This window comes from Molossus molossus, unplaced genomic scaffold (genome assembly GCF_014108415.1).
Source record: "Molossus molossus isolate mMolMol1 unplaced genomic scaffold, mMolMol1.p scaffold_m16_p_10, whole genome shotgun sequence".
In the NCBI taxonomy this organism is placed as follows: Eukaryota; Metazoa; Chordata; class Mammalia; order Chiroptera; family Molossidae; genus Molossus; species Molossus molossus.
The window spans coordinates 49,737,148-49,994,805 of record NW_023425345.1 but is presented as its reverse complement, the minus strand read 5'-3'; the positions used below and the strand labels follow the sequence as shown (position 1 = coordinate 49,994,805).

At 41.8% G+C, this 257,658-nt stretch overlaps 8 protein-coding genes, 3 non-coding genes and 4 pseudogenes across 24 annotated transcripts; 9 read left to right on the top strand and 6 right to left on the bottom strand.

Moving 5' to 3' along the window:
• The first annotated feature begins 18,982 nt into the window (after positions 1–18,982).
• On the top strand, positions 18,983–39,263 carry ADCY6 (adenylate cyclase 6). Of its 7 annotated transcripts, none has more exons than XM_036251746.1 (22): positions 18,983–19,021; positions 23,718–24,576; positions 28,099–28,248; positions 28,634–28,755; positions 28,849–28,960; positions 29,126–29,253; positions 29,785–29,943; positions 30,020–30,161; positions 30,276–30,404; positions 30,658–30,683; positions 30,906–31,053; positions 31,277–31,374; positions 31,551–31,638; positions 31,860–31,976; positions 32,242–32,400; positions 32,697–32,875; positions 33,742–33,777; positions 33,858–33,987; positions 34,273–34,536; positions 35,321–35,525; positions 36,516–36,640; positions 36,871–39,263. In XM_036251746.1, the coding sequence occupies exons 2-22, from the start codon at positions 23,719–23,721 to the stop codon at positions 36,994–36,996; spliced, it is 3,501 nt and encodes a 1,166-aa protein (XP_036107639.1). In that variant the 5' UTR covers positions 18,983–19,021; position 23,718; the 3' UTR covers positions 36,997–39,263. The 7 variants fall into 7 exon arrangements, with proteins under 7 accessions (XP_036107639.1, XP_036107643.1, XP_036107644.1 ...); XM_036251750.1 differs by lacking the exon at positions 18,983–19,021 and adding an exon at positions 20,737–20,774 and having other exon boundaries at positions 29,839–29,943; XM_036251745.1 differs by lacking the exon at positions 18,983–19,021 and adding an exon at positions 20,738–20,774.
• A 525-nt stretch (positions 39,264–39,788) lies between these two features.
• Positions 39,789–70,246, bottom strand: TEX49 (testis expressed 49). The gene is made up of 4 exons (XM_036252661.1): positions 70,122–70,246; positions 43,087–43,209; positions 40,310–40,454; positions 39,789–39,893 (listed from the first exon to the last, which is right to left on the bottom strand). The coding sequence occupies exons 1-4, from the start codon at positions 70,198–70,200 to the stop codon at positions 39,845–39,847; spliced, it is 396 nt and encodes a 131-aa protein (XP_036108554.1). The 5' UTR covers positions 70,201–70,246; the 3' UTR covers positions 39,789–39,844.
• Positions 41,356–41,449, top strand: LOC118624825 (annotated as a pseudogene).
• LOC118623222 lies at positions 61,917–68,022 on the bottom strand (annotated as a pseudogene).
• Positions 70,247–79,720: 9,474 nt separating the features above from the next.
• Positions 79,721–113,911, top strand: CCNT1 (cyclin T1). 5 transcript variants are annotated; one of them, XM_036251232.1, is made up of 12 exons: positions 79,721–80,027; positions 84,563–84,644; positions 92,318–92,446; positions 95,877–95,937; positions 98,161–98,223; positions 100,049–100,094; positions 101,249–101,412; positions 101,573–101,643; positions 107,841–109,484; positions 109,593–109,719; positions 110,022–110,083; positions 110,529–113,911. In XM_036251232.1, exons 1-9 carry the CDS (start codon positions 79,867–79,869, stop codon positions 109,245–109,247), a joined length of 2,184 nt encoding a protein of 727 aa, XP_036107125.1. In that variant the 5' UTR covers positions 79,721–79,866; the 3' UTR covers positions 109,248–109,484; positions 109,593–109,719; positions 110,022–110,083; positions 110,529–113,911. The 5 variants fall into 5 exon arrangements, with proteins under 5 accessions (XP_036107125.1, XP_036107123.1, XP_036107124.1 ...); XM_036251233.1 differs by having other exon boundaries at positions 79,825–80,027; positions 107,841–107,955; XM_036251230.1 differs by having other exon boundaries at positions 107,841–109,719.
• Positions 80,509–81,483, bottom strand: LOC118623221 (annotated as a pseudogene).
• LOC118623220 lies at positions 81,777–83,040 on the bottom strand (annotated as a pseudogene).
• Positions 113,912–120,347: 6,436 nt separating the features above from the next.
• On the top strand, positions 120,348–142,434 carry KANSL2 (KAT8 regulatory NSL complex subunit 2). 4 transcript variants are annotated; one of them, XM_036252670.1, is made up of 9 exons: positions 120,348–120,396; positions 120,954–121,212; positions 121,989–122,167; positions 122,601–122,715; positions 129,835–129,998; positions 130,219–130,385; positions 131,926–132,022; positions 136,321–136,574; positions 140,798–141,572. In XM_036252670.1, the coding sequence occupies exons 2-9, from the start codon at positions 120,962–120,964 to the stop codon at positions 141,107–141,109; spliced, it is 1,539 nt and encodes a 512-aa protein (XP_036108563.1). In that variant the 5' UTR covers positions 120,348–120,396; positions 120,954–120,961; the 3' UTR covers positions 141,110–141,572. The 4 variants fall into 4 exon arrangements, with proteins under 4 accessions (XP_036108563.1, XP_036108564.1, XP_036108565.1 ...); XM_036252671.1 differs by lacking the exon at positions 120,348–120,396 and adding an exon at positions 141,592–142,434 and having other exon boundaries at positions 120,723–121,212; positions 140,798–140,917; XM_036252672.1 differs by lacking the exons at positions 120,348–120,396; positions 140,798–141,572 and adding an exon at positions 136,723–136,843 and having other exon boundaries at positions 120,728–121,212.
• Positions 132,107–132,243, top strand: LOC118624865. The gene has a single exon (XR_004958527.1). It is a non-coding gene; the product is annotated as a small nucleolar RNA SNORA2/SNORA34 family (small nucleolar RNA).
• On the top strand, positions 140,134–140,262 carry LOC118624867. Its single transcript, XR_004958529.1, has one exon. It is a non-coding gene; the product is annotated as a small nucleolar RNA SNORA2/SNORA34 family (small nucleolar RNA).
• On the top strand, positions 141,232–141,368 carry LOC118624866. Its single transcript, XR_004958528.1, has one exon. It is a non-coding gene; the product is annotated as a small nucleolar RNA SNORA2/SNORA34 family (small nucleolar RNA).
• Positions 142,435–145,147: 2,713 nt separating the features above from the next.
• On the bottom strand, positions 145,148–147,496 carry LOC118624684 (lysozyme C, milk isozyme). Its single transcript, XM_036253120.1, has 4 exons — positions 147,358–147,496; positions 146,188–146,349; positions 145,541–145,619; positions 145,148–145,214 (listed from the first exon to the last, which is right to left on the bottom strand). The coding sequence occupies exons 1-4, from the start codon at positions 147,494–147,496 to the stop codon at positions 145,148–145,150; spliced, it is 447 nt and encodes a 148-aa protein (XP_036109013.1).
• Positions 147,497–163,299: 15,803 nt separating this feature from the next.
• Positions 163,300–164,987, top strand: LALBA (lactalbumin alpha). Its single transcript, XM_036252966.1, has 4 exons — positions 163,300–163,450; positions 163,773–163,931; positions 164,382–164,457; positions 164,927–164,987. Exons 1-4 carry the CDS (start codon positions 163,318–163,320, stop codon positions 164,985–164,987), a joined length of 429 nt encoding a protein of 142 aa, XP_036108859.1. The 5' UTR covers positions 163,300–163,317.
• Positions 164,988–168,653: 3,666 nt separating this feature from the next.
• Positions 168,654–181,914, bottom strand: LOC118623704 (olfactory receptor 8S1-like). The gene is made up of 3 exons (XM_036251520.1): positions 181,884–181,914; positions 171,216–172,005; positions 168,654–168,813 (listed from the first exon to the last, which is right to left on the bottom strand). The coding sequence occupies exons 1-3, from the start codon at positions 181,912–181,914 to the stop codon at positions 168,654–168,656; spliced, it is 981 nt and encodes a 326-aa protein (XP_036107413.1).
• Positions 181,915–244,978: 63,064 nt separating this feature from the next.
• LOC118623898 (olfactory receptor 8S1-like) lies at positions 244,979–245,896 on the top strand. Its single transcript, XM_036251708.1, has one exon. The coding sequence runs from the start codon at positions 244,979–244,981 to the stop codon at positions 245,894–245,896; it is 918 nt and encodes a 305-aa protein (XP_036107601.1).
• Positions 245,897–257,658: the final 11,762 nt, after the last annotated feature.

Sequence of the window (257,658 nt, the reverse complement as noted above, 5' to 3'; positions counted from 1 at the left end):
CTGGTGAAGAGTCCTGTCTCCTTTTTTTTTTAAATTTTTTAATTAATTTTTGTTACAGATGTTTCTCCTTTTTCCCCCACTGATTTCCCCCTCCTCCTCCCTCCCCGCCCTGTCCCCAGCTTTGTTGTCCATGTCCATTGTTCATGCATACATGCATATAAGTTCTGTGGTTTATCTTTCCCCCATCACCCCCTCTTCTGGGGATTGTCAGTCTGTACCCCACTTCCACGTCTCTGGGACTACCCCATTCCTCAGACTGTTATGTTCATTATATTCCACAAATAAGTGAGATCATATGATATTTGTCTTTCTCTGTTTGGCTTGTTTCACTTAGGATGATACTTTCCAGTCCCTCCATGTAGTCTCAAAGGATAAGAGATCTTTCTTTCTTACAACTGCGTAGTACTCCATTGTGTACATCTACCACAGCTTTTTTATCCATTCGTCTACTGATGGACACTTGGGCTGTTTCCAGATCTTAGCTATTGTAAATAGTGCTGCTACAAACATGGGGGTACATATATTCTTTCTGATTGGTGTTTCAGGCTTCTTAGGGTATATTCTTAGAAGTGGGATCACTGGGTCAAATGGAAGTTCAATATTTAATTTTTTGAGGTAACACCATATTGTTTTCCATAGTGGCTGCACCAGTCTGCATTCCCACCAGCAGTGTATTAGAGTCCCCTTTTCTCCACACCCGTGCCAACACTTATTGTTTGATGTTTTGTTGATGGCAGCCATTCTGACAGGTGTGAGGTGATACCTGATTGTTGTTTTAATTTGCATCTCTCTGATGATTAGTGATGTTGAGCATTTCTTCATATGTCTCTTAGCCATTTGTATGTCCTGTTTGGAGAGGTATCTATTTAGTTCCTCTGCCCATTTTTTCATTGGGTTCTTTGTCTTCCTTTTGTGGAGTTGTATGAGCACTCTATAAGAGCCCTGTCTCGCCTTGGCCGGTTTGGCTCAGCGGTTAGAGCGTCCGCCTGCGGTCCAGAGAGACCCGGGTTCGGTTCCCGCTAAGGGCATGTACCTCGGTTGCAGTTTGTCCCCGGCTCTGGTTGGTTGTGCGGGTGGCAACCACTCGATGTGTCCCTTTCACATCGATGTTTCCCTCTCTCTCTCTTCCTCTCTCTCCCTCCCACTCTGTCTGTACAAAAAATGGAAAAATGTCCTCGGATGAGGATTAAAAAAAAAAAAAAAAAGAGCCCTGTCTCCTTGTCATGGGTCAGGAAGGCAGAGGGAGCTAGCAACCACCCCGGAGCCAGGTTGGGAAGTGAGACTGAAAGGCCCTTGAGCCGAGTGACTCCCCAGCATTGGAGGTCTAGACTCCCAAATGCTTCGGGTTACACAGAACCAGAAGCCTGGGGCCTTTCTGGACCTGGAGTCAGCACCAATAAGGCATGAGGTCATTCAGGGATGCTTTGTGCAGAGGCCTCTGTCCCTCGCTGGAGTGAATGTCCTGCTGACAATAGAGAACCACAGAGCTTCTGGGAGCCAGTGCAGGCCAGGAGGGCGCAGTAAGTGTCAGGGTCCTGGATAGGCTTTCTGGCCTGGTGGAAAAAAACATGGATTTGGAGTCTGAAAACCAGAAGGCAAGTCCTACTTGTATCTCTAGTTGTGGGCAAGTCACTTATCTCAGGAACTGAGTTTTCTTACCTTTAATGAAGAGAAAGAACAGTGCTTGCTTAACAAAGGATCTGTGAGAATTCAACAGGAATATTTTGTGTTTCAGAAAGTGAAATGTATTAAACATTCAAAAGAAAAAAAAGGAATGTTTATGTTAAAGTTAGTTGTTATTATTGGGGGTAAGAACCTCATAAACAGGTAAGCAGCATGTGGTGGAGAGAACCGGCACAGTCATGACCCGAGTTTTAGCCCTTGCCCTGTGACTAACCCTTAGTCCTTCCTCTTGTGAGGTTAAATGACTTTTCAAAGGCCACAGTCAGTCAACGGTGGATCTGGATTCAGACCCATATCTTCAGATGCTACCTCCTGGGTTCTTTCCATTACACTGTGTGGGCCAGATACTCTGGGCCACTCTGCCCTTCCACACGCTCAGCACTGGGGACTTCCCTTAAGTCCCCACACCCGGATGCCACAGTGATTAGTGCTTCATTCCTTCCTATTATTTGTGGCCACACCCCATCTCCTTCAGGAATAACTCAGCAAGTACATTTCTTGACTCTCCCCCAAGGCAGCAGGAATAATATTATCAAGTATTTGGAATGCAGTTAAAAAAATAACCTTTTATTACAGAAGCCATATTTATGGATTGTAGTAAATACAAGGGCCTGGCTGGGTAGCCCAGTTGATTAGAGCGTTGTCCTGATTCATCAAGGTTTTGGGTTTCATTCTTGGTCAGGGTACATATAAAAATCAACCAATAGCCCAGCCGATATGGCTCAATGGATCTATTCCCAGTCAGGGTATGTGCCTAGGTTGTGGGCCCGATCCCCAGTGTGGGGCATGCAGGAGGCAGCCAATCAGTGTTCTCTCTCATTGATGTTTCTATCTCTCTCTCCCTCTCCCTTTCTCTCTCTCTAAATCAATAAAGAAAAAGAAAAAAAAACTCTTAAAAACAAAATTCTTACGGCACACCGTTTGAAAATCCATCATAGACCTTAATTTAGACATGGTTACACAGATGTAACTATATATGCCCCCAAAATCCAATTGTACTTTTACTATTTGTACACTTTATATAATTGAGTTACATCTCAAATTAAAAAAATATTTTTTTAATTAAAAAAATTCACAAGGATTACATCCAAAGTGTTCATGGTGATAATTTTTGGATAGTGGGAACACTTTGTTTTGATTTGTTTTGTCTTGTTGCTTATTTGTATTTTCTATTTTTTTTTTATCCTCACCCGAGGACATTTTTCCATTTTTTTTGTTCAGATAGAGTGGGAGGGAGAGAGAGGAAGAGAGAGAAAGAGAGAAACATTGACATGAAAGGGACACATCGAGTGTCTGCCACCCGCACAACCAACCAGAGCCTGGGACAAACTGCCACTGAGGTACATGCCCTTAGCGGGAACTGAACTCGGGTCTCTCTGGACCACAGGCTGACGCTCTAACTGCTGAGCCAAACCGGCCAGGGCTGTATTTTCTATTTTTTTAAAATATTTTTTCTTTATCAATTTTAGAGAGAATGGAAGGGAGAGGGAGAGAGATAGAAATATCGATGAGAGAGAACATCGAGCCTGGCCAGTGTGGCTCAGTGGTTGAGCATCAGAGCATGAACCAAGAGGTTGCCAGTTCGATTCCTGGTCAGGGCACATGCCCAGGTTGTGGGCCCGATCCCCAGTGGGGAGCATGCAGGAGGTGGCCAATCGATGTTCTCTCTCATGGATGTTTCTCTCTCTTCCTCTTCCTCTCTTCTTAAAATCAATAAAGAAAACATATTAGAAAAAAAAAGATAAAGAGAGAACACTGACAGGACATGCCTCCTCCATGTCCCCCACTGGGGATTGAGCGAACCCACAGCCTGGGCGTGTGCCCTGACCAGGAATTGAACCTGGACCTTTTGGTGCATGGGTCAATGCTCAACCACTGAGCCACACTGGCAGGACTCGTAAGAATTTTTAAAACATGCAATACCTGACTATTTAGTCAGGAGCACGGACCTCTTTTCCCTTTAATTGTCAAATTGAAAAGTGACAACGGCCCTGGCCAGGTGGTTGGAAAGTCGTCTCATAGATCTAAAGGTTGTGGGTTCGATTCCCAGTTGGGGCACATACCTAGGTTGCCAGTTCATTCCCATGGTCAGGGCGCATGCAGGAGGCAACTGATCCATGTTTCTCACATCAGTGTTTTTGTCTCTCTCTCAGTTCTTCTCTCTGAAATCAATAAAAGCATACCCTCGGGTGAGGATAAATAAATAAATAAATAATGACAACAGCCAACACAATAACAGCCCCAATCAGGGCCAGGGCTGAATCGCAACTGAGGTATGTGCCCTGTATTGAACCATAAATATATAGGTCATATAATACAATTGTACCTTGTTGGTCATGTCACGTAATAAGGTTGTGTCTGCCCTGGCTGTTTTGGCTCAGCGGTTAGAGCGTCAGCCTGTGGTCTAGAGAGACCTGGGTTCAGTTCCCACTAAGGGCCCGTACCTCGGTTGCAATTTGTTCCCGGCCCTGGTTAGTTGTGCGGGTGGCAGTCACTCGATGTGTCCCTTTCACGTCAATTTTTATCTCTCTCTCTCTCTTCCCCTCTCTGTAAAATCAATAAAGGAAAAAAAAAGTGTGGTCTTCATCTGTTAAAAAAATAAATAAATAAGGTTATGTCTGATTAGTTATTTCTTGGTACCAAAAAGCCTTATATACAAGTATAGGCACCTGATTTACTTTTAAAAAAGAATGTTTAAACAAAATTTTTAAAAATATATTTTTGTTGATGTTTTAGAGAGAGAGGAAGGGAGAGAGTGATAGAAACATTGATGTGAGAGAGAACTATCCATTGACTGTCTTTTGCATGCCCCCTACTGGGGATCGAGCCTGCAACCTGGGCATGTGCCTTGACCAGGAATCAAACCCAGACCTTTCACTCCATGGGACTACCCTCAATCCACTGGCTGGGAAGGCACTTGATTTTAAAAATTATTATTTTTAATCCTCACCGGATATTTTTCTATTTTTGTTCAGATAGAGTGCGGGGCGGGGGCTGGTGGGAGAGAAACATCAATGTGAGAGGGACACATCGAGTGGTTGCCTCCCACACAACCCCAATCAGGGCCGGGGCCAAATTGCAACTGAGGTATGTGCCCTTGACCGGAATTGAACCCGTGACTCATTGGTCCTCAGGCCGATGCTCTAACCGCTGAGCCAAACCAGCCAGGGCAGCACTTGATTTTTAAAAAAGTCACTTTGGAGCAAAAAAAAAAGTAGATGATGATCATTATCATTATTATTATTAGTAGTAGTAGTACTAAATAAAAATTATACCTATTTTTTTTGTCAGATTGGCAAAAAATATATTTTTTGGTGGGCCACAGAATTTTAGTAATTAGTTTGTGTGTCCCATGTGGTTAAAAAGGTTGAAAACCACTGCTCTACGACATTATCCTCACCCCAGAAGTTTTCCTTGTGCCCTTTCATGGTCAGTGTCCAGCCCCCTGTGATACAGCGCTTCAGGCTCTTATCACCACAGATTAGATTTGCCTGTTCTTGAACTTCATATAAAAAGGATTGTACAGTGTGTACTCTTTTGTATCTGGATTCTTTCCCACCTCAGTCTGTTTTTGAGAGTCATCCTTGTTGCATTTTTCAGCAGTTTGCTCTTTTTTTTTTATTGCCATGTAGTATTCCATTGTTAGAATATACTATAATTTATTTATCTGTTCTCCTGTTGATGAACATTTAGGATAATCCCAATTTTATCTATAATGAATAAAATTGCTGTGAACATTCTTGAACATGTGTCTTTTGGCAGACATTGGAACTCATTATATATCTATCTATCTATATCTATATATCTATATCTATATCTATATCTATATCTATATCTATATCTATATATCTAGAAATAGAATTGCTGGGCTATAGGGTAGGTTGTATCTTTTTTTTTTTTTTATCCTCAACTGAGGACATTTTTCTATTTTTTGTTCAGATAGAGTGAAAGGGAGAGAGAGGAAGAGGGAGAGAGAGAGAAACATTGACTTGTAAGGGGCACATCAAGTGGCTGCCACCCGCAGGGCAGGGGACAAACTGCAACCAAGGTATGCGCCTTTAGTGGGAACCGAACCTGGGTCTCTCTGGACCCCAGGCTGATGCTCTAACCACTGAGCAAAACCAGACAGGGCTAGGTTGCATCTTTTTTTTTTTTTTTTTTTTAATCCTCACACAAGGACATTTTTCCATTTTTTGTTCAGACAGAGCAGAGGGGGGTAGAGAGAGAGAGAAACATCGACGTGAAAGGTACACATCGAGTGGCTGCCACCCGCATGACCCAACCAGGGCCGGGGACAAACTGCAACCGAGGTACGTGCCCTCAGCGGGAACCGAACCTGGGTCTCTCTGGACCACAGGCCGATGCTCCAAGCGCTGAACCAAACCGGCCAAGGCTAGGTTGTATCTTTTTAAAAGCACATACACAAATTAGTTTTTTAAGCGAAATGATATCATCATGAACATGCTATTTTGAACCTCCTTTTTCTCAGTCAATGATCTTCACCTTTCTATTTCATAAATTTTCATTTTCTCTAAACCCAGTCAATGTTTAAATTTTCCCCACGGGCCCCAAAATATCTTTTAAAACTGATATGTCCCAATTAGTACCCAGTTAAGGACCACACATTGCATCTGGAGTTGCATCCTGTAAGACCTCACCGTAGGTCCTTGCTGGCTTGGTTGGATACCTCAATTCCTCTACATAGGGTTACATTCAACAGGGCAGCTTACTTCTGAGAGGGAGAGGGGGTAGAAGTTGCAGTCTTTTTGTGAGTTTGGAAGTGACTTTTCATTACTCTTGCTGCATTTTAGTTGCATTTTATTCCTTAGAAGCAGGTCAGGAGATCCAGCCCACGCTCAGAAGGTGGGGATTATACAAGGACTTGAAGGCAGGGATCATCCGGGGCCATTTCAGAGCTGCCTACCAATACATCTTAGGTGTTGTTGCAAACTTCTTCACATGGGAAGATATGTAACAATGTAAAGGGCACTTTCATATATATATATGAAGGCAAACATTCCTCCTTGCATTTTATTTTATTATCATTTTTAATCCTTACCTGAGGATATTTTTTCATTTTTGTTCAGATAGAGTGGGAGGGAGAGAGAGAGAGAGAGAAACACTGATGTGAGAAAGACACATCAATTGGTTTCCTCCCGCAGGACCTGACCAAGGCCGGGGACTGAACTGCAACCAAGGTACATGCCCTTGACCGGAATCAAACCGGAGACTCCCTGGTCCTCGGGCCGACGCTCTAACTGCTGAACCAAACTGGCCAGGGCCCTACTTGCATTTTATAGCTGACAAAAGAGCCTCAGAGCCCGGGCCAGTCTGGCTCAGCGGTTAGAGCATAGGCCCGATAACCAGAGAGTCCCAAGCTTGGTTCCCGCTAAGGGCATGTACCTCGGTTGCGATTCGTCCCCAGCCCTGGCTGGGGTTGTGCAGAAGGCAGCCACTCCATGTGTCCCTTTCTCTCTCTCTCTTCCTCCCACTCTATCTGGAAAAAAAAAAAAAAAAAGAGCCTCAGTGAAGGCTTAATTTTTCATCCTATCTAAAGCAGGTCTCTCTAGTTACCTTTTATCACATGTTAATTTCCCACGCAAAAAACTTTTAAAAATATACTTTATTTTTTAGAGCAGTTTTAAGTTCGTAGCAAAATTAAGCATAAAGCCCTGGCCGGTTTTGCTTAGCGGTTGGAGCATTGGCTTGAGGATCGAGTCTCAGGTTGGATTCCCAGTCAAGCGCACATTCCTGGGTTGCAGGTTTGATCCTTGATCCCTGTCAGGGTCATGTGGGAGGCAACCAATTGATGTTCTCTCTTACATTGATGTTTCTCTCTCTCTCCCTCACCCCCCTTCCATTCTATCTAAAAACCAATGGAAAAGTATCCTTGGGTGAGGATTAACAACAACAAAAAATTGAGCGTAAAGTATAGGGTTCCCACATGCCCACTTGCACAGCCTTGTCCACTATTAACTTCCCCCACCAGAGTAGTACTTTTGTTACAATCCACAAACCCATATTGACACATCATAGTCACCCAAAGTCCATAGTCTATGTTAGGATTCATTCTTGGTATTGCACATTGTATGGGTTTTGACAAATGTATGATTACATATATCTGTCATTATAGCAGCATAAAGAACAATTTTACTGCCCTAAACATCCTGTGCACCGCCTATTCATCCCCTTTCCCCGAAACCCCCTGCAACCACTATCTTTTCCAGAATGGCATATAATTGAATTCATACAATATGTAGCTAATTCTGCAATACACTCACGGTATTTACTTTTCTTTAAAATACGTTTTTATTGATTTTTAGAGAGAGGGGAAAGGAGAGGAAGAGAGAAATATCACCTTGACATGTGTCCTGACCAGGAATCGAACCAGAGACTTCTCAGTGCATGGGACAATGCCCAACCAATTGAGCCATTTTTCTTATTCTTTTATTTGCTTGTTTATTATCTGATTCCCTGGCCTAGAAAGCAAGCTTCATGAGTGCAGGAACCTTGTCTATCTTCTTTCTTTACCATTGTATCCCCTGTACCTAGAATTATGCCTGCCACCTCTTGGGAATTAGTGGATATTTGTTGAAAGGAAGAATATGTTTTCAGGTTTGTCCATGTCACAACTGATTGGAATCCAGGTGTCCTGGACTTCACAGCTCAAACCGACCTATTTATCATACACATTGGGAAGGAAAAAAGGTGGTGGGGAGGTGGGGCAGAGAAGGGAACGGCAGGAGAAATGAAGGGAAGAGAGAAGGAGGGTAGGGGACAAATAGCTTTTCTATAAAGCACGCTTGGCCAAGTGGTAAGCTCTGGAAGGCTCTCCTTTCCTTTTGGAGCTCTGTCCAAGGCTGGGGGAGGGAGGCGCATAATCCCCTTGTCTTGGTTCTCCTCAACACAGCTGAGAGAAGCTCAAGTTTGTTTCAAGCAAACAAAAATCTTCCCCTGATATTAAGGAAGAACAAAAAGAAAATAAACAATGACCTCTAAAACAGTCCAGGATAGACTGAAGTTGCATTCTCACTACAGCTAGCTTTTTTGCTGGGTTCCCAGACTTGGGCTACCCAGTTCCAAAGGGCTTTTTATGACTGTGCAGTCCCCTTGTACGCCTTCCTGGGTCCCCTGCCTGCCAGCTCCCAGCCTGTTTCCCTGGGTGGGTAGGTGGGGGCACATTAAGACTTTTAGATGCCCTAAGCATTAGAAAGATTGTGACAACCCCTGAGATGAAAAACCATTCAACTGTAAAAAATAAAAAAAAAAAAATTAAGAAGTCTAACAAAATTCTGAAAATTTTCCATGACAAATTTGATGTTTTGGGGAAAATACCAAATATCAAATTATTTCTAAATAAATATTTTCAGTGCTCCTGCTTTGCTGGCACCTAGCGCTCAGTGTGCCTACTGGGCAAATACTGTTGTACCCCCACCCCACCTTGGTGGGAAATTTAGGGGAATCACAGTACCCTGTCACTTTCCTCATTTGGAATATTTTTCTGCTGGCATTAAAACTCTGTAGGTTTGGCATTTCCCCAAATTTTTATCTTGAAAATTTTCAAAACTTTTTGTAGGTTTAAAGTTATAAAAATAATACAGAGAATAAATATACCTTTCCCCTAGATTTACCGGTTGTTAATATTTCCCCACATTTGCTTTATCTCTATGTAGATGTGTGTTTTTTTACTGAACCATTTGAGAGTTAGTTACAGACATCAACTTCATTCCTAAATATTTCATCACGTATTTGCCAAGAACAGAGGCATTTCTACATAATCACAAAACATCATCACACTCAGGGAATTTAACACTCATACAATGTTTCTAACATAGGGTCCATTTCAATTTCCCCAATTGTCCCAGCGATGTCCTGATGACTTACAAAAAAAATCTGGGATCCAGTCAAGCATCATATATTTCATTTAGTTGTCTGTCCAGTTTCCTTAAAACTGTATCCGTTTCCCAGCTGGGGTTTTTCTTCCATAATATTGATACTTTTGAAGAGTGCAGGTCAACTGTTTTAGAAATATACCTCAATTTATTTCCTTGTGATTAAATTCAGTTTAAACATTTGATCACTTGGTTAAGGTGGTGTTCGTGGCATTTTCCTTAGTGAGGGAGGATGTTGCCTCAGAGAGGAGAGCTGGAAGGAAGTGAGGAGACCACAGAGCGGAGGCTCAGAAAGGGAAGCTCTGCTTGGTCCTCACTCTTCCTGGGGCCAGGAATACACAAGCAGCTAGGTGCTTCCTGCTCCGGCCTCAGAGGCCGTGAGCCTTGGATCCAGCCTGAGCCAAGCCCAGCAGCGTTAGGTCTTACTCCCTTCCCTTCTCCTAAGCCCAAGTTCTGAACTGAGGGCTGAGATCCACGTGGGTCAAAACCAAATCAAAAGATGATCTTTGTTCCAACATGGGGCTGGCAATGAGCAGGGCGATAACTGATCTCTGGGAGCTGGTTATTCACCCTGGGTTTTCTCCAGGGTCCTTTCTCTTCCTGATCTGAAGGGTCAAACGCAATACAGAAGGGGGACTGCCATATGCCGAACACCAGGTTTTTTATTGTTGACAATATCTACAAGTCAATGACAACCACCCTCACCCCACATTCTTTTGTTCAGGGTTAATGGAAGACTTGTTGTGAATTTATATATATCTGTGAACACAACCCTAAAATGGGAGCCCTCTGAAACTTATGAGATGAGGAAGTATGATAGTTGTTAAATATTATTCCTTTCAGTTCCTCTCACCTCTTATACACATATGTAATGATGGCTTTCTGAACCATTTTTGGCAAGAGCAAAAGCAACTTTTTTCATAGCAACTACTTAGGGGGATTGGGAAACAAAGGAAGAATGACCTTATGACTTCTTACTGCTCTAAAGTATTTTAAAGAAAAGCGTGAGCATCACAATATTATACCGTTAGTATTCCTTGAAAAGAACATCTTATAGCGCCAAAATAACACCATCCCTCCTAACAATGAAAAATAATTCCTTCTAATAACCAGTACATCTTCAGGTTTCCCCATTTGTTAGAGGAATTAATTTTGTTGGGTTTGGATTGAAGAAGGACTTGAAAAGCTCTCAAGAAGGAAGTGAGATTTTGAACAAGGCCTTGAATGATGACCAGCAGCTACCTCATGTGGCAGGCTGACTCCAGATGGCCCCAAATGATCCCTCTCTTTGTATTTGTGCTCTTGGGTAATCCCCTCCTCTTACCTATGGGCTGGCCTTGTGACTTGCTTCTAGTTCATTGAACACAGCATAAGTGATGGGATGACGCCTCTGTGATTAGAGTACCAGAGACTATGACTTTGATATTGCTAGCAGACGCTCCCTCCCTGGCTTTGATGAAGCAAGCTGCTGTGTTGGAGAGACCTATGTGTCAAGGAGCTGAGACCCTCAGTCCAGTGACCTGTAGGAACTGAGTCCTGTCAACAACCACCTGAGCTTGGAACTGATTCTTCCTCATTGAAGCCTCAGATGAGACTTCAGCTTTGGTTGGACACCTTGATGGCAGCTTTGTGAGAATCTGAGCACCTAGCAAAGCCATGCCCAGACTCCTGATCCACAGAAACTGAGATGATAAACGTGTGTTGTTTTAAGCTGCTAAAAGTATGGTAATTTGTTTTGCAGCTATAATCAATAGATAATGCACTCTTTTAATAAGATAGCCTTGCATATGGAAGTCACTGTTATCATCCCATTTTACTGAGGAGGAAACTAGGGTTCAGAGAGGCTTGACCAACTGTCCAATGTAACAGTCATTTTCTTTTCTTTTATAAAAAATTTGAGAGAGAGAGATGTTTGTGAGAGAAACACTGATCAGTTGCCTTTGTATGTGCCCCAACTGAGGATCAAACCCACAAGCTAGGTATGTGCCCTGACTGGGAATCAAACCCACCACTTTTTGGTGTACAGGATGACAGTCTGACCAACTGAGCCACACTGGCCAGGGCACCAGTCATTTTCTTGATCTCAAAAACAAAAACAGACTCCAACTAATGTGAGTAGAAAATACAGTTATTGGAAGGATAATGAATAACTTACTCATGGCATTGACGAAAAGGCCAGAGTACCAGGCTTTTAAAAAGGAAATTAGGCAGCAGGAGCCATGGAAAAGTCTGGTTTGGGGCCACTGTCACTGGATGCACTGCCTCTGACAGCAGAATGAATTCTAAATTGCTCTAGTTTTACATTACCAGCTCCAGACTCAAGCCCTGGTGGGAGAGTCTGATCACCTGAGCTTGGGTCCACTTTGCACATGGTATCTGGAATCAGCTCACATTAGGTGCTCAAAAAAAGTTCAACTTGTAAACAAAAGATGAATCTGGCAATAGATGGAGGGATAGCTCATGCCTCTAAGACTCAGAAACTGATGTGGCCCTTTGCCTTAATGCAGTGGTATTCCCAGCCCTCCCAAGAATTTCTGAAATTTCCCATGTAGCCAGAAAAGTTTGTAGATAGAGTATTGAAAAGCTGAGATTAACAATGAGCTGCAGTATCAGGGATCTACCACCAGAGAGCACATGAGACTCAGAAATCTAGTAAGGAAGCTTATGGGAATTCTTTACAGAAGTGGGTGGCAGAGAAAGGAAGTCTGGCTTGACTGGAGTTCTGGCAGGCCAGGCTCCGGGGACCTGGGGAAAGATAAACAGTGGTGTGGGCACCAACAGATTCCTCTTATCCTTGTGGCCCTGCTCCACCTTCTCCCCAACGTTGGAGCTTTGAGCTCCCTGTTTTTTTTAATTCTCACCCGAGGACATTTTTCCATTTTTTGTTCAGATAGAGTGGGACGGAGAGAGAGGAAGAGAGAGAGAGAGAGAGAAACATCAACGTGAAAGGGACACATCGAGTGACTGCCACCTGCATGACCAACCAGGGCCGGGGACAAACTGCAACCGAGGTACGTGCCCTAGCGGGAACCGAACCTGGGTCTCTCTGGACCACAGGCCGACACTCTAACCACTGAGCAAAACTGGCCACGGCAGCTCCCTGGTTTTTGCTCTGAGATCTTGGGAGAACTTTGGACTCTTTTTTTTTTTTTTTTTTTATGGCATCAATTCTCCAGTTGTAAACACTCCTCAGACACCATCAACCCCAGCTTAGCATTGGAATAGAGTGCAGGGGTGGGGTGAAGGGTGTGCCTCTGGCCCTGAAAATGGGGCAGGGTTGGGATAGGCAGTAGCTTCCCCAACTTAGAGCTTCCTATGGCAATAGGGCAGAAGGAGGTGGTGTTTGTCTTCTCTGGACTGTAACTTTCAGTGCCTAGCACAGTGCCTGACATATAGTAGGTGCTCAATAAATATTGTCAATTTTTGATAATTATTTGATATAGATAAACCAAGCAGAGGAGACCAAAGTCGGTCATTAGGGTACTCAAATTCCAAAATATTTCCTGAGTCCTTCCACTTATCATCAGCTCACTATTACCATCCTTGTCCAAGCTTCTTTCTACTTGGACAATTATAATAGCTTCTTAAGTGGTTTCCTTTGCATCTCTTGATACCTTGATTTATTCTCTACCCAGCAGCCAACACGATCTTTTAAAACCATTAGTCAGATCATGCAGCTTCCGAGTTTAACATCTTTCAAAGCTTTGTCATTACACTTTGAATGGAATCCAGATTTCTTACCCTGGGCTATGAGTGGTGCACTAGCTAGAGTATACCTCCCTCTCTGACCTCATCTTGTGTTTCCTTCCTCCAACACACTGGGCCTCAGCCTCATGGACTTTCTTTCTGTTTCTTGCAACATAGTGAGCTTGCTGTTGCCTTAGGAATTTTGCATGAGCTATCCCTTCTGCCTGTGATGCTCTTTACCCAGATTCTTTGCATGACTGATTCCTTGTCATTTAGGTCTCTATGTAAATGTCACTTCCTTAGAAAGGACTCTTTCCCACCCAACCTAGGTTTTTTCCCCCAGTCACTTTCTATCCATCCTCCTTTCTAATAGTCATCATTGCATTTATCACCATCAACATTAAATCGGTTCATTTGTTTCTTGTCTCCTCCCACTAGAAGGCAAGCTCCATGAGACTAGGGAGCCAGTCTGCTGAGTTCAATTATTATTATTTTTTGTTTATGCTCGCCTGAGGACATTTTTCCTTTTTTTTTTTTTGTTCAGATGGAGTGTGAGGGGGAGAGAGGGAGAGAGAGGGTGAGAGAGAGAGAGAGGGAGAGAAACATCGACGTGAAAGGGACACATCGAGTGGCTGCCACCTGCACAACCCAACCAGGGCCGGGGACAAACTGCAACCGAGGTACATGCCCTTAGCAGGAACCGAACCTGGGTCTCTCCGGACCGCACACCAACGCTCTAACCGCTGAGCCAAACTGGCCAGGGCTGCTGAGTTCAATTATTGTATCTCAAGCACCTATTACTAGAACCATACCTGGAACATAGTAGGCACTCAATAAATATTTGTGGGAAAAATGGAAGGATGAATAAATGATGGGGAACTAAGGAGTGGAGAGGGAAGTTTGTATCCCTCTGGAGTTTACAGTCAATAATTCCATTCCTGTGTGTATTAGTGGTTGTGGAACTGGTGGTGGCCAAGACTTCCTCCACCTCTGGGACCTAGAGGAAGCCAAGGGTCTCTGGGCAGTCATGTTAGGGATGGTGAAATGGACAGGGCATACTTGCTGGATTGAGTGCATGTGGATGGTCTTTACACATTTTTCTTATTTTCAGAAAATGTAATCTGTAGAAATCTGGTCTTTAAGACAGGAAAGTTAGGGAATTGTTATTTGCACTGTAAAAGGAATCCTTGCTTTGTAAAAGGGAGTAGGCAAAGGCTCACTTAGTTGTTTCCCAAACAACCCAGGGAAGACTCAGGGGACTCAAGCCCGTCCATCTGTTATGTTACAGGGTGTTTCCAACACTGAGTATTTATAGTATTGTCCAGATACAGTTATGGCTATATGGAACTTGCATTTACATAAAATATACTCTCCTTTAGGAATTTCCTCTTCCTGAAAATGAGAGGTTGAGAATACATCACTCTGTGACTGTGGTCTGTATTAGAAAAACCAAGGTCACTGAGACCAAGTCAGACTTGGAGAAATAGAAACACTTCATGCCAGCTGTGCTCTTTCTCTCTCTTTTTCTTCTCTTTGGTCAGAGTTAAAACCTTCCAGTGGATCCCTGCCATGCTGTTTATGTTCCATCCAGGGACAAGGAGGTTCTTTCTGAATATTTTACTTATTGGAGTGGTTCTCAAACTAGGCTCAGCAGGGCTGGTGTTCCACAAGCTGGATCAAGGTGTTCTGCCATGAAAATTGAGTAATAGCCATGTTGTCCTAGTTCAAAGAAAAAAAACTGATAGATAGGCCCTGGTCAGTTTGCTCAGTGGTTAGAGCGTCGGCTCATGGACCAAAGAGTCTTGGGTTCAATTCCAGTCAAGGGCACCTACCTCGGTTGCAGTTCTGTCCCTAGCCCTGGTTGGGGTCCTGTGGGAGGCGACCATTCGATGTGTCCCTCTCACATCAGTGTTTCTCTCTCTCTCTCTCTCTCTCTCTCTCTCTCTCCCCCCTCCCACTCTATCTGAAGATAAATGGAAAAGTATCCTCGGGTGAGGATTAAAAAAAAAATTGATAGATAGGATTTTCTCAATTTTAAGGCTTTTACAATATTTTTTTTCTAAAACTTTGGTGCCTGCGATTCTAGCGCTGGCATAGCACATTATGTATTTAGTTATTTTAATGTATTGATATTTCATCATGTTTTGCTGAGTGTACCATTTCTTTTAGGGGCTCAGAGTAAGTCTGAGAACCACTGTCTTAGAGTCTCTATGTTTCCCACCAAGCTACTCACCTGCTTTTTATTTTATCTTTTGGTTAATCTTACCTGAGGATATTTTTCCATTTTTTTTATTTTATTTTAAGATAGAGTGGAAGGGTGGGAGGGAGAGAGAGAAATATCAACTGAAGAGAGAGACACATTGATTGGTTGCCTCCCACATGACCCAACTAGCTGGGATGAATCTGCAACCTAGGTACCTGCCCTTGACCAGGAATTGAACTGAAGAGTCCACTGTGTAGTGCTCTAACTGCTGAGCCAAACCGACCAGGCTCACGTGCAAGCTTTTTAAAACAGCCTTGGTACATTCCAGAGATAGATGACTTGACTGAAATATGTCCTACACGTGCAATCCTGTCACAGAGGGGATTGGTGGAAGGCTTAGACTCTAACCTGCTGGTATAATGAGGAGTCCCTGGCCCTTCGCAGTTCTCACATTCTTTTGGTTATGAAGCTAGAGATCCAGGGCCCCATCCTTCAATGTACATTCTCCCCTAGCAAAATGAGGCTAAAGCCCACCTGTGCTTCTGAGGAGACATCAGGAAAGGCCTGGCACAATTCATGTCTGTGATATATACAGACATTTAGTGAGGCAGAGTGGAAAGAGCAATGAATTGATGTCAGTGGCTATGAGGTTTGGTCTTACTTCTGTTACCAACCAGCTGTGTGACCTGGACAAGTCACTTCCCACCTCAGGGGCTGTGTTTTCTGTAGTCAGTGTAGCGTAGTGGTTATAAACACACTCTGAAGTGAGACTGCAAACGTTCAGAATCTGGATCTGCCACTTCCTCTCTGACCTTGGCGAAACTATTGACCCTCTCTGTGCCTCACTTTTCCCATCTCTAAGGTGAGGATGATAATAAAAGTATAATGAAGTTGTTATGAGAATCAGAAGGGCTTAGAAGAATTCTTGGCACATAGGAAATGCTATATAAGTGCTTGCTGCTATAATTACCAATAGTATAGCAGAAGAGTTAGGTCATTTTTATGGTCCCTTCTGCTCTAATATCCTATACATTTAAAGATTCAAGCCCTGGCCGCTTTGGCTCAGCAGTTAGAGCGTCGGCCTGTGGTCCAAAGACACCCAGGTTCAGTTCCAGCTAAGGGCACGTACCTCGGTTGCAGTTTGTCCCTGGCCCTGGTTGGGTCCTGTGGGTGGGGTTGCAGTTTGTCCCTGGCCCTGGTTGGGTCCTGTGGGTGGCAGCCACTCGATGTGTCCCTTTCACGTTGATGTTTCTCTCTCTCTCTCTCTCTCTCTCTCTCTCTGTCTCCCCCTCCCACTCTATCTGAACAAAAAATGGAAAAATATCCTTGGGTGAGGATTAAAAAAAAAAGATTCAATAATTGAGTATTTTTTATGTGCCTAGCACTATCTATGAAATAAGAGACCGGAATCATTGTTTAAGGCCCAAACAGTCAATAGTTCTAGAGATAGGTCCTCTGTGTAATGTGTCCATGGTGGCTTGCCCTTCAGTAACCAGAAATGGAATTCAGGAGGCAGGACTCTCACCAGCCCAACATTAGGATAGAGGAGGCCAGTGTCACTTAAAGCACCCAGAGATGGACCCCTAACATATTTCTCCAGCTTATTTGATTGGTGTCCAATTTTTTTTTCATTCTAAAATAAAACAAAGGACAAAGCCTTCCACTCTCAAATATAAAATTTCATGAGGTACACATTTCTTTTTCTCAATTGTCTTTTGCATTCCCCCCATATGGCCCATAAACATATTATTTGAAGAGGTAAATGGCAGATACTGGATTCAGGTTGAAAAGGAATTTTTAAAGTGATAAGAACATTGGCTAATTGAAGGAAGAAGTCAGGCAATAAGGCCCTAAAGGTCAAATTACAAGCTGGGCCTGCACAACAAGAGAGAATCGTATGTGGTAGAATAAACTATCCCTTTCTCAAACATTTTCAAACATTTTAACCAACAGTTTTCTAGTTGATCCTCAGAATCCTGTAAGAAAGATAAGGCAGACAAGTTTCATCCCCATGTTATAGATGAGTCCCCAAGAGAGTAAGTGTATATAGTGTGCAATTATATATGCCTGATAAATGATGGAAATGCATTTTCCTAATTCTTTCCTTCTCTTCCTTGCCTCAAGCTCCGTCCTGGGTTTAGGAATCCTGGTGGAGATTGGGCATGGACAAGAGTTGGGCTTTGAAGGACAAGAAGTAAGGAGGGCTGGGTCTGAGGAGGGAGCAGCTTGAGATATCTAGTCTGTGGGACCTTGGGTGGGGAAGTGGCTGCCAAGGGAAGAGGAGCACAGGTCTGGTTGAGAGAACAGAGGTGGTCTTCAAGGGGTGGCAGGCAAGCTTTCCCCTTCCCAGCTCTGGAGGAATGGCATCCCCTCTAACTCACCTACCTCCTGGGAATTTAACCTCTCCCCTTTCTGATTTAACCTTCAAAGGGTTAACGCAGCTTGCACAAGACTTTCCCACCACCCAGGTAACTTGGATTGTTCCTCCAGGCTTGGAAACGTGGGAAATAAAGTCCCAAACAATTTCTCAGTTCGTGCCCCTAGCAATGTACCCCCCTTTCAACCCCTTCAGCAGGGATGCACTATCCTTGGGTAAAAAGTGCCGGGGGAGGGACTATGCCGTTTGGCAGGTGCCGGGGAGGAGCTCCCCAGAGTGAGTGGGGCGGGCGGGTAGAGTGGAGAGTGCCCCTTCCCTCATTCCTCCTTCTGGGCTCTGAGTGCAGTAGGTTCGCGTCGCGGCCGTTGCCCCAGAGAGTTGGGGGAGGAGGAAAAAGTGGTGCTCGGGGAAGCAGGCCGCACACACCTGGCACCTTGTGGAATGAAATCTTAATTAATTATTAAACAGAGTTCCCGCGGGAGGGAGCAGGGCCGTGACAGGCAGGGCGGGGGCTGGGGGAGGTATGTAGGGAAGGGTGGGGAGTGGGCGCCTGGCACGGGTTTGGCCCCAGGGGTCCCTGACAGGAAGGAAGCCGACCCTCTGTGTGCGGGGCGGGGTGATCGCTGCGCGAGGGTGGGTTGGCGGGCCCGCTGGGAGACCCCTGGGTGAGGGTGGCAGGAGAAGGCTGGAGGATGCAGCCCGGGGGTGGAGGGAACCCGGAGCCGGCTGGACGGCCCCCTCCCCCCCGGGGTCTTGATCCCAGAACAGTGGCCGCTTGTTTTCCCAGGACTGGGGGATGGAGCGGCCGGAGGAGAGGAGGGGGCGCGCGGAAGGAGGGGTCGCCTTCTTTGGTCTCCTCCGCCCCTACCCTGTTCCTGGGAACCGGAGCGGGCCGCCCAGCCCGGCGTCTGGGGGGGAGGGGTGCCCAGACAAAAGGAGCTTGTGCCTTTAAGGCGGGGAGTTCGGGAGCCGGCGGGGAGGGGACTTCTGGATCCGGGGTAGAGGGCGGCTGCGCTGGACAGCAGGGAGGGGGCACGGGCCGTGCGGACGGCGGACGGCGGGAGGGACGGCCGGGACGCGCGGGCACGGAGCAGGACCGCGGGACGGCCGGCCCGCCGGCCGGAGCCCGCGGGGGCGGCGGGGCGGGGGCCCTGGGGAGGCGCCGACCCTGGCCGGCAGGTGAGACGCGCCCGGGAGCGGGGGAAACGGGCGCTCGGTGCGGCTGGAGGACTCGCGCCCGGCTCCTAGAGTTTCTTGGTGGGGCGAGGGAGCAGGCATGGGGAGCCTCGAAGGTGTTTGCGGGGAGCCGGAGGCCGCTGGGGACGGCAGGAGGTGGTCGGGGAGGAGATGGGGGCGCAAGGCTCCCGGCCCACACTCCTTGTCGCATGCGTCCTTCCTCCACCCAGAGCAGATTCCCGGCGGGCTCCGGCCGGGGGACAGGCGTGCACTGGGGGAGGCGCTGTCCAGAGGTTTTTTGCAGTGGGGCGAGCCTCCAAGTTTGGGTTAGAGTGTGATTGTGTTTCGGGAAAGGAAAGGCAGTCTGGGCGGAAGGAGGGATGCCCCAGTCTGCAGGAGTCCTCCTCCTCTTCCCCCAGACCTTGGGAATGGAAGGGAGGGGCGGTGGCAGGGGTGGGCCCGGGAGAAGACCAAGTAACCAGCTCTGGGGCCTCACTGCAACGCTAGTGGTGAATCAGGCGGTGGGACTCTTTCCCCATACCTTCCCCTTACTAGAGTATCCTTTCGAGGTGGAGCAGCCTGGCAGGACTTGTGTGGTTGGGGGTGGAGGTGGGAGCCTTCTGCAGTCTTTAGGGAGACCAAAGGCTGGGGAAGCAAGGAGAAGGTAATGCTGGACCTCCATATACAGAGGAGGCTTCTCTACATCTGGAAAGGCCTGGAATTGAGGCCCATGTCCCAGTATGGTGGGTGGTGCTGGCACTGAAGGGCCCTGCCTGGGCAGTGCCTTCTACCATGAACTTTTCTGAAGTCGTGTTAAATTCCCTGGAGCCTCCTTTTGCCAAGGAGGGCAGGAACAGAGGGGCCCTGGAGAGAGGATGGACAGGAAGTAGCCAGGAAGAAGGTTTGGGCAAAGCAGTGGACAGAGCCATCCTTGGGGCTGGGCTTTGGCCTGCTTCAGACTTTGAGTCTCAGGCTGGAGGATCAGGGTTTGGGAGAGACTTAAGGTATGGGAGGCACTGGGTTTCAGTCTGCCAGGCTGAATGGACATGTGGGAGCCCGTGGCGCCTGGAGCAGCAGATCTACAGGGAGTGAAGAGACTGGGCCAGGGGAGGAGGAGATGGTTGGCACAAGCTCAGGAGCCTGTCTCTGGGAAGAGAGAGGTGGTCTGTGGTTCACAGTGACGGGTTCCTGGACAAGGAGGATTGGGGGACCATATAGGGAAATTTTGTGGCTTTGAACAGTGCCCTCCCCTGTTCTCTGCCATACCAGCCTGACATGGGGTGAGTTCTCCAAGATGGGCAGTGCCTGGAGTGGAGCCCGGGGCGGGATGGTTGCAGTTGGTTGGACAATTATAGAGCGCTGAAGCTATCCCCTTGTGGGAGTCAGAGTGTTCTTGGGAGGGTCATGTGTTCCCCTGGACAGTGTCTGCCCTTTCCTCTGTGGGTATGAGCCAGATGTTAGGATGTGCTTCCAGAGGGCTGGGAACATGGCCAGAAACAGTTCCTTTGGGAACAGAGGTCTGGGCCAGTGGTGCTGGTGGGGGTAGTAACAGGTCAGGGGACTGGTAAGTGGGAGGAGACTGAGGCAAAATGTCATGGGGTGGGGTGGGAAACCTGCTCACTCTGGGCTCTGTCTCCAGCAGCTCTGGGGACTGACAGCTGAGGACACAGGGACTGATAGAACCAGGCGTCTGACTGACTGGGGAGATGGATGTTCTTGCTCACGACTTTTCTGTCATTCCATCTCTTGGATACTGGTAGAGTTTTGGGTTCGAAGGGGCTTAGGATCAGAACTATTTATTGAGTTGTACTGTGTGACAGGTACTGTTAGGGTCCTTCCTCACAACTATTACTATTCCCATTGTACAGATGAAGAAACTGACACAGGCAAGTTAAGTAACTTGTCCAAGACCATGCAGATGGCAAATAATCGCAACAAGGTTTGAAACTTGGTCTCTCTCCAAAGATCATGGTTCTAATGAAATATTTTGAAGAGCCAGGCTTTCTTTGGTGACCTTTTGCAAATGACAGCCTGATCAAAAGTGTTAGGTTTCTGACTGCCTCTCCAGATGGTGTTGGTGATGTTAAGGAGTCAGAAGGATGCGCTGCTCTGTGGGATATAGGAGAAGGGATGCTGAGAAAACTTGGCTGCGGGTGAACCAGGGGTAGGGGTTTCCTCTGTGCAGAGAGATCACAGTTTGCATTCTGCTTTGTGGGCCCCTGGGTGTTTGATTGGAGCACAGCTTGTCTGGCTGGAGCAGCTGGTCCTGTGGCCACCTAGAGCAGGTGCTGGGTACTTTCCCCTTGTCCCCTAGTGAGTACAAATGTCAGTGCTGCTGACTGTAGGTTTAAGTACAAGGAGCCCCACAGGGTGCCCTGTGGGCATGGAGGAGTGTGGCGCTGGCGGGGACACAGGCTTCCACGTGTGGCAGTGCTCTCACCTCACCTGGAGCCGCGCTCAGCTCCGAGACACGTGCTGTCACGGAGTCCTCCCATCCAGTTTCAGACACTTCACTCCAGGAGACCTGAACTCGGGCTGATTTGGTTATTCACGATCTCTGTAACTTGGGTCAGCCATATAACACTGTAGTGGACCTCATTTTTTTGTTTTTCGTTTTCTGTCAAATCTATCCTGTGCCCCAGGTGGCCAGCTTTACAGGGTTTTGGTGAAGGTCAGATGGATTTAGGCATGTGAAAGGACCTTGAAAAGTTTAAAGCACAGAGAAAGTGCATGGGAGTATTATCCATCCATCCATCCATCCACCCATCTACTCAATAAACATTTATTTTATGTTTTTTATCCTCACTTGAGGACATTTTTCCATTTTCTGTTCAGATAGAGTGGGAGGGAGAGAGAGGAAGAGAGAGAGAGAGAAACATTGACGTGAAAGGGACACATCAAGTGGCTGCCACCTGCATGACCAACCAGGGCCCGGGACAAACTGCAACCGAGGTACGCGCCCTTAGTGGGAACCGAACCCGGGTCTCTCTGGACTGTAGGCCGACGCTCTAACCACTGAGCAAAACCGGCCAGGGCTACTCAATAAACATTTATTTCGACCCTAGGGAGGTTGCAGATATAGCAGTAAGCAACACAGGCCAAAATTCTTGCCTTCACAAAGTTGACATTCCAGTTATGAGAGGCAGACAATGAACAAATAAAAATATATAGAATGGCAGTTGCTGATAAGAGCTGTGGAGAAAAATAAAGCATAAAGCTAGGAAGAGAGATAGGAGCTCCAGGAAAGGGGGTTGCTATTTTAATAGAGTGGTCAGGGAAAACTCACGATAAGGGAACATTTGAGCCATGACCTGGAGGAGCTCTTGTTCCAGGCAGAGGGAACAGCAAGAAGCAAGGTCCCAGGCTGGCCTGTGCATCAGGTATCAGGGACCGGCTAAGAGGACCGGAGTGCAGTGAGAGAAATGAAGAATGATAGGATTTTTCATCATCATTATTATTTATTATTATTTTTAGTCCTCACTCGAGGATAATTTTCTATTTATCTTCAGACAGCGTAGGAGGTAGAGAAAGGAAGAGAGAGAGAAACATCAATGTGAGAGAAACACGTTGACTGGCTGCCTCCTGCAGGACTCCGACCAGGGTCCAGGACAAACGCAACCAAGGTATGTGCCCTTGGCCGGACTTGAATCCGCGACTCGTTAGTCCATGGGCCAACGCTCTAACCTCTGAGCCAAACTGGCCAGGGCATCATCATTATTATTTCACGTTAGCTGCTCTATACCAAAGCCCTTGAGCTTTCTATCTTTTCAATATAAATTTACTGAGTCCCTACTATAAGCCAAGTGCTGGGGATAAGTATGGAGCAAAATAGATATAATCTATGTGTAGTCAGAGGGACAGAGACACACATTAAACAAAGGATGATTTAATTATAATTGTGATAAGTACCATGGAGGAAATGTACGGAGGGTAAACAGGGAACCAAACTTAGCTGGGACATCTTTCCTGAGGAAGTTCCATGTAAGCTGTGACCTGAGGGAGAAGTTGAATTTAGCTTGGCGAAATGTGCACAGCGTGTGAGTGTGTGTGTATGAGTGTGATGGGGAAGGATGTGGAAAGATTCCCTTTTGTACAGAGGTCACCGACTGGCAGCTCACAGGCTGAATCCATTCCATAGACTTGATTTATTTGGCTTGCAGTATTGAAAAATGCAAATTACTTGCCAACACTTAGAAATCAGGAGATGTCTCATTAAAATCTACATATTTGTTTTCAGCTTCTGTTGAAAAGTCAGATCTGGCTCCACTGAACACCAGGGTCAACAATTGACTGGTGTGGGCTGGTGCTTGTCCTCGTGCTCAGGGTATGCACCCTCCTGAACCAGGGGTGGCTCTGCTCATTGACGCAGGCACTGTTTGTAATCACCAAGAAATCAGTGCCTTTTAGGGAAGAGGTGACTGTTGAAGTGTACCACTTTGGAATCTGATGGATCTGGATTAGAATCTTATTTCTTACACTTAAGTGGCTGCTTGGTCTTGGGCAAGTTACCTCACCTCTCTGTCTTAGTTTCCTCACCTGCTGAATAGAGATACCATTGTCTCCCTCAGATTCATTTTATGAGGATGATGTGTCTGAAGCACTGAACTTGGCAATGGGAAGTGCTCAGTTAATAATAGCTACTGGTGGTGGCAGGCCGTGATGATGGTATTAATACCATCTCATTCCTTTCCCCCTGCAGCATGTCATGGTTTAGTGGCCTTCTGGTCCCCAAAGTGGATGAACGGAAAACAGCCTGGGGTGAACGCAATGGGCAGAAGCGCCCTCGTTACAGGACTCGGACCAGTGGTTTCTGCGCGCCCCGCTATATGAGCTGCCTCCAGGATGCACAGCCACCTAGCCCCACCCCTGCGGTACCACCTCGGTGCCCCTGGCAGGACGAGGCCTTACTCCGGAGGGGTGGCCCAGGCAAAGGCACTGAGCTGGGGCTGCGGGCCGTGGCCCTGGGCTTTGAGGACACTGAGACAACAGCAGCAGTTGGGGTGGCTGAGGTAGCACCTGATGTAGCACCCAGGAGCGGGCGATCCTGCTGGCGGCGTCTCGTGCAGGTGTTCCAGTCGAAGCAGTTCCGCTCAGCCAAGCTGGAGCGCCTGTATCAGCGGTACTTCTTCCAGATGAACCAGAGCAGCCTCACGCTGCTGATGGCGGTGCTGGTGCTGCTCTCGGCTGTGCTGCTGGCCTTCCACGCCGTGCCCGCCCGCCCTCAGCCTGCCTACGTGGCCCTGCTGGCCTGTGCAGCCGTCCTCTTCGTGGTGCTCATGGTGGTGTGTAACCGACACAGCTTTCGCCAGGATTCCATGTGGGTGGTGAGCTACGTGGTGCTGGGCATCCTGGCAGCTGTGCAGATCGGGGGCGCCCTGGCAGCCAACCCCCACAGCCCGTCCGCAGGCCTCTGGTGCCCCGTGTTCTTTGTCTACATCACCTACACGCTCCTACCCATCCGCATGCGGGCAGCTGTCTTCAGTGGCCTGGGCCTCTCCACCCTGCATTTGATCTTGGCCTGGCAACTTAACCGTGGTGATGCCTTTCTCTGGAAGCAGGTGGGTGGTCAGGAAGATGGTTATGGGGGCACCAGGCTGGGAATGAGAAGGTGTTTGGTAATCCAGGGTGGGTGAGTCATGGGTGGATATGGGGTCCGGGGATATCTGGCTATACCTGGGAGGAGGGGCAAGTGATGGGAGGCCAAGTTTCAGGGGTTAGCCTCCATTTGGGATCTGGGGCAGGGGGCACTGTTGAGGGGAAGAAGGGCCCCAGGACTCAAGTTGGTACTCTCACTGTAGGCCACAGTCTACAGCTCTTTGGCCTGGGGCCCTTGAAATAGTGTAGTGTAGACTGTAGACAGGAGACGGAACTGTGATGTTTCAGGCCCAGAGAATAGTGTAGGCTACCATCCGGGCATTGACATGTCTGGTCCCAAGTTGACACCTGAGACCCAGGCCCTGGTGCCATCTCTAAAAGTAGCACTAGGTGGTGATCTGGAGGAATCGAACAGGCCTTAGTTAGTGAGGGAGCAGTTGCCTCTTTCCTGGACCAGCGCTGTCTCTGAGAGGACAGGGAAGGGGAAGAGCAGGGTCAGTTCTCTCCTGGGCTAGGAGTGGTTTGAATGGGGTTAAACTGCAGACGAGAGGAGTATTAGGTCTGAGCTTATCCCGCCTTCTCCCGCTGGGCACCAGGGGTCGGCAGCCCTGCCTTAAGTTTCTCTGCTTGTGCTGGCCGCTGCCTCCCAGTTCTTAGTGGTGTGTGAGGTGGGGCATGACAGAACGGTGTGGAGTGAGAAATAAAGGCTTGGCTGCAGGAGGGCCTGGTCATCCAGTGGGCTGTATGCTTCTCTGTGAGATCCTAGACAACTAACCTCGCCTCTCTCAGCCTTAGTTTCCCAGTCTATAAAACAGGGATAAAAATAGTATCTGCCTCATGTTGCTGTTAGGGCCCCGCCCTCTCCCACAGTGAGTCTAATGACAGGGCAGGGCAGCCTTCTCACCTGGGGCTGGGAGCTGTGGGGAACCCTGTAGGCGATACCTAGTGAAGGGGCATCCAGGAAGTCCTTTTCAGAGAGACACGAACTGTGGAGTCTGCTGTGTCATGTTATCCCCCTGAGCAGGGAGCAGAGGCCAGGCTGTCTTGTCCAGGTGATCCTTCAGAGGCTGCCACGTGTAGGCACAGCTCCCCAGCCATCATGCCTCATGGTCCTGCCATCGGCACCCTGATTTAGAAGGTGCAGTCCTCTGTCTTGCTCAAGGTTTGAGGGAGCCACCCTCTGCCTTGCTCAGAACTTGTGGCCTGTAGCCCACCTTAGCTCCACCCACAAAGAGGAAGTTGCCTGGGGCTCCCAGGGTGAGAAGCTGGGTGCTCTGGCCTGATGCCCTTCCCTGCCTAGCCTGTGCTCCCGGAACAGAATGTACCTTTTTAAAAGTAACTTTATAGCCCTTTTGTTTGTGGAGCTTATGCCTGCAGGGCACTGTGAGACCTCTTAAAGGGCCTTCTGCCCCTGCTAGCCCCCCACTTCCCTCCAGGATAGCTATCGAACTGAGCTTTGGACTTGGATTGCCCTTCTGGGGTAGGAGGAGCTTGGAGGTGGTACCTCCCTTCCCCTCCCACCCCTACCTTCTCTGGCTGGGCAGGGGCGGGTGGGTGTCTCTTCCCTGCTCTCAGCTGGCAAGGTGCCCAGAGCCAGGCCCAGAGCCTGACTGGGGTGGCACAGTCCCATTGAGGCCAGCCTCCTGCTCCCCAGGGGCACCTGCCTCACCCAGTGGGTCCCAGCAAGCACGTTCTCGGGACAAGTGGAGAAAGTCACTTCTGCCCCTGTGCTAGTCCCGTGGGCCAGGGCTGCCCATACCTCCTCCCTGAGCTGATGACCATTCACTGCACCCAGCTGGCCTGTGGGTTCTGGATGGGGTGGGGATGTGGCCTCCTTTCTAGGCTCCTTGGGCAGCTCCTTCCCAGAGTCAGCCCCGTGCATACTCACAGGAAGGAGCCTTTAGTCTCTGATCCACTCATTCAGACACACAGAGTTTCACCCACCTAACTCCTCCCAGCCTGGAGTCTCCTACGGTGCCCTGGCATCCATTTTTTCTCACAGTTTGATAGGGGTCTGTGTACAGATCTATTTCAGTCTCTCGTCCCCCTTCCCCTTCCCTCCACCATGACTCACATTTTCCTCTTGGGCTCCTGGGGCCAGGAAGGGAAGTTACTCGGTTTGCCCCCCCTTTTCTTCTCCCCCTCTGGGGGCTATTCTTAGAAACCCCTGAGGGAGATAGTGTGCCCCCCTCTTCACCCCTGCTGCTGGGAGGGGGGCCTTGTAAGCTGGACTGCAAAGGGAGACTGAGAGGCAATGCTAGAGGGTCAGAGCTGGAAATGGCTCAGGGGTTAGCCAGAACCCCTCTATCTAACCCAAGAAAAGTGAAACTGAGGTCCCAGAGATTAAGTTGCCGGCTCAATCTGCAGGACTAGTTCTGGTTGCCGGCAGAGCCCAGAACTCCAGGCTTCCAGTTGGTGCCCTTTCCCTCCCTTCTCCCCAAAGCAGAGCCCTGCCCAACCAACTCGGGTGGAACCACAAATGCCAGGTTAACCCCTGAATTTCAGGAGCAGTGAGGCCAGCTTCCTTGAAACTTGCCCTCTCTAGTTAGTGCTACTGATGAAGATTGAGAGCTGAACATCCTGGGATCAGGGTCCTAGGCTGTGGGGCCAAGTGTTGGGGGTGACTGGGCATGGTGTCACCCCATCTCAGTTAGGAAGGGTTCTTTGTGTTTCTAGAATTGATGGCTCCTAAGCCTGGACTCTGAGGCTGGGCCTCAAGAGTTTGGGTAAATGGAGTGCGTAGGAACCTTGGACACCTGGAATGTTGTGTACAGTAGGGTTAGGACAGAAGCTTTGGAGTATGACTGCCCTGGACTCAAGTCTCACACCAACTGCCACCAGCTATGTGATCTTGGGCAAGTAACTTAGCTTCCCTGGGCCTGAGTCCCTCACCTTTAAAATGAGATAGTGTTACTTACATCATAGAGTTGTAAGAAATACGTTTGTTTTATACAGGATCTAGGCACATTGTAAGCAGCAAATAAATTAGCTCCTGTAATAATAATAGTAATTATTATGATATTGGGGCTGGGAGGGACCTTAGAGACCTTCCTATTCTCCCTCCACAGGCTCTATGTGAGCAAACAGAGGCCCAGAGAGATGAGGTGACTTGTCCTGGTACACACTGGAGGCTGTAGAGCTCAGGTCTCCTGGGCATTGTCCTGCTAGGAGGAACACATGCAGAAGCAGAGCATTTGTCTTTTGTTTGGGGTGTTTGTAGGGCAGGAAATCAGTGCTGGGCTCAGGCTCGTGACCTACCTGGCCCTGGTTAGTGCTTCTGCTCCCAGGAGCTGTGAAAAGATCTCATTTCTAGCCATGCCGTGATCCAGGAAGGGAGCTGGAGTCCTGTGGGGGTGGGGACAGCTTGGGGACAGATGGCGCAGGATCCTGGCTTCCTCCCCAAATGAGTTCATGTACAGACTTTAGCTAGTCACGCCTGTGCATGGGCAGGGTGGTCACCCGTCTGCCTCTGCCACCTCCTGCAGCTCGGTGCCAACATGCTGCTGTTCCTCTGCACCAATGTCATTGGCATCTGCACACACTACCCGGCTGAGGTGTCTCAGCGCCAGGCCTTTCAGGAGACTCGTGGCTACATCCAAGCCCGGCTGCACCTGCAGCATGAGAATCGGCAGCAGGTGGGGCTGCTCTCCCTGAGGTGCCTTCCCTCACTTCACCCCAAATAACTTGCAGTTTGGATCTGCTGCCTCTTACAACTCTGTGGAATAGTATGAATGGTTGTGTATGACAGTGGCCCTATGACACTGGGGTTTCCGTCCTGTCCAAGAGTGGGAGGTAGTAGGTGGGAGCACATCTGAGACATGACTGAGTGGAGGGTGGTCAGAGAGGGTTGGGATGTCCATCTGCTGAGGGCTCTGATGGAGAAGGGTCAGGCTACTGTCCAGAAGGAAAGTGCGGGTCTCCAAAGAGGTCTGGGAGGGCTCTGAGGATGTGGAGGAACCAGGAAGGATTAAAAAGCGAGGCCAAGAAAATAGCGGTGCCCTGTTCAAACCACCGGTCTAGGAGCGGCTACTGCTGTCAGTGTTGCCCCAGCACGTTGCCATGGAGATGAAAGAAGACATCAACACAAAGAAAGAAGACATGATGTTCCACAAGATTTACATCCAGAAGCATGACAATGTCAGGTAGGGTGGGGTGGGAGGATGCCAGGAAAACTGGGGGGTCTGGGAGTCTTTGAGGGCCATGTGGCACCTTCCATCTTCTGCTATTTTCCACAGCATCCTGTTTGCAGACATTGAAGGTTTCACCAGCCTGGCATCCCAGTGCACCGCACAGGAGCTGGTCATGACCCTGAATGAGCTCTTTGCCCGGTTTGACAAGCTGGCTGCGGTGAGGGTGCTGGGGCTCGGGTGGGCCAACTGTGGTGAGAACACAGCCTCGCTGGTAGCAGCCTGGGGCTGTGGGGCAGATAGAGTCTGCAGTGAGGGTGGTGGGCCAGGCAGCCAGGGTGGGCAAGAGAGTAAGGTGACTCTCCTCCAACTCTTTACTCTTTAGGAAAATCACTGCTTGAGAATCAAGATCTTAGGGGACTGTTACTACTGTGTGTCAGGATTGCCCGAGGCCCGGGCAGACCACGCCCACTGCTGTGTGGAGATGGGGGTGGACATGATCGAGGCCATCTCGTAAGCAGCACCCCCTCCCAGGCTTCCTGGAACTGCAGGTGCCCCAGACTGCTCCTACCCTTTGATGTGTCCTCAGGGTTTTTCCTTAGTTTTGGCCAGTTTCTTTGTCTTTGAGATCCATCACTGGGGAGGAGGATGGGTCTTTTCTCAGCCCCTGTAAAGACCCCTGTGTACCTGAGACTACAGTCAGTGGGGATGAGGATGGGGAACCAGGGTGAGGGGTCAAGGGCTGGCGAGAATGCCAGCTGAACAGGCCTGTGGGGAGCAGTGATGCCTCCTCTCCTAGCTCACTTCCACAGATGCTGCTGGGCCCCTGCTGGTGAAACCAGTCCTCAAATGTTCGTCCTTGAGCCCCATGCAGCCTTCAGCCCACATCCAGCCAGGGCTGGGCTTCTGTGCCCTGCCTCTGGGCTTAACCCTAACCCCCCCCCCCCCCCCCCCCCGGGCTCTGAGGGGAGCGGATGGCCTGGGCTCTGGGCTGGGAGTAGGGAAGACCATGCCAGGAGCTGAGCCAGAGCCGCCTCCTCCCAGGCTGGTGCGTGAGGTGACAGGTGTGAACGTGAACATGCGCGTGGGCATCCACAGCGGGCGCGTGCACTGCGGTGTCCTTGGCCTGCGGAAATGGCAATTCGATGTGTGGTCCAATGACGTGACTCTGGCCAACCACATGGAGGCGGGGGGCCGGGCCGGGTGAGTGTGGGGTCCAGGTGGTGAGGATGGGAGCAGGGTGGGAGAGCCCAGGTCTCACTTTCCTGTACCCACACAGCCGCATCCACATCACTCGGGCCACGCTGCAGTACCTAAATGGGGACTATGAGGTGGAGCCAGGCCATGGCGGTGAGCGCAACGCATACCTCAAGGAGCAGCACATTGAGACCTTTCTCATCCTGGGCACCAGCCAGAAACGGGTCAGGCCAGGGTGGGTTAGGGGAGGGACAAGTGGGGAGAAGGACAAATGGAGGTGCAGGCAGAGGCCTTCTCTGGACCTCTTTCCTGAGGCTGTGCCTGTGCCGCCCACACAGAAAGAAGAGAAGGCCATGCTGGCCAAGCTGCAGCGGACCCGGGCCAACTCCATGGAAGGGCTGATGCCACGCTGGGTGCCCGACCGAGCCTTCTCCCGGACCAAGGACTCCAAGGCTTTCCGCCAGATGGTGAGGGCCCGCAGCACCCAGACCTGGGCCTCACTTTCTTGTCTCCCTTAACACTCTGTGACCCCTTCCCTCCTCTGCCTTCCTTGTTGTGGCTGCCATCTCTACGAATGATTTCTGATGTTGGGGGTAGGAGAGATGATTTCATCCCAGGGGTCCCAAGCTCCCCAAAGAATATGGGGGAGCTCTCAGGAGTGTTTGGGATGGGGAAGCAGAGAACGACTCACCTCACTTCACACTCTGTCCCTTTCTCTAGGGCATTGATGATTCCAGCAAAGACAAGTAAGTGGGGCTACTGAGGGAGAGGAGGAGGAGGGGAAGGCATTTGCACCAGGGACAGGGTTGTAGGGAGCAGAGGTTCCCCCCCTCTTGGACCTTAGATGTGTGGGAGCAGGTACAAAGTCACGCACATTCCCTCTGGGTGCTGCCCATTCCTTTCCCTTCTCATTGCCTCTCACCTGGCCATGCTTATGCACCTGGTGACTCCATGTCCCCTGCCCTCAGCCGTGGTGCCCAAGATGCCTTGAACCCTGAGGATGAGGTAGACGAGTTCCTGGGCCGTGCCATCGATGCTCGCAGCATCGACCAGCTGCGCAAGGACCACGTGCGCAGGTTCCTGCTCACCTTCCAGAGAGAGGACCTTGAAAAGAAGGTTTGGGGGATGCTGAAGGAGGAGGGTGGGAGGAGGCAGGGCCAGGCAGGAAAGTCTGGGCACAGGTGAGGGAACGGGAGAGGGTTTTGGGAATGGGGAGGTGAAACAGGTCACAGTGGGGATTCCTATCAGTGGGGCCAACTGCTTCTCCCCCTTGAGGCCCGTGATAGTGTGCCCCTCCCCTAGGCAGAGCTCAGCGCCAGCTCAGCCTCTTCTCCCGCAGTACTCGCAGAAAGTGGATCCCCGTTTCGGAGCCTACGTGGCCTGTGCCCTGTTGGTCTTCTGCTTCATCTGCTTCATCCACTTCCTCATCTTCCCACAGTGAGAGCCCTGCCCCTCCTTGCTCAGCCTCTCTTCCTTCCAGCACTTCCCAGAATCTTCCTAAACACCCATATGAGTCCACAGTCCCTGGAGCCTGAGCCCTGCCCATCTGGGGAGCGGGAAGTGGGACACCCAGATCTTCCAGAGTGACATTTTCTTGGGCTCTTCCGCCCCAGCTCAACGCTGATGCTTGGGATCTATGCTGGGATCTTCCTGCTGCTGCTGATCACTGTGCTGACTTGTGCCGTGTACTCTTGTGGCTCTGTGAGTAGGGGCCTTCCGGGGCTGTAGGAGAGCAGGCTGGGCAGGGGTGGTCATATGGGGAGAAGGGCCTTCTGGGGCTGGTGCAGGAGGGCAGGCTGGGCCAGGGGTGGTTGCATGGGGAGAGGGAGGAGAAGGTCATGTCTCTTCCATTGAGCCCCACCCCGAGGTGGCCTTACCCCGTGGCTGATGGGGCCTCCGACTCATCTCTCGCCTACCTACAGCTTTTCCCAAAGGTCCTGCAGCGACTGTCGCGCAGCATTGTCCGCTCGCGGGCACACAGCACTGCTGTTGGCATCTTTTCGGTCCTGCTTGTGTTCACTTCTGCCCTCGCCAACATGGTAAAGGTCCTCCCTCCTGTGTGCCAAGCACTGCTCTGGGTACTGGGGTACAGAGATGAATAAGGCACATTCCCTGCCGTCAGGGAGCCTGTTCTCACCAAGGAAGGGGTGAAGTAAACTCTAGACTTCCCTCCTCCTTGCTCTCCCCACCTCTTGTCATTCCTCAGTGAGAACTTGGGCCCCTGGGGTATATGACACCTGGGCATGGCCCTTGTAACCTCTCCCTTCCTTGGTTACCCTGATATACCTCTCCCCACTTCTGCAGTTCACCTGTAACCACACCCCCATACGGACCTGCGCAGCCCAGATGCTGAATTTAACACCTGCCGACATCACCGCCTGCCACCTGCAGCAGCTCAATTATTCTCTGGGCCGTGATGCTCCCCTGTGTGAGGGCACCGCACCCACCTGCAGCTTCCCTGAGGTGTCCGAGTAGTGCTCAGGCAGGGTGGGGGGAGGGGCTTCCTGATTAGCACCAGTTATCGACCCCTCTGTGCCTGGCCTGGTGATGGGCACTGGGGACCCAGGATCTCACCAGAGTCACCAACTCTAGGAGCACTGGGGTCACTGGTGTGCTGTAGGGGATGACTGGAGGGTGAAAGAGGTCCAGGTTTGAGGGTGTGGAGGGGTTTAGGTCGGGCAGGGGAGAGCGGGGCCTCTCTGCATGAGGGCACCTTGGCTTCTGCCTTCACCTAACACCGCCTCTGCTGTTGCCTCCAGTACTTCGTCGGGAACATGCTGCTGAGTCTGTTGGCCAGCTCTGTCTTCCTGCACATCAGTAGCATCGGGAAATTGGCCATGGTCTTTGTCCTGGGGCTCATCTATTTGGTGCTGCTTCTGCTGGGGCCCCCAGCCACCATCTTTGACAACTATGATCTGCTGCTTGGCGTCCATGGCTTGTGAGTTCATACTCGGGCTCTTTCATCCCCCAGAAGCCTCTCTGGCACCCAAGCCCCTTGTGCCCTTGGAATGTCACCACTTACCCCTCACCAGAAGGGGGAAAGGAGGCAGTGGGGGAGCTCCCAGCTTATAGCCCCAAACTGTCATCTCAAGGAAACACTAGTTTTGGGAAATCACCTGTGTCTTTAGGCTAGACATTGAAAAAAAATCCCCTTCGAATTTGCATGATGCTTTCATATCCACTCTTGTAGGTCACACAAGTGCTTGGTGGCAGAGCCCTGGCTAGGAACCAAAACCTCTGACTCCTACTTGAGGGCTTTGCCTGGGACATCACCAGCTTTTCCTCTGTAAAACCCCACCCCTTATGATATGGCCATGGCTTGGTGTAGTTGAAAAAGCCTTTGGAATCCACAGGGTTTGAATCCCTGCTCTGCCACTCATTAGCTGTGTGACCTGAGACAGGTGAATTAACTTTTCTGAGCCTTAATTTCCTCATCTGTAAAATAATAATGCCACCTATGCCATAGGGTAGTTGTAAAGGTGATAGTAACTAACACTGTTGAAGGCTTGCTGCATGTCAGGCGCTGTGCTGAGCCTTTGGCATGCATTATTTAGATCTGATCCCTCTTGTACTGATGAGGAAACAGGCTTGGAGAGTTAAGCAACTAGTTCCAGGTCACACCTGGTAAGTAGAGGAGCCAGGAGTGGAACCTCTGCTCTTAATGAGTGACTATAGGCAAAGCCCTGGCCCAATGTCTGGTTTATGGTATGTGCTCAGTAAGTGTGGTTTCTGTCTCCCCTTCCGTGCCCCCACTCAGTGTCCCAGGAAGAACTGATGACTTTGTCTCTTATGTCTTTGTTCCAGGGCTTCTTCCAATGAGACCTTTGATGGGCTGGACTGGTGAGTGAGGGCTGAGGCACTGAAGGGTAGGGCTGCCAGATTCCTCCTTCAGACACTGACATGCCTCTGCTTACCCACAGCCCAGCTGTAGGGAGGGTGGCACTCAAACACATGACCCCTGTGATTCTGCTGGTGTTTGCGCTGGCGCTGTATCTGCATGCTCAGCAGGTGGAATCGACTGCCCGCTTGGACTTCCTCTGGAAACTGCAGGTGACTGGGTGGACTGGGGAAGGATTTGGGGGGCAGAGCCCAGGCCAAACCAGAAATGCATCTTGTTAGCTGGCCAAGGCTCCAGCTGCCCCAAGCCCACCTTGGCTTCATGCCTTCTCTGTCCCTGTCCCTGCCCCCTTCACTCCTTTGCCTGTTCTTTAGGCCTCATCTATCCATGCCTTTCTTCTCCCACGTGGTTCCCTCTGATGCCCAGCTCCAGGCTTTTGCTGCTGCACCCACCCCTTATGAATGTTGGGCAATGGGTGATGGGTGTGGTGTCCACAGGCAACAGGGGAGAAAGAGGAGATGGAGGAGCTCCAGGCATACAACCGGCGGCTGCTGCATAACATTCTGCCCAAGGATGTGGCCGCCCACTTTCTGGCTCGGGAGCGCCGCAACGATGAGCTCTACTATCAGTCGTGTGAGTGTGTGGCTGTCATGTTTGCCTCCATTGCCAACTTCTCTGAGTTCTACGTGGAGCTGGAGGCAAACAATGAGGGCGTCGAGTGCCTGCGGCTGCTCAACGAGATCATTGCTGACTTTGATGAGGTACTTGTCCAGTTAGCTGGTGCTGGCAGAGTGGGGAGAACTTTGGCTGAGAAGGCAAGGATTGGACGGTGTGGGTGGAGAAGAGAGGGAGATTTGATGGGACCCAGAGATGTTAGGGGCAGGGATAAGGGTAGGTAAGTGGAGGCAGGATTGGGACCCATGAAGGTGTTCAGAGGCAGCAAGGAGGTGAGCCCCAGTGGGGTAGGGTCATCATTGTTGGGGAGCAAAGGAGGACAAGAGGATCTAGAGGAGACAGGATAAGTACCAGGTGAATGTCATTGAAGAAGAAGGCATGAGTCTGTGGATAAAGCCCCATGAGGCCAAGTAAGCAAGATGGACCCCCTGAATAGAGGAAATAGAAACAAAATATAAAGAAGTGTTCTGAACATGCAGGCCAGAAATGGGCTTTCCACTGTTCTGGAGGGGAGGTACTTTCTCACTCTGGGACTCAGTTTCCCAAAAGGTCAGGGTTGAGATAATTGATGTTCAATATCTTTCTGTGGTTCTGGATTCTGTGAGTGAGCTATTGAATTGACCTGAAGCTCTGTGTTCATGCCCTCACCTGGGTTCTGATAGCTGCCTGGTGACAGAGGCCTGTTTTGCCGGCTCCTCAGTCCTGCTCTGACAGCAGCTGCTGGAAGGGAGGCTCTCTCGCTAAAAGGAGGGGAGCTATTGAGATAGGGCAGTGGGGGAAGAGGGCCAGGGCATGGCAAGGAATGAGCTCTGGGGCAGGGCTGGGTGTGGCCTCTTTGCCTTGACAGCTGGGTCCCCCTGTGCTGTCCAGATCATCAGTGAGGAGCGGTTTCGGCAGCTGGAGAAGATCAAGACAATTGGTAGCACCTACATGGCTGCCTCTGGACTGAATGCCAGCACCTATGATCAGGTGGGCCGCTCCCACATCACTGCCCTTGCTGACTACGCCATGCGGCTCATGGAGCAGATGAAGCACATCAACGAGCACTCCTTTAACAACTTCCAGATGAAGATTGGTGAGAGGGCCTGCTGGCAGGAGGGTCTCCCAGGCTGCTTCTGGGAGGAGCTGGGGGAGCAGGCAGGATGGCATCACAGACTCCCACAAGGATTCCTTTCTCTCACCATATTGTCTGATATGAAGGACAGAGATCATTCATTGAGGGCCAGCTATGTGTTAGGCACTGTTCTAGACATTTGTGAGCACACTTTATTTATTCTTTTATTTTGTTTTTTTTTTCCATTGGTTTTTTTTAAAGAGAAAGGAAGGGAAAGAGAGATAGAAACATCTATGTGAGAGAGAAACATCGATTGGCTGCCTCCTGCATGCCCCCTACTGGGGATCGAGCCCACAGCCCTGCCATGTGCCCTGACTGGGAATGGAACTGGGACTTCTCAGTCCCTGAGCCACACCGGCTGGGCTGTGAGCACATTTTAATCCTCACATTATTATTCCCTTTTATAGATAAAGAAACTGACCTCAAAGATTAAATAACTAGTAAGTGGTTGAACTAGGATTCAAATCTAGGTATATGTCAACTCCAGTATGTGTCCTTATCTATGGCCAGTCTGATAAGAGGCACTTCCTCCAGATGAACTGAGGATGGGAGTGGTTAATAGCATGGATTCTGGAGTCAGACTAGTTTGAATTCTGAATGTTCCACTTACTGGCTTATTTAGCAAGTTGCCTAACTTTTCTTAGCTTCACTTACCTTACCTGTAAAGTGGGGATAACGGTACCTACCTTTCCGGGCTGTTGAGAGGATGAAATGCTTAACGGAGCGGTCGGCACAGAACGCACATTCAGGAGGTTAGCTACTGTTACAGCAGAGCTGTCTTGACTCGGGGGAGCGCCTCAGCTGACAGGACCATTCTTTACAACCAAGTCACTGTCCCTTTGCCATTTTCTTCTCTGGGTCCTTCTAATGGTGCCAGGAAGTGGGGTGACTCCCTGGGCTGACCCTGGAACAGCCACTCATCACAGTGTTACACTGCTCTCTCCACCCCAGGACTGAACATGGGTCCAGTCGTGGCAGGCGTCATTGGGGCTCGGAAGCCACAGTATGACATCTGGGGGAACACAGTGAATGTCTCTAGCCGGATGGACAGCACAGGGGTTCCTGACCGAATCCAGGTGAGGGGAATGTGAGCAGAGGCTGGGACAAGTATGGACAAGTATGGGTCCAGGGGACTTCTGTAGGTCCCTCTCTGCAGACTTTAGGACAGGGGCAGGGTGGCATTGTACTGTGGTTGGTGGGGTGGGAATTTGGGGAGGGCAGCCAGTATGACGAGAGGACCCCTGGGCCCCTGCAAATGTAGCAGGAAGGATCCCAGGCTAAGCATTCTCCCTTCCTACCCCCCTAGGTGACCACGGACCTGTACCAGGTTCTAGCTGCCAAGGGCTACCAGCTGGAGTGTCGAGGGTTGGTCAAGGTGAAGGGCAAGGGGGAGATGACCACCTATTTCCTCAATGGGGGCCCCAGCAGTTAGCAGGGCCCAGCTACAAATTTAGCTGAAGGGACCAAGGTGGGCATTTGAGTGGACTCTGTGCTCGCTGGGTGAAGCTGTGGCAGGGGGCACTGAGCCTCAAGACCCTGCTGACCACAAAAGGGAACACCCCAGCAAGCTGTGCTTGGACCATGCTTGTCTGCCCTCAGGCTGGAGAATGAGGGGATACCAAGAGGGTTTTGCAAGTGACTTTCTTTTAAAATTGGGGCAGGGCTGTTCCCTCTCCTTTCTTCCAGCTCTTGGGAGAAGGGGAGGAAGTGGCAGAGGGAGCCTTCCTGCCTGAAAGATAGAAATGACAGCTTGCCATGCCTGCCCTTCCCTGTCTGGGCAAAAGGCTCAGGGCTGGGCCCCTCATTTCCCTTTTTCCTGGGAATATTTTGTACAAAGACTGGGGCAGGTGTGAAGAGTGCCTATTCCATGCTTGCCTTTGCTATGCCTGCATCCCCAGCACGGTCTTGGGGACCCCCTGACCCAGCCAGGTCTCCCTCCTAGGCACAGGCAGAGGAAGGAGATGCTCTCGGGACCCAGCTCCATCCTTATTTCAGGGGAATGTTTCCATTTGCCAAATCCTAGTCCCATGATCTGTCCCCAAAGGGGAACAAAGGGACTTCTGACAGCTCAGATTTAGCCCCAGTTCCTGCAAAGTGCCAGGGAAAGGGGCATCTGGTCTCATTGGTACTGTGAAAATGCCCAGCCAGAGAGCAGACATGTGTAGGGATGTCAGATCAGGAGCTGGAAGTTCACCTGCAGGTGCCAAAGAGAGCAGGCTGGCTAGGGAGAGGGGCGGGGCCGGACTCTGGTCTGAGGGCCCTGAGGGTCAGGATCAGGTCACTCTGCCCCAGTGCTCTCTTGCTGTCTGCTGGCAAGGGGGCACGGAGCATCTCTACCCCTTCTATTGCCAAATTAGGAAAGGGCCAGGGCATGGAGTAAGATGACCCTGATCCCAAACCTGTCCTCCCAAGCCTTTGGCACTGGGGAGGGCCTGTGTGTCAGTGCATGTGTGTGCATGTCGGTCTCTGTGTGCGTGTCTGTTTTCCAGGGCTGTGTGTTCTTGCGCTCCTGTTCCTCAGCTCTCCACCCCAGGCTGCCTCTCTTTTGCAGGCCTGTCCTCTGAGAATAAGGCAGGGTTTTCAGTTTCAAGGGATGGAGAGAGATGTCCAGGTGCACAGAAGTGGGATTTGGTGTCATAGCAAGAGAAGGGGTCCCTGGGGAGAAGAGTCCTTTTTGTGCCAAATCCCTAAGTGCCATTTGGGGGCCACGTGTGCAGCATGACTATCTCCCTGCCCAGGGCAGAGACCAAGCCTGAACTGTCTGGGGTTTGGTGGGCAGAAGCTCAGGAATTTCCTGGGTTTCCCAGCTGGTGTCCTGGGGCATGGTATGCTTTGGGATTGGGGTAGGATGGGATCCCTCTGAGGACCCAGATACTGGTACTAGGGGATGGGGCAGGGGAACCTGAAAGTTGACCTTCCGCAGCCTTCAGCCTGAATCTAGCATGTTCCTGGCTCCCCAGTCCTCATGAAGCCCGCAAGGGCTGGCAGGAGAGGTAGGAGGCGGGACTCTATTCCCTTCCTATCTCTGCCTCCTTTTTGTTCCTTTCCCTGCTATCTCCTTGCCTCTGGCCTGAATTAGTCGGTGCCTTGGTTTCTCTGTCTGTACCTACTTAAGCCAGGGTCACTGGCCTGAATTTCGCCTGAAGATTGCTTTGTTTTGGAGGTGATTCGAGGCAGAGGAGGGAGGGTCAGACTGCTGGGTTGGGAGTGGAGGGGCAGCTGGCACTCTTGCCCTTCCGCATGCCCTTTCTCACTCGAGCTCCTGGTAGAGACCTGTTTCTTTTTTGAACTGTCTGCCAGGGGCTCTTCATGCATCAACCAAACAGGCCATTAGGAACTTCATTAGCCAAGGCAGGAAGAGGGGAAAAGACGAGTTGGTCCAGACAGAAAATCAGCTTCACACCCCAGCCATATTCCTGGATAGGGACTGCTTGGAGCCCTGGGGTTGGGGTGAGGGTATAAGGAGACCAGAGTGGGAAGACCTCAGTCTTGGGTGATTTGTCTCTGCTTCTTGCCAGGTGGGAAAGGCCTGCCCACACCCTGGCTTCCTGTACCACAGTGCCAGCCATGCTCTTCCCCCGGGCTTCCATTGTCCCCTTCCTCACCAGTTGGTGGGGGAAGTCAGTGGATGGGAGGCCCAGGGACTTGGTTTTATACTGTAACCACTGTGGGAGGGGGCTGGGTGATGTGCCATGTATTTCAGTGAAATATTTAATATATTTAAATATCAATAAAATCAAACTCTTTGTAAAATTCCCTGTTCTCTGAAGCTGTTCTGGGCCCCAGGTGGGTCAGAATTGGCTGAGCCTGGTGTAGGAGGCAGCCTCCTGTCCAAGGGCTTGGTGGACCTCTCTCCACTGTGGTCAGAGGGCTTCCTATGCTTTTCCCTCTGCCAAGGTGAAGCTGCATTATCTTCTGCGAACATAACTACTTTAGGCCCTTCAGCATCATGAGGACCACTGTGTCTTCCCAGACCTGCTACTCTGACCTCTTCCACGGATGAGGTTAGGACCCCCTGGTGGTGGTCTTTCCAGTGCTCTGGCCCCTCCCAAAGCAAACACCAAGTTCTGGCTACTCCAGAAATCTCACATACCCCATCTCACAGGAATTAGGGGGTTGGGATAATTTCCCTCCCCCCTCATTTTCAGTACATACAAGTGACTTGTAGTCCAATCTGAAGTTTACTCTGCTTTTTCAAACCCCTCCTCCCATTAATCGGCCGTCAGAACCAGGTCACCTTCTTCCACAGTCCATCCTGTCCTTCAGCAAACACGTCCTGCTCAATACAGACTGAAGAGTCTGTCACTGAGGATAGAGTGATCCATAAACCTGGAAAAGAGAGGGTGTCAGATTCAGCCAGGTCAGGCTGGAATGTGTGTGTGTCGGGGAGGGGGTTCCTTAAACATAGCTCACAAGACTGCCTCAGGGCAGAATGGGCAGGGGTACTGCCAGTGGGTGGTGGCTGGAGGGTGGGGAGGCAGCAACCAGGGAGGACTCCGACAGGAATGCTGTAGACACTTGTGCCGGCTCAGAAGTCATCTCCAGGAGGCGAAACAAAACCAGATACACCTTGAACTCCTTTGAATGCCACCACTACCCAAATTCTGGGCCAGTTTCCCTGGCAAAACCCAAAATATCTCTTTTATTCCCTAACTCTGAGAAGAGATGAAGCAGTCTCTCAATGATTTAAGTGAGGGGAGGGAGGACTTCCCTTGGTTTTCCCACCTTACCCCTCCCAGCCTTACCTGGTCATTGGGCTTTTAATGAGGCAGTGGCGAGGGCTCCGGATCCACGGCGTGGTTTCCTCCAGGCGCACTCCTGGATCCTGGGACCTCCAGAAGCTGAAGTTCTGAGCATCAGTCAAGGGGACTCTGAAGACTTGATTGGGGACTGAAGGGTGTAGGGAAGGGCAGGTTATTCATTTTCTTTGAGCTCTGTACTCCCTTTTGTGCTTCAGGGCAGCACAAGCACAGCCTGGCAACTGAGCCTGACCAGGTGCTGAGAAGTCCTAGGAATTTGGTCACCACACCCTCCCAGCTTTATTTCCGGATTCTAGCATCTCACACCCTTCACGGTCAGTTGAATCAGTTTTGGTTCTTCCTGCTGCTACTAAGCCCATCCCCAAGAGAGCTTTCCCCAGTGCTAAGGTAGTGGAAAAACAAGTGTCAACCCACTTGGGAAATGTGCAAGATGGGTCATAGGTTTTATTTATTTTTTTTAGGCTAATTCCTCATTCCCTTTCTTCCTGTGTACCCTTTACCCATTTCCTCCCAGTGGTAACATCTTGCAAAACTATATAGTACAATTTCACAGCCATGCTATTCACATACTGATATAGAACAGCTCCATCACTAATGATCCTGGAGTTGCCCTTTATAGCCACACCCTCCACCTCCTCACCCTGACCTTGGTAATCAATCATCTTTTCTTTATTTATATAATTTGTTTTTTTTAAAAAATGTTATAGTATGCCCTGGCCGGTTCGGCTCAGCAGTTAGAGTGTTGGCCTGCGGACCAGAGAGTCCCAGGTTCAGTTCCCGCTGGGCCCTAGCAGCTAGGGGCACATACCAAAAAAAAAAAAAAAAAAAAAAAAAGAATGTTATAGTAGCCCTGGCCTGTGTGGCTTAGTTGGTTGGGCTTTGTCCTATGCACCGAAAGGTTGCTAGTTGTATTCCTGGTCAAGGCATGTGCCTGGGGGTGTGCAGGAGGCAGCTGATGTTTCTTTCTCTTTCCCTTTCCCTCTCTCTCTCTAAAAAGCAATAAAAAATTATTTTAAAAAAGGAATGTTATAGTGCTCACTTTAGCAGCACATATACTAAAATTGGAACGATACAGAGAAAATTAGCAAGGATGACACACAAATTTGTGGAGTATTCCATATATCTTTAAAATTTTATTTTTATTGTTAAAAGTATTACAGATGTCCCCCCTAAGAAATTATATGTATATAAGCATTCCATATATATTTTTTCTTTATTGATTTTTAGAGAGAAGAAGGGAGAGAGAGAGAGAAACATCGATGGGAGACAACATCGATTGGCCACCTCCTGCATGCCCATCACTGGGGAACTGGGCCCACATCCTGAGTATGTGCCCTGACCAGGAATCAAACCAGTGACCTCTTGGTGCATGGATCAACACTCAACCACTGAGCCACACTGGCTGGGTGGGATTGGCTTTCTTTATATAGCATAATTCCCTGGAGATTCCTACAAGTTGTCAGTATCAAGTAACAAGTAGTTTGTCCTAGATGCTTTTTATTTTATTTTATTTATTTATTTTTTATCCTCACCCGAGGACATTTTTCGATATTTTGTTCAGATAGAGTGGGAGGGAGAGAGAGAGAGAGAGAAACATGGACGTGAAAGGGACACATCGAGTGGTTGACACCCACACGACCCAATCTGGGCTGGGGACAAAATGCAACCGAGATATGTGCCCTTAGTGGGAACTGAACCCGGGTCTCTCTGGACTACAGGTTGATGCTCTAACCACTGAGCAAAGCCGGCCAGGGCCTTTTAAAAATTTTTTTAAAGTATGTTTTCATTGATTTTTTTAGAGCAAGAGGAAGGGAGAGAGAGATAGAAACATTGATGTGAGAGAGAAACATTGATCAGCTGCCTCCTGCATGTCCCCCACCAAGGGCAGAGCCTGAAACCCCGGGCATGTGCCCTGACCAGGAATCGAACCAGGACCTATCAGTCCATGGGACAATGCTCAATCCACTGAGTCACACTAGCCAGGCCTAGATGCTTATTTATTTTAAGAGATTTTTTTTTTTTTCTGTATTAATTTTAGAGAGAGGAATGGAGAAGGAGAGAGAGAACATTTACTGGCTGCCTACTGCGGGCCCACAACCTGGGCATGTGCCCTGACTGGGAATCAAAACGGCGACCTCTTGGTGCATGGATTGATGCTCAGCCACTGGCTCAACACCGGCCAGGCAGGCCTAGATGCTTTTTAAAATGTATATTTGCTCTAACTTTCACACAATGCTGGAGTATTATTCCCATTTCCAGATGGTTCCAGAGCAGTTAAGTGTTTAAAGAAATTTTGTCAAGGTTACACAATTTGTTTGGAACTTAAACTCTGTTCAGATTTCAAAGCTAGTGCTTGGTCTGCACTCCTCAGAGGCATAGCACTTAGTAATAGACAAGTATGTTCCTAAATCATCTCCTTTTTGGTTTGATCCTCATAGCAATTCTTTGAGATTGGTAGAGTAGGCATTTTCTATTTCTTGTTTTATTTTTTAATGAATGAGGAAGCAGGTTAATTAAGGATAAGTGACTACTCAAGGTGAGACATTTAAAAGGCAGAACTAGGACTCAAACCTGGATCTTCTGCTTCCAAGTCTGATTCAATCTTTATTTTATCTTGCTCACTCCACCACTAAGGTCTACTTTCTCCTTCATCTTCTCAGTCTCTCTCCTTGGCTCTTTCTATTCCCTGCCCTATAACCACGCCCCACCTCATCCCAGCCATTCTTTAGGAACTCAGACATAGCCCACACAAAGATACTTACATGTCTTTAACAACACCTTCCGTACAGCTTGGTGGTACCTTGTGTGGCTATTCTGGTGCACAGAATAATTCCCATCTTTTGAGATAATCGAGGGAAACCTCGTGGGCAACAATTCCTTCTGGTCTGAAATGAGAGCAGACTTGGTCTGAGTACTTGACAAATAGAGATTTTTTTTTTAGTCCTCACCCGAGGACATTTTTGATATTTTGTTCAGATAGAGTGGGAGGGAGAGAGAGAGGGAAAGAAACATCGACGTGAAAGGGACACATCGAGTGGTTGCCACCCACACGACCCAACCAGGGCCGGGGACAAACTGCAACCAAGGTACATGCCCTTAGCGGGAACCGAACCCGGGTCTCTCCGGACCGCAGGCGGACGCTCTAACCGCTGAGCCAAACTGGCCAGGGCACAAATAGAGATATTTGATCCTCTGAGTGTCTACTCTCCATGCCAACCGGGCACATGGCAGGGATCTCTCCTAGCCACTGACATCTGATTGTTGATTCTTGGGATCTCAGGAGTCAAATCACAATGCCTGTGACAGAGGCGAGGGAGAGAGAACCCAGGGATCAAGAGATGTCCTTCACCACTCTCTTCCTCCTCCCTGGCTCCTGGGCTTTGCGTGGCCTCCTGCTGGAATCAAGATATTGATGGATACTAAGCATTAGTGCAGGTGGGAAAAGGCACTTTATCTGGGTGGACACTCCCTTTCTGGGACTGGCATATTTGCAGAGCTTTAATTGGTCTCATGGAGAAGTTATGTTTGAGCTAAGTCTTGGAGAGTAAGGAGTTCATGGGACATGGTACAGTCAAACCTCAATATAATGGACTAATTGGGGCGAAGGGGTGTCCATTAAAGCTGAAAGTCTGTTATATAATAAAGTAGGTTTTCCAAATGTGTATGTTAAAAAATTGACAAGTTTGTTAGTTTACCTGTTTTTATTTATGTAGACATGTTTGTGTACTTAAAATTAAGTATGTATAAAAAGTTTAATTTCACAGAAAAGTTTTCTATATGTATTATAGTAATTAAAATTTTTTTTCCTTGATTGATTTTTAGAGAGAGAGGAAGGGAGAAGAAGATAGAAACATTGATGAGAGAGAACGTCGATTGGCTACCTCCTACATGCCACCCCCCTGGGGATTTGGCCCACAACCCGGGCTTGTGCCCTGACCAGGAATCAAACCGATGACCTCAGTGCATGGGTCGATGCTCAGCTACTGAACCACACTGGCTGGGATGCATCTAGTATTCTTTTTATTTTATTTTTTATCCTCACCCGAGGACATTTTTCTATTTTTTGTTCAGATAGAGCGGGAGGGAGAGAGAGGAAGAGAAAGAGAGAGAAACATCGATGTGAAGGGACACATCGAGTGGCTGCCACCCGCACGACCAACCAGGGCCGGGGACAAACTGCAGCTGAGGTACGCGCCCTTAGTGGGAACTGAACCCCGGTCTCTCTGTACCGCAAGCCGACGCTCCAACCGCTGAGCCAAACCGACCAGGGCTGCATCTAGTATTCTTATGAGAGTTTGGGAATGTCATCTGAGGCAAAACCTATATATCACTAGGCTGAAAAGACCAGATCTTCTTTAGCTCGTGCTGTGATCTGAATGTTTGTGTCCTCCCCCAAATTCATATGTTGAAAACTTAATGCTCAAGGTGATGGTATTTGGAGGTGAGGGCTTTGGGAGGTAATTAGGTCTTCAGGGCAGTGCCCTCATCAATGGGATTAGTGCCTTTATAAAAGAGGCCTAAGAGAGTTCCCTCACCCCTTCTACCATGTGAGGACACAAAGAGAAATCTGTGACCTGGAAGAGGATCCTCACCTGACCGTGTTGGCCCCCTGATCTTGGACTTCAGCCTCCAGAACAGTGAGAAATAAATTTCTGTTGCTATAAGCCACCCAGTCCATGGTATTTTGTTATAGCACCCTGAACAGACTGAGATAGCAATTTTCGACCAGTGAGCTGCGGCATAGGAGGCACACTGGTGTGCTGCAAAAATTTGTAAAACATACAATACCTAACTATTTAGTCAGGGACACTAACATCTTTTCCCTTGGATTGTCAAATAAAAAAATGACAACAGCCAACCAACAAAAGCTGTTTGGTGTGAATGAATCAACACTATACCTCTTTTTTGTTTGTCAGATCAGCAAAAAATATTATTTTTGGTGTGCCGCAGAAATTTAGTAGTTTATGTGTGCCACGAGATGAACAAGGTTGAAATAAGATAGCCGCTCTTGCAGCTGGGGCATGGGCAAAGAGTTTGGCTAGGCTGAGCAAATACACCTGTTCCAGATTTTGAATCAAAGATGAAGTTGCAAAGAATCAGGGACATGTAAAGTCTTTTTCTATGGCTGGGAAGTTGCAGCAGTGAAGCTGCACTTGTTTTGAGCAGCAGGATGCAGGGCCCAGCGTCCTTGGTGCCAGCATTGCCCACCCTGGCATTGAATGCAGTAGTTTCTGTGCCCAACCAGGTCTGCAGCATGATTCTAAACAGTGTTCTGGTTACTACCCAACAAGCTTGGTTCTCTTGGTTCCTTCTATAGCTTTTATGTGCTTCTCAATATATTTTTTTCTTTTTTGTATTTTTTAAAAAATTTGTTTCCCAATATTTTAAAAAACTATTGTGTAATTGACACAAAAAGTTGTACATATTTAATATATGCAACTTAATAAGTTTGGAAATAAATACACACCTGTGAAACCATCACTAAAATCTATACCATAGACAATAACCTATCTCTTCCAGAGATTTCCCTCTTCCCCTCTTATTATTTTTATTTATTTATTTTTAATCCTCACCTGAGGATATTTTTACATTTATCTTCAGACAGAGTGAGAGGGGGAGAGAGAGAGAGAGACATTGATGCGAGAGAGACATATCAATTGGTTGCCACCCATGTGACCCCAACCAGGGCCAGGGATGAACCACAACTGAAGCATGTGCCCTTGGCTGGAATCAAACCTGGGACTCCTTGTTCTGCAGGCTGACGCTCTAACCGCTGAGCCAAACTGGCTAGGGCTATTATTATTTTTTAAATTTTTGTTTCCTTTATTGATTTTAGAGAAAGAGGAAGTGAGAGGGAGAGATCAGTAGAAACATTGATGAGAGAGAACATCAATTGGCCGCCCCCTGCATGCCCCCCACTGGGGATTTGGCCCATAACCTGGGCATGTGCCTGACCAGGAATTGAACCTGTGACCTCTTGGTGCATGGGTCGATGCTCAACCACTGGGCTCTACTGGACCCCCTTTTATCATTAATAAGATTTACCCTCTCAGCAAACTTTTAGATATGTGATATGTTTATAAGCTCTATGCTACACAGTAGATCTACAGGAGTTACTCCTCTTGTATAACTGAAACCTGTACCCTTTGACTACTACCTCCTCCTTTGTCCTTCCCCCTAGCCTATGGCAACCACCATTCTATTCTCTGCTTCTGAGTTTGATAACTTTAAGTTCCTCATATAAGTGATATCATGTAGTATCTTTCCTTCTGTGTCTTGCTTATTTCACTTAGCATAATGCCTTCCAGGTTCATCCATGTTGTTGCAGATAGCAGGATTTCCACTGTACACATATACCACGTTTTCTTTATCTACTCATGCATTGTGGACATTTATGTTACTTCCATGTCTTGGGTATTGTGAATAATGCTGCAGCGAATGTGGGAGTGCAAATATTAATTTGAGACCCTAATTTCAATTACTTTGGGTATTACCCAGAAATGGAATTGCTAAATTGTATGATAGTTCTATTTTAATTTTTGGAGGGACTTCCATACTGTTTTCTGTCCACGTGGCTGCACCAATTTACATTCCCACCAACAGTGAACAAGGGTTCCCTTTTCTCCATGTTCTCACCACTATTTATCTTGTGTGTGTGTGTTTTTAAAAACACATGTGAGGCATTATCTCATTGTGGTTTTAATTTGCATTTCCCTGACGATTAATGACCTTTAATATGCCTGTTGGCCATTTGTGTGTCTTCTTTGGAGAAATGTCTTTTCAGTTCCTTTGCCCTTTTTTTAATCAGATTTTTTTCTTTTCTTTTTTTTGCTATTGAGTTATAAGAGTTTGTTATATATTTTGGATATTAACCCTTTATCAAATATATGGTTTGCAAATATTCTTTCTCATCTGCAGGTTGTCTTTTTATTTTCTTTTCATTTGCTATGCAGAATATAATCCCACCAATATTCTTTTAATTTTTTTCCATTGATTAAAATTTTTTTTTTATTGATTTTAGAGAGAGAGGAAGGGAGAGAGAGAGATAGAAACATTGATGAGAGAGAGCATCGATTGGCTGCCTCCTGCATGCCCCCCACTGGGGATTTGGCCCACAACCTGGGCATGTGCCCCCTAACTGGGAATCAAACTGGTGACCTCTTGGTGCATGAGTGGACACTCAACCACTGAGCCACACCAGCTGGGCGCCATTGATTTTTTTATTTTATGTTTTAAAATTAAATTTTATTTTTTTAATCCTCACCCAAGGATATTTTTCCATTTATTTTCAGATAGAGTGGGAGAGGGGGAGGGAGGAAGGAAGAGAGAGAGAGAGAGAGAGAGAGAGAGAGAGAGAGAGAGAGAGAGAGAGAAACATTGATGTTAGAGTGATACACCTATTGGTTGCCTTCTGCAGGACCCCGATCAGGGCCGGGGACCTAACTGCAACTGAGGCACATGCCCTTGACCGGAATCGAACCTGAGACTCTTTGGTCAGTGGGCCAATGCTCTAACCACTGAGTGAACCAGCCAGGGCATATTTTAAATTTTTTTAGAGAGAGTGGAAGGGAGGGAGAGAGAGAGAGAGAGAGAGAAACATCAATGTTGAGAGAGATACATCGATTGGTTGCCTCCCTCACAACCCTGGTCAGGGCTGGGGAAACCTGCAACCTAGGCATATGCCCCTGACCGGAATGGAACCTGTAACCCCATAGTCCATGGGCTGATGCTCCAACCAATATTCTTCTTTTTTTTTAAATCCTCACCTGAGGACATTTTTTGCATTTTTCTTCAGATAGAGCAGGAGGGATAGAGGGAGGAAGAGAGAGAGAGAAACACTGATGTTAAGAGAGACACATTGAGTGGTTGCCAACTACATGACCCCAACCGGGGCTGGGGACAAACTGCAACCGAGGTACGTGCCCTTAATGGGAACTGAATCCGGGACACTCTGGTTTGCAGGCCGACGCTTTCAGTGCTGAGCCAAACTGGCCAGGGCCCACCAATATTCTTTTAATTAATTTATGTTCTGCTTAAATAGGATTTGACTTACATCCCTGAATCCTGCACTGCCAGGAACTAGATGAAAGTTGGCCATTCTCTCTAGAAATTGTTGAGATTGCTGCCTCACCTCTAGGGATGCCACTTCTTTTCTGGAGTTCTTCCCCCGCTCTTGCTTTCTCCCGTCTTCTTGACTTGGCTCCACTCTGTCATCTCTGTCTCTACTCCTTCCCTCTTGCACTCCTATAGAAGTCTCTTTTTTTTTTTTTTGGTATGTGCCCCTAGCGGAAACCGAACCCGGGACTCTCTGGTCTGCAGGCCAGTGCTCCAACCGCTGAGCCAAACTGGCCAGCGCAGAAGTCTCCTTTAATATTCTCTGAAATAATGACACTGCCAGGGTGGGACACTGTTTGAATCCCCTCCCTCTACAGACAGTTGAGGACTTGGAGAAGTGGCAGGATAGAGAGTTCTGGAAGCCTGGACTGAACCAGGGAGCTGATCTGTGCTTCATCACAGGTTACAGCAATGAGAGGGGCTAGTTCTTAGAAGCAGTGTCATTTGCATTGGTGGTTTGACCTTGGGCAAGTAGGGAGTGGCAGAATGTTCATGACTTAGTAGATGTAGACTGAGAAAGAGCGGATCATATTCCTGGTGAGCGATGGGATCTGGACTGTGTGTAACTGTTGGTCTGGGTGCAGGTGACAGTGGGAGCTCTTTATCTGGTCCTGAGGCCTCAGACTGATTGTTCTTATGGGTACAGCCAGATGATCTTTTACCTCAGTTTCCAAATAGTGGATTCTTAGCTTCCCATATGGATGGTTACAGTGTGCTTGGAGGTGTGCTGGACAATATCACCCTCTGGGATGCCTTCCTCCTGGATCGAGCACCTGTTGACATACTCCTCACATCAGTTTTTGGCAAGCTGGAAGATATCTCACCCGAGGACATTTTGTTTTTTCCATTTTTTGTTCAGATAGAGTGGGAGGGAGGGAGGCAGAGAGAGAGAGAGAGAGAGAGAGAGAGAGAGAGAGAGAGAGAGAGAGATAAACATCGACGTGAAAGGGACACATCAAATGGCTGCCACCCGCATGACCAACCAGGGCCGGGGACAAACTGCAACCGAGGTACGTGCCCTTAGTGGGAACCAAACCCAGGTCTCTCTGGACCGCAGGCCGATGCTCTGACCGCTGAGCCAAACTGGCCAGGACTGGAAGATATTTTTGATAACCAGAGCTTCGTCAAGCTTCCAGGTTTGGAAACCACCTGGGGTGAGGGGTGGTGAGAGGTAGGTAAGAGTCATGCCACAGAAGCTGTGAAAGGGTGTGTTTTGGGTGGAGTGATGCAATGATCTCTTTATAAGCAAACTCCACTGTGGTAAGGTAGTAGAAGCCATCATTTTGGTGGCAGATGGTATAACAGAGGAGGTTCTTCAACCATCCTGTTAATACCATGCTTCATGGTATTAGTAAATATGAAGTACCCTAAAAAATTTCTAATATGAAGTACCCTAAAAAATTTCTTCTAGAATTGGGCCATGAAGTGGAAGTTGCCATAAGATCACATTTAATACTTTGAATGGACTGTAGGACATCTGGGGTGGTGCAAAAGTATGTGGGTATATCCTTCACCTATCCAAATTAACACTGCAGAATTTCTCAATATTATAGGCTTCCCAGGGTCACTGGAGTTGCCACGAAATCTTAGTTATCCACTACTTTGCCCATTGCCTCTGTTAATAAGAACCAGGGCTGCCCTGGCCGGTTTGGCTCAGCGGTTAGAGCATCAGCCTGCGATCCAGAAAGACCTGGGTTCGGTTCTTGTTAAGGGCACGTACCTCGGTTGCAATTTGTCCCCGGCCCTGGTTTGGTTGTGTGGGTGGCAGCCACTTGATGTGTACCTTTCACGTCGATGTGTCTCTCTCTCTCTCCCTCCCACTCTATCTGAACAACAACAAAAAAGAACCAGGGCTGATTGGCCACAGTATTTTCAGGTTGAAAAAAAATTTAAATGTGCATCAGCACTGGCCGGTTTGCTCAGTGGTTAGAGTGTCGGCCCTCAGACCAGAGTCACGGGGTTCGGTTCCTGGTCAAGGGCCCGTACCTTGGTTGCAGGTTTGATCCCCAGCCCTAGTTGGGGTCGTGTGGGAGGCAGCCAATTGATGTATCTCTCACATCGATGTTTCTCTCTCTGTCTCTCTCCTACTCTATCTAAAAAATCAATAGAAAAAATATCCTCAGGTGAGGAATAAAAAATAAATTTTAAAAATGTGCCTCAGTGGCTCCCAGAATTCTGACTTCCAGGTTGTGTACTTGCCTGCTTGTTCCAGATGCTTAGTACATAGTGGTGATACTATCTAATACTCATTATATGCAGTTGTCTTAGAGTTGGTGTTACTGCTAGCAGAATAATACCACCCTGAGTAGAAAATCATATAAGATCAGCTTGAGAGAAATGTGGCATCGTACATAACAAATGACTCCTGTCCAGAAGGCCATATCCAGTGCTGGGTATTAATCCCTTGAATTTGGCCGGGCATTAAGATATACTGAAATTGGTCGACATGTGTTTGGAATGCTGTCTTGCACTTACCTACTGTCTTCCCTGATACAAGGAAATTGCCAGTGCTTTAGGAGAAAGTGGACAGGAGAATGAACCCAGGGAAGCAGACCAATCCACAGGGCACATTTCACATGTGGAGGAGTTCCTTTGCTTCCATGTCCAAAAATATCTTCCTTAATGTAATGCACTTGCTCAGGATCCTGAACACAGGGGTAGAAGCTGGAGCATGAGATAACAGACAGACGTAGTGCTGGTGGCAGACTGCTGACAAAATGGATCTTCTAGAGATAACAACAATAAAAAGAGCTAGCCCGACTGCTGTGGCTCAGTGGTTGAGCATCGACCCATGCACCAAGAGGTTGCTGGTTCTATTCCTAGTCAGGGCACATGCCCAGGATTGTAGGCCAGATCCCCAGTGGAGGCCATGCAGGAGTCGGCCGATCGATGTTCTCTCATCAATGTTTCTATCTCTTTCTCCCTCTCCCTTCTTCTCACTCTAAAATCAATAAAGAAAAAAAACATTAAAAAAATTTTTAAAAGAAAAAAAGCTAATACTTAGTGAATGTGTTTGGCACAACTATAAAAGGTAGGCACTATTATCTTATTTACAAACAGGGAAACAAAGGCTCAGAGAAGTTTAGTAATTTCCCCAATGTCACATAACTAGCATGTGGCAGACACAGGAGTTTAACTCAAGCAGTTTGGCTCCAGAGCCCATGCTCTTAATCACCACACCAAAATGACTCTGGAAATAATCTAATCAGAGCTTCCAGGAAAGACCAAGGACTAAGGGAAAACATGGACTGATAGAACTAGCCTCCTGATGGACTCCCTCACTGGGAGGCTTGTCAAGGGTGTCTGCTCACCCCAGAGCAGCCTTGAGTTGGGTGGGAGACATGATATCATTACCTTGACCCAGAGGCAGAACCCTGACTTCCTGAGCTCCACGGAAATGTGGAATATCATTTCCTATTGCCATCATAGGGAAAGATGACTGGAACCTGGTGGCATTCTGCAGTGGACTGGATCAGTCTCAGTGGGGAAAGGCTGAGCATATGTGGGAAAAGTGGCCTGTATACTGCAGTACAGACAGTCACCCACATTGGAGGTGCTCATTCCCTAGGCTTTGGATGATTGCAGTTAAGAGTAGCTTGAGTACCTTCTCCCCTCTAGTTTCAGGCAGATAGGGAGTGGCGGTCTGTAGCAGCTACGAGGATTGTTTCGAAGATACATGTCTATAACTATAACAGGTCTATCCATTTGGAAAGGCAGAGGGGCTCAGGGGTTTTGGCCAATTCCTTCTTGGCTGAATTCCTGCTCGTGTTTGAAAAGCCAGAACTACAGTGCCCTCTGCTGGAGTCTAAGAATGGCACCTCTAGCTGTCTTCTAACAAGTGAGTCCCAGAAGAGGCAGCTGGGAGATGCCAGGAGACCTAGAAAACTGGGCAGAGGACATTTCAGCCAGGGTGGGGAAGACCACCTATAACATCCTCTGACAGGATCCAGAAAATAATAATGCAAGTAAGAAGTGCTCAGTTTTTACCAAAGACTTGAGACTTAGTCTTTCTTTGAAGAGACTCATTTAGAACTGGAAGAGCAACTCTCTCTGGGAAGAGGAATAATAAAAGCAGCAGTGGAGGAAGATGGAGTGAGGCCCTTTGGATGTGCATAGTTTGGATGTCATTGTGTCTGTGGCTAGAGGGCTGTAGCTGGAGAGTGGCAAGGAGAGGTCATTTCTTTGTCTCTAGACAAGAATAAGCATAATCTCTCCTACCACCCACTCCCATCGATTTGCCTTTGAAACTTCTGTCAGTGAACAATGAGTGTAGATTTGTGTTATGATAAGTTCTAGCTTGACCTAGAGTTTTCATATAACAAGGCAAGGGAGTTGTCTCAGCAAAGGGTGTGACAGATAAGAGTTCATTTGTCTGAATCAAGACCAAGACACTCCTGGACCAAGAGAAGTGTCCAGGTAAGAAGCTAAGAGTAGAAAGGAGAGTAGGCTTCAAGGCAGATGGTGAGAGGGATTCAGCAAAGTTAAGGACAGGTATAGGGCCATGTTCCCCTGGGCAGGACAGAGAAGGGAAAGCTTATGTACTCAAGAGACTTGGGCATAAGGTGAATAAACTCTGGAAGCTAGGCTGAACTTGCAGGGGCAACCAGTATCAGGATCAGGAAGAGGGAGTCTGGGAGGGGCCAGAATCCACTGATTGGTGGACATAAGAGTTCTAGTCACTGGTCAGGGTGCTCTTCTGTGGGCAGCTGTAGTCTCCAGACTCTGTTATATGCTTGGAAGGTAGCCAGTATATTCTTCTCAAGGAATCCTATGGTTAAAAATATTGCTTCCCAGGTTTATCCTGGCAAATATGTCTGGAGACATAGACAATGATACTCCAGTCAAAGGGAAGGTATATATTCCACATGTAAATAGGATCTTATATATTATGATTTATAACTTTCCTTCCAATTATCTGTTGTATATTTTTATGTGCCTGGTCTTAGATATACTGCACACATTATTTTATTTAATCTCCACAGGAAATCTATAAGAAAGGCATTATTATGTTCATTTATAGGTGAGGAAGCTGAGGCACTCTGAATTTGCTTACTGCGATTTAGCCCCTGAATCTGAACAACTTTGAATACCTGCTAAAACTGAGTTTCAAATAGAGGACAGAACAACGATTGATCGCTTCCCACAGCCCATTTTCTTCTTCTTCTTCTTCTTCTTCTTCTTCTTGGAGGAAAAGAAAAGAAGGAGGCAGGGACTGGCAGAATGTTTAGTTACATGTGTTAACTCACCTCTGTGAGTTTTCATTGTGATTATAATAAGGAAAGCTTGAGTGGGCTTTTTTTTTGAGTTGAATGTTAAAACACTCACACTTACTAAAAGAAAAAAAGCTATCTTGAAAGAAAAATTGTGAATGACTTCAAAATATCATTATAGTAAGAACGTTAAGAATAAAAAAGTGTCGATTTTAACAGGTTCATTTTATGGTTGCTGTTAAAGCCCCAGGAGAGGCCAGGTAAGAGTGTGGTTGATTTGAGCACAAAGAACAGGTTGAAGGCGAGTGTTCGTGGACAGAAAAGGGTCAAACCACTTGAGTGAATGTATTAATTAACAAGGTAAAATCTGCTAGACAGAGAGTGGGCCAGAGAATCATTCTGAAGACAAGTGTGGATTACAAAATAGAGTCTTTTTTTTTTTTTTTTTTTATCCTCACCCGAGGACATTTTTCCATTTTTTGTTCAGGTAGAGTGGGAGGGAGAGAGTGGAACAGAGAGAGAGAGAAACATCGATGTGAAAGGAACACATCGAGTGGCTGCCACCCGCACAACCGACCAGGGCCGGGGACAAACTGCAACCGAAGTACGTGCCCTTAGCGGGAACCGAACCCGGGTCTCTCAGGACCGCAGGCCGACGCTCTAACCGCTGAACCAAACCGGCCAGGGCCAAAATAGAGTCTTGCAAGATCATTTGGGTTGTGGAACTAAGGGTGAGTGTAGAAGTTAAGAACTGTGTTCCTTGAATTAATAAATGTAGAAATTGGGATTAGAAAGACTGGTAAGTAAGGTGGGTGTGGCCTTGCTAGGAGCCAAATAGAATGCTGTGTTTTATCCACAACCTCCCCATACTCCTTGTGAATTTCTCAAACCAGTTCTGAAGTAATAGAAAGATAAGAGATGTTTCTCATTATGGTGTTTCTCATTTCGATTGAATGGAATTTTCAGCAGAAGTCTGAATGACGTGATTGAAACCAAATTTGGCAGAGGGTAGCCAAGTTGCCTGAATGTCTTTATGGAAAGGGTAGTATGGTCAGAAATAGTGTTCCAAGGTTCCTTTTGTTGTGAGATCACGGAAGATGGGCAGAGTGCAGAGACAGTCCAGGTGCGCACAATCAATGGCGTGTCAGAAGTGGGAGATGAGTTTCAGGCATGTTTGGGATGCTGTGAAAGCGGTGCATCCAAGTGGGAGGTGGAAGTGCTTTGCTATAGTTTTGGCCTTGAACTGCTTCTAGGTGAAATTTGCCCTTATAAAAATGGAACTCTAGCCCTGGCCGGTTTGGCTCAGCGGTTGGAGCGTCGGCCTGCGGTCCTGAGAGACCCGGGTTCGGTTCCCGCTAAGGGCATGTACCTCGGTTGCAGTTTGTCCCCAGCCCTGGTCGGTTGTGAGGGTGGCAGCCACTCGATGTGTTCCTTTCACATCGATGTTTCTCTCTCTCTCTCTCTGTTCCTCTCTCTCCCTCCCACTCTACCTGAACAAAAAATGGAAAAATGTCCTCGGGTGAGGATAAAAAAAAAAAAAAAAAAAATGGAACTCTATCCTCAGCTCTTTACATGGCTGGCTCGTTCTTATTCTTCAGGGTGTTGCTCAAATATTACCTCCTTGATCACTCTGTATAAAGTGGGCCTTCCTGAGTTACTCTCCGTTATGGTCAGCTGCAAATTCAGTTGCCTATAAGAGCCAGGCAGATAATGTTTATGGCCCTGGCCGGTTTGGCTCTAGCGGTTAGAGCATCAGCCTGCAGTCCAGAGAGACCCGGGTTTGGTTTGCGCTAAGGGCATGTACCTCGGTTGCAGTTTGTCCCCGGCCCTGGTTGGGTTGTGCGGGTGTTTATGAGTAAAGGAAACCGAGTAAGAAATGTCCCACCTAAAGGGGCAGCTGCTACTTTGCTATGGCTGTTTGTGGCCATGTGGGAATTTAGGGCCAGTGTAGCAAGTTCTAATTTAAAAGAAATTGGAAATGTGGGCTTTCCAAAATATCTCCTGATCTTTAAATGTTTATCCAAAAAGAAAAAAAAAACCCAAAACTGCAGGCTGAATATGGCCCTCTGACTAGCAATTTATTGCTTTGGCCCCTTATTTCCTCCCCAGCACTTGTTATAATCTGTGAGTGTCTTACTTACTTATTCATTTTCTGTGTTAATCACTGTTGTAACAATTTCCAGTGCCTAACACGTGATAAGAAGTGGGAGATCTTTATTATGATAAGAAATATCCTTTTATTTTTAATTTGCAAAGTGTTTTTTAAAAATATTAAATGAGCCCTGGCTGGTTTGGCTCCGTAACCAATGAGTTGCGGGTTTGATTCTGGTCAAGGGCATGTGCCGCAGTTGCGGTTCATTCTGGCCCTTGTTGAGTTGTTTGTGCTGGAGGCATCCAGTTGATGTGGCTCTATCTCATCGGTATTTCTCTTTGTCTCTCTCGTTCTCTCTCTTCCTCACTCCCACTATATCTGATAATAAATAAAAAAATATCCTCAGGTGAGGAATAAAAAAAGAAATCAAATGAGCCCTGGCTGGTTTGGCTCCGAGGTTAGAACGTTGGCCTGAGGACCAATGAGCCGCGGGTTCGAATCGGGTCAAGGGCACGTAGCTCAGGTGGTCCATAGCCCTGTTTGGGGTCGTTTGGGAGGCAACCAGTTGATGTGTCTCTCTCACATCAGAGTTTCTCTCCCTCCCACTCTATCTGAGGATAAACAGAAAAATATCCTCGGATGAGGATTAAAAAAAAAAAAAATGGCCCTGGTCGGTATGGCTCAGCGGTTAGAGCGTCAGCCTGTGGTCCAGAGAGACCTGGGTTCAGTTCCCACTAAGGGCATGTACCTCGGTTGCAGTTTATCCCCGGTCCTGATTGGGTTGTGTGGGTGGCAGCCACTCGATGTGTCCCTTTCACGTCGATGTTTCTCTATCTCTTCCTCTTCCTCCCTCTCCCTCCCACTCTATCTGAACAAAAAATGGAAAAAAAAATGTATATATCAAATGACTTTTTAATTTCTAATGAGATAGTTGGATATATCTTTTTAATCTTTTTGTTGTCCGAGATCTTGAATATATTTTTCAATCTGACCTGTTAGTAGGATTTGTCTATTTATATTTACATTGGTTTATAGGTTTCCCTTTTGTACTATATTCTGTGTTTGTTTAGTTATTGTATCAGTTTTATAACATTAATCAATTATTTTTATTTTTTGCTTTTTAAGAAAATATTGTTTTTATTGATTTTAAAGAGAGAGGAAGGGAGAGGGAGAGAGAAATATTGATCAGCTACCTCTTGCAGGCCCCCCACTAAGGAGCCTGGGCATGTGCTCTGACTGGGAATGGAAATGGTGACCTTTTGGTGCATAGGACAATGCCCAACTAACTGAGCCAGATCGGCCAGGGCTGTTTTCTGTGCTTTTAAGAATGGAATTATCTGGCCCTGGCTAGAGCATGACCCCACCCACTGTAAGGTCTCGGGTTCAATTCCCAGTCAAGGGCATGTACCTGGTTGCAGGTTCAATATCCAGGGAGGCAACCAATCGATGTGTCTCTTTCACATTGATGTTTCTCTCTCACTCTCTCCCCATCTCTCCCTTCACACTCTCTAAAAAAAAAAAAATCAATGAAAAAATATCCTCAGGTGAGGATTAACAAACAAGCAAGCCAGTGTGGCTCATTGGTTGAGTGTCAATCCATGCACCAGGAGGTTGCCAGTTTGATTTCTGGTCAGGGCACATGCCTAGGTTGTGGTCTTGTTCCTCAATAGGGGGCATACAGGAGGCAACCAATTGTGGATGGTTCTCTCTCACATTGATGTTTCTATCTCCTTCTCACTCTCCTTTCTTCTCTCTCTAAAAATTAATAAAAATATATATATTTTTAAAAATAGAATTATTTGTCTTAAATTTCTGAAAAATTGTTTATCAAAATTATCTGGGCTCACTGCCTTTTCTTATATAACTGTTTAACAACTTTAATTTTCTCTCATGATTACTAATTTAATAAGAGTTTATACTTAATTATTTATATCTGTTTTGTAATCTAAACATTTAAAAAAACTTTAAAAATTTTGATGATATCTAATTTATTTTTCATTCTGTTGCTTATGTTTTTGGTGTCATCTTAGAAATCATTGCCTAATCCAAGGTCATGAAAATTTTTCTTCTAAGAGTTTTAAAGTTCTAGCTCTAAAATTTACATCTAGGATTTTAATTTATGCATATGGTGTGAGGTGTGTTCAAATTTCACTCTTTTACATGTCAATATCCAGTTTATGCAACACCATTTATTGAAAAGACTATTCTTTCCCCCATTGAGTTGCCTTGGTATTCTTGTTAAACATTAATCAACCACAGCCCGGCCAGTGTGGCTCAGTGGTTGAGCATCGACCCATGCACCAAGAGGTCGCTGGTTCGATTCCCAGTCAGGGCACATGCCCAGGTTGTGAGCCAAATCCCCAGGGCAGGGCATGCAGTAGGTGGCCAATCAATGTTCTCTCTCATTGAAAAAAAATAAAAATAAAAAGAACGAAATCTTACTGTTTGTGATAACATGAATAAACTTAGAGGGTATTATGCTAAGTGGAAAAGTCAGATAAAGACAAATGCCATATGATTTCACTTATATGTGGAATCTAAAGAGTAAAATCAATGAACAAACTAAATAAAAACAGAATCATAGATACAGAGAACAGACTGATGGTTGCCAGAGGGGAGGCAGGTTGGGGGACTGGGTAAAAAAGGGGAAGGGATTAAGAACTAAAAATTGGTAGTTAAAAAACAGGGATATAAAGTACAGCATAGGGAATATGGTAAAAAATATTGTAATAACTATGTATGGTGCCAGATGGGTACTTGAAATATTGGCAGAGGGGGACCACTTTGTAAAGTATATGATTGTCTAACTACTATGCTGTACTCTAAAACAAAATAATATTAAATATAAAGCGTAATTTAAAAATAAAATAAAATAACAACCTTAGGATTAAAAATTAGTTTATTTTTTTTATTATTTTTTTAAATCCTCACCTGAGGACATTTTTTCATTTTTTGTTCAGATAGAGTGAGAGGGAGAGAGGGGAAGAAAGAGAGAGAGAGAAACATTGATGTGAAAGGGACACATCGAGTGGCTGCCTTCCGCACAATCCAACCGGGGCCAGGGACAAACTGCAACTGGTTACGTGCCCTTAGTGGGCTCTAAGCGCTGAGCCAAACCAGCCAGGGCAAGAGTTAGTTTATTTAAAAAATAAAACAAAATTAATTGACCACAGATGTAAGAGTTTATCTCTGGACTCTCAATTCTATTCCATTGATCTGTATGTCAACCCTTATGCCAATATCATACTGTCTTGATTCCTATAGCTTTGTGAAGATTTTAAATTGGGAAGTATGTCCTCCAACAATGTTGTTCTTCTTTTTTTAAAATCCTCACCTGAGGATATTTTCTATTTATCACCAGATAGAATAGGAGAGAGGGAGGGAGAGAGAGAAAGAGAAACATTGATGTGAGAGAGACACATTGACTTGTTTCCTCCCCCACAGTCCCGACCAGGGCTGGGATGAACCTGCAACCAAAGTAAGTGCCCTTGACCAGAATCCAACCCACAACTCATTGGTCTGTAGGCCAATGCTCTAAATGCTGAGCCAAACCAGCTAGGCAACAATGTTATTCTTCAAGATTGCTTTGATTATTCTGGGTCCCATGCATTTCCATATAAATTTTAGGATATCTTGTAAATTTCTGCTAGGTACCATTATCTTTGGGTGATATTTCACCACAAGGAATTGTAAAGTCTAAATTACATCTGGAAAGGCATCTCACATTTATCCCTCTCCTGTATCCTAACTCATGTATTAAATTTGGCAAACATTCAGCATCTCCAACTTGGTCAAGGACAAGGTTGTATCTAGAGTTTTTACTGGTAATTCTTAAAAAAATTTTTTTTTCTTTATTGATTTGAGAGAGAGGAAGGGAGCAGGAGAGAGAGAGAGAAACATTAATGAGCTAGAACATCAATTGGCCACCTTCTGTATGCCCCCCCCCACTGGGGATTTGGCCCACAACCTGGGCATGTGCCCTGACCGGGAATCGAACTGGCGACCTCTTGGTGCATGGGTCGATGCTCAACCATTGAGCCACACCAGCCAGGCTTTACTAGTAATTCTTTAAGATGCTCTAGTTTCTTGATGTATTTTAGAACATTCAGTATTACAGTAGAAGCTCTCCTAAAAAATCAGGCTTGCTAGATTGATGTTCTCTATTTGCTGTGACATATTTAAAGATGCCCACAATACTCCAGTTGCATACTCCAGAACTGCTCTCTAGCATACTTACATACTTCTGCTCCCACAAGTGAGCTGTATGCTTACCAAGAATCAGTTGCACTTTTATTCCCCATTTATGCTGGTTTTGGTTTGTGATTGTAACTTTGTAGTTTTGTGAAATATTATTTAAACTAATGGAATATGTGTTTAAAATAAAAGAACAGTGGTTTGTATAAAAACTAAGTTGAATGTTTTAGAAAAACTCAAAAATTTAAAAATTACTGTAAACTTTGAGTTAAAATAGACTTGAGTTAGAAAATTACATTTTGTAACTATCATAGAAATAATTGATTCACACAGATCCACAAATAGATGCTAAAACTAGTGGGCAGAAGATTAATAAAGAATAGGGTGTTTACATTTTTCAAAGTATCTTCTAGGAAATTATTCTTGATTACAAAACAAAAATGGTAGCTTGACAGTGGAGAAGACTGGCAAACACCACCTTAATCAAATGGTTAAAGTTAACATCACTAATAATGGGACAGATTGTCATCATGAGCCTCCTGATGTGAGGTGCTAAAGACATAATTTTGCTTATTTCAGACAAAAATATTCAAGTCTAATCCAATCATGAGAAACATCAGACCAATCCAAATTAAGGAAAATTCTACAAAATGTCTTGCATGTACTATTAAAAAAAAAAAAAGTAGATGTCATAAAACACAAAGGAATTATTCCAGATTAAAGAAAACTAAAGAAGCATGCCAACTAGATACAATGCTTGATCCTTAACTGGATTCTGAAGGGAAATATTTTGCTGTAAAGGACATTAATAGGACAACTGGCAAAACTGGAGCATAGACTATAGCTAATAGACTATATAGCTAATTAGATACCAGTATTGTATTGTTAAAATGTGCTGAGTTGATACCTATACTGTGGGTTGTCATCTGAGAAAAATGTTATTCTTAGGAAATATAAAAACAAATATTTTGGGAGAAAGGGATGGAATATGAGCAATTTATTCTCAAGTAAAGAAAAAAATATATATATAGAGAGAGATGGAGCGTGTGCAATTATTAACAACTGGCTAATTTAGGTAAAGGGTATAGATAATTTTGTTGTACTAGTCTTACAGTGTTTCTATAATTTTAAAATTATAACACCACTTTGGTCAGTGTGGCTCAGTGAATCGAGTGTCATCCCATGGACTGAGAGGTCCGGGTTTGATTCCTGGTCAGGGTACATGCCTGGGTTTCAGGTTCGATCCCCAGTAGGGGACGTGCAGGAGGCAGCCAATTGATGTTTCTCTCTCACATCAATGTTTCTATCTCTCTCTCCCTTTCTCTCTCTCTAAAAAAAATCAATGAAAACATATTTTTAAAAAAAAAATAATACAAGAAAAGTTCTCAGAAATGAAGGGCACAAATTTCTAGATTGAATAAGCTCATGGATTGTCTATCATAATGAATAAAAAAGACCTACAGCAAGTTCCATCAGTATGAAATTTCAGAAAACTAGGAAAAGAAAATTAAAAGCTTCTAGAGAGAAATAAGTCAGTCACACAAAAGAATCCAGCTGGAAGCTAGAAGACAATAAAAACATCTTCAAAATTCTCAGAAAATAATTTTCAACCTAGAATTCTAGAAAACTGACAATCAAGTGTGAGGGTAATATAAAACCATTCTGGACTCAAAAACATACCTCCTACACATTCTTTTTCTTTTTTCTTTTTCTTTCCATTCAGATAGAGCAGGAGGGAGAGAGAGGAAGAGAGAGAGAGAAACATCGACGCAAAAGGTACACATCGAGTGACTGCCACCTGCATGACCCAACCAGGGCTGGGGACAAACTGCAACCGAGGTACATGCCCTTAGCGGGAACCAAACCCAGGTCTCTCTGGACCACAGGCTGACGCTCTAACTGCTGAGCCAAACCGGCCAGGGCTTCTTTGCTTTTTTTAATCTTTCAAGTTTTTATTTAAGGGCAATGATCCAGGGTGGATTTAGATTTTGTTGAAAGCAACCACATCCATGGATTACACATTGTCCTCAAAAGCAGTGATCTGCTCCTCCAGCATGTCTGTTCCAACTTTACCATCTACTACCCAGTGTATCTGAATTTTTTAAAAGTCCCATACCCACTGGAACCAGTTTAGAAGAGCCCCAGTCCAAGCTGTCTTCTTGAATGCTCCTGACACACTCCTCTAATTTTGCCATATCTGTCTCATCAGCCCAAGGTTTCACATCTAGTAAGATGGAAGACTTGGCAACAAGTGCAGATTTTTTAGATTACTTTGACTCATACTGTGCAAGGTCTTTTCTTAACCTCTTTGCGTTTCTCTTCCTCTTCAGATCCAAAGAGAAACGGAATCACAGATACAGAGAACAGACTGATGGTTGTTCATCATCGTTTTTGCTTTCTGTAGCTCCAGTTGCTGTGGTGTCTTCCACATTAGCAGGGCCATACTTGCTCAGAGCTTTCTTTACTCTGGCAGGCTGGCCCTTTCCTTTTCATAAGACTTGATGTGTTGATTATCCTCCTACACATTCTTAGAAAACTACTTGAGGATATATACCAGGAAAGAAAGAGAATAAACCAAGAAAGAAAACATGGGTTATAGGAAACGGAATACATCCTTGGAGGCAAAAGCAAGTTTTAGAACAAGAGCTATGCACCAGGCATAGAGAGTGAACAGTCCAGGCTAGAGTGGGAGAGGGGCAGTTTGGGAGAAAAATAGAAATGGTAGATTATCTGTTGTATTTTGAGGGACTGGAAAAAATATCTTTGGGCATTTGACAGAGCCACAGAAGTATTTTGGGGGAAAAGTAACAATAGTTACATGGAAAACCAAGCAAATGGAAAAATGGCGATGATTCTTAACTGTAAGGATAAATAAAAAGTTGAACAAGAGAGGAAAAGTTATCATAATGACATTGTGTGGCTTAGTAGTTAATAATTTTTACATATTTGTGAGACTGTAAGACTACTGATTTAAACTTGTATGAGTGTTCTATTGCTGCATCACAAATGACCACAAATTTAGTGGCTTAAAACAACATCCATTTAGCCCTGGCTGGTTTGGCTCAACAGTTAGAGCATCAGCCTGTGGGAGGAAGGGTTGTGGGTTTGATTCTGGTCAAGGGGACGTTTGTACCTGGGTTGCAGGTTCCATCCCCCATCCCCTGCCCTGGATGGGGTCAGTCGTTTGTTTGTATCGATGTTTCTCTCTCCCTCCCTTCCTCCCTTCCACTCTATCTAAAGATCAATGAAAAAATAACCTCGGGTGAGGATAAAAAACAAAACAAAAAAAACATCCATTTATTAACTCACAGTTTTATAAGTCAGAAGTCTGGGCAGGCTTGACTGGATTCTCTGCTTAGTCTCATAAGGCTGAAATCAAGGTGTTGGCTGGACTGGGGTCTTACATGGAGGTTCTAAAGAAGAGTCTATTTTCAGGCTCATTCAGATTGTTGGCAGATATCAGTTTCTTGGGGTTATAGGACTGAGGCCTTGCTAGCTGTCAGCCAGGCTACTCTCAGTTTCTAAATACCACCCACATTTCTTGGCATGTAGCTCCCTTCATCTTCAAAGCCAACAATGATGTGTCAAATCCCGCTCATGCTTCCAATCTCTGAATTCCTCTTTTGCTGCTAGCTAGGGAAAACACTCTGCTTTTAAAGGCTGTGTGATTATGTTAGGCCCACTCAGATAGCCCCCCTTTCTCCATATGAAGTAACAATCACGAGAGTGTTATCCATCATATTCAGAGATTCCACCCACACTCAAAGGAAAGGGACTTTATACAAGGGGAAGTTTCACTGAGGGCCATTCTTAAAATTTTGCCTACTACAAACCTAAGACTGATATAACTATACTGAAAAAGCTAAGGGTGGGAGAGAGGACGAGCAGGGTATGGTATAAGAAAGCTAAATTCTCAGCTGTCACAAGAGGAAGGCAATATGTATTAACCACAAAAGGATGAATCAATACATTCATGTAAACCTTTTCTTTAGAAGTAGGAAGGTAAGTACCCAAAGAAACAACTAAAATAGTTGAAAATAATGATCTCTGAAGAATGGAATTGAGAGGGCCAGGGCAAGAAACTCTTATTTTTCTTTTCTTTCTTTCTTTTTTAATCCTCACCCAAGGATATTTTTCTATTTATCTTCAGACAGAGTGGGAGAGAAAGAGAGGGAGAGAGGGAGAAACATCGACGTGAGAGGGACACATTGACTGGTTGCCTTCTGAATGATCCTGACCAGGGCTGGGGACGAATCACAACCGAGGTATGTGCCCTTGACTGGAATCGAACCCAAGACTCATTGATCCGTGGGCTGACACTCTACATCTGAGCCAAACTGGCCAGGGCTTATTTTTCATTATGTCTTTTTTTTTTTAGCACTATTCTTCATATTTAATACTTTGAAAAAGAAGTACAAACATAACTTTTACATATTTCTGTTGATTAGACATTAGGAGGACAACTAAAAGATTTGAGAAAAATCTTTAAAAAACAAGTTTGCTTTGTAAATCCCTGAATCCACTTTAAATAAACCCAAATGCAAATTGTAGATGATACATTGAAGTGGGAAAATCATTAAAAGTCACATTTTTAAAAAAAGGAATCGACGCCCTGGCTGGTTTGCTCAGTGGTTAGAGTGTCGGCCTACGGACCAGAGAGGCCTGGGTTCCTTTCCTGCTAAGGGCATGTACCTTAGTTGTAGTTTGTCCCCTGCTCTGGATAGGGTCACGTGGGAGGCAACCAGTAGATGTATCTCTCTCACATCAATGTTTCTCCCTTTCTCCCTTTCTCCCTCCTGCTCTATCTGAGGATAAATGCAAAAAATTGTCCTCGAGTGAGGATAAAAAAAGAAAGGAACTGACACTGTATCAAAACAATTAGTGAATCTACAATTATACATAGTAAGTGAAACTAAAATATATAAGGCATGTATCTTTTTTTTTTTTTTAATCTTCATTTGAGGATATTTTTCTCTTTATCATCACACAGAATGGGAGGGAGGCAGAGAGGGAAAGAGAGGGAGAGAGAGAAACATCTGTGTGAGAGACATATTGATTGGTTGCCTCCTGCACAACCTGACCAGGGCCGGGGACGAACTGCAACAGAGATACGTGCCCTTGACCGGAATCGAACCCAGGACTCATTGGTGCGCGGGCTGACACTCTAACTGCTGAGCCAAACTGTCCAGGGCTGTATCTTTTCTTGATTCCCCAATTTACAATGTAATCTTCCTTTAAATTAACTAACCAAGTATTTGCCTTATAAGATTCTATTGTAATTACATTCAACTTTCATTATATAGGACTTATTCATTGATCCATGCTTGCTAGCTTGTTATCTAGTGGCTGGTTTATACCAGATATCCTTACTTGGTGGTTAGGAGTTAATGGGTTTGATTAGGTGAGCCACACTCCAGAGTCCGATGGGTCACATTTGCTTCAAAATGCCTTCTGGAAAGATGGGATCAGTGGTAACTAGCTGCCTTGTCAAATTGTGATTTCACTAAATTCGTGTCCTGGAAATGAAACTTTCTAGTTTTATTTGAAGAAACAAGATATGGTTGAACTCCTAGCACTGAGTTTTCACCAATAATCCAGCAAAGTTAGAGTGTTTAGCACAGAAAACAAATCAAACTACTGTTTTGGTACCTAGCATGTAATAAGTGGACCACAAAACAATGATTTTGTAGTATGTGTGCATACGTGTGTTTCTAAAAAAAAGATCAGAAGGAACCCACCCAGTTACTCTTTTCTGTGCTTATAGAACACTACTGTGAAGTTGTAGAATTTGTTGTAACTCTCTTGGGAAGTTGCCCAGGGGCTCTGGGCGAAGGTTATAAGGTGTTGACTCCATAAAGAAGTTTCCAAGTCAACAATTGTGGCCATTAGCTGAGCAAAATGTTACCATTCAGCTCCAGTGAATGGTAGGCTCCTGACAATCTTGAGAACCACCAGGGAGAGGGTGAGTAACAGTGACTTAAATAACTCTAGACAGCCCAGCCAGTGTGGCTCACTGGTTGGGCATCAACCCATGCACCGAGAGGTCATCAGTTCCATTCCCAGCAGGGCACATGCCCAGGTTGTGGGCCCAATCCCTAGTGGGTGTCATGCAGGAGGCTGCCAATCGATATTCTCTCTCATCGATGTTTCTCTCTCTCTCCCTCTCCCTTCCCCTCTCTCTAAAATCAACTAAATAACTAAATAACTAAATAACTCTAGGTGAAGCCCACCAGACATTTGAACTTCAGGGCTTAGAGGTTTATAGATAGTCATAGAAAGACTGATTATCAATCATTTATGCAGTGGTCTGCTCACAGCAAAAGACCTGTGTCATCTGTCTCCATAAATAACTACGTGTTTAAAAATGAGCACACCCCTGGCTGGTTTGGCTCAGTGGTTAAAGCGTTGGCCTGAGGTCCAGAGAGACCCGGGTTTGGTTCCCGCTAAGGGCATGTACCTTGGTTGCAGTTTGTCCCCGGCCCTGGTTGGGTTGTGCAGGTGGCAGCCACTCGATGTGTCTCTTTCACATCGATGTTTCTCTCTCTCTCCCTCTTCCTCTCTCTCCCTCCTACTCTATCTAAACAAAAAATGGAAAAAATGTCCTCAGGTGAGGATAAATAAATAAAAATTAGCACAGGCATAGGTGCTTGACAATTTGGAATCGAATTCTGGCTCTGTCACTGTGACCGTGAGTAAATAAGTTAACCTCTTTGAGCCTGTTTCCTTATTGGTGAAAAGGGAATAGTAATCCCTGCCTCACAGGAATGTTGAGAGGATTAAATGAAATCATGCAGGTAGAATTCTCAGCACAATGCCTCCTAAATAAAGTTATTATTAAATGTTTCAGTCTACCCTGACTGGTTTGGCTCAGCAGTTAGAACGTCGGCCCATGGATGAAAGAGTCTTGGGTTCAATTCCGGTCAAGGGCATGTACCTCAGTTGTGGTTCAGTCCCTGGCCCTGGTCTGGGTCATGCAGGAGGCAACCAATTGATGTGTCTCTCTCACATCAGTATCTCTCTCTCTCTCTCTCTCTCTCTCTCTCTCTCTCTCTCACTCCCTCCCTCCCTCCCTCCCTCCCTCCCTCCCTCCCTCCTTCCCTCCCTCCCACTCTATCTGAAGATAAATGGGAAAATACCCTCAGGTGAGGATTAAAAAAAAGTCTGAGTCAACAAAATTAGGAATTAATTAATTTAGCAAGTGGACCTCCTCTGTCCAAATCTTGAGAGAAAATCATAGGGTATAAAATTGAAGGGGGTGGGAGAAACAAGTGGGGGATTAGGTAAGTGGGGGATTAGGTGAGGCAAATTTGATGTTCAGTCTTCCCTCTAACCTTACATTTTAGGCCAACAGTTTAACCAAGCCTCCTGCCTCAGTCTGCCATTAGAATGAAAAAACTTGGGTAAGCAGAGGATATCAGGATACTTTCCTATCACCCCACAGGGGACCTCAGTTTTTATAAAGTAAAGTCTTTCTGCCTAGGCAACAAAGAAATTAATCAGAAATGAGACCCAAGCCTTTTTGGGTTGGTACCAGGTCTTGTCCACCAGTGTTTAAGTGGCTAACTAACCGGGTAGGAAAATCCCAGGCTGGATGCTTAGCTTTCTCATGGTGAGAAGTCCCATCTAGTAGGGATAGGCAGGATTGGAGCAGCCAGGAGAGGCCTACTCTTGGCCTGGAACAAGGGAAATTTGTGGGTTAGGCCAAGTGTGTTTCTCTGAGAATAAAGAGCTCCTTATTTGGACACAATGGTAGCCCCATGGCATAATGCTGGGACCCAGGTGCGTGGGAGCAAGTGAAGAGGACTGGTGTAGGGCTATTAAGGGATTTCTAGGGCCCTTCAGTGGGACCCTTTGTACAGGTCTTACCGGCAACCTGGATATGTAAAAGAGCGGTTCTATGATGGAATTAGAAAGAAGAGAGTGCCCAGTGGAGGCCTACACAAGATCAATCCTTCACAATCTTAACTTTGTGCTTTATACTTTTCCAGTAACCCCCATTCCTCACTCCAGTATATCTTTTGCTTTAGTACCTGACTATACTTAATTTCCTTCACACACTCCGTTCTACCCAGAAAACCTTTCTCCATTGCTATGCTTTCAAACAGGTCATCTTTTAAGACCTTAAAAAGCCTCCCCTTGGGTTAGTCATTCTATATTATTTATTCATTCATTCACCCTACAAATACATATTTATTAAACCTCTATTATCGCCCTGGCTGGTTTTGCTCAGGGGTTATAGCATCGGTCTTTGGACCACGGAGTCCTGGGTTTGGTTCCCGCTAAGGGCACGTACCTGGGTTGCAGTTTGTCCCCGCCCTGGTTGGGGTTGTGTGGGTGGCAATTAATTGATCTGTCTCTCTCACGTCAATGTTTCTCTCTCTCTCTTACTCCCTCTCTCCCTCCTGCTCTATCTGAAGATAAATGCAAAAATGTCCTGGGGTGAGGATAAAACAACAACAAAAAAACCTCTATTATGGCTCTGGCCGGTTTGGCTCAGAGGTTTGGGGGTCCAACGACCCTATCACAGGGGTTGCCTAAGACCATTGGAAAAGACTTATTTCTGATGGTCTTAGGAACCGAGACACCACTACTCATCTGTCTCCAGGTGGGTCCGCCCACATGCAAATACGTCCACATACAACATGAGAAACTGTATTAAAGGGTTGTGGCACTAGGAAGGTTGAGAACCACTGGGTTAGAGATTCAGCCACTGGACCAAAGGGTAACGGGCTCGATTCCCAGTCAAGGGCATGTATCTGGGTTGCAGGTTCGATCCCCAGCCCCAGTGGGGGTTGTGCAGGAGGCAACCCATCGATCTCTCTCTCTCTCACATCAATCTTTCTCCCTTCCTTCCACTCTTTCTAAAAATCAATGGAAAAATATCATCCGGTGAGGATTAAAAAAACAAAACAAAAACTGTTATGTATGAGGCACTGCTAGGCATTGTGGATACAATATAAATCTGCTCACAGCCAACTGAAAATCCTTCAGTGTTTCCCTATAAAGTTAAAATGCTTAGAATGACTAACAGCATCCTCAATTATCTGGTCCCTGACTAGTTTTCAAGGCCTGCTCCCCAGCACCTGTTTCCTTCACCATTTATCTGTACCCAAGGACTTGAGTGTTCACTTAATATGATTCGCTCTCAAGTTTCTGTTGCTTTGTGCTATGGTCCCTTCTTGTCTACTTGGTAAACTCCAATTATCCTTTAACACTCAGTTCTGGAAGCATTTTGTTTATAAGGTCTTCTCTGAAGAAGCCCCCATTCTCACTTCAAAACAGTATCAAGTACTTCCTTTTTTTGCGTCTCCATAGCATTCCATATTTAATTTAATCTCACACAATATTGCAAATTTTTTGTTTACATACTTATCTTCTTTTGATAGTGAGCCACTTTATGGCAGAGGCTTTATCCTATCCATCTTTGTAACCCCAGTCACCAACATAAAGCCTGGCACAAAGTTGGTGCTTAATAAATATTGGCTAAATGAGCAAATGAATGCACTTATTTGGTTGAACAAACTGGGTATCCTTTTTTTAATCCTCACCTGAGGATATTTTGCCATTGATTTTCAGACAGAGTGGTGGGGGTTGGGGGGCACATCGACGTGAAAGAGACACATCAATTGGCTGCCTCCCGCATGACCCCAACCAGGGTCAGGGATTGAACTGCAACTAAGGCATATACCCTTGACCAGAATTAAACCTGTGACTCTTTGGTCTGCAGCCTGACGCTCTAACTGCTGAGCAAAACTGGCCAGGGCCAAACTGGGCATATTTTTATTTTTAAAATTTTTTTCCTTTATTGATTTTAGAGAGAGAGGAAGTGAGAAGAAGAGAGAGAAAGACATGGATGAGAGAGAACATCAATTGGCCGCCTCCTGCATGCCCCCCACTGGGGATCTGGCCCACAACCCAGGCATGTGTCCTGCCCGGAATTGAACCAGTAACCTCTTGGTGCATGGGTCAATGCTCAACCACTGAGCCACAGTGGCCGGACCAACCTGGGCATCTTAATAAGGATATTAAATGACAGGAGAGGGAACCTAAATGGATACCTCTCTGCCTACTCCATAATTTTAACTAGTGTAACTGTTAATCTTGGGGGATAAATCGCTAACCCAAGGTAGGAAAGGAAATAGCTAAAAAGTGGGCCTTCTAACCATCAACTCAACATTCCCCTTACTTGTTTCTTCAGTTGTGTCCCTTTTCTTGTGCCGAAAGGCATTTTGATATCCCAGTAGATATAAATTGAAGAAGGCCATCTCAGCTCCTCCCTGTCCTTTTCTGGAATGTCCAGGCTAGAGCACTGAACTGTTTGGTAACCATGATACTGTTCTGAAGAACTATTATGACTGACACTCCCTTCGTCTCAGGAGGCACATGATTTATGGGTTCACAGTGAAGCTGGAGTGGGAGTAGGCTAAATAACTTTGGGAAAATGGAGTAATCAAGTGCCATTTACCTTTTTATTTAACCCCCGTTTTATTAACTGTAAGCTTCAGAAGGCAGTGAGTAGAAAGAGCATTGACCAGGGCTGAAATCTTAGTTTTAGCATATTCTACATTCCTGATTTTGAATAGAGTACTCCCCGTGTTTTGTTGTTGTTGTTGTTGTTTTTTTATAGAGTGGGAGGAAGAGAGAGAGAGAAACATCAACGTGAGAGAGACATATCCAGTGGCTGCCACCCGCATAACCCATCCAGGGCCGGAGACAAACTGCAACCGAGATACATGCTCTTAGCGGGAACCTAACCTGGGTCTCTCTGGACCACAGGCCGAAGCTCTAACTGCTGAGCCAAATTGGCCAGGGCTTTTTTTTTTTTTTTTTTAATAAAAAAACAAGATGGTATCTATTTCATGGAGGTATGAGAATTAAAAGAGATAATGTATGCAAATTTCCTCAGCATTGTGTTCAGCATATAATGGAACCTTAGCAAACTATTTAAATTTGAACATGGTACTTCCAATAAGTCTTTAAGTTATTTCAAGCAGTGGTGTGCCGAACCAGTTCATATTTACTTTTTTTTTAATCCTCACCTGAGGATATTTTTGCATTTATCTTCAGATATAGCAGGAGGGAGAGAGGGAGAAAGAGAGAGAGAGAAACATCGATGTGAGAGAGACACATCGACTGGTTGCCACCCACACGACCCCAACCGGGGCTGGATACAAACTGCAACTGAGGTATGTGCCCTTAGCAGGAACCGAACCCAGGTCTCTCTGGTCTGTGGGCCGATGCTCTAACTGCTGAGCCCAACCAACCAGGGCTTCTATTTAGTTTTTTTTTTTTTTTTATCCTCACCCGAGGACATTTTTTCCATTTTTTTGTTCAGGTAGAGTGGGAGGGAGAGAGAGAGGAAGAGAGAGAGAGAAAAAACATCGATGTGAAAGGGACACATCGAGTGGCTACCACCCTCACGACCAACCAGGGCCGGGGGACAAACTGCAACCAAGGTACATGCCCTTAGCGGGAACTGAACCTGGGTCTCTCGGGACCGCAGGCCGATGCTCTAACCGCTGAGCCAAACTGGCCAGGGCTCTATTTAGTTTTGAGAGCCACTTGCTTGCTGCGACCTGCACAGCCAGTCCGTTGCTAAACTTTCAGGAATTTTCTGAGCTGGTTTTTAAACAACCATTATTGTAAAAATTACAATGGAATAAATTACATTAAAAATAAAAGTATGCCCTGGCTGGTTTGGCTCAGCGGTTAGAGCGTCGGTCTGTGGTCCAGAGAGACCTGAGTTCGGTTCCCACTAAGGGTACGTACCTCGGTTGCAGTTTGTCCCCGGCCCTGGTTGGTTGTGCGGGTGGCAGCCACTCAGTGTGTCCCTTTCACATCGATGTTTCTCTCTCTTCCTCTCTCTCCCTCCCACTCTGTCTGAACAAAAAATGGAAAAATGTCCTCGGGTGAGGATAAAAAAAGAAAACAAACAAACAAAAAAACAAAAACAAAAATATAAGTAGTAGCCCTGGCCAGTTTGGCTCAGCAGTTAGGGCGTTGGCCTGTGGTTCAGGGAGACCTGGGTTCAGTTCCCGCTAAGGGCATATGCCTTGGTTGCAGTTTGTCCCTGGCCCTGGTGGGGTTGTGCGGGTAGCAGCCACTCAATGTGTCCCTTTCACATCGATGTTTCTCTCTCTCTCCCCCTCCTACTCTATCTGAACAAAAAATGGAAAAATGTCCTCAGGTGAGGATTAAAAAAAAAAAAAAAAGTAGTAAATATGAAAACTCTTCCTATTTTACTACATTTTATTATTATCTATGCTCATGGGGTTATTTAAGCTATTGTATCTTCTGTGTGTTTATTTATTTTTATTCCTTTTTTCTGTTTGCTTTTCAGTTTGGGAGGTTTCTACTGTCATATCTTCAAACTCATTGATTCTTTCCTTGATTGTGTCCCGTCTACTAAGCCCACAAAAGGCATTCTTCATTTCTGTTACAGTGTTATTGATTTCTAGCATTTTCTTTTGATTCTTAGAGTTTTCACCTTTTTGCTTACATTACTTGTCTTGTTCTTGTGCACTTTTTCCATTAGAGTCCTTAGTATATTAATCATAGTTATTTTAAATTCCTGTTTTGATAATTCCAAAATTTCTGCCATATATGAGTCTGGTTCTGATGCTTGCCTTGTCTCTTTAGACTGTATTTTTTGTCTTTTAGCATGCTTTGTAATTTTTTTTTTTTTTTTTTGTAGAAAGTCAGGCATAATATGCTGGGTAAAAGAAACAGGTTTTATGTTTATCTGGCTGGGAGTTAGACTGTTTTCCATTTATTCTAGATGTATGTTTCAGAAGCTAAATCTCTTTGTTTTTGGGTTTCCCTAGAGACTTCTTAAATACTCTGAGCTTGTAGTTCTTCCAGTTGTAATGCTCTGTTATTACACAGGAGCCCTACTGATGTGTTGGTAAATGGGAGGTGGGGAGAAAAATGTTCTCTAATCCTATTAGGCTTCAGTCTTCCAGTGAGCTTGTTTTCCTGATTATGACCTTCATAAATTTTTCTTATCTTTTTCCTCCCCTTGGGTGAAACAAGAAAGCTAGAGGAGGCTGGAGTTAGTTGTTTTCCTTCCCCCATATTGGTTAGGCACTGTTAAATAGTTTTCCTTGAGGGTGGGCCTTTGTGTAGACCTGAATGCTCTGGCCCTGCCCGGGTAGCTCAGTTGGCTAGAGCACTGTCCCAATACTCTAAGGTTCTGGATTCAATCCCCAGTCAGAGTACATACAAGAATCAACCAATGAATGCATAAATAAGTAGAATAACAAATTGATGTTTCTCTCCCTCTCCCTTCTTTTCTAAAATCAATAAATAAAAATTAAAAAACAAAACAAAACTGAATGCTCTGGGTGTATTTCAAAATTATTACTTTCCCTCTCTCCTTGCCAGAAGGAAGAAGAGAATTTTTTCCATTCTTCATAGTAAGACCTATAGGGCTCCCAGAGGTAAAACGCACAAAAATGTGGTGGACTCCTTAAGGCAGAGTCCCCAGGGATTTTTTGTTGTTCTTTTAATGTAGTCCTATTTCATTTATCAGCAATTAGTCAATTGCCCTTTAAGTATTCCTACCAGTTGCTGGTTCCAGTAGTAGTTTTTGCTCCCAGTGAGCCATCATTCTCTGTTCAGCCTGTTCTGATTCTGCTTGTCTCTCCATTTTTTGTTGTAGAGGTTGCTCTGTCACTTCAAATCTCTGATGCATTTAAGAAGGGTTGTTGATTTTCAGTTCAGCCTTTCTTTTTTTTTGGTTGAGAGAATAGGAGTGATGATTTCCAAGCTCTTTACATGTCAGATTGAAAACCAGAAGTCCCTGTCTATTTTATCTGTATGGAGGGTATAGTATGTGATTGTGTGTTCTTCTCTTCCCGGGATCAGTGATGTCACATTGGTAGCTTGAAATTGGCCATGATGGGAGATAACACTACAGAAATTGGCAAATGGTACAGACAAAGGCTTTATTTATTTGTTTTGTTGATTGTCTAGAGTTCAGAAAGTGTAGAGAAAAATGTAATTATGTAGATTAAGTGTAAAAGTGTATCATGTCAGTAGCCATTAAATTAGCAATAGCACAAAAAATTGAAGTATTCTTCCAGTATTCAAAAACTATTAAATTCATCAGAGATGTTGTTCAGTTCACTGACAAATAAGTGAAGTTCCAATATAAGTCTCATTGTTTCACTTTCATCTTATTGAATTATGCAAATGAAAATGTCAACCAATAGTCAAAGCTATGGTCATTTGTCAAATGCAATCATAGGCTGGTTCTTTTTTTGTTGTTAATCCTCACCCAAAGATAGTTTGCCACTGATTTTTAGATGGGGGGGGGTGGGGATGGACATCGATGTGAGAGAGACACATGGATTGGTTGCCTCCTGCATTTCCATTGACTGGGGCCAAGTATTGAACCTGCAACCCAGGTATGTGCCCTTGCCTGGGAATCAAACCTGAGACCCGTTGTTCCACCAGACTACTCTCTAACTGCTGAGCCAAACCACAGGTCCATAGGTTGGTTCTTGATTCAAGAGTTTGGTAAAACTCAATGAAAGCATTCTGTGAGAATCAGTTGGCTATAAAAATTTTACAATACATAGAATTGCATATTTTATTGTTTTATAATTGTGTGCTACACTTCCTTTATATTGATAAATTTACAATAAACTTTATGTATGTATACATACACATACAATTATTTTTTTGTGTAGCTGGTTGTTAATAATTTACCAGCACCATGGCCTATTTCAAGCTATCATATGACATCACTGAATGCAGAGTTATGGATAGTTTGGAAGAACATATCATCTTTTCATATTTTAATTTGGAGACTATAAAATTGTTGAGAGAATATTTTTGAGGGGAGAGAAATTGTTTTAACAGTAGTAAAAGGTAATGTCTGACATGACTGAAATAAGCACAGCAAAACAAAATAAGATTATACCATGAAATATGGTATAATCCTGTACTAGATTAGTCTAGTGAATAAGAAGAGTAGCCTCATAGGTGTGATTTACAGAAAATGGAGTCCTATTTAACAACAACAAAATTCCTCTGGTTTAAGATTTTATTTGTTGTTCTTTAAGGGCAGTGTATCAGAAGATTAACATTATTTTGACAATAAACATGTATCAAACACCTACTATGTATCAGATGTTCTGTCAGGATGCAGAGATGACATTTAAGATCCCACAGCTAGTTAAAGAGTAGCTGGGAACTTTGAGAACATTATACTAAGTGAAATAAGCTAGTCGAAGGAAGACAAATACTGTATGATTCCACATCTATGAGGTATCTAAAGTAGTTTAACTCATAGGAACATGGGGATTGTGAGCTTGGGAGGAGGGGGAAATGGGGAAGACAAATACTGTATGATTCCACATCTATGAGGTATCTAAAGTAGTTTAACTCATAGTAAAATGGGGATTGTGAGCTTGGGAGGAGGGGGAAATGGGAACTTGTTCAATGGGTACAGAATTTCAGTTTTACAAAATGAAAAAGTTGTAGAGACCTGTTGCATAATGATGTGAATATTGTTGACACTACTGATTTACTGACGTGTATACTTAAAAATGATTAAGCTCTGGCCAGGTAGCTCAGTTGGTTAGAGAATCATGTTGATATGCCAAGGTTGTGGGTTCCATCCTTGGTCAGGGCACATACAAGAATCAACCAGTGAATACATAAATAATTGGAACAACAAATTGACTTTTTTTTTTTCTCTCTCTCCCCCTTCCTGTCTCTCTAAAATCAATACATTTTAAAAATGGTTAAGATGCCCTGGCCAGTTTTGCTCAGCGGTTAGAGCGCTGGCCTATGGTCCAGAGAGGCCCTGGTTCAGTTCCCGCTAAGGGCACGTACCTCAGTTGCAGTTTGTCCCCGGCCCCGGTTGGGGTCGTGTGGGTGGCAACCACTCAATGTGTCTTTCTCACATGATGTTTCTCTCTCTCTCTCCCTCCCGCTCTATCTGAAGATAAATGCAAAAAAAAAAAATGTCCTTGGGGGAGGAAAAAAAATGGTTAAGATGGTTTAGAAAAAATAGAATAGCTGGGATTTGAATCCCAGCTCGATTCAAAAACTCACATTTATCAATTATATTATCACTGCTGCCTACTTTCAAGTAATTTTATCTTTAGTCAGAGTATTTCCTCTCTGATTTATATAGGTCCTCCTCTTCTATATGGCCAGGTAGCAAGCCATTAGTTAACAGGTGCATTGCCTGAAGCCTTACAGATATCAGAACTTTTTCTTGGAAGATTTGCATACTTAGCCAGGATAGCAAATTCAAGATGGAGTCATCAATCCAAGACAGTGGTACTCAACCCTTTTCATCTCATGGCACACATAAACTAGTTACTAAAATTCTGCAGCACACCATATATATATTTGCCGATCTGACAAAAATAAATAGGTATAATTTTGATTCATTCACACCAGACAGTTATTGTTGTGTTGGCTGTTGTCATTCTTTTATTTGACAATCTAAGGGAAAAGAGGTCAGCGCCCCTGACTAAATAGTCATGTGTTGCCTATTTTAAAAATTCTTGTGGCTCACCATCCAAGAGATTAAGTGGAGAACCAAACACAGGTCAGAGAAATAGGCAAGAGGGATCTGGAGAAATAAATTTGACTTTTAAAAGACAACATACCTGACTAAATAACTGAAAAAAATGCTATTTTATTAAAAGAAAAAAGTCTCTGATAGAGGAGGTTTGAAATCATTAATTTTTTTTTTTTTTTACTGTTACAACCTTTTGTAATTTAAATCTTCCTAAACCTCAATTTTTCTTGAGGAAAATGGAGCTAAGGCTAACTGTAGGCAGTATATGGTAGAAGAGGCCTGATATGGAAGGAAACACTTCTGATAATGAATTAGAATAAAACTTACTGCATTGGAACAGCCATGGCTAGAAATAACAAAACTCAAAAGTATTATTGTAACTGAATGAAAGCCTGTTCTGCTTGCTGCATGACAGCCAGTAAGTTGAGTGACAGGAGTTGAGGCAAGGAAAGTGACTTTATTCACAAAGCCAGCAAGCTGAAAAGACAGCAGACTAAGTGTCCTAAAGAACCATCTATGTGTTGAATAAACAAACAAACAAACAAAAACAAAGCAAAACAAAAAAACCATCTTGAGAAAGTACAGAATTTATACTTTTATGTCAGGGAAGGGAGGAACTGGAGAAGTTTGAGCTCAGAGGTGATTAATGATTGAAGAGATCTGGATATCAGCAAGGATCCAAGAAGAATGGTGAAAACTTGAAACTCAGTCACAAAGTTCCTATAAATCGTTATTTTTGTATATACCTTCCTTATCTCCTTGGGGAGGTAGTTTTGAGCAGGGAGGTTGTTTCAGTAATTTCTTGGCTATAGGTTAGATTCCTTTAATGATTAGCATATCTACCTGCAGAACTAAGCAGAAATAGCTAAAAGGACATGTCAGGCTGGAGCAAAATGGAGTCTGAAAGACCAATCATTTTATTCTGCTACCTTTTAAATTTTTTTTCTTTATTGATTTTTTAGAAAGAGAGAGGAAGGGAGAGGGAGAGAGAGATAGAAACATTGATGAACGAGAACATCGACTGGCTGCCTCCTGCATGCCCCCCACTGGGGATTCGGCCTAAAACCTGGACATGTGCCCTGACCCAGAATCGAACCAGCAACCTCTTGGTGCATGGGCTGACACTCAACCACTGAGCCACACTGGCCACGCTTATTCTACTACATTTTAAAAGACAAATCATTCTACTTTTAGTCAAATTTAACCAAGGTAAATTGAGTGTTCCAGAAAAGCAATAATACAGTATGCTAGAATGGAAATAAAACACACAATAAAATTAGACTTGTTTTAAAAATCTACACTTATAAGTGGTATATTGTAGGGAAAACTACTTAATCTCCCTGAGTCTCAGATTCTTTATTGTAGGGTATTGTGAGCATTTATTTCACATTTATTTACTAGTAGGGCCAGGACTAAATGAAGTAAATGCTAGGGATACAAAAATGAAGAAGGCATTGTTTTTGCCCTTGATATTGATATAATCTGATAACTACTATAACATCACTGAATGTCTTCTATGTTTTTAACTCATTACATCTTCATTTAAAATTCTTCTTACAATCTAAAACAGAGGTATTATTATCATTTACACTTGTACAAGAGGTACAGAGAGGTTAAGTATCCTGCCCATAAAGCATTGGAGCTGGGCTTCATCTTGACAGAAGACAGGAACTTACAAATTTGTACATATGCAGGGTGGTGGTAAAGCTTTCCACACTGAAGAAGCAGTTTTAGTTCACCCATTCGCAAAACAGGATTTAAATTTTATTTAATACCTGTTGTGGTCGTGCCCATTAAATTAAATAGTATGAGTATTGTGCCTGGAATGTGTTAAGCACTAAATTAATGCTATTAATCTCATTTTATTCTTTTAAGTTGGATCATTGTGGTGATGCTAGGAATGAGTTCAAGGCTTTAGCTACATATCTCATACACTGACATTTTTTTTTTTTAAATCCTCACCTGAGGATTTTTTCTATTTATCATGAGATGGAGTGAGAGGGGAGATGAAGAGAAAGGGAGATAAAGAGAAACATCCATGTAAAAAGGACACATTGACTGGTTGCCTCTCACACAACCAGACCAGGGCCTGGAGGAACTTCAACCAAAACCAAGGTACATGCCCTTCACTGGAATCAAACCTGTGACTCATTGGTGATGCTCTAACTGCTGAGCCAAACTGGCCAGGGCTTGTACATTTGCTTTTCTTTTTTTTTATTTTTTATTTTTTATCCTCACCCGAGGATATATTTTTCCATTTTTTTTGTACAGATACAGTGGGAGGGAGAGAGAGGAAGGGAGAGAGAGAGAGAAACATGACGTGAAGGGACACATCGAGTGGCTGCCACCCGCACGACCAACCAGGGCCGGGGACAAACTGCAACCGAGGTACGTGCCCTTAGCGCGAACCGAACTCGGGTCTCTCCGGACCGCAGGTGGACGCTCTAACCGCTGAGCCAAACTGGTCAGGGCTACATTTGCTTTTCAAATGAATCATTTATGTTGTTATCAACTATGTGAGAGCCTTCTAGTTGCTTTATGTTACTATATAGGATAAGGCCGCTCTGATTACTTTTTTCAGTTTTTGACACTCTCACCTATTTTCTCTGTCAAGCTCTCCATCTGTCCCATTTTATTTTTATTTTTGGTTAATCCTCACCAGAGGACATTTTTTTCATTGATTTTTACATAGAGTGGAAAGGAGGAGGGGAGAAAGGGAGGGAGGGAGACGGGGGGTGGGGTGGGGGAGGGAGGAGGAGGGGGAGAGAGAGAGAGAGAGAGAGAGAGAGAGAGAGAGAGAGACAGACATCGGTATGGGACAGACACATTGCTTGGTTGCCTCCCGCACCACCGACAAGGACAGGACAAGGGGACTGAACCTGCCAGCCAGGTACATGACCTTTACCGGGAATCACATCCTTCGGCCTTCGGGCCAACACCCTAAACAGACCTAACGGCCAGGGCTGCCGTATTTTGTATCGCCTCCTCACCCACAAACGAAATTCTACGAGGAGCCACGGTGCGGCGCGAGGGCGGGCTCCTATTCCTGCCACAAACATTGCCTCATCCTCCTGCGCAGGAAGCGAATGCTCAACCCAGATCTCGCGAGAGGAGACGGGCTTTTGAACGAAAACTTCTAACCTCGCCCTATGTCCCAAGCGTCACTCGACTGGCGCCTGCGCCCTCGACCCAAGGTCTTTCCTGCTCTCCTACTGGCTGTTTACACTTCAACTACACTCCTCGGCGGAAGCGCATGACTACCTAGCAGTCTACCCTTAGCGGAAGTTCGTCACGGCGCAGTTGCCTCCGTACAGCGGATGTGTGTCGCTGCTTAAGTGACGCTGGGAAGCGCTTGCAGCCTTCGCCGCTGCCTTCTGGTTGAAGCACTATGGAGGAAGAGAGAAGGAACAACAACAAACGGTGGTATTTTACTCGAGAACAGCTGGAAAATAGCCCATCCCGTCGCTTTGGCGTGGACCCAGATAAAGAACTTTCTTATCGTCAGCAGGCGGCCAATCTGCTCCAGGACATGGGACAACGTCTTAACGTGTATCCTTGCGGCCTAGGCCTTCGGCCTTGGAATCAGTCCCGCCTTGCTCTCGCGTCCAGGCCTCAGGTTCTGTCAGGGACGGTAGTGGCGAAAGGGTAGGCAGGGGCTGGATGTCTAGGTGGGAGAGACTATGATGCGGCAGGCTGAAGTTCAGTGTTCGCGCGAGGGTGGTGAGGCGGAGTGAATTTCCCGCTCGCGCACCGGTGCCACCAACCTTGCCGGGAATTCGTATGCTTCCCGGCATTATATTTTAACCGGCCCTTCTTAGGCCATTTTTGGTGTGTTCTGATCGCCTGTTCTGGTGACTTTGAGAGTCTGCTTTCCTGCTATGCCCTAGGGAGTCTGGTGGAGGTTTTAGCGTTGCGTTTTTAAGATAGAGTGCTAATGTGTATTAATTTTTCTCACATTTCAAGACGAGGTAATTTAGTGATTTTTTTTTCCCTCCAAGTATTATTTTGGCTTTTTATTTCATGTTTATTATCAGTACTGCAATACAAAACATTTAATCATGATTAATGGTGTGTGTACCAATAGTTTTTTTTCAAACATCAAGTACCAGTATTTTCTGGTGAATATCAATTTTCCCGAAAAAAAAAAAAATTTAACCAGCATAACACAATTTGAGTACATGGTGATACTGTCAGCATAATTCACACAAATTACAAAAATGACAGTACTTAAAAATTATACACATCATGTCACCATTTCATAAAACTTTTTTTTAAATTTTTACAAACTTTCCCAGTGTAAAAAGATTTCATGCCTGGCTGATGTGGCTCACTGGTTGAGCATCGACCCATCACCAATAGGTCACCGGTTTGATTCCCAGGTTGTGGGCCTGATCCCCAGTGGAGGCCTTGCAGGAGGCAGTCAATTGATGTTCTCTCTCATCAATGTTTCTATCTCTTTCCCTCTCCCTTCCTCTCTCTCTAAAATCAATAAAGAAAATATTTAAAAAAAAATTATAACATTAACTACAAAATACATTCTGGAAATAAAGGGAATTATTTTTTCAGTTTTAACATTACGATTTTTTTCCATTTAATAAAGTTTATTTTTCGAAATACATAGCTGGTGGGACCTGTTGTTACTGCATCTTCACCAGCAGCTGGGGCATCCCCACACTTGGTGTTACTGGTATAAATTACTTGAGCTTTGAAACTAGTTTATAATAAGTCCCTTACTAAGGAGCTCCTGAAGGGCTGCCCTGGCCAAAGAACTATGGATCTTCAGTCTCTTAGAGGCAACAGCTAGGGTTATAAGCTTATAGTTGGGAACTTCCTTACAGTTTATCATATGTTGCTCTGTTAAACAAGACCAGGTTATTGAACTTGTCCTGAACTTTGCCTTTGGACCACATCTTCTTTTGGCCTTGCCCCCAGATTTGTTCACTGAGTCTTTGTGTTTCTTGGACGATTTGCCAGTATCTTTCTTCTTGTCATCTTTGGGCGGCATAGTGAAACTTGAAGAGCAGCTGCTATAAGGCTGCTAAGATGTCAGGCATAAAGGAAGTTTTTTTTTTTTTTTTTTTTTTTTTTAATATTAAAAAGTATGGTGAGTGTGTTGAGAGGTGGAGAAAATGGAGCTTCCAGATGATGGATTCAACATGTCTGAAATACTTCAGTAATGTAGAAGAAAACTTGCAGAGCAGGAATATATTATAAATAAAAGTCTTTCAGCAAGATGAATAGATGAACAGTTCTTGCATCATTTTCACCCAGAGAAGAGAGGTCTTGAAGAATGCTTGTTTACAGAATCTTTTGTAAGTTAGAGTTGGCCACCCCAATGATTTGTCTTTTACCGGAACAGTATCATAAGAGTCCACGTACTTTTCTAAAAGCTGATCCACTCTGTCATTTAGATATCCAGTTTTCAGAATGTGTTCAACAGTGGCTACCCCATCTGCCTTAAGTGTGTCTGGGAGTCTCTGAAGCACAATTATGTTGCTGTTGTCTTTTAGTTGATTGAAATATTCTGTGTTCTTCAAGGCATTATCATGTTTGTTAAATACACGATTAATTCTTAAATCCTTTGAGTACCTCATTGTCATAAAAACACGTAAAGTTGGATACTCCTTTCACATTTGGATAATAAACATCAGCTTGATGGATAATCTTTAGTACATCACTGATACCAGCTGAAAATATGAACACAGGGATACTATATTGGAGCTTAACACAGAAATTTTCATATTTTTCCTTGAGCATATGTCAGATTCTGTCACAATTTATGTTTTGATAAGACCTGTTCAACAAGCAAACTAGTTTACTGTTTTATCATATAAGGGTACTACTATTCTATGATAAGCAGAATTAATTTCAATAGCATAATATTTTTTCTTTAGCTGAAGTAACTTTTTTCGACATTTATTTGAAACCAACTTATGGTTGTAAATGACATTATGACATGTTGGACATTCTTTTTCTTTTTTCTTTATTGATTTTAGAAAGAGGAAGGAAGGGAGAGGGAATGATAGAAACATCGATGAGAGAGAACATCGATTGGCCGCCTCCTGCATGCCCCCCACTGGGGATCTGGCCTACAACCTGGGCATGTGCCCTGACTGGCGACCTCTTGGTGCATGGGTTGATGCTCAACCACTGAGCTACACTGGCCGGGCAAGGACATTCCTTTTCTTTGTAGGAAATCTACTCAGTGTCAAATCAAAGTCTGTTAATCTGAAAAGTTGACAACTCTTCCTTTGGTAAGAACACAAATAATTTTTTCTACTCTTGTAGGGATCTTCATGTGAACTTTTCTGGAATTCTAGCATAATTTTCACATGTATAGCAGAATCTTAGTCATTTCTTGGTTATCCAGTCTTCCTTAAGGCACTCTTGAGTTCTTCTGTACTTGAGTTTATTTGTTTTAGAACAGCAGCATAAGTGGTAAGCAATATCCAGAGATGCAGGGCTTGATCATAGGTATCTCAATGATCTTGGTCATCTGTCCTGTTTTCCTCTTTAAGGTGAATATGTACTGGGTCAGCACCACCCCTGCCACCAGGGTCATGTGCTGGTGCTAGCTACCATGATGCACTCTTGCTACCTGGTCCGCGGATGGGGCTTTATGCACAGACAGGGCCAAAAAGAACAGATTGACTCAAGCATTTTTGTCAGAAACTACTCATTTTGTAGCAGAAAAAGCTAAAATAGTTTTAAAGTTCTTTTCACTCGGGAAGTGAAAAATTATCCTTGGGTGAACCTTTTGTTTAAATGTGTTGCTGAATGCCCTGGCTGGTTTGGCTCAGTGGTTAGAGTCTCGGCCAGAGGACTGATGAAGAGTCTCGGGTTCAATTCTTAGGGCATGAACCTGGATTGCAGGTCGATCCCTGGCCCCAGTCAGGGACGTGCAGGAGGCATCCTATTGATATGTCCCTCTTGCATCAATGTTTTTTTCCTTCCTCCCACCCTCCCTTCCACTTTCTCTAAAAATCAATGGAAAAATATCTTCGGGGGAGGATTAACAAAAATAAGTGAATAAATAAATGTGTTGCTGAATGTATAACGTTTGTGTTTTAAGTGCTCACTTCAAAAGAGGTGTTCTTTTTATATCCAGTATCCAGTTTGTTTCATAAGGATCCAGTCAGAGTACTGAGTTAAACCTTTTGTTTGAAATTCTGTTTCAATGTATCCTAGCCCTTTTCTTTTTGTATCTGTGTTGCTATTAAGGTTGTTGCCATTATGGGACTGCCTCATCTCTGTATACCCCACATTGTTTTCTGAGGTCTTCAGAAGTAAAGCATTTAAAAGATTTTCTTGCCCTGGCCGGTTTGGCTCAGCGGTTAGAGCGTCGGACTGCGGTCCGGAGAGACCCGGGTTCGGTTCCCGCTAAGGGCATGTACCTTGGTTGCAGTTTGTCCCCGGCCCTGGTTGGGTCGTGTGGGTGGCAACCACTCGATGTGTCGCTTTCATGTCGATGTTTCTCTCTCTCTCTCTCCCTCTCACTCTATCTGAACAAAATATCGAAAAATGTCCTCGGATGAGGATAAAAAAAAAAAAAAAAAAAAAAATAAAAGATTTTCTTTTCAGTGATTGAATATCAAATCATTCCACAGTGTTTTTGGTCCCAGGGAATCACCATATGAGAAGGCTTGATTGCCAGAAAGAACTGGAACCAAAAAGTTAATTGCTGGAGATTAGAAGGTGAGGCAATAATGGAGACATATCTCCAGGACCAGGTCAGGGAGGTTGTTGTAAATCACGTGAAGAGAGATCCTAAGCTAATGAATCACCATTGCAGGATTTTCAGTAGGCAAGCGATGGGTTTAGGTCTTATATAGTTTTATTTATATTCCTTATTGATTCACACATGCTGAGACATTGTTTACTTAGCAAATTTATAGTGAATATCCATTATGTTTAAGGTGTGCTAAATGTCAGTTGGTAGTTAATTAGTGGAGAGGTAAGTATGATTTTCATTTGGGAGCATCTACTGTGCTCAGCTTGCATGGTCATTTTGGGAGGATATAGAGGTGGTATTTTTGGGAATTGTACTGCCTGCCTGTTTTGGGGCCTTAACTTGAACATTTTAGCTCACAATTGACCATCAACACTGCTATCGTATACATGCATCGATTCTACATGATTCAGTCCTTTACACAGTTCCATCGAAATGTAAGTATAATTTTTTCATATGGTGTAATCCTTTTACGATTAATTTCAACTTTGTATTTCTTTTGTGGTTGATCTTTGCTGCTGAACTGGGATTTGAAGTTTAGAATTTAGTATTTGTCATTTTCATTATGTGCCATACTACTGTATCTAGCCTTCCAAATTTCCTATGAAGGGTTTAGTTAGTTTGGTAGATTGACTGTATCCTTAGAGAAGATGGAATCTTTGGTAAAGAAATAGATTATTGAACACTTAATATTGGGGGTGGGAGAGTAGAATTAAAGGGGAAACTATGCTTGCTTTAAAGTGTAATTTAAAAAAAATTTTTTTTTTAATTTTAAAGAGAGAGGGAGGGAGCGAGAATCATCCATTGGCTGCCTCCTGCATGTCCCCTACTGGCAGTCAAGCCCCAAACTGTGGCATGTGCCCTGACCTGGGATCAAACTGGCTACCTTCTGGTGCATGAGACGGTGCTTAACCAACTGAATCACCCGGCCAGGGCTGTTTTTTTTTTTGTTTTTGTTTTTTTTCCCCTCTTTATTGGTTTTAGAGAGAGAGGAAATATCAATGAGAGAGAACATTGATTGGCTGCCTTCTGCATGCCCACCACTGAGGATCAGACCCACAACCTGGACATATTCAATATCTCTCAATTGTAGGTAAGACTATACTTGTTTAGCTCAGCTGGTGTGGCTCAGAGGCTTGAGAGTCGTCCCATGGACTGAGATGCCGGTTCAATTTTCAGTCACGGTACCTGGGTTGTGGGCTCAATCCGCAGTAGAGGGCATGCTGGAGGCAGCCAATCAATGTTTCTCTCTCACTTTGATGTTTATAGCTCTCTCTCTAAAAAATCAATAAAAACATTTTTTTAAAAAAAGACTAGACTTGGGGAGTGGGAGGGGGGAATCAGTGGGGGAAAAAAGGAGAATCATCTGTAACAAAAATTAATCAATAAAAAAAATAAAAATAAAAAAGACTAGACTTGCTTAATAAACTCACAGGTGATAGGGCTAAACTTGATGAACATTTCAAATGGATTTGTGAGTTAAATAAATATTCCTTTCTTTTTTTTAAAGGTTATGTTTTGAGGAAAAGTGTTTCAGACTTAGGATGATGACTTTTTAGCTTTTTCCTCCCTAATGCCATAGGATGAGGATCTGTGAAGCCAGATACTGTTCTTATAATGTAAAATATTGGTTGGACTCAGTATTGGGAGTAATTATACAGGAAACCCTTTGGATTTGTAGATTAAGTATTCCCAGTGCTTGTTGATTATCCAGTCAGCTTGGCTTTTTCCTATTCTTAGCCTCCTTACCTCCAGCCCTGCTCTACCTCTGATGGCAAGGAGCACACCCTTATTAAGAGAGGGAGAAGCATTTAATGAGTTCTAGAATAGAAAGTAGTGGATAAAGAACAAAGTTTGAAGAGGAAATCCATAGCTGTTTTGCCATTTCTGAAAGTTTTCTACATTTCTTCCCTTGTATTATGGTACAGATTTTTTCTTTTAACATTTAATGAAATATAATTTTCATAACATACAATCCACCCATTTACAGTACACAATATGATGATTTTTGGTATATTCACAGATTAATGCAGTCATCACTGCAATAAATTTTAGAACATTTCATCACCTCAAAAGGAAACCCTGTGCCCCTTATGTCTTACCCCCATTGCCCCTATCTCACCAGCCCTAGGCTATACTCTATCTCTGTAGATTTCCCAGTTCTGGACAGTTCATATAAATAAAATTATTCAATATGTCACCTTTTTCTCTGGCTTCCTTTGTGTCGACCAATGGTTGTTGGTGCCAAATCAGTGCCAATAGGATTCAATTTGGGGTACAGCGAAGAATGAAACTATTCAATGTTATTATAGTAAGATTTGAAATCCAGAGTAAAATACATCTCAAGTCAGTTTGTTCACTAAATTATCTTTCCTATTTCCCATATATTAAGCTTAGCAAGCATAGAGACACACTTTTCTGCGTATCCTTCAAAGAAACTTCAGTAAACTTGTTGAATGAATGAATGGTAATTATCCATTGTAGAGAGATCCTTTGGGGTGTTGCGACCTTTTTCAAATCCAGTGACTTTTAATTTGGGATTGTTGATCCTCTCTGACCTGTTTGCTAAGTGGTTAGAGCATCACCCTGCGGACCAAAGAGTCATGGGTTCAGTTCCAGTCAAGGGCATGCACCTCAATTGTGTTTCATCCTGGCCCTGGTTGAGGTCGTGCAGGAGGCAGCCACTCGATGTGTCCCTTTCACGTCGATGTTTCTCTCTGTCTCTCTCTTTCTTTCCCTCCCACTTTGAACAAAAATGGAAAAATGTCATTGGCTGAGGATTAAAAGAAGAAGAAGAAGAAGAAAGAATAAAGGAGAAATGATTTCCACATAACCCACCATTCCGAGATAATCCTGTTAACATTTTGGAGTATATCTCAGAATTTTTTTCTCTGCATGCAAATATATATACGTATTTAGTGAAACCCTATTAGTTTTCCAAATCTATTTCTTTTTTTCCTGTATTCCTATTGCTAGTTCCTACTCTAAATTTTATTTCCATTGTTTGTGTTACTAAATCTTTTACTTTTTAAAAAGTTAACTTTAAATTTATCCTATTCTTTCCTTCTTTCAGTCCCACTTAACACCAGATTGATCTTTCTAAATATTTCTTAAACTCTAGATACGTTTCTAAAATTTTTAATGTCACTCATTAAAAATCTTATCTGTCCCACAAATTCATGAAGATTGAAATCATATCAGGCATTTAGTTGGATCACAGTGGAATGAAACTAGAAATCAACTACAAAAAAAAAAAAAAAAAAAATTAAAACCCTCTAACACATGGAGGCTAAATAGCATGTTATTAAACAATGAATGGTTTACCAATGAGAAAACTTCCAAGCTCTTTTTATGAGGCCAGCATTATCCTAACTTCAAAAGCAGATAAAGACACTACAAAGAAAGAAAATTACAGACAAATATTCTTATTGAACATAAATGCTAAAATCCTAAACAAAATATTAGCAAATCGGATCCAGCAATACATTTAAAAGATCATACACCATGACCAAATGGGATTTATTCTTGGGCTGCAAGGTAGGTACAATATTTGCAAATCAATAGATGTGATGCATCACATAAATAAAATGGTGGATAAAAATCACATGATCATATCAATAGACATAGAAAAAGCATTAGACAAAATCCAGCATCCATTTATGACATAAACTCTAAGCAAAGTGGGAATAGAAGTACCAAACCTCAATAAAACAAAGGCCACATATGACAAACCTACAGTCGACATCATACGCAGTGGGCAAAAGCTAAAAGCATTTCCCTAAAGATCAGGAACAAGACAGACATGTCTGCTTTCAATGCTCTTACTCAATACAGTACTGGGAGTTCTAGCCACCACTATCAGACAAGAATAAAAAATAAAAGGCATCCATATTGGAAAGGAGGAAGTAAAACTGTCATTTTCAGATGACATGATATTGCACATAGAAAAACCGTAAAGACTGTATGTACCATAAAACTGCTAGATTTAATAAATGAATTTGGCAAAGTAGCAGGATACAAATTTAACATCCAGAAATCGATAGCATTTTTATATACTAATAATGAGCTCTCAGAATGAGAAATTTAAAAAAAATCCCATTTACCATTGCAAAAAAAAAAAAAAAAAAAGATACTTGGGAATAAATGTAATCAAGGAGGCAAAAGACCTATAGCCGGAAAACTGTAGGACATTTAAAAAAGAAATAGAAGAAGATACAAACAAGTGGAAGCACACACTATGTTCATGGATTGGAAGATTTAACATCATTAAAATGTTCATACTACCCAAAGCAATCTACAGATTCAATGCAATCACATTAAAATACCAATGGAATATTTCACAGATCTAGAACAAATATCCCCAAAATTTATATGGAACCAAAAAAGACCCTGAGTACCCTCAGCAATCTTGAGAAAGAAGAACAGTGTAGGAGGGATCACAATACTGGGTATCAAACTATACTACAAAGCCATTGTAATCAAAACAGCCTGGTACTGCCCTGGCTAATGTAGCCCAGTTGGTTGAGCATCATTCCAAGAACCAAAGGGTTACTGGTTTGATTTCCAGTCAGAACACATGCCCAGGTTGTGGGTTTGATTCCCAGTCAGGGTGCTTATAGGAGGCAACCAATCGATGTTTCTCTCTCAAATCAATGTTTTTCTCCCCCTCTCCCTCCCCCTCTCTCTCTGAAAAAAAATGCATATTTAAAAACAACCTGGTACTAGCACAAGAACAGTCAGTCATATAGACTAATGGAACAGAACAGAGACCCCAGAAATGGACCCACACCATTATGGTAATTAACATTTGACAAAGGAGGCAAGGGCATACAATGGAATGAAGATAGTCTCTTCAATAAATGGTGCTGGGAAAATTGGATGGGTACATGCAAAAAAATGAAACTAGACCACCAACTTACACCATACACAAGAATAAACTCAAAATGGATAAAAGACTTAAATGTGAGTTGCAAAACCGTAAAAATTATAGAAGGAAACATAGGCAATAAAATCTCGGACATCTCATGTAGCAGTATTTTTGCCGATACATCTAGGGCAAGAGAAACAAAGGAAAAAATAAGTGGGACTACATCAAAATGAAAAGGTTCTGTGCAGCGAAAGAAACCACCAACAAAATTAAAAGGGGACCCATTGTATTGGAAAACATGTTCACTGATGATACATACATCTGATAAGGGGTTAATTTCTAAAATATACAAAGAATGCATACAATTCAACATCAGGAAGACAAACAATCCAATTAGAAAATGGGCAAAGGACCTGAATAGACACTTCTGCAGAGAGGACATACAGATGGCCAATAGACATGAAAAAATGCTCATCGTCATTAATTCTAATTATCAGAGAGATTCAAATTGAAACTGCAATGTATCACCTCATAGCTGCCAGAATGGTACCATCAATAAATCAACAAGTGCTGCCCGGCTGGTGTGGCTCAGTGGTTGAGCGTCAACCCATGCATCAAGAGGTTGCCAGTTTGATTCCTGGTCAGGGCACATGACCAAGTTATGGGCCCAGTCCCCAGTGGGGGCATGCAGGAGGCGGCCAATCTATGTTCTCTCTCATCGATGTTTCTATCTCTCCTCCCTTCTTCTCTCTCTAAAATCAATAAAATCAATCAATAAAGTGCTAGCGAGGCTGGTACACTACTGGGGGGAATGTAGACTGGTACAGCCACTGTGGAAAAAAGTATGGTTTTCTCAAAAAATTAAAAATGGAACTGCCATTTGACCCAGCAGTCCCCCTTCTGGGAATATATCCTAAGAATCCCGAAACTCCAATCAGAAAGAATATATGTATGCCTATGTTAATGGCAGCACTATTTACAATAGCTAAGATTTGGAAACAACCCAAGTGCACCATTCATAGATGAGTGGATAAAAAAAGCCATGGTACATTTACACAATGGAATACTATGCAGCTGTATAAATGAAGGATTTCTTAGCCTTGTGACAGTCTGGATGGACCTGGAGATTATTATGCTAAGTGAAATAAGCCAGTTAGAGAAAGAGAAACTATCATATGATCTCACTTATATGTGGAATCTGATGAACAAAATAAACTGACGAACAAAATAGGTCTAGAGGCATGGATCTATAGAACAGAGTGACAGATATCAGAGGGAGGGTGGGAGGGATGCGAAGAGATTAACCAAAGAACATATATGCATAGCTCATGGACACGGACGGTAGTGTAGTGAAGGCCTGAAGTGGGGTGGGGGCTGGGTGGAGGGGACAAAGAGGGGAGAAATGGGGTACATGTGTAATACTGTCAACAATTAAAAATATTTTGGCCCTGGCCAGTTTGGCTCAGCGGTTAGAGCGTCGGCCTGCGGTCCTGAGAGACCCGGGTTCAGTTCCCGCTAGGGGCGCGTACCTCGGTTGCAGTTTGTCCCTGGCCCTGGTCGGTTGTGCGGGTGGCAACCGCTCGATGTGTCCCTTTCACGTCAATGTTTCTCTCTCTCTCTCTGTTCCTCTCTCTCCCTCCCACTCTACCTGAACAAAATGGAAAAATGTCCTCGGGTGAGGATAAAAAAAAAAAAAATATATATATATATATATATATATATTTTGTGTGCTACATTCCATTATCTGTGTTATTTAACTTACTCAGTTTAGTGTTCAAAATGTGCTTCATTTTCCTCTGGCTCATACCTTATCCTAAGCTCTATGAATGTGTTTGTAGCAAGCTTCATATACAACTGCAATAAATATTAAGGAAGATAATTGTTACTATGAATTGAATTGTGGAGAAAAATCTGCTCTATCAAAATATAACAGCAGTAGTTCCCTTTTTAGGTGGGTTTTTGCTTTCAGTGGTATCAGTGCTTTGGTCAGCCACCTGTGGTCAAAAATATTAAATTGAAATTCCTGAAATAAACAAGTGATTAAGTTTTAAATTCCCTGCTGTTCTGAGCAACATGATGAATCTTCTGCAGTCCTGCCTTAGTAGACATCTCAATTATGAGAGAGAGAGAGAGACCACATTCATATAACTTTTATTACTGTATATTATGTTATTGTTGTTAATCTCTTACTGTGCCTAATTTAGGTATGTATGTATAGAGAAAAACATAGTCTATGTAAGATTTGGTACTATTCAAAGTTGCAGGCATCCATTGGAAGTTTTGGAAATTATCCCCCAAGTATAATGGGGGATTTCTGTATTAGAATGCATGTCAGTTCTGTTCATTAAAGTTAAAAATATATTTCAAATCTATAAAATTTCTTTTATTCCTGGTGAATTCTAGCTCTTACCATTGCCATCTCTGATTCATTATAATATTCTTAAGATTCAAGAGAAATTCTACTTCCTGAGGTTCCCAGATCACCAGGGTACATGTATATCATATTGCTCTAATCTCTTTTATTGTTTAGTGTCTGAGTTTGATACCTACTTGTGTCTGGCTTGAATTTTTTTCCCCTCTTAAGTGCCTTCCATGTATAACCTCTTGAATGTACTGCTATACTTTGAATTCCTTTGTTTTTTGAAAAAGATTTATGCTCCTATATATAAGGATACTTAAGAATATTCTCATACAGTAAAATTCCTCCTTTTAAAATGTACAGTTTACTGGTTTTTAGTATATTCACAGAGTTGTGCCACCACCACCAGGATCTAATTCCAGAACATTTAGATTACTCCAGAAAAAGAAACTCCTCACACTCTAGCAGTCACTCTAATTCCCTTCTCCTCCTAGCCCTCGCAACCACTAATCTACCTTCTTTTGCCTGTATGGATTTCCCTTTTCTGGACATTTCAATTTACTACTTTAAAAAAAGTATGTAGTGTTTTGATGCAAACTTAATAAAGAATCTGATTTTAAATAGAAAGCTGTCTATTTACATTTAGTGGCTTCTTGAATAGGTAGCTTTTAATGAGATTTTGTTGTAGGATCAGTTTTTGGAAGTAGATGTGGATTAATGGACAGGAGAGGGGAGGACATTTTTAAGTAAAGGAAAAAGCATGAATAAGGTAGTAAAGTTGAGGTAAACAAAGAACTTGGTTTAAGGCTTAGTTCTTTCTTAGATCTGTACCTTTATCTGGAAATAAACAAATAATAAATATGATTTGTTTTTTCCCCATTCAGTCTGTGGCTCCAGCGGCCTTATTTCTAGCAGCTAAAGTAGAAGAACAGCCCAAAAAATTGGAACATGTCATCAAGGTAGCACATACTTGTCTTCATCCACAGGAATCACTTCCCGATACTAGAAGTGAGGTAAGGAGTTAATTACACGTATCTTTTTTTCTTAAGTTTAATTATGATTTGTTGAAGGCTAAATGGGGGCTAGTAAAGGAACCTTTTAGTGTCTGTTTTTTCCTTAACAAAAACATCGTAGAAATTTTATGCAAAGGTAAATCGTATTCATTGTAGTAAAATTGGAAAATGCAGAAAAACAAAGAAGAAAATATATCACCTAGATACAATTTGGATCACAGATCTATAAGTGGACCATTATTATTTACAGCCCTTTTTCTATGAATAGCTGTACATGTATATATGTTGTGTTTTTTTCACTTACTATATCCCAAATATTTTCCCATTTTATTAATTTTTCTATTTGCTTTAAATGTGGAGATAGTATTTCATCCTAAACATGTATATATATTTTAACCATTTGCTCTTTCTAAGAGAACTTTTGAAGAAATTACAAAAGTTATATATGTTCATTGTAAGAGAATCCAAACACTTAGGAATCATTTAAAGTAAAAATTAAAGCATCTCCCTATCTCCTCCAAGGATACTGCTGATTACATTCTAGTGTACTATATTCTTTCAGACTTTTTTATTTTAAGAGAGACGGAGGTAGAGAGAGAGACAAATGTTGATATGAGAGAGAAACATTGGTTGCCTCTCAACCAGGGATTGAACCCAAATCCTAGGTATTTGTCCTGACCAGGAATCGAACCTGCAACCTTTTGGTATATGAGATGACGCTCCAACCAACTGAGCCACCTTGCCAGGGCATATTCTTTTAGACTTTTATCCTATGCATATACATATAGCTTATTTTTTCTACTGTCCTTCCTTGACTTTTTTAAGGAAGGGAACATCTCTCCTGGCTTTATAAGTCAGTGATTGGGGAGTGGTGAGTATTGGTAAATTGATATGTCTGACATTTGTAAGTGCTTGCAGAAAAATTATGGATTATTGTTACTATATTATTTAAGTTTCTTACAGTGGATGCATGAGTCACCCTTTATCAAACAGATAAATGGGATTGTGTATTCTGCTCATATTGGAGAAAGTGGGTTTTTTGGGGGGGATATTTATTTTGTGTGTGTGTGTGTGGTGATAATAGCCCTTAATGATGTGAATTAAGTGTTCTGCATGGCAGAGTCTTGACATCATTTTCTCTTTGGGCTATATCAGTAGCTCTTGTTGAAAAGAGTTATTGCTCTGCACTTTTATTTAGGTTTGAGACTAATTGCTAAATGTCATTGGTCTATAGAATTGACCAAATAAGAAAATTTTATTTTAACAAAATAAAACAAAAAAGCCCTGGCCAGTGTGGCTAAGTTGGTTGGGCATCATCCCATGCACCCAAGAGTTGCTGGTTCAATTCCCAGTCAGAGTGCATGCCCGGGTTGTGGGCTTTATCCCTGGTGGGGGACATGCAGGGGGTGTCAAGTTGATGTTGAACTCTCACATTGATGTTTCTCTCTTCTCCCTTCCTCTCTAGAAATCAGTAAACTGGGTCTCTTCTTTGTGAGGTGATTAGGGGAAGATATTTCCTTCAATATATGGAACAGAGAACTAGCATAGTTTAAATCCTTATTGGATATATTAAAAATCATAAAGTTGCCTGGCCGGTGTGGTTCATTGAGTTGAATGATGTCTCATGCATGGACTGAGAGGTCCTGGTTTGATTCCTGGTTGGGGCACATACCTGGGTTGCGGGGGCAACCCAGTAGGGGGCAACCCAGTAGGGGGCAGCTGATTGATGTTTCTCTCTCATAATGATGTTTCTCTCTCTCCTTTTCTCTCTAAAAAAATCAATTAAGCCCTGGCCAGTTTGGCTCAGCAGAGCGTCGGCCTGCGGTCCAGAGAGACCCAGGTTTGGTTCCCGCTAAGGGCATGTACCTCGGTTGCGGTTTGTCCCGAGCCCTGATTGGGTTGTGTGGGTGGCAGCCACTCGATGTGTCCCTTTCACGTTGATGTTTCTCTCTCTCTTTCTCTTCCTTTCTCTCCCTCCCACTCTATCTGAACAAAAAATGGAAAAATGTCCTTAGGTGAGGATAAAAAAAAAAAAAATCAATTAAAAAAATATTTTAAAAAATTATAAAGTTGCCCAGCCAGTGTGGCTTAGTGGTTGAGCATTGACCCATGCACCAAGAGGTCGCCGGTTTGATTCCTGTTCAGGGCACATGCCCAGGTTGTGGACCCAATCCCCAGTTGGGGAGGCGTTATGCAGAAGGTGGCTAATCGATATTCTCTCTCATTGATGTTTCTCTTTCCCTCTTCCTTCCTCTCTAAAATTAACAAAGAAAAAAATTAAATTAAAAAAATTATAGTTAAGTGGAAAGTTAACTCCAACATAAGTCTCTTAACTCCTAGAGTTCTAGACCAGTGCTCTCCAGAGGAAATATACGGGGAGTCATGTGTAATTTAAAATTTTTTTAAAGTAAAATTTTAAAATATTTAATATATTTTACTTAATCATAAATATTATTTCAGCATATAATCAATATTAAAACATTAGTGAGGTAGTTTACATAATTATCATTTGTTCCTTTTTCTTTGAACTCTCCTGTGAATTTTTAGAAATCTAGCATTACCTCAAATGGGACGTTTTAACAGGAGTCAAATGTTTGAGATTGCCTATAGGAAGGCCCTGCAAATAATATTTTGATGATATTGCAGAAGATATATTTTTAATTTTCTTGTAGCTATATCAAATGAACTTTAAAACCTAAAATGTCAGTCTGAAAATGAACCATATCTCAAGTGTTTTTCTCAAGTAGCTATTTATGAATAAAGTATTTTCTCTCAGTATACCACCTTTATTATTATTTTTTTTTATCCTCACCCGAGGACATTTTTTGGTTCAGATAGAGTGGGAGGGAGGGGGAGAGAGAGAGAAACCATCGACGTGAAAGGGACGCATTGAGTGGCTGCCACCCGCATGACCCAACCAGGGCTGGGGACAAACTGCAACTGAGGTACGTGCCCTTAGTGGGAACCGAACCCAGGTCTCTCTGGACCGCAGACTAACGCTCTAACCGCTGAGCCGAACCGGGCAGGGCCTTTTTTTTTTTTTTTAAAGGCAAATCTATACTATATAGGGATAAAGATTAATTTCAGTTCCTATTCTACCTCATAACTTCACCCCTGTCTTTTTGTGGCTTTGGTTTCTCTGGGAGTGGAAATTAGAATTGTTTACATACTTGATATATATTTTAAAATGTTTCCACTGATTTTTTTTTTTTTAAAGGGAGAGAGAGATAGAAACATTGATGAGAGAGAAATATCAATCGGCTGCCTTCTGCACGCCCCCTTCTGGGGATTGATCCTGAAACCCAGGCATGTACCCTGACTGGCGATCATACTGGGACCTCTCAGTCCATGGGATGATGCTCATTCCACTGAGCCATACCAGCCAGCCATACTTTATATAATTGTACCTTCTGTGTCTTCTCACTTGCAGGCTTACTTGCAACAAGTTCAAGATCTAGTGATATTAGAAAGCATAATTCTGCAGACATTAGGTAAGTTTATTATCAATATGATATGATTTTTAAATTTGCAAAATAGGAAACAGGATGAAAATCTCTTGGAAAGATTTTGCAAATTTAGAGGTTGTAGAGACCCATTTACCCTGGCCTATATGGGAGAAAGAACGAAGTTACAGCTGACCTTTGAAATAAGCAGTTAGTAGTCTTTTTTTTTTTTTTTTTTTTTAAATTCCCATTCTGGGATTCATGGTTTGCTTTTTAAGGTTTGGCAGTTTTATTTATTTATTTTTTATCCTTACCCGAGGACATTTTTCCATTTTTTGTTCAGGTAGAGTGGGAGGGAGAGAGAGGAACAGAGAGAGAGAGAGAAACATCAATGTGAAAGGGACACATTGTGTGGTTGCCAACTGCATGACCAACCAGGGCTGGGGAAAAACTGCAACCGAGGTACGCGTCCCTAGCGGGAACCGAACCCGGGTCTCTCTGGACCGCAGGCTGATGCTCTAACTGCTGAGCCAAACCGGCCAGGGCAGGTTTGGCAGTTTTAAATTTTCTGATAACTAATGGCAGAAACTAAAGGCTATTTATGGTCTGTCATTATTCTTAGATAACAACATTTGTTTTTAAATTGGTAATCAGAGTTTAGAACAGCAGAGTGTAAGTAGAAGAATTCAAGCTACACAGTAAGTCCTCACTTCATTGATAGATTCTTGGAAACTGGCTTTAAGTGAAATGATATATAACAAAACTAATTTTACCATAGGCTAATTGATATAAATAAGAGTTAAACTCCTATGGCATATTTTTGGTCACAAAAACATCACCAGACTTGTAAATAAAGATCCAAAATACTTCTAATATTACAAATTGAGCTATACATGCATTTAAGAAAGATTAATAAAAACAAGCAAGGTAACGATTTTCCAACCTGCATATTTCAGCCCAGGGTTGTGGATGGCTGGAAAACTATTCCAGCAGGTCAGGGCACAAGGCAGGAACCCACCCTGACAGGACACCCTTTTGTGCAGGGTGTATTCATTCCCACACTCACTCAGACTGGGACAATTTAGGCACACCAATTCAACTAATGTGTACATCTTGGGATTTAGGAGGGAACTGGAGTACCTGGAGAAAACCAACACAGACATGGGGAGAATGTGCAAACTCCACACAGACAGTGGCCCCACCTGGAAATCAGTTTTTATTTTTTGGTCTTGTCAATGTTATAATGAAATGACATTGAACGAAATGAAGTTATTTGAGGATCTACTGTATATATAGCAGTTCATGGGCAATCTTGATGATGTTCTGTTATTTTCTATTATTATTTTCATCAGAGAGACTGCCTTTATAAAGCTTATTAGCATATATGGAAAATAAATATATTTTTTTCTAGTTCTTTTGGCCTATCATTTTTCTCAAGTGGAAGATTTTATGAGCTGTGTTGAATAGTTACTGATAGAGCTGTATTTTATTGCATACACACACACACACACACACACGAGTTCTTCAAAATTTATCATTGAAGTTAATTTCTGCTAATTAACTTTTTACTTTAAATTATCTTCATTGTAACCATATTTTAGGGGACAGTGGTATTTTTCTGGTGGAATAAATTTTTATTAATATATTAATGTGGAAACCAGTAAGATCTAGTTTGCAAGAATCAGTTATCCTTTTAGAATAATTTATATAATGTAAATTTCTCAATAGAATTTTTTTACCTAGAAATTTCAATTACATATATAAAAAGAGAAACTCAAAAATTTTTAATAGACACACTGATCCTCAAGTAATTTTAGTGAAGACCATTTGGGGTTGGATAAAATGATGAGTATCTATTGTAATTAAGATGTTATGGAGTGGAGCAAAACTGAAGTAAAAGAAGAATAAGTTTTTAAATGTTTTCTCAAGGTTAAGTGTTACAAGATAGTAATCACTAGGTTAAAACTGCTCCTTCCAATCATATATTACTACATTCTGTTGTCCCTAAAATGTGTTTTGTGTTCAGAGGTTATTGGTTTTCAGGGGTCTGCATTACCTTTATCTTAGTGTTATCTTCTAGCTCAAAGTATTATAAGCAGCTTTGGAGATCATTTGTCTTAGAAAAGAGCATGCTGCATACTTTGTGTTACTTAGCCTCTGAACAATACTTTTGGGGTAGGAAAATGAGGGAGGCCTTTAATGATGACTCAGATCAAAGATGTATAAAATGTCTTGACTACTTAGCTTTTTAACCAGTTACTTTTTTTTTAGGCTTTGAACTAACAATTGATCACCCACATACACATGTGGTAAAGTGTACTCAACTTGTTCGAGGTAAGGAATCCCAGCTTGAGACGGTGCTCTTAAATTGTTTTACCATTTATAGCAGTGGTTCTCAACCTTCCTAATGCTGTGACCCTTTAATACAGTTCCTCGTGTTGTGGTGATCCCCAACCATAAAATTATTTTTGTTGCTACTTCATAACTGTAATTTCACTACTGTTATGTCTTAGGCGACCCCTGTGAAAGGGTCGTTTGACCCCCAAAGTGGTCGCGACCCACAGGTTGAGAACTGCTGATTTAGAGTTTAAGATTGTTGTGGACAAATATATAATACAGATACTAACTAATGTTTTTAGGTGATCTCCATTTAAAGAGAGTTAGTCTCTTGTAGATGTTTGTCAAAGGTGAGAGCAGATTTTGAAAAGTCACCAAATCATAAGCAACTAACACCAACTTTAAGGATGTCTTTGGAGTAAACTATCTTTTCTTTTAATCCTCACCTGAGGATATTTTTCCATTGATTTTTTTTTTTTTTTTAGATAGAGTGGGAGGGAGGGGCAGAGAGAGAACATCTGTGTGAGAGACATACCGATTGGTTACCTCCTGCATGACTCTGACAGGGCCAGGGATCGAACCGGCAGCTGAGGTATGTGCTCTTGACCAGGAAATTGAACCCGAAATTTGGTTTGCAGGCCAATGCTCTAACCACTGGGCAAAACCAGCCAGAGCAGAGTGTGGACTGTCTTAATTTGATTCTAGGGTTGATTATCCTAGACATTCTTTTTTAAAAAATATGTTTATTTATTTTTTAGAGAGAGAGAAAAATTGATATGAGAGAGAGAAAAAAAATTGATCAGCTGCCTCCTGCACACCTCCACCGGGGATTGAGCCAGTAAACCAGGCAAACCAGGCATGTGCCCAGACCGGGAATTGAACTAGAACCTCTCAGTCCATGATATGATGCTCAATCTACTGAGCCACATCTGCCAGGAAGAACTTTCTGTTTATTTTAACTTAACTTTAGTACCTATATTTGTATGGAACTTAGTTTCTCTTACTCAGGTTAAATAGTAGCATCAAGAATATCAACACATCGTCGTGCATTTCAGTACCTTTTGTAGACCTAACTGATAATTGGCCTTATTTTGAATTTTGCTTTTGTGTGTTTTGTCAGAAAATTCCAAAAGTTTTTCCTGAGTTTTTAGATTTTGAAAGCATTAAATGGTTTAAATGAGCAAGGATAGACTTAAACAGAGATGAATATATTCTAATATTTAATCTAAGGAAGGTTAAAATTTGCTTTGTCATCCAGAGCAGTTAGTTTTAGAAGAAGGAACTTTCTTTTGGTAATTTATTAAATAATTTGTTATTTGATTATTTCAGGATTAAATCACAGATTTAATTACAAATTAAATTACTCAATTTAAAACATTTTTTAAAAGCAAAAATCACTTTTCCCAAACATAACAAGCTCTTTTGGATTCTAATCTTGCCTCCAAATTAGTTCATCCCCTAGTTTAGTATTTCTTAGTGAACCCTTGCATCAGAATCTGGGTTACTTGTTAAAAATGCTTGTGTCTGTCTCCAAACATACTGAGTCAAACGGTAAGGAGGATGCCCCAGGAATTGCATTTTAAACAGATAGTTGGTGTACAGAATAAAATTTGAGTCCCTAGGTCTGGAAGCAGTCCAGTTATTTATAATGAAATACTGTTAATCTGTTTTTGGTAGAATGCAAACTTTAGGTGGTCAGGGTCCATGTTCGCTTCATTTACTACTATATTCTCTATCTTGCAAATATTAAATGCTTGCTAACTTATTGTTGAGAATAAACGGAACTAATAATTTTTTTCCTCTTTTCTACCTTTTTTTTTAGCAAGCAAGGACTTAGCACAGACTTCTTACTTCATGGCAACCAACAGGTTTATATTTTAATATTTTTCCTTTATATTTTTGGGATAAGACTTTACTTGGGTTGGGATTGTCACTTTGAAAGGTGCATATGGAAAGATGTCAGGTCTGGCCCTTAGTAAACTAGAACCCAAAGACCCAGGCATGGATCTCTGATTCATTGTGTTATAGACAATTCTTGGTAAATGTTGGATTTTATGCTCTTTTCATGTTGGGCTTTACATTTCCATGGTGCTTTTTTAATTTAATAAGGTGATGTAATTATTTACTACTGGTTAATAACCTTCTCGATTCTGTATGTTACTTAGCTTTAAAATATCCAACAGCATAGTTCTGAAAGTTGGTTAACTTGGAATTCATTGACAGTGACTAAAAATCTGATTTGAAGGATTCTACAATATTTAGGATATTTAAAAAGACACTTTGTTCTTCCCATACTCCCAGATAAATAGGTATGCATATGTATAAAGAGTTGTAATACTTTTTCTTCTCTTTTTAAAGAAAAAAAATTAATACATAACATGTACTACAAAATGACTTACTTATTCTCATCACCAATCTATTGGTTGTTCATGGAAACCAAACATATTCCTAATGACTGTCAGGGCTAAGAAGTTCATTTTAATAGACTGATAGGAGAAATTTATAAAATATTCCATCAGTCAAGCATATTCACACTTGAGAGAGTGACTATCTATTATTATTTTAAATAGAACAGACCTATGATTGGCAAGAAACAAGATACCATAGATATTTGATTTAGGGATTATACATATCAAAAATGTTAACATTTTCCTTAAGTTCTGAGTGTATTCTCAGAATAATTGATCCTTGTAAAAAACTGAGTACCCACTTTGTTTCAGTTTTTTGTTTTGGTGTTTTATTGTTTTTGTGTGTGTGGGGGTGTGTGTGTGTTTTTGATCCATCAGTTATGTGGATTGAATGATGGGTGGTCAGAAATTTTATAAATGTTACCTGAGCAAGTGGGTTAATAGAAAATAATGTTTAGTGCTGGATTAGAGCACTGGATATTTCTTACCTTTCTTGCTTGCCAGTGTTTTTTACTTTTTTTTTTTTTTTTTTTTCTAAATAATGGAGAGTTTTAACTTTGGGTTCAGAATTGAGAGCTCATGATACTCTCTTGTTTCCTTCCCTCTGATGTCAGCCTGCATTTGACCACATTTAGCCTGCAGTACACACCTCCTGTAGTGGCCTGTGTCTGCATTCATCTGGCTTGCAAGTGGTCCAACTGGGAGATCCCAGTCTCAACTGATGGGAAGCACTGGTGGGAGTATGTTGACGGCACTGTGACCTTGGAACTTTTAGATGGTAAGTTTTAGAGTAAGGGTCCTTGAAAAGCACTTGATCTTGATCTGTCACATATCTGGCCAAAGGTGACTTGATTCAGATGAAAATAGTTAGTTGAGGTTATTCTTGTTTCATTACTTGTCTCTCTGAGTTTTTCTTAAGTGTTCTATTTCATTTGTAGAACTGACACATGAATTTCTACAGATTCTGGAGAAAACCCCCAACAGGCTCAAACGAATTCGGAATTGGAGGGTAAGAATTATTGCTGTCAGCTTATAGAACAAACCATTTTCTTTTTTTGACTGCACCAGAACTGGATATGTACCCTAGATTTGAAATTTTCCTTTTTGTAGTTATGAAGTTATCATAACTTCATATCTTGGGTACTGGCCCAGAGTCAATGACTGTAGGTGATAGCAGAATTTGTTTTGAGTTTACAATTCTTATGATATAATCATTTGGTCAGCAACATTGCTAGAGTATTTTCTGTGGAGGCTGTTAAGGAAAAATATATGGCTTTTTTGAGTTACAGAGTGTTGGCTTCTGGTAGAGGAAAGATTCAGAATTACAGGGTTTGATCTGATATCATAATTTTATCTTTGACATTATCTGCTTTTGAAATGGGTGTTAGAATTTTGTTTTTATGTAACTTGAGGTCTAAAGTTGTCTTTCAAATATTTTTCAAAGTCTTACTTATGAATGAGGAAATCATTCCTCTTTTTATCCAGTGTCAGAAAGTTTATTTAGAAACCTTCCCTGCATTTCTCAGAAATCCAGGCTGATAAGCTTAATTTTCTTCTGAGTTGGGAAGTTGCAGAAAATGTTTGTCTAGGGTTTAGTTGAAACTTGAGAGCACATAGGTCAACTTTTAATTTCATATAAAACCTCACCAAAATTTCCAGAATTTGCTTTCAGACTAACTGCAATCACAAGCAGTCATAAGATATAGATGTTCAGGAATTAATTTTAGATATGCACAATCTCATTTTTTTCTAAAAATATGTTTTTATTGATTTTTTTAGAGAGGGAGGAAGGGGGAGAGAGAGATAGAAACATCGATGTGAGAAAGAAACATCAATGTTTCTGCATGACCCCCACTGGGGATTGAACCTGAAGCTCGAGCATGTGCCCTGACAGAGAATTAAATTGGTACCCCCCAGTACATGGGACGACACTCAATCCACTGAGCCACACTGGCTGGGTTTAACCATTTCTAAGTATACAGTTCAGTGGTATTAAATACATTCATATTGTTGTGTAACCGCCATTACCATTTATCCTCATGACTTTTCATCTTTTTTTTTTTTTAAACTTATCTTTATTGTTGAATGTATTACAGACGTTTCTCCTTTTTTCCCCCTTTGACACCCTCCTCCCCACTCCCACCCCCCCTTTGCCTTCCCCACTCTATTGTCTGTGTCTATTGGTTATGCATATAAGTTCTTTGGTTTGTCTCTCTCCCCCTTCAACTCCCCCTTCCCTTTGAGGTTTATCAGTCTCTAACAACCAATTTGTACTTCTTGATCCCTTCATCTTTTTTACCCATCCCCCCAAACCCTCTCACCTCTGGCAGTCATCAAAAAGTTCTCTGTATCTGTGAGTCTGTTCCTGTTCTGTTTGCTCATTTTGTTTGTAGATTCAGTTGTTGATAGATATGTATTTATTGCCATTTAATTGTTCATATTTCTTTGTATTCTTCTTCTCCAAGAAGACCCTTCAATATTTCATATAATATTGGTTTGGTGGTGGTGAACTCCTTTAGCTTTTTCTTGTCTGGGAAACTCTTGATATGGCCATTGATTCTAAGTGATAGCTTTGCAGGATAGGATAATCTTAGTTGTAGGTCCTTGCTTTTCATCACTTTAAATATTTCTTACCACACCCTTCTGGCCTGCAAAGTTTCTTTTGAGAAATCAGCTGACAGTCTTATGGGAGCTCCTTTGTAGGTAACTAACTGCTTTTCTCTTTTTGCTTTTCAGATTCTCTCTTTGTCTTGAACCTGTTGCATTTTGATAATAATGTGTCTTGGTGTGAACCTCTTGGGATTCATCTTGTTTGGGACTCTCTGTGCTTCCTGGACTTGTATGTCTGTTTCCTTCACCAAGTTGGGGAAGTTTTCTGTCATTATTTTTTCAAATAGGTTTTCAATTTCTTGTTCTCTCCCTTCTCCTTCTGGTACTCCCATGATGCAAATGTTGATATGCTTGAACTTGTCCGAAAGGCTCCTTAGACTGTTCTCATTTTTTTGGATTCCTTTTTTTTTTTTTTGCTGTTCTGATTGGATGTTTTTTAATTCCTTATATTCCAAATCAATGGCTTGCTTCTTGGCTTCACCTACTCTACTCTACTCTTGGCTACTCTACTATTGATTCCCTTAAGTTATTCTTTTTTTTTTTATCCTCACCCGAGGACATTTTTTCATTTTTTATTCAGATAGAGTGGGGAGGGAGAGAGAGGGAAAGAAACATCGACGTGAAAGGGACACATCGAGTGGTTGCCACCCGCACGACCCAACCAGGGCCGGGGACAAACTGCAACCAAGGTACATGCCCTTAGTGGGAACCGAACCCAGGTCTCTCTGGACCACAGGCGGACGCTCTAACCGCTGAGCCAAACCGGCCAGGGCCCTTAAGTTATTCTTTATTTTAGTTAGTGCATCCTTCATTTCTGACTGTCCTTTATTATGTTCTTGACGTCCTCACTAAGTTCCTTGATGTTCTCATGAAGTTCCCTGAAATTTCCACTAAGTTCATTGAGTATCTTTATAAGCAGTGTTTTGAACTCTGTATCAATTAGATTGCTTATCTTCATTTTGTTTAGTTCTTTTCCTGGAGTTTTGTTTTGTTCTTCTTTCATTTGGGACATCTTTCTTTGTCTCCTCATTTTGGCTGCCTCCCTGTGTCTTTGTTTCTATGTATTAGGTAGAGTTGCTAGTCTTCTAGGCTTCCTAGGTGTCCTGTTGTAGTAGGTGTCCTGTAGGGTCTAGTGGCACAGCCTCCCTGGTCACCCTGTTGGGCCCTCGAGGTACACCCCTTGTGTGGACTTTACACCCTTCTGTTGTGATTGAGTCTTGATTGCTGTTGGCTCATCAGTGGGAGGGCTTACTCTGGCTGATCAAGTGCAAGGACTGGCTGTGCCCACTATCCACCGACCTCTGATTACCTTGGATGATCAGCTGTGCAGGGGCCTACCACACAGAGCAAGACTTACTTCAGCAAGACTTACTTCAGCAGGGCTCTGGTACCCACTGAGTCCATCCCTTGAGTGTGTCTCTTGTGGAATTGGTTGGGCGGTGGTGTTTCCAAGTGGTCTGAAGCTGGTCACTGGGTGTGCTAGCTCTGGGATAAGGTCAGCCACTGCCTGTGTTCTACTCGGGGCCACCAGTTGTAAGCTATAAAATGATTTGCCAATGACTGCTTCTTGTGCTGGGCTTGGAGGTATCCAGCCAAAGCCAAGCTGTGAACCAAGGCTGGTTGCTTCTTGCTGTGGCCAGATGCTGCTTGTTTGAGAGAATTTAGGAAAATCTGAAGCAAGAGCCAAAACAGGCTAATCCTATGGTAAAGCCACTGGAGACAGCTTGGGTAGGCCCAAAAGTTAGGTGGGGCAGGGCCTCAGGGTATCACCAGGGCAGGGCAAACAGTGTGAGCCAGGTTGCTGGAGTCTGGATATGGCACCTGGCTGTTGGCCTTGTGGGGGAAGAGCTCACTAAAGATATGTCGGCTGCTCCAGCACACCTGTCCGGGAGGAAGCTGCCTCTCCAGCCCTCACCCTGATGCCAAACAACTCAGTTCATCCCCGCATGTCTCTTATGCCTTTAAAATTGCTTCTGCTCCCCACTGGAGCTCAGAGGGAGCCAGTCCGAGTAAGTCCATGCTTGGGCCCTTTAAGAGAAACTGCTTGGGGCTCCAGTATCCTCAGCCTCAGTTCCTGCTGGATTTTACAGCAGTCGTTATGGGGACTTCTTTTCCTGGCACTGGAACCCTGAGCTGGAGTGCCTGGTGGGGGACAGGGACCCCTTGCTCCTTAGAGAGGACCATCCCAGCCGAGGTAGCCCTCCTGATATTTATCCGCCATATGTGGGTGTGGCACCATCCTGTCTGTCTCTGACCCTCCTGCCAGTCTCAGTGTGGCTTCTTTAATTTCGTAGCTGTAGGACTTATATTCAGCTCGATTTCAGGTGGTTCTGAATGATGGTTGTCCTGCAGTTCAGTTGTAATTTTGATGTAGTCATGACTCTTCATCTTGTAAAACTGAAACTCTATACCCATTAAACATTAACTCTGTATTTCCTCTGACCCCAGCCCCTGGTAATGACTTTTATACCTTCTGTGTTTATGATTTTGACTACTGTTAAGTAACTCATATAAGTAGAATCATACAGTATTTGTGTTTTAGTGACTGGCTTATTTTAACTAGCATAATATAATGTCTTCAAGTTTCATTCACATTGTAGCATATTGTAGAATTTTGTTCCTTTTAAAGGCTGAATAATATTCCATTGTATGTATGTATGTACCACATTTTGTTTATCCATTTTCCACCAATGGACACTTGGGTTTCGTCTAACGTTTAGCTATTGTGAATAATGCTGCTATGAACATAGTTGTACAAATATCTTTTCAAGACCCTGCTTTTGATTCTTTTGGGTATATACCCAGAAGTGGAATTGTGGGGTCATATGGTAGTTCTATTTTTAATTTTTTGAGGAACCTCTCTACTATTTTTCATAGTAAATGCACCATTTCACCTTCTCACCAACAGTGCAGGAGGGATCCCTTTTCCCACATCCTCGTCAACACTTGTTGACTTTTTTTTTTAATCCTAACCTGAGGATATTTTTGCATTGATTTTCAGATAGAGTTGGGGGTGGGGGCGGTGAGGGGGAGAGAGAGAGAAACATCGATGTGAGAAAGACACATCAACGGTTGCCTCCCGCATGACCCTGACTAGGGCTGAGGATTGAACTGAAACTGAGGCACGTGTCCTTGACCAGAATTGAATCTGTGACCCTTTGTTCTGTGGACTGATGCTCTAACTGCTGCCTCCTGCATGTCCCCCACTGGGGAGTTGGCTCACAACCTGGGCATGTGCCCTGATTGGGAATCTAATGGGCAGCCTCTTGGTGCATGGGTTGATGCTCAGCCACTGAGCCACACTGGCTGGATGCTTTCCTGTTTTTTTATATGCCTTGTGATTTTCTGTTAATATTGGACGTTCGAATCTAATAATGTGGTAACTCTGGGAATCAGATTTTCTCCTTCCCCTGTGGTTTGCTGTTTTTCTTATTGTTTTGTTCATTCTTTGGGATGGAGAGGTTGATTTTGTAGGATGACTCTGTTGAGGATCAGCCTGGAGTATAAAGTTAAGGTTTTTTCAGGGACTTTCCCTGGATATGTATGGTCATTTTCTAATTTTCCGTGTTTATGGGGTTTTTTTGTTTGTTTTGTTAATCCTTACCCAAGGATAGTTTTTCCATTGATTTTTAGAGAGAGGGAGGAGAGAAAGAAACATTGATGTGAGAGAGAGAGATATCGATTGGTTGCCTCCTGCATGCTCCCCAACTGGAGCCAGGGAATGAACCTGCTGTGAACCTGCACAGGCCTACCACTGTAATCACTGATCCACAGTGGCCAAGGCTGGAGTTGTTTTTGAATGTGCTACTTTTAATGTCTGGCTCCAAAAGGGGAAAAAACAAAAAAAGTTATAGGGATGAAAGGGTATTGGTCTTTTAAATCCCCTAGAAGTTGCTTCAGCCAGAGGGGAAGAGGCTTGCAACAATGGAGGGAGATGCAACAACAATGACTGCTTGCCTCTTAGTGTGTACCTCTGTGATCAGAAGCTGCATTCAGTGATCATAGTACAAATCCCCAATATTTAGAGTATAGAGTAATTTTTACTCACTTTAGCTTTCCAAGGTTGTGTACAAGCTACTCCAGAAATGGGTATACAGCTGCTTGCTATATGGCTGGGGGTGGGTGATGGCTAGTTTCTACTGTGCTGAGACATAAAATTGATGAGAATAAACCTCAATTAACTGTTCAAGGTTTACCCTGGGAGCTGCAAGCCTTCAATAGACTCTAGAGTTTCAAAATAATTACCTTCAGGCAGATTCTGCCGTTGCAATTGTTGTATGTATACACTGCATTTTCTTCATTCATCCATAGATGGACACTTGGGTTGCTTTTATATCTTGGTTATTGTGAATAATGCTGCAGTGAACATGAGAGTGTAGATATCTCTTTGAGATCCTATTTGCATGACTCTTGATTGAAAGTTTTAAAAATCTTATGTTTCCTGATGGTAATAGTTATCAATCTCATGTTACAGTAGCCTTGGCCTATGGGCTGTGAAAAACTTCAATGTCGTAGCAGCAAAGTCTACTCATTTCAGTGTTTTTTTCTGTATAATAAATTATCTGAAGTGAAGAGATATCATTTTCTTTATTCTAGGCATGCCAGGCTGCCAGGAAAACAAAAACAGATGACCGAGGAGCAGATGCAAACACTTCGGAGCAGACAATCCTTAATATGATTTCCCAAAGCTCTTCAGACACAACTATTGCAGGTTTAATGAGCATGTCAACTTCTTCTACCACAAGTGCAGTGCCTTCCCTTACAGCCACTGAAGAGTCATCAAGCAACATAAGCAGTATGGAGATGTTGCAGGGCGAGCGTTGGCTGTCCTCCCAAACTCCTTTTAAACTAGAATCTGCTCAGGGTCATCGGACTAGTGAGAATGTAGCACTTATAGGAGTTGATCATTCCTTGCAACAGGATAGTACAAATGCATTTATTTCCCAGAAGCAGAATAGTAAGAGTGTGCCGTCAGCTAAAGTATCACTAAAAGAATACCGTGCAAAGCATGCAGAAGAGTTGGCTGCCCAGAAGAGGCAACTGGAGAACATGGAGGCCAATGTGAAGTCACAGTATGCGTATGCTGCCCAGAATCTCTTGTCTCAACATGATAGCCATTCTTCGGTCATTCTAAAAATGCCCATAGAGGGCTCAGAAAATCCTGAGCGGCCTTTTCTGGAAAAGGCTGACAAAACAGCTCTCAAAATGAGAATTCCAGTGGCAAGTGGAGATAAAGCTGCCTCTTCAAAACCAGATGAGATAAAAATGCGCATTAAAGTCCATGCAGCAGCTGACAAGCACAATTCTGTGGATGATAGTATCACAAAGAGCCGAGAGCACAAAGAAAAGCACAAGACTCACCCATCTAATCATCATCATCATCATAATCACCATTCACACAAGCACTCTCACTCACAGCTTCCAGCTGGTACTGGGAACAAACGGCCAAGTGATCCAAAACATAGTAGCCAGACAAGCTCCTTAGCACACAAAACCTATAGCTTGTCTAGTTCTTTCTCCTCTTCCAGTTCTGCTCGTAAAAGGGGTCTCCCTGAAGAGACTGGAGGGGCAATGTTTGATCATCCAGCCAAGATTGCCAAGAGTACTAAATCCTCTTCCATAAATTTATCCTTCCCTCCTCTTCCTACAGTGGCCCAGTTGCCTGGGCATAGCTCAGACACAAGTGGTCTTCAGTTTTCACAGCCCAGCTGTAAAACTCGAGTTCCTCATATGAAACTGGATAAAGGCCCTGCTGGGGCCAATGGTCACAACACAACCCAGACAATAGATTATCAAGATACTGTGAATATGCTTCACTCCCTTCTCAGTGCCCAGGGTGTTCAGCCCACTCCGCCCCCTGCATTTGACTTTGTTCATTCTTATGGTGAATATCTGAATCCACGGGCTGGTGGAATGTCCTCCAGATCTGGCAATACAGACAAACCCCGACTACCACCTCTACCTTCAGAACCTCCTCCACCACTTCCACCCCTTCCTAAGTAAAAAAAGAAAAAGAAGAGAAGAAAAACTTTTAAAACATGGTTTTTTTTTTGGTTTTGTTTTGTTTTTTTTAACTACTGATTCTGAACTAAGAAAATTACTTCCCTAATGAAATATGTCTCCCTTCTTGGACTAGGGAATAAATTAATATAGAGACATAAGTGGGAGGATGGTAGAGGACCTTGGTATCTGCTGCCTCAGAAATGTAACTATTTTATAGTTTTTACTGGTATTGGAAAGGTGAGACTGTGTTGAAGCTGTGAAAGATTAAGAATACTTTCTCTATTCTTGGCCTCTCCACCTCTTAATTAGGTTGATTAGAGTTGATATCTTCCCTCTTCTTGCCAGGACTGAAATATGGAGGGTTTGTTATATCAAACAGTTGTGGATCCTTTGGTGTTTAATATGTCAGAAGAGAGGAAGTATTTAAACGTCAAAATCTTTTAAGAGACTTTAAAAAAATAATTTAAAGAAAGTAAGTTATCTGTTTAGTTTTTTTTATATAATTGGGGAAGGGATAGGGATTTTGCTGTGTGTATGGGATACATAGCAATGAGCCCTGGGGGGGGGGGGGGATTGGAGGGTGGAGGGTATGTAGGGGGATGGGAGGGTAGGCTTTTTTTGGCTGTGAGTTCTGAGATAGGCTCTGGCCACTTGAAGTGTTGAGACCTTTAAGTGTGTATGTAAGTGTGGGTATGTATGTTTTTAAGTGTGTGTGTTTAAATATCATGTTTTCTCTTTCCCTCCCTGTCCCTCACCATTTTCACTTCCCAACAGTCTGTTAGAGAGAATACGGTGTGGCCGTTAGAACTTGAAGGAAGAGGCATGTATTCGACATGGTATTTTCCCCTTTCTTTGTGTTTTAATTGAGCGGTAGCCTTCTAAATTCAAGTTTGAGCAAGTGCAGCCAATGGCTTGATTTTGGACTCCATTATTAAAATCTTCCTTTTTGCTCCCTTTTTCTTTTGACTCAGAACAAAGGTGGGATTGAGGAAGAAGGTTTGGAGAGTAAGGCTGGCTTCTGCCATACAGAATTGGGTGTATCTTTTTTTCAAGTTGGCCTTTGGGAAAGTGTTCAAGTGAGAGCAGTCTCAGGGTCTCTGATGGGAAGGGGTGTATACTATATGTCCTACCTGTGAAAGCCCAGACCATGTGTCAGAATAGTTCTGGGAGAAGCCATGGAGCTAGAGGATCCTGAAAACCATGAAATTGTGACTTGGGATTTTTGGGACATTGTATTTTAAATTATATTATAAATGTGAGACTTGCTTTTTATTTGTATAGTTGAAGGGAAACAGCTGCATCTTCAGTTTTTGCAGCCTATATGTCTTCAGAGATCGGAGCTTGTGAATTTAACAGTATTGGTGCCATGAGGGTGAGTAAGCCTAGCCCACATATACTGTTATGTTTAGACTGTCCATTCTTGGTGGATTTAGATGCTAGGCAGAGGTTCTTCAGATTTCTAAGAATCCTTTTAAAAAAATGGACAAAGTGTCTGTTCTTATGGGTGCTTGATATCCTAGATATAAGGAGTGACCATTTTTGTTGAGGAAAGAAATCTTTTAAGGGGCCAAAAGAATTCTAATAAACCAAGTTGTCTACTGAAAATACCACCTAGCCCAGATTATTTGATGTGATATTCTTTGGTCTTCATGGCAATTTTTTGCTGTAGACAAATGATGCAATTTGAATTTATCTTGTTTTTAATGCAGCTTCCTTCACACCAAATATTTTTTGTGGACAAATTGAAATTTTTTTATTGGAAGTCATAGGGAGATAGGAGTTGTACATGTGCTGCTGCTTGCCAGGAAGTTTGGGGAGAACACTGAAGCAGTTGGAATTGATGATGCACTGGCCTAATATAGGTACAGTAAACCTAACTGAAGGTGCATTAGTGTCCAGCATCTTTTCATATTTGAACTGTCTAGAGTGCCTGTCATTGCTGTGTAAATGAGCTATCTGCTGACCTATAAACTAGTATTATTTTTTACTTGGAATGTCACTTCACTTTTATAGATGAAATTTTCTTCTTTCTCTTTGATAGTATGTGTTGTGCTAATCGGTAGATGTGTGGTGTCTTTACTAAATACAGGCTTTCTATTTGTTTAGATTTTATTTGTGAAGTTTGCTTTCCTTCCTGACCTTCCCAGAAGGTTATTTAGTTGTCATCTGTATCTTTATGGGATTGATGATCACTGATTTGATTATGAAAATGTCTTTTCCAGCTTTTGATTTTTTTTCATCAAACGTCCCATATTTTCTAGTCACGTGCACTCTCTCACCACAGAGACATAGCCACTTGGCCTCATTGGCATTTCTCCACGGCAGACTAGTTAGTTGCTTGGAACTTTGTCAGGAGTGAATTAGAAAAAAGTGCTTACTAGACCCTAAGAGCTGCTTTATGCTTGTGTAGTCTGGCCTAAGCACTACTAGATCATTGGTATAGATCAGTTTAGAGACTTCTATATTAATGCCTCCTGATACTGTTTTAAGATACCTACCTTGTCTGCTTTAGATCTGTGCATATGTCATGAACCACCTGTGGGCTGTGCATGAAGCTGTTGCATTGTCTTTGGGTTAGAAGTGTGCCTGTCAACTAGCATGCAGGTTGTCCAATTTTGCACAAACTTAGGCTTCAGTGGGTTGTGTGGTTTCTAAACTGTATCTTCTCTATCCCTCACACTTTCAAAGGGTGAGAAATGGGGTTTATATATCCAGAGTTAGTCCAGTAAACATGGCTTTCCCCTCCCCTCCTTTTAACCTAAACTATCAAGGATAAGTGGTGGTAAGCAGGCCTGGAGCCTCAAGTTCTGTAAATCTCATTCCTAAACTTTGCTTGAATCTCATGTTGGCAAAACAAATACCTGTGGATTGTCCTTAGGGCTGTTAATCAATACCTGTGTTGCTCTTAGCTGAACTCTAATGAAGCATTAATCTAAAGCTAAATTGGTCTTCAAAAGTATCAGTTATGCTTTTTTGGTTTAGAAAATACATGAATTAGTTCAGTCTTTTAAATCATGAATCAGTGTGTTTCCATATCTGAGCCTCTTAGCTGGCTGCTGCTGCTGCTGCTTCTTTTTAATGATTTTAGTGTTTTGATTTAATGTATTCTTTTTTATAGTTCTGTATTATTGGCTTCACCTGTGTTGATAGAAATAAAATCTCTAGTTGGAAACAGCAGTGCATTAGGATATAGAAATAAAATCATGGTAACATTAGTGCTGGATTTCCTTAAGCCTCTACTACCTAATTCCCTGTATTTGAAATGTATACCCCTCATACCTTGCTTCATGGACAAGGTAACTAAGGGGAGTTAGAGGGTCTTATTCCAGTAGGGTTGGATTTTAAACGTATCTGTGTTTCCCACAGAAATGTAGGAACTGTGGGAACTTGAGAAATTAATTACTTTTTAAAAGGATTATTCTTTTGTTGATGAGTTATTTTGATACTAATACTAGGAAAAGGGAGATTACAGACCATCTTAAAGTTGGAATACAAATACTATTCTCTTGCATTTGGGAGAATTTAAGCGGTCTATGCAACCCTTCATGTGTTCAGAAATAAGCCCTCTGCAGTCCCATTAAACCTTCAGTGACTTTGATACCTCCCCAGATTTCTTGTGTTGCTGCTTATTAACACCTAGCTTTTAACTGAGTATTTGCTCCTGATGGTTTAAGAAATGTTCATGTGGTATCACCCTGTCAGGTTTTATTTTTATCTTTTTATCCCTCTGGATGTGAGTTTGAAACAAGTATGGTACTGTAATCTTACATGATAGAATGGTCTAGAATGAGAATTATTTCTTAGTGGGGCACCGTTCTGTTTTAATGTTTCTGAAGTTTTAAATATGAACTTGGCATTGGAAAAGGAAGGAAAGAATGTTTACTAAAAAAGCAGTGTGTACTCTCCCCTGTTTATGAGTATATATTCATGGATGAATGAAAAGAAGAGAAAGACTCTTGGGTTTTCTGTTGTCATGTTAAGTGTGGAGAGGGATGCTTGACAGCATTCTAATTGAAGCCAGAGTAAGTATGGATTCATCAGGCTATCAGGAAGTCTTCAGTGAAAAGCTGAGGATCTAACTGATTAGTGGTTGATCACATTGGAATTGATTACAAGATGGAGGTGCTGGTTGGGTTAAGCACCCAAAGAAAAGAATGCAGCAGCCTAACTTAGTGTTAACCTAGGTTTCTGGATTTGAAACTGACCTTTTTCCCACTTTAACTCCACACTCCTAAAATTGTTTGTTGTTGTTTTTTTTATCAGACCAAAGAGCAAAAGAAGGAAAAAAAAAAAAAGTAAAACACTTTACCAATCTGTGTCACTCAGGTACAATTTTGTGGTGAAATTTTTGTCTGTTTTCTTTGTATTGCTCTTAAGAATCCTTTCTCAGCATATTATTCTGCTGTTGCCTCTGTCCTCCTTGGGGCATCTCAGTTCTGGATGCTACCCATGGTATCTCTACTGCTGTTAAGTGAATGATAGGATGTTAGTGACCATTACAGTAAGGGCTCTTTGTAAAAAATTTAAAAAATTGTTTTTTTTAAATTTAAAAAAGGACGTTGTATACATTTTATAGTCTGGCTATCAGTTTGATAATATTGCTGTCAAGTATGTTTCTCAATCTGTATCCATCCCATCAATAAACGTTAATTATAAAACCCTCATCTGACTGTTGTTTTGTATAGAGTCTTCAAGTTAGTCTTTAACTGTCATTTTATTGATATGGTTATAGTTTTGATAATAGTATGTACCTTGTTACTGCACAAGATCCTGTGGGAATTGAGTCCATGGGAAAGACCTAAGATTTGGTCATCACAGTGAACATGAGAGTATAAAGTATGATGGAGTAAAAAACCCTCATTTAATATTGTTACATAGATACTTGGAAGAGTAACTGCTGCACATAGGTCTAACAGATGATAGCAGTGTGTACTTCTTATCTAGCAAGTACTGAAAACATGATACATAATTTTATATTTGGTTTTGAAAAATATAAAATGGTACAGACAAGGAGTATATTTGAAAGGGAAAATAAACAGCATTCTTGGTGGTGCCTGGGAAAATTGATAGTGAATAGTCACTCTTTTCCTGGGATATAATAAAACATACACACAGGTACATCTTATAAATTGCACATTTAAAAGGAAATAGTTTTTATGTTAAAGTTCTCCAAAATTATAACACAGAGTTAGCAGTAGTTATAGTTTAAAAGCTCTAAAAGGAAAAAATAAATTGAATAGAATTATATACGTTTCTGAAAAATCATGAGTTTTTTTTTTTTTTTTTCTTTATTTATTTTTCAGACAGAGTGGGAGGGAGAGAGAGGAAGAGAGAGAGAGAGAAAAACATCGACGTGAAAGCGACACATCGAGTGGCTGCCACCCACACGACCCAACCAGGGCCGGGGACAAACTGCAACCGAGATATATGCCCGTAGCGGGAACCGAACCCGGGTCTCTCTGTACCGCAGGCCGACGCTCTAACCGCTGAGCCAAACCGGCCAGGGCTGAAAAATCATGAGTTCTGTTCATTACTTCCATTTAAAAAAATAAGACAACTTAAGATTTTTGTTCACTGTGTACATCTCTTGAAACTTTTGTGGAAGTTGCTGACATTTTAGGAATTCTGATCAGGTTTGAATGGAACAAGAGAAAAGCAGTGATTTACCTTTGGGTAAGAGAGTATCAACTGTATCATCCTTGGGAATAGATGCAAACAAATCAATATAAAGGTTGTATACAATTGTATTCTCAAAGGGTCTGTTAAGTTGAATGATGTAGAGCTAGGCTTCATCTTAAAATCAATGCCTAAATTATAAATTTTCCTCACAGTTAAAAAAAAAATTTTATGCCCTGGCTGGTTTGGCTCAGCGGTTAGAGCGTGGACCTGCGGACCAGAGTGTCCCGGGTTCGGTTCCCGCTAAGGGCACATACCTCAGTTGCAGCTTGTCCCTGGCCCTGGTTGGGGTCGTGTGGGTGGCAACCACTCAATGTCTTTCTCTCACATCACTGTTTCTCTCTCTCTTCCTTCCTCTCTCCTTCCCACTCTACCTGAAGATAAATGCAAAAAAAAGAGCCCTCGGATGAAGATAAAAAAAAATTTTTTTTATGTTACTGATTTTATTTTATTTATTTATTTATTGATTATTTATTTATTTTGGTATATGCCCCTAGTGGGAACTGAACCTGGGACTATGGTCTGCAGGTCAATGCTTCAACCGCTGAGCCAAACCGGCCAGGGCTATGTTATTGATTTTAGAGAGAGTAAGAGAGAGAGAGAAACATCCATGTGAAAGAGAAACATCAATCAGTTGCCTCCACATGCCCTGACCAGATATTGGACCTGTAACCTGGGTATGTGCTTTGACCAGGAATCGAACCTGCCACCTTGTGGTGTATGAAACATGCTCCAACCAACTGAGCCACGCCAGCCAGGGCTCCTCACACTTTTTAGACCTAAATAGATTGGCTTGATCTCTCTTCAAATTTCTGTAGAAAGTTTGAAGCCCTTTCTATGACGTCTGTGGACTACCTTAAAAGTGTATACAGGTGGGGCAAAAGTAGGTTTATATCCCTGGCCGGTGTGCTTAGTGGTTTGAGCATCGGCCTGTACACTGAAGGTTCATGGGTTCAATTTCAGGTTCAATTTCAGGTCAAGGGCAAGTACCTGAGTTGCAGGGGCCCCACTCAGGGTGCTTGTGGGAGGCAACCAATTAATGTTTCTCACACTGATTTTTTTTCTCTCTCCTTCTCCTTCCCTTTCACTCTCTAAAAAATTAATGGGAAAAAAAAAACACTCAGTGAGGATTAATAAAAAAGTAGGTTTACAGTTGTTCCAATGGAAATAATACAATAATAAATAATAATACAAGAGTAAACTTGCATACTCACAACTGTAAACACACTTTTGTCCCAACCTGTATTTATTGGCTCGGGTCTACTTTTAAATTAATTTGGTTTATGGATTGTCACATGTCCTACTTGTGCTACCTTTTTGCAGTGTGGGATCTCAACAACATTTCACATAATACTCAAAACCAACAGATAATAAAACCAGTGATGAAACAAGTTAAAATTGAATACAGCCCTGCCTGGGTGGCTCGGTTGGAGCATTGTCCCATACACCAAAAAGTTTTGGGTTCAATCTCTGGTTGAGGTTTGTGTGGGAGGCAACTGACGTTTCTCTTTCACATCAGTGTTTCCCCCTTCCTTAGCTCTAAAAAATAAAAGCCTTCATTCTAAAAAAAATTGAGTATAGTAAGCCCTAATTTAATGTCATTGATAGATTCTTGGAAATTGACATTAAGTGAAATGATAACTACGGAAAGCAATTTTACCATAGGCCAATTGATATAAACAAGAGGTAAGCTCCTATGGCATATTTCTGGTCACAAAAAAGTCACCAAACTTGTAAATAAAGATCCCAATCACTTCTAATATAACACATTGAAATACATGTGAGCTATACATTAATTTAAGAAAGATTATTAAAAACAATGATTTTCCCACCTGTGTTGAAAATGAATTGTAGGAGTCAAGGGTAAAGAGGCTCACAATACTTAAGAGATAAGAATGACTTGGACCAGGTTGGAAGTGCTGAAGGTAACAAAAAATTATATATCTTGAAGTTCGAGCCTGTAGGATCTGCTATAAGGTTGGAAGAAAAAGAAGTCAAGGATGACTTCCACTGTTTGGCCTGACCATCTGGAAGGATAGAGTTGTCATATACTGAGATGAGGATGACTACAGAAAGAGCAAGAGTTTGGTATTCATTTATTCTCATCTTCCCTTCCTTGGTCCCTCCCTCCCTTTCTCTCTCACACACACATACTTTTCTCTATGATTAGCCCCCAAAACTCTAAATTTTCAAAAAATGTTTCCCTTCAAGAATTCATCTTACCCTGCACGCTCTCCCTCTTGGGAGGACACCCACGCCTTTCCCTTCTCTATCTTCTTCCCCAATAGGCATGCATCTCCTAAACTCTAGCACTGGGCAGCAGCAGCTCTTCCAGGGCTAACTCCTTGAACCTGTTTCTAAGGCCTCTTTTTCTCTAACTTTTCCAGTGAGCCAAAGCAGCTCCACCCTAGGCTCTCTCCTGCTGCTGCTTCTGTCCTAAGCTCTTCTTTGTTTCACTGTCCCTTCCTCTGTCTAAAATCAATCAAGAAAAAAAATTAGAAAACAAACAAAAAACCCAACCATCTACTTTGTTAAACAGCACAAAGAATTTGCTAATATATTGACCCTTTAATAATATCTGCCCCCTCCACAGCTTAGAAGGAAGTGGTTCTAAATAGCAATTTTTTGGTCTGTTTTGGGCTTAGCGGGAGGATCTTCTTTTTTTAAATATGTTTTTATTGATTTTTTTTTTTTTATCCTCACCGGAGGACATTTTTTGATATTTTGTTCAGATAGAGAGGGAGGGAGGGAAGGAGGGAGGGGAAGAGAGAGAGAGAGAGAGAGAGAGAGAGCGCGCGAAACATCAACGTGAAAGGGACACATCGAGTGGTTGCCACCCACACAACCCCAACCAGGGCAAGGAACCGAACCCGGGTCTCTCCGGACCACAGGCCGACGCTCTAACCGCTGAGCCAAACCGGCCAGGGCAGTTTTTATTGATTTTTTTAGAGAGAGAGAAACATTGATGTGAGAGAGAAACATTGATTGGCCGCCTCCTGCATGCTCACCACTGGGGATTGGGCCCACAACCTGGGCATGTGCCCTGACCAGGAATTGAACTGGCGATCTCTTGGTGCATGGGTTCATGCTCAACCAGTGAGCCACACTGGCCAGGTTGGAGATTCTTTTTTTTTTTTTTTTTTAATTAAGACCCTCATTAGAACCTCTAACTAAACAAAATCTTTGTTGCATTGCGATCTATCTAGTTCCTAATTCTTCTTTACATTGTTCCCTATATTAGTTTTAATATTGCCACATTTGATTGCAGATTCTGATTCCAAGATTTTCTGTAATGTGACTGCCTCTAGTTAATTTTGAGTTATAGGGTATTAATAAAAAGTGTCTTGGCCTGCTGGTGTGGCTCAGTGGTTGAGCATTGACCCATGCACCAAGAGGTTGGCGGTTCGATGATTCCTGGTCAGGGTACATGCCAGGTTGTGGGCCAAATCTCTATGGGGGACATGCAGGAGGTGGCCAATCGATGTTCTTTCTCTCTCATTGATGTTTCTCTCTCTCCCTTTCCCTTCCTATCTCTAAAAATCAGTTAAAAAAAACAAGAAGCAAATGTCTTCTTTGTACCCCTCTGAGGGTTGGAGTGTTTGCTTATATATATGAATCATTGTTGCTATTATGTTTGTATTGTATCCACAATCCCAAACTGCTCTAGAATGTTTACTCTAAAAAAGCAGGGTTATCTTTCTTGTTTTCTCTGTATCTCCAGTGTCTGGCACTTAAGTGCTCAGTAAATAATTTGTTGAATGAATAAATTTCAGGAAAGGGTCCTCTAAGCCTACCCTAATCTCTGGGAACAGCACTTCACCTGTCCCACCAATCCCTTAATTTTTGTTTTTCTTGTGGCTAAAATAACTGCTTAGGTTCTTGAGTTATGTGGATTCTGTATGCTCACCTCCACTGTCGTGTGTGCTCACTTCCTCATTGGTGGTGGAGAAATCTCTTAATTAAATGAAACTAACAGCACATAAGGGTGCTTGGTAAGGTTGGGATTCAAAAAAGATCCCGAACGCTTATGGGGAGATGTTGGTTCATTTCCATAAGAGATGAAAAAAGAGATTTTTTTTTTTTTTTTATCCTCACCCGAGGACATTTTTCCATTTTTTGTTCAGGTAGAGTGGGAGGGAGAGAGAGGAACAGAGAGAGAGAGAGAGAAACATCGATGTGAAAGGAATACATCGAGTGGCTGCCACCCGCACAACCCACCAGGGCCGGGGACAAACTGCAACCGAGGTATGCGCCCTTAGCGGGAACCGAACCCGGGTCTCTCAGGACCGCAGGCCGACGCTCTAACCGCTGAGCCAAACCGGCCAGGGCAAGAGATGCTTTTAATTAAAAAAAAATCCTTAAAGGATGATGCAATTGGGATTGTGTCTGCCATTTCTATATATCTGAATTATTTAGCATGGAATTGTAGAGAATTTTAGAGAATCAGGGCCTAAACCACAATTTTTAATTCCTTTTTCTTAGTCCCATGGTTTACTATATGAGAGGCAAAAAGGGATAAAGAATGAGGGCTGGGTTCTAAAAGGGTTACTAATGTTTTAAAGGGTAAAGGTAAAAATTTGCAAAAGGTGGAAACTATGGATATTGTGTTGCTTGCATGACCTTTGCTCAGCCTTTTGTTGAGTATGGATAAGGATTATCTGGATTATCCACAAGGCAATGGATAACCCAGATGCCAGATGAGATACCAGACCAGTCCAATTGCAAAATGGACAATGGGCCAGACAGAGTACATCAGCAGGAACTGGCAGAAGCTAAAAGTACAGTATATAACGACACCCCAACTCTGATTCAAGGCTGAACTCTTTTTCAGCTCAGCCCACCTGCACCCAGGCGCGTGCAATATAGCCATATTTCTCTACACTGGCCTTGCGTTATGGATGTGATCTCCCACTTTGCTCCTCTCCCCCATTTACTACATTGGGCTCATTCTATTCCTCAGTTATCTGTAAAGCATAGATAATAGCCTCTACCACGGATAATTGTTTATGTATGTAATTTCCCAGACTCAGTAATTACTCAGAAAATGTTTTAGTAAATGAACTGCTCACAAAAGAAATTTAAGGCCTTTTCCTGTATAAAGTGTCACTATGTCTGATTTTTCACCAGTTGTGCTAAGGTAACGGCAGGCAAAGATAACAGACACAGCGCCCAAACACGTCCGGAACACTAACCACGCTCCGAGGTGAAACTACAGCCCTGCTTCGCAGCCCGCGCTCGCGCCGCCTCAGACAGACAGGTCACCTCACCTCCCCAGTCACACATTTTCTCAGAGCTCCGCCCCCCAGGCATGATAGGTAGCTAGCCTCGGCCAATGGTGGCACAACGCCGTAGGCCTGGTAGCCAATCAGTGGTAAGGAGCCCGGAAAGGAGCGGGGCCAAGTTAGAAGCCGCTGACGAGCCAGAAGGGCGAGCAGCGTGGCGCGGCGCGGCGCGGCGCAGCGCGGTAGCAGAGGTAAGATGGCGGCGCTGCTTGCTTTACGTCTTTGCAGTTAGACTGCTGCCTTGCCCCTTCTGCCCCCTCCGAGCTGCTACTCTGCCTCGATCAGCATCGGGGTAACTCTCCTCCTACTGGCTCCCAGGACCAAGATTCTCCGGTGCCCGGAGCCTTAGGACAAAATGGCGCTTGCACGGGCAGCCGAGGACGGGCTGGGCTCAGCAATGAGCTCGGAGGCGGGCCGGGACAAAGGCGGCGTGCAGGGAGGCGGAGGCGGGGCGCGGCTCTGCGGTGTTGCTGCTGCCGCGTGGGGCCGGCGCTGAAGCTTCCCGCTCGTGTTGCGGCGGTGCGAGTCCTTCCGATACTTTCAGCGCGGTGGTGTTCGGGGCGGGCGATCCTGGAGGGAGAAGTGGAAGTGAGGCAAGTTCCCTAGTGCCCGGGGAGACCAGGACCAAGGGGAGATACGGAGAATGTCTTCTGTTCTTTAGAAACTACCCGCGGTCGGCCCGGGTATTGTGGGAAGAGGAATTTTTGGCAGGGGTAAGGGCTTTTTGATCTTTTGTGTGATCCTGCAGGTTTTGGTATGAACAGGATTCGGATCCACGTCTTGCCGACCAACCGGGGGAGAATCACCCCAGTGCCCAGGTCTCAGGAGCCCCTCTCTTGTTCATTCACTCATCGCCCATGCTCGCAACCTCGTCTGGAGGGGCAGGAGTTTTGCATTAAGCACATCCTTGAAGACAAGAATGCACCCTTCAAGCAATGTAGTTATATATCGACGAAGAATGGAAAAAGATGTCCCAGTGCTGCCCCAAAGCCTGAGAAGAAAGATGGGTATATATATATATATGTGTGTAGATGTTTTTGTTGTTTGTACTTTTAAAGTGAGATCGTAATGGGGTATGAAGTGGGCTTGGACGAAATTGGGATTATAAATATATCCTTGCGGGGAGGGTGGAAACAAACGGTGAAACGGAAAAGATACAATTTCTGGTTGGGTCACTCAGCTCATCTCTTCGAATCTTCTCCCTTATCTTTAAAATAAAGGAGTATTCTAGATTTTTCTTAACCCTGGGGTCCATGGCTCTTCAGGCCATCTCTGAACCTTGTTAAGTAATATGCAAAATGTTTATTCTTCTGGGAAAGGTTTCATAGCTTTCATTACATGTAAAGATATCCATGCAGGAGCATAACTTGGGTAGATAATTCTGCATATACATTTTGGTTTTAAAATTGTGTTCAACATCTTATTACCTACTATGTATTAATGTTGAAGTAAAATGTAGAGTTGCCTTCCAGAACTAATTTTGACAGGTGAAAGCGAATCTCTGATTTGTTGCGGTGTCAGCATTTTTATAGTTGGAATGTTTTGTTTGATGGATAGAGCATTAGGTTATGCTACCTGCATTTCCCTTTAGTAAAACCAAATGTGTTGACCTTGGGCCAGTTAAATTACTTGGCCTCACTGGACTTTTAACTCTTTGTAAACGAAGATAATGGTCATTTTAACTTCCTAAAAATTATCTAAAGATCAGTGGGTATGAAAATCATTGAACTTTCTCAAGAAATAACCTATATGAACATAAAATGTTAATATTTTGTCTCCTTAGGGTGTCCTTCTGTGCTGAACATGCCCGTAGGAATGCCCTGGCACTTCATGCTCAAATGAAGAAGACCACTCCAGGGCCTATGGGTGAAACACTCTTGTGCCAGCTGAGCTCATATGCTAAGACAGAGCTGGGGTCTCAGACTTCAGAAAGTAGTCGCAGTGAAGGCAGCCGAATTCTGGGTAAGGATTTTCTCTCCTAGAATGAAAAAGGAGGAAGAAAGGTAACAAAAAACTTATTTTGGTTTTAGCACAGTGCCTTGAACATACATGGTACTTGATAATACAGTATTATTAATTCACTGGTAAATTGGTGAGATTCCAGGATTGCTATGTTGTTCACCAATTCTTTTCAGTTTGAAGTAGTGTGTGCTTATGTATGTTTTACTGAGTTTATGACTATTTTCTTCATTGCTGTTTTTATGTTTATCATCTTTGCTAGGTAAGATACTTATTTCAGGAAACAAAAATAATTTTGAGTTGGACTTTCTGTCTTTTTGAGGGCATGGTTAACTCAATTTTAAGATTTGGGTTGATGTGTTAAGTAATGTAGCTTTGTGTGGTGGAGTTACAGAGGTGGGAAGTCTTAATGGCTGCTCTCCCTTCCTTGCCTCAGATGAAGACAGCTGGAGTGATGGGGAGCAGGAACCCATTACTGTGGATCAGACATGGAGAGGTGACCCTGACAGTGAAGCTGATAGCATAGACAGTGATCAAGAAGATCCCTTAAAGTAAGTTGTAATTCCACATAGGCTTTTAAATATTTTATGTAGTTAGTATGTGGAATGTAGTACTGGATACTGTTAAAAGATTAATAACCTTAAGAGGGTTGAAGATAGCTTAGCTATTTTTGAGCAGAAATAGCTTCTGTGAATTCACGTGTCATGATTCACCACCATTTTCATTTGAGGCAGGATTTGATTCGTTTTTAGAAGTTTTGTAATTTGGGAAAATTTTTGGATGTTAAATTTTACACCTGAGAAAGTATAGGGGAGAAAATAGGAAATTTCTTGGATGTAGGAGCGGGAGGTGGGTTGAGAAATGCTTAGATCAGTTAGAGAAGAGAAAGTTGATGTGAAGGCATTCTTGGCGTAAACCTCAGGAATAATAAAGTGATTGTATTTGAATAACTACATTTTTGCAAAGTAACATTTTGGTTTTTTTTTAAGAAAAATAAAAAGACATTTCAATAGTTTCCTTTGGTTTCACGCCTAAGAAAGAAAAACATTTAGAAACCAGGAAGTGAGTAATCAGCCTAATTATATCTTACTAAGGTTCCTGTCTTCATGGAACCCATGATCATCTTAGGAGTTGTAGAGACATAAAAACATTGCTATTCCAAAGTCTCATATTTCTGTGTCTCATGGTTTGGGTTTAGTTTAGTTTGCTAGACTACACTGTGTTGTCAGTTCTTACAATTTTCTTCATTACCTTGGCTTCCGAGGTTTATAAGAAGTCATTTAGGGTATATTTTTCTGAGTAGAATTTCATCTGTTTCTCTTGAGTAATCGCAATGTAGTCAGCAATTCAGGAAATACTTTTTTGGAAAGTCAATTTAAGTTGTTTGAGAATGAATGTTTGTTTTCTAGCAAGATTCTTTCACAGTAGTAACTTTATACCAAGCATATTTTTTATTTTATTTTTCATTGTGCTTCTAGAAATGCCAAACTTGCTGTTGTGAAGAGGTATATGCTCTGTAGGGTCACAAAGTGACTGCTCGTGTGGTAAAACACTCAGCTTTGAAGGTCCAGAAACATGATTTTATCATAAGTAATCTAGAGAAAGAAGATCAGTCTCTAGAGGACACATTCATACTAAAGAAACTTATAAGAGACTGCCATATAAACCAAAATACCAGTTATGTGAGAAGAATAAATGTTACAAGAACTAGAAACTTGATTTCAATTTCTCCTAAAAGGAACACCCTAAGGGGAAAATAAAGCCCCAAATATGTGCAACTATTAGGCAATGAAATAGTAAGGCTTTCTTTTTTTGTTGTTTTTTTTTTTATCCTCATCCGAGGACATTTTTCGATATTTTGTTCAGATAGAGGGAGAGGGAGAGGGAGAGAGAGAGAGAGAGAGAGAAACATTGACGTGAAAGGGACACATCGAGTGGTTGCCACCCACACGACCCAACCAGGGCGGGGGACAAACTGCAACCGAGGTACGTGCCCTTAGCGGGAACCGAACCCGGGTCTCTCCGGACCGCAGGCCGACGCTCTAACCGCTGAGCCAAACCGGCCAGGGCAGTAAGGCTTTCTTTGATTTTGTCATTGTGATTATCCAAAATAAATTTCAGCCCACTAAAATATATGCATTTTTAGGAATGTAAATAGAGTTGTTAAGTGTCTGTTAATATTAATATGGTTACATAGTACTATCTTGTTATATTTAATCCAAGTGTTTAATGCAGTTCTCTAAATTAAAAATTTTCATTTTTGGTGCCAGTGTTGGTCATAACTGGGGCCACATTTGGAATCATTATCAATTTACAGCATGTATTTTCACTGGCTTGTTTCAGACCGGGTACTTTTTGTATTTATGATGTCATTAGAGATTTATCCTAACTAGAGTTATTATTGGTGTAGTTGTGCTCCCCCACGTCCCCCGTAGGTATATATCTTTGTGATTTCCCTCAAAGTAACTATTTACTTAATTGCTTTGTAAAAAGTAATCTGTATCCCTGGCCAGTTTGGCTCAGCGGTTGAGCAACGGCCTACGGACCAGAGAGTCCGGGTTCGGTTCCTGCTAGGGGCACGTACCACAAAAAAAAAAGTAATCTGTAAAAGCTCATTTATAGCAACATCCAGTACTGGTGAAGTTTTAGCTTAAGAATAATTGTTAAATCTTTCTTTAACTTTTTATTTTCTTTTTCTCTTTTAATCCTCACCTGAGGATATATTTTCACTGATATGAGAGAGAGAGAAACATTGATTGATTGCCTCATGTTCAAGCCCCAACTGGCATCAAACCTGAAACTAATGTATGTGCCCTGACCAGGAGTTGAACCTACAGTCTTTTGCTGTATGGGACAATACTCCCAACAAACTGAGCCACTTGGCCAGGGCCTTTCACTTTTAAAAATACAAGTTTTATGATATGACTTCTGAAAGCATCCAGAACTTGTTTTAGTAAAGGCCATTTCAAGTAATTGAGTCTTTATTATTGTCAAAATAAAGAAATTTGGAGAATGCTCTTTAATAAGAGACACTGTTTAATGGGATATAAGGTGACCGCTTTCTTTTTTAAAAATAATTTTTCATTCAATTACCGTTGATATACAATATATTAATTTTAGGTGGTACAACCCAGTGATTAGACATTTATATATAACTTATGAAGTGGTTGCCTCAATAAATCTAGTACTCATCTGACACCATATATAGGTATTACATTATTATTGACTATATTTCTTATGCTGTGCTTTATAGCCTCATCACTATTGGGTAACTACCATTTTGTACTTCTTAATCCCTTTACCTTTTTCACCCATCCTCCGATCCTACCTCCCATCTAGCAACCATTAAAATGTTCTCTGCATCTGTGAGTATATTTTCTGCTTTTTTTTTTTTTTTCATTTTTGTTTTAAGATTCCACGTAAGTGAAATCATAGAGCATTTTTCTTTCTTTGTATGACCTATTTCACTCAGCACAATACTCTCTAGGTCTATCCATGTTATAGATGGCAACATTTCATTCTTTTTTATGGCTGAGTCATACTCCATTGTATGCACCACTTCTTTATCCACTTGTCTATTTTTTAAAAAAATATGTTTTTGTTGATTTTTTAGAGTGAGAGAGAAAGGGAGAGAAAGATAGAAACATCCATGTGAGCCCACAACCCAGGCATGTACCCTGACTGGGAATCGAACCCTGGGACGATGCTCAATCCACTGAGCCACATTGGCCAGGCTATCCACTTGTTTACTGATGGACACTTTGGTTGCTTCCATATCTTGGCTGTTGTAAATAATGCTACAGTGAACATATTGATGTATGTGTCTTTTTGATTTAGTGTTTTGGGTTTCTTCAGATAAATAACCAAAAGTGGAATTGTGGCTCCTTTGTTTCTTGTTATAGCATTTTTAAAAGTCTGTTTTGTCTGTTGTAAGTATTGCTACCCAGCTTTTTTATTTTTGTTTCCATGAAATATCTTTTTCTATCCCTTTACTTTCAGTCTGTGAGTGTCTTTTGATCTAAAATGAACCTCTTGTAGACAGCATATGTAATGGTCATTCTTTGTTTTCCACTGAGCCACCATATGCCTTTTGATTGGGTCATTTAATTTATTTGCATTTAAAGTAGTTGTTGATAGATATGTATTTATTGCCATTTTATTCACATTTATTGTCTTAAAGATTTTTTTTTATCCTCACCTGAGGACATTTTTCCATTTTTGCTCAAATAGAGTGGGAGGGAGAGAGAAGAAGAGAGAGAGAGAGAAACATCGATGTGAGAGAGATACATCGACAGGCTGCCACCCACACGACCCCAACCGAGGCCGGGGACAAACTGCAACAGAGGCACGTGCCCTTAATAGGAACCAAACCCAATACTCTCTGGTCCACAGGCCGACGCTCTAACTGCTGAGCCAAACTGGCCAGGGCCGACCAGGGCTCTTAAAGATTTTTTAATATATCTTGCAATATAAGTTTGGTGGTGCACTGCTTTAGCATTTCTTATGTAGGAAGCACTTTATCTGTCCTCTGATTCTAAATGATAGCTTTGCTAGGTAGAGTAATCTTGGTTTTCATCACTTTGAATATTTCCTGCCAGTCTCTTCTGGTCTGCAAAGTTTTTGTTGAAAAGTCAGCTGACAGTCTTAGGGGAGCTCCGTTATAGGTAACTAACTGCTTTTCTCTTGTTGCTGTTAAGATTCTGTCTTTGTATTTAACCTTTGGCATTTTAATTATGATGTGTCTTGATGTGGACCTCTTTGGGTTCATCTTGTTTGGGACTCTGTGCACTTCCTGGACTTGTATGTCTATTTCCTTCACTAGGTTATGGAAGTTTTCTGTTATTTTTTTTTTCAAATAGGTTTTTCAATTGCTCTTTCTGGCACCTCCATGACGGGAATGTTGGAATGCTTGATGTTGTCCCAGAGGCTTCTTAAACTATCGTCATTTTTTTGGATTCTTTTTCCTTTTAGTTGTTCTGATCTCGCCCCCCCCTTCTTTATCTTTCAAATCTCTGATTTGATCATCTATTTGATTTCCTGTAGTGTGTTCTTCATTTCAGTTAGTGTATTCTTCATTTCTGACTGGTTCTTTTTTATGTTTTCTCTCTCTTTTTTTGCTTTCTATCCTGTTAAAAGTTCTCACTGAGTTTGTCTACTCTTCCTCTAAGTTCATTGAACATCCTTATAATCAGTGTTTTGAATTCTGCATCTGGGAGATTGCTATTTTCCATTTTGTTTAGTTTTTTTTTCCTGGAGTTTGTTCTGTTCTTTTATTTGAGACATGTTTCTTTTTCTCCTCATTTTGGCCTATGTGTATTAGAGCTGCTACATCTCCTGAACTTAGTAGAGTGGCCTTATGTAGCAGATGTCCTGTAGAATCCAGTGGCATAGCCCTCCTGGTCACAGGAGTTGGGCGCTCCAGGTGTGCCCCCGTGTGGGCTCTCTTCACCCTCTTCTGGTTTAACCTTGATTACTGTTGGCTTGTCAGTGGGAGAGATTGACTCGTAGGCTTATCAGCTGCAAGGATTGGCTGTGACCACCTGGAGGATCTGTTATGCTGGGGACAACCCTGTGGAACAGGACTTGATTTAGCAGGACTCTGGTTCTTGCTGAGTCCACCCCTTATATGTGTCACTCATGGAGGTGGTTGGGTGATGCTCTAGTGTGGTCTGAAGTTGTCCTAGGTGTGCTGGCTCCGAGGTCTCCTGGGAAGTGCAGGCCAAGGTCAGCCACTGCTTGTGCCCTGCCCAGGGCCACCCAGCATGCGCTACAAAGTGATCTGCAGATGGTTTCTATTTATACTGAGCTTGGGGGTGTCCAGGAGAGGCCAAGCTGCGATAGTGTCATGCCTCAGGCCACTTAGCAAGGTGAATGGACCATGCTGAGGCAACATGCTGCTTTTATGAGAGACTTTAGCAAAGTGCAATCTGAGCCAAGATAGACTGAATATATGGAGAAGCCAGTGGAAACGGGGTGGGCTTTCAGATAGTTGGGGCAGAGTCTCAGGTAATCAGCAGGGCAGGGCCAGGCCAGCAGTGTTTGCCGGGTTGAGGGAGACTCTGGTATGAGTTATGGGGAGGGCTCAGCAAAGAAACAGTGGCCTCTGACATCACTCTGTCTGGGAGAAAGCTGCCTCTCCTGCCTTCTCCTTGATGTCAGACAATTCAGTTCCTCTTCGGATGCTACTGCCCTAGCAGCAATGGAGCTCAGACCAAGTAAGTCAGTCAGTCCATGCATTGGCCCTTTGAGATGAATGCCCTCCCTCGCCCTCTGCCTCAGTCTTCCTGTATGTCTCTGGTGCCCCTCAAGCTGCCTCCCCTCCAAGCTTAGAGGGAGAGAGTCTGATAAGTCCGTGCGCGGGCCCTTTAAGGAGCTGCCTGGGGCTCCAGCCGCTGCAGCTTCCCTGAGCGGGGCACCTGGTGTGGGACGAGGACCCCTCAGTCCTCAGGAAGGACCTTCCCAGCCAAGGTAGCCTCCTGATTTTTATCCGCCACACGTGGGTGTGGGACCCGCCCCTCCCGCCTCCGCCCTCCTACCAGTCTGGATGTGGCTGCTGCTTTAATTCCGTAGTTGTAGGACTTCCATTCAGCATGATTTCAGGCGGTTTTGAATGATGGTTGTTCTGTAGTTTAGTTATAACTTTGATGTGGTTGTGGGAGGACGCCATCTTGAACGGAAGTCCCAAGTTACATGCTCTTGACTGGGAATCGAACCCTCGATCGACCCTTCAGTGTGCAGCCTGACAGTCTAACCACAGCCAAACTGGCCAGGGTAAAAGTTTTATTATCTTATAATTGGTAGCAAAATTTAATAAAATTGATGTGGATCATCTCGATCTTTGGTAATTAGGGTTAACTCAGGTTACTGTATTTTGAGAATATTGTCAAGAAAATGAGCTAAGAATAGTGATTAGCCATTGTGACCAGTGTTAGCCATTGTGACCAGGTAAACTCTAATATAGTCCAATATAGGAATATTTTTTGTTTATTTTATGTAATCCTCACTGGAGGATATGTTTTTATTGATTTTTAGAGAGAGAAAGAAAGATTGATCGGTTGCCTCCTGTATGTATCCTGACCAGGGATCAAACCTGCAGCCTTTTGGTGTAGTATATAAATAAAGAATCCTACTTCGCGGAAATTCATTTATCGCGGTAGAGTCTGGAACTGATTAACAGTGATAAACAAGGGCCAACTTTCTGGAACAGTGCTCTAACCAACGGAGCCACCTGGCCGGGACAGGAATCTTGTTTTAAGTTAGAAGTTCCAATTCTTTATCTTTTGTACTTTAATTAAAATATATTGAGATACATACTATAGTAAATTGAGCACTTTTAGGTTGTCCTAACTAATAAGTCATTTTTAATTATTAGTTTGAATAAGAATATAGATTAATAAAATTTTTGAGTGTTTATAATACATATAACTGAAAAATAATGAAATGTCTTTCCTTCTTCATATTGTGAGGTCATGCATTAGTGTCCATTCTTGGAGATTTTTATTCTTTCTTTCAACTTGAGTGGTAAAATGTATAAAGAGATTTCTGTTAATAAGGTGATTGTCTCAGCACTGATTACTTATTAAATAATGCCTAATATCTACCCTTTTCTCTTTTTAAGCTTGGGTTTTAATATTGTGTTTTCTTATGCTTTGCCGAATTTTCTATTCCAGACATGCTGGTGTCTACACAGCTGAAGAAGTGGCCCTGATTATGCGTGAGAAACTAATTCGTTTACAATCTTTATACATTGATCAGTTTAAACGACTTCAGCATCTGCTCAAAGAGAAGAAACGACGTTACTTACATAATCGCAAAGTGGAACATGAAGCTCTAGGCAAGTTTTGTGCTAGTTCCAGCAACCTATTGTAGGTTCAGCATGTGAACCTACATATTGGTGGTAGTTACCTTCATCTTTGTTGGTATCTGGAGTGGAAGAAAATTTCCTTTTAACTGCCTGTCTTAGGGCCCAAGATTTTTCTGTTTATTGTTAATTTGGAGATGAGCCCTTGAATGATTGGTTGGCAAATAACATCTTGGTTGTTGTGACTCTCCAGGTAGTAGTCTCCTGACTGGCCCAGAGGGACTTTTGGCCAAAGAACGAGAGAACTTAAAGCGTCTAAAATGTCTTCGGAGGTATCGTCAGCGCTATGGAGTAGAAGCCTTACTACATAGGCAGCTGAAGGAACGCAGAATGCTCGCCACAGATGGTGCTGCCCAACAGGTAATTTGTGTATATACTTCTAAGGTGTATAGATTTGCTTAATTTATAAAGTTAGAGTAATCATCAAAGCACTGTTGTACAGTCTTGACTCTGACATCTGACTTATTGGATGTGGGGTATATTGAAAAGAGCAGTTGTCTATCTGGAAGTCTGGAGACATGGGTTCTAGTCTAAATTATCTTCTGACCAGTTCTGTGCCTGCACTGATCACTTCTCCCGGCCTCTCCTCTTATCTGCAAATTAAGGGGTTGCCACAGATTTCTCTTTGATTCAGAGGTTCATCAGTTCAGAAATAGGCATAGGTGAAGTCCAGTTTCCTTGGGAATCTTGTTTTAGAAGGCAGGAAGAAAGGTAGAAAAATAAGAGCAATGCCTGGCTGGTGTGGCTCAGTGGGTGAGCGTCAACCCATGCACCAAGAGTTGTCAGGGCACATGCCCAAGTTGTAGGCCAAATCCCCAGTGAGGGGCATGCAGGAGGCAGCCGGTCGATGTTCTCTCTCATCGATGTTTCTAGCTCGCTCTCTCCCTCTCCCTTCTCTCTCTCTAAAATAATAAAGAAAAATATTTTTATTTTAAAAAGAAAGAAAAAAAAACATTAAAAAAAAATAGGAGCAATGACTATTAGGAAGTAAGGTTGGTAGGAAGCAGAATTAAGTGATGACTCTTAAATTTGTTCCTCAGGCCCTTTGTCTCTGCTTCAGTAAGAGTTATTTCATTTCTATATTTTATTTATTGAAGTTCCACATAAGATTACAGTTTCAAAAGGGTTCTGCTGAAAGAAAAAGTAGTTTGAAAATCATTAGTCTTTATCACACTTATATAATGTGGAGCGATAAAATTCAAATTAGGGTTGATTCATTTTTGCACGAGAGTAAAAACATTTTTTTCCCTTTACATAGTATTGGTGAATAAATTTAAATGTTGAGTTTTCTAGCTTTTAAAAATACCTTTCTTCTTGCTCGGCCGGGTGTGGCTCAGTGGTTGAGTATTGACCCATGTACTAAGAGGTTGCTGGTTTGAGGTCAGGACACATACCCAGGTTGTGGGCCCAGTCCCCAGGGGGGACATGCAGGAGGTGCCCATTCGATGATCTCTTTCATCAATGTTTCTGTCTCTCTCACTCTCTAAAATCAATAAAGAAAGAAATTTTAAAAATGTACCTTTCTTTTTTTTTTTTTTTTTTTTTTTTTTATCCTCACCCGAGGACATTTTTCCATTTTTTTTGTACAGATAGAGTGGGAGGGAGAGAGAGGAAGGGAGAGAGAGAGAAACATCGACGTGAAGGGACACATCGAGTGGCTGCCACCCGCACGACCAACCAGGGCCGGGGACAAACTGCAACCGAAGTACGTGCCCTTAGTGGGAACCGAACCCGGGTCTCTCCGGACCGCAGGCCGACGCTCTAACCGCTGGGCCAAACTGGCCAGGGCAAAAAATGTACCTTTCTTACATATAATTAAGTATTCTCATAGGTAATTGGTTGTCTGTTCTTTTGTGGGTTGGTTGGTATTTTTTGACTTATCTGTTTTTTTCCGTTTTAGGCCCATACAACTCGTTCCAGTCAGAGGTGTTTGGCTTTCGTGGATGATGTTCGTTGTTCTAATCAGTCTCTTCCAATGACCAGACACTGCCTTACCCGTATCTTTTTACTTTGTTCAACTTGCTAGCTAGACTTAAAGGCTAGTGGGAAACACTTGCTTAATTGAAGGTCTTTGTTATCCTTTGGCCCTGAATCAAGGCCAACAGTTTCCTGAAGCTGCTGGTTTCAAGCAGGAGCCTAAAGAAATGTCTTTCTATGGTCTGTTGGCCATTTCAGAACTTGGTAAATGTAATGGTCAATTCATTAGAAAGAAACATCTTGAGTCATTGGTGATAGATGTGGGCTAATGATTATTTGTAGTCAGTTAATGCTGGGATTTCAGAATACAGAGATCCCTGATTTAACTTGTTCATTTAAATTGTAATACTGTTAAATCCAGTTATAGCAAAAAAAAATCTAACCATAATGATAGGACAATTCTGAACTGTGAGCTTCCTTTGAGTATTATCCTTTTGTTTTATTTATTTATTTATTTTTGGTACATGCCCCTAGCAGGCATCGAACCTGGGACTCTCTGGTCCACAGGCCAATGCTCCAGCCGCTGAGCCAAACTGACCAGGGCTCGAGTATTATCCTTTTGTATGGTCAGTGCCCTAACTTGTATTTTTAGACTTCAAATTAGCAACTTATGTTTCAAAAAATGGGATAATTATTCCCTAGTTAATTTGCCTTTGAGCCATCATGGCATCTTTTGATTCTGCTGTGGGGACTACATTTACTATCAGGCTATAAAACTTTTTGATCTGTTTATTATATTGTGAAAGTACATTTTTATTATGGATGTTGATTGAGAAAGTTACTTTCATTGTAAAAGCCTTTGTTAAGTGTGAAGATCTTGATTATATGAAAAACAAATCTTGTTGGATTTTATTTACCTGGCAAGAGAGAAAACACTTGGAGAGTAAAAGGAAAACTGATTTTTTCTATTCATTTAAAAAAATATTTTATTAGTTTATTATTGCAACAAATGTCTGCTAAAGGATTGCTGTCCTTAATATATAAAATACTTGTGCAGAGTAGTTCAAAACTGAAGTTAAATGCTCAAACATAATTGGTCAAAGGCAATCTTTGGACAGATTTAAAAGTAGAAGTGGCTGGTAGTTGACTAGTGCTTATTACTATAAATAAATGAAATAAAACAAGTGTTAATCTATACATTTGATGCTTATATATATTTAATGAGAATGAATTTCAGAAGTTGGTGGGGTGATGAAATGAGCCCTCTAAATGCTGCCAGTGGAAATATACAGTGATATAGGCCTTTTAGAAAGCAGTTAGACAATATTCATATTCTTTGATATGATAACATCACCTCTGGGAATTTATTTTAAGGAAATAAATGCAGATCATTATTACATAAAATTTCCCTAATTGGAGACTGTCTTAAAAATTTCAGAGTTGGGGAAGAGGAAAATAATGATACAGCATAATATGTAATATGTTCTGTCATTAAACATTTGATAAACTTTATGAATAATTTGGGAAAACATTTGATAATAGAAGTAGGATATGGTGTTCTGTAGAGTATGTTTTAACAACATGGAACTAAATGCTGGGAAGAAGTGTGACTGTTTTTGGGTGGTGGGGTGATGAATGCCCTTTTTTTCTCTGCTTTGTACTTCTCAGGTTTTCTTCAGTGAGTTTCAGTTACTATTTTATAAGTCAAAAAAACCCCACCAATTTATAGGTATTAAGGAGTTTAGAATTCTTATAGTACTATACTCGTAATTTATTAGAATATTAATATTTTAAAAGGCAAAGTTGAATATGAAATGTATTTGAAAAGAGAAGGGAAGTGTTTTTTTCTTTTATGCTCTTTTCCTTTTCACTGCATAGTTGCCTAAGTCACTTACCCTTCCTTAAGTCCTTATCCCAGAGAAAGATGCGACTGCCATTGGTGACCTGTTAAGTCTTTACTCTGGTCTAATGGAGACAGCCCTGGACTGAAAGTGAAGGACGCAAACTCTAGTTGTAGGTCAACCATTCCCTTCTCTTTGTCTCTGTTGTCCCCATCTGAAAGGAAAGGGGGCGAAGGAGGATGGGGGAGTGGTTTCTAGGATATGTGGTATTAAATAAGAGACTTGGGAAAGTCCTTCAGATGGCATGAAAAAACATTTAATTTAATGGATTAACATTTTATTATATATTTTTTAATCCTCACCTGAAGATAATTCTACATTTATCCTCAGATGGAGCGGGAGGGAGGGAGGGAGACAGGAGAGAGAGAGAGAGAGAGAGAGAGAGAGAGAGAGAGAGAGAGAGAGAGAGAAACATCAATGTGAGAGAGACTCATTGACTGGTTGCCTCCCGCATGACCTGATGAGGGCCAGGGACAAACTGCAACCGATTTACATACCCTTGACTGGAATTGAACCTGCGACTCCTTGGTCCACAGGCCGACGTTCCAGCTGCTGAGCCAAACCAGCCAGGGCTAATGGATTAGCATTTTAAATATTAATGATTTAAATAAGATTGGATTTAATAAGCACATAGAGACTGCAAGTCTGTTCCCATTGGATTTGTATCTTTGTTCATTTGATCATTTTCATTTAATATTTTTTTTCTATTTTTTGTTCCATTAGAATAGAGATTCTCAACTCGGGGTCATTTTGTCCCATTTGGCAATGTGTGGAGACATTTTTGCTTGTCATAACTCAGATTAGGGGTGCTACTGACATCTAGTGGGTAGAGGTCAGGAATGCTGCTGAACACCCTACAATGCACAGGACAGCCAGTAGTTATTAATGTCAAGGTTGTGAAACCCTCCCTGTCTTAGTGTAAAAGATTGAAAGAAATGGCTTTATTCAAGAATTTTTATTTGGTTTAAAAATTACAATGTGCATTACTAGATTTTTTTTTTTAGTTTTTTAAAATTAATATTTTTGTTCTTTAATTTATTTTTCAATTACAGTTTACATTAAAAAATCCTGAGAATAGCCCGGCCAGTGTGGCTCATTGGTTGAGCATTGACCCATGCACCAAGGGGTTGCTGGTTTGATTTCTGGTCAGTGCACATGCCATGGTTGTGGGCCCAATCCCTAGCGGGGGCATGCAGGAGACGGCCAATGTTCTCTCTCATTGATGTTTCTCTCTTTCTCTTCCTCTCTCTCTCTCTCAAATCAATAAAGAAAAAAAATTATAGAAAATTGTACTTTCTTAAAAATAAGCCCAAGTTTGAAATAATAGGAAAATAACCATGCATAGTATTTTCAGAATTGATAACACTTAAGTAAAATGTAATTTGTAGAGTAACTTGAACTGGAATTTTGTTATTTTTTTCTAATCATGATTTCAAGCCCTGGTTGGTGTGGCTCAGTGGATAGAGCATTGGCCTGAGCACCCAAGGGTCTTGGGTTCGATTCCTAGTCAAGGACACTGACTTGGGTTGCAGGTGCGATCTCTGGCCCTGTTGGGGCGCATGTGGGAGGCAGCTGATGGATGTGTCTCTCTCTCATTGATGTTTCTTTTCTTCTTTCCCTCCCTTCCACTCTCTCTGAAAAAAAAAAGTCAATGGAAAAAATAACCTTGGATGAGGATTAACAACAACAACAAAAATGATTTCAGTTTTGATTCATCCTATAGAGCTTCTCTGTCAATTTGGAAATAATAGCCCTTTTCTGCTTCTAGCCTTGACATTGGCTGTTCTCATAGCTCCTGGAACGTTCCTGGATTACTTTCTTTCTGTGGGCTTTCATAAACAAAATTATTATCTTCTCTTTCTCTTTGGGATAATAAAAGGACTCCCCTGTACTGCCTGCTCCTCCCCCAAAAGGGTATGGAAATAGGATTTTACTTTCTTTCAGGATATTGATAGCTAGTCACTATTACTAGAGCTTCCATTTTCCCTGGTCCTCTGCTGCTTTAAACGTTTTTATCATGTCAACATTTTGGAAACAAGGTTCAAAAAGTATTTGCCAGTCTGCTTAATGGAAAAGTAACTTTGTGTCTCTTGACTCTTGGAAGGGGTTGGTAGAGGCCTCTTCAGGCTATTTACATTTGCCATGAGTTTCTTCTGAATAAGTTTAGATTCCTAGGATTGTTACTGCTTTTTGCTTAGCACTGTGTTTTCAGATATTTTGTGTTTGACTTTATATGGGAGAATAAGATTAGTGTCTTTAGTTTAAATGATTAGGATCTTGAAATGGAGGTTGGGGACTAGTTTTAAATTATTGGTAGAGCTAGAATTAGAAAAATTGCTAACTGCAGTTGGTGGTTCTGTGTCAAATGTAACCAATTATTTTATGTAGTCCAGACCTTGAGTTTTACATGGTAGTCACCTTCTCTGTTTTGTACTGCCCATAGATCCATTTTATTTCCCTTGACCATTTTTCTACAGATATCTGTCAGGACACGAATCAGGTTCTCTTCAAATGCTGCCAGGGGTCTGAAGAGGTACCCTGCAACAAACCAGTTTCTGTAAGCCTCTCTGAGGAACCCTGCTGCCCACTGCATTTCCAGTTGCCTCCTCAGATGTATAAGCCCGAGCAGGTACTGTCTGTGCCAGATGATCTGCAAGCCGGCCCCATGGATCTGTACTTGAGTGCTGCTGAACTTCAGCCCACTGAGAGTTTACCTCTGGAGTTCAGTGATGTAAGTTAGAGAAGTGTGCTCTGGTTGGCCCTTGAAGCAAGGCCTTATTTATTATGGTGAAAATAAGTTAGTCTTTTGTGGTCAGGAGAGTTGATGAAGTTTTTGAAATGATATTCGCATGATTATTAGCCTATTCATTTAGAGACAGTTTAAATTGGCAGGTGTTTTTCTGAGGGAATGATAAGGGAAATTGTAAACTAAGGGACATTGGAAAGTCAAGATTATGGTTGGATTTGGTGCAGCCAAGAAATTTGCTACCTACCCACAAGGTGAGTGATTCACTAGAATCTTAATACAAACAAGTTCTGATATCTATGCTTGACAGTGTAAATGTATTTTGGCTCTATAGTAGGAGGTTTCATTTCCAGATTAATGTGTATCCCAAGAAATTACTCTAAACTTACCTCTGGTTACTGTTTTTCAATTTTGATGTTATTATATATTCTGTTGTATATGGACTAGAACAACAGTGTTCTCTCTGAGTATTTACTTTTATAGCCTTAGAAGGAAGTATAATCCTCTGCCTTTTTCAGCTTGTCTTTGATTTGTCCCAGCCCATAAACCCAGCTCAGATTTTGTTTCCCTGATTAGCACTATCCTACTATTTGACTTTAGGAACCAATTGACATTCCATCTCTGTCTTGGCACTTAGCTTAATCTTTAGCCTTCTGGATAAAGGTTTTCATTATTGCGAAGATAAGTCTTTTGAATTTCATAATAAAGGTATCTTGTGTATAACCATGACATGTTTAAGGGGACAGATCTAAATGGAAAATTCAGTATAGGTGGAAGCAAGGTTCGGGTGGCCTAAAATTTACTAAAAAAGATAAACTAGGTCAGGGTAATATCTGGGGAAAAAGGCATTAAGAATAAACTGATTGCAATTTTTTTTTCGTAATTTTTCCTTCCTTTATTGGGATTATATACTGTCTATAGGTATAATAAATTTACAGTTTTTATTACTTTATAATAAAGTTTTTGTTATAATGCAGATTATAATTGCTTTTTAAAGTTTCTTTCAAAAAAGTTTCTTTGACAGATTCATAGGACATGAGAACTAGAAAGAGACCTTAGTGTTATTATACCTCAGTGTTTCCCAAACTTTTCCACTGGGATTATGTTGAAGAGAGTAAATGAATAGGTAGCTCTAGATTGGGGGGGGGGGGGGCAGATTTTTATCTACTCCTTCATTTTATTTTTATTAATCCTTACCCAGGGATTATTTTTTCCATGTATGTGTGTTTTTTTTTTAAGAGCTGAAAGGTGGGGTGGGGAGAAACATCCATGTGAGAGAGACACATGGATTGGTTGTCTCCTGCATGCACCCTTACCAGGGTCATGAATTGAACCTGCAAACCAGGTATGTGTCCTTGACTGGAAATTGAACCTGTGAACCTTTGGTGTGTAGGCCGACACGCTAACCACTGAACCACTCCAACCAGGGCTACTCCTTCATTTTACATGTGAAGAAAACCCAGAAGGGTGCTTTTATTTTTAATACATAGTAATAGCTTTATAGAGTCTAAAATATAACCTAATAACCACTACATCATCAAATTCTGTTCAAATATTAATGTACATATGTAAAAACTAGCATGTGTTTTATATAGATGTACTAGATTATTAATGCTTATGTCTCATAATTTCTAGAGCCATTTCTGTTCTTGTCATTTTGCTTTTCTCCTTTCACCTGTTTTTTACCATATTTATTTTAAATGATCTTTCTCAAACATTTGATAATCTAGAGTTAAGAAAAGAATGACTATTCCAGTATGTTTGAAGATATAGTCTTGTTTGCTTTTTGGAGAATATTTACCCAAAATATTAGAGATTGTAAGATGTGATTGTAGGCAACTATGTATCATCAAATCTGTTCATCTTTATATTTGGCATGGATTTCTTAAAGAATGTATGAGAAAAAACTTTACTTTTGAGAATCCAGTGGATTTTTCTTTTTTTTAATCCTCACTCAAGGACATTTTTCCATTTTTGTTCAGATAGAGTGGGAGGGAGGGAGAGAGAGAGAGAAACATCGACGTGAGAGAGAGTGGTTGCCTCCCACACGACTCAAATCAGGGTTGGGGACAAATCGAAACCAAGGTACATGCCCTTGACCGGAATCAATCTTTGGAGGTAAAAATTCTCCAGAAAATGTTGAAACAAAATTCAGTTTTAGAAAAGAATTTTTGTCCTCCCACAAATTCTGGATATATTAGTATAAAATTTTGCTGGGAAAAAAATGATTTCTCAATTATATGAATTTCACCAAGCAATTTTTTTTACCTGTGTTCTGTCTTAGATATATATCATTTCTACAACTTATTAATAACTTTTGATAAGTTTACTCATGGGAGGGCCAGATATGAGCTATTAATATGGATAAAAATTCATCCTTTCTTTCTGCACTTGATCTTAGCCAAAAGGCGGAGAAGCAATGAGCCTTTCATTCTAGATAATACACTTGCTTGTTTCCTGTGCTTTGATCCAAGGATGTTTAGCAAGGAACAACCCATTACTTAATCCTATTACTTTGAGCTTGCTCTGTGAGTTGTGTGTGGTTTTTGAGATCAGAACAAAAATGGATTATATGTTAAAATGTTTTGATGCTTCCTGTCCTTAAATATTCCTGTTATTGTAGGCTTTTCTGCTGATTGTTTTTTTCTCTTACTTTAGTTTTTTTTCCCCAATTTTAATTCTTGTAACAGACAACACTATGAATATATGAGAAAAACCTTTTCAGTATCTATTTTCCTTTGAAAACATTACCATACTGTTGTCATCTTCAGACTTGGAAACCTTTTGTCTCACCATTTAAATTTGTTATTTTAAATTTCAAGTTAATTGTTTATATAATAATTGTACATAGTAAAATAATAGAAGGAAATAGTTCACTGTCTTAGCTGTATGAGAACACTGGTTTCTGTGGATATTATAGAAGTTTCTGAATATTACATATCTGAATGTTAGGTAGCTGGCTGCATCCTTTCCCCTGTGCCTTTGCTTCAATTAAGCAGCTTTAAGTCCAGAGTTCTTTACTTACTTTTTTTTTGGTTAATCCTCACCCGATGATATTTTTTCATTGATTTGTTTGTTTGTTTGTTTGTTTAGAGAGAGCAGAAGGGGGAGAGGGAGAAGCATTGATTAGTTGCCTCCTTCACTGGGCAGGAATCAAACCTGTAACCCAGATAAATGCCCTTGACTGAGGGCCTACGCTCTAACCACTGAGCAACTCCAGCCACTGCTTTACTTACTTTTTTTTTTTTTAACTTGTCTTGAAGATGTGAGTCTTGTTTTTGGTTTTTGGTGATTTGCAGATCAGTGAAAGGGAGAGGATTTCAAACTCTTTAAGACTTACTTATTTCAAAGCCTAGAAGTAAGTGGGCTTCTCGTGCAATTATATTACTGGAAACATAGAGTCTCTATAAAGTAGATTGGGCATAGGGGAGTACAAACCCTTGAGTAATTTTCCCACTTAGACAGGAGAGTTTAGGAGTAGCTTCTTAGAAAGTGGTGACATGAAAGGCTGTTTGACACATTGTCTGAACCTTTGTAAATGCTTTAGGCCCTGAATCAAGACCAGTGGTTTATTGTAGTTGTTGGTTTCAAACAGGAGCCAAGAGCAGTGTCTTCCTGTGTTGGCCATTTAGGACTCCAGTGGGAATGGCCTATTCAATAGGAATAAACATAGTCTTAGAATATAATGTCTTTTTTCTTTCTTCCTTTTTTTTTTTTTGATAGAGCAATTGGATTGTGTTAGGTTTAAGAATCAGGAATTTACTCTGTGGGAATAGGGATTTAACCAAATATGTATTTTGTAGCTATTAAGAGGGACTTTGAGTTTTTTGGTCTTTCTCATTTCTCTCTTCTCTCCCTTTCCCTCTCTTGCTCACTGGCTTGCTTTGTGGCTGTTAGGACATTAATCAAGCAATCTCATATTGTCCAATATTTTAACGCAATATTTAAGTTTAATTTGCAAAGATGCTGATTGAAAAACATGTTTTTCTAAGCTACTGTGGTGGGTGTACTTTATACTTGGCAGCAAGTAAACAAATGGATCTTATCCCATTTGTTGGACATTATGGGAAAGTCTTTGTTTGATTCAGGGTAGGCAAGGGGTAAGTGAAGTATGAGGAAATTGCTTTGTGGTTTGCTGAAAATTATGCCAATTTTAGCTCATTGGTTTCCTTGGTATTGCTGATAGGCTTTTCTCTTTCTTTTCCTAGGACTTGGATGTTGTGGGTGATGGTATGCAGTGTCCTCCTTCACCCTTGCTTTTTGATCCTTCACGAACCCTTGAAGATCATTCAGTCAAAGACACTGCTGAAGGCCCAGTGGAAACTTTGGCAAGTGAAGAACAACCCCAGCCAGGCCTCCCTCATATGGTCACACAGCCAGGCAGAGGATTCCCTACTGGCTGTCTTAGCGTGTACTCCAAGGGAGTGAGTGGGGTTGTCCTCACATGGAGACTGTTCTTCAGATGGGCTCTTAGAGAGAACCTCTGGTTCTCATATCTCAGAGCAGGGCACAAATTTTAGTTATATAAGGAATCTAGGTAATTTTCCCTTTTAAGGGAGAGTTCACTAGAATTGTTTTCATGATAGGGTAAGGATAAGTAATATGATTTGGTTTCTTTCTCTGGGCCTTGGGTGGGATATGAATGGCCCTGACTGAAGACCAGCAGTTATGCTATAGCTGTTGGTTTCAAGCAGAGGCCCAAAGGACCATCTTCCTGTGATCTGTTGGTTGTTCTGGAAACTTAGCACAGAATGGCTGTTTTATATGGAAGAAACAACCCACAGCTCTCCCTGCCATTGGGAGAGCCTCAGGAATGCTTCAAGTAATAACTTCTGACTTTAAGGGTCAGGGACAGTTAAGTATGGGGAAGAGCAACTGCCCAGAGCTATTTTATTTATGCTGTCATGTTCTTGTTGCTATGATACATGGGCATTGATAAGTCAGATTCATGCTTCAGACCACAACAAATGAATTTGTAACCAAAGTGACTTTCTTTTAACAGGGCCGGATGCAGATGGCCGGAGATGGGTGCAGATCCCAGGGATCTCGAAATTCAGAGAAAGCCTCTGCACCATTGCCTCAGAGTGCAGTGGCTACTGCAAATGGGAAGCCAGAACACACTTCTGTCAGTTGATAGTTTGTTTTGGGAACCATTTGAATTTCCCATACTTTAAACAAGTATTTCTGACCATTTCTCTCTAAAGGACAACCCAACTACTTTATTTTTCTTCTGGGTTATTGAGTGCTATAGTCAAATGTACACCAAATTTTGGGGGAAGGGACTAATAGTGTCTAAAAGTTATGAGTGTCTTCCCACTCTGGGCAAGGAAGAAAAAGATAGGTGAATCCTGTCCTAGCAGCTGGGATTCAGCGAATATTTGGGACTCTGTGCCTATAAATAGAGAAATCTTTGTAAGGGGAGTTCCCAAGCCTTGGGAACAAATCCATATAGGTGTTTAGATGGGAGCTGTGTACCCCTGGGATATTGATGGACCCAGTGTCTGGTTATTGCTATCTAACAGTTTGTGTTTTAGCCTTTCTCACTTCTCACCTAATTGGGTAATCTGAACTCCCTTCCCCCCAGTAAACTCTGACCTACAGCCTCAGAAAATAGCCCACAGGACTGGGTCTTCCTTAACCATCCTCTTGCTTCTAACCTATGTAAATTTCTGTAGTGACTATCTTATGTAAGATACCATAAAAAGTTATTGTATATAGTTTCTATTAAATGTTAAAATGGTATGAAAATATAAAACAATCACTTGACTGCATGTTTTGTTTGTATTTGAGAGTATATATACATTTGGGGGTGGTCCTTAGGGATGTGTTTCTGATGGGAAAGGGAAGAAGGGCAAAATATACTTCCATCCCAAGAAGTAAATATATTTCAGTAACTTCATTTTGGTTTGCAGAATAAAGACCTGTTAGAAGTAAACAGAAAGGAGTGGGACCTCCCTATTAAAGCCTACTGGTTCCAAATATCTTCCTTTTCACTCTCCTCTGTGCCCCCTACTTGTATTCCCATTTCTATCTCAGTGCCTGATTATCATTTTAAAATTCTGTAGGCATGTATATGCATAAACCCATACGTATATGTAATATACAGTGATACCTCGGTTCTCGAACGCCTTGACTTTCGACCAAATCGGTATTCGACCAGGAGATTCGAGAAACTTTTGTCTTGGAATCCGAACAAATATTTGGAACTCGAACTTCCGAGATGAGCCGAGTTGAGCCGAATGGCGTTCATTCGGCCCAGCGCGCCTTGCTTGCGTCATCAGTGTGAGTGCAGAGAGAGAGTCACGCTTTGTGGAGAGAGTCACGCTTTACACTGAATTGAACCCTTAGACATACTGTACACTTTTATTTCTTGTTGAGACTTATGTTTTTCTACATATTATATACAAATTAGGCCAGTAAATAGGCATTTTCTGGGGCTTGGAACGAATTAATCCAGTTTCCATTATTTCCTATTGGGTTTCATTGCTTCGGTTCTCGAACAATTTGGTTCTCGACCGTCCTCCTGGAACGAATTATGTTCGAGAACCGAGGTATCATTGTATATAAAACTCTCGGAGAAGTTGGGTCTGATGCTCCATCACAGAGATGGGCATAAATTATCAAGATCTTTATTTTTTTATGACTTTTATTTTTTTATCCTCACCTGAGGACATTTTTTCCATTTTTTTTTTGTTCAGATGGAGTGGGAGGGAGAGAGAGGAAGAGAAACATCAATGTGAAAGGGACACGTAGAGTGGCTGCCACCTGCACGACCCAACCACGGCCGGGGACAAACTGCAACCGAGGTACATGCCCTTAGCGGGAACCGAACCTGGGTCTCTCTGGACCGCAGGCTGACGCTCTAACTACTGAGCCAAACCGGCCAGGGCTATTTTTTATGACAGAGAGAGGAAGGAAGAGGGAGAGAGAAAGAAACATCAATGCGAAAGCAGAACATTGATTGGCTGCCTCCTTGCATGTCCCCTGACCAGGGATGGAGCCTGAGATCCTGCCGAGTGTCCTGACTGGGAACCGAACCAACAACCTTTAGTACACCGGACAATGCTCAACCAACTGAGCCACACCAGCCAGGGTTGTCAAGATCATTTTGATGAATCAAAGGACAAGGTTAAAATAAAAATTGAGTTAGGGTTAAGTTACTTATGCTAGAAGTTGTCTCATTATAATGCATTATGAACAGTGGCCAAAAGATCACCTATAAGAATCAAACTGAAAAAGAAAACTAGGAACACCAGCAATTTTCAACATTCTTCATCTCATGGTGTACATTAATTACTAAAATTCTGTGGCACACCAAAATATATATTTTGCTGATCTGGGAAAAAACAGGTAAAATTTTTATTAAAGCATTGCATATGTGTCTCTCCATACTTATTCTTTCTGCAAATTGGAGTAAGGAGTGTCTTCAATCCAGCTTTGTCCAAGTAGATAAGGACAGTACCCTAGGGAAGTACTTCTCAAATGTTTCTATGCATAAGAATCACCCGATTCTTAGATTAAAACAATTCTGTAGGTCTGCAGTGGACCCAAAAATTTGCATTTCTAGCTCCCAAGTGATGCTGATACTGCTGGTCCATGGAACACACTGAGTAGCACTGCTGTAGAGGATGGTAGAAATGGAAGATGGAAAGAATCTGAGTTTCTGAATGGGACAAAGGAGCCTTTCTACCCATCTTGGACTATTTTGTGAGAGTACCATATTTTTTGTATTCTACAGCTTAGTCATTTACCCCAGCCAACATGATCCTGGTATTCTGCCAATTCTCCCCTATGTCTAAAACAAATCTTTCCCACAATTCTCTTCTGTTTTATTTTGAACTTTCCTTCATGGTTATGGAGAATATTAGCCACCTCTACTAAATGAATTTCATAAAAGCTGGCATCTAGAATACTATATTTAGCTCTGGCCGGTTTGGCTCAGTGGTTGGAGCATCGGCCTGTGGACCAGAGAGTCCTGGGTTTGGTTCCCGGTAGGGGAACGTACAAAAAAAAAATACAATACTATATTTAGCTGTCAGCTTAGACTGGGTAACCCATAAAAAGTTCTCAGGCAAGGATTTTTCTTCAATTATCTTTCCAGAGGATATACGGGAAACTTCAGTGGTGGACTTGGAAAGAACAAGATTTCTAGTTGTGTATATAATGACCCAGTAGCAAGTCTTCATCATGATCCAGTCCTTGAACATGCTACTTGAGATAGCTGAATTTGAGTAATTACAAAATACTTTTTTTCTTTACTGATTTTAGAGAGGAAGGGAGAAGGAGAGAGAAACATTGATGAGAACATAGGCCGCCTCCTGCATGTCCCTACTGGGGATTTGGCCCATAACCTGGGCATGTGTCCCGACCAAGAATCAAACCAGCGACCTTGATGCATGGGGTTGACGCTCAACCACTGAACCACACTGGCTGGGCAGAATTTGAATACTTTTTATTTTTGAGGCAGAGATGGGGGAACTTTCAGAGCTTTCAAGGGTCTTGAAGAATTTCCCTGCCTTGTGGGCCACCTTCTCCAGGAGCCATGTTCAAGGACAGTCTCACAGTTTACAGCTGGCCAGGTATTTGGACAAATCCTTGCTTTTGCAGTGATTTTGCCAAGCCACCCTAAGGATAGAGAAATAACAGATCAGAGGCAGGTCAGAAGTCTGTGAGGGCTCGGTTGAGGGAATGCAGGGCCTGCAGGCTGGAGTCTGTTTATGCTGTGGGAGAGGGCCCGATAGGGAAGGCTTGACCCCCGCAGACAGCTGTGGGTGGGTACTGCCCTGATGCCTGGAGTGAAAACGTCACAATATTGTTTTGCCTTGTTTCACCTCACGAGAACAGTCTCGACTTCTTATAAAGTTCAGGGAAAATCCTACAGCATAGACGCTACTCATCAGCCTCTCAGCTACAGTCTGGGCCCATCCCTGGCAGAGTCACATTCTCCTTACCAAGCAGACATCCCGTTAGGATCTCTCACAACCCTCTTGGCACAGATGATGTCATCATCAATGTTATCATCCAGAAATTCTGAAAGAAAGGTAAGTGAGGAGGGAAACATCCCTTTTCCTGTTTTAGTGATGAATAATTTTTTGAGAACAATTACCAGAGGAAACAGCCTTGAGATTCAGAAACTCTTTATCTCTGGGGCCCTTCAGTGGGTTTGCCTTTCATTTGGCTGGGTTTTGGTACTTTTGCTAAGACTCTGTCTTTAAGACCTGTTCCCTCCAGAGGCCATCGAGGACTTAATGGACTAGGGAGAGCCTTTGTTTCAGGCAACTGAATGTTGTGTGTGGGTTTGTGGAATGGTGACACACTGGTGTCTGTGACAGGAACAGGATAGCATGTCTTGAGAGATCGGGACCCATGAAGGTGAGACTAAATCAAGGGTCAGTGTACCTCTCTCCCTCCTTTTCGGCAGGAGGATCTGTGTGGAATCCTGTTTTAGTGTGAGGACTGTTTAGAGCCCTTTTATTCCATCTACTCAGCTTCTGCAGCACAGTTCGAGGGTGAGGTGTTAGGGAGTAATGTATTCAATTTGGCAGCTATTTGACCTGCCCCTATTCCACCCAGCCCTCAGAGGGGACAGAGTCCTTACTGCTGCACATGATGTTGCAAGCGTTTGCTGAGGAGTGCTTGTTGTCATTGCACCACCATTTGTTGTTCAGCTGGAAGATCCCATAATCAGCACTGCCATTGGCGTTCTTTCCATTTAAAGCCCGGGTGTTGAAGTTACTCTCATACTGAGCCATGCAGACCCCTGTGTCAGAGAGAGCAAAAGGTGTAGATAAAAAGGGGAGCGTGCTCCACAGTAAGATTCAACGTGTGCTGTACTAGAGCTGCCAGAAATGAAAGTCTATTAAGATTGAAATGCAAAGACTATGAGACCCTCATTGTTAGAGGTCATTTGTAATCCAGGTGTATTCCCAGGCTTAAGCAATAATTAGCCCATGGTAAGTATATAATAATAATTCATTAAATAAGTGCATTTGGAATGCCCAATCATTAGTCACTCACAGTCTGTTCCACAGTCTAACCTTTCCAGCCTCACCTTCCAGCCAAATATTCAGTTCTTGCTATGTATATGTACTTTTGCTCTGTATCCCAAGGTATATGCAAGGGAAGAGGTGGAGAGGTAGTGGAGGAGAATCCTAGAAAGGAAGGAATTCCAGAAAAACTACCCTTGGGGGTAATAAGAAAGAGAAGGTTTGGCATGGAGAAAAATGAAGATGTTCAAGAGAAGTTAAAATCGTTTTATGTGTGCATACCAATGTGATAGATGACCTAATGCTTACACCCTTGTCATTGCCTCACCTTCTGTTCTCACAATCCCCATCTAACTCCTTGTGACACTAATAGAGCAACCTTAGACAAACTTAGCAGATGTAGGTTATTTTTTTGTCAGACAAAAGAGCAGAGGAGAGGGTGGGAGGCAGCACCTGTTGTGCTCCAAGGACCTGGACTAAGAAGAATGCAGGTGGAAGCAAAGGTATTGGCAGCAAAACTAGAATTAGTTTGGTTAGGCTTTGGATATGTCCAAGGAGATATTCCAGGCTATTGAGTGGGAAGTGATGTAGGGGAGAAACAAAAGAAAATCTGTTATAGGTGGGTTAATCCCTGGAAGAAAGAGAAAAAAGGAGAACCATATAGGAATTAAAGGGCAGAAGGGACAGAGAGAAGGACAGGCAGGCAGTGGGAGAAAGCTGGGTTGGGGAAGAGGGCCTTTTTGGGCAAAGACAAAAAGGACAGATGAGTAGTTCATACTCACAGTTCGCCAGGCTGTAGCCATGGAAGCCATCCATTCCGTGGGCTTTCAGCTTGCGGGCCAGGTCGCACTTGGAGAAGACTTTGGCATTGTAAACTGCAAAGAAGCAGCTGAGGAGGGAGATGATCAGAACTGACCTCATTTTTGCAGCTAGTGCAATCCAAGGACTGGCATACCTAGGACGCTCTCGTTTCTTATACCTTTTGGGCACAAAGGTGTCTCTGAGTGAGTTGTGCTGGCATCTGTGCCAGGAAGAAGGACTTGGCTGCCCAAAGCTAATTCCCCAAGCTGGTCCTACCAGTGTAAATTTCAGAGAAGGAGATGTGACCAAGAATGATACCAGGAATAAAGTCGGGGGGGGGGGGGGGAGAGGTGGGGTGGGGAGGAGGGGAGGACATGGCAGTCCTAGATTTGGGCAAATACATGGAGGGGGTAATGGGGAAAGTAGGGATTTGGTAGGATAAAGAAGTGTGATTTTTCAAGGCTTGTTCTTTGTTGGAATGTCCCCAAAGAGGGTTGTCCTTATATGCTCTGCTGAACTTTGCCCTTGTGTCTTTTCTTGCATATTTTCAGAACTGCAATCTTGAATTCTCTGTCATTTATATCACACATTTCCATGTGTTCCAGTTTGATTTATGGAGATTTTTCATTGTCTTTCTGAACCACCTCACTACTGAGGTTATTCATGGTATTTGCTGTTCTCTCTTTAGGCATCTGCTATTATTGGCCTTTCTCTAGCAGCTTTCCATCAAGAAGTCTTCCTACTACTTTCCCATAGGTGGCGCTGAATCACAAGAGTTTTAGCCCTGTGAAATCGGGGCTGCCAGGGCACAAAATATATAATTTATTCTGAGGGACACCAAATAGAAAGATCTGAATTAACTCAGATCCCACTCTCCCAGGAAGCCATTCTTTTCCTTCGGACAAGTGGCCTGCTGACTGTTGGTAAAGCCTTTTCAGACTTTGCCTAGTCTCTCATCAGTTTGTCAGAAGCTGGGAATTCTTTCTTTTTCTTGATTCTCCTAGTCTGTAGTCCCCATACAAGTGAAATGATGAATTTCTCTTACCTAACAGTGGATTCTTCAAGGATTTCTACCTTGGTATAGGATTCCTTCTTTCAGTTATTGCAGTAGTACCCTAACATCAAACACTCAGGAAGGCCTTGATAAGTACTGTGGAATGAATGAATGAATAAATAAATAAATAAATTCATTACAATAATTTTCCAGTATTAAATTGCCACAGAAAAATCACAGCATCTGACAATTATTGGTGGGGTTAGAGAAAGAAGCATTTAAATGATTACTAAAAGAGAGACGGAATTTCTGGGTTATCCCCTAACTGAAGATTGGTTGAGATGGAACCATAATTAAGATCAGAGATAGCCCTGGCCGGTGTTGCTCTGTGGTTAGAACTTCACTCCATGGACCAATAGGTTTCAGGGTCGATTCCTCGTCAAGGGTGGCACATACCTGGGTTGCAGATTTTTTTTTTTTTTTTTATTGTTGAAAGTATTACAAATGTCCCCATTTTTCCCCATTGACTCCCTCCTTCCTGCTCCCACCCCCCTCTTGCCTTCCCTAGCCTTATGTCAGTGTCTATTTGGGTTGCAGTTTTGATCACTGGCCCTGGTCAGGGCTTGTACAGCAGACAACCAATCGATGTATCTCTCTCACATCCATGTTTCTCTCCAACCCCCCCCCCCTTTACTGTCTCTAAAAATCAATGGGAAAAAAATATCCTTGGGTGAGGATTAAAAAAAAAGAAAAAAAAAAATGATTGGAGTGTGTGTGTGTAAATGTAGGTGGAAAAAACCAGAAAGCCCAACATGATATTGAGTTTTCTCAGTTTTTCAGTTAAGAATGATGCCATTCCACATTAGCAGATGGCAGCGAGAACACAGGGTTTTGTGTCCCTTCCCTGGTCCTCTTTCCCCTCTGGTTTTGGGCTTACATTATTCAGACACACGTTTGGTCACATGAGAGGTAGAGTGAATAGAATACTTTCAGGTGTAATTTAACATATTTTATCTTCTTTATACTAATGACTTCTTAAAGAGCCAGGAAGAGATTTGCATGGAGAATGGAATAGGACCTTGAGTTTGGCAGAGAAATGGAGCAAGGGAAGAAACTAGGTAAAATTAAGCAAACCAATCAACCAGTCAATGACCCAAAACTTTTCAAGTCTGGACTCTGAATCAATCATTTACTGCTTATGATCAAACAGTTACTCTTGCTCTCTAACCAGTGAATTTGACCTTGTTCCCTAGTAAAATTCTTAATTAGAAGTTTTATGGAACACTTGGAAGTCTTATAAGGAGGCAATCACCAGGAGCTATGTAATGCTAATTATAATGTGAAACCTCATATAATGTCCTTTATTTATAGTATTAATAATTCAGTAGATTAGGAGAAAGGGGTAGAAAAAGACATTAATTTCAGTAAAACTTCACAGAAAAGATGACTGTGAGCTTAAAGTTAATACCCTTAGTTTGGCTATTGTTCATCAAGATTATTCATTAATGACTCTAAAAATCTGGAGAAAGATATATAGTGTAAAGGAAAAGGTTTTCTTTTATTTATTAATTTTTTTAAGGAGAAGGTTTTATAGATTTTGTCTTCTTCACCTATTTTAACAGTGACTTTGGTAGACATAAAAATATGCATGGCTCATCAAATTTTAGGTGATATGAAACAAAGAGGAGAAACCAATATTACAGTTGATAGAATTACAATCCAAAATAATCTTGTCTTTTGGAATGCTAGACCAAACACAAGATGAAATTCAATGGGCACATGTAGAATCTGCATGTAGGCTTTAACAATCAGTAGAAGAAGTACAGGAAGGCTAAGATGACTTAGTAGTCATTTATGTAAAAATGATTTGAGACTTTGTTGATTATCATGAATTAGGCATTGGGACCTGTGATGTATTAGGTACATATGAAGAATGTGGAAATGTTCAATCTGGAAAAGACAAAATCAATGGAAGAATATGATACCTGTTTTCAAATACTGGAGGGATTTCTGTAAAGAAGAGGGGTTATGGTTAGCCCACAGAGGCTCAGTGGGCAGAATAAAGACCAAGGGGGTGGTGATGGTGGAAAATCCTCACCCACCTGCCTGTGCTGATTTCATAGAGGTGATTCTTACGGGGCTAACTACTGTTATTTACAGCAGGATTTTTGGGTAGGAAAATAAGGAGAGGTTCACTTGATAGGATAACAGTGGGGGATATCAAATTTCTACTTGAAGCCTCCAGAAGTTTATTGGCAAGTATGAGCCCCATTCATTGGAACCCCCTGGAACAAACACAAAACATTTAAAAAACATGACAAGCTCTCTTCTGAATTTGTTTAGATTGGATCAGAGGTGGTCCTCTCTGTAGACAGAGAGTAGTGTCAGCCCAGAAAACTCTAGATACTCAGATTCAGTGGAGAGAAGGCCTGTCCTGCTTTGGGCTCGGAGTCAACCCCTTCTGTTCTGGTTGTCTTACCCCTGGAGTAAATTCTTCTGCCAGCTGACAGCTCTGGACTTTCTGCTTCTCTCCTGTGAAGCTCCCTGTTACTGGTTTCTCCCCACCCCAGGCTGCTCACAAAAGTCTGTTGTCCGTGTTCTGTATGTGCTCCTATGGACACTACTGCTTTTCTAGAGCAGGACAACCTCCTTCCCTTGTGGGGCTGGGAGAAGAGCCTGTCTGGGAAGGAGAGGCAGCGTGCAGACAACTGGAAAAGCTGAAGTTGCTCCAGTTAAATGTTCTGGTCCCTCAGGGACCACATCCAGGTGCTTCACTCAGATTTAATGACCTCTTCCTTCTGAGGTAGGGGAAAGACATAAGGATAGCTACACTTAAAACCGATCTTTATCTAATACTGTATAATTCATAAAGCAAATAATAACTTATTTAATATACAGCTGATGCTCAGAGTGAGCCCCCAGGTGAAATATGAGTATGCTATGATTTGTTCTTGCAGCATTGGAATGGAGTATCTAGAGTATGACCTCTAAGGACTAGATTTAATCTCTTAGCATGCTGGAGGCAGGAGGAAACCGCAATATAATTCTATAGATAATTTGTTCTGTTATTTGATAGTTTAACATCACATATTAACATACAGCCAGGTCAGGCCCCTTCAGAATAATGGAGACAGTGAAATGTCACTGACTGATGACTGTGAAGAAGGAAAGGTGCTCCTGAAACATAGCACTTGGTCCTTCCACAGGAAAGCAGAGAACAGAGCCAGCTAGGCCAGAAGGACAGCTCAGGGTCACAGCAGGGGTTGAGTTTTCTTAGTAATGGACTAGGATGGCCCTTCCTGGAAGAAACTGACAAGTGTTTTACCTTGACAGGTGAAAGACTGAGTGGAAAGACTTGGATGAGGAAGTGGTGACCTGGAAGGAAGGAGTTAGCATATTTTCTTTGAGGAAGTAGCTGAGAATAAAATATGGCTGCCTAGGTCTTGGGTTGTGTAACAAGCCTGAGGGAGAAAGAGAAGAATAAGATTTTTTCTAGGTACAAAGAAAAGCCAGTGTTTATTGACTTAGGCTTTATGATGACAGTAATAAAAATATCCAACTTGTGCTTAAAGGTTTGTTTAAATTTTGGCTCTTTTTCTGAAATGTTTTCTGTGAGTTTGGTGGAAATGAAAGCATTATCTATTGTTTTTTTTTTAGGTATTAAGTTAAAATTTTGTATAAAAATGTGTCATGACCTTAATTTAAGATATATTTATCACTCTGGCTAGGTGGCTCAATTGATTGGAGCATCATCCTGTACACCAAAAAGGTTGCAGGTTCGATTCTCTGTCAGGGTACATACCTAGGTTAGGTTCTGGGTTTGATCCCCAGTTGGGGCCTGTATGGGAGGCAACCAACTGATCGATGTTTCTCTCTCTAAAAAATCAATAAACATATCCTTGGGTGAGGATCTTAAAAAAAGAAATATTTATCAAGTATTTATGACCTGTCAGACACTGTTCTAGGCTCTAGATATAGAGCAGTGAACAAAACAAAATTTGATTAGTAGAGTTATCTATCTACGACTTTTAGTTATCCACATTGATGTATTGATGTTTCTTTCTCTCTCCCTCCTTCCCACTCTATCTAAAAATCAATGGAAAAATATCCTTAGGTGAGAATTAACAGCAAGCAACAACAACACAAAGTATCTATTCAGGTCCTCAGACCACTTTTTAATTGGAATGTTTGCTGTTTTTGTTGTTGAGTTGTCTGAGTTATTTATAAATTTTGGATATTAACCCCTTATCAGATGTGTCATTGGCAAATATCTTCTTTCATTCATTGTTTTGCTGATGGTTTCCTTTGCTGTGTAAAATCTTTTTAGTTTTATGTAGTCCCATTTTTAAATTTTTTCTTGTTTCCCTTGCCTGAGGAGGTATGTCAGGAAAAATATTGCTAAGGGAAATGTCAGAGATTTTACTGCCTGTGTTTTTTTCTAGGATTTTTATTGTTCCAAGTATTACGTTTGAGTCTTTAATCCATTTTGAATTTATTCTTGTACGTGGTGTGAGAAAAGTGGTGGTACATATATATATTCAATGGAATATTACTTGGAACATAAAAAAGATAGAAATTTTACCATTTGTGACAGCATAGATGGACCTAGAGGGTATTGTGCTAGATAAAATAAACCAGACAGAGGAAGACAAATATCATATCATATGATGTCACTTAGATGTAGAATCTAAAGAACAAAATAAATAAATAAATAAAATAGAAACAGACATAGATATAGAGAACAGACTGATGGATGAGTGGGGAGGGGTTAAGAGGTGGAGTAAAAATAAAAAGAAGGGATTAAGAAGTACTAATTGGTAGTTACAAAATAGTTGTGGGATGTAAAGTAAAGCATAGGGAACGATATTGTATTAACTATGTATGGTGCCAAGTGGGTACTTGAAATATTGAGGGGAACACTTTGTAAAATATATGATTGTCTAACCACTATGCTGTACACCTGAAACTAATATAAAATAATGTTGAATGTAAACTTTAACTGAAAAATAAAAATAAGAATAATAAATGTACATGTTTTACAAGGATTTTTATAGTAATTGGAATAGGCAGGGCCAAGACTAGGGTAAGGTAAGTGAGACCTTTGCTTGAGGACAAAATTTTAGAGGATAGTAAAAAAAATCAGTAATCAAGATTAATGTTTTAATGTAATATTTTATAAAATCAAAATAATTAAAAAATACATGATGAACAAAATATCAAATTTTAAAGATGATATCAATACAGAAGAAAGGATTAAACTTATTTGAAAAATTACATGAATTATATTCTTCAACCTGCTGAAAATGGCTACTGTACCAAATCAGTGCCCTCTGCTTCTAGACTTCTGACTTTGTAAGAAAGAATAAAGCTATTCATTTATGCTACTAAAAAAATAAAATAAATAAATAAAAAGACAAGCCACAGATTGAGAGAAAATATTTACAATTAAATATATCTGAAAAATAACTTGTATCTAGTATTTACAAAGAACTTTTCCAACTTTGAAAGAGTTGACAGCATAATTAAAAATATACAAAGAAGACAACATAATGAAAGATAGACAAAAGATTTGAAAAGGAACTTCACAAAAGACAATTTGGGATTAGTTAATTGTTACATATAGAGATATTCATGAGTAAGTTAGACTGTGATGAGATACCCCTATATACCCGCTAGAGTGGCTAAAATTAGAGATTGATAATACCAAGGGTCGATAAACATGTGGAGTGATGATAACTCATACATTGTTGATGGGATGTAAAAATGATTCAGCATTTTGAACAAATTGTTTGGCATTTAAAAAATAAAATTAATCATATACTTTCAAATGACACACCAATTTCATTTATCCAAGAGAAATGAAAGCATATGTTAACAATGGGACTTGTACTCAAATGTACATACCAGCCTTATTTATAGTAGCCCCATGGTGAAAATAATTAAAATGTCCACCATCAAGTGAATAGATAACTATTTGTGCTATATTAATGCAATGGAAAATTACTCAGTAATACAAAGGAATGAACTATAGTTACACAGAGCAGCATTGATGAATATAAAAAATATACTGAGTAAAGGAAGCTAGGCAGGGGGAATGAGAATGGGCAGGAGGGCGTCAACAGGGGAAAAAAGGACATCTGTAATACTTTCAACAATAAAAACAAATAAAGATTTAACATCATAAAAAGTTACTTTTCTAAAAATCATTATATATATTATATGTAATTCTGATTTGAATGTTAATAGGTTTTTGGTGGAAATTAGATAAAATACATTAAATTTTGTATAAAAATTAAATTGTAACGTGTCAGCATATTTTGAAAAAGAAGAATAGCATAATAAGAATAAGAAGAAACATACTTCACATAATAAAGTCCATATATGACAAGCCACAGCTAACATTATACTCAATGATGAAAGGTTAAAAGGGACAAGACAAGGGTGCCTACTCTCATCACTCTTATTCAACATAGTTCCAGAAGTCCTAGCTAGAGCAATTAGGGAAGGGGAAAGAAAGGCATTTAAATAGAAAAGGAAGAAGTAAAATATTCCTTGTTTATAGATAGTATGATCTTATATATAAAACAAAACAAAGCTCTTAAAATTTCACCAGAAGATGGTTAGAACTAATATATGAACTTAGTAAAGTTGCAGGATACAAAATCAAATGTGCTTCTACACACTAACTACAAATTATCTGGAAAGAAATAAGAAAATAATCCCATTTACAATAGCATCAAAAATAATAAAATACTCAGAAATGAGTTTAACTAAAAAGTTGAAAGATCTGCACACTTAAAATTGTAAGACATCAATGAAAGACATTAAAGACGACACAAATAAATGGAATGATACCCTGTGTTCATGTATTGTAAGAATTGATATTGTTAAAATATTCATACTACGCAAAGTCATGTGCAGATTCAAAGCGATCTCGATATTCCAAAGGCATTTTTCACAGAAATAGAAAAAAAATAATGCTAAAACTTGTATGGAACAACAAAAGACCCCAAATAGACAAAGCAATCCTGAGAAAGAACTGCTCTGGAGACGTCACACTTCCTTCTCTCAAACTATATTACAAAGCTACCATAATCAAAACAGTATGGTACTGTCATAAACAAGACACAGACAAATGGAACATAGCAGATAACCCAGATATAAAACTATGCATATACAGTCAACTCATCTTTGACAAAGAAAGCAAAATTCTCAATGGGAAAAGGATACTCTTCAATAAATGGCATTGGGAAAATTAGATATTTGTATGCTATATATATATGAATTGGACTCCTATCTTAGACCAGTCACAAATATTAACTCAAAAAAGATTAAGGATATAAATGTAAGACCTGAAACATGAAAACTTATAGAAAAAAAAAAAAAACAGGGGAAATCTCCTTCACTTTGGTCTTGAAAATGATTTATTTTTATTTTTTATTTTTTTTTATCTTTATTTTTGGAATGTATTACAGATGTTCCTCATTTTTCTCCCATTGACCCCCTCGTTCCCACTCCCGCCCCCCTCCTGCCTTTTCCCATGCTGTTGTCTGTGTCCATTGGTTATGCATATAAGTTCTTTGGTTTATTTCTTCCCACCCCCCAACCCCCTTCTCTTTGAGGTTTGTCAGTCTAGCAACCAATTTGTTCTTCTTAATCTCTTCACCCTTTTCACCCATTCCCCCAACCCTCCTCCCAACTGGCAACCAACAAAATGTTCTCTGTATCTATGAGAATGTTTCTGTTCTGCCTGTTCTCTCTTTGTCTTGAATCTTTTGCATTTTGATGATGATGTGTCTTGGTGTGGGCCTCTTGGGGTTCATCTTGTTTGGAACTCTCTGTGCTTCCTGGATTTGAATGTCTGTTTTCTTCACCAAGTTAAGGAAGTTTTCTGTCATTATTGTTTCAAATAGGTTTTCGATTTCTTGTTCTCTCTCTTCTCCTTATGGCACTCCCAAGATGTGAATGTTGGCACGCCTGAAGTTGTCCCAGAGGCTCCTACACTATCCTCATTTTTTTGTATTCCTTTTTCTTTTTGCTGTTCTGATTGGGTGTTTTTTGCTTCCTTATATTCCAAATCGATGGTTTGCTTCTTGGCTTTACCTACTCTACTATTGAATCTGTGTAAATTATTCTTTATTTCAGTTAGTGCCTCCTTCATTTCTGACTGTGCATCCTTCATTTCTGACTGGTCCTTTTTTAGGCTCTTGAGGTCCTCACTAAGTTCGCTGAGGTTTTCACTAAGTTCACTAAGCATCCTTATAAGCAGTATTTTGAACTCAGCATCTGTTAGGTTGCTTATCTCCATTTCGCTTAGTTCTTCTCCTAGAGATGTTTTCTGTTCTTTCATTTGGGACCTGTTTCTTTATCTCCTCATTTTGGCTGCCTCCCTATGTTTGTTTCTATGTACTACTTAACGAGAGGTATGGGGATAGCTGAGACCAGATGCTGCTTGTTTGAAAGAATTTAGGAAAACCTGAAGCAGGATCCAAGACAGGCCAATCCTATGGTAAAGCAACTGGCAACAGCTTGGGTGGGCCTGAAAGTTGGGTGGGGCGGGGCCTAGGGAATCACCTGGCTAGTGTGAGCCAGGTTGCTGGAGTCCCAGATATGGCAGCTGTCTGCCGCCCCGGGAAGGGCTCACCAAAGGAACAAAGGCCTCTGACAGCATGTTTGTCCCAGAGAAAGTCCCCTCTCCAACCCTCGCTCCAATGCCAAACAGCTCAGTTCTTCCCTGCATGTCTCTGGCATCCCTCGAGCAGCCTCCTCTCCAAGCTTAGAGGGAGAGAGTCTGATAAGTCCGTGCGTGGGCCCTTTAAGGAGCTGCCTGGGGCTCCAGCCGCTTCAGCCTCCCCGAGCCTCAGTTCCTGCTGGATTTTCCAGCCAGCAGTTATAGGGACTTCTCTTCCTGGCACTGGAACCCTGAGCGGGGCATCTGGTGTGGGTTGGGGACCTCTCAGTCCTCAGGGAGGACCTTCCCAGCCGAGGTGTCCTCCTGACTTTTATCCGCCACATGTGGGTGTGGGACCAGCCCGTCGCGCCTCCGCCCTCCTACCAGTCTGGATGTGGCTGCTGCTTTAATTTTGTAGTTGTAGGACTTCCATTCAGCTTGGTTTCAGGTGGTTTTGAATGCTGGTTGTTCTGTAGTTTAGTTGTAACTTTGATGTGGTTGTGGGAGGACGCGATACGCGTTTACCTACATGACCATCTTGACTGAAAGTTTCTGATTTTTTTTTTTTATATGACACCAAAAGCACAAGCAACAAAAACAAAAATAAACAAGTGGATTTACATCAAACTAAAATGTTTCTTCATAGCAAAAGAAACAATCAACAAAATAGAAGGCAACATATAAAATGAAAGAAAACGTTTGCAAGTTGTATACTAATAAGGTTAATATAAAAATATAAAAGGGACTCATTACAACTTAATAGCAAAACAAAACAAAATCCCCTGCAAAAGCAAACCCAATAAAATAATCTGATTAAAAAATGGGCAGAAGACCTGAAGAGACATTTTCCCAAAGATGACATACTAATGGTCAACAGGTACATGAAAATATGCTCAACATCACTAATCATCAGGGAGATGCAAATCAAAACTACAAAGAGAGCCCTGGCCAGAGTGGTTAGAGTGTCGGCTCATGGACCAAAGGGTCGTGGGTTTGATTCTGGTCAAGGGCACATATCTGGGTTGCCTGTTTGATCCCTGATTGGGGCACATGTAGGAGGCAACCAATTGATGTTTCTATCTCTTTCTCTCCTCCCTCTCTTCCACACTCTCTAAAAAAAAATCAATGGAAAAAATATCCTTGGGTGAGGATTAACAACAACAAAAAACCCCAGAAAACCACAATGAGATATCACACACATCTGTTAGAATGGCTGTTAAAAAAAAGACAAGAGGTAACAAGTGTTGGTGAGGATGTGGAGAAAAGGGAACCCTTGTATACTATGGATAGAAATGCACAATGGTGTCATATAAAAAAACAATATGGAGACTCCTCAAATACTTAAAAATAGAAATACTATATGATCCCACAATTTTACTGCTGGATATATATTAGAAGGAAATGAAATTATAATCTTGAAGAAAAATCTGAGTCTCCATGTTCATTGCTGTGTTATTCACAATAGACAATATATGAAAATAACATGTGTCCATCTATAGATAAATGGATAAAGAAAATGTGAAATATATATATTATATATATATAATTTAACTTAAACCAAGAAGGAAATCCTACCATTTGCAACAACATTGATGGGACCTTAAGGGCATTTTGCTAAGTGAAATACGTCAGAGAAAGACAAGTACTGCATGATCTCATTCATGTGAAATTAAAAACTTCCATCTCTTAGAAACAGAGTAGAATGGTGGTTGCCAGGGGCTGGGGAGGAGGAAATGGAGAGATGTTGGTCAAGGGTATAGACTTTCCATTAAAAGATAAGTTCTGGGAATCTAATGTACAGCAATGTGACTATAATGAACAATACTGTATTATATTCTGCTATGAGAGTAGGTCTTAAATGTTCTATCACGCACATACACACATGCAAATGGTAGTTAAAGTGTTAACTAATCTTATTGTGATAATCATTTTACAATCTATACATGGATTAAATTATCATGTTATACACCTTAAACTTATACAACGTTATATGCCAATTATATCTCAATAAAGATGAGAAAAAAGAATAAGAGAGAGAAACACAAATGTGGCAAATTGTTGCCAGTGGGCAAATCTACACAAAGGATATATGTGAATTTATTATAATACTTTTACAACTTTATGTAGGTTTGAATTCTTTTTGAAAATAAAAAGTTGTATTAATTTTCTGAAAAAGAGAGAATAACAAGGAAGAGTTGTCATACCAGATATCAGATCATACCAGAAAGCCACTGCAATGAAAACAATAGGTATTTATGTCAAATAGACAAATATGACAAGCTGAATGAATGAGAGAACCTAGATAGAATTTCAGATGGACTAAAAACCTAAAAATGAATAGCAAAACAATATGTATGTATTTAAATACAATAATTTATTTAAAATATGGATGGGTATATGGTTGCCTGTTAATATACATTAATGGAACAATGTGTGGCAGGGAAGAAATGAGGGGAGAGAAAATCCAGCCCAAAAAGGAAAGAAGGGAGGGAGGGATCAGTGGGGGGAAAAGTAGAAACATCTGTAACAAAAATAAATAAATTAATTATAAAAAAAAACAAAAAGGAAAGAAGGACAAGTACCACATTAACAAAAAGCAGGATGGAAGATTCTATCAAAGGTGTTGATATAAAGTTATATAAATATATGTTTATTTAAAAATAGACATTTTATAAATTAAGAATGAAAAATCTATTAAGATTGCACAGATATTTTATTGCATTTTGGTAATTACATTCATATCAATTTGTTTTAGCAAATATCAAATTAAAATGTAAAGCTTATTTTAGTTTGCATTTTAAAATAATTTGTGTTTTGCCCTGGCTGGTTTGGCTCAGCGGTTAGAGCGTCGGCCTGCGGTCCGGAGAGACCCGGGTTCGGTTCCTGCTAAGGGCACGTACCTCGGTTGCAGTTTGTCCCCAGCCCTGGTGGGTCGTGTGGGTGGCAGCCACTCAATGTGTCCCTTCACGTCGATGTTTCTTCTCTCTCTCCCTTCCTCTCTCTCCTTCCCACTCTATCTGTACAAAAAAAAAAAAGGAAAAATATCCTTGGGTGAGGATAAAAAAAAATAAAAAAATAAAAATTTGTGTTTTGATTTACGTTTGTATATTTGCATTTTTGTTGACAGTATCCTCAATTCAAAAAATAAATCAATGGTTCATATAAGCATCAAAGCAGCTATAGAAATAGTAATGCAATACAACAATTAAAAATAATTCTATATAAATTGAGAGTAGGCCTTTGGTGTGGATATAGAGTGAAAATCAATAGTGCTAAGTGACTTTACAAGGATATTTGTATAAGCAACCAAATCAAATAGTGCCAATAGAGAGCATCTCTTCTCCAAATTTTATCTGCTTTAAATAACTCTTATTTAATTAAGAATTTGTCTGAAATGTGGGTTTCACATTCAAGATCTAGCTTTATTCATCTAGTGATAATTTACCTGAATAATGTAGGTAAATTATTAAATTAAGGGAGGAAGTAGAACAAGGTGAGGATATCAACTATAAGAAGTAATAGTCAATATTATTGTGGCCCTTAGGGTGTTCTTCCAAATGATTGCCCTGTGCTCTGTAAACTACTGCTCACCTACAAACTGCAGTTTCAGATGGCTGCTGCCGCATGTGTTTTGAAATAGATGCTTCTGATTCCTTCATCTCTAGAAGTCCTCCAAAAAAGGACTGGTTTGAGAAACCCTGATTTTTACCATAGCACCTGAAAAAATGAACATAGCTTCTGAATATATTTCTGAAAAATGGTGTGTGTATATGCCTCAGCACTGCCTTGATTCAGATCTCAGCCCACAAGCAGAGCACCCTGTCTGGAAAGGGAGATTTTAGCAGGAGCTTTCCTCCATGAGCTATGTGCACATCTTTCCATACACCCTCTTCCAGTGCTGTAATTATTGTTTGCTGTTCTTCCTTGGTCTGTTTCCAAGAATCTGCATCTTTCTCTGAATGTAACTGTTCCCATGAAGACATCTATCTTTTTTTTCAGATAACACCCAGATACACCATTTTACAAACATTTCTAGGAAAATAATGGTTCCTCTTGTCTGAGGCACATTTATTTTCTTTTCTGCACTTGGCTGTGATTTCTGATCTGAATACTGCTTTTTGTTGTTTACCGAGAAGGACAGAGGTACAATCAAATTATAGGCAATCAGGCTACTGCCATTAAGTCTTGACTTGGCTGGAAGTGTAGAAAGTCCCTGTGATTCCTGATATCCTGTCTCACTGTTTTATTCTATCCCACTTATTTAGTTCATAGACCAGGACAGAGGTATTTTATTTATTTATTTATTTGTTTATTTATTTATTTTTTCTTTATTGATTTTTAGAGAGAGAGGAAGGGAGAAGGGGAGAGAGTTAGAAATATCTATGAGTAAGAACATTGATTGGCAGCCTCCTGCATACCCCCCACTGGGGATTGGGCCCACAACCTGGGCATGTGCCCTGACTGGGAATCGAACTGGCAACCTCTTGGTGCATGAGCCAACGCTCAACCAGTGAGCCACACAGGTTGGGCCAGAAGGCATTTTACACTAGACTACACCACTGGAAAGACTAGTCGTCAGGACTAGCTTTTAAAATTTGTCCCTCTCACACATGGTTCATGATTATCCTCTCAATTCCCAGTCATATTCTCAACCATACTTGCTTAGTATAATACAGTTCTTATTCCTATGCTTTATGTCCCTCTTTAATTCTTCTGGGTGGAGTGGAGGAGAAATGCAGTGGCAGCACTTTTCCTGTGTTTCTGAAAATATATCTCTTTGCTACCAGGACTTACCGCTCATCTCTCTTGGCACTCCAATATCCTCCACACTCATTTCACTCACGCTACTTCATATACTGGTTATCCGTGGTATAGGGGACAGTTTTCCCTGAATCTGAAGAGTTGTAGGATAGAGCAGTTTGCAATGCCTTCAGTTTGGAAGTTTTACATAGTTTAGTTGTGATGGATAACCCTTCTGCAATATAAAAAATCATGTTTGAGTCTGGCCGGTGTGGCTCAGTGAATTGAGCATCATCCCATGAACTGGAGAGGTTCTGGTTCAATTCCTGGTCAGAGCACGTGCCCAGGTTGTGGGCCAAATCCCCACTGAGGGGCATGCAGGAGGTGGCCAATTGATGTTCTCTCTCATCGATATTTCTCTCTCTCTAAAATCAATTAAGAAAAAAAAAAAAAGAAATCATATTTAAAGATAAGCCTTGGCATGAAGGAGGCTAGCAGCTCTCGGTACCATGACATGAAGCTTGATGCGAACAAGTTGAGAGAATTATTCAGACCTAGTACCTTTGACTCTACTTGCTCAGGGTCACTGATATTAAAGCTCAGATCCAGAATCTTGTTTTATTGCTCCAAATATGTCCCAGTCTAATCTTAAAGTGCTCAAAGTTCAGTCTTTCCATTGGCTTGAGTCTTTAATTTTTTAATCTGCAGAGACCATCTCTGAGGGTGTCTGCAAGTTTCTATATCCATGAAAAAATCTGTTACAAGTTATTAGTCTTGGATTTATATAATGTCTTAATTAATGCCAGTGTGGGATCAGGTTGGGGTTGGGAGCCTGATAATAGCTCATAGGATAGCTAAATATGTGCTGTCATATATACTTCCCAAATTCTGTTTTCCTGAAGTATGAAATGTCTGGATCCAAGTTATATCTTATTCTGAATATCTGTGTTGCCATATTCTGTAACTATTCCTGAGCCCTCAGTCATGAACTACCATATCAAGGGGCTCTTTCTGGACTTTGTACTATGCCTTGGTTGACTGCACAAGTGCCAGTTCTAATCCTGGGATCATGGCATATAATGACATACACCCCTTTCACATACTCTGTATGTCTATGGGACGAAGAGGAGCTGGCCATGGACTTTTATTGCATACTCTGATTGCCTCATTCATAATACTCTGAGTTCTCCTTTGTTCCTGAAGTTGGCTGGGGACATCCTCCTTCCTAGAACCAACCCTATAAGAAACAAAGGTATAAATAAAGCCAAATGGGAAACAGGATCATGCTTGGAACGCTCTCTGGAAAGAGAACAAACAATACTTGGTATGGACTAGAGATTAGGGAAGGGGAAGGAAAAGTGATGTGAAATTACGGAAGGAAGTTGGCAGGCTCAGTGTCTGTGTGGCATAACCAGTTTTTCTTCATTCTTTTCCTAGAAGTAGGGCTTGGTACCAGGGCTCCTGAAGCTTTCTCCATGAATAAAAGGAGGTGAAGCTGAGTGGTGCCCCCACTTCATATTCTTAGGGGAAGTCAACATGATGTCCTTAGTCTCTCTGCTCCTGCTGGGCATTCTGTTCCCTGCTGTCCAGGCTAAGCAATTTACAAAATGTGAGCTGTCCCAGGTGCTGAAAAACATGGATGGCTATGGAGGCATCACTTTACCGGAATGTGAGTTTTCTGCGGCCTTGCTCTATCCCATTCTTCATCTGCTTCTCTCCTCCTTTTCCTCCCCCTTTCATCTCCACTTTCATTCAATTATCTAATAATCCTTATCTTCTCTGTTTACTCTTTTAATACATCTATTCTCCTATATCTTCTTTCTCCCGTTGTCTGATCTTTTTAGAACTCTTCTTTTTTTTATCTCAACAAGATACTCTGTTGCTTTGCCATATTTGGAGATTTGCTGGAGAGCCCTTTTCTCTCTAGGAATACAGGGTCTCATTTATGCTGCAGCTGGACATCTCTGTGATACCTTTGTTCTCTTCCCCAGGGATCTGTACGATATTTCACATCAGTGGATATGACACACAAACCATAGTCAATAACAATGGCAGAACAGAATACGGACTCTTCCAGATCAATAATAAACTTTGGTGCAGGGACAATCAGATACTTCAGTCAAGGAACATCTGTGACATCTCCTGTGATAGTGAGTGGCCTCTTTTACCCTGTTTCTCTGTTTTTCTGGAGCCTACCCCTGGGATAATCTCGGGATTCACTGCCTTGAATTTCACATCAACTGTGGGACTTGAATTGAGAGTGCTAAGTAAGAGGTTGCTGCTAGACTTTTCATAATTACTAAATCCACAAACAGTCCCCTGAGGTTGATGGGTAGATGATCTGAGCTGTGTGAGAGTCTTGAGGTCTGATACCCTGCATTTTCAGAGTAATTCACTTGATGAGGTTGACAATTCCATCAGACATGGCCCTCATCTAGGGGAGGCAATACTCTATTGGCTTTCTTACATAGAAAGGCAAGAGCCATAAACCTCCAGTTCAGAAAAAAAAAAAGACCTTCTAGATCCAGGAATGAGGAAAACTCATCACCTTTATGGGTAATACTTAGCTGTCTCATTTTGTTCCCTTTCACCACTGGCAGAGTTCTTGGATGATGACCTTACTGATGACATAATGTGTGCCAAGAAGATCCTGGATAACAAAGGAATGGACTACTGGTGAATCCTCATTGTATTTTCTACTTTTCCCTTCCCTTCCTTCTTCTCATCCCTTTAGCTCCAGCACCACTCTCCTCCTCTCTATCTTCTGGTCATTTAATCTAGAACACTCATCAAGTAGACTCAGGTTTCCACTCCTGTTTGGCCATTGTCATAATAGGAGTTCCCTAATAGAAGATTGACACCCAGTCTCCTTTCAGCTAGACGTGGACATAGAATTCTACTTGTATAGTCCTAGATCGAAAATGAACCTTTAGCACCTTTCCTAACCCTAATAAATATATATATATATATAAAATTTAGAATTAAAAATGGACCCTACACCTCTAGGTGGCTCATCAGGCTACGAAAGTCTTTCTGTAGTTTTCATCCATACTGTTCCACCTCAGCCCTCCTGGGGGTAAGGCTAGATGGAAACTTGAGCTAAGATCCAGTCAGTCAACTTGTCCTGTCTCCTTTCCATTATCAGGTTGGCCCATAAACCACTCTGCTCTGAGAAGCTGGAACAGTGGCTCTGTGAGACGTTGTGAGCGCCGGCTGTCCTTGCTGCTTCTGCCTTTATTATGCTCCCAGGACTCCTCTTCCTCATAGATACCTCAGTTTGCATCTTTCTACTTCCTTGAAGCTAGTTTGCCTTTGAGACCTGGGCCCTGTAGTAATACCACTGGACACGTGAAGACCATTCTCCAGGGGTGCAGGACTGGTGCACTGGACTCTTGTCCCATGCTCAGTGCCCCGATGGCACTTTTACCACAACAATGCAGTCTTTCTCTGTCCTAAATAAAGGGCCTGATTTTGAGTGGCTGGCTGTATGTTCTTCAAGGAGGGAGAGGGAGGAAATAGAGTGAGTGGGTGGACACTGAAGCCATAGATCATAGCCACCTTCCATATCTATTAAGGGGAAGTAGGCTGAACTTATAACAGAAAGTTATGGATTTACTTTCTGTACCATCTTGGTCAGCACACTTTTATGGATCACCTAGCATATTCAAGGAACTATAAAGGGGGTTCAAGATTGGCTAAAAGGACCAGAAAGAGAGATAAGATAAACATGAATAAATAATTATATACAAGGAATGGTATTACAAACATCATGGGAGAGGTTAGATATGTGCCCCGAACTTCATAAGATAATTTATATTTGGATGTGTGTGTGGAAGAAGGGATCAAGGAAGGATTCATGGAAGGAGTAGCATTTGGGTTGTCTTTGAATTGTGGGTGGGATTTTGACAGGTGGAGATGTGGAGTGGGAAAAAGACAGCAAGGCAGGGGCTCCACGAATCTGAAATGGGTAACTTGAGGGAGGTTGAGGGATTTTTAAACCTTTGGAATAAGGAAATCATCTCCATAAATGGCTGTAAGAGGAACTTGCTCTGAGGACCAGTGATAAGAACAGAAGACCCTTATAGTCAGCCCCGTAATTGAAGAATCTGGAGACCTGGGGCCTTTTAGTTTAGACCCTGCTCTCCATTACTTCTCCTCGCTGCTTCACTTGTTGTTGTTTCTTTAATCCTCAACCAATAATATGTTTTTATTGATTTTAGAGAGATAGGAAGGGAGAGGGAGAGAGAGAGAAAGAGAAACATTAATGTGAGAGAGAAACACTAATCGGTTCCCTGACCAGAGATCAAAACTGCAAACTTTTGGTGTATGGGACGACGCTCCAATTAATTTAGCCAACCTTCCAGGGCTTAGCTTGTTTTTTTTTTTTGTTTTTTTTTTTTTTATCCTCACCCGAGGACATTTTTCCATTTTTTTGTACAGACAGAGTGGGAGGGAGAAAGAGGAAGAGAGAGAGAGGGAAACATCGATGTGAAGGGACACATCGAGTGGCTGCCACCCGCACGACCAACCAGTGCCGGGGACAAACTGCAACCAAGGTACATGCCCTTAGCGGGAACCGAACCCGGGTCTCTCCGGACCACAGGTGGACGCTCTAACTGCTGAGCCAAACTGGCCAGGGCCTTAGCTTGTTTTTAAGGAGGATTTTTACAGAACTTTATTTATCGCGATGATTACAAGAAATGTGAAAGAAGGAAAAGCAGGAGATTTGAGTCCTAATGTCCATTTCTACTACTCATTGATGGTTCAGATCTGGGCAGGTCGTCTCTGTCCTCTGACCTCCATTTGCTTTCCTTAAAGTGAGGGTTTGATCTAGGTGGTTTTTAGAGATCTCTTCCTGCTTTTACAATCCAGCATTCCAAAACTCTAATTTAATTTACCACATTTCTAAATTAGCTGTGTTATCTTCTAATTTCTGTCTTCTTCTTCCTGTCTTCCTACGATGTCTAATGCAGCTAATTATACTCCTCCTACCCCCTATTCCCCCTGGGACTTTAGGCACTCTGACCTAACTTGTCTCAGAGACTAGCAGGTCCAGAATGAGTTCCCCGTAGCTTGTCAGGGACCTGGCAAGGGTTGGAGAGACCATCCTTCCTCTAAAATTAATGAAAACAAACTCTCAGAAAATAACTTGATATTCATGATATGATTTTTGTGTGAATTTAAACACAATGTGATACATCTCCCAGGGTTACTGCATGCTATTCCCCTCTTAATTATGGGACAAAGTGCTTTTCTTCAAATCTCCAGGGTTTTAGGATTAACCCTTGGGGATGGGTGTTTGGTGAGGGCAGGATTGGATGTCCATTCATCCCACTGAGCTCACACATCTATTTCTTATTACTCTGTCTCAGTCACATCCTCAGGGAGCTATATGTTCTGGAAAATATGAAGTATAAGGGACAGGCTTGATCATGTAGCTAGCGCTGAAATGTAACCGAAGTTGTGGCTGTTTGGCTCAGCTCCACAGCCCTGGCCTTCATCCTATACAGGAAATTTCACCTGTGGGTATACCATATATGAGGCCATAATCTTTGGAGGCCTTTGCTGAAAGAAACTGATAATACATTTATTTTTAAAGAGGGTCTTAGTCTGAGGGTCCGAGGGCAGGGACAGAGATATGCCGGGGAGCTGGCATGGAGGTAGTTTTGACTGATGCAGAGGTCTTGCCTTTTGGGTGAAAACAGAAAGGAAACTGTTATCACTCCTTGAGAACTTTTGTAGGAGCTGAATGGGAGGTGGGATGGCAGCTGAGCTCTTGTTCTGCTCTCTCCAACTCCTCATTCCTCTAAGCCTGGGACATGTTGAACCAGGCGGGGAGCTGACGTGGTCCAGCTAACGTGGGCTGTGGTGGGACTTGGGACAGAGGCTGTCACAGTGCGCACCATTTACAGAGCTCTGTGCGAGGAGGACTCAGGACAGTGCCCGAAAAGATGGGCTCTTTTTCTCTCTTTCCACCCCAGTGTTTCCTCCCTGCTACCTTCCCCTGACATCTATATTCTTGTGAATGCAGGAATTTTACTGGACAACATTAAATGTTCCTTTTAGTATGTTCCTTCTTTCCTTCTCTCTCATTCACCCTCCCCCCCCCCCCACACACACACTCATCTAATACCAACTGGAAATCTGCTAGGTGACAGGATTATTCTAGATACTCAGGATACAAAAGCTATTAGACAGGGGCTTGGCTATGAAGACGTGCACGTTAGAGGAGGGTATTCACCTTCTCCCATATTCTAGATTCATACAAGAGAAAGGACTCTAGGTGGACTCACCATTCATTCCTTAATTTGTCAGCAGGTAGTTATTGAGGATTATTATTTGCTAGGCTTTACTTTAGGTGTTACTTGTTAAGAACAAAGACAGGAGGAGATGCAGTTATTTTATTTAATTTCTTTCTAAGTTATTATGGAGCTGTAGGTCTTGCCAGCAATTTGTTGGGAGGGAACAAAGAAGAAGTTGGGTCTCACAGTTCCAAGACAGGGCTCTCCCAGAATGCAGTTGGATACTTGCTAGTGATGAGACAGGTTGATTTATACTTTGTGCAGAGACAAAAGTAAAAAATCGAGGGAGAGGCAGAAAGAGGAAGGGTAGAAAGTGCAGTGAAAGCCGTAGTTGTAGAAATGGCCAGTGGAGCTGTGAGGACTTTTCTGTGTGGAGACTGGGCCCCCGTGGATGGGCGTCACCTGGTCTGTGGGTTTTCCCCATCTCACTTGACTGGGGAGGCCCTGTGGTGAAGAACCAAGGCTTCTGTTTCGGAAAACAATGACTGCTGAGATAGCTGAGTGCTGACAGCTCTTCTTGCCTCCTTTCCTTTCCGGTAACGTGTGCTCCTGTGAGGAGTGGGGCCTGTGTTAGGTCAGCCTGGGCTTCCTGGCCAGCAGCCTCCTCACAGCTGCCTTCACGTCCTGGTTCTTCAGACTGTAGATGAGGGGGTTTAACAGAGGGGTCACCACACTGTACTGCATGGTGAGCACTTGCTCCAGGACTGAGCCGGATGCTGGGGTCATGTACCTGGAAGGCAAGTGCACAGAGATAAACTGAACTCAGGACAATGGCCACAATACTGTTGGCAGCCATGGTCCATCCCATCCCAGAGACTCTGCATAGAGGGTCTTCAGAGCTGAGCCGACTGTCACTGGTAGCAGCACCTAGAAATGACTGCATGGTCAGTGAGAAGCCAGGCGTTTCTGCCTCCAGATGCCTCCAAACAGGAGCGATCGTACACAGGACGTGACAGGCGCGGCCCTGGGGGAGCAGGAAGCAGTGCGGCAGAGCCCGTGCTGCAGGCGGGGACGGAACTAGTCACAATTCCATGCACCTCCGAGGCCCTGCATCCTCTTCAAAGCATCTTTCTTTAATAGCTGTGACGACAACATAAGGATTTTTCATTTTGTTTTTCTATATATACAATTACATGTTTTCATCCTGTGATCATTGTTTCAGCAAAACTGTATGCTTTGTCCAGTAAAGTTGTCATTGTTCCCCACATTCCGAACTCTGGGAATTACCCTCAGAATCATAGCACATCATTTTTATAATGGTTAGTGGAACAAACATTTGTCTTTTTCAAGTGCATTTTTCTCTGCTTAAAAGAGAACCATGATTGATAAAGTGGAAGATAAAAAATGTGTTAAGCACAATATATGAATTAAAAATATAAGATTAAAATTTTGGATGCATCTTGTTACAGTGCCATTGGGAGTATTTTTTAAAAAAAGCATTACTTTTTAAAATTTTTGGTACATGCCCCGAGTAAGAACCGAACCCAGGACTCTCTACTTCGCAGGCCGACGTTCCAACCTCTAAGCCAAACCAGCCAGAGCTACTTTTCTTTTCTTTTCTTATTTTATTTTATTTTTTATCCTCACCCGAGGACATTTTTCGATATTTTGTTCAAATAGAGGGAGAGGGAGAGAGAGAGAGAGAAACATCGACGTGAAAGCGACACATCGAGTGGTTGCCACCCACACGACCCAACCAGGGCTGGGGACAGACTGCAACCAAAGTATGTGCCCTTAGTGGGAACCGAACCCGGGTTTCTCCGGACCGCAGGCCGATGCTCTAACTGCTGAGCCAAACCGGCCAGGGCTCTTTTCTTTTTTTTTAAAGCAATGGTACCATCATCATTGAAATGTTCTTTGTGGGTTTGGTGTGCTTGGTTAAAAAAATGTATTTGTTTTACTGTGTTATTTTCATCATTTAATTTATCTCTCCTAACATTTCTGTGAAGTAAGTAGGAGAAATCTTTTGTCCTTTTATGGCATATAAGGTAATGAAAACAGGCTCAGGTGAGCTCTCCTTGAACATTCTTCTTTTGAAATCCTCAGCTGAGGATATTCTTCCATCTATTTTTAGATGGAATGGGATGGAGGGAGAGAGTAACATGGACGTGAGACACATTGATTGGCTGCCTCCTGCATGACCCTGACCAGGGCTGGGAACTGAACTGCATCTAAGGTAGGTGCCCTTACTGGAATCAAACCTGCGACTCTTTGGTCTATGGGCCGATGCTCTAACCGCTTAGCCACACCAGCCAGGGCTAGACCATTCTGTATCATCCATTCCCACCCCTGGCCTCTCTCCAAGTCACAGGCAGATGAGAAAAGTATGGAGCAGTTTGTACGAATCCATCTCCATTTTAGTAATAGAGAGCCCAGACCATCATTACATGTGTCCTAGTAAGTGAAGACTCATCGACTGGAGCTGTTTATGTTTGAGAGAAGCATGGCAGGAAAGAACATGAGGATTGAAGTAAGTGAGGTTTGCTTAAAATTATGGCTCCATCACTATTTTGTTCTGGGGTCTCTGAGAAATTACCTGGTTACTCCTGAAACTCAGGTTCCTTGTCTGAAAATGGGGTTAACAATATTTCTCTTGTAGCACAATACATAATAAAATCAATCATGTAAAGCAGCTTGTGTTTCGTAGGTGCCTAATACAGAGTTATACATAGGCTTTGGAGACATCATCTTCCAGCTAGAAAGAAAGATGAAATCTGTTTCAAAGATTATTATTATTTTTGTTTGGTACGTGCCCCTAGCGGGAACTGAACCTGGGACTCTCTTGTCCGCAGGGCGATGCTCCAACTGCTGAGCCAAACCGGCCAGGGCTGTTTTTATTTTTTTAATAAAAATCTACTAACAGCTCCCCAAATCATACGTTAAAGAAAGAAAGAACATGTTTAGTCGTTGTATAAGCTCATTTTTCAGAGTAGACCACTGAGGCCTCTAAAAGACAATCGATTTTTCATAAATCACAGTCAGTCCACAGCACAGCCAGAACTAGAACCCAGCTTTCTGAATTCCATCACAGTTATTATCCCGCTACTTTGCAATGTTCTCTTCTACAGGCCAAGGCCACTTTAGAGTGAGGACTCTCCTACTTTTACATTCAGGAGGTGTAGTAGGACATACCTGACAACTCCTGAACCGTAAAAGATGGTGACCACGAGAGCATGGGAAGAGCAGGTGGAGAAGATCTTGCTCCGACCCTCGGCAGAGTTAATCCTCAGGGCTGTCCTGATGATACGGGTGTAGGAACCCAGCAGTAGGGCAAGGGTGCCAATGCCCAGGATCACCATGGTTGTCAGGATGGAGGCGATGCTAATGTAGGAGTCAGAACAGGCCAAAAGGAGCACTGGAGGAAGCTCGCAGACAAAACTATGGATGAGGCTGGGGCCACAGAAGTGCTGTTGAGCCAGGAGAAGGGTGTTAACTAGGCCGGTCCCCATTCCTATGACCCAGGATGCTCCCACCAGGCCAGCACATACCTTCCTGTCCATAGCTACCACATACAACAGTGGGTGGCACACAGCCTGGAAGCGGTCATAGGCCATGACTGCAAGGAGGCAAGCTTCTGTGGCTCCAGAAAATATGACCAAGGAAATCTGGGTGAAACACTCAGGAAGGGATATAGTCTTCCACTTGGAAAGAAGGTTCTCTAGCAGTTTAGGCACAATGACTGAGGAATAGAAAGCATCCAGGAAGGAGAGGTGACTCAGGAAGAAGTACATGGGGGTGTGGAGGTGGGAATCAGCTCTGATCACCAGCAACATCAGCAGGTTCTCCATGAGAATCAGGAGGTAAATCACCAGGAACAGTACAAAAAGTACTACCTGGACCCGAGGGTTGTTAGATAGTCCTAGGAGAACAAAAGCAGTGACTGTGGTTGTGTTGCCAATTTCCATGGAGCAGTCAAGTTTCCCTTTAGAGGGACAAGAACGGAAAACAATGCTCAAATAGGTTCAGTCTCAGACCATGCCTGGTGATGAGGTATTTGAATAAAGCTCAGATCATGCAGCAAAGGAGACCCTGCCATGTCAGACCTCATCAGCCCTTCCCAGCCTAAGGCAGTAACCTGCTGGCCAAGGTGGAGAAGTGGGAAGGAAGGGTGTAGAGAATCAGACCTAAGAAGGACAGAGAAGAGAACAGAGATTATGCAGACTGGAAAAGGAAAGGAAGGGAGTTGGGAACAGATGCCGGAGCACTGAGAAGTGCTGTTCGCCAGTTCCAAAAGGAACTGAGTTCAAACCGCAGAGGGCTGACTGTCATAGTGAGTCAGTAATAAACGTTTGGCTGACCGACCATGATGAATGTTTAAATGGTTGTTAGGGGTATTGTGATACCTGGTGATGGCACAAGACCTTTCTCTGCCACTGGAAATTTGTGAGTTAAAAAACAACAAAATAGCCTCATTAAAAAAAAAATGTCTGGGAAAACTCTAGTTTCTAAAGTCATTTCTGCTTAGAAATCCTAAAGATTGAGGAATGACCTTCCTTGGGTATTTCTGGTACTCAGTAGAAACTCCTTCTCCCCTTCTATGTCAACCCAGGCAGAGTGACACACAAGGGTGTTTGCTGGTTTCATGCAAGCTGGGCAGGAAGAAGTCCTCAAAATGGATGTAAGGGCTGTGCACATCAGGTATTGCAAGGCCTTCCCATTCCAGGGTTTCTGTGAATTTGTACTGTCCGCTGTTTGCACTGTAATATCAGGATTTAACATGGGAGCCACGAAGACTGGGTTATTCTCTGAGATGGTGCCAGGAGATTTGGCTAAAACCAAGTCAAACTTGAATCATCTTCTCCACATCACAGGGTTGGTAAAGTAAAACAAACAAACAAACAAACAAACAAACAAAAAAATAGAAAAGAAAAAGGAGAGAAAAAAGAGCACCCAAAACAACACCTGGTAAAATGGGCAGTTACAGGATTTAGTCTAGAGCAGAGGAAGGTAAACTGGTCACCCTCCCTTCTTGATAGGTAACTCAGGAAGATGATAAATGAGGATCTGATTTCTAGCCATGGCTTTAACTAGTTTTGAGAGAATAGTTTTAGGAGAAGAATGGATTTGAACGAGAAGGAGAGAGAATAGTTTTAGAAGATGGATTTGAACGAGAAGAAGACTTGTCTTCACTTGGGCTCCGTAGGCCAACAAGAGATGCTCTCAGTGGAGGATACCTGAATGGTGTCTGTTCCAACACTGGAACAAAAGCCACAGATATGGTTAGAGCTGTGTGGCTTCCCGGATCTTGTCCTTCCTTTGGAAGACGCAGGGTGGAACCTCTAAGCAGGGAAATATCCCTGTAGTCTTTCTGTCCAAAGGGAAGCCTTTTTGACTCATCTGCCCAAATAACAATGGCCAGAGGGACTTGATCCCAGTTAGGCCTAGAGAGAGTGAGGGAGGTCCCTGGAGAGGCCCTTAAGCAGGAGGCCTGCTCTGAATCTGAATGAGTTCTCCAGGGTCAAGGGTTCCTCGCCTGTATCACTCTCATTTCAATGGGTTTGCATCATATAAGAGGGGCCCTAGGGCAAATACTTTCTAAAGACAAGAATATAGAGCTCTAGAGTTTTCTAGTTCTAAATGTTGGACTTCTCTGTCTCCTTTGCCTGCTTCCCTCCCTTCCTCTCTTCCTTTCTCCCTCTGTCCCCCCACTTTCTTATGTTTTAAATGTATATTTGTGATTATAAAAAGAAGATAATGATAAAAGACAAAAGTGAAAGAAGATATTGAAGATATTTTAAAAATGAAAATGATAGTGAAGATATTTTAATGAAAAAGAAAAAAATACAAATTTATTAAATCATCCAAAATCTGTTCACTTATTGCAATTCAAGTAAAATCCAAACAGATTAAAAACTTTAAAACAAAATTTTAACTGTGTTAAAAACATTTTATTATGGACAAATGTAAACATTCACAGAAGTAGAAATTATAGAAAAGTGTTATTTTTTCTTTTTTCCTGGACATCACATTTTCATCTGATTATTTGTGTTAGTCACTAAAGGTTACTTTCCATACCAGAATCTAAATGCAACATCAACAGTCAGTGGGTCATCTAATTAACTGCAACTGGAGTACCACTTTGACTATTCCAGAGGTTTTGCTGTTTATTTGTTTTCTTTTCATAGACTACAACTCTGCAGATCCTCCGTTTGGAAACATGGCCATTCGATATTTGACCAACATTTTGTATTACAATATGATTGCCATTGTAGCAATAATTAATACCTCTATCACTTTATATAGTTATCATTTCTAGTGGTTATGTCCATGTAAGAACTATCCAAACCAATAGAGCATGTTTTGAGTTTATTTGAGCCAAACTGACCACGATTCCCAGGAAATGAAATCTCAACAGATTGAGAGAAATGTTTTGGAGAATGGCAGTTTTGCAATTTCTTCTTTTTTTTTTTTTATCCTCACCCGAGGACATTTTTCCATTTTTTTGTACAGATAGAGTGGGAGTGGGAGGGAGAGAGAGGAAGAGAGAGAGAGGGAAACATCGACGTGAAAGGGACACATCGAGTGGCTGCCACCGCACGACCAACCAGGGCCGGGGACAAACTGCAACCGAGGTATGTGCCCTTAGCGGGAACTGAAGCCGGGTCTCTCCAGACCGCAGGCGGACGCTCCAACCGCCTAGCCAAACCAGCCAGGGCTGCAGTTTCTTTTATACATTAGAACAAAAGTAGGTTGTGCAAGGAGGGTTACATGAACTCCATTCGTGGTTGATTAAGGGGCAGGAGAAAGCAAAGCAGAGATTGAATAAGAAGCACATGGAGAGACATACTTCTTTTACATTGGTGGGATCAGAATTGTTAATAATTGACATTTGCAACACATAGGGATGGTACAGCAGGCAATAAGGTTACAAGGAGAGGTTCTGTGGTTTCCTGCTCTGGTGCCTGTGGTTGGACCTTCAGGGGTCTGGAAAAGATTATGCTGACATTTCAAAGTATGTTATTTTAGATGCAAAAAGATAACAGAAAGGCTCCCTTGAGGCAAAGATTGACCTTTGTTAAGGAATCTACAGGCCTAGGATGTGCTGACGTGCTATGAGTCCCTTTTAGTTAGGAATTTTTGTGTTCAGACCATCCCATGTGATTACTTTTGGTCTCTGAGTTTGTAAGTCCTGCCATGCAGGCCTCCCTTGAGCTTGTCAGGTTTAGCATGTGGTCATGCTATTCTAACTGTTTTATCAACAGTTAGAATAATTAAGTTCTAGTCTCCTAGCAAGTTTTATAATTATAACACAGTATTCTACATTCACTGTACTGTGCATTAGAGCTCTTGGACTTCAATACTTGTTGCAAGTTTGAACCCTTAAACAACATCCCTCCTATTTCCCCACATCTCATCTCCTGGCAACCACTATTTTATTCTTTGTTTTTATGCATTTGGCTTTTTCAGATTCCACATATAAGTGATATCATACATTACTTGTCTTACACTGACTTATCTCACTTAGCATAATGTGTTCAAGATCCATCCATGTTGTTGCAACTGGCAGGATGTCCTTTTTTCTCACGGTGGAATAATATTCTATTGTATACCACATCATTAATTGTATATCACATCTTCTTTATTCATTCATCTGTTGATGGGCACTTAGGTTGTTTTCATATCTTGGCTATTATGAATAATGCTGCAATAAACACGGGAGTCCATATATCTCTTCCATACCTTTATTTCCATTTCCTTTGGGTATACACCCAAAAGTGCAAATTGTCAGGTAAGAGAGGGGGGAAACTCCCAACAATCATGGAAGACATTGCCAGGTTATGGGCTTTTGGGGCTCAGAAAACTTCCTGTCACGCTGATCTTTCCTGAGAGGTCTCTGTGTTCATGAGGACTAGTAGTAATTTTATAACCCAATTACAGGAACTTCAGGAGACTTATTTTTTTTTTTTGCCAAGTCACAATAAGAGCTTTGCAAATGAATACCCTAGAAGCTTCAGGACATGCATCCTCTGAGCTCTGGCCTGGTCCTGCTCATTTGCCTCACTAGCCACTAGTATTCTCAAACCCTCAACAAAAGGGGTAAGAGTTTCTTCCCAATAGTCTTAAGCCTAAACCCTTGGACCCTCCTTTTTTAAAATTCCTCTCTGACTCTAAATTCTGTGGTAGGAGAATTCATGAAGTGAGTGATTCCCAGATGTAACCCTTCAGAAGAGCAGGATAGATTGGGCAGTTGGTAGGTCACTGGTTGAGCCTGGGAGCCCAGGAAATGGGGAGCCAATGTCCTTTATTCTCTGGAGTCACAGCTTGACACCCAACTTTAGACTCAGGCATGAAAGAAGCAGAATTTTTTTAAAAGCTCAGGGGATTCTATGTAGTGTGTGTTTGGAACTTCTGTGTTGAAGCTTTGACTCTGAGGACAACTCTCAGGTGTGTGGTGTGATGTGAAGCGAGACAGAGTGGGTGGCAGCATCCTTCACATGCATAGTCTCAGTACGTCTCATTTGAAAAAGGAAAGGGAAGCTACACACTGATCTTTAACTGACCTGCAGGTTATTTTTTTTTTGCCTACACAATTTGAATTCATAAACATCTATCAGATGAATATTTTAGTGATCCTTTGTTTCAACTATCAGAGAGGTTTTCAGGGAAACAGTCAAATGCTAGTCATGAAAGGCAAGTGGGGCGAAGGTGCTAAGGGCTGATCAACAGTGACAAGCGGAGCAGCTGGATTCTGCAGGGTTAGTTTCCAGTGAAATGGTGATAGGCTTGGCCCAGTTCAGCTGAGCCTGTGCAGTGAAGAACTGACTCACTAGAACCTGTGAGGGATAGTTTGGAATGTTGACATAATCATCTTCAGAGATAATCCCGTCCGATACCCTGTTCATGTCATTCAAGTAAATATCTTGGGTCTGGAGAGAATAAATGACTGGCCCTAAGTTATATAATGATTTATAACAGAGCTAGAACAACATTTTCTTATATGTGTTTCTCCTTTCCTTATGCTCCAGGTACAATATTTAGCTGCCTCTAGATATTTCGATACATAACGTTTGGTCCATTTGTATGTATAAATCTAGTTGTCAAAAATTTATTAGAAGTCTTATGGTTATTGGTAAATATTACACTGATAGACAGTAGAGAAAAGAGGGAAATACTTGGTAAATATTTGAAACTGTATACAAAGAGAACATGTATTATATATGTGTGCATATGTTTATTTCTTTACAATATAAAATATTATCTTTATCACAATTAAGATACTGAAATTTTTGCTGAAGACAAAATAATATGAATCTGAACTTCTGAAGTCTCCCTTAGATAGTAGATTTTTACAAAACTTTTTGATTCATGGACTTGAATAAACTCACAATGGGCACAAAGTCTTGATGGCTTATAAGTATGCCAATGAGAATTTAGTCAGGAATCATAACTAAATATTGGGGACTACTGTTTCTTGTTGTAGTAAAATGTTAAACTATTGTATTAAGAAAATTAAATCTGGCTTATATATAGTGCAATATTCTGCTTTAATAGCACTTTTTCTTTTTTAAAATTAATTAATTAATTAATTTTTGTTACAGATGTTTCTCCTTTTTTCCTGATTCTCCCCTCGTTTTCCCTCCCCACCCTGTCCCCAGCTGTGTTGTCCATGTCCACTGTTCATGCATACATGCATATAAGTTCTGTGGTTTATATCTCCCCCCACCCCCTTCTCTGGGGATTGTCGATCTGTACTCCACTTCCACGTCTCTGGGACTACCCCATTCCTTAGACTGTTATGTTCATTATATTCCACAAATAAGTGAGATCATATGATACTTGTCTTTCTCTGTTTGGCTGATTTCACTTAGGATAATACTTTCCAGGTCCCTCCATGTCGTCTCAAAGGATAAGAGATCTTTCTTTCTTACAGCTGCATAGTACTCCATTGAATAGCATTTTTTCTTAAATTAATTCATTAATTGCTTTGCAATTGGTATAAAATTAGAGAATTTAACTATTATTTAGAAACATAAAAATGTATTTTCTGATTTATGTACGTGAAGGCAATTTCCCCCATATCCTGTGGCCTCTAGGATATTGTCTTGGGCATCTGCTTATCAAAGAGCATTTAAAATGTCCAGAATGCACTATAAACATAATTATGAAAATTATTATGGAAGAGTCCCTGGCCTACAGAGATTTTGACAGTTGAATAAGGACCATATTAGTGACAGGACAGTAGGGAGCATTGTGTACATACTGAAATGCAGTACAAAGAGGCGATGTGGACGCAGATAGAAGACACTTACTTATCCAGCTTGAAGATGAGTGGTCAAGTGGACAAATGAATACATTTCAAATAGGTGAGAAATAGAATGATTCATGTGGGAAAAATCATGAATGTAGTGATTTGAAAATTGAATCAATTAGAGATGATGCCTGGAGGTAGAGAGGTAGATTATATATGGCTTTATATGTCATACTAAAAGCAACATGGACTTTAATTTCTCCAAGCACTGGGCATAAAGATTTTAAACTCTGATGTACATGAACATATAAGCATATTAAAAAATATGTAACATTGTAAACTTTGCATAGAAGATGGATCTGAGTGGTATAGAGCCATTGACAAGATTAGGGGAATATTTAAAACACTTCTGAAATAATGAAGGTTTGAATGAGGGCTGTGACAAAAGGGAGAGAAAATGCCTAAGGAGTTAAGTTCTAACTATGTCTGGGTGGTTAGGGTAAGTGAGAAAGAGCAGTCAGAGTTATATACAAGTTTTAAACTAGAGGGATCTGAGGGATGCTAGCGCCACCACATATTACAGAGATTGCATCCAACAAAGTTGTGAACGTGAAATCCCTAACACTACTGCTACAGAATTTCTACCTCTGGTGATTCAAATATGAAAATGAATAATAATAATAAAAAAGATCTCAAATGAATTAATAAGGAAAGTAACAGAACTAAATTACAAGTAAATAAAGTAAAGTAAAAGCATCAGTCCAGGCAGGTAATTGAGTACTAAGGCATGTGATGTCCTGGGCTTCTGTGGGTCTGCATGGTCTAGAGCAGAGATTTTCAAAGCATGGCCATGGACCAAAGCTGGCTCATTGCCTGTATTTGTAGATAGACTTTTGTGGTAACACAGCTAAGTTCATTTATTTATTTATTGTCTGTGATTGCTCTTGTGGAAATATGGCAGAGTTGAGTAGTTCCAACAACTCTCAAAATCTAAAATATTTACTATCTGACCCTTTACAGAATAAATTTGCCAACTTCTGGCAAAGAGCTGCACTGCTCATATGGTAGCTTCAAGCTACACATGTTCATTTAAATTAAAAAGATAAAATTAAATAAAATGAAAACTTCAATCTCCATTCACATTAGATATATTTCAAGTGTTCAATAGGTGCACAGAGCTGGTGGTGAGCATACTGGGCAGTCTGATTTAGAACATGCTCATCATTATAGAAAATCCTATTGGATGACACTGGTCCAAAATGTAGATGGTCAAGTAGCATAGGGCGCAGGATTTTGAGTCTATGTAGGGAGAGAAGATGGGTCACTTTCTCCCCTTTCTTTGCCCCACCCACTTTTTTGATGCTCTTTTTATCACCCTTGCATCCAGCGCCCCCCAAATGACCCTCTGCAGAACTCCCTTTCTAACACCTCTTAGAATTTTCAGAAGCTGAACAAATCTTCTAAATACAATTCAACAGGAGGAAATTTTCTTAAAGGAGAATGTTTTTCTTAATGATCAATTTCTTTGTCACATATTTATTTACTGAGTGTGTGGTTATATGCACAGACCTATGAATATGGATGAACTTCTGGATTCCAAGAAATACATTGGAGATTTTTTTTTTTATTGTCACCCAAGGACATTTTTCTATTTTTTGTTCAGATAGAGTGGGGTGGGGGAGGGAGAGAGAGAGAGAGAGATCAACGTGAAAGGGACATATTGAGTGGCTGCCACCCACACAACCCAACTAGGGCTGGGGACAAACTGTAACTGAGGTCCATGCCCTTAGCGGGGATAGAACCCGGGTCTCTCTGGATCCCAGGGCGACGCTCTAACCGCTGAACCAAACCGGCCAGGGCAAATACATTGGAGATTTTAACCCCCTCTATGGACATCTCATTTCCCAGCTTTTCCTTTTAAACTTGTTGATTAGCCTATAGTTTCTTCCAACTGTTATCTACTGCCTTCAGTAGGCATCCTGTTCAATAATTGCCTCTATTTTTTTTTTCAAAACATACCCCTGGGGAAAATACTGTTCACACTTGGCTACAATCTTGTAAGTGGGGTCTTCCAAGGAATAACAAGACAGGTAAAGTAATGACTGTTCTCTGGGAACAGGATGGGGAATAGCTCTTGAAGGAGCTCCAGAGGTTGCTGGTCTGCTGATTTGTACCATGACTGAGGGATGTTGGGTTTCACATCTACTGCAGAGCTGAGCAGGGTGGGATGGGAATAGAGCAAGTCAAAACATCCCGAATGGCATGGTTCTTACCAAGATTCAGCCACTTTTTATCATTAAATACTTCAAGAATTGTAGCAAACTTGTGGTTAACTTACAGAGTTCTGAAAAATGTGATTCTGACGATTTTTGCCTGTCTTCTGTTTTTATGAAGGAGAAAATTGTAGGAAGTCCTTATTCCACCATATTTGCAGACTTCCTTCCTCAGATACTCTTGTATATTGCCTTTGAATTCATTGACTTTAGTTCATGTGCTAAATAGTTCTAACAGTTTGTAAATTTCTTTGGATTTTTTAGATACTCACTAATGTCATCTGTTAATTAAAAACAGTTTTACTTTTGTTCTACTTTTATGCTCTTCAATTTTTTTCTTGCCCTATTGAGCTAAATATAAATTTCAGTACAATGTTGAATCCCATTTGGAATTGTTTATCTACCCCCCTCTCTATCCTTACCTATGACTTTTCTTTCTTACAGATCCAGGACTCTACATTCTTATCTTTTAGTGTACTCCCCAAAGTCAATTAAGAAAGACAATAGATTCACAAAACTAATGATTTTACTAAATGCAAAGCTTAAGGAGAATGTTTTTTTCCTCTCTTTATATTCAGTTTATTGTAGTGACACTGGTTAACAAAATACAGGTTTCAGGTGCACAGTTCCACAACACATCATCTGTGCACTGTATTGTGTGTTCACCACCCTAAGTCAAGTCTCCATCCATGACCATTTATCCCCCGTACCCTCATAAGGAAAATGTTTTACAATAAGAAAAATAAAACTGTATGTTTATGACAAAATTTCTAGCTTAAGGTAGATATTTAATAATTTGTTTTTCCTTTAAAAGAAATTAAAGTGAGCTATCCTCCATATAGTAACTTCATGCCATTCTCTCATGCACCTTTAATTTATGCTGTAGTATGTGATATTGTAAATGAGTAGGAGTACTCCTTACTACTGTGAACTCCCATAATGTCTTTTTGTATGCAGTTTATTCCAGTTGTCTACCATCTTCTGTTTTTATTTCAGGCACATGATGTGTTGCAAATACTTTTTCAGTTTTTTTCAGAGCTGCCTTTACCTTCTTCTTTTCCAGGCTGTAAATGAGGGAATTCAGAATGGGAGTGTCCACAGTATATTGTACAGAGAAGATCAACCCTGTGGGGAACCTGAGTTTGGCCACGAGATTGCAGAGCAAACCTGAGCCATAGTAAAGTGTTACTGCAGTGAGGTGGGAAGGGCAGGTGGAGAATAAGAAGACCAAAAGGAAGGTCCACAGCCATGCAGGAAAGTGGAGCAGAGCAAGGCAGTGAGGTTTCTGGAGATGTCAGGCAGGACAGAGAAAGGCGAGAGGGCAGCTCACAGCTGTACCGGAGGAGGATTTGACCTCATAGAAGACCATGTTTACAGCTAGGAAGATGTTGATGAGTACGTCCAGGAAGTCCAGTTCTCATGAGCCCCACACAAGCTGCATATACAGATGTTTACTCATTATCTGTCCACAGAGCAGAGTCTGGCAGTTGGTGGGTTAACGGTCACAGGCCATCACTGAGAGCACTCCGGCTTCAGTCCCTGCAGCAACAAATAGAATGAAGACCTGAGCCAGGCATCTGTCCCCTGATATTGTTTTCCTTTGAGACAGCAGGTTCTCCAGCATCTTGAGCACAGTGACTGAAGAGAAGCAGAGATTTAAAAATAAAGCAAAGAAACTCGGGAAGAAGTACATGGGTATGTGGAGGTGGCAATCAGCCCTAATCATCAGCATCTTCTTTAGGCTCCCCATTAGGGTCAGGAGGTAAATCCTCAGGAACAGCACAAAGGGTGTGGGGTGGCAGACAGTCTGCAGAGGATGACCTCTGTAATGGTCCTGTGGTTCCCCAAAACCATTTACACAGGTCTTTCCCTAGAAATGATATAAAAAGGCATGGGAGCAAAGGTCTATTATCTTGCAAGAAATTTTCTCATTGTATTGACTCTCTTTTCATATCACTATTATTCAGGAAGCATGTTTGCTTTCTATGATAACCAGGTTTTGTGATAGCCACTTAAAATAAAAAAAATGATTAATATATGGCCCCTGCTCTCAAAATTGTCCACTGAAGAACATGGATATGAGGACAAAAAAATGTAATTAGTCTAATGGGAGCTCAAATTGTAAGTGAGGGTCAGTAATGACACTACATTGAGTTAATTTGACAAACTATTAAGAAAGCCTATGATGCTCTTGGAAATGTATTTATGACATTTAGTTTGCAAGAACAATGAGTTCAACTGCTGAGGACTGAGAAAAATCAAGCCATGTTTGGTAAAATATGGGTAGTTGTGAAAAGCTGACACCTAGGGGATAAGTGGACATCAGAGATCAGTGGCTGAACATGTGAGCTCCGGTATCAGAGTAGGTTCAAATCCCAGTCTGACCACGAATTAGCTATATGACTTTACAAAGATACATAAAGCCCTTTGCCTCCATTTCCTTGTTTAAAATGCAGATAATAATGGTAGCACATAGGGGTTTTAGGATTAAATATGATTAAATATAAAGTTCTTCAAAAGCACCTAACAATCTATTGTTGTTGAGATTGTATGATAAGCAAAAGTCACCTAAATTCTCCCATAGGGTGAAACACTATCAAAGACCAAAGTTGTTGCTGCTAATGCTACTATAGTTATTACTTCATATGTCTTTATCAAGAGATGTGTAAGAGCATCACATTGAAATCACTACTGAGTGCCCTCTTCTGCTCATTATCCAACCTGGAAGGCAACTTAGAAGTTTAGGGTTATTTTGGAGTGGAACCTGACTGCACTTTGCTATTACTATGATGGCCTTTACTCAGAAGGGAGGGCATGTACTTGTCATGCATAGGTACAACTGCAAGACTTCGGAGGTGACAAGGTACAGAAAAAGTGGTTGGAACTCGGTACAGATGCCTGGACTCGCCCTAAAGAGATTTACCAGAATGGATGCATTTCCCACAAGAGGGCTGAATCTCTAGAAAAGTAATCAAGAGGAACGTCTGAGCCCTGGCCGGTTTGGCTCAGCGGTTAGAGCGTCCACCTGTGCTCCGGAGAGACCCGGGTTCAGTTCCCGCTAAGGGCATGTACCTCGGTTGCAGTTTATCCCCGGCCCTGGTTGGTCATGTGGGTGGCAGCCACTCGATGTGTCCCTTTCACATCGATGTTTCCTTCTCTCTCTCTTCCTCTCTCTCCCTCCCACTCTATCTGTACAAAAATGGAAAAAATGTCCTCGGGTGAGGATAAAAAAAAAAAGAAAAAAAAAGAGGAACGTCTGAAAGAGTTTCATGCCAGGGATTACTTGAATGAGTATCCAGGCTGTAGCAGCAGCCAGGACAGAGGACTCTGCTTAGTACTGCACATTCTGGACCACACTCTAAACCACACTCTAAGACAGTATTAGAAGAGTTTGGGAATTCATCCTGCTGTCTGTCCCTGAAGGCAGTGGCAGTGGTGATGAACACTGGCAAACACTACTTTGAATGCTATGGCTAAAATATTATAGACCATGAGCTGAATCTTCGGCTCATTGTGCTTAATGTGTCCATCTCTTACTTCTAGCATGGCCGATCTTATCCTTAGGTATAACCTGATTGATGATATTCCCAATGTTATGGTCTGTAACAGTGAGATTTCCCCCAGCAAATGAAACAAGTCACACCCAAAGGAATTCTTGGCAACCATGAAATTCAGTATGAGTAAGAGCTGGAATCACATTGGCCCAAATGTATGGAAGAGAGGTGATGCATGAGTGGAGGGCCTTGCCAATACCAGCTTATAGCCAAACCTTGGACAAATAGACCCTGGGATCGATCCTGCAACCAAGGTACATGCCCTTGACAGGGAATCAATTTCAAGGCCTTTTAGTTCTCAAGCTGATGCTGTAAGTGCAAACCAAACTGGTCAGGGCTGTCAATTATATCTTAATAAAGCTAGAAAAAGCAAATGCTATTGAATAAATAAACAAATATGAAAAAAATGCAGGTCTAACTCCAATATTAGAGCACCTATGGTTATGTTTTATGATCTTTCTTTTTCATTTTTGGTCGTTTGGTCCTCTCTTCAGGAATACCTGACATTTTTAGAAATATAATTTGAGTCTCTGGCTGATGTCATTTTACTTCAGAAAAGAATGACTTTTGCTTTGTGTAGGCAGTTAGAAGCAAATCACCTGAATCTAATCAGGGATTGAGCTGTTTCAAAACTGTGTTTCTATTGATGTGAGGACTAGTGTGTTTTTTATTTAGTAGTACCCCTAGAGTGAAGTGTTTCCATGCCCTTCCATGGCTGTAACTAGAGGAGTCATTACCACTCTTACCTCTTCTTGGTTCAGAATTTAAACTAGTTAGATCTGCTTGGCTTCTCAGTCTCATAGACATTACTTGCTGCTTAGCTTTTTAGCCTCTTGTCATGTGCAACTTAGGAAATGGCCATATCTTATGGGAAAAATTGATGCAGAATGTTGGGGATCTTGGCCTAACAAATCCTGACTGCCTTGGTAACTCTGAACTGTAAGTTTTGTGTCCATATACCTGCAAACTGCCAGAAGCTTAGCTAAGGATCGTAGCCTCTCAGCTCAGTTTCTGCTTGGCTTCTCAGTCTCTTGACCATGCACCGCTTACAAACAGACAAAGGCCTAGAGGAGACAATTAAAGCAGAACATCAAGCTCATCTTAATATACTTCTTTCTTTCTGAGGTCTTGGTCTCTGACTCCTGACAGCCTTGTTAGACTTTCCAACACTTTCAGACAAATGCTTTTTGCATTTTATTTATCTTTTTCTAGTTCTTAAAACAATTTTTTTTCCCTTTATTGATTTGAGAGGGAGAGGAAGTGGGAGGGAGAGAGAGATAGAAACATTGATGAGAGAGGAACGGCCGCCTCCTGTATGCTCCACACTGGGGATCTGGCTCAACCTGGACATGTGTCCTGACCAGGAATTGAACCAGCACCTTCTTGGTGCATGGGTCGATGCTCAACCACTGAGCCAAATGGGCTGGGCTCTAGTTCTTTTTAAAAATGTTCTTACAGCTTTGAGGTATAATTGACATATAAAAAAGTCCATATAAAGTGTACAATTTGATAGTTTTAAAAAATTTATCTTTATTGTTGAAAGTATTACAGATGTTCACCTTTCCCCCACTCATTGACACCTTCTTCCCTGCTCCTGTCCCCCTCTGCCTTCACCACACTGTTGTCTGTGTCCATTGGTTATGCATATAAGTTCTATGGTTTATCTCTTCCCACCTCTTCCCCCACTCCCCTTCCCTCTGAGATTTGTCAGACTGTTCCCTACTTCCATGTCTTTGGATCTATTTTGTTCATCAGCTTATTTTGTTCATTATATTTTACCAATAAGTGAGATCATGTGATACTTGTCTTACTTTCTTTCTTTTTTTTTTAGTAATTCCTGAACTTTATTTATTTATTTTTTTATTAATTTTTGTTACAGATGTTTCTCCTTTTTCCCCTACTGATTCTCCCCTCCCCCTCTGTCCCTGCCCTGTCCCCAGCTTTGTTGTCCATGTCCACTGTTCATGCATACATGCATATAAGTTCTGTGGTTTATTTCTCCCCACCACCACCTCTTCTGGGGATTGTCAATCTGTACCCCACTTCCAGGTCTCTGGGAATACCCCATTCCTTAGACTGTTATGTTCATTATATTCCACAAATAAGTGAGATCATATGATACTTGTCTTCATCTGTTTGGCTTGTTTCACTTAGGATGATACTTTCCATGTCCCTCCATGTAGTCTCAAAGGGTAAGAGATCTTTCTTTCTTACAGCCGCGTAGTACTCCATTGTGTATATGTACCACAGCTTTTATATGCATTCGTCTACTGATGGACACTTGATCTTAGCTATTGTAAATAGTGCTGCTATGAACATGGGGTACACATATTCTTTCTGATTGGTGTCTCAGGCTTCTTAGGGTATATACCTAGAAGTGGGATCACTGGGTCAAATGGAAGTTCAATTTTTAATTTTTTGAGGTAACACCATATTGTTTTGCATAATGGCTGCACCAGTCTGCATTCCCACCAGCAGTGTACTAGAGTCCCCTTTTCTCCACACCCTCGCCAACACTTGTTGTTTGATGATTTGTTGATGGCGGCCATTCTGACAGGTGTGAGGTGATACCTCATTGTTGTTTTAATTTGCATCTCTCTGATGATTAGTGATGTTGAGCATTTCTTCATATGTCTTTTGGCCATTTGTATGTCCTGTTTGGAGAGGTGTCTATTCAGCTCCTCTGCCCATTTTTTAATTGGGTTCTTTGTCTTCCTTTTGTGGAGTTGTATGAGCACTCTCTATATATTGGATATTAACCCCTTATCTGATATATCATTGGCAATTATGCTCTCTCATACAGTGGTTAGCCTTTCCATTTTGATGATTGTATCTTTCACTGTGCAGAAGCTTTTGAGTTTGATGTAGTCCCATGTGTTCATTTTCTCCTTTGTTGCTATTGCCTTAGGTGATGTATCAGTAAAAATTCTGCTGCGTATGATGTCTGAAATTTTGTTGCCTACAGTTTCTTCTAGGATTTTTATGGATTCATGAGTGATATTTAAGTCTTTTATCCATTTTGAGTTTATTCTTGTGTAGGGTGTAAGTTAATGGTCTAGCTTCATTTTTCTGCATGTAGCTGTCCAATTTTCCCAGCACCATTTATTAAAGAGGCTGTCCTTACTTCACTGTATGCTCTTGGCACCTCTGTCAAATATTAATTGAGCATATTGCCTTGGGTCCATTTCTGGGTTCTCTTTTCTGTTCCACTGGTCTATATGCCTGTTCTTGTGCCAGTACCTGGCTGTTTTGATTACAGTGGCTTTGTAGTATAACCTGAAATGTGGTAATGTGATCCCTCCAAATTTGTTCTTCTTCTTCAAGATTGCTGTGGCTATTCGAGGTTTTTTTTTGGTTCCATATGAACTTTTGAAGTACTCATTCTAATTCTGTGAAGTATGCTATAGGTATTTTGATGGGGATTGCATTGAATCTATAGATTGCTTTGGGTAATATGGACATTTTAATGATATTAATTCTTCCAATCCATGAACAGGGTATGTGCTTCCACTTTTTTATATCTTCCTCTATTTATTTTTTCTAATCCTCACCCGAGGACATTTTTTTTTCTCGATATTTTGTTCAGATAGAGTGGGAGGAAGAGAGAGAGAGAGAGAAACATCGACGTGAAAGCTACACATCGAGTGGCTGCCACCCACACGACCAACCAGGGCCGGGGACAAACTGCAACCGAGGTACGTGCCCTTAGCGGGAACCGAACCCGGGGTCTCTCCAGACCGCAGGCCGACGCTCTAACCGCTGAGCCAAACCAGCCAGGGCCTCTATTTCTTTTTTCAATGACCTGTAGTTTTCCGCGAATAGGTCCTATATTTCTTTGGTTAAGTTTATTCCTAGGTATCTTAATTTTTTTGCCACAATGGTAAATGGGATTGTTTTCTTAGTTTCTCTTTCTGTGAGTTCATCCTTGGTGTATAAGAATGCCATCGATTTCTTTTTTTTTTTTTTTTTTAATCCTCATCCGAGGACATTTATTGTTCAGGTTGAGTGGGAGGGAGAGAGAGGAAGAGAGAGAGAGAGAGAAACATCGATGTGAAAGGGACACATCGAGTGGCTGCCACCCGCACGACCGACCAGGGCCGGGGACAAACTGCAACCAAGGTACATGCCCTTAGCGGGAACCGAACCCGGGTCTCTTGGGACCGCAGGCCGACGCTCTAACCGCTGAGCCAAACCGGCCAGGGCAGTCATCGATTTCTTGACGTTAATTTTGTATCCTGCTACTTTTCCAAATTCATTTATGAAGTCTAGTAAATTTTTGATGGAGTCTTTTGGGTTTTCTACATATAGTATCATGTTATCTGCGAATAATGACAGTTTCACTTCTTCTTTTTCAATTTGGATTCCTTTTATTTTTTCTTCCTGTCTGATTGCTGTGGCTAAGACTTCCAGTACTGTGTTAAATAAGAGTGGCGAAAGTGGGCATCTTTGCCTTGTTCCTGTTCTTAAGGGAAATGCTTTTAGTTTTTGCCCATTGATTATGATGTTGGCTGTAGGTCTTTCACATATGGCCTTTATTATGTCGAGATATGATCCCTCTATTCCCACATTGCTGAGCGTTTTTATCAGAAATGGATGCTGGATTTTGTCGAAAGCTTTTCCGGCATCTATTGATATGATCATGTGGTTTTTATTCTTCATTTTATTTATGTGGTGTATCACGTTTATTGATTTGTAAATATTGTACCAGCCTTTCAACATCCCTGGGATGAATCCCACTTGGTCATGGTGGATAATTTTTTTGGTGTATTTCTGGATCTGATTTGCTAGTATTTTGTTCAGGATTTTGGCGTCTATGTTCATCAGGGATATTGGCCTGTAGTTTTCTTTCTTTGCAGTGTCTTTTTGTGGTTTTGGAATTAGAATTATGCCGGCATCATAAAATGAGTTTGGAAGTCTTCCTTCTTCTTGAATTTTTTGAAATAGTTTGAGGAGAATGGGTGTTAGTTCTTCTTTGAGTGTTCAGTCAAACTCCCCTGTGAAACCATCTGGGCCTGGGCTTTTGTTTTCTGGGAGAGTCTTGATTACATCTTCAATTTCTTCTGTTGTTATTGGTCTGTTCAAATTTTCTATCTCTTGCTGGTCCAGTTTCGGGAGACTATGTGTTTCTAGAAATTTGTCCATTGTCGAATTTGTTGCCATATAATTGTTCATAGTTGTTGTTAACGATGTTTTGTATTTCTGTGGTGTCAGTTGTTACTTCTCCTCTTTCATTTCTGATTTTGTGTATTTGGATTCTCTCTCTTTGTTTCTTGGTGAGTCTAGCTAAGGGTCCATCAATCTTGTTTATCTTTTAGAAAAACCAGCTCTTTGTTTCATTGATCCTTTGAATTGTTTTTTGGGTCTCCATGTCATTTATTTCTGCTCTGATCTTTACTATTTCCTTCCTTCTACTTGCTTTGGGGTTTTCTTTTTGTTTGCTCTCTAGTTCTTTAAGTTGTGAGGTTAGATAGTCTATTAGAGATTTTTCTTGTTTTTTGAGTTAGGCCTGTAGTGCTATGAACTTCCCTCTCAGAACTGCTTTTGCTGCATCCCATAGATTTTGTGTTGTTGTGTCTTAATTTTTATTGGTTTTCAGAAAGTTTTTAATTTCTTCCTTGATCTCCTCAGTAACCCATTCATTGTTTAATAACATTCTATTTAGCTTTCATGTGTTCAAATGTCTTTGTATGTTCTTGTTGCCATTTATTTTTAGTTTCATGCCATTGTGTTCTGAGAAGATGCTTGATATGATTTCAGTCTTCTTGAACTTGTAGAGACTTAGTTTGTGCCCTAACATGTGGTCTATCTTTGAGAATGTCCCATGTGCACTTGAGAAGAATGTGAATTCTGTAGTTTTAGGGTGTAATTCTCTGTAGATATCTATTAAATCCATTTGGTCTAGTGCTTCATTTAGAGTCTCTGTTTCCTTGCTAATTTTTTGTCTAGAGGATCTATCCAGTGATGTCAGCGGGGTGTTGAAGTTCCCTGCTATGATTGTATTGCTGTTGATTTCTCCTTTGAAGTCCTCCAGAAGATTTTTTACATATTTTGGTGCTCCTATATTGGGTGCATATATGTTTATCAAGGTTATATCTTCCTTTTGGATAGATCCTTTCAATATTATGTAGTGGCCCTCTTTGTCTCTAGTTATGGCCTTCATTTTGAAATCTATTTTATCAGATATGAGTATTGCTATGCCGGCTTATTTTCCCTTTCCTTTTGCTTGGAAGATTTTTTTCCATCCCTTCACTTTCAACCTGTGTGAGTTTTTTGTTGTGAGGTGGGTCTCTTGTAAGCAACATATAGATGAGTCATGCTTTCTTATCCTATCAGCTACTCTGTGTCTTTTTATGGGAGCATTCAATCCATTTACGTTTAAGGTGATTATTGATATGTACTTATTTATTGCCATTTTTGTTTAGTGTGATTCTATTTTTCTTCCCATTTCTCCTGCTAATTACACCAGTCCTTTTAACATTTCTTGCAGTGCTGGTTTGGTGCTAATGTATTCCGTTAGCCTTTTTTGTCGGGGAAGCTCTTTATTTGACTATCTATCTTGAATGATAGCCTTGCTGGTAGAGTAGTCTTGGATTCAGATCCTAGTTTTTCATGACCTTGATTACTTCATGCCATTCCCTTCTGGCCTGTAGTGTTTCTTGTGAGAAGTCAGCTGAGAGCCTTATGGGGTTTTCTTTGTAGTTAACCTGTTGCTCATCTCTTGCTGCTTTTAGGATTCTCTTTGTCTTTAATTTTTGGCATTTTGATTACTATGTGTCTTGGAGTGGGCCTGTTTGGTTTCTTCTTACTTGGGGCTCTCTGTGCTTCTTGAACTTGAATACCTTCTTCCTTCACCAAATTAGGGACATTTTCTGTCACTATTTCTTTGAATATATTCTCTAACCCTTGCTCATTTTCTTCTTCTTCGGGGACTCCTATCATGCGAATATTATTCCATTTCCAGTTGTCCCACAGTTCTCTTAAGCTGTCTTCCTGTTTTTTAATCGTTTTTTCTTTTTGTTTTTCTGATTGGTTGATTTTTTTCTACCCTGTCTTCTAATTCACTGAATTAGTCCTCAGCTTCCTCTACTCTGCTTTTTAGACCTTCCAATGTGTTTTTCATTTCTGATATCTCATTCTTCATTTCTTCTTGGTGGTTTTTAATTTTCTTTTCTTTTTTTTTCAAATCTTTATTTTTGGATGTAAAATATATTACAGATGTTCCACATTTTTCCCCCATTGACCCCCCTCCTCCCCCCTCCCGCCACCCTCCCACCTTTTCCCACACTATTGTCTGTGTCCATTGGTTATGCATATAAGTTCTTTGGTTTATTTCTCCCCCCCCCCCAACCCCTTTCCCTTTGAGGTTTGTCAGTCTAGCAATGAATTTGTGCTTCTTAATCCCTTCACCTTTTTCACCCATTCCCCCAACCCCCTTCCCAACTGGCAACCAACAAAATGTTCTCTGTATCTATGAGAATGTTTCTGTTCTTCCTCTTCATTTTGTTTGTAGATTCCATTGTTGATAGATATGTATTCACTGCCATTTTGTTTGTTCATACATTTTATCTTTTTCTTCAAAAAGACCCTTCATCATTTCATATAATAACGGTTTGGTGGTGATGAACTCCTTTAACTTTTTCTTGTCTGGGAAAGTTTTTATATGTCCATCGATTCTAAATGACAGCTTTGCAGGATAGAGTAATTTTGGTTGTAGGTTCTTGGTTTTCATCACTCTGAATATTTCTTGCTACTCCCTTCTGGCCTGCAAAGTTTCTTTTGAGAAATCAGCTGACAGCCTAATAGGTACTCCCTTGTAGGTAACTAGCTGCCTTTCTCTTGCTGCTTTTAATATTCTCTCTTTGTCTTGAACCTTTTGCATTTTGATGATGATGTGTCTTGGTGTGTGCCTCTTGGGGTTCATCTTGTTTGGGACTCTCTGTGCTTCCTGGACTTGTATGTCTGTTTCCTTCACCAAGTTAGGGAAGTTTTCTGCCATTATTGTTTCAAACAGGTTTTCGATTTCTTGTTCTCTCTCTTCTCCTTCGGGCACCCCCAAGATGCGAATGTTGGCACGCTTGAAGTTGTCCCAGAGGCTCCTTACACTATCCTCATTTTTTTGGATTCTTTTTTCTTTTTGCTGTTCTGATTGGGGATTTTTTGCTTCCTTATATTCCAAATCGATGGTTTGCTCCTTGGATTTACATACTCTATTATTGAAGCTGTGTAAATTATTCTTTATTTCAGTTAATGCCTCCTTTAATTCTAACTGTGTATCCATGATTTCTAACTGGTCCTTTTTTATGCTCTTGAGGCCCTCCCTAAGTTCACTGAGGTTCTCACTAAGTTCATTGAGCATCCTTATAAGCAGTATTTTGAACTCAGTATCTGTTAGGTTGCTTATCTCCCTTTCGCTTAGTTCTTTTATTGGGGTTTTGTTCTGTTCTTTCATTTGAGACCTGTTTCTTTTTCTCCTCATTTTGGCTGCCTCCCTGTGTTTGTTTCTGTGTATTACTTAATGAGAGGTATGGGGCTCGCTGAGACCCGATGCTGCTCGTTTGAAAGAATTTAGGAAAAACCTGAAGCAGGATCCAAGACCGGCCAATCCTATGGTTAAGCAAGTGGCAACAGCTTGGGTGGGCTTGTAAGTAGGGTGGGGCGGGGTGGGGCCTCAGGGAGTCAGCAGGGCGGGGCTACCAGTGTGAGCCTGGTTGCTGGAGTCCCAGATATGGCTTCTGTCTGCCGCCCCCGGGAAGGGCTCACCAAAGGAACAAAGGCCTCTTACAGCACATTTGTCCCCGAGGAAGCCCCCTCTCCAGCCCTCGCTCCAGTGCCAAACAGCTCAGTTCTTCCCTGTATGTCTCTGGCGCCCCTCGAGCTGCCTCCCCTCCGAGCTTAGAGGGAGAGAGTCCGATAAGTTCGTGCGCCGGCCGTTTAGGGAGCTGCCTGGGGCTCCAGCCAGGTCAGCTTCCCTGAGCCTCAGTTTCCGCTGTTTTTTCCAGCCAGAAGTTATGGGGACTTCTCTTCCTGGCACTGGAACCCTGAGCGGGGCACCTGGTGTGGGACGGGGACCCCTCAGTCCTCAGGAAGGACCTTCCCAGCCGCGGGAGCCTCCTGATTTTTATCCGCCACACGTGGGTGTGGGACCAGCCCGCCGCCCCTCCTACCAGTCTGGATGTAGCTGCTTTTTTTAATTCCAGAGTTGTAGGACTTCCATTCAGCTTGATTTCAGGTGGTTTTGAATGATGGTTGTTCTGTAGTTTAGTTGTAACTTTGATGTGGTTGTGGGAGGACGCGATACTGCGTTTACCTACGCCGCCATCTTGACCGGAAGTCGGTTTTTAATTTTTAACTGGTTGATTTTCAACATTTCTATGTCTTTACTCATGGTGCTCATGTCCTTAAACATGCTGTTGAGCTTCCTCAAGATCATGGCTCTGAATTCTAGTTCTGTTAACTTCCTTAACTGACCCTCATTTATCTCATCTTCAGTAGAGGACTCTTGTTCTTTCATTTGGCTTTTGTTTCTGTTTTTCACCATTTTGGTTATCACAGTGGGCTTTGGAATCTGCCAAATTTTCCCTGTGGGTGTTGGTGTTCTGCTGTTTGTGTCTCTCTCTCCTGGGTTTAGATGAGGCAGGCAGGACCCACTTTAAACACCACTGTCAAGTCTTAACTTTCCTGGTTAGAGTTGTTAGCCCAGGGAATGGTAGTTATCCTCTAGCTTTTTTGCCTGGAGGCTATTAATAGTGGTCACCTGAAGAACTTGGTTTCTGAGTTGACTGAAAAACTCCCTCAGGTGCTCAATGTAAGAGGATTTCCCGAGGGTGGGGCAGGTGCTGGTTGTTAATGGGCCTCAATTAGCATTTCAGTGGCCACTGGGTGCGGTTGAATCTCTGAGGGAGGGGCCACTGCCTCTCCCCAGGGCCCTGGGAAGGAGTAGGATGACCACAGTCCTGTGTGGCTGCACTCAGCAAAAGCTCTGAGCACCCTCCAAATCCCGATTGTCCCCACACAATTCCAGTCCAGTCTGCCTTTCCTTTGCCAGAGCCCAAGGTGAGTGGCTGCTGCCAATTTAACTTCTGTCCGGGCTCTGCGTTGTGGAGCCACCAGAGACTCTAACCCAAGGGCGCTGCTCCCAGCTAAGGGCAGCCGAAGCTGAGGCACCAGCCCAGGGCGTAGCACCCTAGCACCCAGCGGAGGTTGCAGGACCCAGCCGAGGGCGTAGCACCCAGCCGAGGCAGCTGCTGGTCCCAGCCGAGGCCGCTGGCCCCAGCCAAGGTCGCAGGACCCAGCCGAGGCGGCCGCTGGTCTCAGCCGAGGCCACAGGACTCAGCCGAGGCAGCAGCAGCTTCCAGCTGAGTCCCCTGGTCCCAGCCGAGTCCGCTGGTTTCAGTCCAGGCTGCTGCTCCCGGCCCCTCTTGCATCCTCGCAAGCCTACCAGGATTGAGTCAGTGTCCCTGGTTATGCGGTCCTCCAAGCTGCTTTTCGGTTGCCCTTTCCTGATGATTTGTCTTTATTTTCGTTGTAATTCCAGTTTGGTCCTGGGAGATGGTCTGTGTAGCTTCCATTCACTCCGCCGCCATTTTTTCTCAGTACTTGTCTTTCTGAATGGCTTATTTCACTTAGCATAGTACTCTCCAGGTCCCTTTGTGCTATCTCAAAAGGTAAGAGATCTTTCTTTTTACAGCTGCATAGTATTTCATTGTGTATATGTACCAGAGCTTTTTTTATCCTCACCCTAGGACATTTTTTTATATTTTGTTCTGATAGAGTGGGAGGGAGAGAGAAGAAGAGAGAGAGAGAGAGAGAGAGAGAGAGAGACATTGACGTAAAAGCGACACATCAAGTGGTTGCCACCTACATGACCCAACCAGGGCCGGGGACAAACTGCAACCAAGGTACATGCCCTTAGTGGGAACTGAACCCAGGTCTCTCTGGACTGTAGGCTGACACTCTAACCACTGAGCCAAACTGGCCAGAGCTGTACCAGAGCTTTTTTTTTATCCTCACCCGAGGACATTTTTTGATATTTTGTTCAGATAGAGTGGGAGGAAGAGAGAAACATCGATGTGAAAGGGACACATCGAGTGGTTGCCACCCACATGACCCAACCAGGACTGGGGACAAACTGCAACCAAGGTACGTGCCCTTAGTGGGAACCGAACCCAGGTCTCTCCGGACCGCAGGCTGATGCTCTAAACGCTGAGCCAAACCGGCCAGGGCTACCAGAGCTTTTTTAACCACTCATCTACTGATGGACGCTTGGGCTGTTTCCAGATCTTAGCTATTATTGTAAGTAGTTCTGCTATGAACATAGAGGTGCATATATTTTTTCTGTTGGTGTCTTAGGCTTCTTGGGATATATTCCTAGAAGTGGGATCACTGGGTCAAATGGCAGTTCCATTTTTAATTTTTTGAGGCAATACCATATTGTTTTTAAAGGTGGCTGCACCAGTCTGCATTCCCTCAGCAGTGTACTAGAGTCCCCTTTTCTCCACACCCTCGTCAGCACTTGTTGTTTGATGATCTGTTGATGGCAGCCATTCTGGCAGGTGTGAGGTGATATCTGATAGTCATTTTAATTTGAATCTCTCTGATGATTAGTGATGTTGAACATTTTTTCATATGTCTCTTGGCCATTTGTATATCCTTTTTGGAGAAATGTCTATTCAGGTCTTCTGCCCATTGTTAAATTGGATTGTTTGTCTTTTGTTGAGTTTATGAGTACTTAACATGGTATCTACCAAGTTTGTTCACTGTGAAGTTATTTTTCCTCTTGTATTTAATAATTTGGGGAGAGGTAGTTTGAATCTATGCAGATATCTTATTCCTTATTAAACTTAAAAAGTTTTTTTTCTTTATTGATTCTAGAGGGAGATGAAGAGAGAGATAGAAACATTGATGAGAGAGAACATTGATTGGCTGCCTCCTGCATGCCCCATACTGGGAATTTGGCCCACAACCTGGGCATGTGCCCTGACCGGGAATTGAACCAGTGACCTTGGTGCATGGGTTGATGCTCACTGAGCCACGCTGGCTGGGCATTCCTTTTACCCTATGGCTTTAGCATCCTTTGATAATTTTCTAATTCATTCATCCCTTCTTTATTAGTTCACATTCTTCTGCAAGTAAGAGCCTCTCTTTCTCTCTCAGAATAGACTCATGAATGCTATTTTGTTTAATAGGTTACATTCATTTATTATCATTATTTATTGTTATGGTCAAATTATCTTAGATATGTCAGTGGATACCCTCCAAGTTGGTTACTGTCTCCTCATTCTTTGATCACTTTATAGCACAAAAGTCTCATCTTGTTCTTTCCTCTCCCTAGCCTTGAATCAGTCTTTTTTGTTTGTTTGTTTGTTAATCTTCACCTGAGAATATTTTTTCCATTGTTTTTTAGAGAGAGTGAAAGGGAAGGAGGGGGGCGAGGAGAGAGAGAGAGAGAGAGAGAGAGAGAGAGAGACCGATGTGAGAGAGACACGTGGATTGGTTGCCTCCCAAAACCCGGGTACATGCCCTTGACCGGGAACTGAACTTTTGACTCTTCGGTGCATGGACCAATGCTCTAACCACTGAACACACCAGCCATGGTCATACTTTTATTTATTTATTTTATACTTAATTTATGAATTTTTTAAAATTACAGATGTTTTTCCTTTTTTTTCCCCCTTTGAAACCCTCCTCCCCGTTCCTATCCTGCCTCCCCCGCATGGCCATACTTTGAAATTCAGACTTCTTTAGTTTTTACATAATGTCCTTTTGTTGTTGTTGTTCCAGGATTCTGTCTAGGATACCACATAATAATGAGTTAGTCATGTTGAAAAAGGATCCACTTGGCTGAGACAGTTTCTCAGACTTTTCTTGTTTCTGATGACCATGATAATTTTGAAGAGTATTGGTCAGATATTTTTAAGAATGTGCCTAAGTTTGAGCTTGTCTGATGTTTTTTTTGGTGAGTAGACCAGGTTTATAGGTTTTGTGGGGGAAGACCACAGAAGTAAAGTACCATTTTCATCATATGTTAACAGTATATACTGTCAACATAACTCATCACTGCTGAAGGTTACCTTGGTCACGTGTCTCAAGTAGTATTTGTCAGATTTATCCACTGTAAAGTTATCTTTTTTCTCCAAGTAGGCTTTTTTGTTTTCCATACTATATTCTTTGGAAAGAAGTCATCACGTGCAGCTCACAAAATTGGAGTGAGGAGTTATTCTCCACCACCTTGAGGGGTGGATTAGCTATATAAATTATTTGAAATTTTTCTGCATGGGAGATTAATTTTTCTCCCCATTTATTTATCTATTCAATCCTTTATATCACTTTGGTCTCATGAATCTTTTACATTTTGTGTTATAATTCAATACTACGTTTTTGTAGCTCAAATTTTTCTAGCTTTGGTCATTAAGACCTCTTTCAGTTGACTTCTGTGCTCCTTTGACATACACCCATCATTTTGTGTGTGTGTGTGTGTGTGTGTGTGTGTGTGTGAGAGAGAGAGAGAGAGCACGAGCGAGCGCACTTTCTTAATCTCTGGTACTTTAACATGCTTCGGCTCTTTTTTTTTTTTTATCCTCACCCAAGGACACTTTTCCATTTTTTGTTCAGGTAGAGTGGGAGGGAGAGAGAGGGAGAGAGAGAGAGAGAAACATCGACGTGAAGGGACACATCGAGTGGCTGCCACCCGCACGACCAACCAGGGCCGGGGACAAACTGCAACTGAAGTACGTGCCCTTAGCGGGAACCGAACCTGGGTCTCTCCGGACTGCAGGCTGACGCTCTAACCGCTGAGCCAAACTGGCCAGGGCGCTTCGGCTCATTTTTATATTCCCTGCCCTACCTCTAGAATCAGCCATTTCTCCAAGGATCCCTGGTTCCTTTTAGTGAAAAAATGGTATTAGAAACCCAAATCTGGGCAGTAGATATGACTATTGCTACTAGTGTGTTGTTTCTCCAGGCTCTCTCCTCTAAACTGGTAGCAATTAAATATGTGTGCGTACTAACTGTGTTATACACATATCTGAGACATGTGAGCCAGCCAGCACTAGCCAGAGGGTTTAGCACTTTTCTCACCCTGGGTAACATGCACATACATTTCTTTGGTTAGGCCTCACAACAATGTGGTCCATTATATTGTGTCTTTAAAAAAAGTATTTTTTAGAACAGTTTTAGGTTCAAAGCAAAACTGACAGCAAAATTTCAGACATCATACGCAGCAGAATTTTCACTGATACATCACCTAAGGTAACAGAATAGGAAAAAAATGAACACATGGGACTACATCAAACTAAAAAGCTTCTGCACAGCAAAATAAACAACGATTAAAAGGAAAGGGAACCCAAATTATGGGAGAGCATAATTGCCACAGCAATCTTGAAAAAGAAGAACAAAGTTGGAGGGATCACATTACCACATTTCAGGTTATACTACAAAGCCACTGTAATCAAAACAGCCAGGTACTGGCACAAGAACAGGCATATAGACCAGTGGAACAGAAAAGAGAACCCAGAAATGGACCCAAGGCAATATGCTCAATTAATATTTGACAGAGGTGCCAAGAGCATACAGTGAAGTAAGGACAGCCTCTTTAATAAATGGTGCTGGGAAAATTGGACAGCTACATGCAGAAAAATGAAGCTAGACCATTAACTTACACCCTACACAAGAATAAACTCAAAATGGATAAAAGACTTAAATATCACTCATGAATCCATAAAAATCCTAGAAGAAACTGTAGGCAACAAAATTTCAGACATCATACGCAGCAGAATTTTTACTGATACATCACCTAAGGCAATAGCAACAAAGGAGAAAATGAACACATGGGACTACATCAAACTCAAAAGCTTCTGCACAGTGAAAGATACAATCATCAAAATGGAAAGGCTAACCACTGTATGAGAGAGCATAATTGCCAATGATATATCAGATAAGGGGTTAATATCCAATATATAGAGAGTGCTCATACAACTCCACAAAAGGAAGACAAAGAACCCAATTAAAAAATGGGCAGAGGAGCTGAATAGACACCTCTCCAAACAGGACATACAAATGGCCAAGAGACATAGGAAGAAATGCTCAACATCACAAATCATCAGAGAAATGCAAATTAAAACAACAATGAGGTATCACCTCACACCTGTCAGAATGGCCGCCATCAACAAATCATCAAATAACAAGTGTTGGCGAGGGTGTGGAGAAAAGGGGACTCTAGAACACTGCGGGTGGGAATGCAGACTGGTGCAGCCACTGTAAAAAACAGTATGGTGTTTCCTCAAACAATTAAATATTGAACTGCCTTTTGACCCAGTGGTCCAACTTCTAGGAATATATCCTAGGAAGGCTGAAACACCAATCAGAAAGAATATATGTACTCCTATGTTCATAGCAGCACTATTTATAATTGCTAAGATCTGGAAACAGCCCAAGTGTCCAACAATAGATGAATGGATAAAAAAGCTGTGGTACATATATACAATGGAATATGATGCAGCTGTAAGAAAGAAAGATCTCTTATCCTTTGAAACAACACGTAGCAATCTCGAGAGTATTATGCTAAGTGAAATAAGCCAATCAGAGAAAGACAAATATCATATGTTCTCAGTTATTTGTGGAATATAATGAACAAGGTGGGCTAATGAACAAAATAGACCTGGAGACATAGAAAGGAATATGGGTCAGACTGATAAACCTCAGAGTAGAGGGGCAGGGGAGATGGATGAGATGAACCGAAGAACTTATATGCATGTAATGCATAACCAATGGACATAGACAACAATGCTAGGAGGGGTGGTGGGTGGGATGGGGAGAAGGGAGAAACATCTGTAACAAAAATAAATTAATAAAACTTGAAAAACAAACAAACAAACAAACGAAACTGAGGAGAAAGTACAGGCCCATATACTCCTGTCCCCACACAATGCCTAGCTTCCCCTACTGTCAACATCTCACACCACAGTGAGAGACCTTACAGTGATCTTTTTACTCTCTCAATAGTTCTGCCTTTTCCAGAATGATATATTCTGGAAATCATACAATACACAGCCTTTTCAGATTGATTTCTTTCACTTAGTAATATGCATTTAGGCTTCCTCTATGTCTTTCCAAGAGCTGATAGCTCACTAGTGCTGAATAATATTTCATTGCTTGGATATAGCAGTTTATTTTTCCATCAACTTCTGAAGGACATCTTGATAACTTCTAAGTTGGGGGAATTATGAATAAAGCTGCTATAAACATCCGTGTGCACATTTTTGTGTGGGTATAGTTTCAGCTCTTTGGGGGAGATACCAAAAAGCATGATTGTTGGATTGTATGATAAGAGTATGTTCAGTTTTGTAAGAAACCACCGAATTGTCTTCAAAGTGGTCATACCATTTTGCGTTCTCACCCATCATGAATGAGAGCTCCACATCCTCATCAACATTGGTAGTGTTAGGGTTTTGGGTTTTGGCCGTTTTAATAGGTGTGTAGAGGTATATCATTATTATTTCATTTGCAGTTCCCTAATGACATTGATATTAAATATCTTCATATGCTTATTTGCTATACTATCTGCATATCTTCTTTTGTGAGGAATCTGTTCTTTTGCCCATTTTTAAATTGTGTTGTTAATTTTTTTATGGTTGAGTTTTAAGAATTTTTGTATATTTTTGGTTTATGTTATGCATCTTTTGCAAATATTTTCTCCCAGTTTGTAACTTGTTTTCTCATTCTCTTGACTTTGAGAAGTAAAATTTTGAGGCTAAGTCCATCAACATTTTTTTTTTTTGGTGTGATGGGGCAGGGAGATTTTGCCTATTTTTCTGGATGAATTTTGCTATATATTTGTCAACTTCTACAAAATGTCTTATTGAAATTTTATATTACATTTAACTGTTTTTGGAACTGGAAAAACCACTGAAAGCAATTTTAATAGTGCTGAACTAGCATGAAAATAGAACGCATCCTTGTGCAGTTTCTGTTTTCAATAAACTTAAAAATTATGGGGTCTCTATCATGTGGGGAAAAAGTCATTATTTTTGTGAAGTCTTTTAAGAAATGTATTGATTTCATAGAGAGAGGAAAGGGGGGGGGAGAGAGAGAGAGACATTGATTTGTTTTTATTCCACTTATTTATGCATTCATTGGTTGATTCTTATATGTGCCCTGATTGTGGATTGAACCTACAGCCTTGGTGCATCTGGATGATGCTCTAACCAACTGAACTACCCGACCATGGCATAAAGTCGTAATTTAAAAAATAAACATTTAATAAGTGAAACAAGGAAAATTGATGTTTCTCTCTCTCTCTCAAATCAATCAATACATTTTAAAAAAGAAAAGAAATAATAATAAACATTTCTATTTTTAACAAATGCCAAGTCAACATCTAATGAAGTAATGATCTTTAGAAATTAATTTTGTTGTTATAATGTACTCTGTTTATTATTTTACTGTTGTTGTGATGAATTTTTACTCCTGGGATTTAAATTCTAAGTTATATATTTTTAAATATATTATGTTCATTTGTTTATAAAGGAGTTTAAAATTTGTATTTGAAACCTTTCCTGTCATATAATACATACATTTATATGTGCAAAAGTCACCATCTTTGACAAATAATCCTAAATGGTCCTTGCTTATAGAAAATATTTTTGGACTAGGTGTTTTAAAGTCTGGGGGATATCTATGTTGGAATTGTAGACTTTGAGACTATCTAGATCATAGGATATTAGAAATAAAAGGAGCCTTCATCATTTTCCTGTGATGCCTCCTTTACAGGGGAAGAAACTGAGACCCACAGAGCAAAGTCAATATGGGTTTGTGACCTTATAATTGTCGGGAGAAGCAAAGTTCCCTCTACTCTCAAGGTTCTTCTCTCTGGTCTAATAACCAAATAGACATGAGACAGATTAGCAAGAGAAAATAACTACATTTAATACATACATATGTATGGGGACCCACATATATGAGCGAGTCAGAGACCCCCCAAATGCAGGAGAGGTTCATAGATAGAGAACATGGGTATGTAAGACACCCTGAGCTAAGGATGAGATAAAAGTGCCTTAGGGGCTTCACAAGATCATTGCAGGATTATATATAGGAAGAGCAGACCTTTGGTAAATATAAGTTTACCCTGCCCTATACATAGGTCAAAAGAAGTTATCTCTGATAATCTCTTATGGGCAAGACCTCTAATTCACACAGGTAGTTAAGGGAAGCTGGGCAGAAGTTTCTCTTGAGCCCGTGGCTAAAGTTGCCTTTAGCTCAAAACAGTCTACATAGCACAGAGGGACATCTTGGGGTGACTCATTCTGGACCCCCACATAAGACAGATCTTCTAATATACAGCACTGTGTATTGAACCAAATGCAATATCATGTTTGGACTATCACTACATCCCACTACCCAGTAAGAGCCAACAGGGTAAATAAATGTCTTTCTCATCACATTTATTTTATCAGTTGTTTGCTGGTTTCTTTGCTTGGCAATTGTAATGTACTTGGGACTCACTCCATTTCCAAGTTCTCAGTTGTAGCCACAGACTCTGGCATTTCTGCCCATGAGTCTCATTCCCCCTTCTGGGTCAGTGATGATGTCTGTGTAATAACTTCTGTTTTTTCAGGCACCAAAGCTGTCACAGTCACATGGGCGGGAATAAAATAAATTTAGTTTACTAGGCAGTGACACTGGAAGTATCTGTGTCTTCATGGTAATGCTCCTGCCCTCATGACCCTATCCCAATATATCCAATACAAGCTGAGGGAGGAGATCACTGATTATATACCATCTTTTTTTTTTCCTATGTAGTGTTTACTCTTTGGCATCTTACACTTACTGTTTATGTTGTACTGAAGAGAAAGGAAGCTTTCTGCCTTAATTTCTGAACGAAAATAGTTTTGAGTGATGATGAGGTTTGGTGAGTATATGTGTTCTTTCTGAAAGATGTAAACTTGTTGCAAAAATATTGGAACATTTTGTGCATTTTACTGATACATGGGGAACATGGGATATAATATTTGAAAAGGGACTACTCAAGAAAATATACACTCACTATACTTAGAGACATGCAGATGAGCCCAATTTTCTCCATCACCCATCACTCAGACTGTGTCTTAAAAAGAATTCTCAGTTAATCCTATTTAGGGCCAGACAGAGCATTGTCTATGCCACAGGGGAGCATATGAGGCAGTCTTCTCCACATGGGCTTGGGTGTCGGATGAAATGAGAGAGTAGGGGAGTTGAAAAGGTTAAAGAAATGGCTCATCACTTAAGCAGTGCCTTTGAGGGCAGCACATTCAAGCACATTCAAGTAATAAAAATTCTGACAATAGACTTTATTATGGACCTACTGTTTTTGACTCTTGATTCTGAATTAAGCCCCAAAGTAATGTAAGTTTTCAGACCACTCTCCAGAGAGGAATAATGGGCTGCACATTTCTTAGTGTGTTTCTTAAATTTCTACCCTTTCATCTTTCTATCCCATAATTGTCTCCCTTTGATTCCTGAAAGCTCTTCCTATACAGAACTCTCCACAGCTGACACACTCTCGTTGAGCTCTTTATCTTGATCACAGAGATCAAAAGATCCTGGGTTGGCCCTGCCCTCATCCTGCCATCTTCTCACTCCTTGTATTAGACCCTACCTTCTTGGTGGGGTGTTGCTCTGGCACATTGGAGTGAAGATCCGTGGAGCCTGGGCTCCTGACCATAGCAGGATGGGCAGAGTGAAGTTCAGGAGACAGGTCATCTGGGTGAAACACCTGGCGGAAGCCAAGGAGGCCTTCTTCCTTGATTGCATGGTTAAGGTCTAGGGTAGCAAGCTGATTAATTGAAACACTGGCTTCTCAGATCGTTGACCTGGACCCCCTGATGGCTGGCTCTCCAGTGCTTGACAGGAAACTACCCACATTTTGGTTCATCCAGGAATCTGAAAGTCTGACGCCTCTGTACCAAATAAGAGGAGGTTGTGAATATATGAGGGAGAGAGATCCCCTCCCTCACCTCCACTGCCCTTAGGGATCTTGTTAACACTCTCCACCAGGAATGGGTATTACTGGCTCTGGGAGCTGCAATTCCTTGATAATCCTGTGGCCCAAAAGAAAGAGCCCTTGCTGGGTGTTAGGAGCCTGTGTTTTCATTAGAAAAGTCAGGAAAATTCCTAATGTTTGCCTCAGAGGAATGTTAAAATTAAGTAAAAGCATGAATCCAATATGGTTTTGACCAATCCAAAGTGCTCCTCATATGAAAAGGTTTATAATAATTACATTTAAATGTTATGTAAATATGACATTATCTGTCAGTTTTCTTTTTATGGTTTCAACACTGATCAATTTAAAGTATAAAGTTCTCTGCCCTGGTCAATTTGGCTCAGTGGTTAGAGCGTTGGCCGCAAACCAGAGTCCGGGGTTTGATTCCAGTCAAGGGCATGTACCTCGGTTATGGTTTGGTCCCCAGCCCTGGTTGGGGTCATGCGGCAGGCGATCAATCGATGTATCTTTTGCATTGATGTCTCTCTCTCTCTCTCTCTCTCTCTCTCTCTCTCTCTCTCTCTCTCTCTCTCGCCTGGCTGGTGTGGCTCAGTGGATTGAGCATCATCCTATGGACTGAGAGGTCATAGGCACATCCCTGGGTTTCGGGCTTGATCCCCAGTAGGGGTGTGCAGGAGGCAGCTGATTGATGTATCTCTCTCACATTCAAGTTGCTATCTCTCTCTCCCTAAAAAAGAATCAAAAAGAAAGAAAAAAAAAAGTATAAAGCTCTATCTTCTTAAGAGGAATGGATTTTATTTCATTAGAGCTAACTCTCTAAGATAGGATCAAATTTGTTTCCAACAGGGATCTAGGGAGTTCACCTTCTCCATTTCCTGGTAAGGGCAGGACCATATCTTAAACACATCAAACTGATTTTTTAAAAAGTTTTTAAGAAGTCCTCTGCAGAACATAGTGCTGCTTGTCTTTCTTGATTTCCCAGACCTCTGTTTCTCAATTGTCATTAACTGGAAAGTCATTTCTAATATCTGAATTAAATCTTTGGTGGTGTAGCCTTGTCTTTATTTTTTATTTTTTCCCTCATGGCAAAGAAATGGATATCTCCCAATGTTGGGGCATTGGACTCTCAAACTTTTATTAATTTTCTTCTTTTAAGTCCTTTTACTTCTAAGTTTCTGATTTTTAACTCCATTTTCACGGGTTTCCTTTCTTATCCATCATTCTCTGTTCCCTTATTCTCTCAAATGAATGAAGAGAATCTCCCAGTATCTGTTATGATGAGGTCCTGGACTGGTCCTGAGATTCCAGGGATTTCTGACAGAGATGAGGATAGAGGAGGAAGTCCTGGCTCTGCAGTTCACTATTTGCTAAGAGTGATGGAAGGCCAACTCTTTTCCCTTTAGAGGTGACATGTATTGGAAGTATAGGCTTCTGAAGGCTCAAGGCTCAAATCCAGATATATTTCTAACCACTATACCCATATTCAGGTGGATGCCATCTCCCTTAGGGACTATCAAAGAAAGGCCACTTACCCAGTTCTAAATGCAGATGAGATGGGTATTGTTAAGCTGTCACTCATCCCTGAGGGTGGACACAGGAAGGAGTCATTCTGTTACAGGGATCTGGAAATATCTCCCTAAGATCCCTGAGCCCTCAGCCCTGCTCACATCCTCAGTCTGGAGTATAGCCAGTGAGAATGGGAGAGGCCAGAACTTATGGGGAATCTAAAGACCTACAGGCCTGTCAGAGAGGCAGTTGCAGAATGTGGCACCAGACATCTGGTCACTTGCAAAGCATAATGAATCAGGGCCACCAGACCTCTGTTAACCAGTACTGGGCACTAGAAGTTTGCCAAATGCCTCCGTCTCAGGCATTGCCACTGGAGTAGGTCCTTGGCTTCTCACTTGTCTCCTTTTCTTTTGAATGTTAAATTGATATGAGATTTGAATTATTATTTTATCCTGCCCCCTGCCCCCTTTAGGAAGCATAAAAACAACAGCAACAGTTAGAATCCTGAATCTACACCCTTGGCTGCTGTTCTCAGGGCCCTGCGGTGATCTCGTTGAAAACCAGCCTTCCTTGTATAAAGAAGAACATCCTTTAAGCTAAGGTAAACTTGGCTCTTTTGACTTGTTGAGCCTTAGGGATCTATAGCCAAATAAAATTTTCTCTGTATCTCACAATGGATTTTGCTTGGCCATATTTCCTTTATCATTCTTGAATGGAGTGGAGGTGGTTGACCAGAGGGAGTTCTGTCTGGACTGGTTATATTTAAAGATCCCCAATAAGGTTCAGACTCTCCTGAGCTCTGTTTTATGGAGGGGCTAGAAAAGCATAGAGTAGTTCCAATTTCCAGAGAGACCCCTGACTAGTCAGAATCTCCTTTTGATTTTCTCTTCCCTCTGATTCCTGCACTCACATATGAAGTCTCCTCAATCTTTCCATGGGATTCAGAAGTCCCTGAATTGAATCTTATTGTATTCTGACATGAGAAGATATTTCATTGGGCTCAATCATTTATATCCTGATACTCAAAATTTGATCCAATAGCTTTGGCATCACATTAGGAACCTGCTAGAAATATACAATGTCAGAGTCTCAGGCTCACCCTAGACCTACTAAATCAGTATCTGCTTTTTAACAAGGTACCTGGATGATTTGTGTACATGCAAAAGTTTGAAAAGCCCTGATTTATAAGTGCCTTCTTGGATGGTTGAAGGAAGGTGCTACAGATGTTGTTTTTTTATGCTATGATTCTAGGCACCTGGGTATTTTGAGTATAGTCCTGAAACACTAGAATTTGCATTTGGGCATTTGAGAACTATAACTTGACCATCTTGAATAATTATTCCATTCTGACCTCCCCTCTATTCAGTCCCTATGCCAGCTCTGCTAAGCCCTTAGAGCAGAGCTGGGAAGCTGCTCACCTCTGTGTTTGCTCTCTCTCCTCTACTGAAAAGGGCCATGTCTGACTGAGGGCTGAGAGTGTGCCCAGACCCTCAACAGCCATCCCAAGGGAGAAAGGGATCTTGCTGTCCCTGTCCAGATACTGGGCTGGACAGAAGAGAGACTGGCAGTGCTCAGAGAAGTTCAAGGAAAGCCAATGTCAAGCTTGGCTGAAGGGGGAAAGGAAAAGTAGACCAGGACTCTAGTTCTCAGCCAAATGGAAGCTCCAATGATGAGACTTTGGGTGAACTCCTGCTTATTCCCTCCTACCACTCTGGGCTTATTCAAACCTTGGAATACTGTTCTTTTACCTCGAGTCCGAGCATCTTCCTGCAGCTGAAAAAGAATAAGAATTGAGAGAGAGTCAGAACTCAGGGGCCAGTTTCCTCTGACCTTCAGTATACCGGCTATAGACTTGGTCAAACATAGGATGTCTATGTGGGAGATACGGGCTTCCTGGGAATGAATTAAATTCTATTTTTCCAAAAAGCAGAATTTGTGTTGTTTTGTATCTCTCACACCAAATCGCTTGACATAATGCTCTGCATACAACATATGCTCAGTAAATGTTTTAACGGTGGATAAATAAATGGGATGAGCCTTGGCCTCGTTAGTGGTAGGAAACACATAATTCATTACTTACACAATTCATTACTCATAGAGTGACCTCTCCTCTTTTATTTTTTCTGGCCTTTCTGCTATCCTTTTTCTGGCCCTTTTACCTTCCCCAATGAGTCTCCAGTGGTTCTCTGAGGTGAACCTTTAAGCATCCATGAAGGACCTTTGAAAAATATCCTTTTTACTCATCGCAAAGTAAATAGCTGCTGATGACACATTTTGGACCCCTTGAGCTCACAGGAGCCCAACTAGAAAGTACTTTCAAATTCTACCTCTCCCTGTTATCTTTTGCTTTACTCTCTTCTCTCTCTTTTTCTTAATCCTCACCCAAGGATATGTTTTTACTGATTCTAGAGAGAGGAAGGGAGAGGGAGAGAGGGGAAAGAGGGAGGGAGAGAGGGAGGGAGGGGGAGAGAGAGAGAGAGAGAGAGAGAGAGAGAGAGAGAGAGAGACATCAGTGTGAGAGAGAAACATCAACTGGTTGCCTCCTTTATGCACCCTGACCAGGGATGGAACTTGCAATTTGAATATGTGCCTTGACCTGGAATGGAACCTGTGAACTTTTGGTGTATAAGATGATGCTCCAACCAACTGAGCCACACCAGCCAGGGCTTTACTTTTTTCTGTTAATATTTAAGTACAAAACTGCCCTTATAAATCTGGACTAGGGTGTCTGTTTTGTCTGCATCAGCCTGGAGGACCTATGAGGGCAGGGATTGTGTCTGATGGACTCCATGAAGAAGCACCAGAAAAGCACTTCAACACAGAAGATGTCGGATGGGACTTTTCATTCCTACATAGGCCCTGAGAAGATAGAAATCAACACACACAAGTCCCATTCAGGCACAAGCCTCATCCTTTCACTAGTTCAAGTCTTTGCCAGAGGAGATTCATGCCTCAGGGGACAAAGTGCTGGGTAGGGTGGAGGTTCCCTGCCCCCGAGGCAAAACTTGGGTGAAAATGTGAAGCTTCTGATAGCTACCCACTGCCCTCTTCTACCTGCATCCACGTGGAGGAAAAGACTGCTGTAATTTTCCCTAGAGGAAGTCTCAGACACAGCAGCAGGATACCATAACATGGCTTCTTGAACTATAAAAAGGGGCACAATTGTAAGGTCAAGAGTGGTCCAGATAGTGAAATAGTGGAAGTTTCTTTTCATTGCCTTCTCAATCTCTTTACCTATCACTTCTCCCCAACTAGGAAGCAAGGACTACTGTTTTTAAGACCATGAGAGGCTCATATTACATTTATATTTTAATTTAAGTGAAGCTATATCTCTATTCAAAGGAACAAAAGTTAAGAGATCTGTGCAGACATTTCCCAGTTGTTCTGGTTTTATAATGTTAGTACTTGTCCTAAGTTATGTGTGTGTTGCCTGTGTAAAATACAGGCGCATTGTATAGATACTGCTTGTCGCTCTCCACTGTAACAGACAGAAACACACACACACACACACACACACACACACACACACAATCCAAGGTAAGACAGCAGGCTTGGTAGGACCAAGACAGCAACACTGTGAGCTAATATAATAACTCAGTGTCTGGGCAGGCCAATAATCTAGTGCATATTTGACTATCTATCTATCTATCTATCTATCTATCTAGTAATGTTGTTATTGGTTTTTGGAGAGAGAAGAGAGGGAGAGGGAGATAGAAACATTGATCAGCTACCTCCTGCATGTCCCCTACTGGGGATCAAGCCCACAATCTGGGTATGTGACCTGACCAGATGTGACCTGACCAGGCATTGAACCTGCACCTCTTGGTGCATGGGTTGACGCTCAACCACTGAGCCACACCAGCTGGGCTTGTCTCTCTCTCTCTATATCTATCTATCTATCTATCTATCTATCTATCTATCTATCTATCTATCTATCTATATATATATATTTTTTTTTTTTCACCTGAGGACTTTTTTGCATTTATCTTTAGATAGAGCAGGAGGGAGAGAGAGAGGAAGAGAGAGAGAGAAACATCGACATGAGAGAGACACATTGAGTGGTTGCCACACACATGACCCCAACCAGGGCTGGAGACAAACTGCAACCCAGGTACGTGCCCTTAGTGGGAACTGAACACGGGACTTTCTGGTCTGCAGGCCGACGCTCTAACCAATGAGCCAAACCTTCCAGGGCTTGATTATATTTTTAAATATTTGATTAGGATTTGTATAGAAGAAAGACTGAAATCTGCATGGAGGAAGAGCAGAGGAGGAGGGTTGTTTCTATTTAGCAAAGAAGTTTAGCTCTGGCCTCTAATTTGCACTTCCCTGGACTTAATAGACATACTCTCTTAATAAGGCAATTTACCATAGCCCCCTTGGGCTCTCCTCCCAACTCAGTCACTTATCAGCATTCCATATAACCACACAGAGTATTCTTGCTGAGAGAATTTCCGGTAGATAAAATTTTCTCTCTATGTGACCATATTTCTATATGAAAATTGTTAGGCATCTTCTTGCCTCAGCTTCCTGGGCTAGATAAAGAAACTAAAACCTTGATCAGAGTCAACATCACAGTAGGGTATGGGAAAAAACAGAAACAAAGGAAAGTTACGTGGCTAGGGAATTTAGAGAATTAAAATTTAATCTCACCTCCTTTTGTATATCCCTAAAAGCCATTAGCACCTGACAGAAGACAAAAATTATGGAAAATTAATATTATAGACTTTATTACAAAGGGATTTTATGTAAAGAATCTCCCAGTCATTAGGTTTTAGAGTGTGAATGCCAAGAGACTTCCTAGCTCTAGCAAAACATCCCATTCACTTTCACTCTACATATATTTCTGGACCACCATGGGAAATGGGTGAAATACAGGAAGTTATTTAAAGAGGGCTGGGTTGCCCTGGCCAGTTTGGCTCAGCGGTTGAGCTTCGGCCTGCGGACCAGAGAGTCCTGGGTTCAGTTCCCGCTAGGGGCACGTACCACAAAAAAAAAAAAAAAAAAAAAAGAGGGCTGGGTTATGAAAGAATTGTAAATGAAACCCACTATTATATTTCATTTCTGTTTAATGGGTCTTTGTTCCAAAGCTAAGCATAGCTATTAAACACATATTTGTATTTAGATTATAATATACAGGATGACACCACATGTTGGTGAGGATATAGAGCAGCTGGAACTCTCATACATTATTGGAAGGTGTGTAGAATTGTATGATCACTTTGGAAAAAGCTCTGGCAGTTTCTTGTAAAACTAAATATGTACCTATGCTCTCACCCAGCCATAGATGAACACAATGACTGTTGGAAACCTCAGTTGCCTCACTGGGGAAAGGATGAGGACTTTAAGACAGATAGCTGTTATCTTCTTTGGTGGAAGTAGAGTTGATTTTCAGAAGTTTTAACATGTATATAAGGGTACATATGGAAGAATAGTCAGTGGGATAGACTGTGCCAGTTATCAATTTATTGACTCTCGGCAACCCTTTGTTCCCTCTTTGTTATATCATATTCACCCTTTATAATGTCATAAGTATCCAATTATGTGCTGGTTCCCAAAAGAATGGTTTTCTGATGCTTACATAAGTAATTCATGCTTTAGCTAATATAATAATTGTTAAGAACATAAATAGTTATTTTAATACAGCATTTTAAGAAGATTATTTCCCTCTGTAAAACTTATAGGAAGAGTCATTGAAAATCAAGAAAATACAAAAGTTGATTACTCACTTTATATAATATTGTTCAATAAGGGCCTTATAGGAGAGGTTATGAAGATTTTCCCTTATTTTCAATTTCAAAAATTTAGTCATTGATTTAATAGTCTTTTCTTGCTTGGCTCCATATGGGAAATTGATATTATTAGGTTCAAAAGTGATCAGTTGTACTCTATTGTCTATCCAAGAGTTAAAATGTATATGCAACTAGAATGTTAAGATTGGGAAGCTGAAATAGTTAATATTGGGAAGGCCTCAGAAACTCTAAGTAAATGTCTGTGTTATGAAATTTCAAAAACATTTTGCTCTGGCTATCTTATGGGCATAAGTAGCTTTTGCACTGATATACTATTCAAATATAAAGTGAAGTTTGGTATTTTCATGTTTGAGAATTAGCCACTTTGTCATTTTCATATAGCTGGGAAGCCAAGGACATTTTGTCCAAATGGAAAAGACATCAGTTTTTATAGAATTAAAAGAAGCTACGCTCACTTCATTAAGTTTAAATGTATTTTAAAATGATTTCAAAAAGCATGACTTATTTGTGTAGAGTTTGAGATTTACTGTCCATGGCATTGCTTCAGTTAGAAGACTGAAGGCAACAAAGTCCCAACTGGTGACCCAGTGAGTCTATTTTTTATTTTCAACTCATAGTTTTTCAGATCCACAATACTCTCTTGATAGGACTCAACAATTTTTATTATCAAATATCTGATTTAACTATCTTCTACAAAGGAAGACTTTTTTTTTTTTTTTTTACTGGATTTCTTTAAACCAATTTAAATGACTTAATCTAATTTCCTTGAAATGACATTACAATAGCTTTTTCTTGGGATTCCAAAATGGTGGCGGAGTGAACGGAAGCTATACAGACCATCTCCCAGAACCAAGCTGGAATTACAACTATAACACAGACAAATCAATGGGAAAAAGCAACAGAAAAGCAGCTTGCGAGGACCATATAACCAGGGACACTGACTCCATCCTGGTAGGATTGCGAAGGTGTGAGGGGGGCTGGGAGCCGACAGACAGCAGTGGCCTTAGCTGGGAGCAGCGCCCTCGGGTTAAACTCCCAAGTGGCTCCACAGCACAGAGCCGGACAGAGGCTAAAAATTCCACAGCCACTCACCTTGGGCTCCAGCAGAGGGAGGGCAGACTGGACTGGAACTATGTGGGGACACTTGGGATTTGGAGGGCACTCAGAACTTTTGCCGAGTTGCAGCCACGCAGGACGGTGGCCATCTTGCTCCTTCCCAGGGCTCTGAGGAGAGGCAGCAGCCCCTCCCTCAGAGATCCAACCCTACCCTTTGGGCCATTGAAATGCTAATTGAGGCTTACTAACAACCAGCATCTGCCCCACCCTCGGGAAATCCCCTTTTGCTGAGCACCTGAGGGAGTTTTTCAATCAACTGACAACCCAAAACTCTTCAAGTAACCTGGACTGCTACCTTCCAGGCAAAAAGCTAGAGGATAACAGTACCTTTCCTGGGCTAGCAACTTTAACCAGAAAAGTAAGACATGACAGTGGTGTTTAACGTGGGTCCTCCCTCACTCATCTAAACCCAGGAGAGGGAGCCACAAACAGCAGAACACCAACATCCACAGGGAAAACTTGACAGGCTCCAAAGCCCACTGTGATAGCCAAAATGGTGAAACAGAGAATCAAAAGCCAAATGAAAGAACAAGAGACCTCCATCGAAGATGAGACCAATGTGGAGCAGTTAGGCAAGTTAACAGAGCTAGAATTCAGAGCCATGATCTTGAGGAAGCTGAACAGCATGAGTAAGGACATAGAGATACTAAAAATAAACCAATTGGAAATTAAAAACGACCAAGAAGAGATCAAAAATGACATATCAGAAATAAAGAACACATTGGAAAGTCTAAATAGCAGAGTAGAGAAAGCTGAGGATCGGATCAGTGAATTAGAAGACAGGGTAGAAAAAAATCAACCAATCAGACAACCAAAAGGAAAAAAAAACGATTAAAAAACAGGAAGACAGCCCTGGCCGGTTTGGCTCAGCGGTTAGAGCATCGGCCTGTGGTCCTGAGAGACCCGGGTTCGGTTCCCGCTAAGGGCGCGTACCTCGGTTGCAGTTTGTCCCCGGCCCTGGTCGGTTGTGCGGGTGGCAGCCACTCGATGTGTTCCTTTCACGTCGATGTTTCTCTCTCTCTCTCTGTTCCTCTCTCTCCCTCCCACTCTACCTGAACAAAGAATGGAAAAGTGTCCTCGGGTGAGGATAAAACAAAACAAAACAAAACAAAAAACAGGAAGACAGCTTAAGAGAACTGTGGGACAACTGGAAACATAATAATATTCGCATCCTAGGAGTCCCCGCAGAAGAAGAAAATGAGTAAGGGTTAGTGAATTTATTCAAAGAAATAGTGACAGAAAACTTCCCTAATTTGGTGAAGGAGGAAGGCATTCAAGTTCAAGAAGCACAGAGAGCTCCAAATAAGAAAAACCCAAACAGGCCCACACCAAGACACATAGTCATTTTGACAAAGAGAGAATCCTAAAAGCAGCAAGAGATAAGCAACAGATTACCTACAAAAGAAACCCCATAAGGCTCTCAGCTGACTTCTCACAAGAAACACTACAGGCCAGAAGGGAATGGCATGAAGTAATCAAGGTCATGAAAAACAAGGATCTGAATCCAAGGCTACTCTACCCAGCAAGGCTATCATTCAAAATAGAAGGTCAAATAAAGAGCTTCCCAGACAAAAAAGGCTAACGGAATACATTAGCACCAAACCAGCACTGCAAGAAATGTTAAAAGGACAACAGTAATTAGTAGAAGAAATAGAAAGAAAAATAGAACCACACTGAACAAAAATGACAATAAATAAGTACATATCAATAATCACCTTAAAGGTAAATGGACTAAATGCTCTGATAAAAAGACACAGAGTAGCTGATTGGATAAGAAAGCATGACTCATCTATATGTTGTTTACAAGAGACCCACCTCACAACAAAAGACTCACATAGGTTGAAAGTGAAGGGATGGAAAAAAATCTTCCAAGCAAATGGAAAGCAAAAGAAAGCTGGAGTAGCGATACTCATATCTGATAAAATAGATTTCAAAATGAAGGCCATAACTAGAGACAAAGAAGGCCACTACATAATATTGAAAGGATCTATCCAACAGGAAGATATAACCTTGATAAACATATATGCACCCAATATAGGAGCACCAAAATATATTAAAAATCTTTTGGAGGACTTCCATGGAGAAATCGACAGCAATGCAATCATAGCAGGGGACTTCAACACCCCATTGACACCACTGGATAGATCCTCTAGACAAAAAATTAGCAAGAAAACAGAGACTCTAAATGAAGCACTAGACCAAATGATTTAATAGATATCTTCAGAGAATTACACCCCAAAACTACAGAATTCACATTCTTCTCAAGTGCACTTGGGACATTCTCAAAGATAGACCACATGATAGGACACAAACTAAATCTCTACAAGTTGAAGATTAAAATCATATCAAGCATCTTCTCAGATCACAATGGCATGAAACTAGAAATCAATTGCAACAAAAACATGCAAAGTCATTTCAACACATGGAGGCTAACTAGCATGTTATTAAACAATGAATGGGTTACCGAGGAAATCAAGGAAGAAATAAAAAACTTCCTGGAAACCAATGAAAATGAACACATAACAGCACAAAATCTATGGGATATAGCAAAAGCAGTTCTGAGAGGGAAGTTCATAGCACTACAGGCCTACCTCAAGAAACAAGAAAAATTTGTAATTGACTGTCTAACCTCACAACTTAAAGAATTAGAAAGCAAACAGAAAGAAGACCCCAGAGCAAGTAAAAGAAAGAAAATAGTAAAGATCAGAGCAGAGCCCTGGCTGGTTTGGCTCAGTGGATAGAGCATCAGCCTGTGGTCCAGAGAGACCCAGGTTCAGTTCCCGCTAAGGGCGTGTACCTCGGTTGCAGTTTGTCCCCGGCCCTGGCTAGTTGTGCGGGTGGCAACCACTCGATGTGTCCCTTTCACGATTATGTTTCTCTCTCTATCTCTCTTCCTCTCCCTCCCTCCCACTCTGTCTGAACAAAAAATGGAAAAATGTCCTCGGGTGAGGATAAAAAAAAAGTTTTATAAAAAGAGCAGAGCAGAAATAAATGACATAGAGACCAAAAAACAATTCAAAGGATCAATGAAACAAAGAGCTGGTTTTTCGAAAAGATAGAGAAGATTAAAGGACCCTTCGCTAGACTCACCAAGAAACAAAGAGAGAGAACCCAAATACACAAAATCAGAAATGAAAGAGGAGAAGTAACAACCAACACCACAGACATACAAAAGATCGTTAACAGCTACTATGAACAACTATATGGCAACAAATTCGACAATCTAAGTGAAATGGACAAATTTCTAGAAACACACAGTTTCCCAAAACTGGACTGGGAAGACATGGAAAACTTGAACAGACTAATAACAATTAAGGAAATTGAAGAGGTAATCAAGACTCTTCCAGCAAACAAAAGCTCAGGCCCGGATGGCTTGACGGGGGAGTTTGACCGAACATTCAAAAAAGAACTAACACCCATTCTCCTCAAACTATTTCAAAAAATTCAAAAAGAAGGAAGACTTCCAAACTCGTTCTATGAGTCCAGCATAATCCTAATTCCAAAACCAGAAAAAGACACTGCAAAGAAAGAAAACTACAGGCCAATATCCCTGATGAACATAGACGCCAAAATCCTGAACAAAATACTAGCAAATCGGATCTAACAATACATCAAAAAAATTATCCACCATGACCAAGTGGGACTCATCCCAGGGATGCAAGGCTGGTACAATATTTGCAAATCAATAAATGTGATACACCACATAAACAAAATGAAGAATAAAAACCACATGATCATATCAATAGATGCTGAAAAAGACTTTGACAAAATCCAGCATCCATTTCTGATAAAAATGCTCAGCAATGTGGGAATAGAGGGATCATATCTCGACATAATAAAGGCCATATATGAAAGACCTACAGCCACCATCATGCTCAATGGGCAGAAACTAAAAACATTTCCCTTAAGAACAGAGACAAGACAGGGATGTCCACTTTTCCCACTATTATTTAACATTGTACTGGAAGTCTTAGCCACAGCAATCAGAAATGAAGAAAAAATAAAAGGGATTCAAATTGGAAAGGAGGAAGTGAAACTGTCATTATTTGCAGATGACATGATATTATACATAGAAAACCCTAAAGACTCCATCAAAAATCTACTAGATTTAATAAATGAACTTGGCAAAGTAGCAGGATACAAAATTAACGTCAAGAAATCGATGGTATTCGTATACACCAATGATGAACTCACAGAAAGAGAAACTGAAAAAACAATCCCATTTACCATTGCGGCAAAAAAATTAAGATACCTAGGAATAAACTTAACCAAAGAAGAAAAAGACCTATTTGCAGAAAACTACAGGACATTGAAAAAAGAAATAGAGGAAGATATAAAAAAGTGGAAGCACAAACCCTGTTCATGGACTGGAAGAATTAACATCATTAAAATGTCCATACTACCCAAAGCAATCTATAGATTCAATGCAATCCCCATCAAAATACCAACGACATATTTCACAGAACTAGAACAAATACTTCAAAAGTTCATATGGAACCAAAAAAGTCCCCAAATAGCCTTAGCAATTTTGAAAAAGAAGGACAAAGTAGGTGGGATCACAATACCAGATATCAGGTTATACTACAAAGCGACTGTAATCAAAACAGCCTGGTACTGGCACAAGAACAGGCATATAGACCAGTGAAACAGAACTGAGAACCCAGAAATGGATCCAAGGCAATATGCTCAATTAATATTTGACAAAGGTGGCAAGAGCATACAGTGGAGTAAAGACAGCCTCTTTAATAAATGGTGTTGGGAAAATTGGACAGCTACATGCAAAAAAATGAAACTAGACCATCAACTTACACCATACACAAAAATAAACTCAAAATGGATAAAAGACTTAAATGTGACCTGTGAATCCATAAAAATTCTAGAAGAAAATGTAGGCATCAAAATTTCGGACATCATGCGGAGCAGAATTTTCACTGATACATCACCTAAGGCAACAGAAACAAAGAAAAAAATGAACACACGAGACTACATCAAACTAAAAAGCTTCTGCACAGCAAATGAAACAAGCATCAAAATGAAAAGGAAACCCATTGTATAGGAGAACATCATTGCCAATGATACATCAAATAAGGGGTTAATTTCCAAAATATATAGAGTACTCATACAACTCAATAAGAGGAAGACAAAGAACCCAATTTAAAAATGGGCAGAGGAGCTGAATAGACACCTCCCCAAACAGGACATACAAATGGCCAAGAGACATAGGAAGAAATGCTCAACATCACTAATCATCAGAGAGATGCAAATTAAAATAACAATGAGGTATCACCTCACACCTGTCAGAATGGCCGCCATCAACAAATCATCAAACAACAAGTGTTGGCAAGGGTGTGGAGAAAAGGGGACTCTAGTACACTGCTGGTGGGAATGCAGACTGGTACAGCCAGTATGGAAAACACTATGGTGTTACCTCAAAAAATTAAAAATTGAACTTCCATTTGACCCAGTGATCCTGCTTCTGGGAATATACCCTAAGAAGCCTGAAACACCAATCAGGAAGAATATATGTACCCCCATGTTCATAGCAGCACTATTTACAATTGCTAAGATCTGGAAACAGCCCAAGTGTCCATCAGTAGACCAATGGATAAAAAAGCTGTGGTATATATACTCAATGGAGTACTATGCAGCTGTAAGAAAGAAAGATCTCTGATCCTTTGAGATGACATGGAGGGACCTGGAAAGTATTATCCTAAGTGAACTAAGCCAAGCAGAAAAAGACAAATACCACATGATCTCACTTATATATGGAATATAATGAACATAGTCTGAGGAATATGGTAGACCCAGAAACATGGAAGTAGGGCACAAACTGACAACCCTCAGAAGAGGGGGTGGTGGGGGTGGGAAGAGATAAACCACAGAACTTATATGCATGTATGCATGAACAATGGACATGGACAACAGAGCTGGGATGGGGTGGGGGTGGGGGGATGGGGAAGGGGTTGCCAATGCGGTAAAAAAGGAGAAACATCTGTAACAAAAAAATAAATAAATAAAAATTTAAAAAAATATAGCTTTTTCTTAACCACAGGATAGACAATTCTTTACATCCAAAGTAAAGATTCTTATTATTTTTTTACTTTCTTCTCAACACTTGGCACTCTCCATCAAATAGCATGTCTGAGTTTCTCAGATCTAATAAATTAAAGAACAGGAAAGCTCCAGTCATAGTTTTCTATTGTTAACCTTTATTCTCATTTAAACTATTGTCAATAAATTTAGGATGATGTAGACCATTTTGAAGCATTTAAAAATTTTTGTTAGCGACCTCTGATGCCACAGAGCAAATCTGGCATCTGTGCTCATTCAGAATCTTCACTAAAATACTCTGAAGAAATTCATAACAGGTAGAAATTCCTTGGTAAGAAAGCAATTCCCCATTAAAAATAATGCAAAGCAGAATGTTATCACAACAATTGGTATTATGCTAGAATTAAATTTGAATGACTTAATCCCATTTTATGTTTTAATATCTTGAAATAGACCTTCCAGCCATAGTCAATGAAAGAAAACAATTTCTGTGCTAATGACAAGACCTTCAGAAGCAATGGGACCAATTGGCATGTTACTCTCAGAAACAACAGCTCACTAGCAATTATACAAAATTTAATAATTTTTATGAACTTAATTTGGCATTCAAATGGATAAAACTAAACATCTCTACTCTTCAAATTGGTTAAATTATTTTTGAGAGGCTTACTTTGAAGCTAACTCATTTTGGAGAGGCCAAATATTTCAGAAAATTATGTTTTATGATGCAGGAATCAAGAGCCACAGTCAATCAATTTTCAGACAATTTGAATGGTTCTAGAGGTAAAATGACTTTCTTTCTGATTAGAAATTGAATTAAGATCTTTACTTTTTTGTAACCAAATGGTAACTTTTCCTCCTTCTCATCTGAGAGTTAAACTAGATGTTTTCTTAGTAGTTGCTCTAAGGTACTTGTTGCTAGTGGATCAAATGTAAATTTATTATACAGTTTTTATTAAAAGGCTGGCAGAGAAAACATATTTGTGAGGGCTTATGTAATAGACTGGTGGCTATCGAGAAGGGGTGCTAAAATGAACAGCCACCAGGAATTTCTGAGATTTGGGACTGGATAGGTAATAGAACAAGATGGAAGAAAATATGGTAATTCTTCACCATCAATCAGTGAATTACTCAAGGGTAAAGAAATAAATATGCTCCTTTTTTAAGTCTTTTCTCCCTCCTCCCAGCTCTCACCATACTGTCAAACTAATGACAGCTGTACTCACCTGGTCCCACAGGGCTTCAGTGAGTGTTACCTGTATTGCCTATTGAAATAAGAGACAAATCTTGGAAACATTACCCTAACTTTCCCAGAATCTGAACTGACACACATGAAACTGATAGAGTATAAGGTATTTTTGGAATTGAGATGGACACCCCATTTGTCAGGTAGCCCCAGTTCTTCAAGTCCTACTGGGTTATTTTCAGCCCATATCTCCTGTCATCTCTTGATCTGGTGGGTGTCAGGTATAAAAAGACTCATATATTTATCCAACTTATCAACACCCACAGAGCCTGCCTTCCCCTGGAGTCATCTAGTATAGTAGGGGCATTGGAAGTATACTAGTCTTGGTAGCCAATGACCCACCAGCTGGTCAAAAGCACTTCAAATTACAGTGCCCACGTCCTTTAAGACATAGTTCTTATTAGGCAGCTTTCCTGCCTCCTAGCCACATCATCTTCTCCACTTTCCCTAGGAACCGGGACCCCTAATGGAACCAGCATATTTTGAAGTCTTACCGACCTTTGGCGTCATTGTTTCTTCAGTGGGTTTTCTGGAAAGAAAGGATGATATAGTTCTGGTGAGGCACTGGGTGGGTGACATTAGCAAGATGGCAGAATAGGATATTTCAGCCCTCATACTCCCCATGGAAACATCAATTTTGACAGCTATTCATGGATGGAAATACCTCTGTGGAAATCAGGAGTCCAGTGAAGAGATCCACACAACTCATTTAAGTGCAAAAAAAATCCATAATAGATGCACTGGAGAGGGTAAGAAAAAACAGTTTCAGTTTATCCATGTCACCGCTCCTCAGAGGCAGCATAGCTCAGCGCCAAGAGAAAGCCTTTCAGCCTGTGATTCTCCCATGAGGGAAAGTGAGAGTGGAAATATCCCCCTGCTTTCTCAGCCAATTGAGACATTGCCCAAGAGGCCCACTTTTACTTCACCCTACCCAGATCACAGAGGTGATCGGCACAGCTGAATAGTGGTAGGGGGGATCTGGCAGCAGAGAAAAGGGTAGGCACTCCTAGCAACTACCACATGGATCTCAAAAACCAGCTGCAGATCCTATTAGCTGGTTTGCAGAGGCTTACCAAGAGGCTTACCCATGAACTCCATGGGATATATAAGAGAAATACAAGAAATAAAAAAAAGAATCTAAATACAACACTACAGAAAGTCAACAATACAAGTAAAAAGATTAAAAAATTAAGAAGGGATAACAATATGGCACACTTCAGAATAACTAATATGTCAAAGAAAAAATCAAAGGACTCAAATGTATTAAAAAACAAAGGAACAAACAAAAAAACTAGGGGATTTGGGGAGCTGGGTAAAAAAGGTGAAGAGATTAAAATATGCAAATTGGCAATTACAAAATAGTCATGGGAATATAAAGTATAGCTTAAGGAATATAGTCAGTAATATCATAATAACTATATGTGGTGTCAGGTGATGGCAAGATTTATCGGGGGATCACTTCATAGGTCATATACCTGCCTAACCACTATACTGTACATGTGAAACTAATATAATATTGAATGTCAATTGTAATTGAAAAATAAAATAATTTAAAAAAAGTAATTCCATTTATAGTAGAATAAAAAATAAATAAATAAAATACTTAAGACTAAATTTAACCAAAGAGGTGAATGATCTGCATACTGAAAACTAAAACATTGATGAAAGAAATTAAAGAAGATACAAATAAATGGAAAGATATTCCATGCTCATGGATTGGAAGAATTAAGATTGTTAAAATGTCCACACCACCCAAAGCAATCTGCATATTCAATGCAATCCCTATTAAATTTATAATAGAACAAAAGATCCTCAAATTTGTATGGAACTATTAAAGACTCCCAATAGCCAAAGCAATCCTGAGAAAAAACAACAAAGCTGGAAGCATCACACATCCCAATTACAAGCTATATTATAAAACTATAGAAATCAAAACATTATGGTGCTGGCATAAAAACAGACACATAGACCAAGGTAACAGAATAGAGACACCAGAAATAAATGCACACAAATAAATCCAGTTAACTAATCTGGGACTAGGGTGCCAAGAATATATAATGAAGAAAAGATGGTCTTTTCAATAAATTGTGTGGAGGAAACAAGATATGCACATGCAAAGGAATGAAATTGGTACTTTGTTTCAAAATATGCACAAAATTTGAAACAACATGGATTAAAGACTTAAACATAAGATTTGAAACTGTAAAGCTTCCAGAAGAAAACGCAGAAAAAAATTTCTTGATATTATTCTTGGCATTGATAGTTTGGATATGACACCAAAATCCCAGGCAACAGAAGCAAAAATAAGTGGAACTACATTGGACTAAATGTTTATGCACAACAAAGGAAAAATTCAATAAAATGAAAAGGCAACCTATGGAATAGGAGAAAATATTTGCATACCATATATCTGATAAGGGGTTAATATACAAAATATATAAATAACTCATACTCAATAGCAGAAAAACAAATAACCCAATTGAAAAATGGACAAAGGACCTAGATAGACATTGTTTCAAAGAAGATATACAAATGGACAACAGGTATGTGAAAAGTGCTCAACTTCACTAATCATCAGGGAAATGCAAATCAAAACCACAGTAAGATATCACCTCACACCTGTTAGAATGGTCAAAAAGACAAGAATAAACAAGTGTTGGTGAGGATGTGGAGAAAAGGGAACCCTTGAGCACTGTTGGTTCGAATATCAATTGGTGCAGCTACTATGGAAAACATTGTGGAGGTTCCTCAGATGATTACAAATAGAACTACCATATGATCCAGAACTTCCATTTCTAGGTATTTATCCAAGAAAATGAAAACACTAACTAGAAAATATATATATACCCCTGTGTTCATTGTAGCATTATTTACAATAGCTAAGATATGGAAATAACCTAAATGTCTATTGATGAATGGATGAAGAAAGGGTGGTATATATACAATGGAATATTATTTAACCATAAAAAAGAAGAAAATCTTGACACTTGTGACCACATTGATGGCATTGTGCTAAGTGAAATAAATCAGACAGAGAGAGACAAATACTCTGTGTTCTCATCTGTGAAATCTAAAAAAATAAACAAACCAAGTTCATAGATACAGACAACAGCTTGGTGGTTGCCAGAGATGAGAGTTGGGTGATGGACAAAATGAATGAGTGAAGGGGTCAAAAGGTACAAACTTCCAATTATGAAATAAATAAGTCATGGGGATATAATGTACAGTATAGTGACTATTGTTAGTAATGGTGTGTTGCATATTTGAAAGTTGCCAAGAGAGTAGATCTTAAAAGTTGTCATAATAAGAAAAAACAGTTTGTAACCATGCGTGGTGATAGTTGTTAACTAGACTTATTGTGGTGCTAATTTTGTAATATATACACATATACAATCATTATGTTGTACACCTGAAACTAATATAATGTTATATGTCAATTATATCTCAGTTTAAAAGAAAAATTATCAAGTGTTGGCAAGGATGTGGAGAAAAGGAAACCTTGGTATACTGTTGGTAGGAATGTAAATTGGTAGAGCCACTATAGATAACAGTGGAGGTTTCTTTAAAATTTTTAAAATAGAATTATCGTATGATCCAGCAATACCACTTCTGGTATATATCTAAAGGAAATGAAATTATTGTTCCTTAACAGATACCTGTACTCTTTCTTATGTTGATTGTATTATTCACTAAGGCCAAGATATGGAAACAACCTAATGTTCATGATGGATGAATGATTAATGAAAATGTGGCATTTATATACAAGGGATATTATTCAGCCTGTAAAAACAAGGACATCTTGTTATTTATGACAGCATGGATGGACATTATGCTGAGTGAAATGAGCCAGACACAGAAAGGCAAGTACTGTATGATCTATTTATGTGGAATCTAAAATTGTCAAACTCACAGAAACGGGGTAGATGGTGGTTATCAGGGGTCTGAGTGGTTAGGAACTGAGGAAATATTGGTCAAGGGGTACAAAGTTTCATTTATGCTAGATGAGTAAGTTCCAGAGATCTAATGTATAGCATGTTGACTACAGGTAATAATACTGTACTGTATGAAATTTCTAAGATGTGTCGTTCTCACCACCAAAAAAATAACTATGTGAAGTGATGGACATGTCAATGATCATGACTGTGATTATTTCACAATACATACATATATGACCCCCCCCAAACTGTACATCTTAAATATATAAAATAAAGAATTAAAATAAAATAAACTTGATGAGGTGCTAGAAACATAAGTCAAAGGCTTCTCCTAAACTCTATCCTCTCAACTCCTAGTGAGACTTCCTGATGTTTCCATACTAAAAATGCAGAATGATAGCCAGGGGCTCACCTCCTACCTCTCATGCTTCCTCTGGGACTTGTGACCTCCTCTTCCCAGTGTCTTGGCTATTGCGACATATAGAGTTCTCAGCACTTTGAGAACTCTAAAGCATGGAGCAGTGGCAGTGAGAGTGATGGTCACTGTCACTAAACCTTACTGCTCTCCTGCCTAATGGTGTGCACTCCAGTCCCTTCACCCTACCTAACATGTTGAACAGCTCAGATGCACCTTAAGAAAGTACATTCAGTTATCAAACGACTTCCTTTCCCCTCACCCCCAACATGTATTCTTTTCTTCACAACTCTCATGAAGTGGAGATGGGGATTTAAGGCTGAGGATGAAGTTGAAAGATTTTGCTTATTCTTGGCAGCACAACCTAAGCGCTCATTTCTAAAGACCAATAGAATCAGTGTCAACATCACCTGGGAGAGGGAGTAGCTGTATATAAGCTTAGAGGGGGTAACTGACAAGAAAAGAGGGGTGAAATTGGGCAACCAGTCTCATCTACCATGCTAGTGGATCGTGAACTAACTCAGCCTGGATCTTCTGTCCTGGTGTGTAGACCTCTGTAGAGGTGACAGGTCAAAGGAAGTCTGGGCATTGGTAACAAACCAAAGGGAGGAAGAGTTGGTCATTACCTCCTAGAATTGTTTCAGGAGCCCTAGCATGGAATCCTCAGAAGAGATTGGCCAAAAAGCAGAAAAGTGATGGAGGGAAGAGCATGGTTCACTCAAGGATCATCTATCTCTGGCCTGGACCTCCTACCTGTACAAATCTGCCATAAAAAGGAGAAATATATCTTTCCAAACCAAGGTGGGAGGCCAATTTGACCACAAGGAGTATAGGGTGGGGTACAGAAGAGAGCAAATATTGAGCCCAGGAGGATACTGAGCCTCACAGATCTCCAGTTAAGAGGGGACTCTTGATGAACATAGATTCAGGATAGCGAAGAACAAGGGGAGACCCTCCTTGAGGCCATCACATCAGACGGCTCACGCACAGCACTCTGCCAGCTAGCGTGCTATTTCTCTGTGGGACCCGGGGACAGCTGTTCCTCACTCCAAGTCCAAGCCATGCCTGTTATCCTGAAAACCCCCTTCCTTTTAAGGTTGTTTTCCTGAGGATTTCATCTGCCTATTCTAGGGAGTGAGGAGGAAAGAGAAAATAAAACATAACTAGGTTCACTGGAGTTTTCTCCTGCAGGCTGAGTTTTAATCCAAACCCTTGTAAACATATAGTGAATAATTGACACACTGGGTAAAGGATATTGGAAAGAAGGGTTAAGAAGTGTGTGTGTGTGTGTGTGTGTGTGGTGTGATATGAAGAGAATGACATACATACACATACACACACACATACGGTGTGGCAAGAGTAGGTTTACAGTTCTGAGTATGCAAAACAGAGTTTATTCTTCTAATGTTATTTATTAATTATTGTATTATTTTCCATACAAACACTTTGGAAAATGTCATGTTATGAAGGGGGAGGAGGAGAGATGGAGGAGAGAGAGTTAGGGAGAGAGGAGAGAGAAGAGAGGAGAGATGCATTCACAGTAGAATTCTAGTGATTTATTGCTGGAAATTGGACCAAAGAAGATTGAGTCTCCTGAACCGGGCACTGAGGTGGGTACTTTGATCCATGTATCTTATCCTCACACAGCCCTGTGAGGGAGGTGTGGGTGGGCAATTTCCTGTGTAGGCTCTGAAATACTAAGTAATAGTAGTGAGAAAGCTGAGTTTCCAACTCAGGTCAGGTCTATTTGATTCCACTCTTTGTTGTGACTTCTCTAATGGAGCATAAGTATTGTGTCCTCCTTGTTTTATTGCTGAGTTATCAGTAGCCTAATTGCATTGTAGTGGGAGAAATTTGGAATTTGGAGGGAGAAATGTTTGGATTCCAGCATCATCAAGATCTAGTTCCAGGCCTTTTAGCAAGTCTCTTTGCCTATTATGAATTTGTTTTTTCACCTGAAAAACAGGAGGAATGATCTTTATGTCACAGGGTTTGGGGGAGGTTATATAAAAGCCCTTGTATCTGTAAAGTTCATTTCAAATATTATGGGTATTACTATTTTTACAGTATCTTGCTCACTTCTGCTGCCAAAACATCTGTTCATCAGCATAGAAGTCAGGTGTCTGGTGGTTTATGTGCTTTCCCATGTAGAACTCTCAGAGGCTCCAGTTTCTACTCGCTGTTTCTCCTGATAGTCCTCTGTCTGAAGAGTTCATACTTTTAGAACATGTTTCCATTTCCCTCCAAGTTTCAGGCTTCTCAATTCCTCACTGGCTCTCAGACTCGAGGCCCAGTTAACGATTCCGAGCATTTTAATGAGATAGGCAGCCTAGAGACCTAGAATACACTTTTAACTCTGGTTCTGCCTGAATTCCTATAAACTCTTAGAATATACTACATACTTCGAAAGCTCAAGCGAAGTCCCAACACCTTTCTGAAACGTTCCTGTCCTATAAGCTCACGTAAGCCTTTTTTTCCTGACTTTATGAATAATACTGTCTAGGTCTTATATTCAGTCTCAAGCAACAGATCTGGCCTCCTCTTCACCTGGTCCAAGGGATGGCTGGCCTTGATTTACACTATAGAGAATGTAAGGACTTCTTAGGGAAAATAGAGTCTGAGATAAACAAATATCCCTGGGTGGTATACCCAACTAACTCTTAGAGGGATTTCAGATTGATGCTCATCTTCTAAATTCGAAAGGTAAATATTTTCTATTGTTCTTCCCATTGAGGATGTGGACAGGAGAGAGGACACATGAAAGTCCCCACCTTCTCCAACCAGGATATAGGTGCACCCGGAAGAGGGATGGGAGACAGGTGACCCTAGTTTTGCTTCCATAGAGCATATGCAAACCTAAGAACTTTTCAAAGTTATATTAGCTCCATTTACCCAATCTTCTGCCTGGATGTCCTTGCTGCTTTTTGTTCTTGATCCTAGAAGGTATGCTCTGCCATTTGTCCTTGATCAGAAACCAGAGCCTCTGGAGCTGCAGATGGAGGTCGCTCCAGGCCCTAGGGAGGTGTAAATGAATAGGGAGAGAGGGCAGGTGAACAGTGAATAGTAAAAAGAGAAGCACTTACCCACTGGAGAACTACCAGGACTGACGTCTTAGTAGTTCAGGAAGCATCTGTGTTTTGAATGGGAGAGAGAGAGAGAAAATGTACATATGTGTAAAGAAAGATAAGAGTGAGAGGAAGGAAGTGTGCCCCAGGTGAAGTCTTTGTCCTCTTTTTCAGTAAGAACAGAAATTCCAGTGAGAAAGTGGGTGAAAAAAAAGAGAGAAATAATCTTAAGTAAAAAAATAACAGCTAGTTGAGACTGGGGGTAGGGAGTTGGCCAGAAGCCCCTCGAGGTGAAGGTGGGCTGTGGGCAAGGACAGGAAGCAGTGCGTGGTGAATTCACGACTGGCAAATGCCCCGTGCTGTCTCCCCGCACAGAATCCTCACGGTCAGCTAAGCGTAGCACTGCAGGCTGGTGGGCTGTCCGTTCCTGCTGTCAAGTGCTTTGTGGGGAGGAGGGAAACCTTCCAGTTGACTGTCAAACACCCACGGGGATGAGAGGCAAAGCAGTGAGAAGTTGCCCCCTAGTTTCTCCCTCCAGTCCTCCCCCACCCTCAAACCCCAGTCCTGAACTAGGCCAATTATGTCTAGAAACTTACCCAGCTGGGTGCCCCAAACCCAACTGCACCCCACCCCTTACCCCCTAGAACTTTTCTTTGAGTCCCATCTTTTATTTGCTCCCCTATCAACCTTGCCCTTTTCAACTCTTCTGTGACCTCAGCTGTGACCTCACAGATTTGAACAACTGGCCCTCCCTCCCCTCTCAGCCCAGGCTCCATGAGATCCAATGATAATGATAAGATAATGAGATAATGTTGTGAAATTTTAATTTCTGGAAATGTTTATTGCTTCACTGACCTCCACCCATTGTGTTAGACCCATTGTGTTAGACATCCATCCATTGTGTGAGTCATCCAGTGCTTCTGAGACGCTAGGAATGAGCCCAGAAAAAGAATCCATTAAAAAAAATTTTTTTTTTCTTTATTGACTTTAGAGAGAGTAAGAAAGGGAGAGGAAGAGAGAGATAGAAACATTGATGAGAAAGAACATCAATTGGCCGCCTCCTGCATGCCCCCCAATGGGGATGGGGCCCACAACTTGGGCATGTGCCCTGACTGGGAATGGAACTGGAGATCTCCTGCTGCATGGGTCATTGCTCAACCACTGAGCCACACCAGCCAGGCAAGAATCCATTTTTTACTTTGAATTTCAAAACAGGGTACCAAAAATTTGATTTTATGTCTTAAAAAGCCTTATTGCCAAAGTTTTATTTTATTAAATGTCAATATTTAAATTATTCTATCTTACTTTACAGCTTTGTTTGGACATGTCTTCATTTTTTAGCACAGCAAGGGCTTCAAAAGTAGAAATGGCTTGGGTATCTACAATCAGGAGAGGCTGTGTGACCCTCAAAATCAGGAAGGAATGAACTCTGCAGGCCTGGATTTCTCAGCCCCTACATATTCCAAAGACAAACCTGTCTTTTGGACTGGTTTTTGGCTGGCTCCTGAGAGATAATCTCTGAACCCTTGGCACATTCTGCCTGAAAAGAGTGTTTTCCTAGCCGGAGGCTTTGAGCCGTGCCATACCAATTTCACGGGGTAAGTGTATATTTATGGTGAATGCCTGCAGTTTGAGTCTGAGTAGCTGAGGTCAGTCACATGGGCACTGCATGTGACTGACCCCACTAAAAATCATGGACCTCATACATGGCTCAGATGAGCTCCCCTGGTTGGCAACACTGTATGTGTGTTGTCATACATCATTACTAGGAGAACTGAAGTGCCCCCATGCAACTCCACTGGAAGGGCACACCCGGAAACCTGGGCCTCGCTTCTCCTGGATTTTGCCACATGCCTTTTCCCTGTGATGGTTTTGATCTGTGTCCCAGGTGGTGGAAGTCTCTGTGATAAACTGTAACCATAATTATGACAACTTCTGAGTGCTGTGAGTCTTTCTTGTGAATTACTGAGCCTGGTGGTAGTCTCGCAGACCACCCCCCCCCCCAACCTCAGTGACCTAAAACTGGAAAGGTTTATATTTTGTTTATAATTACATGTCCTTTCTGGATGGGCTTAGGGGAAGGGCTCTGCTCTAAGCATCCTCACTCAGGTAATCAGGCTGAGGGAGTTTCTACTTCCTGCGTCAGCAATTCTGAAGTAGGAAAACAGATCCATAAGCCATGCCTGTTCTAAAAACATCTTCCTTAAACCGACACATAATTTCCACTTGTACTTCATTGGCCCACACAACAAATAGGCACTCTTAGCCTGGAGGGGGCTGAGAAATCCTGTCCCACCGTGTGCTCGGACGGAGCCGGAGCTCTGGGGCCGGCGTGCTGGTGACCGCGGCACGTGCGGTTCTCAGAGCCCTGGCTTGAGACTTCCATGTTTAAACAGCAGGGCCTATTAAGCAGAGAAAAATAATTAGGAGAAATACGAGGAAACTAGGAAAGTACATTTCACAGTGTTCAAGCAAGTAAAGAAATCAAAGGAGGAAGAGGTAGTTAGGTTTGCCCAGTATGAGATGTTGGTGCACAGTGAGCAGTCCTGAAGAGGAGGCGATATGGAAGCCGGCTGGCAGGGGAAGTGGGGTTTAAGAAAAACAATTGATGGGAACAAACTAATGTCAGTATACCTGGAAAAGCACAGGAGCAGAAACAATAGGAAAGTTTTGATAAGTTCTAGCAAACGTTAAAATCTCTATTCGAAAACCCAAGTACAAGCTTTACATGTTTCCGTGAAGACTAGAGGAACATAAGCCTACTCATCCATGATGAACCGGCTCAGTCTTCTTTCTAAAATAAGAAGAGAGGTATCACCAGGACAAGGGTTTTGTAAGGAAAAAGAAAACTAAGGTGTTCTCGTGGAGAGGTAGCAGGGATAAAACAATACTGACCAGAGACCAGGAAGGTGAAGTTAACATTAGTTCATTTATTTTGTAAATGTTTGTTAAGCACCTGCGGTGTCTTAAGCACTGGGATGGAAACTGGGAGTAAAATAACTAGAGAATAATAGTCCAAGTCCTTGAGTATATCTGTCTTGTAGCTAAGCAGTCATGTTGGGTGAGCCATGCAGTAAATGACGATGTTTCTTAGGGATGGGGGCCAACAGAGTGGTGGTTGTTACAATCAGAAAGTAGTAGAAAGAATAATACATGAACAATGATGAAAAAAAGGAGTCTATTCTGTCTAAACACTCCAACAATAAAATGCCATGTATGCTTAAATGAGTTGTGTGTTTTAAATGTTTATAGTTCAGGGTCTTGATGGTCTGATCTCTTCTATATCCGTCAACAAATATTTTCCAAATCCAGAATGTTCACCCAGCTGGCTTCTGAACAATGGCTTTGAGTGAGGCTGAGGGCAAGTTGTACATATAATTGTCTGGGTCAGGTCACGCTGGAACTCACTAGGAAAGCCTAGGGGGCATCCTTTCTCTTTTTGTGTGTGTTTCTGATACTTTTGCGTACAGAAAGCTGAAGACAAAGTAAGCATCTGGCCAATTTCTTCAGTGGTCTCTAGATGAGGTACTTGCTCTCAAGTGATTGTTCCTGGGCTCAGTCACTGGGGAGCTGCTTCCGCAAACTTTCCTCATTTCAGCTTCCTGGGAGCTGTTGAAAGAGGTAGAAACTGCTGGTGCCTGAAGAGACAACGGCATAATGTGCAGTAACAAGACCCCAAGACGCTCGGCAGAATCTCACTCCCCAGTCATCTCTGTCTCAACGGACGAGTCATGCTCAAAGGAATCACAGTTGCTTCTCCCAGAACAATATTTCCGTGTCATTGTGGATGTGGAGAATACCAAACAAAAAGAAAAGCTAAAGCCAGAGAAAGTGGTGGCCTGGAGAAGCTCACAGCCTCTGGGCATTGAGGCCGACTTGGCCATCCCATTAGAGTGAGGGTCAGGTGAGCCAAGGGCTGTCAGAATAATGTCTCTAGCTGAGGCTCTGGGGACACAGTTTCCTCTACTGTGCTGGTTCTCAAAGTGTAGCCCTCAGGCCAGAGGTATCAGGTACCTGGGGAATTGTTGCAGTCACATTTTTCAGGCTCCATGAACCTGCTGTACCAGAAACTTGGGGGTGGGGCCCAGCGATGCTGCTGTGTTTTAGTACGGGATTCAGCTGCACACTAAAGTTTGGTGATCACACTTGTAATTGTTTTTTGTTTGTTTTTTTAAAAATAAAATTACCAAACACACAATTGAAGGAGATGAGCTATCTATCAACTATAAGGCTCAGGGAAAAACTGCCTTAGGAGGAGATGCTGGTGATTACCTGTCACCTTAACCCGTCCCCAGGTTGGGCAGATTCCATCTAATCCCACGATCTATGGAATGTCTTGTATGTGCTGAGGATCTCGTAGAGACCACATGAGAAAGAAAACTAAGCATTAACCTTAATCTGTGAGTTAAGAACTACAGAGTGTCTAGAAATCACCGAGAAGGGAAGGGAAAGATTTTAACAATAGGATTAAATCTAAATATTAAGCATAGTATTACAGAATCTTTGCAGACTGGCACTCAGACTGATGATAACATACTTTCCTTTGATTCTAAGATGCACATTTTTTATACTTTAGTGTTTCTGGAATTCAGATACATCTTATATTTGACATATATGTTTAATATGGTTGATTCTGCTTGACCAAACAAAGAAAAAGTCTAGCAGTTACTAAGTGGTTTACTCTTTTCAGCAAATGACAACTTTCACGGAAATATATTAATAATAAGCAAGCACTAATGGGCCAGACAATGTGCTAAATGTTATGTGTACATTTCATTTAATCCCCACAACCAAGTTCTAATGGAGCGCAATGATCAAATTCATTTTCTAGGCAAGGAAACAGAAGAAAAATAGTAGCCTTCCCAAGGTCACAATGCAGGTGAGGAGCAGAGCTGGGATTCAAGTTCAACTGTGTTTACCAAAGTCCATGGTCTTAATCTCTTATGTTACACATTCGCAGCTCTCTCTCTTTATCAAACTGTTTCTTCTGTCTGGGAGATACTGTTTCTTCCTAAAACTTGCTTATCTAAACAAGGCAGAATCAAATAGTATCTTTCCTATAAAGATAGGGGTCTGAAACAACTTTCTACTCTAAGCAGAAGCCACTGGGGATTGGCTGCCAAAACTGATTTGAAAAAGTAAATGAACTTTCAGTAATCAAAAATTTGTCATTCTAAAATTATGCCACAAGGAGGCGGTGGTGTTCTAGCCATTAGGTCTGAACTAGCTGGCATACTTACTCTCATGCCTCCACAAATTTATAAACTTGAGCTACATATACTTCATTTAAAGACAATATGCGAACCTTTGTTACAATGGTTACTCAAGCACTATTTTTATGGATTTTTTTTTTTTTTTTTTTTAGAGAGAGAGAGATAGAAACATTGATGGCTGCCTCCTGTACACCCTCCACTGGGGATTAACCCAGGCATGTGCCTTGACCTCTTAGTCCATGGGACCATGCTCAATCCACTGAGCCACGCCAGCCGGGCTCAAACACTGTTTTTAAAATATGATATTTAGAATCAGTATTTAAAAAGAATAAATGCAAAAAGGAATTCAAGGTTTAATTTTGTATTTTTCTCTTAACTTATTCTAATTACCTTTAATTTTAGGTTATATTAAAAGAAGAGGAAAAGAATTCAGAGAAGTAAGAGAAAATTAGTTCATAGGCTTTATTCTCAGCCACCAAACTGGTTCAGCTGAACCCCACATCTCCCAGGCCTTCCTAATCTGCCTAGAGTTGGTGATCATCTCTGTTTTGTTTCTGCCTCAGGCAACCTGCCAGATATAATTAAACTAAATAAAGAAATTATCTTAATTTTGTTTCCTGTAACTTAGAGTCTCTGCTTTATTTCTTAACAATAATAGGAATTGCCATGATGTTCCAGGGTTACAGGAGCCTCTAATTCCAATTTACCTAAATCAAAGGAAGGCATTTCTCTTTTCAGTTCAGTTAAGGAATAACAACATATTACCTTCCTTGTTTTCCCAAGGCCAGAATAAATGAGCTGGAAATGATGTGTGTGTGTGTATGTATGTAGATAAATAAATATAGATATATGACATTTCACTTAGATGTTTTGTATATATAATAGTGTGTGTGTGTGTTTGAAACAGGCAACATGCAAAGTATTTTAGATGTAAATAAACCTGAGGCTAAATTCTGGCCCTTTACTACCTTTAAATTGCTAGCTGCAAGGTTTGGGTAGGTTACTTAATTTATTTGAAACTTAGAATATGGAAAAAAAAATCTATATTGTAAGAAGGGATTGCTTCTTCTTTGTTTTTCTAACTTTAAAGTGGTTAGATTTATACCATTAATGCAAGAATTCTCTAATTCAAGATTTAGATAATATTTTATTTAAATCCACTAATAGAAATTTTAATGCTTATTTATTATAAAGGTTTTAGCAAATAGGGACTAGTAGGAAACTTTCTTAACATGATAGAGTAAATACAAAGCCTACAGCAAACTTTTGCTTAAAGAATACATTTTAGAAATTTGTCTTCAATTAAAATAAGAAAGGATGGCCACTTTCCCTTTTATAACTTAATATTATATTGAAAATCCCAATTGATGCAAGAAGACAAGGACATTTAAAAGAATTAAAATTTAGGAACTGGAGCCCAGCCGGCATGGCTCAGTGGATTGAGCATTGTCCCATGGACTGGGAGGTCCCAGTTCGATTCTGGGTCAGAGCACATGCCCAGGTTGCGGGCTTGATCCCCAATAGGGGGCGTGCAGGAGGCAGCCTATTGATGTTTCTCTCTCACATCGATGTTTCTATCTCTCTCTCCCTTCCTTTCTGTATAGAAAATTTAAAAAATGGCTGGGCAATAAAAACATATTTCTTAAAAAATTAAGAACTGGAAAGAAAGAGGAGAAAAGGTTAGTTATTGTTTGAAGAGGATGTGCTTATCTACATAGAAAATCCTGTAGAATCTACAGATAAACCAAAACTTATTAAAATTCATCACATATGCTTTACTCTTCTGAAAAATGCATGAAGTGTGGTATATTCATACAGTAGAATGCTATTAGCAAGTAAATGAGTGAATTATTTCTACACATCAACCTGGATAAATTTCTGAAACATAAATAAAGCCAATTTCAGAATGTTTCATATATTGAGGGGTATTTGTCAAGTTTAAAACAAAGATGTATATGTAGTAAAAATAGAAAAGCATGTATGAAGAAGTATATTAGTTTCTATTGCAGCTGTAAAAATTACTGCAAATTTAGCAAATTGAAACAATAAGCAATACCTATGTGTTATCTCAAGGTTATGTAGGTCAAAGTCCCGGTACAGTGGCACAGTGTCCTCTGCTTGAAGTCTCAGCAGGCGAAATCTGGGTGTCAGAATGGCTGCATTCCTTTCTGGAGGTCCTGAGGATGAATCCATTTCCAAGCTCAGATTGACAGAAGAATTCAGTTTCTTGACATTGTAAGACTGAGGCAGGTCCCTGTTTCCTTGTTGTCTCTCTGCTGGGGTCTGGGCTTTGCTCCAAGAAGCTGGTTGCCTGACTTCTCATGTTTTCTATATGTCCTTCCTCAAGCAACTAAGGGTCAAGTCTTCTCATGTTTTCTATCTCTTTGACTTCCATTTATACCACATCTCTCTCACTCAGTGGGAGTTCTCTGTGCCTAGGGCTCATGTGATTAAATTGGCCCCATCTGGATAATCCAGGATAATTTCTTTTTTAAAAGTCTGTAACCTTAATGACATCTAGAGTCCCTTTTGCCATGTAAAGCAACATATTCACAAGTTCCAAAGGTTAGGGAGTGGATACCCTTAGGGGACCATTCTGCCTACAGTAGGTAGGCTATTCTGATTTTATTTTATTTACATATTTTTTAATTAATTAATTTATTTTTGTTACAGATATTTCTCCCCCCCCCCCGCACTGATTCCCCCTCCCCCTCACTCCCTGCCCTGTCCCTAGCTTTGTTGTCCATGTCCATTGTTCATGCATACATGCATATGAGTTCTGTGGTTTATCTCTCTCCCACCACCCCCACTTCTGGGGATCGTCAGTCTGTACCCCACTTCCACATCTCTGGGACTATCCCATTCCTCAGACTGTTATGTTCATTATATTCCTCAAATAAGTGAGATCATATGATACTTGTCTTTTTCTGTTTGGCTTGTTTCACTTAGGAAAATAGTTTCCAGGTCCCTCCATGTAGTCTCAAAGGATAAGAGATCTTTCTTTCTTACAGCTGCATAGTAATCCACTGTGTATATGTAGCACAGCTTTTTTATCCATTGGTCTACTGATTGACACTTGGGCTGTTTCCAGATTTTAGCTATTGTAAATAGTGCTGCTACAAACTTGGGGGTACATATATTCTTTCTGATTGGTGCTTCAGGCTTCTTAGGGTATATTCCTAAAAGTGGGATCACTGGGTCAAATAGAAGTTCAATTTTTAATTTTTTGAGGTAACACCATAGTGTTTTCCATAGTGGCTGCACCAGTCTGCATTCCCACCAGCAGTGTACTAGAGTCCCCTTTTCTCCACACCCTCGCCAACACTTGTTGTTTGATGATTTGTTCATGGCGGCCATTCTGACAGGTGTGAGGTGATACCTCATTGTTGTTTTAATTTGCATCTCTCTGATGATTAGTGATGTTGAGCATTTCTTCATATGTCTCTTGGCCATTTGTATGTCCTGTTTGGAGAGGTGTCCATTTAGGTCCTCTGCCCATTTTTTAAATTGGGTTCTTTGCCTTCCTCTTGTTGAGTTGTATGAGTACTCTGTATATTTTGGAAATTAACCCCTTAACTTATATATCATTGGTAATTATGCTCTCCCATACAGTGGGTAGCCGTTCCATTTTGATGATTGTATCTTTCGCTGTGCAGAAGCTTTTGAGTTTGATGTAGTCCCATGTGTTCATTTTCTCCTTTGTTTCTATTGCCTTAGGTAATGTATCAGTGAAAATTCTGCTGCATATGATGTCTGAAATTTTGTTGCCTACATTTCTTCTAGGATTTTTATGGATTCATGAGTCACATTTAAGTCTTTTATCCATTTTGAGTTTATTCTTGTGTATGGTGTAAGTTGATGGTCTAGTTTCATTTTTTTGCATGTAGCTGTCCAATTTTCCCAACACCATTTATTAAAGAGGCTGTCTTTACTCCACTGTATGCTCTTGCCTCCTTTGTCAAATATTAATTGAGCATATTGCCTTGGATCCATTTCTGGGTTCTCTGTTCTGTTCCACTGGTTTATATGCCTGTTCTTGTGCAAGTACCAGGCTGATTTGATTACAGTGGCTTTGTAGTATAACCTGAAAGCTGGTAATGTGATTCCTCCAACTTTGTTCTTCTTTTTCAAGATTGCTGTGGCTATTCGAGGTCTTTTTGGTTCCATATGAACTTTTGAAGTATTTGTTTGAATTCTGTGAAGTATGTTGTTGGTATTTTTATGGGGATTGCATTGAATCTATAGATTGCTTTGGGTAGTATGGACATTTTAATAGTGTTAATTTTTTCAATCCATGAACAGGATATGTGCTTCCACTTTTTTATATCTTCCTCTATTTCTTTCTTCAATGACCTGTAGTTTTCCGCGAATAGGTCCTTTATTTCTTTGGTTTAGTTTATTCCTAGGTATCTTAATTTTTTTTGCCCCAATAGTTAATGGGATTGTTTTCTTAGTTTCTCTTTCTGTGAGTTTATCCTTGGTGTATAAGAATGCCATCAATTTCTTGACGTTAATTTTGTATCCTGCTACTTTTCCAAATTCATTTGTTAAGTCTAGTAAATTTTTGATGGAGTCTTGGGGGTTTTCTACGTATAGTATCATGCCATCTGCGAAAAATGACAGTTTCACTTCCTCCTTTCAATTTGGATTCCTTTTATTTTTTCTTCCTGTTTGATTGCTGTGGCTAAGACTTCCAGTACTGTGTTAAATAAGAGTGGCGAAAGTGGGCATCCTTGCTTTGTTCCTGTTCTTAAGGGAAATGCTTTTAGTTTTTGCCCATTGATTATGATGTTGGCTGTAGGTCTTTCACATATGGCCTTTATTATGTCGAGATATGATCCCTCTATTCCCACATTGCTGAGCGTTTTTATCAGAAATGGATGCTGGATTTTGTTGAAAGCTTTTTCGGCACCTATAGATATGATCATGTGGTTTTTATTCTTCATTTTATTTATGTGGTGTATCACGTTTATTGATTTGCGAATATTGTACCAGCCTTGCATCCCTGGGATGAATCCCACTTGGTCATGGTGAATAATTTTTTTGGTGTATTGCTGGATCCGATTTGCTAGTATTTTGTTTAGGATTTGGGCATCTATGTTCATCAGGGATATTGGCCTGTAGTTTTCTTTCTTTGTAGTGTCTTTTTGTGGTTTTGGAATTAGAATTATGCTGGCTTCATAAAACGAGTTTGGAAATCTTCCTTCTTCTTGAATTTTTGAAATAGTTTGAGGAGAATGGGTGTTAGTTCTTCTTTGAATGTTTGGTAAAACTCCCCTGTGAAGCCATCCGGGCCTGGTCTTTTGTTTTCTGGGAGAGTCTTGATTACATCTTAAATTTCTTCTGTTGTTATTGGTCTGTTCAAGTTTTCTGTCTCTTCCTGGTCCAGTTTTGGGAGACTATGTGTTTCTAGAAATTTGTCCATTTCGCCTAGATTGTCGAATTTGTTGCCATATAATTGTTCATAGTAGTTGTTAACGATCTTTTGTATTTCTGTGGTGTCAGTTGTTACTTCTCCTCTTTCATTTCTGATTTTGTGTATTTGGGTTCTCTCTCTTTGTTTCTTGGTGAGTCTAGCTAAGGGTCCATCAATCTTGTTTATCTTTTAGAAAAACCAGCTCTTTGTTTCATTGATCCTTTGCATTTTTTGTTTGTTTGTTTTGGATTCTATGTCATTTATTTCTGCTCTAATCTTTACTATTTCCTTCCTTCTACTTGCTCTGGGGTTTTCTTTTTGTTTGCTCTCTAGTTCTTTAAGTTATGAGGTTAGATAGTCTACTAGGGATTTTTCTTGTGTTCTGATTTTAAAATAGTGGTTATCTATAGGTAGAGGAAAGAATGAGAGAATGTTATAAAGAAGACTTCAATTTTGATGATTGTTTCTTTTGCTGTGCAAAAGCTTTTTAGTTTGATGTAGTCCCATGTGTTCATTTTTCCTTTGTTTCTGTTGCCTTAGGTGATGTATCAGTGAAAATTCTGCTGCCTGTGATGTCCGAAATTTTGTTGCCTACATTTTCTTCTAGGATTTTTATGGATTCACAGGTCACATTTAAGTCTTTTATCCATTTTGAGTTTATTTTTGTGTATGGAGTAAGTTGATGGTCTAGTTTCATTTTTTTATGCGTGTAGCTGTCCAGTTTTTCCAACACCATTTATTAAAAGGCTGTTTTTACTTCATTGTATGCTCTTGCCTCCTTTGTTAAATATTAATTGAGCATATTGTCTTGGGTCAATTTCTGGGTTCTCTGTTCTGTTTCACTAATCTATATGCCTGTTCTTGTGCCAGTACCAGACTGTTTTGATTATATTAGCTTTGTAGTATAACCTGATATCCAGTATTGTGATCCCACCTACTTTGAAATGGAAAGGCAACCCACTGTATGGGAAAGCATAATTAATTGCCAATGATACATCAGATAAGGGGTTAATTTCCAAAATATATAGAATACTCATACAACTCAACAAGAGAAAGACAAAGAACCCAATTAAAAAAATGGGCAAAGGAGCTAAATGCACCTCTCCAAACAGGACATACAAATGACCAAGAGACATATGAAGAAATGCTCAACATCACTAATCATCAGAGAGATGCAAATTAAAACAACAATGAGGTATCACCTTATACCTGTCAGAATGGCCGCCATCAACAAATCATCAAACAACAAATGTTGGCGAGGGTGTGGAGAAAGGGGGACTCTAGTACACTGCTGGTGGGAATGCAGAATGGTGCAGCCAGTATGGAAAACACTATGGTGTTACCTCAAAAAATTAAAAATTGAACTTCTATTTGACCCAGTGATCCCACTTCTAGGAATATACCCTAAGAAGCCTGAAGCACCAATCAGAAAGAATATACGTACCCCCATGTTCATAGCAGCACTATTTACAATAGATAAGATCTGGAAACTGCCCAAGTGTCCATCAGTAGATGAATGGATAAAAAAGTTGTGGTACATGTACACAATGGAGTACTATGCAGCTGTAAGAAAGAAAGATCTCTTATCTTTTGAGACGACATGGAGAGACCTGGAAAGTATTATCCTAAGCGAAACAAGCCAAGCAGAAAAAGACAAATATCACATGATCTCACTTATTTGTGGAATATAATGAACATAACGTTCTGAGGAATAGGGTAGACCCAGAGATGTGGAAGTAGGGCACAGACTGACAACCCTCAGAAGAGAGGGTGGTGGGGGGAAGGAAGAGATAAACCACAGAACTTATATGCGTGTATGCATAACCGATGGACACGGACAACAAAGCCAGGGATAGGGTGGGGGGGATAGGGAGGAGGGTGTCAATGGGGAAAAAAAGGAGAAACATCTGTAACAAAAATAAATTAATAAAAATATTTAAAAAAAAGACTTCATAATTATAATGGCTCATTTTTGAAAATGAATCTTAAGCAAATATAGTAAAAGTTAAGATTGTTAAGTATGCATGGTATAGTGGAAGTTCTTTATATTTTCAAGTCTTTATGTATATTTGAAAAATTACATAATAATACTTTTTAAAATAAACAACAAAAAACATTGTAAAATTCAGAAAATGGTGATTTATGCATCTCAGTGTTGAAGAGCAAATTTATACTTGGTTTCAGAGATCATTAGTAAACCACAGAGGAGCTTCAGAAGAGTGATTGATGCAGAAATGATTGCCAGGTAGTACAATTATTACTTTAATATACTTGGTTGTGAGAAAATGAGAGAATTTAGTCAGAAGCTATAAGAGTATATGGAACTGGGACAGTATTTTTAGAAAAATAATGTTATGACACCCACACAAATAGAGAAAATAGTTTGAATGTGCTAAGTGCTAAGTGTAAAACACAAGTGGAGAAAAAAAATTAAGTACCAACTAGAGAAATAACAAGTTTCGAGGAGCTAGTTCCCAGAGAAAGCAGAATGGAGTAATATCTAAAGCACAGGGGGAAGCATTTGTCTTGAATTGAGAAGGGATATCTCCTGTACTGTATTAGCTCAGGCTGCCACAGCAACCTACCGCAGACAGAGGAGTGAAGATAGACAGAAAGCAACTTCCCTGGTCTCTTCTTATAAGGGCACTGATCCCATCATAAGGGCCCCTTCTTCATGACCTCATGTAAACCTAATTATCTTCCAAAGGCCACTTTTCCAAACACCAACACATTGACGGTAAAGACTACAGCATATAAATTTGTGTGTGTGTGTGTGTGTGTGTTGCGGGGGGTGGGGGTGGGGCCCAACAATTTAGTCCATAGTATGTACCAAACTGAAGGAAGGAGAAAAAATAGTTGTTTGTATACAGAGATATCTGGTCATAGGCAGGAAGATAGATAAAAATGTTCTTATATATTGGTCACAAAAATGCACACAGTGAAATATTCAAACTCTTAATCTATATCAAAAAGAAAAGACAAATAGCAAGGTAAGGGGAACAATGAGAACTCTGGCATACTGTGGAAAAGACAGTGAAAATTAGGAAAGAAAGAAACATGCCACATGGATGCACACTGTTGCTTACCTATTTTATTGTTATTGTACCCTGTTACTTACTAACAACTCTAATTTTAACAAGGAGACAGAGGACAAGGAGAGATATTACCTTCAAAATACTAAATAACTCCTCATTATGATTTTATGTCCAGCAAAACATCCAATAAGAATGGAGGTGAGAGCCCTGGCCAATTTGGCTCAGCGGTTGAGCGTCGGCCTGTGGACCAGAGAGTCCTGGGTTCCGTTCCCGCTAGGGGCACGTACCACACACACACACAAAGAATGGAGGTGAGATAAATACTTCATGAGAAGATTTGCACTAAAGGAAAAATGAAAAGGAGTTCTTCAAGGAGAAAGAAAATGCTCACAGATGGAAATGACCTTTCATTTGACCTATCCTGATTCACTAATTTTTTTTCCTTTATTGATTTTAGAGAGAGAGAGAAAGTGAGAGAGAGATAGAAACATCGATGAGAGAGAACATCGATTGGCTGCCTCCTGCACGCACCCCACTGGGGATTGAGCCCACAACCTGGGCATGTGTCCTGACTGGAAATCGAACTAGTGACCTCTTGGTGCATGGGTTGATGCTCAACCACTGAGTCACACTGGCTGGACACTAATAATTTTTAACTTTATCTAATTTGTGTTAAACTCACCCACTGAAATCTAGTTTCAGCTATTGAATTTGCAATTCTAAATGTAGAAAAAAATTGAACAAAAAAGGTCAAATATGTAGGTAAATTTAAATTACTACTGACCTGATAACTACCTATAATAATAATAGTCTTTTCTATATATAATAATTAAACACATGGCAGCATTTGCTAGATGATCTAAAGGTAGGCTGTGAGTCACTTAATTTCAGTGGAATTCCCAGTGGGATCTGCCAGTAGTCATTTTTAGCTAATGAGTCCAAACTAGGCTTCAGGCTGAGCTTTCCAGTAATCAGGATGGACCTAGACATCCCCTGGGCTTTCAGGTCGGATCTTGCCAACCTATTGGCCACTTTAACCCACACGCCCTTCTGAATGGCTAGACCCGAGCCTCTTTGTTAGGAAGGTGCTCTTCGCAATGTATTAACAGTCACAGAGAGAGATCTGTAAAGAAATGATTGTGTAATTATGCCAGAGTAAGTGTGAAAGAATTGTTTTGTTGTTAGGAATTTGAAGTTTTCAAGCTTTTCTTTTCTTTGTCATTTTATGCAGCCATTAGGGGATACAAGCAAAAATGCTCTCAGTTTAGAAGAGCTTTCTAAAATCTTTATTTGCAGAGGCTTTTGAGTACTGAGCTTACATATTTCTCTTTATGCACAAAAAGTCTTCAATAGGAAAAGCAATCTCAGTTCACATGATTGAACTGTTGTAATCCATTTTCTGTCTTGTCAGTTTCTCCTGTGCTCAGAGGCATGCTCACCAACTCAGAAAACAGGACACATTCTGTACCAGGAAACTACAGAAACGGTAGTGCTTTTCCTCTGTTCCCTGATGGTTTCTCTGTGTTCCCTTTAGGACCCTTATACCTTCAATCCCCATCACTTGTCACTCTTCCTCAGGCACTCTGTTCCCCTTAGTCCTCTCGTCTCACCTTCGCTCTCCTGGACTGCAGGTAGGAGAACACTTCTCTCTCACATAGTATTTGTTTTTATTACCTAAAATGTTTTGGTCTGCTCTTCAAAAACCACTTCTCTTTCTTCTTTTGGGAAAAGTATACACTTGGATTGGGGGTGAAGAAGAGTATCTAATGATTCTTTGGCATCTCAGTCATCTTCAGCACTATACGTAGGTAAGTTAAGTACTCACAACTTTCCCAAGTCATTACTTTTAGTTTTCATTTATATGTGGGACAATTGAGACAAGTCTCTTTCCTGTATCTTGCTATGTTCCTTGTTTCTGGTGCTAAAAGCCCACATTATACTAGAAACCTGGAGGTTCGGGGAGGCTGATACCTGAGAGCTGTCTGAGGCTGATACCTGACAGCTGGGAGGAGACCAGGACGTAACTGATAGACTCTGGGCACCTTGTGACTCAAAAATAACCCTCCCTGAGCACTCCAGACAGATAAGGTTCAGAAACAAAGTGTATCTTTAGTTATAGTTATCCCCCGTAATTATGTAATCCGAGGTGTGTGCAATTCAGAACAGGACGCAGGACACAGCCTTGGGGCAAACCTTTCCAGCTGGTGCAGTTTTTCTCCGGTGCCCTTTCTACATCTGGTTTCACGCGAGTCCAGGTCTCCAAATGCCTTTCTGGTTCCTAATCAGACCAGTTCTCTGTGAATATTCTCCTCCTGAGTCTCAACCATTCACACGTCCATTTTTGTTTTTAAATAACACTTTGAGCCAGTTACAATACCTAGCTGCTTCTGTATGTCTCATTCTAGAATGAGCTCCTCTCAGGCAGCTTATCTTTGGGAATGATGTAGTCAGCTCACTCCACCTAACTGTGACAATAACTGAAAACATATGGTGGCAGCATTCTCAGAGCTGTTTCCATTCCAGATTCGGACTCACTAGTCTGAATAAGTGAAGCATTGAGAATAGCAAAATTGTAACACCAGGTAAAAGTGATGACTTTATTTATGTCTGTGACCCCTCAAATAGCTAATACAGTAGACCTCTACCTGTGAGGGAGTCTAGCCTCAGACACGATACAATGTCCAGGTTGTCCTATGCAAGATTTTCATGCTTTGTCCTTTATTTCTAAAAGAGAAAGTTCCTCCAGAGTTTAAGAAATCTCTAGTGCCAGTAGTGGGGCTCCATCTGGAGAGGAGTAGAACAGAGGGGAACTTTCTTTCTGTCTGTATTTCATGACTGGACCCCTTGCTGTTTCAGCATCTTCTGCTGCTGCTGCACTATTCTCCAGGTGACGCCAGGCCACCGTAGCTAGAGCTTTGAGTGTCGAGTGAAAGAAAAATAAAGTAACAAGAGAAACTGCAATCCCAACATGACTGGAGGCATTTAGGTTTTTATAAGTAATATATACAATTTATCCATGTATTTTCCTCTTTTAGAAATCAACTGGAATCTTCAAACTCTACCTTAATACCAAATTCTCAAACTTATTTATCCTCTGGGCTGCTGGATTTCAAAACGTTTTTCTTTACTTCTGTGTTAGTTATTGTTCAACGAGGTGAGAAACGCAGGTAATGTGGACTGGATCCCGAAGAATAGTTTTAGTTCTGTGTGTTGTTTGGATAAACAGTGGAAGGGAAATGATGTTTCTTGAGAAACTGAATGTGCTGGTCTAACAGTATGAACACAAGAGACAGAGCAGGACATGAAGGTCAAGACAGTGCGGTAATAGTACTGAAGGTTATTCTGAGCTGATGATTGTAATCTGGTTGTTGGTTCAGAGTCAGAAAAACAGGTCAAGCTTTGGAAAGTTCATGGGCAGTCTATATTTACAAATGGCATGAAGGCACAGACAAGAGCTGACTCTGAATGCATGAACTGGGAATGGAGATTATGACCAGAGTCTGTTTCCATGTAGGTCAACAGTTTCTTGTAGTCAATTACCTAGTATCTGGGGGTATCTCTATGCTGCTTTCTCTCTAATTAACCCCTTTCTCTTTACTTGGCAAATGTCCAACCACTACCCCTCTTCACTTTCCATTAATTATCTCATTTAAATTCTTAGTAAATAATAAAAGCCATCAGATGAGAAGAGCTTCCTTCCTAACACCAAATCTACTGACTCCATGCGTGTTTGATGGATAAAGTAAAGTTGCTTCCACTCAAGGCCGCCCATGCTCTGCCTCTGCTCTCAGAGATGCCATTTCTGCAGCTTTATCATATTCTTCCTGGAATTTCTCCTTCTCCTAGGTTATTATCAACAGTTTACAAACACCCTTCAGTAGATTTAATAATAAAACAACAACAAATTAACTCTAAGACATTAATGAAAGAGCAATAAATGTGGACAGGGAGTTGACCTAGGGTTGGGATTCTGTAGAAAAGATTATTACAGGTTTTAGGAAATCTAGAGACTTACCATTTCAGAACATACATTTTTGAGTAGGCATAGAACTCTGTGAATGGAGAAGAGGGTTAAAACACTGGGATATTAAACATAAGAAGAGGCTTTACCCCATTTATTTCTGGCATTCCAAAGAATATATTGAAGGCAATGAAGAACCACAGTGTTATCTCTGAGTTCATCCTCCTCGGGCTGTCTGCTGACCCCCAGATCCAGGCTCTGCTCTTTGTGCTGTTCTTTGTTATTTACCTGCTGACCCTGATGGGGAACCTGATGCTGCTGCTGGTGATCGGGTTTGATTCCCATCTTCACATCCCCATGTACTTTTTCCTGGGACAGTTGTCCTTCCTCGATCTCTGCCACTCCTCTGTCACTGTGCCCAAGCTATTGGAGAATCTCCTGTCTGAGAAGAAAGCTGTCTCAGTGGAGGGCTGCCTGGCTCAGGTCTTCTTCCTGTTTGCCACTGGGGGCACCGAATCCTGCCTCCTCTCTGTGATGGCCTATGACCGTTACGTTGCCATCAGTTCTCCTCTGCTCTACAGCCAGGTGATGAACAGACAGCTGTGTGTGGGGCTGGTGTGGGGCTCCTGGGGCTTGGCTTTTCTGGATGCCCTCATCAATATCCTTGTAGCTCTCAATTTAGACTTCTGTGAGGCTCAGACTATCCACCACTTCTGCTGTGAGCTGCCCTCTCTCTACCCTTTGTCCTGCTCTGACGTGACTGCAAGTTTTACTGCCCTGCTCTGCTCCAGCATCCTACATTTCTTTGGAAATTTTCTCCTGGTGTTTTTCTCCTATGTTCGCATTTTGTCCACCATCCTGAGCATCAGCTCCACCACGAGCAGAAGCAAGGCCTTCTCCACCTGCTCCTCCCACCTCACTGCAGTGATCTTCTTTTATGGCTCAGGATTCCTCCGCTATCTCATGCCAAATTCAGAATCTACTCAAGAGTTAATCTTCTCCTTGCAGTACAGTGTGATCACCCCCATGCTGAATCCTCTCATCTACAGCCTGAAAAACAAGGAGGTGAAGGCAGCTGTCAAAAGGGTGTTGAGAAAATATTTCTAGTGTTTCAAATAATAGACAACACCATCAGAATGACGAGGATCCTGGGTAGAACTGCATCAAGCAGTGCCTGGATATTCAGAACAGTTCTCTGATGTCAGGATCTGCACAATACCTTACAGCTTTTCTGGAAAAAACCTAGACAGAGGTGAAGTGAATGTTCTTGGAATGATACCAGTTCAGTCCTAGTCAGTGGAAGGTGGGTGGATAAACCTCTTGTCTAGCAATTTTTCTTACAAAAATATTTAACTTATTATACACAGTATGGTGGACACTGTTATTACCCTCAGTCTGTCTTTGCCACCCTTCTAGCCACCCTTCTAGCAGCTAAACTCCGCTTGCTCAACATGGTTCCACGGAGACTGTTAGTCATGGTGTCCCCAAATCCTCCCCCTCCCCGCTCATTATTCATTCATTCTTCCTGGCACTGTGGCTGGTACAGGAATGAGCACATGGTCAGTGTCAGCCTTTCTCTCTGTAAGGAATTTTATTTTATTTTTTTATCCTCACCCGAGGACATTTTTTCATTTTTTGTTCAGATAGAGCGGGAGGGAGAGAGAGGAAGAGAGAGAGAGAGAGAGAGAGAGAGAAACATCGATGTGAAGGGTCACATCGAGTGGCTGCCACCCGCAAGACCAACCAGGGCCAGGGACAAACTGCAACCGAGGTATGTGCCCTTAGCGGGAACCGAACCCGGGTCTCTCTATACCGTAGGCCGAAGCTGCAACCGCTGAGCCAAACCGGCCAGGGCTCTCTGTAAGGAATTTTAAGGAGAGTTCAGAGAGGCCGAGGTCAGTCATTCTGCGTGCAGCACTCGGACAGTCTATCCCCGTGGCCCTGCTGCCAAGGTCACTAGTGTTAGTCTGGATTCTGTCTTTTCAAGGCTGATTTATAAACATGAATTATAGTAAGAACACATGATTAGATATTTGCATTATGTCAGGGACTTTGCTAAGCATTTTACATACATGAACCATTTAAACATCACAAGTGCTTTAGGTAGATGCTTTAGTTACTCTTATTTTAAGAAGAGGAAACTGACTCAGAGAGGTAGAAGGTGGGGATGGAATTTGGAACCAAATGGACTTACCCCTAAATCTATTTTCTTTACCACCTTGACACACTGACTCTCCCGCTGGATGCTGTGAGCTACCCCAGACCCAGTTGATGAATTCCCTTTTTTATGCTTTATTATTGTTGTTGTCTTAATTTGCTTTGCTTAAGTAAGTCAGAGTTAGAGTCTGTCATTTGCAAGAAAAAGGCCTAAAAGGTATATATTGGTGCCACCATGGAATTGCAGGTATAGACATCCAAGGACAATGAAGATATTTAAAATTTTGTTGAACTTACATATGTTCAACAGAGACCACAAAGAAGACATTTGTTTGTCCTGCTTCAAAACATTTACCTAATAGCAAAAAGTCCCCAGCTGCACACTGCTAGACAAGTAGCTCTGCCACTTGGCCCAGGGACGCCGCAGAGATGGCAGAACCTGAGAGCACCAGTCAGAGCAAATGCTGCACAGGCCTGCGGCAACTCCAAAAAGAAACCAGTGGATTTCAGCAAAGGTCCCTTAGCTCATGAAACACAACTGGAGAATTAATGAGAAGGAGATTTGGGAGAGATATGTGGATTGAAATTTTTATGGCCAAAAGTTAATTATTATTTCTTTTTGAAATTACTTTTTTGGTTTTTGCTTGTTTACAACCTGTCAACTGTCATCGTCCCCTTCATTTTGCACACTCTCTAGCAGCAGAGAATATAAACTCAAAGAGAGCAAGGTCATTTTGGGGTATCTTTACTACATTTTTAAGAATATTAAAATAGTTTCAAATATGCTTGTTGCACAATGAGTAAATTTTGAGTGTGTCAGTTATGGGCAAAGACATGAGAATATGTCTAGGATGGAGTCTCACCAGTGGGACCTCACTGCCAAAGCAGTTTGAAATAATTATATAAGTAGAACAGTCTATTATGTGAATGCAGATCTCTTCCTTCCTTGTGAGCCTAGTTCTGGGCCCTGGACTCACAGTTTGGCCATGGCTGGGCAAGGTGGTTATGCAAAGGTTCAACAAGATTTTCATGCATGAAGGCTGTTCTGCTGTTGCCACTGGTGAAATTTATTTTGATAAAGGTCATCTACAACTTTTGTTAGATATATTACCAGATACATTCCATTTTTTATTTCTATTGTGAATTAAAAATTAAATTACATTTATTACTTAGTTATTTCTAGTATATAAGAATGCTGTCGTTTTTTGTACATGGATCTTGTACCTGTCAAGTTTGTTGAATGACTTTCTTAGTTTTAATGGCTTGTTTATAGATATTATTGGGATTTTAAATTAAATTTTAATTATTTCATCTGAAAGGGAGATAATTTTTCTATGCAATTTTTATATATTTTATATTTTTAATTAAGTGGCCAGGACCGTTAGTACAGACATTTTTATATTGGGATCCGTGAGAAAGGTTCTCATGTTTCAGCATTAAGGATGATGTTTGTTCTGTTTTTGATAAATACCTTTGACTTAGTATACAAGTTCTCTTCTAACCATATTTTGCTAAGAATTGGTATAAAATTTCATCAAATGTATTTTCTATTTCTTTGAGTACAAGGACTTTTTCTCTTTTGTTTATTAATGTATAGTGTCTGTCACATAGTAAGTATGCAATACATACATGTTGAATAAAAAATAAATTTAATGAAATAGTCATATGGTTTTCATTTTTTAAATATAATTTTAAAAATTGATTTTAGAGAGAAGGGGGGAGAGAGAGAGAGAGAGAGAGAGAGAGAGAGAGAGAGAGAGAGAAAGAGAAACATCAGTGTGAGAGAAACATTGATTGGTTGCCTCCTGCATACACCCTGACCAGTGATTGAACCTACAACCTGGGTGTGTGCCCTGACTGGGAATCGAGCTCACCACATTTTGGTGTATGGAACTATGCTCCAACCTACTGAACTACACTGGCCAGGGCTATTATTTGATTTTTTAATAATAAATTTCATCAGTAAGTGTTCTGGTGTTGAAGAATTGTTGCATTCCTGAAATCACCCTACTTAAGTAGAGTGGTAAAAATGGAATTAACTTTCATCAGTATTTAACTTAAGAATTTCCTATTTATGTTCATAAGTGAGATAATATAATTCTTTCTTGCATTCTTCTAGTCTTTTCTTTTTAACAACTTTAATGGAATTATGTTTCACGCATCACAAAGTTCACGTATTCAATCCGTACAATGCCATGGTCTCTAGCACATTCACAGAGTTGTACAGCCATCACCACAACCCAATCTCAAAACATATTCATTGCCCGATACCTATGGGCAGTAAGCTCCAAACCCTCCCCCTGGCAATCGCTAATCTATTTTTTTCCCACATAGAGTTGCCTGCTTTAGACATCTGATCTTGGCATCAATAGTAAGCTTTCTTTCATCCTTGTATTTCCTTAAAATATTTTCATTAAAATGGGGTTATCCTTTCCTTGAAGGCCTTATAAAACTCATCTATAAACTTTTGAGAAATTCTTGTCTTTTTGTTGTTCTGGAGGAAAAATTTTGATTGTCAATTTAATTCCTTTAATGATTAGTGGTATATTTGGGTTTGTTATTTGTTCATGAATCAATTCTAGTAATTTGTAATTTTTAAAAAATATGTTTTGAAAGTTGTTTTTAGAGAGAGTAGAAAGGAGAGAGAGAGAAACATCAATGTGAGAGAGATACACTGATCGGCTGCCTCCTGCACGCCCCCCCTCTTCCCAGTCAGGGCACATGTCCAGGTTGTAGGGGATCGAGCCTACAACCTGGGCATGTGCCTTGACCGGGAATCGAACAAGGACCTCTCAGCCCATGGGATGATGCTCAATCCACTACGCCACACCAGCCAGGCTATAATTTGTAATTTTTGCCTATTATTAATATAATGTTTTAGCCCTGGCCAGTTTGGCTCAGCGGTTAGAGCGTCGGCCTGGGGTCCAGAGAGACCCGGGTTCGGTTCCCGCTAAGGGCACGTACTTCAGTTGCAGTTTGTCCCTGGCCCTGGTTGGCCGTGCGGGTGGCAGCCACTTGATGTGTCCCTTCACGTCGATGTTTCTCTCTCTCTCTCCCTTCCTCTCTCTCCCTCCCACTCTATCTGAACAAAAAATGGAAAAATATCCTCGGGTGAGGATATATATATATATATATATATATAATGTTTTACACTTCATTGCTATTTTATTACTTATAAAATCCTAATATTTTTCTCAATGCCTTTTAGCATTGATTTAATTTGAAAATAAAAACTTCAAACATACAGCAAAGTTGAAAGAATTCTATAGTGAATATCCATATAATCATATCTAAATTTTATTGTTAAAATTTTAGTATAGGTGCCTTATCAACTACCTGTCTATCCATTTGCTAATTACCTTTTTTAAATGCATTTAAAAAAAAAAACTTCAGCAGCCCAGCCTGTGTGGCTCAGTGGTTGAGCATCGACCCATGCACCAACAGGTCACTGGTTCAATTCCTGGTCAGGGCACATGCCCAGGTTGTGGGCCAAATCCCCAGTGGGGGGCATGAAGGAGGCGACCATGTTCTCTCTCATCGATGTTTCCATCTCTCTCTCCCTCTCCCTTCCTCTCTCTCTAAAACAATAAAGAAAAAAAATAAAAAAATAAATTCCTTACCCTGGAATTCCCTCCAATGACACAGGTCAGCCCATGCTTTCTGCTCCCACCAAGCTGCTTGAAACTCCCAGGTAAGAGTGTTCCTGATAGCCAGGAAGCTGACTCAAATTTGGGAGAACTCATCCTTGATGGAGCTTCTTCACCTTTTTTCTTTAAGAAACAAATCCTCTTAAAACAGCAAAAATAATTTTTCAGAGCAGGTACATTATTTGGGTGCATTATCAAAGGAGAAAGGGAAAGGAGTCTGTTGTTAAAACCAGGGATTTGGTGGAGTTACTTTGGAGGGAAGGGGAAGCTGGAAGTTTGAGGGAGACCATAGTATAGTCTTAAAGACTAGATCTTTTCTAAAAATATGTTTTTATTTCCCTGGCTGGCTTGGCTCAGAGGTAAGAGCGTTGCCTGAGGACCAAAGAGTCCCGGGTTCGATTCCAACCAAAGGCATGTACCTCGGTTGCGGTTCTTCTCCGACCCGGGTTGGGGTTATGCGGGTGGCAACCAATCAATGTTTCTCTCTCTCTCTCTCTCTTCCTTTTCTCTCCAGCTCTATCTGAAGAGTAATGTAAAAATGTCCTCGGGTGAAGATCAGAAAAAAGAATAAATACACACACACACATGTTTTTATTGATTTTTTAGAGAGAGAGGAAAGGAGAGATAGAAACATTGTTATGAGAAAACATTGATTGGCTGCCTCCTGCACGCCCCCTACTGGGGATGGAGCCAGCAACCTGGGCATGTGCCCTGACCGGGAATTGAACCAGGACCTCTCAACCCATGGGATGACACTCAATCCATGGGACGACACTCAATCCACTGGGCCACACTGGCTGAGCTTGAAGACTAGTTCTAATCATACCAAAGAGAAATTTCATACAGTTTTGTAGCCACTATTGGTATGTTTCCATATTGCCAAATAGTTTTATGATAATTATTTTATTGGTTATATATTCTATCTAATTGGTATTAGACATTTGTAGATATAGAGGCATTATTTCTACATTTTGAACATATAATAATGCAGTGTGCATAATTCTATGTGTCACGTTTAAGGTATTTTGAGTTATATTCTTATAGATTGCTGACTCAAAGTGTGTAGTTCACAATGCCATCAGTAATGTATAAATATCACCCTCATCAGTCTTCCTAATATTATTATTATAAACATTTTTGAAAAATCACAAAATTGGATCCATATTTCTGTTAATTATTTGATTATTTTTTAACTCGTTAAGTTGAATACTTTTTCAAATGCTTCTTTTCTCTTGAATTTTCTCTAGTGTAGCTCTTCTGTTCTTGTCATCACTACTGTACTGGTCTGCTCTTATCACTTTGTCCTGATTAAATAAACAAAAGGCCAACTATGAAGCTTTCTGAGGCAAACTGAGAAAGTACCAGCTGGTCTGGTACTCCTCTAAATGAATCCGTCCTCTAAGTGAATTTGTTAGTTTTTAGAACTTAGAAAATAGAACGAATAGCAGGATAGATGTGTACTGACCCAGTTCACCCAGTTCCCTTTCGCCTCAGCTCCCTCCCACCTCTGTTCCCTCCTGCTTATCGCTAACTGCCTCCACTTCTGTACTTGCTTGCTCGCTCTTCCCCAAGGCCAACGAGCAATGCCAGTTGCAGATGTTTGTAACAAACCCCTATAAAATAAAAAATCAGCTGAAAGATCTCTGAGAACTCGGGATCAGTCGCCGGCCAGCTTTGCTCTCTATTTGGCTCTGGTGGTCTCTCGGTTCTCTCGCGCCACAACATTACCAGGCTTTATAAAAAGGCAAGAGAAAAAAGGACGGACAAGGGAGAGAGGCTGTGGGTGTGGAGTCTAGTTCTCAGAAGACTGCTGGGAAGGTAGTTAGAATAACCCAGTTCAGGCCCCAGTGAAAACGTAAACATAGTTAAAAGTCATGGCCTAGATGCTTTGGAGTTAATAAAAACAATAACAGCAGCAGCAAAGTGAAGGGAAGGAAATAAAATACTTAATGAGCACTTGATTATCGGTCATGAGCTAAAACTAAAAGTAAGATTAAAGTGATTTGATCACAGTCTCCAAATAAGCAAGTTAGTTCCAGAAATTGGTTCTCAGCCACTAAAAAGCAGTTTTAAATAAGTTCATGTCAATCATGTGAGAAGATATAACTGTCCCATTGCATAGCTGTGAAAATGGACCTTCACATCTATAACATGGTTAAGTGACTTGCTCAAGTTCACATAGCTGTCAGTTCTCTGATCCAGCTTTTCTATTTTAAGCATAGTACTATGTTACATAGTCTTCTAAACATACATTAAATGCCTCAAAAAATATGTTGTCCATTTGCAGGTGTGCTGTGATGGAAAGAGCACTGGACTGTGAGTAAAGCATTCAATTTAATTTCCAGCTGTTCCACTAATGGTTGAGTGTTGCAGAGCAAGTCACTTCATCTCTGTGGGCCTCCGTCTCCTCACTGAGAGATGCTGTGAGGGCCTGTCCTCAATGGCATTCCCATGAATACTTTTCCAGCTTTGCTAGTATGGGTTTGGAGGGATAGGGTACCCTAAAGGGATCCTGAAAGGTTTGGAAAGCCTCTTGCAATTCTTAGTAGCATCGTTCAAATCCCTTTTCCATGTCTTTATCCAAAACTCAGAATGTCTATGCTTAGATGATTGAGTTCTATAGTTCTTGGCTTTTATGTTTATAAACAACTTGCAACTGCCCTGGCTGGTTTAGTTCAGTGGTTAGAGTGTTGGCCCGCGGACCAAAGTGTTGCAGGTTTGAGTCTGATCAAGGGCAACTACCTTGATTTCGGTTCCGTCCCCGGCCACAGTTACGTGGGAGGCAACCAATCGGTGTATCTCTCTTACATTGATGTTTCTCTCTCTCTCTCTCTCTCTCTCTCTCTCTCTCTCTCTCTCTCTCTTTCCCTCTCCCTCTATCCGAAAATCAATGGGAAACTATCCTTTGGTGAGGATTTAAGAAAAAAAAACCCACAAAACACCTTGCAATTTAATATCTATTTTTTAAAACAATTTCATTTGGAGCATTCTTTGTTCTCATAAGTATACTTATAATGGTTATAGCATATAATCTGATTTGGGGTCCAGACATGTTTGCTATATTCACCGACAGAATTAGTATGAGGCCTGCTGGGAAGGACCAAGGGGCAGAAACCCTAAAAATCACTGTTACTAATTTCCTAGGGAGGATGTAACAAAGTACCAGAATCTGGGTGGCTTAAAACAATAGGACTTTATTGTCTTACAATTTTAGAGGCTATGTAAGTCTGAAATCAAAGTGTTAGCAGGGTCATGATCCCCCTGAAACCTGTAGGGAAGGATCCTTCCTTGACTCTTCCTAGCTTCTGATGATGGTTGTCAATCCTTGGCATTCCTTGACTTACACAGGTGCATCACTCCAATCTCTGCCTGTTGTCACACGGCTGTCTTCCCTGTGTGTCTGTCTTCACATGGTGTTCTCCTCTCTCTTATGAGAACACCGTCCTATTGGATTAAGAGCCCACCCCAGTGTGACCTCATCTTAACTTGTTACATTTGCAATGACACTATTTCCAAATAAAGTCACATTGTGAGGTACTGGGGGTTAGGACTTCAATACATTTTCACTAATTCAACCCATAGCTGTCACAGCTGGATTTACTCAGTTGTCCCTTTTCTATTCTAAAGCTGAAAGAAGTATTGCCTGAGAAGTTTTAGGGTATGGTGATGATATTTTGATCACTAGAAATTAGTCAGATTCTGTAGTATAGTTGTTGATTTTTCCTAGTGATGGAATTTATAAACAGCCGTGAACAATCTCACTTTGTTCACTGAGTGCATCCTTCTTGGACTGTCTGCTGGCCACTGCCAGGCTCTGCTCTTAGTGCTGTTCCTGGGGGTTTACCTCCTGATCCTGATGGGGAATCTGGCAAAAATCTTGGAGATCAGAGGGGACTCTCATTTTCACATCCCCATGTATTTCTTCCTTGGACAACTGTCTTTCCTGGATATCTGCTTCTCCTCAGTTACCATGCCCAAAATGCTATAGAACTTCCTGTCTCAGAAGGAAAAAAGCATCTTAGTGTGGGGCTGCATCGCCCAGAGTTTCCTTTTTCTTCTCTCTGGGTGTGCTGAAGCCAGTCCTCTCTCTGTCATGCCTACAACTGCTATGAGGCTGTCTGCCACCCCCTGCTCTACACCTTGGTCATGAACAGGTCTCTACACTGCAGTGCTCAGTGCGGCATGGGTGATGGGGTTTCTGAACTCACATTAAAGAAGACTTCCAAATAAATGGAGATTAATATATGGTTATTAATTGGTAGACTGACTATTGTAAAGATGTCAGTTGCATGGCAGGAGAGGGTGAGTGTGTGAGAGAGTGTGAGTGGACATGAAGGTGGACGACCAAACTCATGCAGTGCAGAGATGCAGAGCAGAAGGTTCCTGGGCTGTGGACAGGAGCAGCCGGCTACCACGGTAAGCAGCTCTTCAGAGCGCTTCGCCCTGCGCTGCGGGAAGGTCCCACCATTTTGGAAGATCCTGGGTCTTCCCTGGGAGGAGGCAGTGGGGGTGGCTAGGGCCCAGCAACCTGAGCCCACCAGTGCACCTGGCACCATTGGGCCAGTGGACACCCTGTGTCAACACAGACCAGTGCACAGCAGTGGAGATGCTAAGGTGCTGGGTACGGAGGCCAAGGACAGCCGGGAGCCCAGCACCATCCCCCACAGTAGCAGCCTGATCAGAGTCAATATATACCCCCAGCAACAGAGGCTGGGGAGCAGACATCCATCCCCAGGCAACAGAAGCACAGACCAGCAGCTAAGACCCATCCCCAAAAACTACAGCAAAGGCTGAGCAGGAGTTGAGCCCCACAGGGCAGCAACACTCCCCAACCACCAGCAGTGAGACCTGGGGCTCCACAGAGGCCTGTGCTACCCAGCGGCCCACTAGAGCGGTGGGAAGCTGGACCCCGAGGGGGACCGGTGTGACCCAGATGCCCACAAGATAGGCATAGAGCCGGGTCTCCAAAGGGACTGTGTGATACAGCTGCCCATGGTACAGGCAGGGAGTGTGGCACCAGCCACCAGCTGGGAACACAGCTCCAGAGGGGCCCACGTGATCCAGCAGCAGCACCTACTAAGACACACCAATACCAGCCCCCAGTAGTCAATCCTCCAGGATCCATAGCAGGCAAGAGGCGACACGCAACAAAATAGTCTGGGAAGCACAGTAGTCTTATTTGATATACAGTGAGCTGCATACACATCCAAATATCCCTCAGTGGTTCTAGAGCTACCAGACGGCTAAAATGGGGAGATAAAGAAAGAACACCCAAAGGAAAGAAAAAGAGGAATCACCAGAAAATGAACTACAGTAAATGGAAGACAGTAACTTGTCAGATAAAGAATTCAAAGCAAAGATTTTAAGGGTGCTCAAGTTGGCGAGAACTACAAGCAACTTAATAAGAATTATGAAGAGCTCACTGGGAACTACTTCAGCTTAATAAAAGAGGTAGAAGCTATGCATAAAAATCAAGAGGAAATAAAGAATGATATAGCTGTTATGAAAAATACCTTAGAAGGGTTCAATAGTAGATTAGAAGAAGCTGAATACCGAATCAGCGATTTAGAAAACAAGGTAGAGAAAAACACTCAAATAGAGCAGCAAATGGAAAAATAATTTAAAAAGCAGGAGGAAAGTTTAAGGGAGCTGTGGGACAATACATAATGTAACAACATTTGTATTATATGGATACTGGAAGGAGAAGAATCAGAGAAAGAAATAGAGAACCTGTTTGAAGAAATAATGACAGAAAACTTCCCTAAACTGGTGAAGGAAAAGTCACACAAGTCCAGGAAACACAGAGAGTCCCAAGCAAGATGAACCCCAGAAGACCCTCAGCTAGACACACCATAATAAAAATGGCAAACATTAAAGACAAAGAAAGAATCTTTTTTTTTTTTTTTTAATCCTCACTCAAGGACATTTTTCCATTTTTTGTTCAGATAGAGCAGGAGGGAGAGAGGGGAAGAGAGAGAGAGAAACATCAACATGAAAGGGACACATCGAGTGGCTGCCTCCCGCACAACCCAAACAGGGCCGGGGACAAAGTGCAACCGAGGTACATGCCCTTAGTGGGAACCGAACCCAGGTCTCTTTGGACCACAGGCCAATGCTCTAACTGCTGAGCCAAACCAGCTAGGGCCAAAGAAAGAGTCTTAAAGGAAGCAAGAGAGAGACAGGACGTTACCTACAAGGGAGCTCTTATTAGACTGTCAGGTGATTTTGCAATAGAAATGATGCAGGCCAGAAGGGAGTGGTATGAAGTGTACAAAGTAATGCAAGGCAAAGGTCTGAATCCAAGACTATTCTATCCAGCAAGACTATCATTCAAAATTGAAGGAGAAATAATGAGCTTCACAGATAAAAAACAAAAAAAAGCTAAAGGAATTTACCATCACCAAACCAGCACTCCAAGAAATGCTGAAGGGACTGTTGTAAGAAGAAGAAGAAACAGTGAGAGAGAGAGAGAGAGAGAGAGAGAGAGAGAGAGAGAGAGGAACACAGGCATAAAATTAAAATGGCAACTAATAACTATCTATAAATAATTACCTTAAATGTAAATGGCTTAAATGCTCCAATCAAAAGACAAAGGGTAGCTGATTGGATAAGAAAACATGACCCATATATATGCTGTCTACAAGAGACCCACCTCACAAAAGACTCACACAGGATGAAAATGAAGGGATGGAAAAAATTTTTCCAAGCAAACGGAAGTGAAAAAAAAGCTGGTGTAGCAATACTCATATCTGACAAGATAGACTTCAAAACAAGGGCCATAATAAAAGACAAGGTCACTACATAATATTAAAAGGAACAACCCAACAAGAGGATATAACCCTGGTAAACATACGTACCAAATATGGGAGCACCAAAATATATTTAAAAACTTCAGGAGGACTTCAAAGAAGAGATCAATAGCAACACGACCATAGTGGGTGACTTTAACACGCCACTGACACCACTGGATAGATCTTCTAGAAAAAAATTAACAAGGACATAGAATCCTTACAAGATGAACTAGATCAGTTGGACTTCACTGATATTTATAGAACATTTCACCCC

Coding starts and splice junctions, on each gene's coding strand:
- LOC118623898 (XM_036251708.1), top strand. CDS start 244,979: ATGAAGAACCACAGTGTTATCTCTGAGTTCATCCTCCTCGGGCTGTCT.
- CCNT1 (XM_036251232.1), top strand. CDS start 79,867: ATGGAGGAAGAGAGAAGGAACAACAACAAACGGTGGTATTTTACTCGA. Junction 92,447..95,876: donor TTCCCGATACTAGAAGTGAG/GTAAGGAGTTAA, acceptor TCTCACTTGCAG/GCTTACTTGCAACAAGTTCA. Junction 95,938..98,160: donor CATAATTCTGCAGACATTAG/GTAAGTTTATTA, acceptor CTTTTTTTTTAG/GCTTTGAACTAACAATTGAT.
- LOC118623704 (XM_036251520.1), bottom strand. CDS start 181,914: ATGGTCTTCTATGAGGTCAAATCCTCCTCCG. Junction 172,006..181,883: donor TGAGGTCAAATCCTCCTCCG/GTACAGCTGTGA, acceptor GTCCCTCTAAAG/GGAAACTTGACTGCTCCATG. Junction 168,814..171,215: donor TACGGTTCAGGAGTTGTCAG/GTATGTCCTACT, acceptor CTTGCCTTCCAG/GTACATGACCCCAGCATCCG.
- KANSL2 (XM_036252670.1), top strand. CDS start 120,962: ATGAACAGGATTCGGATCCACGTCTTGCCGACCAACCGGGGGAGAATC. Junction 121,213..121,988: donor AAGCCTGAGAAGAAAGATGG/GTATATATATAT, acceptor TTGTCTCCTTAG/GGTGTCCTTCTGTGCTGAAC. Junction 136,575..140,797: donor TACCTCTGGAGTTCAGTGAT/GTAAGTTAGAGA, acceptor TTCTTTTCCTAG/GACTTGGATGTTGTGGGTGA.
- LALBA (XM_036252966.1), top strand. CDS start 163,318: ATGATGTCCTTAGTCTCTCTGCTCCTGCTGGGCATTCTGTTCCCTGCT. Junction 163,451..163,772: donor AGGCATCACTTTACCGGAAT/GTGAGTTTTCTG, acceptor TCTCTTCCCCAG/GGATCTGTACGATATTTCAC. Junction 163,932..164,381: donor CTGTGACATCTCCTGTGATA/GTGAGTGGCCTC, acceptor CACCACTGGCAG/AGTTCTTGGATGATGACCTT.
- TEX49 (XM_036252661.1), bottom strand. CDS start 70,200: ATGGCCTTCTTCAATTTATATCTACTGGGATATCAAAATGCCTTTCGG. Junction 43,210..70,121: donor GGACACAACTGAAGAAACAA/GTAAGGGGAATG, acceptor CTCTCATTTCAG/ACCAGAAGGAATTGTTGCCC. Junction 40,455..43,086: donor GAAGGTGTTGTTAAAGACAT/GTAAGTATCTTT, acceptor TACACCCTTCAG/TCCCCAATCAAGTCTTCAGA.
- ADCY6 (XM_036251746.1), top strand. CDS start 23,719: ATGTCATGGTTTAGTGGCCTTCTGGTCCCCAAAGTGGATGAACGGAAA. Junction 29,944..30,019: donor GAGGCGGGGGGCCGGGCCGG/GTGAGTGTGGGG, acceptor GTACCCACACAG/CCGCATCCACATCACTCGGG. Junction 31,054..31,276: donor GAGAGGACCTTGAAAAGAAG/GTTTGGGGGATG, acceptor CTTCTCCCGCAG/TACTCGCAGAAAGTGGATCC.
- LOC118624684 (XM_036253120.1), bottom strand. CDS start 147,496: ATGAGGTCAGTTCTGATCATCTCCCTCCTCAGCTGCTTCTTTGCAGTT. Junction 146,350..147,357: donor TGGCTACAGCCTGGCGAACT/GTGAGTATGAAC, acceptor TCTCTGACACAG/GGGTCTGCATGGCTCAGTAT. Junction 145,620..146,187: donor TTGCAACATCATGTGCAGCA/GTAAGGACTCTG, acceptor CCTTTCTTTCAG/AATTTCTGGATGATAACATT.